Genomic DNA, 288,358 nt, shown 5'->3' with positions numbered 1-288,358 from the left:
ACGGAATTGAGGCGGATCCAGACATTTCTTATCAGCATGCTTCTTCATCCGCTCGAAGGTCTGAAGAAGCGCAGATCTAGTGTCTTCCCAAATAACCCAAAATTCGCTGACCAGAGACTCCGCAGCAGGATTGTCCACAGAAGAGGAGACGGGAAACGGAATCCGGGGGTGTTGACCGTAGACCACAAAGAACGGGGATTTAGAAGAAGACTCGCTCTCATGGTTGTTATAGGAGAACTCGGCCCGGGGCAGGAGCTCAACCCAATCGTTATGGTGAGCATTGACAAAGTGCCGAAGAAAGCTGGTAAGAACCTGGTTGATACGTTCCACTTGACCAACGGATTGAGGATGATAAGCAGAGAAGAAATCCAAGGATACATCCAGCAGCTTACACGTAGCTTTCCAGAAGCACGAAGTGAACTGAACGCCGCGATCAGACACAATGTGGAGGGGTAGGCTGTGAAGACGAAAGATGTGATGGATGAAGCCCTTATCCAGCACAGATGCAGACGGAAGACCAGGCAGAAGGATGAAGTGGGCCATTTTAGAAAAGCGGTCAGCGACCACCCAAATGACAGTATAACCGGCAGAAACAGGGAGATCCATAATGAAGTCCATTGCAATGTGTTGCCACGGAGCGGAAGACAAGGGAAGAGGAAGGAGACGACCGGATGGAAGGGCACGGGCACAGGAGGAACAAGCCGCGACGAAGTCCGCAACATCCTTGTGCAGGGATGTCGGGCGATGAGCAGAAAGGTCTTCCTCTGGCCAGCATGACCAGCTAGTTTGGATGAATGGCCCCAGAGTAGAACTTTCATAAGATCGGGAACCACTACAAAGGTCTTACCGGGTGGAAGATGAGACAGGTCAAACGTAGCCACAGTCATTACTTTGGAGGGGTCAATGATATGTAGAGGTTCCTCCTCTTGGTCGGAAGACAGGAATGAGTGGGATAGAGCGTTAGCTTTAATGTTCTTGTCCGCTGGGCGGTAATGCAGAGTGAAGCAGAATCGAGCAAAGAATAGAGACCATCTGGCCTGATGCGGATTTAATCTTTGGGCGTTCTGCAAATAAGCGAGGTTTTTGTGGTCAGTGTAGATGACCACCGGGTGCAGAGCCCCCTCCAGCAAGTAGCGCCACTCCTCCAGCGCTAATTTGATGGCCAGCAGCTCACGATCTCCTATGGAGTAGTTGCGCTCGGACGAGGAGAAGAGCTTGGAGAAGAAGCCGCAGGTTACCATTCTCCCTGACGAGGATTTCTGGGTGAGCACCGCTCCGGCTCCGAAGGAGGATGCATCAACCTCCAGGAAGAACTGATTGTTGTAATCTGGACGGTGTAGCACGGGAGCAGAGGAGAAGGCTTGTTTTAGGGAGCTGATGGCCTCCTCCGCTTCGGAAGTCCATTCCCTGGGATTTGCTCCTTTATGGGTGAGCGCAGAGATGGGAGCAGTCCGGGAGGAGAAATGAGGAATGAAGAGGCGGTAATAATTTGCGAAGCCCAGGAATCGCTGAATTGCCTTCAACCCCTCCAGTCGGGGCCACTTTAAGACGGCAAAGACCTTCTTGGGATCCATCCGTAGACCAGTCTCGGAGATAATATAACCCAGGAACGGTAGAGAGGTCTTCTCAAAGAGGCATTTCTCGAATTTAGCGTATAGGCGATTCGGCCGGAGCCTTAGCAGAACCTGATGAGCATCCCTCGGGTGAGAGGACAGATCCGAAGAAAAGACCAAGATATCGTCCAGGTACACCACCACGCAAGAATACAGGAGATCACGGAAGATGTCGTTAACCAGCTCCTGGAAGACGGCTGGAGCATTACAGAAGCAAAAGGGCATTACGTGGTATTCGTAGTGACCATCCTGGGTGTTGAATGCTGTCTTCCACTCATCTCCCTGGCGGATCCGGACCAAATTGTACGCGCCATGATGATCGAGCTTGGTGAAGATCTTCGCGCCTTTAAGGCGGTCAAACAGCTCCGAGATGAGAGGCAGGGGGTACTTATTTTTGATGATAATCTGGTTAAGACCCCTGTAATCGATGCAGGGATGTAGAGAGCCGTCTTTCTTCTTCACGAAGAAGAGTCCTGCCCCAGCCGGAGAGGTGGATTTCTGGATAAATCCCCTAGCAAGATTCTCCTCTATGTACTCAGACATGGCCGGGGTCTCAGCCAGCGACAAGGGGTAGATACGCCCGCGGGGAGGAGAAGCACTAGGTACCAGGTCGATGGGGCAATCATATGGCCTATGAGGTTGTAACATACCTGGTGGCGTTCTTGCATAGGGCACCATCTCCCACTATGCAAGATCGCAAACTTGATCATCAGTCCAGTCTGCTAGCCTGGCTTCTTTCCATGCTGTCTGCTTGCCTCTGTTCTGGCTGCTTAGGGCGGCGGCCCGGTCACTTCCTGTTTCTTGTAGCTGCTGTGGGCACACCCCTAATGCATCCCCAGCCTATTGCTGTCAGTCATTGGATATTTAAACCAGCTCCATATACAAGCTGGTGCCTGAGCAATGCGTTCCGTCAGATGGATTTTCGCCGCTGATGTGCCAGGTCCTGTCTGAACTATCTTCTAGCCTGTTGTCTGTCTGCCTATCCTGGAGGCTGTAATTCCAGGCCTGTGTGAACACGCTCCTAGCCTGTTCTTTCCGCCTTCTAGGGGCTGCATACCTAGATCTGTTATCTGTGCTTTATTGCCCGTCTGTCCGCCTATCCTGGAGGCTGTATTTCCAGGCCAGTGTGAACACGCTCCTAGCCTGTTCTTTCCGCCTTCTAGGGGCCGCATACCTAGACCCGCTCCTGTATCTTGCTGCTGTGTCTGTTCTTGTCTGAATACTCTCCTAGCCTGTTACCTGTTTTTCTCTATGTCCGTACCTTCCCTTTTCCTGCAGAGTCTGAACCCGTACCTAACTCCTACTCGTTGTCCCTGTACTCTCATTTGTGAGTTTAGAGTCCACTCGCTTCTTCATTGCAAGTACCTTGTGTGTTTCTGGTTCTGCCTTTCCCTTCTAGTCTGTTCTGTGTGAACAGAGCCCTGTCTTCTCTGCTCTGCTTTTCTCACCACTCCAGGCGGTCTCGCTCTGCCCTGCCTTTGTTCACCGCTCCAGGCGGTCTCGCTCTGCCCTGCCTTTGCTCACCGCTCCAGGCGGCCTCGCTCTGCTCTGCCTTTGCTCACCGCTCCAGGCGGCCTCGCTCTGCCCTGCCTTTGCTCACCGCTCCAGGCGGTCTCGCTCTGCTCTGCTCTTGCTCACCGCTCCGGCGGTCTCACCCTGCTCTGCTTTGCTCACCGCTCCAGGCGGTCTCGCTCTGCCCTGCCTTTGTTCACCGCTCCAGGCGGTCTCGCTCTGCCCTGCCTTTGCTCACCGCTCAAGGCGGCCTCGCTCTGCTCTGCCTTTGCTCACCGCTCCAGGCGGCGTCGCTCTGCTCTGCCTTTGCTCACCGCTCCAGACGGCCTCGCTCTGCTCTGCCTTTGCTCACCGCTCCAGGCGGCCTCGCTCTGCTCTGCCTTTGCTCACCGCGCAAGGCGATCTCGCTCTGCTTTGCCTTTGCTCACCACTCCAAGCGGTCTTGCTCTGCCCTGCCTTTGCTCACCGCTCCAGACGGTCTCGCTCTGCTCTTGCTCTCCGCTCCGGCGGTCTTGCCCTGCTCTGCTCTTGCTCACCGCTCCGGCGGCCTCGCCCTGCTCTGCTCTTGTTCACCGCTCCGGCGGTCTCGCTCTGCTCTGATTGTCTACCCCATCTGCGGTTCTGTTCCTGAGTCCCAGTCTGTACTGGACCTTATCCAGTCTGTGCTCCAACCTGCTAGTGCCTCCCTGTCGGCACTCCAGCCGTGCTTACCAGTACCCCCTGCCTGCATACCAGTCGTGCTTACCAGTGCCCGCCTGTCTGCATACCAGCCGTGCCTGCCTATACCCACCAGTCAGTGCGCCAGCCTAACCTGCCTGTTCCTGTATTCTCCGGTGTGGGTCAACAGCCGTGTCCGGGGTCTGACCTGGAGTAGCACCTGGTCCCTCTGCTCGGTTCCTCCCTGGTGCACAGGCGTCGTTAGCCATCGTGCGACCTTGGTCGGATTGGGGGAGATACTTAGTCACGCCCCTCCAGGCACTCTCCGGTTCATGGTCCAGTGGGATCACTAAACACGCACACGCCAGTCAGTCCAGGCGTGTGCATAACAGTTTGCTCAGGCCATGGTTCCGGTTGAGCCCCACGGTCCTTCGCTCTCAGAGACATTTTGAATCCATGTCCCGCGAATACGTGCATTAAAAAAAATAAATAAATAAAATAAATAAAAAAAAATTTCTCTCTAGCTATGGCCCAGGCGATGTACGCACCAGTCCAAATGGAGCTTTCTGCACCCATTCCTGCAGATCCGCCATGGTACTATGGGGATCCTAAACGTAGTCGTGCATTTGTGGAGCAATGCATGCTGTATTTCAAGGTCTACCCTCTCTATTTTCCTACCGATTGGGCTAAAGTGGCATTTATGATTTCCTACCTAGCAGGTGATGCCTTGAAATGGGTCACCCCCCTATGGGAAGCATGGGATCCTATCGTCCTTGACCTGCAGGCCTTCCTGGTGGCCTTTCTAATGGTCTTCGATGACCCTAATCCTGGGGACTCTGCTGAAGCTGCCCTTCCCAGTGTCCCGGAGCAGCCCCGATGGGTGATGTGTGTGGGTAGCTCACCAGTTCTCCTGCCCGAAGAAACTGCTGCCCACCCAGAAACCAGACTGAAGATGGTCCCAAAGCAGGGACTCTACATCTTTAATTAATCTGGAGATACGTCCATCGAGGCGGAGGATACCCCCAAGTCTCTGCACCCCTCTAACCTGGCGGAGGACCTCCAGTTGCCTCCTGAATCCTCCGGGGTGCTACCTGTTAACGAATGGAGAGAAACTTTCCTACACCCTGTACCGGATACCTCGCCCACTTCATCCAGTGAGCTTGACCAAGTTTACTCCGAAACAGTGATTACCCCCGAGTCTCTGCACCCCTCCAACCAGGCGGAGGACCTTCAGTTGCCTCCTGAATCCTCCGGGATGCTACCTGTTAACGAATGGAGAGAAACTTTCCTACACCCTGTATCGGATACCTTGCCCACTTCTTCCAGTGAGCTTAACCAAGTGTACTCCGAAGCAGTGGTTACCCCCGAGTCCCTGCATCCCTCAGGCCAGGCGGAGGACCTCCAGTTGTCTCCTGTATTCCCCAGGGTGCTACCTGGTAACAATTGCAGTGAGACTTTCCTACATCCTGTACCTGATACCTCACCCACTTCATCCAGTGAGCTGGACCAAGTGTACTCCGAAGCAGTGGTTACCCCCGAGTCTCTGCACCCCTTCGACCAGGCGGAGGACCTCCAGCTGTCTCCTGTATTCCCCGGGGTGCTACCTGGTAACAATTGCAGTGAGACTTTCCTACACCCTGTACCTGATACCTCGCCCACTTCTTCCTGTGAGCTGGACCTAGTGTTCCCCGAAGCAGTGGTTACCCCCGAGTCTCTGCACCCCTCTAACCAGTCTCGCCCTGCTCTTGCTCACCGCTCCGGCGGCCTCGCTCTGCTCTGCTTGTCTACCGCATCTGCGGTTCTGTTCCTGAGTCCCAGTCTGTACTGGACTTTATCCAGTCTGTGCTCCAACTTGCTAGTGCCTCCCTGTCGGCACTCCAGCCGTGCTTGCCTGCATACCAGTCGTGCTTACCAGTGTCCGCCTGTCTGCATACCAGCCGTGCCTGCCTATACCCACCAGTCAGTGTGCCAGCCTAACCTGCCTGTTCCTGTATTTTCCGGTGTGGGTCAACAGACGTGTCCGGGGTCTGACCTGGAGTAGCACCTGGTCCCTCTGCTCGGTTCCTCCCTGGTGCACAGGTGTCGTTAGCCGTCGTGCGACCTTGGTCGGATTGGGTAGATACTTAGTTACGCCCCTCCAGGCACTCTCCGGTTCATGGTCCAGTGGGATCACTAAACACACACACGCCAGTCAGTCCGGGCGTGTGCATAACAGAGGTGGTAGTGTCTCTCCTTCCTTTTTGTCGAAGACGTCCGCATAGGACCAGTAGAGTGTCGGCAGACCAGGCAGATTAGCCGAAGTAGACGGGGGTTGAGCTGGACAAACCAGAACCAGACAGGACCCATGCCATTCCTGACCCCAACGGAGCACTTCACCAGATCTCCAATTCAGAACGGGCTCGTGTCTTTGTAACCAGGGTAGGCCAAGCAAGAGGGGGTGAGAGAGACCGGAAAGCACAAGAAAGGAGATCTTCTCCGAGTGCAGCATTCCCACCTGAAGGGTTACAGGCTCTGTGACAAGCAAGATGGTCTCCGGAAGAAGCCTCCCATCCATGGAGGCAACCGCCAACGGTTCAGCCAGACGTACAGTAGGAATCTAATACCGCTCCACAACAGCCTGTTGAATGAGATTCCCAGCGACTCCGGAATCCAGATGGGCAATCTCGAAGAAGCGGGTCTCACCACTGGAAATAGAAACAGAGTGAAGGACAGAGAGGATTTACTCTTGCCTAGGACGACCTCTCCGAGCGGTCCTAGACACTGGAGTTTCCCGGCCTCAACAGGCAGGAACGGATCAGATGCTCTTTACTGCCACAGTAGAAGTAACTCCCCTCGGCTCGGCTCGTCTCCTGGCGAGACTTGACCATCTTGGTTTGGTCAATTCGCATGGGCTCAGGCGAACATGCCGGGGAATTGCTGGTTGTGAGGCTGTCTTTTGGAATACAGGAGCGAGACGCGGAAATCTTCTCTCCCGGGTAGTCTCCTTAGCATGTTCCAGAAAACGGATGTCAATCCGGGTAGCTAATGACACCAGGTCGTCCAGGGTGGAAGGGATGTCACAACTGGCTAGCTCATCCTTGATCCGTCCAGAAAGACCCTCCCAGAAGGTGGACACCAGGGCCTCATTGTTCCAGGCAAGATCAGATGCGAGGGTTCGGAAATGTATGGCATACTGGCCCACGGAGAGACTCCCTTGGCGGAGACGGAGAAGTGAGGAGGCAGTAGAAGATTTTCGTCCGGGCTCATTGAAGACCATCCGGAAGGCAGCGAGGAAAGCCAGAAGATCGGACACCAGGGGATCCCCTCTTTCCCACAGAGGGTTTAGCCATGCCAATGCCTCCCCAGTGAGGTGAGACATGATGAACGCCACCTTGGTCCGGTCGGAGGGGAACTGATGTGCCAGGAGTTCAGAGTGCAGCGTGCACTGATTGAAGAAGCCCCGACATAAGACGGGGTCACCACCAAAACATGGAGGCACAGAGAGCCAGGGTCCAGAGCCGGGTGTCATAGCGCCAGTGGGATGAGGTGCCGCTCGGCTAGAGATGGACACAGACGGGGTGGACAGTGTGTCCAGGTGGGAGTTGACAGTCCGCAGATAGGACAGGATAGTTTCCTGTTGAGATCTCTGACGTGAGACCTCCTGATACAGATCAGAGAGCGATGGAGCCTGGGGGCCACCTGGTTCCATGGCCTGTGCAAACTGTTACGAGTCTGGGTGGTGGGACCTCTGTGCTTTAGTGCAAGGAGGGACCAGAGGGGCGTGACTAAGTGCCTACTCAGCCCAACCAAGGTCAAACGGCGGCTTAGTCGACTCCGTGAACCAGGGAGGAACCGGGCAGGTGGACCAGGTGCCACTCTGGGACCGACCTTGTGTGAGAGCAGGTGACTCCTACGGGTCATATGGCTGGAACTGACCGGTACAGCGGATGAGCACGGCAGGAAGGCTGACGGGTGGACCGGGTAGATAAGCAGGCTGGTTCGGCAGATAGCCAGACGGGTGCTCCAGGTAGGCGAGCAGGCGGGCATGGTAGGTAACTGGCAGGTGCTCCGGGTAGACTGGCTGGCGGGCACGACAGGTAACAGGCAGGTGCTCCAGATAGGCTGGCGGGTGGGCACGACAGGTAACAGGCAGGTGCTCCAGGTAGGCAGACTGGCGGGCACGGCAGGTTACAGACAGGTGCTCCAGGTAAGCAGGCTGGCGGGCACAACTGTAGACAGACTGGAGAACAGAACTGTTAGACAGGCTGGCGGGCTGGACTGACAGACAGACTGGCAGGCAGGACTGACAGGCAACAGGACCTGAGGGCTGGAGCAAGTGTTTAGCACACGGAACAACAACCTTGCACAGGCACCTCCATTTTGGAGGAGGCGCCTCATATAGGGGAAGTCCTCCGGCCATTGGCCGGGGACTCTATAGGACGGCGCGCGCAGCCGCTTTAAGAGGGAGGTAGCGCGCGCCATAAGCACAGTGCCCGGGAAGCTGCGTGCGGTGCGCGCCACAGCAGTGGGGAGCGAGAAGACACCGGACCTGGACCGCGTCAGTGAGGGGAACGGCGTCTCTGCCTGGCAGGAGGCAGAGACGCCGATGCTACAGTATATCAGAAGGTTTACAAGTGATTAAACAGTAAAATCCAATGGAACAGCAGTGCTGGGCATGTCAGGAGACTCAAAAATGAAGATGTATCAGAGCCCAGCAGAAAAGCAAAGATGGGAATGACTCACAGGTGAAAATGCAGCATTGTAGCAAAGCTGGATATGTCAAGAGAACCTAAAATGAAAATAAAACAGAGTCAGCAGAGTCTTAAGAGATATTCGTAATGCCAGCTATCTGAATAGTCAGAGGGTACAATGTCGCCTGAGCTGGTCTATAAGTCCTTAGATTGTTAACTCAGAGGTGCACTGAGTTACCATAGTAACCAGAGGCACACAGAAGCAGGGAAGTCTGGGTGGGAAGAGGACAGAGAGCTAAAAACTAGAGACTTGACAGGGAAGTAACAGACTCCATATTAATAAAATGCCTATTGATTAAGAATTTGAAGTCATTAAAGCTGTAGGTGTAATATGTGAGTGTCCCAATACTTTTGCCAAATTTATGTATGTGGAAGAAAACACCGTTAATCAGCAAAGTAATGCAATGAGGATTTATTTATTAGACATCAAGAGTGAGAGCGATATCACAAGTATTTTATCCACTGTGCTTATAAGATCTAATATTAACATCTATATTGTAATGCCAGCATTGCTGCATTCTTCCTCTACCCCCTCCCGGCAGATACGCTGATATGCTCACCGCCCTGGCCGCCAAGCCACATCCTCTGCTCCAACTCCCATGTCCCAGGGGCTGTGCACCCTACAGGTCTCCAGGCAGCACACTTAGGGTGTGCGCGCATGCACTCCCTGCCTCTTAAAGAGACAGTGCACTCGCATCTAATGTGTCCCCAACCAATAGTAGGGAGGCACTTAGTATTTAAGGTATCTTCACCTGTTGTAAAGTGCCTGAGCAACTTTAGTACATTGTCAGGTTGTACTTGCTTCCTTGTTGCTAGGTCGCTAAGTCCGTCCTGCCCGAACCTTATCCTGTACTGTCCTGTCTGAACCTGTTCCTGTATCTGACCTGCCAGTACCTAGACCAGAACCTGAAACTGCCTTGTTGGGTCCTGTCTTCTATCCAGAAGCCACACAGTCTGAACCCGTAACAGTGGCCGTCCTCTCTTATATCCAGAAGCAGTACAGTCTGAACCTGTACCAGTGGCCGCCTTGTCTTGTATCTAGAAGCCGCACTGTCTGCACCAACACCAGTATCCAGTCATGCCTGGCACTCCGAACCTTCTCCAGACACTGCTCTGGAGTAGTACCTGGTGGCTACCTGCAGCCAAGCCTATCCTCACCATCACAGGCTCCAGAGAAAACCAGGTAGCCGATTAATTACGCCCCTCCAGGCTAAGCCCGGCCTGTGGCGCAGTGGGTCAACAATCCACCAGCGTGACATGTATATTTGTGACATGCAGAAGTAGTGCTGTTGCAGAGTGTGACAAGCAGAAGTAGTGCTGTTGCTTTAAAAGCATTCAGAAACTATTAGAAGTAACATAAGCACATCAGAAAGGAAGTGTTGTCCTCCAGAAGCATCCAGAGGGGTTAACACAGTCACAGGAGAAGGGGAGTGTTTTAGTAGAGCCCCAGGGGGATTGTGGGGAAGTTGTTAACTGTCTGGTCAGAGCCGAAGCGAAAGGTGGCTTATGATCTGTATCTCTCAGAAGGTAAGGGAACAGTATTCAGGTCAGGAGGGAAGCTAAGCAAAGGTCAATTAGACTCCCTGAGGTAACAGTGTGGAGTATTATCAGCCAGGAAGATAAGGACTGGAAGGAATCCTGTCATAGAGATCATCTCCCTCATCACACCCTTCCCCCCTCCATCTCCATGCAGGATAAAGAAGGCTGTGTACTATTGAGTCCTTGTGAAGGAAAAGCCTGTGGTTGTGTATGGATTAAAACTGTGCCGTACTGTGCTACAGGATAATAGACTGTGCACTGCTGTGCTGCAAAGGAGACTGTACTGTTATTACTGGAGCCTGCTGCTCAAAGAGACATTTGCATTGCACTGGCCGTGCCTCATTAAATGTTACTGTTCTACCATTTATGAAGACTCTTGTCAGATGTGTCTGGTCAGCAACTGAATCTTTCGTGTGCCTGAGAGAAGCTGCAGTCTATGGTCGCCTTGAGTAACTGTTCCCCCAGGATTCCAACGAATTTATGTAACCGGTCTCGCCCCTATCTGAACTTAGGCGGTGTGGTGTTGTTATGCAGACGAAAGGAACTCCAGAAGGCCACACAGAGATGCTGGATGGTAGGTTTAAACAGCCATACTTTTATTCTCCTGCTTCCGTTCCCTTCTCTCCCCGTTACCCGCGCGCTACCCTCCTCCTGCCTTGTCCCCTCCTCCCCATTACATCATCGTTACTAGGCAGAAACTGAAACAAGGATAACAGCCAACCAATCACAGATGTAGTAACAACATCACATCTCTCCTCTTCTCACAAAACAAAACAACAATAGAACTGGATAACGGTTCAAAATTCACATTAGTACAAAGGGTTTTTTTTTTTTTTTTCTTTTTTTCTTTTTACTGCAGAACATAGTCCAAGAGGTGGGCTGGCGGTCTTCGATTTGCCCTCGCTGGATAGGGGTGAGACATCTCAGTCCCAGATGAACTTTCCGAGTCCTCTGAGGTATCCTCCCTTGGAACTGCTGAGCTCTGGGGACCCGGCAGGACGTCATCGCCATCTGCCTCGTCTGTTTCTGGGATATAGTCACAAGGTTTTTTAAAATGTGACACGTTCCTTGTGACCTGGCGACCGTGATCTTGAGCAGTGACCATGGTGCCTTTGACTTGTGTGACCTGAAAGGGTTCAGGATAGTATCGTGATGCAAACTTGTCACTAGGTCTTAGTCTTTTTACAAGGACCCAATCTCCCACCAAAACTTCCTGCGGCTTGCAACGATGACTGCTCTTATCTTCATACCTCTTCATCTTCTGTTTGGATATGGCATCCTTAGTAGCAATTGGTGTTTGAACAGGACTCAGCGGAACGCTCGGGAGTTTGACACGCATAGGCCTGTTGAACAGCGCAGTGGCGGGTGGTACCCCGGTAGTAGAATGGGGTGTAGCTCTGTACTGTCTAAGAAATCTGTGTAGCTCTTGTTGTAAATCCTTGTGCTCCATGGTAGCGATCCTCAAAGTTTTGTTGATTGATTGCATGAACCGTTCCACTTCACTATTGGCCTGAGGCCAGTAAGGAGTTATTTTCCTGTGAGTGAAACCCAGATAGGTTGCGAATGATCGAAAGTCTGTGCTATTAAAAGGTGGTCCATTGTCGGATTTCACTGTTTCCGGTATGCCATATGCCGAGAAGATCTTGTCTAATTTTGGTATAACAGCCCTGGCAGAGGTTGTCGAAACATGTTCAATGACTGGGAACCTCGAATAGTCATCCATGACAACCAGCAGATAGGAGTGATCCGGTAAAACACAGAAGTCAACACTAACAGCAGTCCACGGGCCCTCTGGCAGGGGTGTCATTTGTAAGGGTGCGCGTCTATGGTCAATTGTAGTTGCTTGGCAAGGTATGCAAGTTTCAATAAGTGCCTCTACTTTTTTGTCTAGTCCTGGAAACCAGACTTTCTCTCTCAGTAATTGCTTTGTTTTCACCACCCCTTGATGAGCCTCGTGGGCCAGATCCAGTACTCTGCTTTGAAGCTTCTGGGGTATCACCAGCCGATTGTTACGCAACAGTAGATTTGAATCAGACACGGAGAGAGCATGTCGTGCATTAAAGAAAGCTGTCAAGTAGGTTGTTTGATCTGGTGTTTGGAGGCGGGCTTCAGCAAGAAAATTGCTCCAATTTTTAGATCGAACAGTCTCTATAACTAACTGAAGTTGGTGATCGGAATCCACCGTTTGTTGTATTTCCTCCATAGTCATGGCTTTTGGCACAGAATGTGCAACAATAAAATTGATATGTTCCTCTGCAAGGATAGTTGCTGGGATGTCGTCCTTGGTAGTTTGTGGTGTTGGGTGTCTCGAGAAGTAGTCTGCCGGATTACCAGCTCCTGCCTTTTATCTCAACCGAAACTGGTAGTTCTGTAGGCGGAGCAACCAGCGTTCAAGTCGTGGGGGAGGCTTTGAAGAATGTTTGTTGAAAAGCGGAATGAGCGGTTTGTGGTCACTTATCACTGTGAATTTATGTCCCATAAGGTACAGATGAAAATGAAGGCATCCCCATACAACCGCAAGAGCTTCCCTTTCAATTTGTGAATAGCGTTGTTCTGTCTCTGTTAAGGCTTTGCTTGCATAGGAAATGGTAGAGACGTTACCTGCTTTGGACACTTGTGTGAGAATTGCACCCAGGCCCACCGGACTTGCGTCCACGATAAGCTCTGTGGACTTTAGAGGGTCAAAATAGGCCATGACGGTGTCGCCAGTTAGACTGGACTTCATGGAGTCGAATGCTGCTTGGTGTTCAGTAGTCCATGTCCAAGGAGTGTCTTTTTTCGTGAGTAGTCGCAGGGGTTCGGAGACCGTGGCCAGATCAGGTATAAATCGTCCACAGTACGTGACTAGTCCTAGAAAACTGCGAACCTCTGACACATTTTGAGGTTGGCTAGCTGACTTTATGGCAGAAATTTTCTGAGGATCTACTGAAACTCCTTGCTCAGAAAAGATATATCCAAAGAAGCTTAATGACTTTTGGTTAAACTCACATTTTGACGGATTGACAGTTAGATTGCAGGCTTGCAGTCTCTGAAACACTTGCTCTAAGTGACTGTCATGCTCCTCTTGGGTTGTACCATATATAAGAATGTCATCACTGACGTTTAGGACTCCTGCTATTCCAGATAGAACCTGACTGATAACGTTCTGAAATATTTCTGCCGCAGATGAGATACCAAAGTTCAACCTCTTGAATCGTCGTAAACCCACGTGGGTACTAAAAGTTGTAATGTATCTGGAATCTGGATGCAACTCAAGTTGATGATAACCTGATTTTAAATCAATTTTAGAGAATACTTTTGCACCATTCAGGTCTGCGAGAATGTCATCAATAGTGGGCGTGATGTGCCTTTCTCTTTGAATAGCCAGATTGGCATGCCGCATATCCACACATAGTCGGATTTTACCAGGCTGCTTTGGTTTTGGTGCAACAACAATGGGCGATACCCAAGGGGTCGGGCCTTCAACTCGTTCAACAACATCAGACGCTTCCAGATCTTGCAGTTCTTGCTCCACAAGTTTGTGGACATGAAATGGGATGCGCCTGTGAGGTTGAACAGACGGCTGTATTGACTGGTCAATATGCAATTTTATCTGAACGTCTTTTAGCTTACCGAGACCTTTAAAGAGATTGGGGTACCTCTGCATGATGTTTTGGGCCGAAGGACCCGTGACGCTATTGACCAGGTTGACCAGACCCAGAGATATAGCAGTACTGCAGCTGAGAAGCGTGTCTGCGGAGCACTCTACTACATATACAGTGTCGGTGATGGACTTCCCGTCAGCTGCAAGTTCTGACTGAAATTTGCCGCACAGGGGTAGTGCCGATGCTGAACCATAAGGAAAAATCTTTAGGCTAGTGCTTTGTAGAGCAGGTCTGTTCGGGAGTCAGCTATAGACTGCACGGCTGATGATGTTTACTGACGCCCCCGTGTCTACTAGGGCTTCCACCGGACTGCCATTTATCAGGATAAGTCGCCTTGGACTGGTAAGTGCGTGCAGTGTTTGAGATCCCAGTTACTGAGAATAGATAAGTACTGTGAGGCTCGTCAGTAAGCTGCAGCGTTTGGACTTTTTGTGACCTGGGTTGTACAGTGGGATGAGGGGATTGTGGTTTGGATCTACACACTTTTGCAAAATGGTTTTGTTTTCCACAATTATGGCAGGTCCCCCCTTTTGCTGGGCAGACATTCTGGTGAGGATACGACCCTCCGCAGTTGTAGCAAGTTGCCCCCTGCATACGAGGCACAGGCGGTCTCTGTGTTAGCTTTGCTATACAAGATGGTGCTTCCGCCTCGCACTCAATGTTCTCTATGAGTTTAGCTTGTTTTTCGGCGGTATCATTTACACGTGCTGTTTCAAGCAATTTTGCTAAAGTCATGGTGGGATCTCTGAGTGCTTGTCTCCGTAATTTAGAGGAGATGCAGCCTTGTAAAATCTGCATTTGGATCTCTTTGTCGACATCTGCAAATTCACAGTAAGCTGCAAGGTGCCGTAGTCGGACATGATATTCATCAATATTTTCTGTTGCTGACTGCTTTAATTGTCTAAACTTGAAGATTTCAAATGCTGCATTTCTGTGTGGGGAGAAGTATTTGCTTAATGCTGCCTTGCTGAGCTCATAGTCTTTGTCTTCTCCAGTATTAGGCAGAGTAGTGAAGATATCATAGACTTGTTCCCCTGCATAATGTAATAGCATGGCTTTCTTCCTGGTATCATCTGATATGTTCATGGCTTGTAGGAATATGTCAAAACGCTTCAGCCATTTCTCCCAACATGCTGCTAGGTTAGCTGGGGACTGATGTACATCAAAAGCAGGGAAGGCAGGTAAACAGGCCATTGTTGTAGAGCTGAAATACCTTTAGTTGATGATGAACGCTTCCTCGTCGCCAGTTGTGGTGTTGTTATGCAGATGAAAGGAACTCCAGAAGGCCACACAGAGATGCTGGATGGTAGGTTTAAACAGCCATACTTTTATTCTCCTGCTTCCGTTCCCTTCTCTCCCCGTTACCCGCGCGCTACCCTCCTCCTGCCTTGTCCCCTCCTCCCCATTACATCATCGTTACTAGGCAGAAACTGAAACAAGGATAACAGCCAACCAATCACAGATGTAGTAACAACATCACAGGCGGCATGCGTGTAACACATTTATAGAATCAAAGATTTAGTTCAGATGGACCCTTCTCAAGTTGAGAATGAAGATTGGCTATGTATGGTGACAATACCGATTATACAATCATAACAGCACTGTCTGACAAAGGCATATATAGAAATCATGGGTCTGTACCAAAAGTCCTAATTGGCTACCACCTCCCAGCCCAGAAATATTTGTTGGAATATGCAGGGTCACGGAACATAGGCATAGTCATCAGAAAAGGGCAAATCTCCCAACTTTTAAAGACAGGGAGAGGGACATATGTTACAGGCTTACATAGTCATTTTTTTCCCTATTGATGCTTTTTAGTATTCTGACCTACTACAAAACCCCTTTCATGGCCCCTATAGAGTTGATGGCCTTAAAAAGGCCCCCACATACAGTTTAATACCCCACGGTGATATACCCCACAGTACCCCCCAATATGCACAATAGGATGACACTACAGTATCTTCAGCAAAGTATGATGCCCTTACTGTGTCACCACACTATATGATGACCCCACTGCCCACTCACACAGTATGATGCCCTCAAAGTCCCTTACACAGTATCATGTCCCCACAACCCCCACCACCCACCAATTGATGCCCCCGCAGCCCACCCACACACACATTATGATGCATTATAGCCCCCCATGAGCACTGACTAATAAAATATAAAACAGAAAACCACTACCACTGATGCTGCACCAGTCTGTGCAGCGTGTGAACTGAGGTACCGCGCAGCAGACACAATCTAGAGATGTAATCGTGCCTGCTACTCTGAGGCTCCGATGCAAAGGCTGAATGGTGGACCTCCCTGATCTGCCGTTGTATTTAACTTTATTTATATATTGATATTGTAGCATCGGCGTCTCTGCCCCCTGCCAGGCAGAGACGCCGTCCCCCTTACCGCCACGGTCCTGCTCCGGCGTATTCCGGCCTCCCTGCTGCGGCTGCTGGTACACGCAGCTTCCCTGGCTCTGTGCTAAGGGCGCCGCTTCCTCCCTCTTAAAGGGGCCACGCGCGCCATCCTAAAAAGTCCCCGGCCAATGGCCGGAGGACTTTCTCTATAAAAGGCACCTCCTCCAATATGGAGGTGCCCGTGCAAGGTTGTTGCTCTGTTATACTTTGCTTCAGCCCTCAGGTCCTCTGCAAATCAGTCCAGTTCGCCAGTCTGACTACGATCCTGCCCGACAGTCTGCCTACAGTCCAGTCCGCCAGTCTGTCTATGGGCTCTGCCCACCTGCTTTCCTAGAAGCTCCTGTCTGTTACTTGCCGTGCCCGCCAGCCTGCTTACCTGGAAGCACCTGCCTGTTACCTGCCGTGCCCAACAGCCTGCTTACCTGGAAGCACCTGCCTGTTACCTGCCGTGCCCGCTTGCCTGCTTACCTGGAAGCACCTGCCTGTTACCTGCCGTGCCCGCCTGCCTGCTTACCTGGAAGAACCTGCCAGTTACCTGTTGTGCCCACCAGCTTGCCTACCAGGAGCACCCGTCTGACTATCCGCCGAATCAGCCTGCCAGTCTACCCGGACCTCCCGTCAGCCTGCCTGCCGTGCTCATCTGCTGTACCGGTCAGTTCCTGCCTTCTGACCCGTGGGAGTCACCTGCTCTCATACAAAGTCGGTCCCAGAGTGGCACCTGGTCCCTCTGCTTGGTCCCTCCCTGGTTCACGGAGTCGACTGAGCCGCCGTGCGACCTTGGTCGGGCCGAGTAGATACTTAGTCACGCCCCTCTGGTCCCTCCTTGCACCGCAGCACAGAGGTTCCACCACCCGGATCCGTAACAGATATATATTTATATACAGGTATAGATATATATTTATATATATTGTATAACTGTTCCATCATTGTATTTACCTTTACTTCCTGAGGATGCAGATGCTATTGAAATTACGTCGCTAGGTGGAGTGGAAGCGTGTTGCTGTTCGGACTCACCAAACTCACAAGCCCTTTAGTGGCCAAATGGTATGATGCTATTAGCAGTACTTACATAGCCTGTCCTCATTTTAGCTTTGAAATGCCAGACCGCTTTCCAACATATGCCCCACCGCTTCCCAACATATGCCCCATAGCATTTGTGTGCCCTTACTCTCTGTCCGATACACTGCTGTTCATATTTAGGTACTATATATTTCCAATGTTCTTAAGGCCTCATTCAGACTTCCATGAATACCCATTAAAGTCTGTGGTGCCATTCACATGTCCGTGCTTTTTTGTAGTCCGTGTGTCTACAAAAAATCATGGAGAAATGTCCATTTTTGATCCAAGTTACAGATGAAAATGCCCCATACAAATCTATGAGTCTGTGAAAATGATGGACAAGACAGATGGCATCAGAGAACAATATGTGTATTGCCCGTGATCAGCATTGCAATGGATAGGAGAAGCTTTGCAGTTTTTTTTTCCCATACGTGAAAATCTCTGATAAGACACTGATGGTAAAAACTGGCAGTGACCAAATTTGACGGAAATCGAACCCAAGACACTGATGAACACTGGTCTGTGTTTTGACGTAAGAGAAAAACCACAGACATCTAAATGAGGCGTAAGGGACTATTTTAATTTCTGCATTTGATTATTCATTTCTCATGATTTATACTTGCAATATTAGCATTTTATAATCACAATGACATCTGTAATCTGATATTTAGAATTAGTTCACATAATGTTGTCTGTACTAATTAGCTTTCAGGCTAACATGCAGCACAACTTGTAATTAATAAAGCATCACTAAGCTGACATTCATTTTACGGTGAAAAGTTTGAACTTCGTGTTCAATTTTCTCTCGATGAAGGGATATAATTGATTTGCTGCAGTTTTCCAGATATTGAAAATTCTGTTTTGAACAACCGCTGTAAATCTTCATCTATTTACAGTTAATTATTCAATTTATTTTCAATAATGTTACGGTCCTTCAAGATTCACCTGCTTGTTAGACTTCATTAGTTGCATAAACTGTAGTACATTTGATAAGCCAGCTAATGGTTGTAATAATGCTGTCTGAGATTAAATCAATTAGTATTCTAGATTCAGATAATTTCTTTTAAGTATATTAGCTTTTGATAACCAACTGTTGTATCTCCAAAAGTTTTTTCCAGTCCTAGTGATGGATTAGATTTACAAAAAAAAGACATGGGTTCCTCTGTTCTCAATCCATCTGACGTATCATCAGAACTTGTCCAGAATTGTGCTAGCACTAAGAGTTAAACCATCTTTTAGCAGGTTACAAAAGAAGAAGTTATCAGACTCCTCGCTTCGTCTTGCCCTACTATTTTCACCAGTGACCCTATTCCCTCTCAACTCCTCCAGACCTACTCTCTAACTGACACTACTCACATAACTATTTAATCTCTCTCTTTCATCCAGTGTCTTTACCTCCTCCTTCAAACCCCTTTATTAAAAACACATACCTTGACCAGAACTGTGCTGCTAACTACATGCCAGTCTCTAATCTTAGCCTGGTTGTACCTGCTGCAAGGAGAGACAACCAACCACAAATTGTCAAAATTGGATAAATCCAATATATGAGAAGTAAATATGAAGGGGAGCTTGCGCTGGTAGCGTTAGGCTTTGAGATAAGAATTATCGAAAAGTATTAAAAATGGGATGCATAGGTAGATTAAAACACAATATTTATTTAGAGCTAGTATTACAATAAAATGGGAGAAGAAGGAGGATAAAAAATAAATAAAATAAATGGAGAATAAAATGAGCTGAGAGCACAGGGGTCTTGAGGGTAAGACCAGGGATCTCAGATGATGGTAGAGGGTGAGTATGGTGAGTAGAGTCCAGGTGGTCTTGAGACAGTAAATAACCCACTGATCCCACTGATATCTATTTGAGAGAAATTAAAACTTTAACTACTAAAGGCATTGATGCAGCCTTCCTTACCAAACAGGAATTTGACTACATTACCATCCGTCACCCAAGACTAGCCGGCTTTTATTATTTACCCAAAATACACAAATCCCTCACTCACCCCACAGGCAGACCGATTATCTGTGGAATCCATTGTTTAACCTCCACCCTAAAAGGCGGCTAGTCTTGGGTGAAGGATGGTAATGTAGTCAAATTCCTGTTTGGTAAGGAAGCCTGCATCAAGGCCTATAGTAGTTAAAGTTTTCATTTCTCTCAAATAGATATCAGTGGGATCAGTGGGTTATTTACAGTCTCAAGTGCCCGTGCAACAAACTATACGTAGGTAGGACAAAACGTCCCCTACATGTACGTATAAACGAACATCTATGGAATATCTCCAAGAAATTTGGCGGACACCATGATCGAAACATTTCACAGAGAAACATGGAGGCTCCATACAGGTTATTGTGGTAACAGGTCTGCAGAAAGTGCACAAACAATGGCGCAAGTGTGATTATTTGAAACAAATGTCAAGAATAGAGAGCAAATGGATTTTCACCTTGGATACATTAAAGCTTAAAGGACTCAATTCAGAAATAGAACTATTTGCTTTTAATGAGGACTAAGTCTTTATCCAGGTAATTACTACTAGTAACACCACTGAGCTACATTTATGGCCTCCAGTAAATTGAATGTCCAAATCCAGCTCCCTCCCACCATCATCATTTAATAGGCGCACGTATAAAAGGGACCCGTCTACATTCACAAACCAACCCTGAAGAAGGGAACCGTAGTTCCTGAAAGGCGTTGGTTTTCTAGTCTGCTTAGGCCCCCGTACTGGTACGAGTCACGTGAGTCCCAGTCACGTGCGCCTATGTCACGCAGGTCCTTCCGCCCTGCTGCAAGGTGCTGACCGCAGGTCCTCAACTGTTTCCTCCATGCTGACGACGCAAGATCCTGAGAGAATCGTGGGAAAACAGTGAGTCACCGGCCGGAACCCTGTTTTTACTCCCCCTCTCTCCCTCAACCTACCATCTGCTCCTCACATCCCTGAACTTCAGGAGCAATACCACGCTCTGCGCTGACTCATCGCCACACAGAACTGCACGACAAGCAGGAACTTCTCCACGGACTCAATAACTGTAAGTACATCAGCCTCAGGAGGTTTCTGCAGTACAGGCCCCACCTGTAGCTGCTGCTACCTCAGTCCAGAGGTTTCTCATTGCATCTGTATGCTCATCATCATTGCTAGTGACTCGCCCCCTGGGCCGTGGGGCACTCGGATCCGGGCAATAGGGGGAAACGATGGGAGTAGTAGTGGCAACCCGGTTCCGTGGCTCAGGGTGGTCAGGCCAGTAGTAGTCCGTTATGTGTTATTGATAATGTCCGACTACGCCACCCGTGGATTGCGGTTATTAGGAACCGCCGCTGCATGCAGACCGCTGGGGCTGATGAGGTGTGCAGCTAGGGTAGTGTGACTCCCCACGGGAAGAGTGCAGCCCCAGGGCAGTGTAGTGGATGGTGGGAGTGATGGTAGTGAGAGTCCCAGTGCTGATAGTGCTGGAGGAGCAAGGAGCACACAGACAACAGGTTGCAGTCCAGGGGTCTTTACTAAAACAGGTAAATTGACCCACAAACAGTCCCAGCTAGGAGGGGACCTGGACGTCTGAGAGCAACGGGGAAATTGGCCCTGGTCAGGGTGAGGGTGTAGGCCTACCATGCTTTCTGCGCTCCTTCTGACTATCTCCTCCTGATAGGATAACAGCCCACGTTTCCGAGCTTTCCGTGCTTTCTCGCCTGTATGGCCTGCGACGTGGGTCCCTTTCTGCTCCCAGCCTTGTACGGCTTCACTGGTCCCTTCGGTTGTGGCAGGGCCTCCAGGCTTCTTAGGCCAAGGAATGTACAGTCCCTTGCGGACTGGTTCTCTGCTGGGGGATGTGGAATCCTTCCAGCCTCAGACACCAAAGTCTGGTAAAATTAAGTCTTTTCTCTGCCAAGACAGGCTCTCTTCGCCTCTTGTCTCTGGCTTGTGGCTCTCTCCTGCCACACTTCCTCTTAGGTTACAATGCAACTGTCCCTCTCTGCTCTGGGACCTGAATCCTCAGATAGGTCGTCCAGTTCTCTCTAACCCTGTCCCCAGTACCAGCTTTTATAGGGGCAGCCTGCTCCCCCTACTGGCCTGAGACAGGAGGCATTGCATGCTAATGTTCCCCTGACCAGAGAACCTCCCCCTTGCTCTCAGACACAGCTTTATTACACTTGTGGCATCCAGGTAGGGTGACACACTAGCACTGCAAGCTCCCCGGTGGGAACTTCAAGTCTCTACCACCTTACAACTCCATTTGCGTGAGCCACAGGTAACCCAACCTCCTTACCTTTAGCATTACTGTATTATTTTAATACTTGATTTTTATTAACCAACTACTGCCCTTAGCACCCTCTAGGCCATGCTCTCTCTAGGACACGGTCCACGCTCATCCTCCCAGGCATCAATCATCACTCTTAACAGGTAAATCCCACTCATTTGTTTAATCTTATGCATCCAGCATAATATGAGCCAAAGTTATCTCCTCTCTCTAGGCCCAGTTAGATCCGCAATCTACCAAGTCACTTCATTGCCGATCTTTCTCTCTCTATAGTCCGTGGACCTTCCACCATAACCACGACCAGGAATTAGGCAGGCAGGCAGTGTATGTGGCAGACTGCAGTGCATATAGTGCAAGAGGGTCCATTGAACATCCTGTTAGTATAGGTATTCCACAACATATATATATATATATATATATATATATATCTCCATCTGAACCAACAGTCCTTCTGAGGACTAATCCAGCTGCATATAAACAGTGTTAGGCAGGAGTTAGGCAGGCAGGCAGTGTATGTGGCAGACTGCAGTGCATATAGCGCAAGAGGGTCCATTGAATGTCCTGTCTGCTGCTGCAATAATTACAGATATTTGTAGACATTGCCCCAGATATCAGGGGCCAGGGCAATATTTTTCTTTATTTGCTTAAAAACAATCCAGAGTACACCATTTTTCAGCTCCATTTGCTTGAAATTTAAACTGAATGTGGAAATTATTGGCCCTCTTTTCTATTCTGTTGCAGTGTGTCGGTCAGGCTATTCACACTAGGTGTCTGTGAAGACTAGTATTAGTAAATTACAGGCCTGCTATTTAAAACCGTGGTTCTCTGCCAGACATATCACATATAACTGCATTTCAAATTAGCCATTTGTAGTGAAGGTGGAAAATATTGTCCTCCATTTATAGATTGTAGCAGTGTGTCAGTGTACACCATTTTACAGCTCCATTTGCATGTTCGCAGAATACAGCCAGATTTTTTTCGTTTTATTCATATTACTGTATTGTGGAAGCAGAGGAACTTTTTTCAATGATCAGACGCACGTGATCCATATGACTGCCGTAATAATACAGAAATTTTGTGGAGCATGCCAAATATTCCACTCCTTTTAAAGTCAGCCACCTGTGTTTTGTTGAACCAATTGACACTTGGTCGCTGACAAATACCATACTATTAGGTGACTGCCTGAAACCGTGACCATCAGATGTTATCCCATATGACTGCCCTAATAATCCAGCAATTAATGTGAGCGTGTCAAATATTACACTCCATTTAAAGTATTGCAGTTGAGGGTTCAAACCTATTCTCAGTTGGCCGCTGACAAATAGCATATCAGTGAACAATTTTGTCAGAGTATTATGCCACTTTTGCAGACTGACAAAAAAAAAACATACAAAAAACAAGCTAAAATGGAAAAAATGTTAAGAAACATTCTTTCCAGGGTAATGACTTGTATATAAGGCCAAAGAAATAAAAAAAATAAAGTTATGGACTGTGGAAGACATTTATGCGAACAGAATGAACACTCATATGTAGCTGGTGATGATACCACCTAGCAGCAGCACCTGTTCCTATTGTAAATGCATCTGATAGCGTTATCGATAGGGAATAGAATAGATTTTAAATTCTTTCGGGCAGCACCAGCAGCACGCAGTATAAGGCAATAATACCTGGCTGGATCGGTGTAATACGCTATCTATACTGCAATACCTCACCTGTAAAAGAATTTCAGATAAGACAGTTAATATTCTAGAACATAGAATCTATTTGAATTGTCCTTCTCCTTATTAAGGAATGTGTCTCCTATACTGTTATTGCATATGCAACAATTTCAAGGGCTGCCAAAAATTAGGACGCACTCCAATACACATTTGAAGAGACATAAAAAAAAATAAAAACACAGTAGGATCTTTCTTTAGTATAAAAACCAGACTCACCAATGTAACCTCAATGTAATCACATTGTTCAGCTCCTGCACCTCCTCCTCCAGTTCGGCCTCCATCTCCAAAATGACTGTAATGCAAGTGCCAGGATGCAACACACAGAGACACAAGGCGAGGACAGTCAGAGATGAATATAAACAGTTTATATATAGATATAACAGGTATTCTAAACAAGGGAATGGCAACAGGGGTAATGAATGGTAATTTGAAATTTAATAAAATGCGAAGTCTCTCAAGGTAGTGTGGTGCACCCAATCATGGGAATCACCACTTCAGTTCTTTAACTATGGATATGGCCCTAGCGAGGGTCACTGGTTATTCCCGCTAGGCCGAAAGTCTTTTCCAGACAAAGTCAATTAAATCACGTTTAGCTTCTTCCGCCCCAACCGTTCCCCTCCCAACCTGAGTACCTAAACCCAACTGGCCCCGGTACCGTGAGTGAACAGTAGAAGAGACGGCCCTGTTCACATATGTAGCTCCTCTGCTTTCACTGGCGTGACTTTCCTGGCACAGCTGTCTCCTAACTCCTCTCTTCCTGGCTGTTGGAGGCAGTCTCTCAAGCCGTGGATAGGGGGGTCCAGACCTCGTCTGTCGGCGGGCGACGTCGGGTTCCGCGAACTCACACAGCACCGCAAGCAGGTTCTGACTCTCCTCAGTAGGCACAGCACTCGGGGCACATCTGTGAGGGATCCGGAGCTCATCCACCGGTGTCCGGCTGTGACACCTCGCAGGCCTCTGGCTTAGGCCTGCCACGCGGGGCTTCTCAGCACGTAGAGAGCACGTCTTCTCCTCTCTGCTGCTTGGTGCCAAAACCACTTCAGGCTTGGTGCGCTGGCCTCCTATACCCAGGAACTCCTTCCTGGAAGTCACCTAACTGGGTCCAGAGTCTAAATCTGCTCCCCCTTCAACCTTCAACTTCCCTTGCACATCTTGCTTCCGATTGACTGTGCCTGACCAGCAGATGGCAATCTCTCTCCATCTTTGAAGCATCCTGTAAGAATTCTCTTAAAGGTTCTCTTGCCTTTACTACATGACCACATCACTCACAAGCTGGAAGCACTGCAGCACTGCCTTGGTCAAGCAGCAACAGGCTGTGCTGAAGATATTATGCTTATGCTTAGGTGACAAACCGCCCACCGCTGCAGAGTTGTTGAAAGCTGTAACATGGCAGCCTGATCTGTGGCTCTCACCGCTGAACATACAGCCAGGTATGGTCATGTGTGACAATGGGCAGAGCCTGGTGGCGAAGAAATGACATCCGGAGTAGATATGCTTTCCCTCTATGTCAATCCTTTCACCAAGCTAAAGAATATGGCTGTGGTGAAATACAACTCTCACCCAAAAGCAGTGTCAGACTGAAAAACATTGGGCCCACCAGAGGATTTGATTCTGATGGCCCACCTTTCTCCCCCGCTCAAGAGCCCCATAGCTGCTGCAAAGTTTGCGCTATCATGAACTCTCCTGATGGAGAAACCAGGGCCCAGGATTCTAAGGCCCGTAAAACCCTGCCAAGAAGCAGCCCTGGCTAAGAAAAGTGTGTGGGAAGGTTCCTGGACACTCTATGGCTGCTTTTTTACTGAGGGGGAAACCCATGCAAACACGGGGAGAACATACAAAATCCTTGCAGATGTTATCCTTGGTGGGATTTTAACCCAGAACCCCAGCGCTGCAAGGCTTCAGTGCTAACCAGTGAGCCACTGTGTTGCCCTCTCTTTTATCCCTCTGATATCTAACATGCTGGAGAAACCTGCACCTACTGTCACTCAGTGTCTTCAGCTCCTTTGTGAGAAACGAATGTACAGTATTTCGGCAGCCACTCAGTCTACCAAATAAAATTCCTGAGAAGGAAATTGTGGATGGCTTCGCTACTGGTACTGAGTGCCAATACCAAACCACTGGAAATATTCCAGGCTGGTTGGAGCCAAGCTGATTCCCACAGAATAGTACCAGCAGCAAGCTAAGGAGATGGTGACCTCTATCATCATCACGACCTTACCTCGGCACTATGAACTCTCCTGATGGAGAAGCCAGGGCCCACCGGAGGAGTCTGGGGTTCTCTGGTGGGCCCGTCCAACCCTGCCGAGAAGCAGCCCTGGCTAAGAAAAGTGTGTGGGAAGGTTCCCGGACACTCTATGGCTGTTTTTTTTTTTTACTGTAGACTGGCTCCGTACCGTCCCTGACCACATTCACCTGTCCACGTGTTTGTGGTTAGGCGGTACTTCCCAGTAAGTGCGCTGGAGAGGACACGGGTAATTTTCTGGTACTCGTGCTTGTGGAAGGCGGAGACGATACCGGGAAAAATAGTGGCGGCTGGGGACAGAGTATGGACACCCGGCTGCCGCCGCCATGAGGTTGTGAAAAGCTTCCACCTCCACGAGCCTAAAAGGCAACATTTCAAGTGCAAGCAAGCAGTCCAGAAATATGGCAGTTTAGTATTGCGGCCTGTCTTGGCTGCATACTTGCGCTTGCATTCCAAGTAACACAAAGCTAAGGAGATGGATGATCCAACCATCATGAATAATTTGGTCTTTGTCTAGGAGACTGAGCACAATATTAACCCAGTGACATGCGTCAGTGAGATGTACCGTCCATGGCCACATTCACTTGTCCACGTGTTTGTGGTTAGGTGGTCCTTCCCACTTAAGTGCCCTGGGAAGGGCACAGGTAATGTTCTGGGACTCACGCTAGTGGAAGGCGGAGACAATACCGGGAGAAATAGTGGCAGCTGGGTACCGAGTATGGACACCTGGCCACCGCCATGAGGTTGTGGAAAGCTTCCTCCTCCACAAGCCTAAAAAGCAAAATTTCAAATGCAAGCAGTCCAGAAATGTGGCAGTTTAGTATTGTGACCTGTGGGTGGGTGGCTGGCTGTATACTTGTGCTTGCATTCCAAGGACTGTGGTAGGGACAGCTGAACACTGACAAGGACGTGGACGGTGATGGTTACAAGTCTGCAATGACAGGTGCAGGGCGGGAGGCATCTTCGGCATGCGCCATGGACAGGGGATTGGCGTGCACGCACAACAGCGGAAGAGGCAGTGGTGTCACCCGCAGACACTGTTTCTGGACCTTGGTGTTAGGCCCTGTTATGATCTGCAATAAGTACTAAGGAAAGAAGGCAAAAGTTTTCCCTACGGTAAGACTAAGCTGAATCCCTACGATGTAGCGGGCTTTCTGTTCCTAGTGAACGGACCCGCCTTAGTCCTAGGCTAGTCTGAACGAAGACCTATAGAATAAAGGGAAGGGGTCCCTAAAAGAACTAAGGACTGGAACAAAAATGGGACACCTCCTGAACAGAGAAAGTTGTTGCAGAACACAAAAGATAAACTGACAAAAAGGTACTAGAGGTCCCAAAAGGAACAGTCGAACTGACAGAGATAGGTACAGAAGCACCTGGCTAGCAAAACAGTCAAACAACACTGAAGTCCAGCACAGCCAAAAAGGTGGAGCTGGAATATAAAGGCAGATGGTAACGTGATCGCAAAACACAAGATGGAAAAAACAAACAGGAGGGTTCTAACAGTACCCCCTCTTTTAAGAGGATCCTCCGGATCCTCCAGGCTGAGGCCTATCGGGAAACCTCTTGTGGAAAGCTCTAACAAGCCTAGGAGCAGAGACATCATCCGCCCTTACCCAGGAGTTATCTTCGGGAACGAAACCCTTCCAGGAGACGAGATACTGTAATCTCCCTCTATGCCATCTAGAATTCAAGATACGAGAAATTTCATATTCGCCGTCTTCCACCACAGGAGGAACAGCGACAGTGGCACCCCTATCAGATACATCCGCCTTTTTCAACAAGGAAACATGAAACACAGGATTAATCTTCCAGGAAGTAGGGACATCCAACCTACAGACGGGTAAACAACCTGAAGCACTTTAAATGGACCCACAAACTTAGGACCCAGTTTTTTAGAGGGAATCTTCAACCGCAAGTTCCTTGAGGACAACCAAACCATGTCACCCACAGTAAACAAAACTTCCTTACGTTTCCTGTCAAAATACTTCTTGGACTTCTTGTTAGCCTCTTGAAGGTTGCAACGTACATTAGTCCAAACTCTCTCCAAATCACCGGAAAAATTCTCCTCCTCCGGCACCGCCGACCCCAATTTGGAGAACGAACCAAAAGACGGATGTCTCCCAGTACAACAAAAAAAAGGAGAACACCCAGCTGAGGAGGATGTATGATTGTTAAGAGCAAATTCTGCGAGAGGCAGAAAGTCAGACCACCCCTCTTGATTGTCCGCCACAAAACATTGCAAAAACTGTTCTACATCCTGGTTCTTTCTTTCAGTCTGTCCTTTAGACTCAGGATGATGCCCAGACGAAAATGACAAATGGACTCCCAACCTGTCACAAAAAGCACGCCAAAAGCGAGCACAAACTGAGGTCCCCTATCAGAAGCAATATCCGTGGGAATGCCATGAAGCTTGACAATCTCCTTAACAAACGCCTTAGCAAGTGTCTTGGAGCAGGGCAACTTAATGAATGGAACCAAATGACACATCTTACTAAAACGGTCCACGACCACCCAGTCCACAGTAACACCCTCGCACACGGGCAGATCAGTAATAAAATCCATTGTGAGATGCCTCCAAGGCACACTAGGAACCTCCAGAGGGCAAAGCAACCCCACAGCAGGAGTATGTGAAGCCTTTGACCTAGCACACACAGTACATTGAAGCACCCACTTGATGACTTCTTTCTGCCATCCAGGCCACCAAAAACTGTGACTGATAAGTCTCTTAGTCTCAGAAATTCCTGGATGACCTGCCAACTGAGACTCATGACAATCCACAAACAAGTCTCTCCTAAAGGTTCTAGGCATGAGCAACATCCCATGGGGAGTGTTAGATGGAGCATCATCTTGAGTTTTTAGAATCCCATTCTCCAAAATGGAGTCCAATGCCGCCACCACCACTCCTTTCTGTAAAATGCTCTCCTCCTCCTCGGCACAGACCGCAGGAGAGAAGCTGCGAGATAAAGAATCGGCTTTAACATTCTTAGTACCAGGGATATAGGCAACAGAAAAATGAAACCGAGAAAAAGAAAGTGCCCACCTAGCGTGACGTGCATTCCAGTGCTTGGCAGCATTCAGATAGATCAAATTCTTATGATCTGTGAAAACCTGAATAGGAAATCTAGCGCCTTCCAAAAAATGATGTCAATGTTCAAACGCGAGTTTAATAGCCAGCAACTCCTGATTTCCAACATCATAATTCAGTTCGGTTTCCGAAATTTTTTTTGAAAAGAAGGCACAAGGATGTACTCCATCCCTGTTCTCCTGAGACAAAACTGCTCCGACCCCCACTGATGAAGCATCGACCTTGACCAAAAAAGGCTTGGTCTCATCAGGCTGCATAAGGATAGAGGCTGAACTGAACCTCTCTTTGAGATACTTAAACACTTCAATGGCCTCAGTTGTCCATTAGACCGTATTCGCACCTTTCCTGGTGAGATAGGTTAGAGGCTTAACAATCACAGAAAAATTCTTAATGAATTTCCTGTAATAATTGGCAAAACCCAAAAATCTCTGTATAGATGTAACGGGTCTGGGAGGCGGAACCTCTGAGCTACTATACAAGGGGGCGGTCCTTGTAAGGGAGCGGGTGGCGACCAGGCAGGCAGCCACAGCAGGTGACCGGGACAGTCTCTAGAAGAACGGGCAGGAGGTCACGGCAAGTGACCGGGGCAGTCTCTGGGTGAACGGGCAGATGGTCACGGCAAGTGACCGGGGCAGTCTCTGGGTGAACGGGCAGATGGTCACGGCAAGTGACCGGGGCAGTCTCTGGGTGAACGGGCAGATGGATTAAGTCTCTGGGCATGCTGGAGATAAGCCAAGTTCTTGTGGTCAGTGTAAATTATTACCAGATGAAGAGCCCCCTCGAGTAGGTAACGCCACTCCTCCAATGCCAGTTTGATGGCCAATAACTCTCGGTCTCCTATGGAATAATTGCGCTCTGAGGAGGAGAAGAGTTTAGAGAAGAAGCCGCAAGTTACCATCCTCCCGGAAGAAGATTTTTGAGTAAGTACAGCTCCGGCTCCAGAGGAGGAGGCGTCAACCTCCAGAAAGAACTGCTTGTTGCCGTCCGGACGATGCAGCACCGGGGCGGAAGAGAAGGCCTGTTTTAAGGAAAGAAAGGCCTCCTCTGCTTCGGGCGGCCACTCTTTGGGATTAGTACCCTTACGGGTGAGCGCGGAAATTGGGGCAGTCCGGGAAGAGAAGTGTGGTATGAAGAGGCGGTAGTAGTTGGCGAAGCCCAGGAACCGCTGAATGGCCTTCAACCCCTCCGGTCGGGGCCATTTCTCGATGGCAGACAGTTTCTCTGGATCCATTCGTAGGCCGGTCTGAGAAATAATGTAGCCCAAAAACGGAAGCGAGTTCTGCTCAAAGAGGCACTTCTCATATTTAGCGAAGAGGTGGTTCTGCCTGAGCCTGAGCAGGACCTGACGAACGTCCCTCCGGTGAGTCTGGAGATCCGGAGAGAAGACCAAGATGTCGTCCAGGTACACCACAACGCAGGAGTAGAGAAGGTCCCGGAAGATGTCATTGACCAACTCTTGAAAGACGGCAGGAGCGTTACAGAGGCCAAAGGGCATTACCAGATATTCATAGTGGCCGTCCCGGGTGTTGAATGCAGTCTTCCATTCATCCCCTTGACGGATACGGACCAGGTTGTACGCCCCATGGAGGTCCAGTTTGGTGAAGACTCTAGCCCCCCTCAGGCGATCAAATAATTCTGGAATGAGCGGAAGGGGGTACTTATTCTTCACCGTGATCTGGTTAAGGCCTCTATAGTCTATACAGGGACGGAGAGAGCCGTCCTTCTTTTTTACGAAGAAGAAGCCTGCTCCCGCCGGGGAGGTAGATTTCCGGATGAATCCCCTGGCCAAATTCTCCTCAATATATTCGGACATCGACCGGGTCTCAGCAGCGGACAATGGGTAAATACGCCCACGGGGAGGAGTAGTACCGGGTAACAGGTCGATAGGACAGTCGTATGGTCTATGAGGGGGTTATGTCTCTGCCTCCTTTTTATTAAAGACATCAGCAAATGACCAATAGGGAATCGGAAGTCCAGGTAGATTAGTTGGGGTAGGAGAAGGACGGACGGGATGAACAGGAACCAAACAAGTCTTATGACAGTCCTGTCCCCAGCGAAGGACTTCTCCGGTCTGCCAGTCAAGCACGGGTGCATGTCTCTGGAGCCAAGGTAGACCTAGTAAGAGGGCGAGAGAGTCCAGGCAGAACATGAAAAGAGATGCTCTCAGAATGCAGCATTCCCACCTGCAGAGTTACGGATTCGGTGATGAGTTGGATGGGACGTGGTAAGAGGCCCCCATCCACAGCAGCGACAGATATTGGTACAGCCAGAGGTTTGGTGGGAATGCGGTATTTTTCTACCAGGGACTGTGAGATAAGATTCCCGGCCGCTCCAGAGTCAAGTTGGGCTAGTTCGAAATAACGATTCTCCCCGCAGATAATAGAGACTGAGAGTAGCAGAGATGGAGAGGATTTATTCTTGTCTAGGTTGACCTCTCTGAGCGAACCTACACACAGGCGTTTCCCGACCTCTCCGGGCAGGTACGGATCCGGTGCTCCTTACTGCCACAGTAGAAGCAGCTCCCTTCGGCACGGCGTAAGTCCTGACGGGTTTTGACCATCTTGGTCTGGTCGACCTGCATAGGCTCAGGAGAGTGTACCTGGGGAGAGACGGATTTCTGAAAAGTAGGAGCTAGACGTGGAAACCTCCTCTCACGGGTGACCTCTTTGGCACGCTCCTGGAACCGTAGGTCAATCCGGGTGGCAAGAGTTATTAGGTCATCGAGAGTGGTAGGAATGTCCCGACCGGCAAGTTCATCTTTAATACGGCCGGACAGACCCTCCCAGAAGACGGATACCAGAGCGTCGTTATCCCAGGCCAGCTCCGAGGCAAGGGTACGGAACCGTATGGCATATTGGCCCACGGTGAGACTTCCCTGACGGAGACGTAGCAGAGATGATGCGGATGAGGTCTTCCGTCCGGGTTCGTCGAAGACTTTCCGGAAAGCCATGAGAAAGGCAGGCAAGTCGGACACCAGGGGGTCTCCTCTCTCCCATAGAGGATTTAGCCAGGCCAGGGCCTCCCCGGTGAGATGGGACATGATGAAGGCAATTTTGGCCCGGTCGGAGTTAAACTGGTGGGACAGGAGTTCAAAGTGCAGGGTGCACTGATTTATGAAGCCCCGAGCCTGGGTGGAGTCGCCTCCGAAGCGAGGAGGTGCAGAAAGCCGGGGTCCGGGGTAGGATACCATGGTATTGGTGGTGGTTGCTGGTGGAGCAGTCAGAGTGTCCAGACGAGAATTGACATTCCGCAGGTGACCCAGGATGGACTCCTGTTGGGACCTCTGACGGGACAGTTCATGACAGAGGTCCGAGAGCGAGGGAGCTTGGGTGCCACCGGGTTCCATGGCCCGAGCAAACTGTAATGGGTCTGGGAGGCGGAACCTCTGAGCTACTATACAAGGGGGCGGTCCTTGTAAGGGAGCGGGTGGCGACCAGGCAGGCAGTCACAGCAGGTGACCGGGACAGTCTCTAGAAGAACGGGCAGGAGGTCACGGCAAGTGACCGGGGCAGTCTCTGGGTGAACGGGCAGATGGTCACGGCAAGTGACCGGGGCAGTCTCTGGGTGAACGGGCAGATGGTCACGGCAAGTGACCGGGGCTGTCTCTGGGTGAACGGGCAGATGGTCACGGCAAGTGACCGGGGCTGTCTCTGGGTGAACGGGCAGATGGTCACGGCAAGTGACCGGGGCAGTCTCTGGGTAAAGGGTTGGTATGACCTGTGGCGGCTGATGGTAGACGTGAGCTCCCAGGTGAGCAGGCGAGAGTCTCTGGATAAACGGGTGGTCACAGCATGTGACGGCGGAGCTCCCAGGAAGACCAACAGACAGGCGGCAGATGAGCGCTCCCAGGTGAGCGGGCAGAAGTCTCTGGACAGGCGGGTGGTCACAGCACGTGACGGCAGAGCCTCCAGGTAGGCTAGCAGACTGGCAACAGATGAGCGCTCCCAGGTGAGTGGGCAGGAGTCACTAGACAGGCGGGTGGTCACAGCACGTGACGGCAGAGCCTCCAGGTAGGCTAGCAGGCAGGTAGCAGATGTGCGCTCCCAGGTGAGCGGGCAAGCTGGTCCATAGACAGACTGACAAGAGTTGGAAGGCAGACCGTCGGACCTCAGGCAAGCAGGCAGGTAGTTGATGTGCGCTTCCAGGTGAGCGGGCAAGCTGGTCCTTAGACAGACTGACAGGAGTAGTAAGGCAGACCGTCGGACCTCAGGCTAGCAGGCAGGTAGTTGAATATCAGGCTGGCAGGAATCTGGCAGGAATCTGGCAAGTATCTGGCAAGTATCTTTCAGGTAACTGGCAACGGGACCTGAGGGCTGAAGCAGAGTAGTGAACAGTGCAACAACATTGCTCGGGCACCTCCATTTTGGAGGAGGTGCCTTATATATGGTAAAGTCCTCCGGCCATTGGCCGGGGACTCCTTAGGACGGCGCGCGCGGCCCCTTTAAGAGGGAGGAAGCGCGCGCGCGCCCTAAGCACAGTGGCCGGGAAGGAGCGCGCGCTGCCAGCAGAGCGGGAGGAGGACGCCAGGCTCGGAGCAGAGAGGTGAGGGGAACAGCGTCCCTGCCTAGCAGAGGGCAGGGACGCCGACGCTACAATAGATTTCAAACCAATAGGCCTAGGCCATTCCAGCACAGCCTGAACCTTCACCAGGTCCATCTCAAAACCCTCGCTGGAGACAATGTAGCCCAAAAAAACTAATTTTCTGCACAGCGAACTCACATTTCTCCAGCTTAGCAAAGAGTGAATTATCACTCAATAACTGCAAAACTTCACGTACACTCTGCCAATGGGACTCCAGATCTGGCGAATAAATCAAAATGTCATCCAAATACATAACCACATTCTTACCAATCAAAGGTCTCATGATGTCATTAATAAGATTCTGAAAAAATGAAGGGGCATTGGTAAGACCAAAAGGAATCACCAGATTCTCAAAATGACCTACTGGAGTGTTAAAAGCAGTTTTCCATTCATCACCCTCCTTCACTCGTAACAAATTGTATGCCCCCCGGAGATCAATCTTAGAGAACCACTTGGCCCCCACTAACTGGGTAAACAAGTCAGGAATTAACGGCAATGGGTAGGAATTGCGTACGGTAATCTTATTAATTTCACGAAAATCCAGACATGGACGCAAACCCCCGTCCTTTTTTTTAACAAAGAAAAATCCAACTGCCACAGGCAACTTAGAAGGTCTAATGTGACCAGCAGCCAGGCTAGTCTGTATGTACTCCTCAAAGGCCTTTCTTTCAGGGATAGTTAGATTAAACAAGCGACTCTTGGGAAGAGTAGCTCCCGGAATAAACTCAATGGCGCAATCATAATCCCTATGAGGAGGTAAAACTTGCGACTCCTCCTCCGAAAAAACCCTCCAAAAATCTTGAATAGGTACAGGTAATTCCCCTTTTCCCACAGTCGCAATGCTACCATTACAACATTTATCATAGCATTTCAGACTCCATGACTTTATCATATTAGTAGACCAGTCCAGCAAAGGATTGTGCAGTTTTAACCAAGGCAATCCTAGAACGACCGGAGAGGGTAAATTATCTAATACAACCAAGTCCAAAATTTCTTGGTGAAGTCCATTGATAGTGAGTGGAAATGCAGCAACCTTGTGAGTAATACATTTCAAGGGAGTGTCATCAATTGCAATCACAGAAATAGGTGATGACAAAGGTTTGGATTTCAATTTAAGTTTTTCCAAAAACCCTTTATCGATCACAGTAAGTGTTGAACCACAATCCACAAATACCTGAAATTCAATCAAATTTTCCTGCAAAGTAATACTCCCTGAAAGAAATACTCCTGCAGAGCGTAAACAAGCTATACGGGCGTACCTGACCTTTTTTTTTCTTTACTTAAACGAAGCTCACAATACTTAATCAAATGGTCAGCTTTACCACAATAAAGACACAATCCCTCGACGAACCTCCGGTCTCTTTCCTGAGAGCGGAGCGACATCGCCCCAACCTCCATCGGTTCTCCGCCATCTCAGCAGATTTTCTAGGGACTAGGACCTGGCATTACAGGAGTCTTTACCTCATTCTGCCTAGATCTCAACCTCCTATCCACACGAACAGCTAATTGCATGGCATCCTGCAGAGTCTCAGGTGCAGGGAATGTAATTAGCAGGTCCTTAACCCTTTCACTCAGACCAGCAAGAAATAGACATTTCAGGGCTGGATAATTCCATCTGACTTCAGAAGCCCACCTTCTAAAGTGTGTGCAATAAATCTCAGCATCATCTGACCCCTGATTCAAACGCCTGAGTTCTGCCTCAGCAGAGGAGATTTGATCAGGATCGTCATATTATATACCCATAGCAGAAAAAAACTCTTCTACCGACCTCAAGCATGGATCATTAGGTTGAAGAGAAAAGGCCCACCCTTGTGGTTCATTGCGCAAAAGTGACATAATAAACCCAATGCGCTGTGATTCATTCCCAGAGGACCTTGGTCTCAAACGAAAATATAACAAACAAGCATTTTTAAAGGAAAAAAATCTTGCTGTTTACCATAAAAAACATCCGGCAGTCCTACCTTGGGTTCCACCAAATGCGCTCCGGAACAGCTACTCACGTGTTGCTGGAGCTCAGCCACCTCCAGAATCAACCCCTGCAAGCGTTGAGCCAAATCCTGGACGGAAGCCATACTGATCCCCGTAAAAATATTTTTAAGGCTGGACTTACTGTTATGATCTGCAACAAGTACTAAGGAAAGAAGGGGAAAGCTTTCCCTACAGTAAGACTAAGCTGAATCCCTATGATGTAGCGGGCTTTCTGTTCCTAGTGAACGGACCCACCTTAGTCCTAGGCTAGTCTGAACGAAGACTTATAGAATAAAGGGAAGGGGTCCCTAAAAGAACTAAGGGCTGGAACAAAAATGGGACACCTCCTGAACAGAGAAAGTTGTTGCAAAACACAAAAGATAAACTGACAAAAAGATACTAGAGGTCCTAAAGGAGCAAGCGAACTTTGAGATATAGGCACTGAAGCACCTGGCTAGCAAAACAGTCAAACACTGAAGTCCAGCACAGCCAAAAAGGAGGAGCTGGAATATAAAGGCAGATGGTCACGTGACCGCAAAACACAAGATGGAAAAAACAAACAGGAGGGTTCTAACAGGCCCAGCCAGTCAGGTGCTTTGCTGTCATGTGCCTGAGCATACTGGTGGTGGTCAGGCTGGTAGTTTTGGTGCTTTTGCTGGCAGATGTTGCAAATGGCCTTTTTGGGGTTATCTAAACAGAAGAACGAGACTCGGGAAAACCTAACAGTTGTACTAGCAACTTCCGTCGTGTTGGTGTTCCGGGGAGCAGTTGTCCGTCTTGTGTCTGTGGCCACCACATTGATTGTTCCTGCCTGTTGTGGTGCTACGCCTCCCTCCCCCTGTATGCTGCTGTCCTCATTCTACATGTTCCCTTGCCAGGTTGGGTAAGTGACTTCATCGACCACCGCTTCATTTTCCACTTCCGCACCCTGTTCTTCTTCCTGACTTTCTGTCCATTGTGTCTCATCATTATCCACCTCTTGTGACAGTATTTGCACTTTCCCACCGTCACCTTTGCGTGACAATGGCTCCTGAAATCGCTACATGTGATTTTCTGTTGCCGTGCTCGAAGCTGGCCGGTCGAGAGGCCCAAATTTATCTATGGAAAAGTGAACAGCTCTTGGGGTAACCCTGGACTCTAATCTCTCCTTCAAATCACATATCCAAGCTCTTTCCACTTCCGAGTGGACCGAGCGAGAGGCCAGAATCTATAAATGGAAAGATGAACAAAACAGCTCTTCGAAGTGTCCAAGTGTGGGATCAGTTGTCTCAGGTCACTCGGAATAGTGGGAGGAAGGAGGATCAGGGTGAGGAAGATCCGACACTACTTCAAAAATTCTCCCGGATCCACACATTTCTCAACCACGAATCTACAAAAACACTAGTGCACGCGCTCATCATTTCCTTTCTCGACGACTGCAACCTCCTGCTCTGTGGCCTCCCTTATAACACTCTCGCATTTCTCCAATGTATCTGACGCGCCCCCTGGGCCATATTCTTTTAGGGGGAATATCCGGAGCCGGATCAGATGGGGGTTGTAGTCTTCCGAGTGGCTGTGACCCGGTCCGTGCCCAGGGTGTCAAACTCAGTTGTATGTGGCAGTCCTACAGATGTTGTTAAGTTCTTTATTGTCGACTACGCCACCCGTTGTATTGCGGTCACTATGGCCGCCGCTGCAGCAGGGTCCGCTGAGGCTGATGGTGTAGGTGCAGCTTGTGATGGTATAACCCCCAACGGGTGGGGTATAGCCTCAGGGGGTCAGGTGCAGAGGATGGGGGTTGTGGTGGTGCAGCATAGGTGTTAAAGGAAGACAGAGTCGGGTTATGCAGTTAAGGGTATTTACTCACTGCTGATGTTCCGGTCACTCCAGCTTCAAGTGACCTCCCGAGCCGTGCTGCATCCACCAGGTCCTGGATCCAGCCAACCCCCAAGCAAGTCCGGAGCGTGACCCTGAGCTCTCCTTCTGTCCTTTCTCTGGCCGTCCCCACTATTGATCCACCCAGGTCCAGCTCCCTCGGGCCTTCTGTTGGGAGACCCTTGGCCTTGGGTTCCCTGACCCTCCACGTGGTATGCCTTCATGGTGGATGTGGTGGGTGGCCGTGGCAGACGCTGCCCACGGCCTCCGGTCTCTGGCTGGGGTGTGTTTTTGCCCCCACCAGCTTGGGTTCCGGTACCCTGATGCCGACTCTTCACCCGTGGATTGGATTTGGGGTCTCAGAGTCCTCTCTTCTGCTTCCCCCTCTGGGTCTCTCTTTCTTCTCCTCTCTCACTCTGGCTCAGGCTGCTCTGCTCCTCTTCCTCTGACTTCTCACAGACTGACTGACCCTGTTCTCTGATGGTGCCCACCTTATATACACCCTCTATGTGTGAGCTCAGGTGACCAGCACCCAATGAGCTCCTATCTTTACCCAGGCTGCTCCCCCTATCTGCCCCTACACTACTTGGGATGTTCCACCCCCCTCCCACTCCAGCCAGGAACAGACTCGGTCGTACCTGCACATTTCTAAGTGGGAGTACGGTCGGTCTGCTCCTCGGAAATGGGATGTATGTAGTGCATGCAGCCTACCGAGCTCAGGTCCACACTCCATCCTTACCCGGGAGTGGAATATCACACCTCTGGGTTGAGGTGCAATACCCCTGTAGCAGCCGAATCCTCAGGGTGCTACATTCCCCCCTGGTAAATCACAGCACGTCCTCGGGCTGTAAGACATAAAACAACACCAAAACATACAAATTTTTTTCATAAACATATAAAACATATAAAACAACATATATTAGCATATAAAACATTCTCGTCGCCTCTGGCTCCTCCTCCGGTCACTGTGCAACGTGTGACCGGGTAAAGTGCGACAGTCTCTCCGGAAAACTGGTTTTCCTATAAAACCGATAGGGGGCGCTTTAGGACGCGCAACTATATACAGGGAGTATGGCCGCTCTCAGTCCTCGGCCAGGTATTGGGGAGGAATGACCGCTCTCAGTCCTCGGTCAGTGGGATTAAGGGAAAAACGGGTAAACAGTTCACACACGCTGGTCCCAACGGGGACTATATTAGCAACAACAGTTTCAGTTTCAGTTTCAGTTTACGGTTTCAGTTTACGGTTTCAGTTTACGGTTTCAGTTCACGGTGCCCCGACGGGCAACTATATACAGCTTCTGCTTCGCTGTCCTTAGCGACGGCGTCCTCCTGCTCTTGCTTTATGGTTACCTTTGGCTTCAGACCCGTCCGGGTCCTCTTGCTCTTCCTCCTCACACCGCAGCTCTTCCTCCGTCAGGCGATGCACATGGAGGGCGTAGGGACCTTTGGCACACTTGTGCCGGGTGAAGGTGACCTCGTCCCCGATGTAAAGGTCACGACCTCTGTGTCCCTCCGGTAGGTGGGACTCAACGTCTCTCCTGGTTACGAAGACGTCGCCTAGGGTGTGGTGGTCTCGGATGAAGCCCCACCCATGCTGCAGGTTAAACTTTATCACAGTCCCGGTGGTGCGGGGACTATGCGCTGCACGGGGGTCTCTCCTGGCCCGGCTCTTCTGCTCCGCGCTCCTTACTTGAGCTTGCTGTTCCTGGACCCGCCTCTCTCTCCGCTCCCTCTCGAAGTCCTCGAGCTGTTGGCGGCAGCACTCAGCACGCTCCGCTGCAGCTGCCCGAGTTTCTTGAGTGAACCCCATAAGATCTTCTCCGGTGGGGTCCCACTCAAACTGCGCTTCCGCTAGCGGGGGCGAGATCCTCTTCACGGGCTTTGGAGCCGGGATCAGGGGTTCATCCAGGGGTCTCTCTCTCCGGAGTCGGGGATGGTGGAACTCCGGTGGCCATATAAATGGCTGCCCATCCGGGCACGTATGCTGGGCGTACAGGTCTTCTCCCAGATGCGGCACTTTTGGTCTTATGGGCGCGGTGGTGTTAGCGCCCGGGTTGCCCGGGCCTTGCGGCCAGGCCTGGGGTATCTGGAAGGTGAAGGGCACCGTAAGGACGGCGGCGCCCTGGGCTACTTGGCCCTGCGACCAGGCCGGGGGCTCCGCGGAGGTAGGGGGCGCTGTTGGTATTGCGGCGCCCGGGGGTACTAGGCCTTGCGACCAGGCTGGTGGTACTTCCTGCTTGGTCACGCTCGGGGTCGAGGCGTGTGACGTCACAGGGGTCGCGGCTCCCGTTTGAGGCCTAGTCTGCGGCGGTGACGTTGCAGCGACGGGCACGGCAGGATAGACTTCGGGCTCTGCGACGGGGAGCTGGGGCAGGTACGCGGTTTCCCGGTTTGGGGTATAGACGTCCCCTTTACCTGCCTCCACTCGTTCGGCTCCCTTCTCGGCGCCGTCTCCGGCCTTCAGTCCTCCCGCGCCATCCTCAGAGGCGGTCTGTTTCCTCGTCTCGGGTGGCGTGCTCCGCTGACAGGTCTCGGTCTGCTGGGCCATCTCACGGCTCCACTTCGCCAACGTCTCTCGCTGCACCCGGGCCATCCTCCTTGCGAGGCCCTCCAGAGCGGTCTGTGCACACTCCCGGTCTCGGGGGAGCTGTGCTAGGACCTCCACTAGTCCTAGTGGGGTCGTTGTTTCCAGCAGGCTCCTGACCAACGGGTCGGTGCTGCTCTGCTCTCCTACTGTTGTCTCCAGCAGGCTCCTGGCCAACGGTCCGGTGCTGCTCTGCTCTCCCTCCTCGGTTTCTAGCAGGCTCCTGGCCAACGGGCCGGTGCTGCTCTGCTTTCTCGCCATCTCCGGGTAAGCTCCTCCGATATTCTTCTCCAGGCTTCTTGCCTCCGGGTGCGCTCGCTCTAGACTGCTCCAGGCGGCACCCATCTTTGTTCTCTCCTTTCGTCTCCTCCCACCTCGAGGGCGGTCCCGGGGCCACTTGGTGACTGTCAGCTCCAGGGGCAGTTCTTTCACGCTGACAGACACCTCTAGCATCACAGTCTCTGTTGGTGGGGGCGGTTTCCACTTTTGGCGCCATTTTCGGTCCTGGCCCACGATGGGAGGTGGCCTCCTGCCACCCTCTGGCACGCCCATAATGGCGTCCGCTCTTCCAAGGCGGGAAACCTTTGGAAATGGCGGGAGTCGCTTCCCCTTGGCGGGAAACTCTGCAGATGGCGGGAAAACGCTGTTAATGGCGGACAACCGGCTGGAATCGACTGGTGATGGGGTCCGATGGCGGGGACCCTCCGGAACCGGCAGGAGACTTCTTTTTGAGGTAAACTTGCACTTTTCTTCAGGCACGCAGTACCCGGGTGTTGCGGGCACGTAATCCTGCCGACTACGCCAAAGTTGACGCGCCCCCTGGGCCATATTCTTTTAGGGGGAATATCCGGAGCCGGATCAGATGGGGGTTGTAGTCTTCCGAGTGGCTGTGACCCGGTCCGTGCCCAGGGTGTCAAACTCAGTTGTATGTGGCAGTCCTACAGATGTTGTTAAGTTCTTTATTGTCGACTACGCCACCCGTTGTATTGCGGTCACTATGGCCGCCGCTGCAGCAGGGTCCGCTGAGGCTGATGGTGTAGGTGCAGCTTGTGATGGTATAACCCCCAACGGGTGGGGTATAGCCTCAGGGGGTCAGGTGCAGAGGATGGGGGTTGTGGTGGTGCAGCATAGGTGTTAAAGGAAGACAGAGTCGGGTTATGCAGTTAAGGGTATTTACTCACTGCTGATGTTCCGGTCACTCCAGCTTCAAGTGACCTCCCGAGCCGTGCTGCATCCACCAGGTCCTGGATCCAGCCAACCCCCAAGCAAGTCCGGAGCGTGACCCTGAGCTCTCCTTCTGTCCTTTCTCTGGCCGTCCCCACTATTGATCCACCCAGGTCCAGCTCCCTCGGGCCTTCTGTTGGGAGACCCTTGGCCTTGGGTTCCCTGACCCTCCACGTGGTATGCCTTCGTGGTGGATGTGGTGGGTGGCCGTGGCAGACGCTGCCCACGGCCTCCGGTCTCTGGCTGGGGTGTGTTTTTGCCCCCACCAGCTTGGGTTCCGGTACCCTGATGCCGACTCTTCACCCGTGGATTGGATTTGGGGTCTCAGAGTCCTCTCTTCTGCTTCCCCCTCTGGGTCTCTCTTTCTTCTCCTCTCTCACTCTGGCTCAGGCTGCTCTGCTCCTCTTCCTCTGACTTCTCACAGACTGACTGACCCTGTTCTCTGATGGTGCCCACCTTATATACACCCTCTATGTGTGAGCTCAGGTGACCAGCACCCAATGAGCTCCTATCTTTACCCAGGCTGCTCCCCCTATCTGCCCCTACACTACTTGGGATGTTCCACCCCCCTCCCACTCCAGCCAGGAACAGACTCGGTCGTACCTGCACATTTCTAAGTGGGAGTACCGTCGGTCTGCTCCTCGGAAATGGGATGTATGTAGTGCATGCAGCCTACCGAGCTCAGGTCCACACTCCATCCTTACCCGGGAGTGGAATATCACACCTCTGGGTTGAGGTGCAATACCCCTGTAGCAGCCGAATCCTCAGGGTGCTACATATCCTAAGCTCTGTTGCCCTACTGATCCACCTGTCCCCTCTCTATTCCCTGGCCTCTCCTCTCTGTCAATCCTTTCACTGGCTCCCCATTATCCTGAGACTCCAGTTCAAAACCCTAACCTTGAAATGCAAAGCCATCCACAACCTGTCTCCTCCATACATCTGTGACCTAGTCTCCCAGTACTTACCCGCATGCAAACTCCGATCCTCACAAGATCTCTTTCTCTACTCCCCTCTTATCTCCTCTTCCCACAATCGCATACAAGATTTCTCCTGTGCATCCCCCCTTCTCTGGAACTCCCTACCCAACCATTTCTGACTCTCGCCTACTTTTGATACTTTTAAAAGGAAGCTGAAGACCCTCCTCTTGTGACATACGTACAACCTGCAGTAACCCTAACTCCACCACAGCGCTGCAAGGCCAGCTCTATCCTCACCTACTGTATCCTCACCCATGCCTTGTAGACTGATCAGGGTCTTCTCCTCTCCTGTACTAGTCGCTGTCACATTTTTGTTCAAGATTATTGTAATTGTTTTTGCGATGTATACCCATTTTTCACATGTAAAGTGCCATGGAATAAATGGCGATAAAGTAATAATAATAATGTGATCCAGACTAACATCTACTGAGACTGGACCATGTGGAACACAGGGTGGTGGTGGTGGCAAACTGACTGGAAACATTATCTGCTATCCAACCAACAACCTTTTCATACTGCTCTGGCTTCAATAGTGGTGTTCCGCGGCCCCCTAGAAATTGGGGCAGGAAGGTAGTTCGACATGACTTGGGTGTTTGTTGTGCTCCCTCAGCAGGCACAGTTTCATCTTGCCCACGGCCTCTGCGTGCACCATCACCATCACCATAATGTCCACTTGCCCGTCCCTTGACACACACCTTGCCCATTTTAAACAGAGTTTAAGATTCGTCACGTTGCCAAAAATGTATGTATTATTACCGCAGTAATATAGGATCACGTCTGATGAGATGACCAAAGTTTTAGGCGGTGCCCTGGGAGTCAGAGATGCTTCCAGCCCCAGGGGTCTTCCCCATTCTGTTCCCATGTCACACACCACATGGCCAGATAAGGTTGTAAAATGTTAAAATGACATTTCCCGGTGAATGCATTTGTCTTGGTTGAAAGCAGTGCAAAAACGCATAAAAAACGCTACGCGTGAACATATCCCAAGGTGTGGAGGAGCATTTTAGTTTTTTGGTTATTTATTTTGCCTTATATACAAGTCATTACCCTGGAAAGGATGTTCCTTAACATATTTCCCAGGAAAATCCATTTTGGTTTCGTTTTTGCATACTTTATTGTAAGTCCGTAAAGTGGCGTAATACCTCTGACAACATTGTTGACAGCAGTGACCTGGGAGTCAGAAATGCTTCCAGGGGTCTTCCCCATGCTGTTCCCATGCCATTTGAGCACTATTCCCATCAATTTGGGCAATTTTAAGCCCTCTGCAGACCGATGGGTGGGAGCAGCCGGAAAAATGCTCGAGTTTCCCATAGCCTTATATTGGGGTTGTTACTCAGACCGAGCACCCGAGTATTCCAATTTGCTCAACCCGAGCAACGAGCACTTTAGTGCTCGCTCATCACTAGTAAAGATCCCAACTGGTGCAGTTATCCAGAGGGATACCAAGGTCCTCAAAATATCAAAATATACAATCCAAAAAAGAGAACAATGAGAGCTCATTATGTGCTGATGATATTGCACTACATGTCACAATCCCTTTAATGCAGTTTCTCTTATAATAATTTAAATCTTTACTGAAATTTTGAGAACGTTTCCAAATAGTTTGCTATATAGTAGGAGCTGTCCATCTTTGGGGCTCTTTTTTCCTTAAATGCATGCATTTGTGGTTACAAATAATTGTTTGCAATTTGGTTTCATTAAGATTATTGCTAGCTGCTGAAAGAGTTAACTGTGAGTCTATTAGTGAGCTCATTCTAATGGTCTGTGGGGGAGTTTATAACTGCTATAGCTGTTTTTTACTGACATGTTCCAAGCTGCTAGAGACAGGTAACTGTCCTGTTACATTATATACACAGCTGACACTTCCATATTTGCAGATAGCAAACAGATCCATGTTGGTCAAGATTATAACTATTACATGGATTAGATGATGATGTTCAGTGTTCCAGAAAGTTCAGCAACAGAGTTGAATAAAGAGCGATTTCAGTGGCGCTCACCAATTTGAACTGTAAATAACTTCATTTAGACCATAAAAACAGCGGTCAAGACAGTACTGGAGCGGAAAGCCTATAGCCATTTCATGCACACAGAGCATCCTCAAAGCAAGGAAGCGCCCTGTGCACTAAACGGCTGTAGGCTTTTTGCTCTTGTACAGTCTCTTGACGTCTGTATTTATGGACTGAATAAAGCAATTTATATTGATTACAATTCTAATTGGCGAGTGTCCTGTATATCTCTCTTTATTAGAGACAGATAACACTTGACAACAGGCATTAGACAGCAAATTAGACAGATGGGAACTGCACTTTGGAAAGATGTTTCTGGATAAGATAACAATTTCAAATCAAATGAGATCAAGTTGCCTAAAAGTACAAAGAACATTTACAACAAGTACTATCATGCAAAACATTGCTACTGCTGGGAAAGGAGAGAAGTTCCATCTCAGAAAACATACCTACTCCAAAATATCCATGAAATAATTGCAAGTGGCTGCAAAATAAAACAGCATAAGGCAAAATATCAAAGGACTACCTGCCTTCCCATATGCAATACAAAACATCAGGTTGATTTATTTTTCAGTCTGTGTCAAGTTTTACAATTCTTGTTGCATCCTTTTTTCTCAGCTTCTCTTACCACTATAAAGTCCAATGGCCCAAATGCTCCTATAATGCTTGTGGTATGTGCTAAAATGCATATAGTACATGAGGGAGACAATAATACAGCTCACCCACATCTGTCAACATGGAGTAGGGACTCGGGAGTGTAATGAGTATAATACAGAATGTGGGGCTAACGGAGAGCACCTCCAACAACCAAAGACATGGTGGAGACCACTGAGTACAGGCCCTAGGGCCCATAAGATCATTTAGCTTTGCTGAAACAGCTTCCTAACCCTGATGAGAAGCCGGTTCCCTTCTTCAAACAAATCCAACAGAAATGGGAGCATTGAAGGATCTGTGTATCAGTATAGAGAATGAATACACAGTATAGAGGTTTAGTATAGAGAGTAAGGGCACAGTATTGGAGGAATATATAGTGTGAGAACACAGTATGTGAAGCAGTATATATAAGGAGGCCACAGTATCGGAGCAATATATAGAATATAGAAGGGCATAATATGGAGGGAAGTAAATAGGAAATCACAGCATAGGGGAAAAATGAAGTTTGAGGGCACAGTATGGGGGCATTATATAGTATGAGGGCATAATATATAGTATGAATGCACAGCATGGAGGGCAGTATATAGTGTGAAGGCAAAATATGGGAGGGCAGAATATAGTGTGAAGGCACAGTATGGGACAGTAGTTTATATTGTGAGGGCACAGTAAGGGAGGGCAGTATATAGTGTGAGGGCATAGTTTGGGGGGCAATATTTATAATATAGAAGGACACAGTATGGGTAGGGTAGAAGATAGAAGGAGTGCACAGTATGGGAGGCAATATACAGAAAGAGGCCACAGTATGTGTGCGCAGTATGCAAAAGCAGAGTACAGTGTGGGGTGAAGCAATATACAGTGAAACATGGTGGAGGCAGTATCCTTATGTGGGGCTGCATGAGAGTTGCTTGTGTTGGGCGCTACATTTCATTGATGGAACCATGAATTCATACATGTACTACTCTATATTAAAAGAGGAGATACTACTATCACTCCGAGCCCTTGATAAATATGCACTTTTCCAGCATGGCAATGTTCCAAAACACATATATGTTGCATTTCTGAAGAAGAATAGGGTGAAAGTTATTCTGTGGCCAAGTATGTCTTATGATCTGAAGCTAAGCATCACTCTCCATCCAGCATCCAGGCTCCAAAAGAAATCATTCTTGAAGATACAGGTTACATTTAATTGGACATGGCAAAACCTTGAGGTATTGGTAGATGCAAAAGGGAAAGACTTGTTTGCACACATTATAAAGCAGGACACTGGACCACCAAAAGAATATCAGATTAATAGATATGGCACTGGGTATTTACAGACGTTAGTGACGCGCCCCCTGGGCCGTGGGGTACTCGGCAGCCGGGCCTCTGGTTGCTGGGGAATATCACGGTAGCCGGCCCGGTCCGTGACCCAGGGCAGTCAGTAAAAGGGGGAATAGTTTATAGAGGATTTGGGAAAGTGTTCGTGACGCCACCTGTGAATTGCGGCTAAAGGGTGCCACCGCTGCGGAGCAGTCCTCTGGAGCTGGTGTTACGGCAGCAGGGATGGTGTGGCTCTCCACAGGTAGAGCTAGCTCCAGGGCAGTATAGGGTATAATGGATGGTGGTGCAGGGGAGAGACGGCAGGACAGTCCCGGAGGAAAGACGGACACTCACACGGGGGTAAGCTTCAGTACCTTTACTGGTGGTGTTGCAGGCACGGTCCAGGGTACTCCAGGCGAAGGGAACACTTTTGGACTCTCCCCAGTGAGCGGCTATAGGGCCTCCTGATCCGTTGCTTTATTCTCTAAGCTTCTGACCTGCCTGGAGCTAGGCCTAGCTTGGTTACTGTCTCTCTTTGCACCTGCTGACCTGGTGGTAGGGCCTTCTCTTTGGAAATCACTCTCCCTGGACGCTGGGACCTCCGTGACTCCTAGCCCTGGTACTGCAATCAGCGTTTGGTGAACTTGGGACCTGTAGTCCTCCAGGGGTTCCGGTGGTTCCTACTGGGTGTAAAGGGTCCCTGTAGGCGTGGACCCGGTGTCCGGTATATATCTTGGGGTGAGCCTGGTATGCACCTCTGCCCCCTCGCTACTTCTTCCTTCTCCTCTCGCCTTCGGCCCACTCAAGGCCCTCACTAGGCCTTCACACGTGCTGTAGGCCTTGGCTCACCTAAGCACAGCAGCCAGCTTGCTGACTCTTCGCTGCTCTCTGAGTGTCAGCACGCTCTCAGACTCTCTCCAGTCTGTCTGAACACTAAACTGAAGCTAGAACTCAGCTGCCTGCCTCCACTCTCCCTATATATATCCCTATCAGGGCTCCCTCTGCTGGTCTGAGGTGGTAGGGTGGAGGTGTGTGAATGTGTGAGGGCCTCTTGTGGAGAAGTCCATCCATGAACCCTTCTGGTTTCTGTGGCACCAATGCGCAGCAGAGCCACATTCCCCCCTAGTAAAACTCAGAACTCCTGGACTGAAGCATTTTTTCAGAACAGGTTTAACAACAACATAACATTTCTTCCCTTTATGGGAGGCACTTTTCTTAAACGTTACTGGTAACATTATAATACAGTAATAACAATTATAAATAACATTAATTCAGTCACAGCAAGTCCTGTAACCTGGTGTCCATTTCACCGATGAAGGAACATGAGTGACCCGCCTGAGAACCCTCAACGTAGGTCCTGGGCGTGGCTACAGGGCATAGGTGATCCAGGTGCTGGACCACGTCTTCGGCCACGCCAAACAGGTTTTTGTTCCGTGGTCACTTAAGGAGCACTCCAGGGAGTGCAACTATGTACATGACAGTTTTTGGGGTGCTCAGTCCTCAGCCTACAAGTCTCTGTACCCTGACGGGTAACTAAATAAACACATATTAATTTTCAGTTTATACAATAAACATTATGCAATACCCTACTGGGTAACTATTTATACTGTCAGCGTTCCTCTGTTTACTCTCTATACCTGACAGGGGTCTGGCCTTTTGTGCTACTAGATGACCTACGTAGTACTGGAATGCGTGTAGTGTGGATGTTTGCGCTATTTTCCGCTCTATGTGTTGGTGGACTGCAAGACTGCCTTAACCTCTCTACGGGACTGGCAAGTACACTGGTTACTGGGCCTACTGGCTCTGTTTCTACCGGTGATCCTTCTCCCGGAGATTCTTCCTGAGCAGGCTCTTCTGGGGCATTTACAGGTCTTACTTGCGGTGGAGAGTCTTCTGGCTGTTGGTAGAAGTGTAGCACAGGTATTATTACCTCTCCATCCAGTTGAGGCCAATCTGCCGGGAAATCTCCTAAGACAGTATGGAGTACTTCTTCATTAGGTTCCTCCGGTACGGTGAGAGGCACTTCCTCCTGGGGCTTCAGTGGACTTGGGCACAACTTCAGATGGTCTCTCAATACCGTTGCAGTCGTTCTTCCTCCGTCTTTGCTAATCAGACAGGTTTTCCTATTGTCGAATCTGGAATTCAACACAGTGTAAGGTTCCCTTTCCCACTGGTCGTCAAGCTTGTGGCTTCTTCTCTTTCGTTTCAGCACAACTTCTCCAGGTGTCAAGGGTTCGGCTGGTGCACTCTTGTTGTACTGTGCTTCCTGCTTATCTCTCACCCTACTTAGACAGTCTTCGACACAGGCCTGTACTCTCTTGTACTGCTCCTGTCGAGTCGTATCCCAGTCTTCAGTGTACATATATGCTTCTGGCTCTACCACTCCAAGCTCCATGTCCATGGGCAACTTTCCGGGTCTTGCTCTCATGAGGTACGCTGGAGTACAATTGGTGGAACTCACATGTATGTGATTGTACAGATCTACCAGGTCAGGTAGTTTGTCTGGCCACTGGTTTCTTTCTTCTAGAGGTAAGGTCTTCAACAGGTCGATGACTATGTTATTCATCTTTTCACATAACCCATTGGTTTGGGGGTGGTACGGTGTAGTCCGGATCTTCTTACACCCATACAGATGGCAAAACTCTTTGAACAGCTCGGCTTCAAAGGAAGGGCCTTGATCCGTCAGCACCTTATCCGGGTATCCATGGGGCCTGCAGAAATAGGCTTGAAACATCCTTGCTGCAGTTTCTGCCGTCAGATCCTTGATGGGGGCTACCACCAGGAACCGGGAGTAGTGATCCACCATGGTCAGGGCATACGAGTAGCCTGACCTGCTGGGTGACAGCTTGACGTCGTCCAGAACGACGATCTCCAGGGGCTGGGTTGTCTTGATGGACTGCAGGGGTGCCTTCTGGCTGCTGGAGTCTTTTCTTCTCAGACTGCAGGGTCCACAATCCTGGCACCACCTCTCTATGGAGCTCCGCATTCAAACCCAATAAAACCGATTCTTTAGGAGGGTTTCCAGCTTTTTCCAGCCAAAGTGCCCTGCTTGATCGTGGTAGGCCTCCAATACCATCTGGATGTCTGTCCTGGGCACTACGATCTGCCATACCATCTCATGGCTCCTAGGGTTGACGTACCTTCGGCACAGCTTCTCTCTATAGATGAACAGCCGGCTTCTCTCATTCCACAGTTGCTTGGCTTGGGGAGGAGCGTCCTTCTCCAGGGAGGAACCTTCCTGGGTTATCAGTTCTTTGACACGGCTGACAACCGGGTCACTGACCTGGGTCTCCTTCCAACTGTGGTGAGGTAAAGGGTTCAGTGTCTTACCACGATACCTCCTGGAGGTGCGCTGCTCGTGGACCATCCCATTTCTATGGAAGGCAGGTAGCTCAATCTCTTCAAGGTCATCCACTTCTTCTTCAGTATCCGACTGGTGCGGCATTCTGGATAGGGCATCGACTTTAGCGTTCTTGCGGCCTGCCCGGTACTTGATGGTGAATTGATAGTTTGACAGCCGAGCCATCCAACGCTGTTCCATGGCACCCAACTTGGCTGTCTCCAGATGTGTCAAGGGGTTGTAGTCAGTGTAAGCCGTGAACTTATTGGAGGACAAGTAGTGCTTGAATCGTTCAGTGATGGCCCAGACCAAGGCCAGGAGCTCCAACTTGAAGGAGCTATAGTTTTCTGGATTCCTCTCGATCGGACGGAGATTCCTGCTGGCATAGGCAATCACCTTCTCCTTGCCATACTGCTTCTGGCTTAACACAGCTCCCAGTCCCTTGTTGCTGGCATCAGTGTACAGCAGGAATGGTTGGCTGTAGTCAGGGTAGGCCAGGATTTCTTCGCCAGTCAGGATCTCTTTCATCACTGCAAAGGACTCAGCCTGCTCTTTAGCCCACTGGAAGGGGGGGTTCTTCCCTCTGTGGGACTGTCCTACCAGGAGATCTTGCAAAGGCGCTGCCTTCTTGGTGTAGTCCTTTACAAACCTCTGGTAATACCTGACGTACCTCCTTGAGATTCTTCGGCTCTGGCCATTTCTGGATGGCAGTGACCTTCTCCGGGTCTGGTGCTACTCCTTCTGGACTGACGATGTGCCCCAGGTACTGAACCTTCCGTTTGAGCAGGTGGCACTTGGAAGGCTTCAATTTCATCCCATACCGGGACAACGCTTCAAATACCTCCGCCAGGTGCTTCAAATGGTCCTCATACGTCTTGGAGTACACTATCACGTCATCCAGGTATAGCAGCACGGTCTAGAAGTTACGGTGTCCCAAACAGCACTCCATCAGTCTCTGCAATGTTCCCGGGGCATTGCAGAGTCTGAACGGCATACTGTTGAACTCGCAGAGTCCCATCGGGGTAATGAAGACCGTCTTCTCCCGGTCCTCCTCAGCAACTGCTACTTGCCAGTACCCACTAGTGAGATCAAGGGTAGAGAAGTAATTTGCAGACTTTAATGCAGCCAGGGATTCCTCTATACGGGGCAAAGGGTAAGCTTCTTTATGTGTTATGCGATTTACCTGTCTGTAATCTACACACATTCTCATGCTTCCATACTTTTTCCTGACCAGGACCAGGGGAGCTGCCCAGGGGCTACAGCTATCTCTTATTACCCCTGCTTTCTTCATGTCGTGCAACATTTCCTTCGCTTTCTGGTAGTGTGCTGGTGGGATTGGCCTGTAACGTTCGTTGATGGGTGGATGGTCACCTGTGGGTATATGGTGTTGTACCGCTTTAATCCTCCCAAAATCAAGTGGGTGTTTGCTAAATACCTGTTCGTATTCCTGGACCACCCTGTATAAACCTTGTTTTTTATGGACAGGAGTGGTGTCAGTCCCAACATGGAGATGTTGACACCAATCCTCCAACTGAGCTTCGGAGTCATTGTCCTCCACTGTATCTGGTGGGGTCAAGGATTCTACTGTGTGTGTGGCGTTGTTATCCACAGTATGCAACCTGGCAACAGTGGCATACCTTGGTAATTTAACTTCATCCTCCCCATAATTTAGGAGTCGTACAGGTACCCTCCCATTGCATACATCAACCACCCCTCTGGCAGTTAAGAGTGTAGGTCTGTGCTCCGAACTAATGGGCTCCACTACCGCCTGATAGTTCTGTCCCTTGAGACCTATTGCTGCTCTACACCAAATCAGCATTTCACTCATCGGGGGAATCACAATGGGTATCGGGTCTGTCACCCGTACATTACCAATTTCACCACTTGATAGCTTTACCTGTTGCTGGTACATAAGGGCTCGGATCTCTTTCTGGAGCACCTTCCTCTGCCATGGTTTGGTGGTGTCAGCAATCTGTTGGAGCAAAAACAACACTTCTCCCAAACAGTTACCGACAATATTTGTACCAAGTATCATATACAAGTCTGTATCACCAGGATTAGACTCCACTACAATCAGTCTTTGGTCCTTTAGTTCCGCTCTCCCCACCTTCACTGTCACATTCTTAACCCCTACTAGGTTAAGAGGAAGGCCGTTAGAGGCATACACGGAGAGGTCCGGGGCTGGCGGCTGGAGTTCACCTATGGACCAGTACCTTTTCTAGATGACATCAGGAATGATGGTTACCTGAGATCCAGTGTCCAGCAGGGCAGGTGTCGCGATGCCATCCAGCACAATGGACAGGAAAGGTCTTCCTCCCACGAACCAATGTTACAAGTTTGATGGGCCTGCTTGATTTACTCCGGGGTGTCGGCCCTCGGCCCCAGGGTTTGCTCATTTAAAAGACAGTTCCACGCTGTGTGGCCAGCCTTCTGGCAGCGATAGCAGATGAACTCTCCAGGAGGGTGACGTTGGTCATTGGTCCTCCCACGGGGTGTCGTTGTCCTCCTACGGGGTGGTGTTGTCATCCTTCTTCTTCTCATCCAGGGGACATCCTCAGGGCTGTCGGCGAGTAGGACCCTTCCTTCCGGCTCGGGCTCCTCCTGTAGCTGCAAGGTGCTCAGGACAGTGGCCAGGGTTTTTCTTAACTGGCGCACTTCAGAGCGTAGGCTGTCCAGCTCGCTAGGAGGCACTGTTTGCATCTTTGTTTCCGCCGTTAATGAAGGAGCAGTGGGGGCTGCGGGCACTGGGGTGGTCCCACCCTGGTAATGCTGGATAGCAGTATCTTATGTTTCCAGGGGCTGCAGACCCTTTATAGCCATGTCCTTAAGGGTGTCAAAGGTGGCGTCTGGATGGTATAAGGCCCACCACCGTACAGTTCTGCTCTCCTCCTGGGACCTCAACCCCCGATGAACTGTTCCGTCAGCATTTTATTTTCACTTTGTATGCTGGCTGGACTAACCTGTCTCAGGGCCCTTAGGGCTTCCTGTAAGCGCCAGGCGTAGTCCCGGACACTGTCCTCAGGTTTCTGGACACAATGGTAGAACCTCATCCGGAGATCTGTCTCAGTGCGGTTTTCAAACACCGTTTGCAGTCTCTTAAAGATGATGGATACTGATTCTTGGTCTGCGGCTGGCCATGTTTCAACTTCCCTCTCTGTGGCACCAGTCAATTGTCCCAGTACAACAGCGGCTCTCTGTTTACCGGTCATAGAATACATGTCTAGCACACCGCATATTTTTCTCTTGAATCCGGACAGGGTGTCCGGTTTGCCATTATACTGGGGAAGCCATTTCGCTCCAGGGATATACGGCAGGGCCACGGGTATCAACGGGGTCACGACCCCTGCTAGTGGAGCAGCTGCCCCGGCCTGTGCAGCGCCGGGCGCAGGTTGGGCATCTGGAGCGTTAACCGGTGCTCCCGCGGCTTGCTGGTCGTCGGCCATGGTTGCGCCCCCCCCTAGTGAATCGGAGCCTACCATCTTCACTTTCTTTTTAAGGTAGGCCGCAGCTCCGCGGGCGACGGTCTTCTTCCAGGACCTTGCGTCCCTCGCATCTGACATCAGAGCGTCCTCTAGGCTCCTTCCAGGACCTGATGCTTCCTGGTTCGACGTCAGGGGTGCGGCGTGTCCTGGGCTTCATGCGCTTCCAGCGGTTACGCCTCTCCGATTCCCGTGGTTACGCCCCTCTTCTTCCCGCGCGGCGATAGGAAGATGGCGGACAATGGGAATGGCGGGAATACTTCACCACAGTCAGTATTAGAGTCTCTTAAGGCGCACAGTACCCAGTGGCAACGGGCACGGTATCCTGTTCGTGACGCCAAGGCTGACGCGCCCCCTGGGCCGTGGGGTACTCGGCAGCCGGGCCTCTGGTTGCAGGGGAATATCACGGTAGCCGGCCCGGTCCGTGACCCAGGGCGGTCAGTAAAAGGGGGAATAGTTTATAGGGGATTTGGGAAAGTATTCGTGACGCCACCTGTGGATTGCGGCTAAAGGGTGCCACCGCTGCGGAGCAGTCCTCTGGAGCTGGTGTTACGGCAGCAGGGATGGTGTGGCTCTCCACAGGTAGAGCTAGCTCCAGGGCAGTATAGGGTATAATGGATGGTGGTGCAGGGGAGAGATGGCAGGACGGTCCCGGAGGAAAGACGGACACTCACACGGGGGTATGCTTCAGTACCTTTACTGGTGGTGTTGCAGGCACGGTCCAGGGTACTCCAGGCGAAGGGAACACTTTTGGACTCTCCCCAGTGAGCGGCTATAGGGCCTCCTGATCCGTTGCTTTATTCTCTAAGCTTCTGACCTGCCTGGAGCTAGGCCTAGCTTGGTTACTGTCTCTCTTTGCACCTGCTGACCTGGTGGTAGGGCCTTCTCTTTGGAAATCACTCTCCCTGGATGCTGGGACCTCCGTGACTCCTAGCCCTGGTACTGCAATCAGCATTTGGTGAACCTGGGACCTGTAGTCCTCCAGGGGTTGCGGTGGTTCCTACTGGGTGTAAATGGTCCCTGTAGGCGCGGACCCGGTGTCCGGTATATATCTTGGGGTGAGCCTGGTATGCTCCTCTGCCCCCTCGCTACTTCTTCCTTCTCCTCTCGCCTTCGGCCCACTCAAGGCCCTCACTAGGCCTTCACACGTGCTGTAGGCCTTGTCTCGCCTAAGCACAGCAGCCAGCTTGCTGCCTCTTCGCTGCTCTCTGAGCGTCAGCACGCTCTCAGACTCTCTCCAGTCTGTCTGAACACTAAACTGAAACTAGAACTCAGCTGTCTGCCTCCATCCTCCCTATATATATCCCTATCAGGGCTCCCTCTGCTGGTCTGAGGTGGTAGGGTGGAGGTGTGTGAAGGTGTGAGGGCCTCTTGTGGAAAAGTCCATCCATGCACCCTTCTGGGTTCTGTGGCACCAATGCGCAGCAGGGCGCCATATTAGACTCAGGAGAAGAGTACTGTAAAGTCCTGCAGCGTTTAGCTCTGACAAATCTAAGGAAACAATCTATAACCTTAAATGACATAACTCAGGAGAAAGAGGGATTGATGGAAAAGTATTTTGCCCATTTGCAGAAGAGTTGGACGGATCTGGGATACTCCTCAAGAGATTCCCTTAATGTACACATATCGGGAACTGGTTTTCTGGATGAACTAAAGAAACCCAATATAGAGGGACTTGGGAAAGTGTGCCTTCATGGAGAGGGAAGCAACCTAAAGACCTGTTTCAAGTAGCTAAAGGGACGGATCAGGAATTAATTCAGACTCATAAGACAAAGGGAGTGATGCCTTACTAGAGCACAGGGAGAGAGACAGGATATAGCAGGAGGAATGGCCCTATTGTCTGTTACAACTGCAGACAGCAAGATGACATGAAGCGGGACTGCAAGCAGCAGCCTCGACTCGCTCAACATTTAAAGGGGTATATTCCGTGCACCATTCTGTGACCTGTGCAGACTTCATACATCCCTCCACTAGGTTGCAAAAACTGCAATTAATCCAAAAATCCAAGGTACTGGGTAATCTCCTTCAAAAAAGTTTTATTGACACCAGTGTACACACCAAAAATAAACACTGACATGCCATGTTTCAGCCACACGTGGCTTTTTTCAAGCCAAAAGAAAGGTGTGCACCTCTTTTTTAGCTTGATAAAGGTCCTGTGTCGCTGAAACATCACATGTCAGTGTTTTTTTGGGAGTGTTTACTGCAGTCAATAAAACTTTTCTGATGGAGATTACCCGGTGCCTTTGATTTTTGGAGATTATTCCCACTCACTCAACAGATAGCTGTGAATGATCCTTTCTCACACTAGGAAGTTGACAATCCATAGCTAGCATACATCCCATAATAGATTCCATTTAGCAAAAATTGACTCTGTATTAGGAGGTTGTGTAGTATGTAGATGATTTACTGCTTTGCTATCCTGATCAAATCTCATGTCACAAGTCATCTATTTCTCTTTTGTATTTCCTAGCAGAACATGGATGTTAGGAGCGGAAGGTGCCTTATTTTTACATTTCCTAACACAGAAGGAAATAGAATACATACATACACGTCATGGTTACGTTTTTCTGATGCCACATGAAACAAGGTTTAACCATGTCTTAAAGGAGCTGATTAGTATTGACATGGCTGTGTTTGGCTGGCGCAATATGTGAACCGGCCTGTATAAACACCAATTTCACGGGTGGTGCCGCCATTCTGCTGTGATTAGTATAGGGAAAGTGCAAAATAAATAAATAATATAAAAAACTATGTTGCATCCCCGTATTTTTAATAATCAGCCAAGGCAAAGCAGACAGCTGTGAGCTGGTCTTTATGCTGGGAAGGGGCCAATATCCATGGACCTTCCGAGCCTGTTAATATCATGCGAACCTGTCTGCTTCGCCTTTGCTGGTTATTAAAAATGGAGGGACCCCAAAATAATGACGTGGGGTCCCCCCTATTTTTAATAACCAGCTAAGGCAAAGCAGAAAGCTGGGGGCTGATATGATATTAATAGGCTGGTGCGGTGGCAATCAGCGTAATAGTTTTTGGGGTTGACGTTAGTTGTGTAATGTCAGCTGGCATCAAGCCCAGGGGTTAGTATTGGAGACGTATCTATCAGACACCCTCATTACTAACCCACCAAGTTAAAAGAGAAAAACATACACACAGGAAATAGTTTATTTGAATAAAGACTCCCCCACACATTCCCTGGTTTACCTATGTATTATTAAAAAACAATCCCAACTGTTCTGACGTAATCCTCTGTATTCCCACAATGTCCAGCAATTCTCTAGATTCTCTCACTGGTGATGAGGTTAGTAACGTCATCGCCCATGAGACATGACCGCAAGTGACCTATGCACCTTCGTTCTCGAGGCTGCATAGGTCACTCGCGGTCATGTCTCACACGCGATGACGTTACTGATGTCAACGCCAGTGAGAAAATCTAGACAATCACTTTTTCTCATTTATTTATTAACCAGTACAGTAAAATACACACACAAGGCACTGCTCCACTCCTCCACTTGGACCTCTGCCTCATGGTTCAAGATTTTTTTTTTTATTCTGTTATTTTAAGTCACTTCCCTATCCACATTTGCTTGTAGGGCAATTATCTTACCCCCATTTTGCTTCCTTTTTCAGCCCCCTATCTCTTACTACGACCATGTAACAGCCATTTTACAGCACCAACGTTTGAGTCCCCGTTTACTTATATGGGATTCGGGTCCGGGGTCAAATTTTGGTACCCAAACCGAACTTTGGACTAAAGTTCGGCCAGGCCCGAACTTCCATGGCTCCACTCATCCTTAATTCCTTTACCCCCGAGGGTGGTTTTCAAGTTAATGACCAGGCCAATTTTTACAATTCTGACCACTGTCACTTTATGAGGTAATAACTTGAACGCTTCAACGGATTCCACTGATTCTGAATCGGAAATTTGGTGAAAATTTTGAAAATGTCGCAATTTTCAAAATTTGAATTTTCATGCCCTTAAATCAGAGAGATATGTCACACAAAATAGTGAATAAATAACATTTCCCACATGTCTGCTTTACATCAGCACAATTTTGGAACCAAAACTTTTTTTTGTTAGGGAGTTATAAGGGTTAATAAAAGTTGACCAGTGATTTCTCATTTTTACAACAAAATTTACAAAACCATTTTTTTAGGGACCACACCATACTTGAAGTCACTTTGAGGGGTCTATATGACAGAAAATATCCAAAAGTGACACCATACTAAAAACTACACTCCTCGAGGTGCTCAAAACAACATTCAAGAAGTTTATTAACCCTTCACGTGCTTCACAGCAATTAATCAAATGTGAAAGGAAAAAATTTACATTTAACTTTTTTTCACTAAAATTTTACTTTAGACCCCAATTTTTTTATTTTCACAAAGATAACAGGAGAAATTGGACTCCAAAGGTTGTTGTGCAATTTCTCGAGAGTACGCTGATACCCCATATGTGGGGAAAACTCATTGTTTAGGCACACTGCAGGGCTCGGAAGGGAAGCAGCACCCTTTGACGTTTACAACGCAAAACTCGCTGGAATTGACAGCGGATGCCATGTCGCATTTGGAGAACCCTTGATGTGCCTAAACAATAGAAACCCCCCACAAGTGACCCCATTTGGGAAACTAGACCACTTAAGGAACTTACTTAGATGTCTGGTGAGCACTTTGAACCCCCAAGTGTTTCGCAAAAGTTTATAACGTAGAGTCGTAAAAAAAAAAATCCTTTTTTTTTCCACAGAAAATGAACTTTTAGCTGAATTTTTTTTATTTTCACGAGGGTAACAGGAGAAATTGGACCCCCAAAGTTGTTGTGCAATTTCTCTTGAGTACGCTGATACCCCATATGTGGGGGGGGGAACCATTGCACGGGTGCACGGCATGGCTCGGAAGGGAAGGAGCACCCTTTGACGTTTTCAACGAAAAACTCGCTGGAATTCACAGCAGACGCCATGTCGCGCTTGGAGAGCCCCTGATGTGCCTAAACAGTGGAAACCCCGCACATTTTGGAAACTAGACCCCTTAAGGAACTTATTTAGATGTGTGGTGAGCGCTTTGAACCCCCAAGGAGTGACGCTTTGGAATGCAGACTTTGATGGAATGTCTGTGAGCATCATGTCACGTTTTTAGAGCCCCTGATGTGCCTAATCAGTGGAAATGCCCAACAAGTGCCCCCTTTTTGGAAACTATACCCCCCCAATGAATTTATCTAGATGTGTGGTGAGCACCTTGAACCCCTAGGTGCTTCACAGAAAATTATAACACTGACTTGTGAAAATAAAAAATAAAAAATCACATTTTTTCCACAAAAATGTTAAAAAAAAATTTTTCATAAAGGTAACAGGAGAAAGTGGACCTCAAAATCTGTTGTGCAATGTTTCTTGAGTACGTTGATACCACATGTGTTGGAGAAACTACTGTTTGGGCACATGTCAGGGCTTGGAAGGGAAGAAGTGACGCTTTGGAATGCCGCCTTTGATGTAATGGTCTGTGGGCGTCACGTCACGTTTTCAAAGCCCCTGATGTGCCTAAACAGTAGAAATGCCCAACCAGTGCCCCCTTTTTGGCACTAATTGAATTTTACAATGTAGTGTCATACGTCAGTTGTGTAGGACAACCTGACGAACACTACACAACTGACATAAAACAACCTGACAAACACTACATCAGTTGTGTAGTGTTCGTCAGGTTGTCATACTTCAGAAATTAATTTAGTAGTGCATGGAAGTATGGTACCTTCTGAAGCATTTTTCATGCTCAGGCCAGGTTTCTCGGGGCAGCTATCCCATTGGTAAATGGTGTCCTTGCGTATTCCCCTTCGATAACACACTCGGCACTTCTTTTGTGACTTACCTTTTTTCCGCTTTGAGTGACCTCACCCCGGAAATGCTGGCCTGGTACGATTCAAGGTCCTTCAGTTCCGGAGGTACTGAGGCCCACTCCGACACCACTGCCAAATATCAGGACCTTGATCACTACCTCCTGGAACTGAAAGGACGATGTAGAAGTTTGGCCTGCACATCGTGATAGAAGGAAAGCGTTGTGCATTGCCATCTGTACGATGTGCACGGCCAGCTTCTTATACCATACCCCTGCCTTTCTCAAAGCAGGAGGACTTGATCAGAGAGATCAACTCCCCCCATGTACTTGTTGTACCCCACTATACAGTCTAGTTTGATGACCTGTGTAGTGGAACCTCGTACAGTGCTGAGGGTGCTGCCATCACCATGTATGGTGGTCAAGAAAAGGACATCCTTCTTTTCCTTGTTCTTGATCACCAGCAGGTGGTCGCTACACTGGGCTCTGCTCTGACCCCTTCTGAGTATCTGCCCAATTAGGGTCGTTGGGAGGCCTCTCTGATTTTTGCAGACAGTACCGCAGGCTGCGGTACCTCACGCAGAGAGGGACTTGAAGAGAGGGACGCTGGTATAAAAGTTATCCACGTAGATGTGATAACCTTTATCCAGCAGTGGGTGCACCAAATCCCACACAATTTTCCCACTCACTCCCAGAACAGGGGGGCATTTAGGGGGTTCAATCCGGGAGTCCTTCCCTTCGTAAACTCTAAACTTGTGAGTGTACCCTGAGGTACTCTCACACAGTTTATACAGCTTGATTCTGTACTTGGCCCTCTTACTTGGCAGATACTGCTGGAATCCAAGCTGCCCCTTAAAATGAATTAGGGACTGATCCACGCAGATGTCCCTTTGGGGCATGTACACTTCAGCAAACTTGTTGTTGAAGTGCTCGATGACCGGCTGAACTTTGAAAAGACGATCAAAGTTCGGGTCATCGCGTGCAGGACACCTTGCATTATCGTTGTAATGCAAGAACTTGCGGATGTCCTCAAAACGTGTCCGGGTCTGACTCATGACCATTCGGAACACTGGAGTATTATACAAAAAGTCAACACTCCAGCATTGCTGAACTTCTGGCTTCTTCAGGATCCCCATATCCCCCCAGGATGATGACGCCATCTACCCTAAGGTAAGATGGCGCCGGAAATTTTATGTGATCACCGTGACTGAAGTCGCGGTGCCGCATTAATGCTAGGGTGTAATAATACGTATCTGGTCCAATAGGCCCAGTGTTATGATCTGCTACAGGGACTAAGGAAAGACAGGAGATCTGTCCCTACAATAGAACTAAACTAGATCCCTACGATGTAACGGGGAACCTGATCCTGCGATCAGACCCGCTAAAGTCCTCGGCTAGTCTGTACGAAGACCTATAGAAGTGAGGGAGGGATCCCTACAAGAACTAGGGACTGGGATAAGTTGGACACCTCCTAGCAGAAATAGTAGCAGTCAAAGACAAACACACCACAAAAAGCATAGAGGTCAGAAGACCTAGCAAAACTAACAGAGAACGGCAACAGAGCACCAAGCTAGCTCAAGAGTAGTAAATACAATGAAGTCCAGCAAGGCCAGGAGGGCGGAGCCGGATTAAATAGGCAAAAATGGTCATGTGACCAGCAAACTAAAAAAAAACTAACAGGAGAGTTCTAACAGTACCCCCTCTTCTAAGAGGATCCTCCGGATCCCCTAGGCCCAGGCTTACCAGGAAACCTCCTGTGAAAAGCTCTGACAAGTCTGGAAGCAGAAACATCATCCGCCCTCACCCATGAGTTATCCTCAGGTCCGAAACCCTTCCAAGCGACGAGATACTGCAAACTCCCTCTATACCGTCTAGAATTTAGGATGCGGGAAATTTCATATTCCCCGTCCTCCACCACCGGAGGAACAGTGGCAGAGGCATCACCATCCGACACATCAGCTTTTTTCAACAGAGAAACATGAAACACCGGGTTAATCTTCCAGGACGTAGGAACCTCCAACCTAACAGCAGATTGGTTAACTATCTGAAGCACCTTAAAGGGCCCTACGAACTTGGGACCCAATTTTTTAGAAGGAATCCTCAATCGCAAATTCTTAGAGGACAACCAAACCATGTCACCAACAGCAAACAAAACCACTTGCCGTTTCGTATCAAAGTACCTCTTAGATTTTTTGTTAGCCTCCTGAAGATTACCACGCACATCCGTCCAAACTCTCTCCAAATCACCGGAAAAACTCTCCTCCTCAGGCACAGCCGAAACCAATTTGGAGAATGACCCAAAAGACGGATGTCTCCCAGAACAACAAAAAAAAGGCGAACACCCAGCAGAAGAGGATGTATGGTTGTTAAGAGCAAATTCAGCAAGTGGCAGAAACTCAGACCACCCCTCTTGATTGTCTGCCACAAAACAACGCAAGAACTGCTCAACATCCTGGTTCTTCCTTTCTGTCTGGCCATTAGACTCAGGATGATATCCGGATGAAAACGACAAATGAACTCCCAACCTGTCACAAAAGGCACGCCAAAAATGAGCCACGAACTGAGGTCCCCTATCAGAAACAATGTCAGTAGGAACACCATGTAGTCTGACAATTTCCTTGACAAAGGCCTTAGCGAGTGTCTTAGCGCAAGGCAGTTTGATGAAGGGAACCAAGTGACACATTTTGCTAAAACGGTCCACGACCACCCAGATGACCGTGAAACCTTCAGAGGGGGGAAGGTCAGTAATAAAGTCCATAGCCAGATGTGTCCAAGGTGCACTAGGAACCTCCAGAGGGCAAAGCAACCCCGCAGCAGGAGCATGCGAAGACTTGGATCTAGCACACACAGTACATTGGCGCACCCACTTAATGACTTCCTTCTGCCATCCAGGCCACCAAAAACTGCGACCCACAAGTCTCTTGGTCTCAGAAATTCCTGGATGACCTGCCAACCGAGACTCATGACACTCAACAAACAAATCTCTCCTAAAGGTCCTAGGCACAAACAACCTCCCATGGGGAGTGTTAGATGGGGCATTCTCCTGAGCTTTAAGAATCTCATCCTCCAAAACGGAGTCCAAAGCAGCAATCACAACACCTTCTTGTAAAATGCTCTCCTCTTCCTCCTCAACACCGACCATGGGAGAAAAGCTGCGAGACAAAGCATCCGCTTTAACATTCTTGGTACCCGGGATGTAAGTAACGGAAAAATTAAACCGCGAGAAAAAAAGTGCCCACCTAGCCTGACGGGCATTCAAGCGCTTGGCAGCATCAAGATAGATCAGATTTTTATGATCAGTGAAAACCTGAATGGGAAATTCAGCACCTTCCAAGAGGTGACGCCAGTGTTCAAATGCAAGTTTAATCGCCAGCACTTCCCGATTACCAATATCGTAATTAAGTTCAGTCTCAGAACATTTTTTTGAAAAAAAGGCACAGGGATGTACTCCATCCTTGTTTTCCTGAGACAACACCGCACCGACCCCCACCGAAGAAGCATCAACCTCAACCAAAAACGGCTTAGTCACATCAGGCTGCATAAGGATGGTAGCAGAGGTGAACCTCTCCTTTAGAAACACAAAAGCTTCAATGGCCTCAGAAGTCCACTGAACCGCATTAGCACCTTTCCTGGTGAGATCGGTCAGCGGTTTGACAATAATAGAAATTTTTTTTATGAATTTTCTGTAATAATTGGCGAAACCCAAAAACCTCTGTATCGATTTCAAACCAATAGGCCTAGGCCATTCCTGCACAGCTTGAACTTTAACCGGGTCCATCTCAAAACCTTCACTGGAGATAATGTAGCCCAAAAAACTAATTCTCTGTACAGCGAACTCACATTTCTCCAGCTTAGCAAAAAGCGAATTGTCCATTAATAACTGTAATACCTCACGTATGTGTGACACCCCAGGGGTCTGGTTGCCACAGTGATAGAGATATTATGTCTGAGAGCAGGTGGGAGGTCCTTTGGTCAGGGATCCTGTGCATGCCACACCTCCTGCCCAGTCTTGGGAGGGGAAGAACTTCCCCTGTATAAACCCGGGGCTGAGGCAGGGTGAGTCAGACAAGGAGAGTGGAGAAGAGAAGCAGCATAGGAAACAGCAGAGTTACAAGGAGTCAGGGGCTGGCAGCTACAGAGCTCGCCCTGACTAAGAAGATTCTTTACCGGACCCGGAGTCCGAGGCTGTGGGGACTAAATCCTCCCCAGCAGCAGAATCCGTCGGGCAGGGGATTTCAGGTCCTCTGGCCCAGAAGCCTGAAGGCACGGTCACACGCGTGGGACCAGCACCGCCATCGTGGAGCGGAAGCCATTAGAAGGCCCCGAGTCACCGGCCATACGGGTGAGCACCACACGGTACACTCAGGGACGTGGGCTACTTACATCAGCTTCTAGCAAGGTAGCCAGAAGAGTACAGTCAGTTTGGGAGGCCTACAACTACGCCTGGCCAGGGGAGATCCCATCTGCTCAAAGACTGACCAGGCCCCGTTTGCTAGCAAGTACTCCGGGAGGGTCTGTCGTTGTTACCAGTAAAGACCCTGAACTACACCGTACCGTCTCTGAGTGGTTCCTGCTACCCCCATCATCCACGTCGGCTGCCCTGAGGCCATACCCCTCCCGTTGGGGGTTATACTATCACGCTGCACAATCCTACCACCGGCCTCAGCGGTCTGCCCTGCAGCAGCAGCTTCCTGGCTGCACTCAACGGGTGGCGTAGTCATCAACTATTTACTACTAATAGACTGCCGTCTAGTTTGACTCCCTGGGCACGGACCGGGTCACCGCCACGAGATTACAACCCTCCACGGATCCGGCTCCGGGTAAGCTCCCGCGTGCGCACCGCAGCGCGACACAGGCCCAGGGGCGCGTCAACTTTGGCGTAGTCGGCAGGATTTCGTGCCCGCAACCACCGGGTACTGCGTGCCTGAAAAGCAAAGACTGTTCAAACTTACCAGTGGTGAAGGTTTCCCGCCATCTGGCGCCATCTTCTACCTTCTTCCCGCCATCCGCGAAGTTTTCCCGCCATCCGGCGCCATCTTCGACCTTCTTCCCGCCATCCGTGGAGTTTTCCCGCCATTGGACGCCATCTTGAGGACGCCGCGCGGGAAGAAGAGGGGCGTGGACTCCGAAAGCGCGCGAGAACTGAAGCCCCGCCTCACGTCCGGACGTTGCGTAAGGTCCTGGAAGGAGCCCAGCAGACGCCGACGTCACAGGAGCGCGACGGAAGGTCCTCAACCCTGACGATCCACTGCGGAGCCGCGGCCTACGGAAGAGGATCATCGCAAGGTAGGCCACGGTCCACTAGGGGGGAGGAAGATGTCGGATACGGAGGAGAGCTTCACTGCCTCAACCCCCGCCAGCGCTACCGCTGCTGCAGTTATGCCCTTCACCATGCCCTATATCCCGGGAGCAGCTTGGCTACCCCAGTACTCAGGGGAGTCACATACCCTGCATGACTTTAGAGAAAAGCTGGTTAGCCTCTTCCAGGTGTACCCCCTCACAGAAGAGCAAAAAGTGAGCATCCTGGTGGCCCAACTAACCGGGGCAGCCAAAAGGGAAGTAAAATCCTGGCCACCTGGGAGGAAGACTGTCGCAGGGATACTAACCCGGCTGAAGGACACCTTTGATACCCGCACCTCAGCCGAGATTAAGCTTAGATTCTACGGGTGCAAGCAGCGAGCGCATGAGAGTATAAGGGACTATGCACTAAACCTACAAGAGGCCCTGAGGGCCATAAAGCAGACCGACCCTGATGGGGTGGGAAACGAGGACAGGCTGTTGACTGAACAATTTATAGAGGGTTTATATTGCAATGCCCACCGAACCCAGTTGCGGGCAATGGCCTTACAGGATCCCCATCTGGACTTTGCACAGTTCAAGGACAGAGCCATCCGGGTGCTCCGAGAACCGGCACCAGGTGGCGTTGTGACCCACAGACGCCCCACTACCACTTACTACCAGGAGGCGGCGCCCTTGTCAGCAGGGCCTGTGGGAGCTGATGCGCAGGCTTTGGACAATGACCCGGCTCCAGACCTACACCATCAGGTCCAAGAGCTAGCTAAGAGCGTTGCTGCGCTAACCCGAACTGTGCAGTCTTTACAGGTTTCCACCCCAGGGAAGATCCAGCTGGCATCCGGACCGGAGGACATCCCGTGGCGTCGACCAAGGAGGACCCCACCGGCCAGAGGAAGACCCAGTGACCGATACAGTGAGGACGGACGACCCATCTGCCGCCGCTGCAATCAACCCGGACATATGGCAAGGTACTGTTCTTTAAACGGGCACAACCTGGGGTAGAGGGCCAACCCCCAGGAAAAAGATCACCAGGCCCATCGAACTGGCGCGACAGATATGTGGAAGGACGTCCAGTCTTGCCTGTGGTACTGGATGGCATTCCCATGAGTGCCCTACTGGACACCGGGTCACAGGTCACCACCATCCCGTACGTGCTCTTCAAGCAGTACTGGAATGACTCGGATATTACCCGCTACCCCGACGACGACTTGAGTATCATCGCCAGCAATGGTCAGCCCGTGCCACAGATCGGATTTAAAGAGGTGACCATCAAAATTGGTAGAGTCGAACTGGCCGCACAGGGACTGATCATTGTAGATATCGATAAACATGAGAGTCACCCAAAAATAACTCTAGGAACTAATGTAATTGAAAATTGTCTTGCAGAGGTGATTTTCCTTTTACAGCAGGTTGCCAAGAATGCCAGCTCCGGCGAGCAGCGGGTGCTCCAGAAAGAGATCCGGGCACTGATGCAACGGCAACAAGTGGAACTCTCCGGCGGTGAGATTGGTAGCGTAAGAATGTGTGACCCTTTTCCTATTGCCATGCCCCCAAAAAGTGAAATGATGATTTGGTGCCGGGCAGCTATTGGTCTGAGAGGTAGAGATTACCAGGCAATGGTAGAACCAGTTTGCTCAGACAGTAGGCCCACCATTTTGACAGCACGGGGGGTGGTCAATGTACGCCATGGGAGGGTGCCCATTCGCATAATAAATATCGGGGAGAGGGAAGTGTACCTGCCCCGGTATGCCACGCTAGCCAAATTATATACCACTAATCAAAGTTCTATACAATCTGTGGAACCCTTGCCTCCATCTCACCCGGAGGAAGGTAACGGCTCTAAGAAAGACATGGAGGACTGGTGTCAGCAACTACATTTGGGTACTGACTCCACTCCCTCACATCAGAAACAAGGAGTCTATCGGGTGGTTCAAGAGTATGAGAGAGTGTTTAGTAAACACCCGTTAGACTTCGGGCGAGTCAAGGGGGTAGAACATCGCATCCCCACGGGAGATCATCCTCCCATAAAAGAGAGGTATCGACCCGTACCCCCTGCACATTACCAACACGCCAAGGGGATGCTTAGAGATATGAAGGAGGCTGGGGTAATCCGGGATAGTTGTAGCCCCTGGGCAGCCCCATTAGTTTTAGTCAAAAAGAAAGACAACACCATGAGGATGTGTGTAGATTACCGGAAAATCAACCGTATCACACACAAGGATGCGTACCCCTTACCAAGGATAGAGGAGTCATTGGCTGCTTTAAGATCTGCTAACTTCTTCTCTACCTTGGATCTCACTAGCGGGTACTGGCAGGTTCCTGTAGCAGAGGCGGACCGGGAGAAGACCGCATTCACCACCCCGATGGGACTTAGCGAGTTCACCTGCATGCCGTTCGGACTCTGCAACGCACCAGGAACCTTCCAACGCCTAATGGAGTGTTGTCTGGGCCACAGAAACTTCGAGACGGTCCTGTTGTACCTGGACGATGTCATCGTATATTCCAAGACGTATGAGGACCACCTGAAACACCTGGCGGAAGTGTTCGAGGCTCTGGCGAGTTATGGCCTAAAGGTGAAACCCTCCAAGTGTCACCTCCTGAAACCAAAGGTGCAGTACCTGGGACACGTGGTGAGCGCTGACGGAGTGGCTCCCGACCCCGATAAGATCACCGCAATTAAGGGATGGCCAAGCCCCTCCAGCGTAAAAGAAGTGCGGCAGTTCCTCGGGTTGGTAGGCTACTACCGAAGGTTTATTCCCGGTTTCACCAAAAAGGCAGCACCTATGCAGGACCTCCTGATAGGCCAGTCCCGGAAGGCCAAGAACCAGAAGCCGCCCTTCAAATGGGAAGAGCTGGAAGAAGAGTCCTTCCGCCAGCTGAAGATGGCCCTCACGGGGGACGAAATCCTGGCGTACCCGGATTATAGCCAGCCCTTTATCCTCTACACCGACGCCAGTAACATCGGGCTAGGAGCCGTACTGTCCCAGATCCAGCAGGGGAAGGAACGAGTAATCGCCTACGCCAGCCGAAAACTGCGACCCACCGAAAGGAACCCCGAGAATTACAGCTCATTTAAGTTAGAGTTCCTGGCCGTAGTATGGGCAATCACTGAGCGCTTTAAGCATTACCTCGCTTCTTCCCGGTTCACCGTGTACACGGATAACAACCCGCTGACACACCTGGACACGGCAAGACTCGGTGCCCTGGAGCAGAGGTGGATGGCCCGTCTGTCCAACTACGAGTTCACAATTAAATACCGGGCAGGACGCTCCAATACCAACGCGGACGCCCTGTCCAGGATGCCCAACCTGCCGGACGGAGGAGAAGATCCGGAGGGACTGGAAGAAGTTGAACTCCCTGCGTTCCACCGTCATGGGACTATTCAGTATTCCCACCGGGTAAGGAGTAAGCAGGCTGCTACGTTGAACCCCTTACCCCACTACAACTGGGCGGAAACGCAAGACAGCGACCCTGCCGTCCGACTGGTGAAGGAGATGCTGACTCGGCCGGAGGCTCGCCTTGAACCAGACGCTCCGGAGGAAGCCAAACAACTATGGGCAGAGAAGAGTCGACTGTTCCTTTACAAAGGGAAGTTGTGCCGCAGAATGGTTAACTCCCGGACGCATGAATTACTCTGGCAAGTAGTGGTGCCACGAAGAGACGCAGCCATGGTGATGGAGGCATACCACGACGGAGCTGGACACTTTGGGTGGAAAAAGCTGGAGTTCCTGCTGCGCGAGCGGTTCCACTGGGTAGGCATGAGGGGAACCATCGAGAAGTGGTGCAGAGATTGTGGCCCGTGCAACCTGAGAAGGAAGGACCGAGCCAGCCAGAAGACTCCCCTGCAGTCCATCGTCACCCGGCAACCGTTGGAACTGGTAGCCTTGGATCATGTAAAACTGACCCCAAGCAGAAGTGGCTACGTCTACGCGTTAACCATCGTGGATCATTACTCCCGGTTCTTGGTTGTCGTCCCCGTCAAGGACTTAACGGCTCAAACAGCAGCTAGAGCCTTCCAGCAGCACTTCTGCCGTCCACACGGGTACCCGGACCAAGTGCTGACGGACCAGGGACCTGCCTTTGAAGCGGAGGTCTTTCAGGAATTCTGCAATCTGTATGGCTGCCGGAAGATAAGGACGACACCCTACCATCCGCAGACTAATGGACTTTGTGAAAAAATGAACCAGGTGGTAATGGATCTTCTAAGAACGTTGCCCCTGGAAGAACGCAGTCTGTGGCCTGAAAAGTTGCCCGATCTGGTGGACCTATACAACCACATCCCGGTAGGTTCCACCAACTGTACCCCGGCTTACCTAATGAGGGCAAGACCTGGTAAGTTACCTGTTGACCTGGAAATGGGAGTCCTGACCCCCGAGGACACTTCACCAGAAACAGACTGGGACACCGAGAGGCAGCAGCAGTACCGGAGAGTACAGGAGAGCGTGGAGCGAAGTCTCTGTCAGGCTAGGGAAAGACAAGAGAAAACTTACAACCAGTATGCTCCCGCTGTTCCCCTGGTACCCGGAGAGCAGGTCTTGAAGAGGAAGAGACGGCTCCACAAGTTGGACGACCAGTGGGAGAAGGACCCGTACACCGTACTGCCCTCAAGCCACGAGAACCCGAAGGTCTGTACCATCAGTAAAGACGGAGGGGAAACCACAGCCATTGTATCCCGGGACCACCTGAAGAAGTGTCCCGAACAACTGAGGAACCCTGAAGAGGAACAAGAAGACCATCGACCCGTGGAAGAAAGGGAAGATATGGTTAGTACCGTGCTCGGGGACTTTCCTCAGTCTTGGACTCAAGTCAATGGTGCAGTTGTGGTACCCGTACTCACCTTCCTCCAACCATCATCCCAAGAACCTACGGAGCAACGGGTAGAGCTGGAAGAACAGCCGGTCCAGGAGGCAGAAGACTCCACACAAGCAGAACAGGAGAATCAACCCTCTGCTTATAGTGAGCCTGCCGTACCCCTAGTGAGACAAAGAGCCGGTAGACAGCTGCCCAGTTTACCCTTGACAGCTCCTACACCCTGTAGTTCAGGGCCAGACAGTCAGCTCCGTAGGTCCACTCGGGCCACTAGAGGCCAGTTACCCGCACGCTGGAGAATTTAAAGTGTATAAATTGTTTTATCTATGTTTTTCTGTGTCTTGTTGCTTGTGTATAATTTTGTGTTTCTAGTTATTTTTAGGAAACCTTGGTGGATTTACCGGGAATCCTTGTATATAGTTGGAGCGTAACCCAGGATGGACTAGAGACTGTTAAGGACTCGGGGTAGGACAGACCCCTACCTGGTTACGTCTCCCTGTGTTGGTGAAATGGACACCTTTGCTTTTCTTCAAAGACTGCATCCGGTTGCGGACACGCCGTAACCATCTTATGTGTTTTTCTTATAGTATTGTTATTGTTATACTTTGTTATGTTTTTCTAAATGTGTTTAGTCCCGGAGTACTAAATTTCACTAGGGGGGAATGTGACACCCCAGGGGTCTGGTTGCCACAGTGATAGAGATACTATGTCTGAGAGCAGGTGGGAGGTCCTTTGGTCAGGGATCCTGTGCATGCCACACCTCCTGCCCAGTCTTGGGAGGGGAAGAACTTCCCCTGTATAAACCCGGGGCTGAGGCAGGGTGAGTCAGACAAGGAGAGTGGAGAAGAGAAGCAGCATAGGAAACAGCAGAGTTACAAGGAGTCAGGGGCTGGCAGCTACAGAGCTCGCCCTGACTAAGAAGATTCTTTACCGGACCCGGAGTCCGAGGCTGTGGGGACTAAATCCTCCCCAGCAGCAGAATCCGTCGGGCAGGGGATTTCAGGTCCTCTGGCCCAGAAGCCTGAAGGCACGGTCACACGCGTGGGACCAGCACCGCCATCGTGGAGCGGAAGCCATTAGAAGGCCCCGAGTCACCGGCCATACGGGTGAGCACCACACGGTACACTCAGGGACGTGGGCTACTTACATCAGCTTCTAGCAAGGTAGCCAGAAGAGTACAGTCAGTTTGGGAGGCCTACAACTACGCCTGGCCAGGGGAGATCCCATCTGCTCAAAGACTGACCAGGCCCCGTTTGCTAGCAAGTACTCCGGGAGGGTCTGTCGTTGTTACCAGTAAAGACCCTGAACTACACCGTACCGTCTCTGAGTGGTTCCTGCTACCCCCATCATCCACGTCGGCTGCCCTGAGGCCATACCCCTCCCGTTGGGGGTTATACTATCACGCTGCACAATCCTACCACCGGCCTCAGCGGTCTGCCCTGCAGCAGCAGCTTCCTGGCTGCACTCAACGGGTGGCGTAGTCATCAACTATTTACTACTAATAGACTGCCGTCTAGTTTGACTCCCTGGGCACGGACCGGGTCACCGCCACGAGATTACAACCCTCCACGGATCCGGCTCCGGGTAAGCTCCCGCGTGCGCACCGCAGCGCGACACAGGCCCAGGGGCGCGTCATATGCTCCGCCAATGAGACTCCAGATCAGGCGAATAAATCAGAATGTCATCCAAATACACAACCACATTTTTGCCGATTAAAGGTCTAAGGATGTCATTAATAAGATTCTGAAAAAATGCTGGAGCATTGGTAAGACCAAAAGGCATCACCAGATTCTCAAAATGACCCACAGGAGTGTTAAAAGCAGTCTTCCATTCATCACCCTCCTTCATGCGCAACAAATTGTATGCCCCCCGGAGATCAATTTTAGAGAACCACTTGGCCCCCACTAACTGGTTAAATAAATCAGGAATCAATGGCAGTGGGTAAGGATTGCGTACAGTAATTTTATTAATCTCACGAAAGTCCAGACAAGGACGTAAACCGCCATCTTTTTTTTTTACAAAAAAAAATCCAACAGCCACAGGAGACTTGGAAGGCCTAATGTGACCGGCGGCCAAGCTTGTCTGTATGTATTCCTCCAAAGCCTTTCTCTCAGGAATAGTAAGATTAAATAAACGACTTTTAGGAAGAGTCGCTCCAGGGACAAATTCAATGGTACAATCATAGTCTCTATGGGGAGGCAAAATTTGTGACTCCTCCTCAGAAAAAACTCTCCAAAAATCCTGAATAGGTACAGGTAATTCCCCTTTTTCCACCGCAGCAATACGTCCGTTACAACACTTGTCATAACACTTAGGGCTCCAGGACTTAATTTCATTGGTAGACCAATCCAGTACAGGATTGTGCAATTTTAACCAGGGTAACCCCAATATTACTGGAGAAGGCAAATTATCCAATACCACCAAATCCAAATTCTCTTGATGAATACCATTAATAGTGGGGGGAAATTCACAGACCTTATGAGTAACACTCTTCAAGGGAGAGCCATCAACAGAAACCACAGCAATAGGGGATGACAAAGTTTTAGGTTCTAATCTAAGTTTTTCCAAGAATCCCCCATCAATCACATTCAGAGTAGAACCACAATCCACAAATACCCGAAATTCAATTAATTCATCCTGAGCAGCGGTAGTAGCAGATAGGAATACTCCCTTAGAATTTAAACAGGCAATACGTGCATGACTGACCTTTTTTTTTTTTCTTTCTTCATACGAAGCACACAGTTCTTAATAAAATGACCAGAATTTCCGCAATAGAAGCACAAGCCTTCAGAAAGCCTGCGGTCTTTTTCCTGAGAGCGGGGTGCCATCGCCCCAATCTCCATCGGCTCTCCATTGTCAGCACAGGCCCTCTCAGGACTCAGAGCTGACATAGCAGAGGATTTGCTCTCATTAACCCTTGCACGCAGTCTCCTGTCCACCCGTATAGCTAATTGCATTGCCTCCTGCAAGTTTCCAGGTGTGGGATAAGCAATCAGTAAATCCTTAACCCTTTCACCTAGCCCTGCAAGAAACAAGCTTTTCAAAGCTGAATCGTTCCACCCCACCTGGGCAGACCACCGACGGAAGTGAGAACAATATTTTTCCACATTACCTGATCCCTGCCTCAAACGTCTCAATTCAGACTCAGCAGATGAGACACGATCAGGATCATCGTACAACAAACCCAAAGCAGAAAAAAAACTATCCACTGATCTAAAGCACGGATCACTAGGTTGGAGAGAGAAGGCCCATCCCTGAGGATCTTTGCGCAAAAGTGACATTATGAACCCTATGCGCTGTGATTCATCACCAGAGGATCCGGGTCTCAAACGAAAATACAATAAACAAGCATTTTTAAAAGAAAAAAAATCTTGTTGTTCGCCAAAAAATAAATCAGGCAGACGTACCTTTGGTTCCACAAAATGTGCTCCAGAACAGCTACTCACGTGTTGTTGGAGCTTGGCCACCTCCAGAGAGAGTCCCTGCAAGCGTTGAGCCAAATCTTGAACCGAGACCATGATGGAAAACTGGAGGTCTTTCCTTAGAGAAAATTATTATAATTTTTTTTTTTCTTTTAGGGCTGGACTTACTGTTATGATCTGCTACAGGGACTAAGGAAAGACAGGAGATCTGTCCCTACAATAGAACTAAACTAGATCCCTACGATGTAACGGGGAACCTGATCCTGCGATCAGACCCGCTAAAGTCCTCGGCTAGTCTGTACAAAGACCTATAGAAGTGAGGGAGGGATCCCTACAAGAACTAGGGACTGGGATAAGTTGGACACCTCCTAGCAGAAATAGTAGCAGTCAAAGACAAACACACCACAAAAAGCATAGAGGTCAGAAGACCTAGCAAAACTAACAGAGAAAGGCAACAGAGCACCAAGCTAGCTCAAGAGTAGTAAATACAATGAAGTCCAGCAAGGCCAGGAGGGCGGAGCCGGATTAAATAGGCAAAAATGGTCATGTGACCAGCAAACTAAAAAAAAACTAACAGGAGAGTTCTAACACCCAGGGCACAGATACGTGTTATTATGCCCGACGTCAGAAAGGGGTTAAACATGAGGTAATAAAAGCCGAAGCACTTCCTCCTTTGTTGTTGGCACATGAGGAAGAAATTTAGGTACTCACTGAGGTCAGTGGAGCATCAAAGGGTAAGATGGCTAATATATAAACAAACAGTAGATATGCTATTGGAATTGCCCATGATTATGGTTAAAGCTAGATCTTTCTAACATCAAATGGGAAACTCATTAAAAACACAGAGTGTTGGAGGTTCTTCTGACCAAGCTTGGCGTAGTGAATATAAAAGCTCACACCTGAGCTGACACTGATGAAGCCAGAGGAAATGCTTGTGCAGGCACAGCCACCAAGAAAGCAGAGAAGAGACAGAGAGTCAAGAGTCTAGTATTTATACAGACCATGACCTCAGCAGCACCTATCACTCCTGATATTCTTAAAGCTCTGCAGAAGCAAGCAGTTCAACAGAAAGAAAAAGGAGTGTGAGACACAGGGAGCCAAGCTGAGGTTGGTCTGTGGAAAAAGAGCAGTAAGCTTTGTCTGCCACAAGCTCTCTAGTCCATGATGGCCCACATAACACATGGACTAACATATTTTTCAAAAACAGCTATGTGTGTTTTGGTAGACAAGGTATAGGTGGCAGCAGGGTTCAGTACCCAGTACGATATATGTCCAAAATAACAGGAAAAACTGCCAAGACCCTGAGGTGAAACAGGTAGGAAAGGTCCAAGGACACGAGTAGCGAGCTCTTGTATACCTCCTGAAATGCCCATAATTGGTCACAAAAGGGAGGAAATGTGAAAGTTCTCCAGTTTGCCTCCGTGTATCCATATTGTTTCATGACTCTTGTTTCATGGTGATCAAATAGATAACACTGCTAGGCAAATAAGTTTCACATTTGTGTTCACTTCCTAATTCCTATAGGATTACTATGGTAACTGAAGTTAGGACGAGGGCTATATCTTTTGATGGGAAGTTTCTTGTGTTACACAAAGAGGGCTCACTGGGTGAGGTGGATCCTCTAAGCCCAAGGTCTGGGTGGGCACATGGGCTACGGCCATCGACGCAGCAGCTAGGTAGAGCACACAGAATGCAGCTAAGGGACTGGAAACCGTAGGTAAATAGGTGGAATGCTGGAAACCGCGTGCAAGCGGGAGATATCCAGGAGACCACAGGCTGACATGTAGAAAAGGTGCTAGAATACCGGGGACATGTAGCAGATAGAACGCTGGAGAAACTAGAAAGTCTGAAAACTTCCTGGAAACTGCAGGGAGGTTGCAATTCTGGAAACCGCAGGCAAGTAGATAGCAATACTGGAAACTGCAAGCAGCTAGGTAAAGTCCTGAAGACCACTGATAGGTAGCAAGGTTACTGGAAATCACAGACAAATAGGTGAAGCCCTGAAGACCACTGGCAGATAGCAATGTTTCTGGAAACTGCAGAGAAGCAGGTGAAGTCCTCCACTGAGAGGTAGCAAAGTTACTGGAAACCTCAGACAAACAGCTGAAGTCCTCCACTGACAGGTAGCCAAGTTACTGAAAACCACAGACAAGCAGGTGAAGTCCTCCACTGACAGACAACAAGGTTACTGGAAACCGTAGACAAGCAGGTGAAGTCCTGAAGGTCACTAACAAGTAGCTGAGTTACTGGAATCTGCACACAAGTAACTTCCAGGGATTGGAGAGCCAGCAGGCGTCCTGATGTCTGTGTGCTGGAACTATGCATAGACAACTAAAAGAGTTACTGACAAGTCTTAGAGCAATACCAAGACACAGTTGTGTGTCTTGGGAAGTTTTATATAGGCCTAAGAAATACAATACATGGGAGGACGTCCCCCGATATAGAGCACAAGAAAATCTAACAGCCTGGGGCATATGCGAAACATCTTTGTTTATGACAGTATATAAAAATGGCCTGTGTGCCAATAAATTTTAGTACATCATGCTAAGGTTGTGCTTTTTGATTTCTCAATCACTTTCAAGTATACTTTAATATTTGGCATTCAAAAGGCAATAGAAGAGAGTTAATTTCACTCAAACACACAGTATAAAGGGAGGTGAGGCCATAAATAACCAAAAAAAATTTGAAATCCTAAAGGTATGAGCCACATGTTGCGCTAGCCCGCCAGTACAACGACCCCAGCTGGACTATCAGAATCACTCATTGTGGGTAATCTGTAAGTGATTTGACAGTCCATCTTGGTTTGAGCAATGGATATTACGGTAGTAATTTTTCTAAATGAATGATGCGTTTAGGAGAGAGGGGGAAAGAGAAGCAGTGGCTCATCAGAGAAGAAAGGAATAAAGTTTCTTAATAATTTACTTTCAAATCCAGATAGTGATCAGAAGTTGTGTGTATTTTAGTATTTTAAGCTGCTATTTTCATATATGCCATTACATTATTTTTAGTAAAGGACTAATCTTTGGCTCATTTCCTGCACAGCAGTGAGCCCAGCCACTCACTGTGCAGATAAACACAACCACGAGCAGTGTTTCACTGCAGAGTGACGCTGCTAGTATTCTGCCATCGATGTACGTGAGGCGAGATGTGACTGAGGGATGTGACACGGATCTCTGTATAAGCAGTGGCGGATAGCGTCAACTCACTGACCTGTGCTCCTGTTCCTCATGAACTGCACGTGGTAATGCAGAATGATGATGCAGTGATGATGTAACGGGTCTGGGAGGCGGAACCTCTGGGCTACTATACAAGGGAGCGGTCCTTGTAAGGGAGCGGGTGGCGACCAGGCAGGCAGTCACAGCAGGTGACCGGGACAGTCTCTGGGTGTACGGGCAGGAGGTCACGGCAAGTGATCAGGGCAGTCTCTGGAAGAACGGGCTGGAGGTCACGGCAAGTGACCGGGGCAGTCTCTGGAAGAACGGGCTGGAGGTCACGGCAAGTGACCGGGGCAGTCTCTAGGTAAAGGGTAGGTACGACCTGTGATGGCTGAACCTCCAGGTAGGCTAGCAAGGCAGATGGAGGATGTGTGCTCCCAGGTGAGCAAGCGAGAGTCTCTGGAATAGCAGGTGGTCACAGCACGTGACGGCGGAGCCTCCAGGTAGGCAAGCAGGCAGGTAGCGGAGAAGCGCTCCCAGGTGAGCGGGCAAGAGTCTCTGGAATAGCTGGTGGTCCCAGCACGTGACAGCGGAACCCCCGGGCAGGCAAGCAGGCAGGTAGTGGAGAAGCGCTCCCAGGTGAGCGGGCAAGAGTCTGGAATAGCTGGTGGTCACAGCACGTGACAGCGGAGCCTCCGGGCAGGCAAGCAGGCAGGTAGCGGAGAAGCGCTCCCAGGTGAGCGGGCAAGCTGGTCCATAGACAGACTGACCGGAGTTGTAAGGCAGACCGTCGGACCTCAGGCAAGCAGGCAGGTAGCTGATGTGCGCTCCCAGGTGAGCGGGCAAGTTGGTCCTTAGACAGACTGACCGGAGTTGTAAGGCAGACCGTCGGACCTCAGGCAGGCAGGCAGGTAACAGGAAATCAGGCAGGATTAGGACAGCAAGCTGGCAGGAATCTGGCAGGTAACTGGCAGGTAACTGGCAACGGGACCTGAGGGCTGAAGCAGAGTAGAACGGTGCAACAACATTGCTCGGGCACCTCCATTTTGGAGGAGGTGCCTTATATATGGTAAAGTCCTCCGGCCATTGGCCGGGGACTCCTTAGGACGGCGCGCGCGGCCCCTTTAAGAGGGAGGGAGGGCGCGCGCGCGCGCCCTAAGCACAGTGGCCGGGAAGGAGCGCGCGCTGCCAGCAGAGCGGGAGAGGGACGCCGGGCACGGAGCAGAGCGGTGAGGGGAACAGCGTCCCTGCCTAGCAGAGGGCAGGGACGCCGGCACTACAGATGAATTCAACAGATTTATTTACAGTTCTTGATGAGGTGAGATGAGGGAAGGTGAAGGATGAGGAAAGGGTAGGAATTGTAGGTATTAGAAGCGCCAGGTAAGTGGTAACAAGAGAATCCTTTCTCCAGTCCTGCAGCATGTGTAGTCAAGATGGATGTGATGAAAAAGAAGGAGGTGAGGAGAAGGAGATAGGAGGAGTTACAGACCGAAAGGTGTTGTGGGTAAACACAGGAATAATACATTTATAACATACAGTATTATAACAATGGCCAGTAGATAGCAGCAAAGTACAACAGTACAATAATCCTGTAACATTAGGTAATACCAAAATGGCTGAAAGTTTTTTCAAACAAAGCAGGACAGCACACCTAGACTCTTACTTTTCAGGGAAATAATGTGAAGGAGCAGCATTGCTTCATTGTACAGATGGGAAACATTGTAGCTGTCAATCCACCATCACTGTCCATGTTGTGATGGCATATCTTGATACATATTTATTTATTATAAAAGGAAAATGCATAATTTAGAACATCATTCAGAGATGTTAAACTGGAGAGATGATTAGCATGGGATTGTTCAAAAGTTTTAAGCACGTGTGGAAAATTGCTGCAAAGTAAGAATGTTTTTAAAAATTGGAGTGTGATATATTTTCATTATGATATAAGATCAGGGAGGCAACTTAATGGCTCCAAATTTATTGTCTATTTTTTAACCCCTTAGTGACGGAGCCAATTTTAACTTTAATGACCAGGTCAAATTTTTAAAATCTGACCAGTGTCTCTGGTTAACTCTGGAACGCTTCAACGTATCCAAGTGATTCTGATATTGTTTTTTCATGACACATTGTACTTTATGTAAGTGGTAAGTTTAGGTTGATATGTTTTGCTTTTATTTGTGTAAATATCGGAATTTTGGCGAAAATTTAGAAAAATTCACAATTTGAATCTTTATATCCTGAAACCAGTTAGTTATGCTGTACAAAATAATTAATAAATAACATTTTCCATATGTCTACTTTACATCTACATCATTTTTCAAACATCATTTATTTTGTTAGGAAGTTAGAAAAGTTAAAAGATTAGTAGCAATTTCTCATTTTTCAAAAAATTTACCAATCTGTTTCTTTTGGGACCTATTGAGATTTAAATGGACTTTGTTGGCCTACATATTGGAAACTCTCCAAAAGTGATACCATTTTAAAAATCACACCCCACAAATACTTTAAAACTGCTGTCAGGGAATGTGTTAATCCTTCAGATGCTACAAGGGAATTAATGCAAAGTCAAATGAAAAAAAGAGCTATTTTTCCTCTAAATGTTGCTTTAGCCCTTATTTTTTTTTCACTTTTACAAGGAATAGCACAAGAAAATGGACCCCACAATTTGTTACCTAGTTTCTTGTGAGTGCACTGATACCCCACATGTGGCCAGAAACCTCTGTTTGGTAAAATGTCAGGACTCGGAAGGGAAGGAGCACAAATTTGTCTGAAATAGATTACAGGCACTATGTCACATTTGCATGGCTCCTAAGGTGTCCAAACAGCAGAAAACCACCACAAGTAACCCCATTTTGGAAACTACACATCTCAAATATTTTATCCAGAGGTATAGGCATTTTGAACTCACATGTACTACAGAGAATTTGATATCATCAAATTGAAAATTTTAATTTTTTTCACAAAAATGTTGCTTTAGCTCCAAATTTTTCACTTTTTGAAGAGGTAACATGAAAAAGCAGACAACACAGTTTGTCACCCACTTTCTTCTGAGCATGGCAATACATGTGATCAAAAAGTTCTATTTGCACACATGGCAGGGCTTGGAAGGAAAGAAGAAACATCTGGTATTTGGAATGTAAATTTGTCTGGAATTGATTGCAACACCATGTCTTATTTGCAGAGCCCCCTGAGACAGCAAAAAGAGCAGAAATCCCCACAAGTGACACCATTCTGGAAACTAGACCCCCTCAAGGAATTCATATATGGGTGTACTGAGCATTTTTAACCTACAGGTGATTCACAAAATTTTATAACATTTAGATGTGAAAACAAAAAAATACATTTTTTCCACTAAAATTTACCATTTCCACGAGGGGTAATAGGAGAAAATGGATCCCAAAATTTGTTATGCAATTTTTAGCGAACGTGGCAGTATCCCATATGTGGTTGTACACTACTGTTTGAGCACACAGCAGGGATCGGATGGGAAGCAGCGCTACTTGGCTTTTAGAACGAAGATTTTGTTTAAATAGATTGTGGGCTCCATCAGCCGAGCTCTTGAGATGTTCAACGCTGAGCACTTACGTTGAGGTTTTTGTGCAAATCCCACAAAAATGCAATTCAGAACCCAGACAGATCCACTCACTATAATGTGACAGATGGAGACACTTTATGGTCCGTCTGTGGTCTGTTCTTGTGGTAAAAGTGATATGACTGATTTATTCTTCAGGTTAGTATGATTACAGCGATACCAGATTTATATATTTTTTTATGCTTTGCTGATTTTACACACTAAAAACAATATTTAAAAAAAAAATATTTGTTTTTCCATCGCCATATTCTGAGCATGGCTGTGCTGTTGGAGTCTGAGTCATGGAGTCCGAGTCAGTGTCAGTGTCCATTTTGGTGGAGTCGGAGTTGAAGTCGGTATAAAATAGACCAACTCCGAAATCTAAAATATATAATAAATTGGGTACAGTAGTTCAATGCAGTACATGCTGTGAATTTGGGAAAGTTATGAAATGTCCTATAAATGTCTGTTCTGTTCCTGATCTAAAGATCTCGGCTTTTAGTAGAGATGAATCTGTCCTGCACTTTATGTACATGCTCAGTCGTGAGGCCGTGCTGTGGAGTCGGAGTCATGGAGTCGGAATCAGAAGTCAGAGTCAGGAAAATTGAGGAGTTGGAGGTTTGGCTTACCGACTCCACGGCCCTGATTCTGAGAGTTGTAATTTTTTCATTTTTTCCCATATTAAGGCTTGTTTTTTGTGAGACGATTTAGCTTTTTTACTTATACCATTTTTTTTATATATGACTTCTTTATCGCTTTTTATTAAAATATTTTCATAATACTGACAAGATTTGTGTGTCAGTATAATAAAAAAGCAACATTTTTGGTATGTTTTTTATCATTTTTTTCAGTGTTCGCCATATGGTATAAATAGCATGCCAGTTTTATAGATCAGATCGTTCCGGACGCGGCAATACCAATTATGTGTATTTTTTCTGTTTATCTTTTGTTTTATCACAAAGGCTGGGTTTTTAGTGATGAAATGGCTTTTCATCAGATGACCTCAGGATACCATGGCAATGATCGGCACCTGTGATTACAGTCGCGGGGGTCGATCTTTTCATAAGGGTCTTTTAACCCCTTTTAACTACTTAGGTACCACTGTTGTGATTGACAGAGGTATTTAAGAGGTTAATGGACCTCGATCAGCTCCAAAATTGGCCGGGAGATAATACCACAGGATGTCAGCTGTCACACGGGGGAATTTTCGGCCATGGGGTGGCGCTATTCTCTTATTCCCGATCACTGTTTTAAAACGACGACGAGGGAATACCGTTTTAATGTGTAGCAGCGGTCGTTAAGGAGTTAAAACAAGGAGTCTTGGAATTGATGATATGTCCCAATATATCACTGATCTCAACATCATTGAGTCTGTCTGGGATTAGATGAAGAGACTGAAGGGTTTGACCAAGCTTTACATCCATAGAAAATCTGTGGTTGGTTCACCAAGATGTTTGGAACAACCTCCCAGCCGAGTTCCTTCAAAATTTGTGTGAAAGTGTACCTAGAAGAATTGATGCTTTGATGCTGTTTTGAAGGCAAAGGACGGTCACACCATATCTTGATTTGATTTAGATTTCTCTTTTTTTCATTCCCTTTGCATCTTGTTAATTGATAAAAATATGTGATTAACATTTCTCTTTTAGAAAGCATTCTTACTTTGCAGCATTTTTTCCACACCTGCCTAAAACTTTTGCACTGTATTACTTTCTTCTACTACAGTGCAACAGAAGTTGGGGGAGTCATGTCCATTAAAGGGGTTGTCTAGTAGTGGTCCAGTAATTTTTGAATGCCCAGAATGTGCAGCATAATAGAACTAAAAAAGATACTTACCTTCCGGACGAGCGACGCTGCTCAAACCTGAGTGCTGTGTCCCGGACATTGTTTATATGCTGGTTGGCTGCAGCTTCATACTTACTTTAGAGTGCATGTCTGGTGTGACTGAAATATGAAGGTTGCAGGCAATCAGCGACTTCTGATAGGCTGCAGCGCTCATGTGACATAAAAATGTCATGAGATCTCCAGGGGGCATAGCTGTGCATCTGTTCTGGGGGTGTGTTTTTCTTTTTTTTATGCTGCATATTGGGGGCCTTCAAAAGGAGGCTGTCTAGTAGAGGACTACCTCTTAAATTTTGGGTACTTTTGGTGATGACAACACAGCTAACCCTTTTCTACTTCTGTTGTGCAACGTCAGGTGACAGCAAATCCTGTGTACTTCAGTCAAGGCATTCTGGGAATTGTAGTTCTACAACTGAAGACAAACTAGATGGCCTCAGTGTTCTAAATAAAAGCACAATTATAATATGAAAGGGGTTGTCCCAGGAACAAAGTACATTTTACTTAATAGGTCTTAAAAATAAAACTTACAGGTCCCAGAAAATGACGACAAAAAACAAATATCTTTTTTTGCAAATTTCTGAATTGTTTTTTACCACTGAAACAAATTTGGTATTGCCATAATCATACTGACCTGTAGAATCATTCTTACCACACAGTGAGGGCCCTGGAAACAAAAAACAATAAACCATGGTGGATTTGTGTTTTTTTATTCAAGATTTCATCGCAAATTATTTTTTTCTCTGTTTTCTATCACTTTGAATAGCAAAATGAATAGTATTATTTAAAAGCACAAATCATTTTATAAAAACCAAGCCTTCATAAGGCTTTTTCAATGGAAAAATAAACACGTTATGGCACTTGGAAGAAGAGGAGGAAAAAAGCAAAAGTTCAAAACCGAAAATTGTATGGAGCGAGGACGTGCCCACTAGACGGGTTCTGGCCAGGAGTATGTATAACTCATACATACCCTCATGTCCTGGCTCAGAAACCGGCGAAGTGTGTGCGCCCTGGGGGGATTTATATGTCTGCAGTCACACAGAGAGACTGCAGACTTATCGTTTTGGACCGGACAACCCCTTTAACAGAGATGAATAAATACAATACCATAGCAAATTCTTCTTTAAGTGATTCCAGCATGAGCAGTGTGTCACATAAGATAATATGTAATACTTATATATTAGTTAGTGCCACAAAACCATGTCCCAACATTCATTTGTTAAAATAAAAATGAAGTTAACAACTCCCTTTAAATAAATTGGCTTTAATAGATTTTTCTTTTCAAAATATTATTTCTATAAAACGTGATGCTGTCTGCATCTATCACGCTCTTCCTTTGCGAAAATAAATGTATCTATATTTTCATCATCCACAACACATAAAGCTTTGCATAATATTCCGCTAAATTAGATTCCTAGTCTGTAATTATCACATGTATAATCACTACAATCTATAATTAGCTGATATCACTAAACATAATGTAAAGCAATGAAGGCAACTTCAATACATTATATTGTGTATCGAAAACGTGAAAGCAAGTTCTATTTTGATAAAATAAAAATATTTGGGGTAATTTTTTTCTTTATTTTTAGCAGTACAAAGTTTCATACACTGCATACAGAGCTTTTACATAACTATAAAGCAAATTAGCAATCACTCTATAGTTTTCTGCGGGAAGAAAGGAGTAGAGATCGACAGAAACTTAAGAAGATTTGGTACTTTTTAAAGGCCTTTTCTTTAAATCGCTCATTGCTAAAAAAAATATGCAGAATTCCTTAATGATACATTTAGTAGCCCATTAGCAGAAAAATGCGTCAAATTCTGAGGATTTGGACCCTTCAAAAGCTTGAACGGTTCACATTAATTTCTAGTGAATGAATCCTTGACTCTGGAAAGATTACCAGGTTGGATAGCAAATGCTTTTATTGAACTTGATGATGCTCCATTAAAGTCTCTCTATCCTACATTTCAGATATATAGCTGATTTAGTATATAATAATAGCATGCAATCACAAATTTATGCTTGAGGACATTAAAGAGGGCTAAAAGAGTACGGTAATTTTGTAACGTATTTTCTTTTTTTTTTCCCTTTATGTGTGGGATTCACTCAAAAGTTGGATATAATCATATGCAGTTTATCCTTAAAATGTAAGTGAGCTCTGGGCACCAGTTCAGGAAAAGAAAGCTTTATAGTTGGAAAAGGTGTAAAGAAGGGCAATATGACTTATAAGCAGGGCCGACGCACCTGGCGCACCCTGGCAAGTGCCGCGGCCCTGAGCAGGATGGGGGGCCCACTCACCGTCGGGCATCCCGGTGCACTATGTGGACTGTGAGCAGAGAAGTCCAGTGCCAGCGCACACAACTGGCCTCCCTCGCTTACTCAGGATCCCGGCACAATACTTACCTCTCCCCGGCCAGTTCCTCCGCAGCTCCAGTGTCTTCCGCGTCTCCTGACTGTGACGTCTCAGGTCAGAGGGCACTATGACGTCTTTCCACCGCACCCAGTCACAGTGCAACAGAGAGCGGGAAGACGGCAATGCTAAGGAGTCCAGAATGGAGAGGAACAGAGCAGCGGCAGCAGCCAGGAGAGGAGAGGTGAGGTGAGTATTTGATTTTTTTGATTTTTTTATGTATGGAGGCATGGGGCATTATATAGGCCCATTATGTAGGGAGCATTTATATAGGGCCCATCCTTCATGGAACACCTATATGGGGCCATCCTGCATGGAACATCTATATGGCGTCATCCTTCATGGAACATCTATACGTGGCCCCATAAAGAGAAAATGAGAAAACCTCTGAAAGGTAGCAATGCTAATGCTAGCACCACTCACCAACAAGCACATAGGAGCTGTAATAAACAGCAAAGGACTGAACAGGGAGCAGGATTAAATAGCCCGCCTAATGATCAGGTGTTGAATACCTCACAATAATCCCCAGGCAGCCAATCCCTGCTAGTTTGAACAGCAGAATAGACAACATCCCACCATTGCACAGTGCCAGATACAATAGCCTGGCAAGCGAAGAAATCAGTAAGAGACACGACGTCCCGTATCCTCACACATCCTACAACACCAGAACACAATGTTCCAAAAGATTGGGACAGTCTCCGTGCATGCATAGTAGCTCCACCTCCAGGGTCAGGACAATGGCGGCACCTGCAACACGAGTAGTGGAGCACTGGACCTACTCCATTCCCAGGTTGGAGCACAGAGCCACAATTCCTAACAATTCCTCAGCGCTTTACAGACATTCAGACATTATCATTGCTGTCTCTAATGAGGCTCACAATGTACATTCCCTATCAGTATGTCTGTGGAATGTAGGAGGAAACTGGAGAATCCCGGAGGAAACCCACGCAAACACGGGGAAAACATACAAACTCCTTGTAGATGTTGTCCTTGGTGGGATTTAAACCCAGGACCTCAGCACTGCAAATCAACAGTGCTAACCACTGAGCCACTGTGCTGCTCATAATATAATATGATATGATGATTACAATATATAATATATATTTGATGGGACTTCTTCTTTAATGAATCAAGACCATTATTCTCTGCAGCACACCGCCCAGTGTAAACAGGAGACGTGCTGCCGATAACATGATATGTATTGGGACAGAATGATCAATTAGTGATCGATCTGTGGTACACTGAAGCACAGGGCCGGGGGCCCTCCAGTAAGCCGGACGTGGGTCGGATCCTCTCTGTGGTCCCCAGTCTCAAGGTCGGTGGTGGTCGTACCCGACGCCTGGCGCTGTGGAGGCACATTATAACGGACATACGGCTGTGGGTGTGCGGGGGTTAAACGTAGTTCTGCTGTTCCTTCATGGTGATGTGCAATGTGGTCAATGTTCCCCATGGTGCAGGAGGAAGACAGGGGTTAGGATGAGGTTGGAAGTTTGGAGAGAGATATACTGAAGCCATGAGACTTTGGTAAAAGGGTAAAACAGATGTTAAACTTTTACTCTTGCACAGCCCAAAAGGTTTTAAACAGCCAAAGAGGGTTACAGTACAGGCAAGAACGTGCTGATGGTAAAACAGTTCCACAATACAGACATCATCCGGCAGTGGAGGCAGAGCAATGGTAAGACAAAGGAGCGATTTCAGTAAGTCCCTCCAGGTGCCTAATGTCTTGTGTCCAGTACTGACGCTATAGAGTTTCCTTGCAGACTCTCTATCCATGCTAGGCCTCATTGTCCCATCCTCACTAACCATCATATGACATGAAGAGCAATTGAGTAATGTTATCCCCATAGTCTTCTATGAGTAACTGTGTCACCCCAGGTCTGGATGCCACAAACATTAAAGGCTGTGTCTGAGAGCAGGAGGGAGGTTCTCTGGTCAGGGACCATTAGCATGCAGCACCTCCTGTCCCAGGCCAGTGGGGGGAGCAGGCTGCCCCTATAAAAACTGGAACTGAGGGCAGGGTTAGAGAGACCAGGACCCACTTCTGGAGCATCCAGAAGGGTTCCCAGAAGAGAGGGACAGGTCAGCCGCAGCTGAGGAGTCCAGGAGGCAAAGGAGGAACAGCAAGCCAGGGACAGAGGCGACGAGAGCCGGTCCTGGCTGAGAGAGAACTGCATAACCGGATACTGGGGTCCGAGGCTGTCAGGGTTGCAAGCCCGGCAGCAGATCACCTACCTGCGAGGGATTTTAGGTCCCTTGGCCTAAGAAGCCTGGAGGCTCTGCCACACAGAGGGACCGGTACAGCACAGAAAAGCTACAGGTACCTAAGGTTCGAGTCGCTAGCCATACAGGCGTAGTACACGGCCAGCTCAGGGACGTGGGCTATCACATCACTAAAAGGGGAGATAGTCAGCAAGGGCAGAGAGGGAACGGTAGGCCTACCCACTCACCCTGACCAGTGGAGCTTGCCCAAATGCCCTCAGACACCCAGGTCCATTCCTACCCTGTACTCCTGGTGGGTCAGTGATAAGATCTGCAGTAAACGACCCTGGACTGCATTATTGGACTCTGTGCGATTTCTGCTGCGCCTGCACCATCACCAGCATCCTATTACACTGCCCTGAGGCTACACTCTTCCCGTGGGGAGTTATCCTATCCCTGCGCTGCATATCTACATCAGCTTCAGCGGTCTGCCTTGCAGCGGCGGTCCTCCCTGACCGCAATCCACGGGTGGCGTAGTCGGACTTTCAAAACCTACAAATCCACTGCCACAGCATTTGGTCTGACCACCCTGAGCCACGGGACCGGGTCGCCACTACTACTCCTAGCATTGCCCTGAAGCCCGGTTCCGAGTGCCCCACGGCCCAGGGGGCGAGTCATAACCACCAAATGGCGGAATGTAGATCCTGGGTTCTGGGCACACTTGCAACAGCAATAGACAGGTGTGTGCTCTGTAGATCCAGGCGATCACTCACCCCAATTGGCAGACGTCGGTGCTCCCTCATGTTTTCCCCTCAAGTTAGTCGCTCCATTTGCAGCCTGATAGGAACAGAGGGGAGAGTACATACTTGACTGTGGCTGTTTAGTGGTGCTCGTTGAGCTTGTCTTGTTAACTCCCATTATGGACTCTCTCTTCCTCCGTGTTTTCTATATCTTCTTCACTCTAGCTCTCTCCAACTACTATATCTCTCTACTGACTAGCTAACTATATTGTATGATACTTTTGTATGCAAAACTCCACCCACCAACTGTTCTCTTGGCAACCTGCCTTGATGAGGATGTTAAAGGAGTTGTCCTCTACTTTTTGATTGATGCCCTATCCGCAGGATTTCGTGCCCGTTGCAATGAACAGGATTGCGTGGTGCCCGTTGCCACCGGTACTGTGCGCCTTAAAAGACTGTAACACTTACTGTGGTGAAGATTTCCCGGCATTCCCGAGGTTTCCCGCCATTATCCGCCATTTTCCTGTCGCCGCGCGGGAAGAAGAGGGCCGTAACCGCGGGAATCGGAGAGGCATAACAGCTGGAAGCGCGCGAAGCCCAGGCCCCGCCTCACGCCTTGACGCCGAACCAGGAAGCGTCAGGTCCTAGAAGGAGACCGTTGTAAAGCGCACGCTCTGACGTCAGCCGCGAGGGAGACGCAAGGTCCTGGAAGGAGACTGTCGCCTGCAGAGCTGCGGCCTACCCAATCCAAGTAAAGGAGGTAGGCTACGGTTTACTAGGGGGACGCAACCATGGCCGACGACCAGCAAGCTGCCGGAGCACCCGTTAACGCTCCTGATGCTCAACTTGCGCCCCGGCGCTTCACAGGCGGAGCGGCCGCCCCACCGGCAGGGGTCGTGACTCCGTTGATACCCATGGCCCAGCCGTATAACCCTGGAGCAAAATGGCTTCCCCAGTATAATGGCAAACCAGACACCCTGTCTGAGTTCAAGAGAAAAATATGCGGTGTACTGGATATGTACTCAATGACTGGTAAGCAGAGAGCCGCTGTTGTGCTGGGACAATTGACTGGTGCCGCAGAGCGGGAAATTGAAACCTGGCCAGCCGCAGACCAGGAATCAGTATCCATTATCTTTAAGAGACTGCAAACTGTCTTTGAAAACCGCACTGAGACAGATCTCCGGATGAGGTTCTACCACTGTACCCAGAAACCTGAGGACAGTATCCGGGACTATGCCTGGCGCTTAGAGGAAGCCTTGCGGGCCCTGAAACAGGTTAGTCCAGCCAGCATACAAGATGAGAATAAAATGCTGACAGAACAGTTCATCCGGGGGTTGAGGTCCCAGGAGGAGAGCAGAACTGTACGGTGGTGGGCTTTAGATCATCCAGACGCCACCTTTGACACCCTGAAGGACATGGCTATTAAGGGTCTACAGCCCCTGGAAACATCAGGGACTGCTATCCAGCGTTACCAGGGTGGGGCCACCCTAGTGCCCGCAGCCCCCACTGCTCCTTCATTGACGGCTGAAACAAAGATGCAAACAGTGCCCCCTAGCGAGCTGGACAATCTGCGCTCTGAAGTGTGTCAGCTGAGTAAAACCCAGGCCACTGTCCTGAGCACACCCTGCAGCTACAGGCGGAGCCCGAGCCGGAAGGAAGGATCCTACTCGCCGACAGTCCTGAGGATGTCCCCTGGATGAGGAGAAGAAGGAGGACAATGCCACCCTGGAGGAGGACAACGCCACCCTGTGGGAGGACCAACGTCGCCCTCCAGGAGATTTCATCTGCTACCGTTGCCACAAGGCAGGCCACACAGCGCAGAACTGTCCGTTAAACGGGCAAACTCTGGGGCCGAGGGCCGACACCCAGGAGTAAATCAATCAGGCCCATCAAGCTGGTACCACCGGTTCGTAGGAGGAAGGCCTTTCCTGTCCATCGTGCTGGACGGCATTGCTACACCTGCGTTACTGGACACCGGCTCACAGGTAACCATCATACCTGATGTCCTCTACAAAAGGTACTGGTCCATAGATGAACTCCGCCAGCCAGCCCCGAACCTCTCTGTGTATGCCTCTAACGGCTTTCCTCTTAACCTAGTCGGGGTTAAGGACGTGACAGTGAAGGTGGGGAGAGCGGAACTAAAGGACCAAGGACTGATTGTAGTGGAATCTAACCATGGTGATACAGACTTGTATATAATACTTGGTACGAATATTGTTGGTAACTGTTTGGGAGAAGTGTTGTTTTTGCTCCAACAGATTGCTGACACTGCCAAACCAGGGCAGAAGAAGGTGTTCCAGAGAGACCTTCTAGTCCTCCTGTACCAGCAACAGGTAAAGCTAACAGTTGGTGAGATTGGTAATGTACGAGTGACAGACCCGATACCCATTGTGATTCCCCCAATGAGTGAGATGCTGATTTGGTGCAGGGCAGCAATAGGTCTCAAGGGACAGAACTACCAGGCGGTAGTGGAGCCCATTAGCTCAGAGCACAGACCTACACTCTTAACTGCTAGAGGGGTAGTTGATGTACGCAATGGGAGGGTACCCTTACGTCTCCTAAATTGTGGGCAGGAGGAAGTCAAATTGCCAAGGTATGCCACTGTTGCTAGATTATATACTGTGAATGATGATGCCATATACACAGTGGAATCCTTGACCCCACCAGATGCAGTGGAGGACAACGACTCCGAAGATCAGACGGAGGATTGGTGTCAACAGCTCCATGTTGGGACTGACGCCACTCCTGTCCATCAGAAACACGGTGTTTACAGAGTGGTTCAGGAATATGAACAAGTGTTTAGTAAGCACCCACTTGATTTTGGTAGGGTCAAAGAGGTACAACACCACATACCCTCCGGTAACCATCCACCCATCAAGAAGCGTTACCAACCCATACCACCAGTACATTATCAGAAAGCCAAGGAAATGTTGCGTGACATGAAAAAGGCAGGGGTAGTAAGGGATAGCTGTAGCCCTTGGACAGCTCCCCTAGTCCTGGTCAGGAAAAAGGATGGTAGCATGAGGATGTGTGTAGATTATAGACAGATTAATCGCATAACACATAAAGATGCATACCCTTTGCCCCGTATAGAGGAATCCCTGGCTGCACTAAAATCTGCCAATTACTTCTCTACTCTGGATCTCACTAGCGGGTACTGGCAAGTCTCTGTTGCTGAGGAAGACCAAGAGAAGACAGCCTTCACCACCCCGATGGGACTGTGCGAGTTCAACAGTATGCCGTTTGGACTCTGCAATGCACCCGGAACGTTCCAGAGGCTGATGGAGTGTTGCTTAGGACACCGGAACTTCGAGACAGTGCTGCTGTACCTGGATGACATTATCGTGTACTCGAGGACGTATGAGGACCATCTGAAGCACCTGGCGGAGGTATTTGAAGCATTGTCCAGGTATGGGATGAAACTAAAGCCTTCTAAATGCCACTTGCTCAAGCAGAAGGTTCAGTACCTGGGGTACGTAGTCAGCTCGGAGGGAGTAGCACCAGACCCGGAGAAGGTCACTGCCATCCAGAAGTGGCCTGAGCCGAGAAGCATCAAAGAAGTACGGCAATTCCTGGGACTGGTCGGGTACTGCAGGAGGTTCATAAAGGACTATACCAAAAAGGTAGCACCTCTACAAGACCTCCTGATAGGACAGTCCAAAAGAGGAAAGAGTCCCTCATTCCAGTGGGGCAAAGAACTGGCTGAATCCTTTGCAGTAATGAAGGAAATACTGACTGGTGAAGAAATCCTGGCTTATCCTGACTACAGCCAGCCTTTCCTACTGTACACCGACGCCAGCAACGAGGGACTGGGAGCTGTGTTGTCCCAGAAGCAAAATGGAAGAAAGAAGGTAATTGCGTATGCCAGCAGGAAGGTACGCCCTACCAAGAGGAACCCGGAGAACTACAGTTCCTTCAAGCTGGAGTTCCTGGCCTTGGTCTGGGCTATCACTGAAAGGTTCAAGCATTACCTAGCCTCAAAGAAATTCACAGCCTTTACTGACAACAATCCCTTGACACACCTGGAGACAGCCAGGTTGGGAGCCATGGAACAGTGTTGGATGGCCAGACTGTCAAATTATCAGTTCACCATCAAGTACCGGGCAGGTCACAAGAATACCAATGCTAATGCCCTGTCAAGGATGCCTCATCAGTCAGACACCAAGGATGAAGTGGATGATTTAGAGGAAGTTGAATTACCTGCTTTCCACCGAAGCGGAGTGGTCCACGAGCAACACGTCACCAGAAGACGTCAGGGAAGGACGCTGAATCTTCTACCCCATCACAGTTGGAAGGAGACCCAGGACAGTGACCCGGTTGTCAGCCTCATCAAAAGACTGATACCCCAAGAAGGTTCTCACCTGGAGAAGGATGCTCCTCCACAAGCCAAGCAACTATGGAATGAGAGAAGCCGGCTGTTCATCTACAGAGAGAAGCTGTGCAGAAGATATGTCAACCCCAAGACCCATGAAATGGTGTGGCAGATTGTTGTACCCAGAACGGATATCCAGATGGTGTTGGAGGCCTACCACGATCAAGCAGGTCACTTTGGCTGGAAGAAGTTGGAAACCTTGCTGAAGGACCGGTTCTACTGGGTTGGAATGCGGAGCTCCATAGAGAGGTGGTGCTGGAATTGTGGGCCCTGTAGCCTCAGAAGAAAAGACTACGGCAGCCAGAAAGCACCCTTGCAGTCCATCAAGACAACCAAGCCCCTGGAGATCGTCGCTCTGGATCACGTCAAGCTGTCACCCAGCAGGTCAGGCTACTCCTATGCACGGACCATGGTGGATCATTATTCCCGGTTCCTGGTGGTAGCCCCTGTCAAGGATCTGACAGCAGAAACTGCAGCGAGAATGTTCCAAGCATACTTCTTCAGGCCCCATGGATACCCGGACAAAGGGCTGACGGATCAAGGCCCTGCCTTTGAAGCCGAGCTGTTTAAAGAATTCTGCCACCTGTACGGATGCAAAAAGATCCGGACTACGCCGTATCACCCTCAGACCAATGGGTTGTGTGAGAAAATGAACAACACCGTCATAGACCTGCTGAAAACCTTACCTTTGGAAGAAAGAAACCAGTGTCCAGACCAACTACCTGACCTGGTAGATCTGCACAATCAGATACCTGTGAGTTCTACTAATTGTACTCCAGCGTACCTCATAAGAGCAAGACCCGGAAAGTTGCCCATGGACCTGGAACTCGGAGTGGTAGAACCGGAAGCAGATATGTTCACTGAAGACTGGGATACAAATCGGCAAGAGCAGTACAGGAGAGTACAGGCCTGTGTCGAAGACAGTCTGAACAGAGTAAGGGAAAGACAGGAAGAGCAGTACAACAGAACCCTTGGCACCTGGAGAGATAGTGCTAAAGCGGAAGAGAAGAAGTCACAAGCTCGATGACCAGTGGGAAAGAGAGCCCTACACAGTGCTGAACTCCAGATTTGATAACAGTAAAACTTGCCTGATTAGCAAAGATGGAGGAAAAGCAACTGCAACGGTCTCAAGAGACCATCTGAAAGTGTGCGCAAGTCTACTGAAAACAACAGAGGAAGAAGTACCTCCGATAGCACCGGTAGAACCCAAGGAAGAAGTGCTTCACACAGTTCTAGGAGATTTCCCTGCGGACTGGCCTCAACTTAATGGAGCAGTTATAGTACCGGTGATACACTTCTATCAACAACCAGAAGAACCTGTAAGCGCCCTGGTAGAGCCTGCTCAGGAATAGGAAGAGTCCCCAGTAAGAGGAGGATCACCCATTGAAGCAGAGCCTGAAGGCCCAGTGAACAGTGCACTTTCCAGTCCCATAGAGAGATTAAGGAAGTTCTATGATTTACCTACACGAAGACCTGATAGGTTAACAGACACTAGTAACACCCCAGTGCTACATAGGTCAACACGCAGCACACAAGGACAAATACCTGCCAGGTTTAGGGAATAAGCACAAAGTGCCTAAATTGTAAATAGTTACCCAGTAGGGTATTGCATATTGTTTATTATGTAAACTGGAATTAACATGTGCCTTTAGTTACCCGTCAGGGTACAAAGACTTGTAAAAAGAGGAAAGTAGATTCAGCTCACCTGATTGCTGTAGGCTTTGGAAGGAAGCACGGGTACGTGTGGCCTCACGTGTTTGCATGAAAAAAAAAAGTTGAAGAAACCAGCTTCCAAAAGTGCAAATATTTATTGAAGCAAATCCACGCAGTTTAAAAATTTCCAAATTACATCGGGGAATCTCACATGGAAAAAACGCAACGCGTTTCGAACACAGAGCTGTGTTCTTTGTCAAAGCTAACATGCATATGACACTCTATAGTATTATATCCAATAACAACCAATCAGATCGATATGCTTGGTCACATGAGAGTGTGAATAGGGTGCATAATTAGTGTGAGCCAATCACATAAAATGGAAAAAACAAAACCATTATGGAGAGAAAGAACAAAAAAAGAGATAAAATTCATTTTAACATAGAATGTTACATGAAATAAATAAAATAAACTATGTTAAAATTAATTTTATCTCTTTTTTTGTTCTTTCTCTCCATAATGGTTTTGTTTTTTCCATTTTATGTGATTGGCTCACACTAATTATGCACCCTATTCACACTCTCATGTGACCAAGCATATCGATCTGATTGGTTGTTATTGGATATAATACTATAGAGTGTCATATGCATGTTAGCTTTGACAAAGAACACAGATCTGTGTTCGAAACGCGTTGCGTTTTTTCCATGTGAGATTCCCAGATGTAATTTGGAAATTTTTAAACTGCGTGGATTTGCTTCAATAAATATTTGCACTTTTGGAAGCTGGTTTCTTCAACTTTTTTTTTTCATACAAAGACTTGTAGGCTGAGGACTGTGAGCAGCCAAAAACTGTCATGTAAATAGTTGCACTTATCAAAGTGCCCCCTTTATTTGACCACAGAACAAAAACCCGTTTGGCGTGGCCGAAGTCGGGGTCCATCACCTGGATCACTTATGCCCTGTAGCCACGCCCAGGGCCTACGTTGAGGGTTTTCAGGCGGGTCCCTCATGTTCTTTTATTGGTGAAATGGACACCAGGTTACGGGACTTACTGTAACTTTATTAATGTTATTATACTTATTGTTATTATTATACTTGTTATAATTATTGTTGTAACCTGTTACAAAATGCTTCAGTCCAGGAGTACTGAATTGTACTAGAGGGGAATGTGGCACCCTGCTGCGCACAGGTACCACAGGACCCAGGGTGCATGGACGGACTTCTCCACAAGAGGCCCTCATTACATACAAACACCTCCACCTTTCCACCTCATACCACCAGAGGGAGCCGTTAGGGATATATATATATGGAGGGTGGAGCCAGGCAGTTAGTCAGTAGTTGTTGGAGAGCGTGCTGACGCTGAGAGCAGCGAAGACGCAGTGCATCTGCTGCTGAGTTCTGAGGGCCCCGAGTGTGGCCGAAGGCAAGAGGAGAAAGGAGAGAGGAGTTGAGGGGGCAGAAGAGTATCATAGGCTCACCCCAGTATACAAACCGGACACCGGGTCCGCGCCTACAGGGTCCCTTTATACCCAGTAGGGATCACCGGCATTCCAGGAGGACTACAAGTCCCTGGACGACCTGAAGCTAGACCCATTACAGGACCAGGAACCACAAGGCCCCAAGGTCCTACTACCGATCGACAGGTGAAGGAACAGCACGACACATAAGCTTGGCCCAGTTGCAGGCTGGCCAGGAGCATACAGAGCGGCAGACACGGAGCAGGAGGCCTTATACCCGCTCATTGGGGAGAAGTCCTGAAGTGCACCCATCCTACTGAGTACCCTGGACCGTACCTGATATCCGCACCAGTAAAGGTATTGAAGCGAAGCCCCTGTCTCTGTCAGTTACTCCTGCAGTGCTATCCGCCTGCACTACAAGTCCCAGCATCACCACCATCACACTGCTCCGGGGGCCCGCTCCACCTGTGGGGAGCAGAAACACCTCAGCTGCCATCCTATCACCCCCCGGAGGTCTGCAGCAGCGCTGGTAAACCTTACCAGGTACCACAGGTGGCGTCACGAACTATTTACTTTATTTTTATTTTCTATCCAAGTTACAATCCCCTTTTTGGTTGAAAGCCCTGGGCCACGGACCGGGCCAGCCACTGTGATATCCCCCACCAGCATCCATAGAGGCCCGGCTGCCGAGTACCCCATTGCCCCGGGGGCGCGTCACTTCCATCATTCTTCGTCAGCCTGTGTAAAGTGGCCGATACAAAAGTGACAGTAATATTGTGGATTGCGCTTGTCTAAAGGTCTGAAATCAGCACATGTAAATGAACCCTAAATGTGAAATGGTTTGTGTTGGTGCAATGTGTTAGCATTTGAGGTCCCACTTTTAACTTTTGCCCAGGGCCGCACTTTGTCTCTAAAACCGATCCTGGCTATGAATCCAATGTAAACAAGATTTAGGTCTCATTTTTACTTATTTTGCACTTTTACAGTAAACTTAGATATAGATATTTGTCATACTTTTTACAGTTATATAAACTTAGTTTTAATTTTCTTTTTCTTCCATGTTCTTATTATAAGGTTTTATCTGAAAAGTTTGCTCTTGTTGTGTATCACACAAGAAGATTAAAAAAGCTAGATACACTGTCTATAAATGCCGTCTTTCAGAGTTCTCATCCCCGGGCATTCGCTGTCCAATAAACAATTCTGAATGTATTAAGATCTTCTGGAAAGTGGTAAGAGATACCCGTCCGCTATACAGACATAAAACATTTCCTTTGCATTAGTCTGCAGGGCTTTTCATTTTGGTACTAAATATTGTGTAACCATGGGAACACATTTTTTGACATATGATAATTTTCTATGCTGGCAAAAAGGAAGTGGCTATAAGTATAGTCAAAGCATATTTCTCCTGAGTTTTTAATAGAATTTTCTAGACATTATTGCCTTGGTTTTAAATAGATTCTGCACATTAGATGTAATTGAAATGACAAAAGCACAAAATAAGCAAATCTTTAAAGTCATGCATATATCTCACAGAAAGAAAATACTGGAAAATACTTATTTTTCTCCAAATTTCAAAGCAAAACTTCATATAAATAAATAAAGGAAGTCACGTAATCACAAGTCATTCAGAAACAAGATATGACATCACTATCAACGGCACATAATGGATAGAGAAGGCTACATCTCACATTTTGTATCCCAGACCAGGAGCTAAACAACGGCTCAATAATACCAAAAAAAGCAGAAATTCTTTTAAAAATAAAGACAACTCCAAGGCTCGCAGACACCGCTAGTAATTCCATCTTTCATCATTGAACGCTATTAAGACCACAAAAGAATCACAACTGTAAAGTCAAGAGGGTCTATTACAGACTTGGGCAAACTGTGCCCCCAACCTCCGGGCCATAATCCAGCTCTTTGACTTTTTCTGACTAGTACAGCCAAAGGGCGGGAAACAGTGACATAACGTCCTTGAGTTGGAGGAACCTGGTGCCGAATGACTCCACGATCCCCCCAACTGGTGTCTCGATTTCAAGGATATCTGTATCCTCAGGATGCAGATACAGTAGACCACAATGTTCGAACCAGATTTCATCAGCTCCCTGTTCTACCATTCAGCCTGTGTATCTGAGTCTCAGTGCAGCAGGTGTGATGACATCACTACATCATGGCTGCTCTGCAAAGCCTCAGTCCACATTCTGCAAAAACTGGAGCAGTGCATCGGGAGGGAAAAGGGGGCTAGGTAAGTAGCATTAGTTTGCTTTTTATTGTCAGTTAGAACTAGTGGGAACATCATATTGTATGTCTGGCTGTGGAATCATCATACTGTGTGGGTGATTGTGGGGACATCATACTGTGCGGGTGATTGTGGGGACAGCATACTGTGTGGATGATTGTGGGAAAATCATACTGTGTGGATGATTTTGGGAAAATCATACTGTGTGGGTGATTGTGGGGACATCATACTGTGTGGGTGATTGTGGGGACATCATACTGTGTGGGTGATTGTGGGGACATCATACTGTGTGGATGATTGTGGGAAAATCATACTGTGTGGGTGATTGTGGGGACATCATACTGTGTGGATGAATGTGGGAAAATCATACTGTGTGGGTGACTGTGGGGACATCATACTGTGTGGATGATTGTGGGAAAATCATAATGTGTGGATGATTGTGGGAAAATCATACTGTGTGGGTGACTGTGGGGACATCATACTGTGTGGGTGATTGTGGGGACATCATACTGTGTGGGTGATTGTGGGGACATCATACTGTGTGGGTGATTGTGGGGACATCATACTGTGTGGATGATTGTGGGAAAATCATACTGTGTGGATGATTGTGGGAAAATCATACTGTGTGGATGATTGTGGGAAAATCATACTGTGTGGGTGACTGTGGGGACATGATACTGTGTGGATGACTGTGGGAAAATCATATTGTGTGGATGATTGTGGGAAAATCATACTGTGTGGGTGACTGTGGGGACATCATACTGTGTGGATGATTGTGGAAAAATCATACTGTGTGGATAATTGTGGGGAAATCATACTGTGTGGGTGACTGTGGGGACATCATACTGTGTGGGTGATTGTAGGGACATCATACTGTGTGGATGATTGTGGGGACATCATACTGTGTGGGTGATTGTGGGGACATCATACTGTGTGGGTGATTGTGGGGACATCATACTGTGTGGATGATTGTGGGAAAATCATACTGTGTGGATGATTGTGGGAAAATCATACTGTGTGGATGATTGTGGGAAAATCATACTGTGTGGGTGATTGTGGGGACATCATACTGTGTGGATGATTGTGGAAAAATCATACTGTGTGGATGATTGTGCGAAAATCATACTGTGTGGGTGACTGTGGGGACATCATACTGTGTGGATGATTGTGGGAAAATCATAATGTGTGGATGATTGTGGGAAAATCATACTGTGTGGGTGACTGTGGGGACATCATACTGTGTGGGTGATTGTGGGGACATCATACTGTGTGGGTGATTGTGGGAAAATCATACTGTGTGGATGATTGTGGGAAAATCATACTGTGTGGATGATTGTGGGAAAATCATACTGTGTGGGTGACTGTGGGGACATCATACTGTGTGGATGATTGTGGGAAAATCATACTGTGTGGATGATTGTGGGAAAATCATACTGTGTGGGTGACTGTGGGGACATCATACTGTGTGGATGATTGTGGAAAAATCATACTGTGTGGATAATTGTGAGGAAATCATACTGTGTGGCTGACTGTGGGGACATCATACTGTGTGGATGATTGTGGGAAAATCATACTGTGTGGATGATTGTGGGAAAATCATACTGTGTGGGTGACTGTGGGGACATCATACTGTGTGGATGATTGTGGAAAAATCATACTGTGTGGATAATTGTGAGGAAATCATACTGTGTGGCTGACTGTGGGGACATCATACTGTGTGGATGATTGTGGGAAAATCATAATGTGTGGGTGATTGTGGGAAAATCATACTGTGTGGGTGACTGTGGGGACATCATACTGTGTGGGTGATTGTGGGGACATCATACTGTGTGGGTGATTGTGGGGACATCATACTGTGTGGGTGATTGTGGGGACATCATACTGTGTGGGTGATTGTGGGGACATCATACTGTGTGGGTGATTGTGGGGACATCATACTGTGTGGATGATTGTGGGAAAATCATACTGTGTGGATGATTGTGGGAAAATCATACTGTGTGGATGATTGTGGGAAAATCATACTGTGTGGGTGACTGTGGGGACATGATACTGTGTGGATGACTGTGGGAAAATCATACTGTGTGGATGATTGTGGGAAAATCATACTGTGTGGGTGACTGTGGGGACATCATACTGTGTGGATGATTGTGGAAAAATCATACTGTGTGGATAATTGTGGGGAAATCATACTGTGTGGGTGACTGTGGGGACATCATACTGTGTGGGTGATTGTAGGGACATCATACTGTGTGGGTGATTGTGGGTACATCATACTGTGTGGGTGATTGTGGGGACATCATACTGTGTGGGTGATTGTGGGGACATCATACTGTGTGGATGATTGTGGGAAAATCATACTGTGTGGATGATTGTGGGAAAATCATACTGTGTGGATGATTGTGGGAAAATCATACTGTGTGGGTGATTGTGGGGACATCATACTGTGTGGATGATTGTGGAAAAATCATACTGTGTGGATGATTGTGCGAAAATCATACTGTGTGGGTGATTGTGGGAAAATCATACTGTGTGGATGATTGTGGGAAAATCATACTGTGTGGATAATTGTGAGGAAATCATACTGTGTGGCTGACTGTGGGGACATCATACTGTGTGGATGATTGTGGGAAAATCATAATGTGTGGATGATTGTGGGAAAATCATAATGTGTGGGTGATTGTGGGAAAATCATACTGTGTGGGTGACTGTGGGGACATCATACTGTGTGGGTGATTGTGGGGACATCATACTGTGTGGGTGATTGTGGGGACATCATACTGTGTGGGTGATTGTGGGGACATCATACTGTGTGGGTGATTGTGGGGACATCATACTGTGTGGGTGATTGTGGGGACATCATACTGTGTGGATGATTGTGGGAAAATCATACTGTGTGGATGATTGTGGGAAAATCATACTGTGTGGGTGACTGTGGGGACATGATACTGTGTGGATGACTGTGGGAAAATCATACTGTGTGGATGATTGTGGGAAAATCATACTGTGTGGGTGACTGTGGGGACATCATACTGTGTGGATGATTGTGGAAAAATCATACTGTGTGGATAATTGTGGGGAAATCATACTGTGTGGGTGACTGTGGGGACATCATACTGTGTGGGTGATTGTAGGGACATCATACTGTGTGGGTGATTGTGGGAACATCATACTGTGTGGGTGATTGTGGGGACATCATACTGTGTGGGTGATTGTGGGGACATCATACTGTGTGGATGATTGTGGGAAAATCATACTGTGTGGATGATTGTGGGAAAATCATACTGTGTGGATGATTGTGGGAAAATCATACTGTGTGGGTGATTGTGGGGACATCATACTGTGTGGATGATTGTGGAAAAATCATACTGTGTGGATGATTGTGCGAAAATCATACTGTGTGGGTGACTGTGGGGACATCATACTGTGTGGATGATTGTGGGAAAATCATAATGTGTGGATGATTGTGGGAAAATCATACTGTGTGGGTGACTGTGGGGACATCATACTGTGTGGGTGATTGTGGGGACATCATACTGTGTGGGTGATTGTGGGAAAATCATACTGTGTGGATGATTGTGGGAAAATCATACTGTGTGGATGATTGTGGGAAAATCATACTGTGTGGGTGACTGTGGGGACATCATATTGTGTGGATGATTGTGGGAAAATCATACTGTGTGGATGATTGTGGGAAAATCATACTGTGTGGGTGACTGTGGGGACATCATACTGTGTGGATGATTGTGGAAAAATCATACTGTGTGGATAATTGTGAGGAAATCATACTGTGTGGCTGACTGTGGGGACATCATACTGTGTGGATGATTGTGGGAAAATCATAATGTGTGGGTGATTGTGGGAAAATCATACTGTGTGGGTGACTGTGGGGACATCATACTGTGTGGGTGATTGTGGGGACATCATACTGTGTGGGTGATTGTGGGGACATCATACTGTGTGGGTGATTGTGGGGACATCATACTGTGTGGGTGATTGTGGGGACATCATACTGTGTGGGTGATTGTGGGGACATCATACTGTGTGGAAGATTGTGGGAAAATCATACTGTGTGGATGATTGTGGGAAAATCATACTGTGTGGATGATTGTGGGAAAATCATACTGTGTGGATGATTGTGGGAAAATCATACTGTGTGGATGATTGTGGGAAAATCATACTGTGTGGGTGACTGTGGGGACATCATACTGTGTGGACGATTGTGGGAAAATCATAATGTGTGGATGATTGTGGGAAAATCATACTGTGTGGGTGATTGTGGGGACATCATACTGTGTGGATGATTGTGGGAAAATCATACTGTGTGGGTGATTGTGGGGACATCATACTGTGTGGGTGATTGTGGGGACATCATACTGTGTGGGTGATTGTGGGGACATCATACTGTGTGGAAGATTGTGGGAAAATCATACTGTGTGGGTGATTGTGGGGACATCATACTGTGTGGATGATTGTGGGAAAATCATACTGTGTGGATGATTGTGGGGACATCATACTGTGTGGATGATTGTGGGAAAATCATAATGTGTGGATGATTGTGGGAAAATCATACTGTGTGGGTGACTGTGGGGACATCATACTGTGTGGGTGATTGTGGGGACATCATACTGTGTGGGTGATTGTGGGGACATCATACTGTGTGGGTGATTTTGGGGACATCATACTGTGTGGATGATTGTGGGAAAATCATACTGTGTGGATGATTGTGGGAAAAACATAATGTGTGGATGATTGTGGGAAAATCATACTGTGTGGGTGACTGTGGGGACATCATACTGTGTGGATGATTGTGGGAAAATCATAATGTGTGGATGATTGTGGGAAAATCATACTGTGTGGGTGACTGTGGGGACATCATACTGTGTGGGTGATTGGGGGGACATCATACTGTGTGGGTGATTGGGGGGACATCATACTGTGTGGGTGATTGTGGGGACATCATACTGTGTGGATGATTGTGGGAAAATCATACTGTGTGGATGATTGTGGGAAAATCATACTGTGTGGATGATTGTGGGAAAATCATACTGTGTGGGTGACTGTGGGGACATCATACTGTGTGGATGATTGTGGGAAAATCATACTGTGTGGATGATTGTGGGAAAATCATACTGTGTGGGTGACTGTGGGGACATCATACTGTGTGGATGATTGTGGGAAAATCATAATGTGTGGATGATTGTGGGAAAATCATACTGTGTGGGTGACTGTGGGGACATCATACTGTGTGGGTGATTGTGGGGACATCATACTGTGTGGGTGATTGTGGGGACATCATACTGTGTGGGTGATTGTGGGGACATCATACTGTGTGGGTGATTGTGGGGACATCATACTGTGTGGATGATTGTGGGAAAATCATACTGTGTGGATGATTGTGGGAAAATCATACTGTGTGGGTGACTGTGGGGACATCATACTGTGTGGATGATTGTGGGAAAATCATAATGTGTGGATGATTGTGGGAAAATCATAATGTGTGGGTGATTGTGGGGACATCATACTGTGTGGGTGATTGTGGGGACATCATACTGTGTGGGTGATTGTGGGGACATCATACTGTGTGGGTGATTGTGGGGACATCATACTGTGTGGGTGATTGTGGGGACATCATACTGTGTGGGTGATTGTGGGGACATCATACTGTGTGGGTGATTGTGGGGACATCATACTGTGTGGATGATTGTGGGAAAATCATACTGTGTGGGTGATTGTGGGGACATCATACTGTGTGGATGATTGTGGGAAAATCATACTGTGTGGATGATTGTGGGGACATCATACTGTGTGGATGATTGTGGGAAAATCATAATGTGTGGATGATTGTGGGAAAATCATACTGTGTGGGTGACTGTGGGGACATCATACTGTGTGGGTGATTGTGGGGACATCATACTGTGTGGGTGACTGTGGGGACATCATACTGTGTGGGTGATTGTGGGGACATCATACTGTGTGGGTGATTGTGGGGACATCATACTGTGTGGGTGATTGTGGGGACATCATACTGTGTGGATGATTGTGGGAAAATCATACTGTGTGGGTGACTGTGGGAACATCATACTTTATGGGTGATTGTGGGAAAATCATAATGTGTGGATGATTGTGGGAAAATCATACTGTGTGGGTGATTGTGGGGACATCATATTGTATGTCTGGCTGTGGAATCATCATACTGTGTGGGTGATTGTGGGGACATCATATTGTATGTCTGTCTGTGGAATCATCATACTGTGTGGGTGATTGTGGGGACATCATACTATGTGGGTGACTGTGGGAACATCATATTGTGGAGGCTTGACTGGGGGAATCATACACTTTAATGGCCATGGAGGGGATCATAATATGTAGGGCAACCTTTTGTTCAAGGTACAAGGGCTGAATAACATGAGCAGAACAATTTACTGCTTTTTATAAACTTTATAAAAAGCAGTAAATTATATAGTTTTGATTAGCTGCTACTGATAAGAATACATGATACAATAACAATGAATATCAAAATAATACTAATATATTAATAATATTAATATCAAGCAGAATGAATTTCAGCCTATTGGTTTGGTCATTCCTCTACAGTCATGGCCAAAAGTATTGAGAATGAGACAAATAGTAATTTTTCCAAAGTTTACTGCTTCATTTTTTGTAATGGCAATTTGCATATACTCCTGAATGTCAAAGAGTGATCAGTTTAACAGCAATTACTGTACTTGCAAAGTCAATATTTGCCCAGAAAATGAACTTTAACCCCCAAAACACATTTCAACATCATTGCAGTCCTGCCTTAAAAGGAGCAGCTAACATCGTTTTAGTGATTGATCCATTAACACAGGTGTGGGTGTTGATGAGGACAGGGCTGGCGATCAATCAGTCATGATTAAGTAAGAATGACATCACTGGACACTTTAAAAGGAGGCTGGTTCTTGGTATCATTGTTTCTCTTCAGTTAACCATGGTTATCTCTAAAGAAACACGTGCAGCCATCATTGCACTGCACAAAAATGGCCTAACAGGGAAGAGTATCGCAGCTACAAAGATTGCACCTCAGTCAACAATCTATCGCATCATCAAGAACTTCAAGGAGAGAGCTTCCATTGTTGTCAAAAAGACTCCAGGGCACCCAAGAAAGACCAGCAAGCGCCAGGACCGTATCTTAAAACTGTTTCAGCTGCGGGATCGTACTACCAGCAGTGCCAAGCTTGCTCAGGAATGGCAGCAGGCTGGTGTGAGTGCTTCTGCACGCACTGTGAGGCGGAGACTCTTTGAGCAAGGGCTGGTTTCAAGGAGGGCAGCAAAGAACCCACTTCTCTCCAGAAAAAACATCAGGGACCGACTGATATTCTGCAAAAGGTACAGGGAGTGGACTGCTGAGGACTGGGGCAAAGTCATTTTCTCTGATGAATCCCCTTTTCGATTGTTTGGGACATCTGGAAAACAGCTTATTCGGAGAAGAAGAGGTGAGCGCTACCACCAGTCTTGTCTCATGCCAACTGTAAAGCATCCTGAAACCATTCATGTGTGGGGTTGCTTCTCAGCCAAGGGAATCGGCTCACTCACAGTCTTGCCTAAAAACACAGCCATGAATAAAGAATGGTACCAGAATGTCCTCCAAGAGCAACTTCTCCCAACCGTCCAAGAGCAGTTTGGCGCCCAACAATGCCTTTTCCAGCATGATGGAGCACCTTGCCATAAAGCAAAGGTGATAACTAGATGGCTCATGGAACAAAACATAGAGATTTTGGGTCCATGGCCTGGAAACTCCCCAGATCTTAATCCCATTGAGAACTTGTGGTCAATCATCAAGAGACGGGTGGACAAACAAAAACCAACAAATTCTGGCAAAATGCAAGCATTGATTATGCAAGAATGGACTGCTATCAGTCAGGATTTGGTCCAAAAGTTGATTGAGAGCATGCCAGGGAGAATTACAGAGGTCTTGAAGAAGAAGGGGCAACACTGCAAATATTGACTTGCTGCATTAACTCATTCTAACTGTCAATATAACCTATTGGTACTCATAATATGATTGCAATTATATTTCTGTATGTGATATAAACATCAGACAAACACTAATAAAAACCAGGCCAGCAGATCATGTGAAAATATAATTTTGGTGTCATTCTCAAAACTTTTGGCCATGACTGTACAGTCACAGTCTCTCACGTGGCCCTTCGGGAAAATGTAATTTCCCACCATTAGTTTATTAGGATCTGCAAAATACAAATAGGGTAGGGTATTAGGATCTGCTGAAAAATAGGATAGTTTTACTACTTTCTTCCAACCTGTCACAATCATACCAAATGCTATAAAGGATATACTGTATAAACTTTTGAGGACAATTTTTCTATGTATTTTGGGTTCAAAATAATTTTTATTAGTACATTTCATTAAATATTCTGCTATTGAGTTTCAATGGCTACTACAGGCTCCTTGCTTCCATGCACAGTACTGGCAGCAGAATGAGTTGATGGAGAAAATGTCAGTGACCATGTTCTGATGTAGAGTTTAGAATTCTTTTACCTGACTTTTTCTGAGCTTTTCTAAACGTTGATATAGTCAGAAGTTAGCTAAGAGGAGTTCAGAAAAAAATTTAAAAAAGTTACAAATCCCAATTAGAAAAACCTCACTGATGGATTCTAAATTATCTCATTCTGCAGTCAGTAATGTACAGTGAAAAAAATAGCTTGAAAAATCTAAACAGTGCAGATTTTTAAATAAAATCCAGTTGCAAAAATAATTTTTAGCCAAATATTTATGCATTTAAATAGCAAGAAAAAGCCCCCAAAGGTGTTCATATATTTTACACACCATTAGTCAATACTTACAGATGAATGCTCAGTCATATATCTGGTTAGACAATACAAAGAGAATTTTCTGCTGGCCCAAACATCCAAATACAAAATAATCAACAAACCACAAAAGATCTGATTCATCAAAGTGAATATGGCAGAATTCTGGCATAAATTGCTTTTTGCTTAATACAGAGTTGAGCAAAAATTTTGTGACATTTAGCGTTTTCAAGTTTTGTCCAGCTCAGCCAAAATGGGTGGAGATGGAGCGGAATGTGGCAGAATAGGTGCGTGACACCACAGCTCATCTGTACGTTACGCCAGAAATCTTACTCCAGTCTCTGACTGGAATAATATTTTTGGAGAGGCACATGGAGGTGCATGTCACTTTTCAGATATTTATGATCCATTAAGAAGCTTGCACTTCTTAATGAATCAGGAGTGTCTGTCTCCAACAAGTCCCCTCATCAAGACCAACGTTACCAATGCTGGTCTTGATGAATCAAGGCAAAATAATTGATTCTCATAAATAGATACATAGAATGGAAAAAAATCTAAAAGGTTTCATCATTTTTTAGGATTATTTAAAATGTATTACCACTACACGTAGAGTGTGCACCAATTAAAGGGCATTTGTTGTCAGAAGCTATTTGGCTAATTGGTATACGATATGATTAAGTAAAAGGGGATAATCTACCAGTATAATTCATATTAGAATTCATCACATTCTAGAAGATGATCTACAAGCAAACCAATTAGTGGCCACTGATTGGCTGCAGCGGTCACATGACACAGCTGCAATTGGTAGTACAGCTACATATTGCCATAGCCACATTGGTTAATCAAGCAAGGTTTAATTTAGTTAAGTGATTGTTTATCATTTACAGAATCTTAAGCAATACTTTTGCGCCACAAATATACACACTCCACTGGTGTCACTGACAGTCGGAAGATATCCTGTTACTTATCCACAAGCTCATCCACAGCTATAGGAAATAGCCTATGGTACTCGAAATGCCAGCACAGCAGGAACGGACACACTATTGGTGCAACCTATGGAGCCGTACAGAGGCCCAAGAAGCAAGGGGGCCCATATCTACCTCCAAGCAGGTGGAATTGTGCATTATGTCAAGCTATGGGACTGCAAAGGATCCATATATTGTACTAGAATCGGGGTACTCTTCTGTCTGTGTCCCCCATGCAGCACTGTAATCATCTACTTAGAGTGCCCATGTGCTTAGTATTTGAACTGAGGCTAAATGCTAACCGTAAGGTGTGGGGTGCCAGGTTCTGACACATGGGTGCACTCTCATGCCTCATCATCAATGTGTTTCATCCAAAGCAGGGCTTTGTCACGGGGCTATTAGTAGAAGGGTACCTGTTTAAGGCTAACAACCCCCAATAAGGTATCCTAACTAGCAGGGTTGGATTGGCCCACCAGAGAACCAGAGAATCCTTTGTTAGGCATTCCTCACATGTATTAAAGCTGTCAAACAGTCGCAAATCATGCACAAGGAGTGACTCATACATAACATTCGAGCATGCCGAAGATACTCGGAAAACACCCGAGCATGCTGGTAAATCTTGAGTAACGAGCATGCTTGTGTGGCACCCCAGGGGTCTGGTCTCCACAGTAATAGCAATGTTATGTCTGAGAGCAGGTGGGAGGTCTCTTGGTCAGGAATCCTATGCATGCCACACCTCCTGCCCAGTCCTGGGAGGGGAAGAACTTCCCCTATATAAAACTGGGGCTGAGGCAGGGTTAGAGAGAAAAGAGTACAGAGAGAAGAAGAGAAGCAGCATAGGAAAGAAAGATCAGGAGCTCAGTGGAAGCAGTGCTAAAAGGAATCAGGGGCTGGCAGCTGAAGAGCTCGCCCTGATTGAAGAGTTACCACCGGACCCGGAGTCCGAGGCTGTGGGGATTAACCCAGACCCAGCAGCAGAAACCGCCCGGCAGGGGATTTCAGGTCCCCTGGCCAAGAAACCCGAAGGCACGGTCACACGCGTGGGACCAGCACCGCCGTCGTGGAGCGGAAGCCACTAGAAGGCCCCGAGTCACCGGCCATACGGGTGAGCACCACACGGTACACTCAGGGACGTGGGCTACCTTTACCCGCCTCTAGCAAGGAAGCCAGAAGAGTACAATTAGTTGGGGAGGCCTACAACTCCGTCTGGCCAAGGGGGATCCCATCTGCTCAAGGACTGACCAGGCCCCGACCGCTAGCCAGTACTCCAGGAGGGTCTATCTTTGTCACCAGTAAAGACCCTGAACTACACCGCATCGTCTCTGAGTGGTTCCTACTACCCCCATCATCCACGTCGGCTGCCCTGAGGCCATACCCCTCCCGTAGGGGGTTATACCATCCACGCTGCACCATCCTTGCACCGGCCTCAGCGGTCTGCCCTGCAGCGGCAGCTCCATAGCTGCATTCAACGGGTGGCGTAGTCGTCCTACATCTACTGCTAATATACCGCCACTTAGTCTGACTCCCTGGGCACGGACCGGGTCACCGCCACGAGACTACTACCCCCAACAGGCCCGGCTCCGGGTAGTCCCCGCGTGCGCAACGCTACACCAAGTAGGCCCAGGGGCGCGTCAACTTTGGCGTAGTCGGCAGGATTTCGTGCCCGCAACCACCGGGTACTGCGTGCCTGAAAAAGACTGTTCAAACTTACCAGTGGTGAAGATTCCCGCCATCCGTGGAGGTTTCCCGCCATCCGGCGCCATCTTCTACCTTCTTCCCGCCATCCGCGAAGTTTTCCCGCCATCCGGCGCCATCTTCTGCCTTCTTCCCGCCTTCCGTGGAGTTTTCCCGCCGTTGGACGCCATCTTGAAGACGCCGCGCGGGAAGAAGAGGGGCGTGGACTCCGAAAGCGCGCGAGAACTGAAGCCCCGCCTCACGTCCGGACGTTGCGTAAGGTCCTGGAAGGAGCCCAGCAGACGCCGACGTCACAGGAGCGTGACGGAAGGTCCTCAACCCTGACGATGCACTGCGGAGCCGCGGCCTACGGAAGAGGATCATCGCAAGGTAGGCCACGGTCCACTAGGGGGGGAGAAAGATGTCGGATACAGAGGAGAGCTTCACTGCCTCAACCCCCGCCAGCGCCACCGCTGCTGCAGTCATGCCTTTCACCATGCCCTATATCCCGGGAGCAGCCTGGCTACCCCAGTACTCAGGGGAGTCACATACCCTGAATGACTTTAAAGAAAAGCTGGATAGCCTCTTCCAGGTGTACCCCCTCACAGAAGAGCAAAAAGTGAGCATCCTGGTGGCCCAACTAACCGGGGCAGCCCAAAGGGAGGTAAAGTCCTGGCCACCTGGGAGGAGGACTGTCGCAGGGATACTAACCCGGCTGAGGGACACCTTTGAGACCCGCACCTCAGCCGAGATTAAGCTTAGATTCTATGGGTGCAAGCAGCGAGCACATGAGAGTATAAGGGACTATGCACTAAACCTACAAGAGGCCCTGAGAGCCATTAAGCAGACCGACCCTGACGGTGTGGGAAATGAGGACAGGCTGTTGACCGAACAATTTATAGAGGGACTATATTGCAATGCCCACCGAACCCAGTTGCGGGCAATGGCCTTACAGGATCCTCATCTGGACTTTGCACAGTTCAAGGACAGAGCCATCCGGGTGCTCCGAGAACCGGCACCGGGTGGCGTGGTGACCCACAGGCGCCCTACTACCGCTTACCACCAGGAGGCGGCGCCCTTGTCGGCAGGGCCTGTGGGAGCTGATGCGCAGGCTTTGAACAATGACCCGGCTCCGGACCTGCACCATCAGGTCCAAGAGCTAGCTAAAAGCGTTGCTGCGCTAACCCGAACTGTGCAGTCTTTACAGGTTTCCACTCCAGGGAAGATCCAGCTGGCATCCGGACCGGAGGACATCCCGTGGCGTCGACCAAGGAGGACCCCACCGGCCAGAGGAAGACCCAGCGACCGGTACAACGAGGACGGACAACCTATCTGCCGCCGCTGCAATCAACCCGGACATATGGCAAGGTACTGTCCTTTAAACTGGCACAACCTGGGGTAGAGGGCCAACCCCCAGGAAAAAGATCACCAGGCCCATTGAACTGGCGCGACAAATATGTGGGAGGACGTCCAGTCTTGCCTGTGGTACTGGATGGCATCCCTATGAGTGCCCTACTGGACACCGGGTCACAGGTCACCACCATCCCATACGTGCTCTTCAAGCAGTACTGGAATGACTCGGATATAACCCGCTATCCAGACGACGACTTGAGTATCATCGCCAGTAATGGTCAGCCCGTGCCACAGATCGGATTTAAAGAAATGACCATTAAAATCGGTAGAGTCGAACTGGCAGCACAGGGACTGATCATTGTAGACATTGACAAGCGCGAGAGTCACCCAAAGATAACTCTAGGAACTAATGTGATTGAAAATTGTCTTGCAGAGGTGATTTTCATTTTACAGCAGGTTGCCAAGAACGCCAGCTCCGGCCAGCAGCGAGTGCTCCAGAAAGAGATCCGGTCACTGATGCGACGGCAACAGGTGGAACTCTCCGGTGGTGAGATTGGTAGCGTAAGAATGTGTGACCCTTTCCCTATTGCCATGCCCCCGAAAAGTGAAATGATGATTTGGTGCCGGGCAGCTATTGGTCTAAGAGGTAGAGACTACCAAGCAATGGTAGAACCCGTCTACTCAGACAGTAGGCCCACCATTTTGACAGCACGGGGGGTAGTTGATGTACGCCATGGGAGGGTGCCCGTTCGTATAATAAATATCGGGAAAAGGGAAGTATACCTGCCCCGGTATGCTACGCTAGCCAAATTATATACTATCAACCAAAATTCTATACAGTCTGTGGAACCCTTGCCTCCATCTTACCCGGAGGAAGGTAACGGCTCTAAGAAACCAATGGAGGACTGGTGTCAGCAACTACATCTGGGTACTGACTCCACTCCCTCACACCAGAAACAGGGAGTCTATCGGGTGGTTCAAGAGTACGAGAGAGTGTTTAGTAAACACCCGTTAGACTTCGGGCGAGTAAAGGGGGTAGAACACCACATCCCCACGGGAGACCATCCTCCCATAAAGGAGAGATACCGACCCGTACCTCCTGCACACTACCAACACGCCAAGGGGATGCTTAGAGACATGAAGGAGGCTGGAGTAATCAGGGATAGCTGTAGCCCCTGGGCAGCCCCACTAGTTTTAGTCAAAAAGAAAGACAACACCATGAGAATGTGTGTAGATTACCGGAAAATCAACCGTATCACACACAAAGATGCGTACCCCAGAGGAGTCTTTGGCCGCTTTAAAATCTGCTAACTTCTTCTCCACTTTGGATCTCACTAGCGGGTACTGGCAGGTTCCTGTAGCAGAGGCGGACCAGGAGAAGACCGCATTCACCACCCCGATGGGACTTAGCGAGTTTACCTGCATGCCGTTCGGACTCTGCAACGCACCAGGAACCTTCCAGCGATTGATGGAATGCTGTCTGGGACACCGAAACTTTGAGACGGTCCTGTTATACCTGGACGATGTCATCGTCTATTCCAAGACCTACGAGGACCACCTGAAACACCTGGCGGAAGTGTTCGAAGCTCTGACAAGTTACGGCCTAAAGGTGAAACCCTCCAAGTGTCACCTCCTGAAGCCAAAGGTGCAGTACCTGGGACACGTGGTGAGTGCTGACGGAGTGGCTCCCGACCCTGATAAGATCACCGCAATTAAGGAATGGCCAAGCCCCTCCAGCGTAAAGGAAGTGAGGCAGTTCCTCGGGTTGGTAGGCTACTACCGAAGGTTCATTCCCGGTTTCACCAAAAAGGCAGCTCCTATGCAGGACCTCCTGATAGGCCAGTCCAGGAAGGCCAAGAACCAGAAGCCACCCTTCAGATGGGAGAAGCTGGAAGAAGAGTCCTTCCGCCAGCTGAAGATGGCCCTCACGGGGGATGAAATCCTGGCGTACCCTGATTATAGCCAGCCCTTTATCCTCTACACCGACGCCAGTAACATCGGGCTAGGAGCCGTACTGTCCCAGATCCAGCAGGGGAAGGAACGGGTAATTGCTTACGCCAGCCGAAAACTGCGACCCACCGAAAGAAACCCTGAGAATTACAGCTCATTTAAGCTAGAGTTCCTGGCAGTGGTGTGGGCAGTCACCGAACGCTTTAAGCACTACCTCGCTGCTTCCCGGTTCACCGTGTACACGGATAACAACCCGTTGACACACCTGGACACTGCAAGACTCGGTGCCCTAGAGCAGAGATGGATGGCCCGCTTGTCCAACTATGAGTTTACAATCAAATACCGGGCAGGACGCTCCAATACCAACGCGGACGCCCTGTCCAGGATGCCGAACCTACCGGACGTAGGGGAAGATTCAGAGGAACTGGAAGAAGTTGAACTCCCCGCGTTCCACCTGTCATGGGACTATCCAGTATTCCCACCGTGTAAGGAGTAAGCAATCCGCTACGTTCAACCCATTACCTCATTACAACTGGGCGGAGACGCAAGACAGTGACCCTGCCGTCCGACTGGTAAAGGAGATGCTGACTCGGCCAGATGCACGCCTTGACCCAGATGCTCCGGAGGAAGCCAAGCAACTGTGGGCTGAGAAGAGTCGACTGTTCCTTTACAAGGGGAAGTTGTGCCGCAGAATGGTTAACTCCCGGACGCATGAACTAATCTGGCAAGTAGTGGTGCCAAGAAGAGACGCAGCTATGGTGATGGAGGCATACCACGACGGAGCTGGGCACTTCGGATGGAAGAAGCTGGAGTTGCTGCTGCGCGGGCGGTTCCATTGGGTAGGCATGAGAGGAACCATCGAGAGGTGGTGCAGAGACTGTGGCCCATGCAACCTAAGAAGGAGGGACCGTGCCAGCCAGAAGACTCCCCTGCAGTCCATCATCACCAGACAGCCGTTGGAACTGGTAGCCTTGGATCATGTAAAACTGACCCCAAGCGGAAGTGGCTACGTCTACGCGTTAACCATCGTGGATCACTACTCCCGGTTCTTGGTTGTCGTCCCCGTTAAGGACTTAACGGCTCAAACAGCAGCTAGAGCCTTCCAGCAGCACTTCTGCCGTCCGCACGGATACCCGGAGCAGGTGCTGACGGACCAGGGGCCTGCCTTTGAAGCGGAAGTCTTCCAGGAGTTCTGCACCCTGTATGGCTGCCGGAAGATAAGAACAACACCCTATCACCCGCAAACTAATGGACTTTGTGAGAAAATGAACCAGGTGGTGATAGATCTTCTGAAAACATTGCCCCTGGAAGAACGTAGTCTGTGGCCTGAAAAGCTGCCCGACCTGGTGGACCTATACAACCACATCCCTGTGGGTTCCACCAACTGCACCCCGGCTTACCTAATGAGGGCGAGACCTGGTAAGCTTCCTGTTGATCTGGAGATGGGAGTCCTGACACCCGAGGACACTTCACCGGAAGCAGACTGGGACACAGAGAGGCAGCAGCAGTACCGGAAAGTACAGGAGAGCGTGGAGCGAAGTCTCTGTCAAGCTAGGGAAAGACAAGAGAAAACTTACAACCAGTATGCTCCCGCTGTTCCCCTGGTGCCCGGAGAGCAGGTCTTGAAGAGGAAAAGACGGCTCCACAAGTTGGACGACCAGTGGGAGAAGGACCCGTACACCGTACTGCCCTCAAGCCACGACAACCCAAAGATCTGTACAATCAGTAAAGACGGAGGGGAAACCACAGCCATTGTATCCCGGGATCACCTGAAGAAGTGTCCCGAACAGCTACGGAACCCTGAAGAGGAACAAGAAGACCCTCGACCCGTAGAGGAAAGGGAAGATATGGTTCGTACTGTGCTCGGAGACTTCCCTCGGTCTTGGACTCAAGTCAATGGTGCTGTTGTGGTACCCGTCCTCACGTTCCTCCAACCAGCATCCCAAGTGCCTACGGAGACACAGGTAGAGCTGGAAGAACAGCCGGTCCAGGAGGCAGAAGACCCCACACAAGCAGACCAGGAGAATCAACCCTCTGCTTATAGTGAGTCTGCCATACCCCTAGTGAGCCAAAGAGTCCGTAGACGGCTGCCCAGCTTACCCTTGACAGCTCCTATACCCTGTAGCTCAGGACCAGTCAGCCAGCTCCGTAGGTCCACTAGGGTCACAAAAGGCCAGTTGCCCATACGGTGGAGGATCTAAATATTCAAGCTATTTTATTAATGTTTCCCTGTTTATTGTTGCTTGTGTATAATTATGTGTTTCTAGTTATTTGTAGGAGTCTTTGGTGGATTTACCGGGAATCCTTTGTGTATATAGTTGGAGCGTAACCCAGGACGGACTAAAGACTGTTAAGGACTCGGGGCAGGACAGACCCCTACCTGGTTACGTCTCCCTGTGTTGGTGAAATGGACACCCTTGTTTTCCTCAAAAGTTACACCCGGTTGCGGACACGCCGTGACCACCTTATGTGTTGTCTCTATTAGAATGTTATTGTTTGCACCTTGTTATGTTTACAAAAGTATGTTTAGTCCCGGAGTACTAACTTTCACTAGGGGGGAATGTGGCACCCCAGGGGTCTGGTCTCCACAGTAATAGCAACGTTATGTCTGAGAGCAGGTGGGAGGTCTCTTGGTCAGGAATCCTATGCATGCCACACCTCCTGCCCAGTCCTGGGAGGGGAAGAACTTCCCCTATATAAAACTGGGGCTGAGGCAGGGTTAGAGAGAAAAGAGTACAGAGAGAAGAAGAGAAGCAGCATAGGAAAGAAAGATCAGGAGCTCAGTGGGAGCAGTGCTAAAAGGAATCAGGGGCTGGCAGCTGAAGAGCTCGCCCTGATTGAAGAGTTACCACCGGACCCGGAGTCCAAGGCTGTGGGGATTAACCCAGACCCAGCAGCAGAAACCGCCCGGCAGGGGATTTCAGGTCCCCTGGCCAAGAAACCCGAAGGCACGGTCACACGCGTGGGACCAGCACCGCCGTCGTGGAGCGGAAGCCACTAGAAGGCCCCGAGTCACCGGCCATACGGGTGAGCACCACACGGTACACTCAGGGACGTGGGCTACCTTTACCCGCCTCTAGCAAGGAAGCCAGAAGAGTACAATTAGTTGGGGAGGCCTACAACTCCGCCTGGCCAAGGGGGATCCCATCTGCTCAAGGACTGACCAGGCCCCGACCGCTAGCCAGTACTCCGGGAGGGTCTATCTTTGTCACCAGTAAAGACCCTGAACTACACCGCAACGTCTCTGAGTGGTTCCTACTACCCCCATCATCCACGTCGGCTGCCCTGAGGCCATACCCCTCCCGTTGGGGGTTATACCATCCACGCTGCACCATCCTTCCACCGGCCTCAGCGGTCTGCCCTGCAGCGGCAGCTCCATAGCTGCATTCAACGGGTGGCGTAGTCGTCCTACATCTACTGCTAATATACCGCCACTTAGTCTGACTCCCTGGGCACGGACCGGGTCACCGCCACGAGACTACTACCCCCAACAGGCCCGGCTCCGGGTAGTCCCCGCGTGCGCAACGCTACACCAAGTAGGCCCAGGGGCGCGTCACTCGCTCATCACTAATCCTAACCATAAGACCCGGAACAGGCAAGGACAAGGTTATGCAACATAGAGGTGAGTATTAATATTATATTATAAATAATTTGTGTAACATGATAAAACATTACATTATTTCTCATTTTTGGTGTTTAATTTAGAACATTAATTTAGTGCTTTTTTCTATTTCTATCACTATAATGCTGCTGATATATGGTTTAACCCCTTTCTGACGTGGAGCGTAATAGTATGCCACACGTCATAACCCCGTTTGGTGCAGGCTCCGGCGCTGAGCCAGCTACTTTCCGGGCACATGTCAGCTGATCTATACAGCTGACATGAGCCTGCAACAGAAGCTGGTGGAATCGTGATCCACCCGCAGTTGTTAACTAGTTAAATGACGCTGTCAATCTCTGACAGTAGCATTCAACTCGCGCTTCCGGGAAGCGCATCATTGGCCACACCCATTGCACCCCATAACATGATCGTGGGTTGCCTATGGGTCGGCATGACAACCCGGGGTCTGCAGGAGACCCCTGTGGTTGTCACTGCCAGATTGCTATGAGCGCCACCAATAGCAAGTAAGCAAATCTGCTACACACAGGCGATCTGATCATCTCCTGTGTGTAACAGAGGCAATCAGATAATTGTAGCTTCAAGTCTCCTAAGGAGACGATAGAAGCATGCAAAAAGTGTAAAAAAAATATTTTTAAAAATATAATAAAAATAAAAAATATATAAAAGTTTAAATCACCCCCTAATTCTAAGCGCCAGAATTATGTTTTTTTGGTCACTGCAACATTGCAATAAAATGCAATAATGGGCGATCAAAACATCTTATCTACCCCAAAATGGTATCAATAAAAACGTCAGCTCGGCGCGCAAAAAATAAGCCCTCATCCGGCCCCAGATCCCAAAAAATGGAGAATCTTTAGGTATGGGAAAATGGCGCCATTTTTTTTTTACCAAATGACCTGGAGAATAATAATGGCAGGTCACTTTTAGCATTCAGTGAACGTGGTAAAAAACAAAACAAAAAACAAAAAACAACTGTGAAATTGCACTTTTTTTGCAATTTCACCACACTTGGATTTTTTTTCCCGTTTTCCAGTACATGATATGGTAAAGCCAATGGGGTCCTTCAAAAGTATAACTTGTCCCGCAAAAAATAAGCCCTCACACAGCCATATTTAAAATAAATAATAAAAAAGTTCTGGGCTGGGTCTGGGAAAAAGGGGAGCAAAAAACGAAAATGCAAAAACGAAAAAATGCTCCGGTCATTAAGGGGTTAAACTATAAAGACTTAATTATGTTAAACCAATTCCAATGAAAGATGGACAGATAGATAGATACATACATACATACATTTCCATCTTAGTAATAGTAGCACTTTTCCATATTAAAATCTTTGGGTATGGAAAGTTTTTACCCTGAATCATTATGTCAGGAAGAGAACGATTTTGCAGGATATTCGACCTGTATGCTGGGACCTTGCTATATTTTATAAACACAGCAATGTTTTATTGCATCCGGAAAGTGAACTGCATCTCATTACATCTAATAGATAGAATAAACAAACACGCAGGGGATTGAAGGCTACGTCCGCATGAATAACTGCTCCCAACACATTTGTGTTTTAAAGCTCTGTAATGGCATCAAGCTGATAAGTTTTCATCTTATTTTACTAGATAACAGGCTTAATTAAATGGCGAGCTGAAAAGATAGCGGATGCTTCAGCTTAATGTCTTAAAGGAATATTATCAACAAAACTGTCTGGAGCAAGTTTGTAGCATCCCCATAATATGGTCACCATACCTGTTTAATAGATTATTAAATACATAATCTGATCCCTTTACAGCTGTACAACCAAAAGGCATAGCCTCATGGTAGTGTATAACTGTACCATAACCACTTTCAGTGCCTTCAAAGTGCAGTATATTCTCCCTAAGAACCATCGCCTCCGTAATATAGCTTATTGTTAAAGGGATTGTTCAGGTACAACATATTGATTCCATAAAATAGGTCATCAATATTAGATGGATGGGGGTTGGACACTTGGCATCCTCACCGATCAGCTGTTATTTGCTCAGAGTGGCCAGATGTAAGTACTTTGAATAGAACTGCAAAGACCAGCTCCATTCAATTTGTAGCAGGAGCAGCCAGGTACTGCAGAACAGCTCATATCTAAAGTATGGCCGCTCTACATTGAATAGAGCTGTGCTTTGCAGCTCCGTTCATTATGTTTGCATCCAGCAGCTGTCAGAGCAAATAAGAGCTGATCGGTGGGTGTGCCAGGTGCTAAAAAAGAGGGTGCATAAAGGGGGGGGTACTGTAGCATCGGCGTCTCTGCTACCTGACAGGCAGAGATGCCGTCCCCCTTACCGCCGCGCTCCTGTCCCGGCGTCTTCCTGCTCTCCTGCTGCTGCGGGCGCGCGCAGCTTCCCGGGCACTGTGCTTAGGGTGTGCGCGCGCGCGCTCCCTCCCTCTTAAAGGGGCCGCGCGCGCCGTCCCAAGGAGTCCCCGGCCAATGGCCGGAGGACTTCTCATATAAAAGGCACCTCCTCCAAAATGGAGGTGCCTGTGCAAGGTTATAGCTCTGTGTTCTAAACTCTGCTTCAGCCCTCAGGTCCCGCTGCAATCTGACTACCAGTCCAGCCCGCCAGTTTGACTACCAGTCCAGTCTGCCAGCCTGACTACCAGTCCGCCAGCCTGACTACCAGTCCAGTCTGCCAGCCTGACTACCAGTCCGTCAGCCTGACTACCAGTCCAGCCCGCCAGCCTGACTACCAGTCCAGTCCGCCAGCCTACCAGTCCAGTCCGCCAGCCTGACTACCAGTCCTGCCCGACAGTCTGCTTACAGTCCAAACCCGACAGTCTGTCTATGGGCCAGGCTTGCCTGCCCGGAGAACGTACCAGTTACCTGCCGTGCCTACCAGCCAGCCTCCCTGAAGGCTCCTGCTTGTTACCTGCCGTGCCTACCAGCCAGCCTACCTGGAGGCTTCTGCCAGTTACCCGTGGTGTCTGCCAGTCCGTCTACCCGGATCACCCATCAGCCTGCCTGTCGTGCTCATCTGCTGTACCGGTCAGTCCCTGCCTTCTGACCCATGGGAGTCACCTGCTCTCATACAAGGACTGGTCCAGAGTAGCACCTGGTCCCTCTGCTCGGTCCTTCCCTGGTTCACGGAGTCGATTGAGCCGCCGTGCGACCTTGGTCAGTCCGAGTTGATACCTAGTTACGCCCCTCTGGTCCCTCCTTGCACCGCAGCACAGAGGTTCCACCACCCGGATCTGTAACACATGGTATAACTTGAATCTGGACATGGTATTGCAAGTATGGCTACTAATTTTTCAGTCCTCTAATGGTGGCTGGGTAATGTGGGGTGTCTGTCCTGTGGGTGCACATATGTTATTGGCAGCCAGCCATTGGTACATCTTACGTAATGGTGTGAATGACACCCTATGCAGACCTGTGTGCATTTTGAATACTGGCAGCCACCGCACAGATGTTTGTTGGGTTAGTAAGTGGTTGTTGTATTAGTATTTTGCACCCGTGCTTTCCCCGTCTTTTTTTACGGGAGACCTGCTGTATTCTATTGTGCATTTGAATCTGGACATGGTATTACAAATATGGCTGCTATTTTTTCAAAATTGTCTTTTATTGATTTTTTGTCCCTTTTTCAGTAAATTGTAACTGAGAAATCAGCAATATATGTATGAAGTTGTTTAACTATGAAGGGCCAATGTGGCGCCCCTGAGGGTTCGACCGCCACAGGGATGCTGCACTTCTTTAATAGAGTGTAGTGTTCCTCCTCTGAGGTAAGAACAGTGTGATGATCAGGACTCCACCTCCACATCCAACACCACATTTCTCCACCAGAGGGGGCTAGAATGCACTAGCTGCTGCCCTCCTGGTTACAGGGAGACTGGGGAACCAAGAGCTGGGGGAACCATTTAGTGGGTGAGGGTGGAGGACTCACATTTTAGTGACACTTTAAATTTCATATTTAATAAAAAGCCATTTTTGGTTCTCGGTCTTTGTATTGTGATCGCCCTCCCTGAGCGTGGATCCTGTGTGGACCTGCAGCGGATGGAGACACAGCCCTCGTACCTTGGCCTTGGGTCGAGGGGCAGGTTGTAGACAAGGAATGTCTCAACCCGGTCAAGGACCACGACCAAGAAGGCCCGGAGCTTAGGAGTGTAGCTCCACCGCAAATGGATCCCAGGGAGGATGCAGACGGAGCGGTATACGCCACCTGTCCTCACCACCTGATATACTCAGAGGGATTCCGGCTCCAAGAGGGGTACCGGCCCCCGACACCCGACCTTGCTACTCTACGTCCTGGTCGGGAAAGCCCGGTAGGCCCTGAGGATCCCACCGGGTATCGGAAGGAGCGGAGCTGCCACCCGTGCCCTGTTTCTGAGAGGAGTGCAGAGGGAGACCCGGCCTATTTACACACTCAGACAGGAAAGCACTCGGTCTGTAGTCTAGGAACACTCTGGTGCGGGGTCCTGATTGAACACTGGACTTACTCGGAGGTTGTCGGACCCCCTTCGTCTCTGGTGACCGCAGAACTCCGCGAGGAGCAGGGAGTCGCCTTCCTTCTGCCATCTCTTATGTGAGTAAAGCCATGGAAGTTCACCCCTATGGCCTCCGGACTCTTTATTCTGCACTACACCGCATTACGCAGCACCCGGTCTCCTCTACTACTACCCCCTCCATCCTGTCTCTCTGCCCTGAGGCCTTACTCCGACTGTGGGGAGTAGTAACAACGACGGCCGCCATACCACCATGCCTCAGCGGACTGTGGCGGCGCTGGTGGCCTTCACCAGGTGCCACAGGTGGCGTAGTCGTAACCAGACACTCAACCCGGATAAGCCCACACCATCCTTTTTAATGTGACGGCCCTGGGGACGGAGCGGGTCCGGACCACGGCTGCACCCCATCTCTTCATCACAGGACCCGACTCCGAGTCCCCCATCTCCCAGGGTAAACAAGGGGCTTCCGAGAAGAGGCGTCACACCAGCAAACAGTGAGCAGAGTGACTGCAGACTTATCTATTTGCACCGGACAACCCCTTTAAGTTTAAGCTATTGTTTTTTTACATTTGTAATATGAGCTTAGTTTGTTTCAATTTTCAATAAATGCAGTTATAACATTTTTATTAATTCCCTTTAAAATCATTGTCAGAGAAATATGCAGTAATAAGAGACTTAAGAATAAGACTGTCATAGCATTGTATAGACAGTCATTCATTCATTGGGTACACGTGAATATTTTATAGACACCAATATATTTTTAATAAACTAGTACTTGTTGTGTTGGATGTAGCAAGAAGAAATAATCAAAGTCATTTATTATCATTATTATTTATAAGTACAAATTCCTGTTTTATAAAATTAGGCCACAGCAAATTAGAACTGACAGAAGAGATATGTGCTTGGTCTCTTTTCATTTCAAATATTACTTTTCAGCGCAGCACACGCTATGCAGCTACATTTAAGAACAGGAAGAAGTTAGAACACATAGAACATCAGAACTGGTTGTACTGGGCAATATAAAGTGCAATACGAATAGCACATTGCTGCAATAGCCAGGACAGACACTATAAATACAGTGTGTAGGTAAACAGGGCAGAAGTTGTTCCGCTCGCCTAGGCTGTAGCCCCCTTCCGCTGTGGCCCCTTCAAACAGCTGATCATTGAGAGTCATATTTCCACCCATTAGATTGTCTATTCTTTTTCCCCAATTGCCAAATTGTGCATCCACCTAGTAATAGTGCCCCCTCAATGACTTCACTCAGTAATAGTGCCCCCTCAATGACTTCACTCAGTAATAGTGCCCCCTCAATGACTTCACTCAGTAATAGTGCCCACTCGATGACTTCACTGAGTAATAGTGCCCCCTCTATGACTTCACTGAGTAACAGTGCCCCCTCTATGACTTCACTGAGTAATAGTGCCCCCTCTATGATTTCACTGAGTAACACTGCCCCCTCTATGACTTCACTGAGTAACAGTGCCCACTCGATGACTTCACTGAGTAATAGTGCCCCCTCTATGACTTCACTGAGTAACAGTGCCCCCTCTATGACTTCACTGAGTAACAGTGTCCCCTCTATGACTTCATTGAGTAACAGTGCCCCCTCTATGACTTCACTGAGTAACAGTGCCCCCTCTATGATTTCACTGAGTAACAGTGCCCCCTCTATGACTTCACTGAGTAATAGTGTCCCCTCTATGACTTCACTGAGTAACAGTGCCCACTCGATGACTTCACTGAGTAATAGTGCCCCCTCTATGACTTCACTGAGTAACAGTGCCCCCTCTATGACTGCACTGAGTAATAGTGCCCCCTCTATGATTTCACTGAGTAATAGTGCCCCCTCTATGATTTCACTGAGTAACAGTGCCCCCTCTATGACTTCACTGAGTAATAGTGCCCCCTCTATGACTTCACTGAGTAATAGTGCCCCCTCTATGACTTCACTGAGTAATAGTGCCCCCTCTATGACTTCACTGAGTAACAGTGCCCCCTCTATGACTTCACTGAGTAACAGTGCCCCCTCTATGACTTCACTGAGTAACAGTGCCCCCTCTATGACTTCACTGAGTAATAGTGCCCCCTCTATGACTTCACTGAGTAACAGTGCCCCCTCTATGATTTCACTGAGTAATAGTGCCCCCTCTATGACTTCACTGAGTAACAGTGCCCCCTCTATGACTTCACTGAGTAATAGTGCCCCTTCTATGACTTCACTGAGTAATAGCGCCCCCTCTATGACTTCACTGAGTAATAGTGCCCCCTCTATGACTTCACTAAGTAACAGTGCCCCCTCTATGACTTCACTGAGTAATAGTGGCCCCTCTATGACTTCACTGAGTAATAGTGCCCCCTCTATGATTTCACTGAGTAATAGTGCCCGCTCTGTGCCTCCATATAATAATAGTTTCTCCTCTGTCACTCCATATGTTAATAGTACCCCCTTATTGTTTCCATATTCCAATAGTGCCCACCTCTGTGCCCCTATAAAGTAAAATTGCCACCTCTATGCCTTGATAATAAAAATAAACCGAAGCTCACCTTTTTTTTCCTCCTCTTTACTGCGGTCTGTGGCTTGCACAGAGAAATGGAGTGATGTCACTGTGCCACCTGACGTCCATGTGGTTTGCCAAAGTGATAAAACGTGGTTCCCATGATAAAATAATACAGTGCCAAATGCCCCACTGGCACATCTGGTATTAGGCAGAACAGCTATATGGGTATTATGGCCCTGATTGGAATATATGCAATGGAAGGGCACATTCACATACCATACTGTAAATTTGTTGGTTCCATACAATACATTTGAATTGGGTTTCCATGAATAACTTAATTCTGATGTATTAAAAAATCTTCTGATGCAGAAATTCTGCAATAAAGATGTCACTCTATGGGCCTTTTCACACTGCGTTCTTTCCCACATTCAGTGGCCCCATCGGGACTTACGTCCGAACCCCTCGCAAAACAGGATTTGGGTGTTTGCAATTACAGGTCCATTGATTATAAGGGTGCAGATGGAGTCATCGTGTGCTATGTCGTTAATAATTTTTGGCCATATAAGGCTATTGGAGGAGGACAGCTAGACATGTAGACTATGTGTGATGATATAGCTTATAATCTTAATCAGCCACACGGTTAGATTTGTTAAGCCAAGAGAAATACACTATTGTGTTTGTGTTAACTTTAGAACTTGTGTGTTTCTTTGGGTCAAGAAGGACAGTGACTCAGAGTAAGAACAATGAATTTTGCTAAATATGTTGATTAACCATTGTGTGGAACCTGTGGCTTGTTGACTCACAAAACAGGAGGACAAACTACGCAAATTCATTAAATGCACAAACAGTAAAACCTATGCCCTGTGTAAGAATATCATCCCTACCCCTTGACGTGGTTGTGTACTTAAAGAGAATCTGTCACCCCCTGGGACTTATCAGACCTCTAACATGGGCATACAGGTGATAGAAATGTGAATCTACAGTATATATACCTATATGCCTCATATTACAGGTCTGGTTGCTTTGAAATGTCTTTTTATTCAGTCGTTTTCTCATTCTTGCGGGCCGGGGGATGGGAAGAAATCCCCTCCTACTTTGCTAATTACAATGTTCCCCCACCCCCTTCCCAGCACGTCACAGTGCCCTGTGACGTGCAGTCTCGTTTTCCAGATCCCGCGCATGCGCAAATCACCTATAACGCAAGGCGCAGGTTTTTTTTCTCACGGCTATATTTTTTTCAGCAGTGATCTTGTGTGTAGGCGCTGTGGAGTCATTGTGACTTGGGATGGGAGTTGTATTCAGCACTCACTGTGTACATTGTGTGTAAAATAAAGAATTAAATAAAAAAAAATGTGTGGTCTCCAGACAATTTTTCATAACCAGCAGAGGGAAAGCCGCCCGTTGGGGGCTGATATCAATAGCCAGGGAAATGGGCCATTAGCCCTAAATGTTCCCTGGCTATTATTAACAGCTCACAGCTGTTAGGTTAGCCTTTACTGGTTATTTTACAGGGGACCCCAGAAAAAAAATGACGTATAGGGGCCCCCTATAAATGGTAACCAGCAAAGGCTAAACAGACAGCCAAAACCTACAAAAGACAAAAATATATCTCATACCCTACCATCATTATATATAAATGTAAAGCAAAGTTGCATAATAAATATAGGGTACTTAGTGAACTATTTTTGATCAAAAAAAGTATACAAGCCGTCCCACCAGCGGCAAGGTGACCCTAAATTGGGACGGTACCTATACTGTCTATATTAAAAACCTTACTGTATATCAAAGTTGAAGTAATGCATATAAAAGGGCAGACAAATAGGACCGGGTCCCAACTCCAGACCACCCAGGCCCGTGGTAAGCTACATATATACTAATCAGCTCAACAAAGGGGATGCCACACCCTTAAATTGCACAGAATGCAAACAAGACAAAAAACCAAGCAATGTGAACTGAGGTCTAAGATGGTAGACATGCAAGAAATAGGAGCATGTTCACACTAGCAAAAAGAAGCAAAACCTACAAAAGACAAAAATATATCTCATACCCTACCATCATTATATATAAATGTAAAGCAAAGTTGCATAATAAATATAGGGTACTTAGTGAACTATTTTTGATCAAAAAAAGTATACAAGCCGTCCCACCAGCGGAATATTGGCCCCCTCCCAGGCTAATAATGTCAGCCATCAGTGGCCCCAGAAATGGCGCATCAATAAGATGCGCCAATTCTGGTGCTTAGCCTTGCTCTTCCCACTTGCCCTGGTGTGGTGGCAAGTGTGGTAATAGGTGTTCCCATTTATCTCAGCGATGAGGGACATTGTATGATCATCCTTCTCTCTGGTCATGAAAAATAATTTGGGACCTTAGTCATAGAATCATAGAATGGTAGAGTTGGAAGGGACCTCCTGGGTCATCTGGTCCAACCCCCTGCTCAAAGCAGGATTCACTAGATCATCTCAGACAGATGTCTGTCCAGCCTCTGTTTGAAGACGTCCATTGAAGGGGAACTAACCACCTCTCGTGGCAGCCTGTTCCACTCATTAATCACCCTAACTGTCAAAAAGTTTTTTCTAATATCTAATCTGTGTCTCCTCCCATTTAGTTTCATCCCATTGCTTCTAGTCTTTCCTTGTGCAAATGAGAATAAAGATGATCCTTCTACAATGTGACAGCCCTTGACATATTTGTAGACAGCTATTAAGTCTCCTCTCAGTCTTCTTTTTTGCAAGCTAAACATTCCCAAATCCTGCAACCGTTCCTCATAGGACATGGTTTGCAGACCAGTCACCATTCTGGTCGCTCTTCTCTGAACTTGCTCCAGTTTGTCTATGTCTTTTTTAAAATGTGGTGCCCAAAACTGTACACAGTATTCCAGATGAGGTCTGACCAAAGAGGAGTAAAGACCGATAATGACTTCACGTGATTTAGACTGTATGCTTCTGTTAATACATCCCAGAATTGTATTTGCCTTTTTTCTGCTGCATCACACTGTTAACTCATGTTCAGTCTATGATCTATTAGTATACCCAAGTCTTTTTCACATGTACTGTTGCTTAGCTCTATTCCTCCCATTCTGTATATGCTTTTTTTATTTTTATTGCCCAGATGTAGTATTTTGCATTTTTCCCTGTTAAAAACCATTCTGTTAGTTGCTGCCCACTGCTCCAGTTTATTTAGGTCTTTTTGAATCCTCTCTCTCTCTTCTCTAGTATTAGCTATCCCTCCTAGCTTTGTGTCATCAGCAAATTTAATCAGTTTACCCTCAATTCCTTCATCTAAATCATTGATAAAGATGTTGAACAATACAGGTCCCAGGACGGAGCCCTGTGGTACCCCACTTGAGACATTCATCCAGCTGGATGTGAAGCCATTTACAACACCCTTTGAGTCCGATCACTAAGCCAGTTATGAATCCACCTAACAGTTGCCTGGTCCATTGCATACTTGGTCATTTTTTCAATAAGGATGGTGTGAGATACTTTGTCAAATGCTTTGCTGAAGTCAAGATATACTATATCTACAGCATTTCCCTGATCCACCCAGTCAGTGATTCTGTCATAGAAGGAAATTAAGTTAGTCTGACATGACTTGTTAGTTACAAACCCATGCTGACTCTGGTTAATCACTTCATTCTTATCCATGTACTTACATATATGTTGTTTAATAATTTGTTCAAAGATCTTTCCTGGTATAGAAGTCAGACTCACCGGCCTATAGTTCCCTGGGTCCACCTTCTTCCCCTTTTTGAAGATAGGAACAACATTTGCTCTTCTCCAGTCTTCTGGGACTTCTCCTGTTCTCCAAGAATTTTCAAAGATTATGGAGAGTGGTTCTAAAATTTCTTCTACGATCTCCTTCAGTACTCTGGGGTGTAATTCATCTGGACCTGGAGACTTGAACTCATTTATGTTAGCTAAATATTCCCTCACAATCTTTCTGTTTACAGATAACTTGGATTCCTCTATTCCTTTAAAAGGACAGTGAAGATCAGTTGATGTTACATTTTCTTTCTGAGAGAAAACAGATGCAAAATAGGAATTAAAAAGTTCGGCCTTCTCAACATCCTCTCTTACCATTTCTCCATTTTCATCCTGTAAAAATCCTATAGCATCTTTGACTTTTCTTTTACTTTTGACATACCCCCAAAATCCTTTTTTATTGCTTTTGACATCTCTTGCAAGCCTTAATTCATTGTCAGCTTTAGCTAACCTGATACGTGCCCTGCAGGATCTGCAGACTGCATTATAATCTTCTTTAGATATGCCTCCCTCTTTCCATTTAATAAACATTTCTTTCTTTCTTTTTAGCATGTGTTTAAGTTCTGTGTTCATCCATCCTGGTTTCCTTAAATGCTTCCCATTCTTCCTACTTTTCGGGATTGTTAACGATTGTGCTTTGAGAATCTCATTTTTAAAAATTTCCCATCCTTCCTGGACATTTTCGTCCTTAAGGACATCCAGCCATTGGATCCCAGTCTCAGCAACATAGGTGATAAGGCCCTGTTCACATTGCGATTATACATTGCATTAATAACTCTGACGCTGTCCATCTTTTTAGAGAGGCACAAAAACATAGTGCAGGAAAATAGAGAAAATGGTTTCATCAGCTCACCAATATTCCTTGTGAAGTATTGCAGTTTAGGGCACGCACGTTTTTCAAGAACTCAGACAGACGAAACGGCCGACAGATTAATAAATAAATGCACATTATTAATTCAGTGTGAAAAGGGCCTAAAAGAAGTCTGACCCACCCTAAATACATATATTAGACAAAACTGGCTGCACAAAATTGCAGGTAAAGGTTTTTTTTTTCCTATATCAAAAGTACATGCAACATTTCAGCTCTATGTGGAACCTTTTTAAGCAGTGTTCTGGTATGACAGGTAAGTCTAAATTGTGTAACAAATAATGTAACAATCACGTAACATAGTAATTAACAATTAAAAGGGTTGTCTGGGACTTTGACATTGATGACCAATCCTTAGATCATCAATGTCTGATCGGTGGGAGTGTGACACACAGCACCCTGCTGATCAGCTGTTCCCGGTGTCGGAGGCAGCCGGAACTGCTCAGTTATGGAGCTGCACAGCTCTGTCTACTGAATAGTGGCGGTTGCCGAGTACTGCACATCCGCCACTTATTGATTTTAATAGGTGGTGGTCGTCCAATACCTGGGTGTGGCCATAAAACAGCCAAAAGAACTATGCTGTGCAGCTCAGAAACTGAGCAGTTCCGGCTGCTGCCGACACTGCGAATAGATAATAGGGGGGATGCAACCCCTTTAACGAAGTCATATATAAAGTCAAATAAAAAATCCACATGTATTGAATCTTCCAAATGCAATACGTGGAACAGTGATAAGATTGAACATTAATATATCAATATATATATATCAATATATATATATATATATACACACATATACTGCTCAAAAAAATAAATGGAACACATCCTAGATCTGAATGAATGAAATATTCTCATTGAATACTCTGTTCTGTACAAAGTTGAATGTGCTGACAACAAAATCACTCAAAAATCATCAATGGAAATCAAATTTATTAACCAATGGAGACCTGGATTTGGAGTCACCCCCAAAATTAAAGTGGAAAAATACACTACAGGCTGATCCAACTTTGATGTAATGTCCTTAAAACAAGTCAAAATGAGGCTCAATATTGTGTGTGGCCTCCACGTGCCTGTATGACCTCCCTACAACGCCTGTGCATGCTCTGGATGAGGTTACGGAGGGTCTCCTGTGGGATCTCCTCCCAGATCTGGACTAAAACATCCGCCAACTCCTGGACAGTCTGTGGTGCAACGTGACGTTGGTGGATGGAGCGAGACATGATGTCCCAGATGTGCTCAATCGGATTCAGGTCTGGGGAACGGGAGGACCAGTCCATAACTTCAATGCCTTCATCTTGCAGGAACTGCTGACACACTCCAGCCACATGAGGTCTGGCATTGTCCTGCATTAAGAGGAACCCAGGGCCAACCGCACGAGCATATGGTCTCACAAGGGGTCTGAGGATCTCATCTCGGTACCTAATGGCAGTCAGGCTACCTCTGGCGAGCACATTGAGGGCTGTGCGGCCCTCCAAAGAAATGCCACCCCACACCATTACTGACCCACTGCCAAACCGTTCATGCTGAAACATGTTGCAGGCAGCAGATCACTCTCCACGGCGTCTCCAGACTCTGTAACATCTGTCACATGTGCTCAGTGTGAACCTGCTTCCACCTGTGAAGAGCACAGGGTGCCAGTGGCGACTTTGCCAATCCTGGTGTTCTGTGGCAAATGCTAAGCATCCTGCACAATGTTGGGCTGTGAGCACAACCCCCATCTGTGGACGTCGGGCCCTCATACCACCCTCATGGAGTCGGTTTCTAACCGTTTGCGCAGACACATGCACATCTGTGGCCTGCTGGAGGTCATTTTGCAGGGCTCTGGCAGTGCTCCTCCAGTTCCTCCTTGCACAAAGGAGGAAGTAACAGTCCTGCTGCTGGGTTGTTGCCCTCCTATGGCTCCCTCCACATCTCCTGGTATCTGCTCCATGCTCTGGACACTGTGCTGACAGACACAGCTACTCTTTTGCCACAGCTCGCACTGATGTGCCATCTTGGATGAACTGCACTACCTGAGCAACTTCTGTGGGTTGTACTGTAGACACCGCCTCATGCTACTGTACCTCTAGGGGTGAGAGCAATGGCAAAATGAAAAAGTGACAAAAACAACAGCCAAAAAGGATGAGAACAGAGAAATGGTCTGTGGTCACCACCTGCAGAACCACTCCTTTATAGGGGGTATCTTGCTAATTGCCTATCATTTCTACCAGTTGTCTATTCCATTTGCACAACAGCAGGAGAGATTGATTCACAATCAGTGTTGCTTCATAACTGGTCAGGTAGATTTCACAGAAGTGTTATTGACTTGGAGGTATATTGTGTTGTTTAAGTGTTCCCTTTATTTTTTTGAGCAGTGTGCATATATATATATACATATATATATATACACAGATAGAAAAAAAAACAAAATGTCAAGCTAGTGTCATTTTTTTTTTTTCCTTTTTTTTTTCCCCCAAAACGTGCTCAGTCGGTTATAATGTCACGCCAGGTGAGAGTGCAACACAGAGGGGAAAGGGAGCCCAGACACTAGGGAAAGAGGGGAGAGGTGACCTCCTTATCTGGACTAGCGTCACCCTGTCTCCCCCTAACGTCCCTATACAGCCTCCACAGCTGTCACCGATCACGTGCCTCGTCCTACTATCCATAGCTCAAGGCTATAACTGGGGGTGGAAGGAGATGAGCACTAGTCAACCTCCGCTAGCATTCTAAAGTCAAAAGGGGAAGAGAACACAGGGGAACCACAACTTAGCTTTATAAGAACTCCAACAGGGCACATGGACTCAAGACTCCAGAGACATGCAGCTTCAGCCAAGTTCCAAGTAGAAATGAGAATAACCTGCGACGCCCACCTAGACACACCAGGTATATGTACACCCAGACTAAAGGGAGGTAGTTGCTGGGTCCTAAACACAGTCTCCTATCTAGGCAGCTGTCTGCATTGCCAAACGTGGAGATCTCCTGCAAACCACTACAGGGTGACTGTCACCTCTGACACACCCGTGACAGTTTCACGTGGAGCTCGAGTCCCGGTAAGAAGCTCATTTGAATTATCTGAGCCGCGCGCTGCACTGAAGGGTATTCCTCCGGAAAAATGCTTGAGTTTCACATCCACTTCCATTATGCTTGCTACTCGAGTATAGAATGTCTGAGCGTCTGACGTGCTTGATTCGAATACCGAGCGCCTGAGCGTTTCAGTTCTCAATCAACACTATGTATCACTCAGTTTACTGGGTGCAGCCGTTCTGGCACAATCAGAGTTCTGCGGCATTGCTAAATCTAAAAACTGAAAGGTGAACTCTGTCTCCACTAGGCTCTGTATAAACAATGTCCATAGACAGTGAGATGCTTATCACCTCATTCTGCCTCTCAGGTCTATGCTTCTACTAGGGGTTCAGTCTCTTTGCCCTTATCCATATGTACAGTACAGACCAAAAGTTTGGACACACCTTCTCATTTAAAGATTTTTCTGTATTTTCATGACTATGAAAATCGTACATTCACACTGAAGGCATCAAAACTATGAATTAACACATGTGGAATTATATACTTAACAAAAAAAGTGTGAAACAACTGAAAATATGTCTTATATTTTAGGTTCTTCAAAGTAACCACCTTTTGCTTTGATGACTGCTTTGCACACTCTAGGCATTCTCTTGATGAGCTTCAAGAGGTAGTCATCGGAAATTGTTTTCACTTCACAGGTGTGCCCTGTCAGGTTTAGTAAGTGGGATTTCTTGCCTTATAAATGGGGTTGGGACCATCAGATGTGTTGTGCAGAAGTCTGGCGGATACACAGCTGATAGTCCTACTGAATAGATTATTAGAATTTGTATTATGGCAAGAAAAAAGCAGCTAAGTAAAGAAAAACGAGTGGCCATCATTACTTTAAGAAATGAAGGTCAGTCAGTGTGAAAAATTGGGAAAACTTTCAAAGTGTCCCCAAGTGCAGTTGCAAAAACCATCAAGCGCTACAAAGAAACTGGCTCACATGAGGACCGCCCCAGGAAAGGAAGACCAAGAGTCACCTCTGCTTCTGAGGATAAGTTTATCCGAGTCACCAGCCTCAGAAATTGCAGGTTAACAGCAGCTCAGATTAGAGACCAGGTCAATGCCACACAGAGTTCTAGAAGCAGACACATCTCTTCAACAACTGTTAAGAGGAGACTTTGTGCAGCAGGTCTTCATGGTAAAATAGCTGCTAGGAAACCACTGCTAAGGACAGCCAACAAGCAGAAGAGACTTGTTTGGGCTAAAGAACACAAGGAATGGACATTAGACCAGTGGAAATCTGTGCTTTGGTCTGATGAGTCCAAATTGGAGATCTTTGGTTCCAACCACCGTGTCTTTGTGCGACGCAGAAAAGGTGAACGGATGGACTCTACATGCCTGGTTCCCACCGTGAAGCATGGAGGAGGAGGTGTGATGGTGTGGGGGTGCTTTGCTGGTGACACTGTTGGGGATTTATTCAAAATTGAAGGCATACTGAACCAGCATGGCTACCACAGCATCTTGCGGCGGCATGCTATTCCATCCGGTTTGCGTTTAGTAGGACCATCATTTATTTTTCAACAGAACAATGACCCCAAACACACCTGCAGGCTGTGTAAGGGCTATTTGACCAAGAAGGAGAGTGATGGGGTGCTACGCCAGATGACGTGGCCTCCACAGTCACCAGACCTGAACCCAATCGAGATGGTTTGGGGTGAGCTAGACCGCAGAGTGAAGGCAAAAGGGCCAACAAGTGCTAAGCATCTCTGGGAACTCCTTTAAGATTGTTGGAAGACCATTTCCGGTGACTACCTCTTGAAGCTCATCAAGAGACTGCCAAGAGTGTGCAAAGCAGTCATCAAAGAAAAAGGTGGCTACTTTGAAGAACCTAGAATATAAGACATATTTTCAGTTGTTTCACACTTTTTTGTTAAGTATATAATTCCACATGTGCTAATTCATAGTTTTGATGCCTTCAGTGTGAATGTACAATTTTCATAGTCATGAAAAATCTTTAAATGAGAAGGTGTGTCCAAACTTTTGGTCTGTACTGTATGTATATATCTCCAAGGGCCTATGGGAAACTTATAAAAGATTTGCCACAACCAGAGCAAAAAAAAACAAAAACACAACGGATCAAAAAAACAACCCAAAGTGCACTTTTTGTACTTCTGCGTCACATCTTCATGCTGACTTAGAGCTAACGCCGGAGCAGTGTTTGTTGTAAGAAAAGAAAGTAAAAATGGCAGAAAAACACATGAAAGCACCTAATAAGGGAGAGTCACAGGAGAAATAAAAGAATTTGTGCTATGCAGGATAAACACTAACACTTGTCCTCATCCTTTTACTCTCACTCTCTTCACTATAATGACCACAGATGAAGACAGATACAATGTACAGAGTCAGAACTACAGTGATATAAAGAGGGCACCCCGCCCTTCCGCGTCTGGAGAAAGACCACAGACATTTCGCGTGATGTTCAATCACTAATTTGCCTTTTTCTCTAAAATTTGCCCTTTTTAAAAATGGCGCTGCCTGTCTTGTTTGCCGGTTTAGATCACGTGATACCTGCGCCTCACAACACACTCGTTCCATGCTTGAATCGTGCTGTCAAGCTCAGTGGGTCTTGACAGAAGAAGGACCCCGCTGCAAGGTGTTCTTATAATTGCCTGACTAAAAATTGCAGCTTATCGACATTTTATTCCTTTTGATCATTCGTTTCGTTGCTGATATTAATATAAATGCCTTAGATAAATGGTTGCTTGTTTAAATCAGTGTTTATTAAATGAGAAATGGAAGATCATATGTAGATGATTAAAAAGGCAGCGGTGACGGCAGCCCTGGGAAGAGATGGCGGCGTTCAGATGGTGCAGTGTCCTCCGCTCTGTGTGTAGAGGTGAGATTATCCTTTCTGCCTCCTCCGGTGGCTGACGTGATCTGTGCAGTGTAGGACAAGGCTGCTATTACGTTATTTTTACTCTGAGAAAGAAGTTTTATGGTTAAATCCGTTTTGAAAATGTTTTCCTATGAAAGTGCAGTTATTTCTTCCTTACTCCCCAGTAAAGAGCCAACAGTCACTGCTCACCCCACCTCTAAAGCTGGAGGGCGTCAGATTTGGGTTGGGGCAACTCTGACTTCAGTGCAGGTCGCCCGGCCAAATACCGCAGCGTAATGCAAGTGAATGGAGGCTGATTGCAAGGAAAAAGTCACAAAAAGCCACCAGGTTCTGACTTACTGTCACTTGGTAACTGTGGTATCTTGTGGGTCACTATGTGACCACATCCACTCCTCCATGTAGCAGCGGCATACAGCGATCTGTGGCCGTGCCATGTGTGCCGTGTCCAGAGTCACTGCATGGCCCTCTACCATGTGGTTAGTAGCCATTGTATTCAGTGCTGTGGTTAAGCAGGCACAGGAGATAGATGTGCACAGCTAAACCTGGTCCTGACATTTCAGATGACGATGGTTTGTCTGATACACAGCGCCCAAGTTTAATTTGATCAAAATCCCATGCTCAGCTGATTTAAAGAGGTGGTCCGAAACGCAAATACATTTTCTTCCTAAATCCCTACTTATTTGATGCCATAATCTAAACTATTTTCTAATATACTTGAATTAAAAATTATCTATCCTTCCCTATCTGCTTACTTCCTTTTTTTAATGATGCTTCGTTTGAGAATGCTCAAACAAAGAGTCTCTTGAAATGAAGCTTCACCCGTAACCTTCATTTCAGTGGCCAGGCTAATCCCTTTTCTATCACTGTTCTATGTGCACAGTGACAGTACGCTCTTTCACTGGCCCAGATCAACAGTAACAAACGGCAACAGAGCGCACTGTCAGTGCATGTTTTCAGAATACCCGGTGTGCGAAGACCAGCGCCGCCCCTGCAAGTCAGTGACCACAGCTTTTGCCCCATGATGACACGTCATTTGAGTGTCCCAGCATGCACTGGCATTATCAAACAAAGCGCCATCAGAAAGGAAGTAGGGGAAAAAAAAAAGAAAATCAGTTAGATAGTGTAGTTGGGGAACGGTAGGGAATTTTTAATACAAGTATATTATAAAATAGCTTAGATTATGGCATTAAATAGATAGGGATTTAGGATGAAAATTAATTTGTATTTCGGACCACTCCTTTAACATTATAAGGAACCTGTCACTAGATTCATGCTGTCCAAATCGCAGGCAGCATGAATCAGGGCCTGGCGGTGCGATTGCAGTTTGGTATATTTCTCTGAAATGTTTCAGAGTAAATATAGTGTAAAGATCCGGCCAGAGATGAGACTAGTCCAGCCAACTTCTCCCCACATCGCTAAAGTTGTTTAAACAGCTCCCTCTCGTGTGTACATGACGATTGCCTGTAGTGGCGCTGGGAGATACAAGTGACGCTGGACTAGTCTTGTCTCTATTTATGGTCTCCAACCAGATCTTTAAACCATATTTTCTGTGAAATACTGCAGTGTTTCAGAGAAAAACATACCAGATGGTTTTTTTCAGCATGAATCAGCTGAGAGGTTCTCTGTTAATTATCAGGCTATTCATAATTCTCCAGGTCAGATTTCTGCAGCTGAATTTCCACAACAAAATCTGAAGCAGAAAACCTCACACTAAATGGTGCTAATTTTGTTGTGGAAATGATGCAGATTTTAATGGGAGTCTCTCACTCCAACGTTGCTATTTAAATAAGCACTCCTCCTTCCATCAAAGTTTTTATCCTCTTAATATATTGCAGTCATCATATTATATAGCACTGAGTACTTACAATTGCTCATTTTGCCTTTCTACCCAGTTATTTCTTCTCTTTTCTCTGCTTTATGTAGAAACAGGAAGTCTCTTGGCCCTGCATATATCATCCCCTCTTCACCTCCTGACCCAGCTGCTCCACTCCTCACCTCACCATACACTTTTGCAGTAATTGATGACTCATACAGGGAAAATGAACTTCTTGTTTCTACATAGAGCTTAGAATGATTCAGCTGGTCCGTTTTAATCACTTGATGTCAAAGATCTAATGGAAAAGAGGGGAATTATCTGGGTAGAAAGGCAAAATGTGCAATTGTAAATAACCAGTGCTTTATAATATGATGACTCCAATATATTAAGAGGATAAAACGTTTGATGGGAGGAATGCTTCTTTAAACTAAGCACAGTCATATAGTTGACTTAGCGCCTATAAAAACCATACCTTTCTTGTAGTGAACGCGGTCTTTCTTGCACATGGATAGTATTTAGCTTTATATACAAGTTAGGGTCCTCAGTGCACTCTTTATGTGGCCAAGTGATTTGATGCAGCATTCAGCCTCCTCAACGTGAACCGCTGCTTCCCTGTGTTGATTGATAGCAGCGCTCACTTCGTCAACGCAAGCTCTGCCTGAAAAAAATCTTTCAGCGTGCGCACACATGGTGTGACAGCAGGAGCCAGCATCCATGCCCACAGACCTAGGCTGCAGCCGCTTGCTCCTGCGATACCGGCTTTACAGAGATGAGGAGACAGACACTGACTCCTGCTGTTACATGTTGTGTGCACATGTCAGAGCATTCTTTCCAAGCAGCACTCTGGCCAAGCGAGCGCTATCAATCAGCACGGAGGTGCAGCAGTCCGTGTTAACTGAAGGGGCTGAATGGTGCACTGAGAAACCCTACACAGTGTATGGAGCCGTGATCTGCTTCACTCCTTGCTGTGGAGAGATCTGTGTACAGCTGAATATGGGGTGTCAAATCCCAAACCATCTCATATGGATGACTTATCCAAAGGGTAAGGTTATGCCATCAATATATAATTTCTGGACAACCCCCATTTGATTAGTATTTACATCGTAACTCTATGGGTGAGTGCATGCACAATACAGGCCATTACATATGAATAGCAACTTGGTATCAACCCAAATTTTAAGTGCGATACTGTCTGCAGAGACGTTGCATATAAGGCTTTGTGAACATGGAGTTTTTTGAGGCAGGCAAAAATGCCAATTTTTTTTAGATAAAACTGCTTTAGGATGCCCTCCTTTGGGGAGTTATTGACTTATTGTTCTCCCGGAGATCAGCAGACGTCCAACATTTATCGTAGAAAATACAGGAGGGACTGGCTGAGTGAGAGCTTCTGTGTATCGGAGAGTTGGCTGAGATGGCTGTGTGATGGAAGCATCACTCGGCCGACTACCATCTAGTGTGTATGGGGCCTTTGCTGTCTAGCTGGAGTGATGGTGTCTATTGTAACTCAGGAAGCGTTAAATGTTGTACCAATTTTACCTATCCACAGAATAGGGATAACATTCTGATTGCTGGGGGCCAACCAAGCACAGGGCTTTGTAGGGCCCTATCTAAAGGGAGCAAAAGTCGAGCATGCGCACCTCCATTCCATTTATTCTTAATGGAAGTGGTAAAAAGAGGTGAGCGAAGCACTCTTATCTCCTGCACTGCTTTTGGAAATGAGAATGCCAAGAGTGTGCAAAGCAGTCATCAAAGCAAAAGGTGGCTACTTTGAAGAACCTAGAATATAAGACATATTTTCAGTAGTTTCACACTTTTTTGTTAAGTATATAATTCCACATGTGTTAATTCATAGTTTTGATGCCTTCAGTGTGAATGTACAATTTTCAAAGTCATGAAAATACAGAAAAATCTTTAAATGAGAAGGTGTGTCCAAACTTTTAGTCTGCACTATGTGCATATATATATCCCTTCCACTTGCTTAACTGTTCACAGTAACACTAATTTTGACCAGGGGTGCCCAAACTTTTACATGCCACTGTACATATTAGATGATTGGACAATCCCACCAATATCTGTGGGTTCGGCTGACTTTAGTCAATGTGTACGGTGGCCTTCAGTGTTAAATCATATAGTCCTTCCACCATAGGATGCACAGACTGATACACTAGGTCTATTGACTTCATGAAGACGTTACAGCAGCACCATCCCTGGCACGGACAGCGCTGGTGAGACACCTCACTAGGAAAGACACAAGAGGAGGGCAGAGAACAGGAAGGGCAGGAGAACTACAAGTGCAATGTCCCACCCCAAAGCATTTGCTGCTCAATTGTATAGGATTTCAGTGCTGGATTTCTACAGCCACTGTATAGAATCAGTCAGCATGAAAGCCCCTGTACGCATGTTATTAGTTTGAGGTATAAATATCTCCTGACAGGTTTCCTTTAACTACTTCCCAATGTGGCCAATTTCTGTTTTTGCATTTTTTCCTTCCTCTTCTTACAAGAGCCATAACTTTTTTTTATTTTCTATCCTCATAACCATATGGGGGTTACTCTTTTTGCAGGACGAGTTGTACTTTTGAATGACCCCGTTCATTTTACCAAATAGTGTACTGGAAAAAGGGGAGGAAATAGATTTCAAGTGCTGTAAAACTTGCTAATAAAAATCACAATTCTGCCTTTTTTTTAAATGGATTTTGTGGTGTCCAAACTTGAGCAAAGTCACAGGCCAACTTTGTGTGTTTTTTTTTTTTATTTATTTTTTTTACTAAATATCCTTAATATTCGGTGTGGTCACAAAGGAACATATCTCACAACTTTGCTGCCCTTACAAAGTAATTTTCCTCCTATTGAAGCCCCTAGATTGCCCTTTCATTGCCCTCATAAAGTATGATGCCAACAAAAGTGCTGCCGAAACACAGAATAATACCCCCATGGTGAATCCCCCCCCCACAGTACCCTCCACACGTATGGTATGGTGACCCTCAACTCAGTATGATTCCCCAACTGTGATCCCCATACAGCCCTCCACACACTATAATGGACCCCACATAGTCCTCCATATGGTGTCGCGGGCCAAATATAATCACCCTGAGGGCCAGATTTGGCCCAGGGCCAGAGTTTGAGATGTGTGCCCTAGTGTGATACTTATCATTAGCCGTCTTCAGCTATTCTCGGCGCTCCTCCGGTCCCGCACTGCCATCTTGTGATCGTGACTTCTAACTGACCGGAAGTCAGGTATCGGTCAGAAGCTCTCAGTGTAAGTCTATGAGGTCCTCGTTCTGGCTCTCATAGACTTACATTGAGTAGTGACTTCCGGCTGCTCAGCAAACTCTGGGGCGATCCGAGAGGTCACAACCTGCAGAAGACGAGTGGAGCTGCGCCGATAACAGATGAAGTCGGCAGCTGGTGAGTATAATACTAGGGGCAGGGAACTTACATTAGCAGCAAAACTCCATAGGTGAAATAAGAAAAACAAACCTTTGGAGTGGTGCTTTAAGTTTATATATTGATAGATCAGACTTTTATGGACGCAGCGATACCACGTATGTCGTATGTGTATTTTCTTTACTAGGGAGTGATTTTTAATATTTTTCATGCCTTTTTAAAAGTTTTTCTTCTTTTCTGTTTTTTAGTCCCTTTAGGGGACTTGAATCTGTGATTATCTGATCGCTTGTGCTCTCAGAGAGCGTTAAACGGCAGACTAGGAGATAACTTCTGGCTAATCTGTCATTGGATAATTTTGGTTGTAAATTGGATTTCTGGAGTGAAGATTACCTGGATTTCCCATAGCACTCTACTTCTTGTAACGACCATTATGTGATCTATATGAGCGTTGACGTTTTTTTACGCACACTTAGAATCGGTGTCCTATTTGGACTAGCTTTCATCTTTGTTGCCGTGCGTCTGACGTTGTTATACTTGGGGAAAGAGCCTTGATCACCTATTTAATGCTTGCGCTGCCTCATTTTCCGTTCAGCTTGCCGACCTCGTGAACCAGACGCGTCTTAGAAATCACCACTCCAGCAGAAGTACTTGGAAGCAACTACTAAAAAGGTGGAAGATCCCCATTCTGTATTCATGAGGCTGCAGAAAGTGTTTGAGTTTGCAGTTTACAAGCACAATAAGAGGCAGCAGCTGCCGACCGGGAACGTTAAAATAAGTTCCTTTGGGTTTAAAGGGATGCAGTCATTTATCATTGTGAGCCTGGGGCAGGGGTTACGGATGAAGGCTGATTTATCAGATTAGCGCTTCCTGTAATGCCAAGGGACGGGTGATTTGTACCATACAGGTAAACCAATAAATGACACTTTGCTGACTGTGAATTATGTGTCCGGATAGCACTGTCACTATTACAACTAGCATACAACAATAATGGCTAAATCAATGGTCCAAAATGGCTGGCAGGTTAGTGTTAGTGACACTAGTGGGAAGCGGCGCCAACACAGTTATACTAAGAGACTTTTCTTAAAGGGGTTTTCTGGTTTAAAGCTACAAATCTGCCTTCACTCTATGACTGCAGACTTGTGAATCCTCACATTGCACACACTGCATGCTGTGAGGTTTCTCCTGTGGCGGCAGCCGGAACGGCAGTCACTTGACTGCAAGTATGCGATGTGCCGCATTTTTCGGACCATAACACGTACCTAGATTTTAGAGGAGGAAAATAGAAAAAAATTGAAGCAATAAATGTGGTCCTGATGCACTGTTATGGGGGAGGGGGTCTGCTGTTCACACTGTTATAAGGATAATGTCCCCAATTCTCAACTAATATCTCCCATCCTGGTATATGCCCCCCCCCCCCCCCTTTCTAGTATGCATGGCACCCATCATCCGCATCCTGGTTTGCATGGCATCCTGGTTTGCATAGCATCCCTCATCCCCATCCTGTTTTGCATGGCACCCCTCATCCTAATCATACTGCATACAAAAAAATAAACTATCTACTCCCCTTCCTTGCCTCTGCTCCAGCGTTGTGCCCTGTTCTGCTACCAGCAGCTGATCTCACCTTGTGAGCAGCACATGACATCACTGCCATCTGCATACGCCCTCACACGTTGAGATGAGCTACCGGAATAGTCACTGCTCTCCACGCCCGGACTAATGGCGTGGGGAGTAGTGAATATTCATTCTCCTTAATAGCGAACACAGTGTCAGCCGCGGCTCCCGCAGCGGCTGGGCGATCATGTGTGCCTGTTCTTAAAGAGCATGAATACTCACTACTCCCCACGCCCATGGGAGTGGGTAGTAGTGCATATTTATGCTCTTTAATAGCGGGCGCTCGTGATAGCCGAGCAGCTGTAGGAAGCCGGCGGCTGCTGCTTACACTGTGCGTACTATGAAGGAGAATGAATATTCAGTGCTCCCCACGTCCGTGGGTGTAGGGAGCAGTAAATATTCATTTTCTTTAGCAGCGGGCACAGTGTTGGCTGCAGCAGCCGGCTCCTGCCTCCTGGGCCCCGCTCCCCTCCACCCCCCATCCAGAGCCACACCATTCGGACTATAAAACGCACCCCCGACTTTGCTCCAAAATTTTGGAGGAAAAAAGTGCGTCTTACAGTCCAAAAAATACGGTACATATTTCCAGCCACAATCTAACTAGACCAGTGTTTCTCATCTCCAGTCCTCAAGACCCCCCAACAGATCAGGTTTTCAGGTCCTCCTTAGTATTGCACAGATGATGGAATTATTATCAAGGCATGAAAAATGCCACAGGTTCTCTCACCTGTTCAATACTAAGGGGATCCTAAAAACCTGATCTGCTGGTGGGTCCTGAGGACTGGAGATGAGAAACACTGAACTAGACTGTTTCCAGCGTCGCTCCACACACCTGCATAGAGCAAGGCTGCGCCCATCCAGTCAGGTTCTGGCCGGGACTATGCATATCGCATACTTGAGGTCATATAACCTGCGCCGCCACCAGAGAATCCTCGCCACGCAGTGTGCGCAATGTGAAGATTCACAAGTCTGCAGTCACATAACATGACTGCAGATTTGTAGTTTTAGACCGGACAACCCTTTTAAGATTCCAGCATTGATGACCGATCCATTAGGATCTGTTGCACTGTTGCTTTATTTTTTTTGTCTTGAGCATATCCGGTTTTAAACTTTTTATTTTTTTTTTATGGGAATTTATGTATTTTCACAGATGTAGCACCCATTATAGTCTGTGGGGATGTCCATAAACAAACACAGAAGTTTGGATCAAAAGTGACCATTCAAATCAATGGATCCATGAAAAATTGCCATCAGAGTGCTGTCCATTTTTACTGTTTTTTTTTTGCCATTTGAGAAAAGTAGATGTCATACTAATAGTAAAAATGAACGCACGGAGCAAAAATGGATAAAGATCTGATTCAGCACATTGGGGAGAAACGCTCTGCTTTTTCTTTTTTTTTCTTTTACACCTTCCCCGGCCCCTCCTTAGAAAAAAAAAATGCCCGAACAAGGCCTAATGTAGGGTACATTTTGCAGTATATTAGTGTGCTTTAAGGGTTTACTTTATTTTAAGAAAGTCTCCTAAAGGAGGAAAGATATAACATAAAATAGTGATCTATACTTGCCTGTTTTATGTCCCTGTTGCTTCATAGCTGCCTCTCAGGTGGTCCCCACCAGTATCCATTTACCTAGCACAGTGATGCTGGACTGTCCATGTGACCGCTGCAGCCCATCACTGGATAGGACTTTCTCACTGTAGGAGAAACAGAGACCGGTGGGGATCATTATCCCTGGGGAGGGCAGGGACAAGTTACTATTTTGTTTCATACAATATCCTTCTGGCTCAAGTCCTTCAATAACTGGAAAACCCATTAAAAATGAAAAACTAATTGTGATGGGTCCTATTTATTTCCATGGGGCAAAAATTGATGACAGGATGCATCAGTCTTCATCACTTTAGCTACAGACTACTGTTGTTCCCTGATTGCTGTTCATCTCTCTAAGGGCAATAGAATCCCAAGAACAAACCTCTGGGGACAGTGGAAATGTAGCATTATAAAGCTAGCCATTATGGGTTCAGATTATTTAGGAAAAACATGCAACCAGCCCAGTTCCATGGAGAAGGATGGCGCTCTATCTGGAGAAAGAGGCCCCTTCTTAACCCCTAATTTCCCTCTTCACTGTGAAGTGTAGATTTGAGCCAAATGAAAGGCAAATATTTTTGTCACCGTGACAGACCTATTAAAATAAGGCTGCTATTGAGGCGCCCTCCATAGAGATGTATTCGTGTGTGTTTTGTTTCCATGTTATTTTTGCTTTGGTTCTTGAAAATATCAGACATTACAATTTTCTGCTTTTGATTTTGGGATTCTTTTTGATCCTGTACCATCAGAATCTCCGCAACGATAGGACCACATCTCTACATACCACTTTGAAGACATAGAATTAGGGAACCAAACATTTTAATGAACCTTTTCATCGTAACGGCTGATGTTGTTCTCCGCGTTCTGTACACATGGAAATAATTACAATTTATGGAAATCGTATTAGTGTTTGGAGCCACTTGGGCTTCTGTGTGATTTTTAAATCTCTCAAGTTGTTTATTTGCTGCTCTTCTTCTTCTTCTTCTTCTTCTTCTTCTTCTCGTTTCACTCTTTAATTAAGACATAAGAAAATAAAAGATTTGCAAATAAAACAAAAGCTTGGATTGTGCATCTGAATGAATTGATGGACTTTAAAGGGGTATTCCCTAAATCACAATGTGGTCTTCTAATAATGTACACATTTACTAATTTGTGTCAATATAACTCGCTTTTAAATCTACCCGGTTTTGCACATATTTCCTTTCTAAGGATGCCACTTCTGGTTCTATTATCCTCCAGTTGCCATCAGAACCGTCCTGTAGTTTCAGGGGTCTTGGTCGATCGAGCGCAGTGCTGTTTTTCTCTCTTGGTTAGCATCCTGCCACCATAGCTCTGCTGTTTTCTAGATCCAAGCTTTTACTGTGAAAGGAGCAGAACCATCTTCATCAAAGTGCGGTTGCTCATACCAGTAAGCGGTGGTGTGCTTGTAACTAAAGAGCGATGTAATTTAGGAAGGGCTGTATACTGGGGACTGAGGGGAAAGATCCTGCAGGATGGGCTAGACATAAAGGGGACAGAAAGAAGAGAGATGCTAAATACAAGGGACTCAGAGGTGAGATGCTTCAGGATGGGCTGTATACAGGGGGCTGAGAGGAAGATCTTGTAGGATGGGCTGGACATAAAGGGGACAGAAAGAAGAGAGATATTGAAGGATGGGCTGTATACAGGGGTCTCAGAGGGGCGATGCTGCAGATTGGGTTATGTGTAGAGAACACAAAGGAGAGAGTGACTGTAGGGTGGACTACATACAGGGGGCTGAGAGGTGAGATAACTGCAGGATGGATCTCTGTGAACAGGGGCTGATATTATTTGAGTTGTGTTTAATTGCAATTAATTGTAATTAATTCAGGAGCTTACTCTGATCCTGAAAATTTAACCTCTTGGACGCTACAGATGTCGAATGCAAAGTTTGCTGGGAAAGATCTGCAAGGTTTTCAACATTGATTTGACACTTAGGCTTAGTGCCCACGATGCTGAAATGAAGCAGAAATTTTCCTGAGCATTTCTGCATCTCCTTGGACGAAAAATGCATGCAGTTTTTGATGCATTTTTTCCAATGCATTGTATAGGCAAATCTGCATGCAGAAACGCACAAGAATTGGTCATGTCAGGATTTTTTCTGCGAGTAAAATCTGCGCAGAAAAAATCCTGACCATGTGTACAGAACTTGCAGAATGTCATAGGAAGTCATGGGATAAGGTATGCAATGCGTTTCTGGAGCGTTTCTGCGCTGCAAATCCACACCAAAAAACGCACCCAAAACGCATTGTGGGCACACAGCTTTAGTCATGGCCAAAGGTGTTAACACGCTTGAAATTGTTCCAGAAAATGAAGTATTTCTCCCAGAAAATCATAGCAATTACACATATGTATATTAAAACAACACAAAAAAACAGAGGGGAAAAAAAGGCAAATTGGACATCATATCCCACAAAATCCCCAAAATGGGCCAAACAAAATTGTTGGCACCTTTCCATAATTGTGCGTAAACAACTTTGTTTCAAGCATGTGATGCTTGTTCTAACGCACCTGTAGCAAGTAACAGGTGTGGGCAACATTAAAATCATACTTGTAAGTGGATAAAGAGGGGAGAAGTTGACTCAATCTTGACATTGTGTGTCTGTGTGTGCCACACTAAGCATGGAGAACAGAACTGTCTGAAGACTTGAGAACCAAAATTGTGGAACAGGATCAGCAATCTCAAGGTTACAAGTCCATCGCCAGAGATCTTGATGTTCCTTTTATCTACGGTGTGTAACATAATCAAGACGTTTGCAACCCATGACACTGTAGCTAATCTCCCTGGACGTGGACGACAGAGAAAAATTTATGAAAGGTTGCAACACAGGATAGTCCGTATGGTGGATAAGCAGCTCCAATCAAGTTCCAAAGAAATTCAAGCTGTCTTGCAGGCTCAGGGGGCATCAGTGTCAGCGCAAACTATTAGTCGACATTTGAATGAAATGAAACGCTATGGCAGGAGACCCAAGAGGACCCCACTGCTGACACAAAAACATAAAAAAGCTAGACTGCAGTTTACCAAAATGTACGTGAGTAAGCCAAAATCCTTCTGGGAAAGCGTCATGTGGACAGATGAAACCAAGATAGAGCTTTTTGATAAAGCACATCTTTGTAGTGTTTACCGAAAAAAGGAATGAGGGCTATAAAGTAAAGAACACAATACCTTCAGTCAAATATGGTGGAGGTTCAAAGATGTTCTGGGTGTGTTTTGCTGACTCAACATGAAATCTGAAGATTACCAAAGGATTGTGGGTCAATGAGCCCAAACATACTTCAAGCAGCACCCAGAAATTGATGGAAACAAAGCGCTGGAGAGTTCTGAAGTGGCCAGCAATGAGTTCGGATCTAAATCCCATTGAACACCTGTGGAGAGATCTTAAATTTGCTGTTGGGAGAAGACGCCTTCAAATATGAGAGACCTGGAGCAGTTTGCAAAAGAAGAGAGGTCCAAAATTCCAGTTGAGAGGTGTAAGAAGCTTGTTGATGGTTATAAGAAGCGATTGATTGCAGTTATTTATTCCAAAGGATGTGCAACCAAATATTAAGTTGAAGGTGCCAATAATTTTTGTCCTGCCCATTTTTGGGGTTTTGTGTGAAATTATATCTAACTTGCCTTTTTCTCTTTGTTTTTCAAATCCACACAAGGGAAATGAACATGTGTATCACAGAACATGTCATTGCAGTAATTTTCTGGGAGAAATACTTCATTTTCTGGAACAATTTCAAGGGTGCCAACACTTTCGGCCATGACTGTATGTGTAACGCCCATTTACTTATAGCACAAGTAGCTGTCTAGGTTTTATTTTGTTTTAACAAGTAGGCTAATGTATATTAAAGCAGATCTGTCACCATATTTCACAGTGAAAACTGCATACATTATTAAAAAAAAAAATCTCTTTGAGCAGATGAGGCAGGTGTATGTACTCTGAAAATCCATGTCAGACTATCTGTACAATCCCTTTATGAAAGTGTAAGCTCAATCTCTGCTTTCCTCGCCTGTTTGACATCTCCTCAGTGTTCTTCATGCTGCTGAGATGTCATACTGCTCAGTATAAGCTGCTGCTGTCAGTCTGGCAGGGTGGTCAGAGTTGGACCCGATCGATGCTGCTTGACAGTAGCATCTAAATAGTTAATCACTAACTATAGGATTTAAATGGAGCATTCGCTGGTGTGCGGGTACATCCGTTCCAGCAGACCCCCTGATATGAAGGCTGAAGGCCCTGACTGCCATCTTGATACTGATTCATAAGAGACCATGATTTACCCTTTAGGCTGTGTTCACACGATGCGTATTTCATGCGTTTCCGCGGCGTTTTTGCAGTTGCGTAAACGCCGCGGAAACGCATGAAAAACGCATGGTAGAAGGGAAGCAATGTTCCCCAATGGAAATCCGCATGTGCTGTGCCCATGATGCGGATTTTTCCGCAGCGTTAACGCTGCGGTCAAAAATCCGCAGCATGTCAATTAATTTTGCGGAAACGCGGCGATTTCGCCGCCATTGACTTGCATTAGAACGCGCCAATTCCGCAAGACAGCATCTGTACTTGCGTAATTGGTGCGTTCTAATGTGCGGATGGTACCCGGGTGTGGAGGAGAGGAGAGTCTCATCCACACCCAGGTACCATTAAAAAAGCTGTAAAAAGAAGAATAAAATAAAAAATAATGTATTCTTACCTTCTGTCGGCCCGCGCAGCGCTCCCGCTTGGTTCCCGGCACTTTGCAGTGAGTTGTAGGACCTGCGGTGACGTCAGAGTCATGTGACGGGTCACGTGACGCTGACGTCGGCAGGTCTTTCAATTCAAAGTTGCCGGCAGCCGGGAGAACAGATTGAGCAGGACAGCGCGGGCCATCAGAGGTAAGTATATACACGCTCTCGGTTCACACTGTATAAATCCATGCTGTTTGCATGGATTTATATAGTGTGACCTAGTTATCAAGCACTTTCCAGGTGATGCTAACATCGCCTGGAAAGCGCTTGTCAATCTGCATGCGGAAACGCATGTGAATCTGCATGTGGATCCGCATGTATTCTGCAGGAAAAACGCATGCACAATCTGCATGCGTTTTTTCTGCCAGGGAGATGCAGAAATGATGCAGAAATTTTCTGCTTCATTTCTGCATCGTGTGCACATACCCTAAAAGTTTGATCTATCAAAATATAGAAAAGTAATTAGCTTACACTCAAAATGGTGTGAAGAAGAAACAAAATGCCAGAATTGCTGGTTTCAGTCACTGCAGTGACAAATTTTTTTTAATTTTTTTACAAAGCTCAGATTTTTTTAATCACTAAAATAATAATAAAAACAAGTATACAAAGTTGGTATAATCCTAATCATAGTGACCTGAAGAATCATGTGGCCAGGTCATTTCATTCCATTTGGATTTTTTTTTTTTTAAATGAATTGTGCAATTAAAAACTAACTCGTCCCACAGAAAATAAGCTCTCCTATAACTATGTTGAATGAGAATAATAATAATTAAAAAAAAAAGTTTTAGCTTACGGATGAAGAGGAGGAAATAACGAAAGCTCAAAAATGAAAAATCGGCTAGTCGTTAAGGATGTAATAATGTGTTCAGTTTGTGTTATGAGATCTAGTGACAAATCTGCTTTAAAGGTTGTTGTTTTTTTTTTTTTTTTCTGGCCTCAATATAAGTTTCTGTTCTCACTACTGCAGATTGCCAAATTCTGACAGCGTGCAATGTGCGCACAGTCAGGATTTCCCTCAATTTCCAGTTGAAGAGGATGAGATGACTAGCATGCAAATAACCTACGTTCAGTCACGTAATTGCCTGCTTGAGCTGGAAATAGAGCGAAATCCTGACACTGTGCATAATGTCTCTGTGTGTTTTGCAAGGACACACGATCTGTGTGAAAACTCGGACATGTGCATAGCACCATAGGTTATAATGGGTATGCCTCCATACTGCAAAAACGGACATGTGAACTGTAAGACGATGAGTTTTTGATGTTGCGTATTTTTGCTGCATCAAAAACGCAGCGTCTTACAGTTCCAGCAAAGTGGATGGGATTTATAGAGCTCTCATGCCCACTGTGCTTTTGTTTGTACACAGCGTAAACCAGGACTGTGCAGTCAGAGTCTTGGAGTCGGAGTTGGAGTCAGTATAATATGGACCAACTCCTAAAATATAGAATACATTGGATATACGAATTAATGGTCCAAGAATATATTGGCACTTCCAAAAATCACAATATAACCCAATAAGAACGGGAAGTTAGAGTCATATCAAATCAACAAATATATGCCTTTATTTGTGTACACAAAAAATCAACAAAATTAAAAAAACGTTTCAAATCCACAACATGTTAGTTTCTCTTGTGGGTACGCTGAGTTTTTCATGTGCAGGTTTTCCCGATTTACTTGCATTAGATGCAGAAAATCTAAAGGTAGGAAACGCACGAGCGTTAGCACATTTCTACTGTGGAAATGCATCAGAAATCCACGTAATCCACAAATGACTGTAAGGCTGTGTGCCCACGATGCGGATTTAATGCATTTCTGCAGATTATCATTGTGGAAAAATGCACATCAATTTTGGCTTGATTTCGCAGCAAAATCGCACCCATTGACTTGCATAGAACCGCATAATATCCGCATGTATAGATGTATACATGCGGATGTTATGCAGTTCAATGCGCGGATGGTACCCGGGTCTGGAGAAGAGGAGACTCTCATCCGACCCAGGTACCATGGTACCTGCAAGTTAAGAAATATTCTAAAGTAAAAAAAAAAAAAAATATTCATAGTCCTCTCTCCGGCGGCCCCCGGTCTCCTCCCAGCCGCGTCCTCTCTCCTCAGCGTCCCATGGTTACTTCACTTAGTCAGCTGATGGTCACACAACCGCTGACGTCAGCGGTCAGGTGATGGTCGCGTGACCATCAGCTGACTAAATGACGTCACCACAGGTCCTTCCAGTACACCGTGGGACGCAGAGGAGAGAGGACGCTGCCGGGAGGAGACTGGGGGGCCGCTGGAAAGGTGAACATAAGGTTTTTTTATTTCTTTTTACTTTTTAATTTTTTTTTTTTTTTTACTTTAGATGCAGCATTTGATAGTAGAAATTTCCTCTAAGTTGGTCACACAATATAAATCCATGCCAGTTGCAAGGATTTATATTGTGTGACCAACTTGTCAAAATCGCTTGAAAAAAACGCTGAAAAAATCCATGTAAAATCTGCATATCAAAATGAGGAGAGAGAGAGTTTTATCGGCATAGAATTTAATTTTATTACATGATTAATCAATATATAAAAGGAGTATTCACACAAATAGAGAATAAAGTGCATGGAGATAGCAGCGATGACCACCGGTGTCAAAAAGTTCTACATACAAATAGAGCTCATATAATCCATAAACAGTAGGTAAAAGCCAGACCTGAAATAACAAGCACTTTCCACCTATTGTGTCCCCCCATTTCCATGTAGATTGTAAGCTTGCGAGCAGGGACCTCACTCCTGATGTAACTGTTAAACTGTCTCACCTTGTATTGAATTTATTGTTTGTACATGTCCCCGCTTAATTGTAAAGTGCTGCGGAATATGTTGGCGCTATATAAATAAAAATTATTATTATTATTATTATTATTATTAAAGATAATGAGACAGCCAGGCTGGATTATCTCATGGGCTTGTATATCAGTCCTATACCAAATGTAATTGAGTAGTACCAGTGCACAAAGTAATTTCAAAGATAGGACTGATTAAGTGCCCATGCATTATACAAGCCTCTATATATGGCCCAACAAAGTTAATCTTTTAGGGATTACAAAAGTCATAATCGATCTTACCAAATAGGTATGTCAAGGAAGACACCAGCGGTTTGGGTAAGTGGAGGTGTATCCCAGCGTGCCCCCGACGCACGTTTCGCGGCCTCAGAGGGAATGAGGAGAGTTAGCTATGCGGGTCCCTTAAGCCCATAGCGTCGGTCACGTGTGGCCTCACGTGACCGATCACATGGGGCGTGGGTAGGCGTGGCCTGATGCCGATCTGCGCCGTCAGGAACCAGTGCGCACACGCAGGCCCACAGCACTGGAAGTGCCTGAGCGCCCGCGCGCACACCAGCCCCGCAAAGACGGCCGGGCACGCGAACCAGCAGCGGACACAGCCACGCACGCGTACCACATCAATGTGTGCCAACGTACCAAGTGGGTGAGGAGCATCCTTTACAAAATATCACTGATAGACGTGTGTATATGCAGAGATAAGTATATATTTGAACACCACAGTATAATCATCAAGTCTTGTGTATAGTTGCATTAGTGTTTGACTCCGCAAGCAATCGATGGTGCAAAGAAGCCCTTAGTTCATCCAGGTCAGTTGGAGGCATATGCAGGCAGTATATCAGGGATATACAGTGCTGGCCAAAAGTATTGACACCCCTGCAATTCTGTCAGATAATACTCAGTTTCTTCCTGAAAATGATTGCAATCACAAATTCTTTGGTATTATTCTCTTCATTTAATTTGCTTGCAAGGAAAAAACACAAAAGAGAATGAAGCAAAAATCAAATCATTGATCATTTCACACAAAACTCCAAAAAAGGGCCGGACAAAAGTATTGGCACCCTCAGCCTAATACTTGGTTGCACAACCTTTAGCCACAATAACTGCGAACAACCGCTTCCGGTAACCATCAATGAGTTTCTTACAATGCTCTGCTGGAATTGTAGACCATTCTTCTTTGGCAAACTGCTCCAGGTCCCTGATATTTGAAGGGTGCCTTCTCCAAACTGCCATTTTGAGATCTCTCCACAGGTGTTCTATGGGATTTAGGTCTGGACTCATTGCTGGCCACCTTAGAAGTCTCCAGTGCTTTCTCTCATACCATTTTATAGTGCTTTTGGAAGTGTGTTTTGGGTCATTGTCCTGCTGGAAGACCCATAACCTCTGAGGGAGACCCAGCTTTCTCACACTGGGCCCTACATTATGCTGCAAAATTTGTTGGTAGTCTTCAGACTTCATAATGCCATGCACACGGTCAAGCAGTCCAGTGCCAGAGGCAGCAAAGCAACCCCAAAACATCAGGGAACCTCCGCCATGTTTGACTGTAGGGACCGTGTTTTTTTCTTTGAATGCCTCTTTTTTTTTTTCCTGTACACTCTATGTTGATGCTTTTTCCCAAAAAGCTCTACCTTTGTCTCATCTGACTAGAGAACATTCTTCCAAAATGTTTTTGGCTTTCTCAGGTAAGTTTTGGTAAACTCCAGCCTGTCTTCTTTATGTCTTGGGGTAAGAAGTGGGGTCTTCCTGGGTATCCTACCATACAGTCCCTTTTCATTCAGACGTCGACGGATAGTATGGGTTGACACTGTTGTACCCTCAGACTGCAGGGCAGCTTGAACTTGTTTGGATGTTAGTCGAGGTTCTTTATCCACCATCCGCACAATCTTGCGTTGAAATCTCTCATCAATTTTTCTTTTCCGTCCACATCTAGGGAGGTTAGCCACAGTGCCATGGGCTTTAAACTTCTTGATGTCACTGCGCACGGAAGACGCAGGAACTTTCAGGTCTTTGGAGATGGACTTGTAGCCTTGAGATTGCTCATGCTTCCTCACAATTTGGTTTCTCAAGTCCTCAGACAGTTCTTTGGTCTTCTTTCTTTTCTCCATGCTCAATGTGGTACACACAAGGACACAGGACAGAGGTTGAATCAACTTTAATCCATATTAACTGGCTGCAAGTGTGATTTAGTTATTGCCAACACCTGTTAGGTGCCACAAGTAAGTTACAGGTGCTGTTAATTACATCAATTAGAGAAGCATCACATGATTTTTCAAAGGGTGCCAATACTTTTGTCCACCCCCTTTTTTTTAGGTTTGGTGTGGAATTATATCCAATTTGGCTTTAGGACAATTCTTTTTGTGTTCTTTTTCATTGAAGACAAATTAAATGAAGAGAATAATACCAAAGAATAATAATAATACTACCAAAGAATTTTTGATTGCAATCATTTTCAGGAAGAAACTGAGTATTATCTGACAGAATTGCAGGGGTGCCAATACTTTTGGCCAGCACTGTAGTCCAGAGTGCAAGTAAGAACTAAGAGAAATACAATATATAAAATAGTAAAAAACAAGAATCACAAGTTACAGGTTAAAAACAACCAAAGCTGGTAATACACCAAGGTAATTAAGATTGTGAAAAAGAGGGGGGGGGGGGGGTAATAGTAAGAATTATATGGGCCCACATTAGCATTCAATGAATTGAAATAACATCACAAAAAGGAAGAAAATGATAAGGATTCATTAAGGCCTTCTGGTGATAGGGTACCCAGCGTGACGATCCACTTGGCTTCAACTTGAGGCAGAACTTTCTTTACATTGCCCCCCCGGGCGCCCATATGAACTACATCAATTCCACGGACCTTAAGGCCCCTCGGGTCACAGTTATGAACCGCCCTAAAGTGCCTAGGGATAGCTTTAAGTTCTGTCGGTTCGGCTACCGTCCTGGCCGTACCAATGTCCCGCACATGCTCCCGCACACGTACTCTGAGTTCTCTCGATGTATGTCCAATATAAATCAATGAGCAGTCACATGTAGCATAATAAATGACATTACTTGTACTGCAAGAAATGTGATGTCTGATACTAAAATCTTTTTTGCCATCCGAGGACGTAAAGTGGTGCAGCGCAGGACATTGGTGCAGGCACGACAGTGGCCGCATGGAAATGTCCCCAATGTGGGGCCGTGTGAGCCAAAAGAATTAGGTTTCGTTGGGATATAATGGCTGGAAACCAACATATCCTTTAGATTATTAGATCGTCTGGGGATCATAAGGGGATAACTCCCAAGAACTGGTCCCAGGGAGGTATCTGTCATCAAAATGTCCCAGTATTTGCTCATTATTTCTCTCATACTCTCCCATTCGTGGTTGTAGGTGGATATATATCGTATTTTCTTCTGCCCATCCTCCAATGTGTTTTGTTTGTTGGGATATAGTAGATGATTTCTCGGAGTGCGTCTTGCTCGATCATAGCCCTGCTTTATACATCTTTTACTGTACCCACGTAATTCAAATCTATTTTTCAATTCAGTGGCATGTTGTTCAAATTTACGGTCTGAAGAGCAGATCCGCCTCGCCCTCAAGAATTGTCCAACCGGGACCGCCCTGATAGTTGTTGGATGATGTGCACTAGTGGCATGAATGAGGGAATTGACCGACGTAGGTTTCCTGAAAATGTCTGTCTGGAGGTGCCCGGCGCTGTCCACCCCAAGACAGACATCAAGAAATTCAATCTTATGTTTATCCAATTTATACGTCAGCCGAATTCCCCACATATTACAGTTCAATTGTGCCATAAAACTCTCGAGCTGCGGCACCGTGCCACGGCAAAAAAACAGGATGTCATCAATATAGCGGAGCCAGCAAAGCACATGTTCCGCAGCCCGGGCCCCCGTCGCCAAACAACTGTCTCTCCCATACGCCTAGGAAGAGATTGGCGTACGAGGGAGCGCAGCACAGAAGCACATGTTCCGCAGCCCGGGCGCCCCCGTCGCCAAACAGCTGTCTCTCCCATACGCTTAGGAAGAGATTGGCGTACGAGGGAGCGCAGGCTGCCCCCATGGCTGTGCCATGCTTCTGCAGATATACCATATCTTTAAAAAGAAAATAATTATGCGTGAGCACAAAGTGCAGCAGCTCGAGAATAAACTCGCACATTGGGCCTCCCAGGTCGGACGCCCTGAGGAAGAGGCGGACCGCGTCCAGACCGATTGTATGTTCAATGCAGGTATACAAAATTTCAACGTCTGCCGTGACGAGCAAGACGTCCTCATCCAGGCGGACGCCGTCGACCCGCGTTAAGACATCCGTAGTGTCCCTCATATATGAGGGTAGTGTCTCCACTATTGGTTTCAAGTACGAATCGATAAATTTACAGACTGGTTTGCATAATCCGTTTATACCGGACACAATCGGGCGTCCAGGCGGGTCGACGGCGTCCTTATGGATTTTGGGTAGAAGGTAAAGAGTAGATGTTTTTGGGAAGCGAACTGTAAGTGCTTCCACTGTCTTTTTGGATATGACATTTTGTTTGCAAGCGCGACCTAAAATAGCCTGGAGCGCGAAGGAGTAGGAGGCAGTAGGATTGAAGTGTAGCCTGGAGTATGTATTGCTATCACGTAGCTGCCTAAATACTTCTTTTTCGTATTTATTGCATGGCCAGATCACGATGTTTCCCCCCTTGTCGGCTGGTTTAATTACAACATCATCAAGTTTTTGTAATTGCTTTATTGCAATTCGTTGTTCTGCCATGAGATTGTCGAACCTCCTTCTGGAGGATAGTTTTTTAAGGTCTTCTGAGACCAATTTCACGAAAATCTCAACGGCTGGACAAAGAGACAAGGAGGGAAAACGCGTTGATCTGGGAACCATACATTTGGGCAACCCACCTGGTTGTGAAAGGCTTTGCTCGTGTAGCAATTCTTCCAGGTTATTGATCGCCTCCTGCTCCGCCGCGCTCAAAGCATCAGATGAGTTCTCGCTCCTGGAGTGGAGTTTATGTAGGACGAGCTTGCGGGAGAACAAGTGAAGGTCCTTTAAGGCTGTAAAATAATTAAAGCCATTAGTTGGAGAGAAGGTTGTGCCCAAACTTAGGACCTTTTACCTGTTCTATGGAAAGAGCATGGGAGGACAGGTTGACGACCCGTAGTCCCCCCTGGGACTGACTCACCCTTTGTGAAGACGGACCCTTGTTTTTGCTGGTTAATCTTGTCTGAATCCTTTTTGTAGTCTGTAGGGATGTACCATGATTATCCATCCGTTGAGGCCCACCCTGTATATCTTCAGTTGAGACAGCGGATGATGCCGAGGTGGACCTGTATCTGGATTGAGATCCGTTCCTGTGCTGAGGACGTGACCGTCTACCTAGGGTGCCCCATTTATAGACTCTCTGTAATTGTTTGTCCTGTATGTCTCTTTGAAATTTTTTAGATTTGGCCAATTGTATTTCGTTGGCCCATTTTTGAGATAAGCCCTCAATGTCCAAATTCAATTTTTTAATAGCGTCTGTAGACATTTCTTTCCTAAGGGAAAGCTGTATTTTCTCAATTTGGGTTTCAATAGTGGATAATGATGCCTGATTCATTTCAATGAGAAGATTCATGAACCCAATTGAACATACATTTGAATGCTGTTCCCATCTAGATTTCATGGTGTCATCATCAATATAAAAAGAGGGGAATATTTGGACTCTAAGGCCACGGGGTATAAGGCCCCTTTCAATGTATTTCTTAAGGGAAGCAACATTCCACCGCAGGCATGTCCTTTTTCTGATTAAATCTTTAATTTCATTAATCTGTTCTGATGTGGTCCCCCCCTGTAAAGCTACTCCACTGGTGCTACCATCACTGCACATCTCCTCTAATTGTGAGAGCCAGGTCCCGTCCCGAGCTCTAAAGTACATGTCGGGTCTGAAAAAAGCTGTGAAACACACAGAAATCAATAATACTAATAATACGACCCGTCTTGTAGCTAAATTGGAAATTATGGGAGAAGGTGCTTCCCACAAGCCCCAAAAAGTGCCGACTCATATTAGACATATTAAAATGAGGAGAGAGAGTTTTATCGGCATAGAATTAAATTTTATTACATGATTAATCAATATATAAAAGGAGTATTCACACAATAAATAGACAATAAAGTGCATGGAGATAGCAGCGATGACCACTGGTGTCAAAAAGTTCTACATACAAATAGAGCTCATATAACCATAAACAGTAGGTAAAAGATAATGATACAGCCAGGCTGGATTATCTAATGGGCTTGTATATCAGTCCTATACCAAATGTAATTGAGTAGTACCAGTGCACAAAGTAATTTCAAAGATAGGACTGATTAAGTGCCCATGCATTATACAAGCCTCTATATATGGCCCAACAAAGTTAATCTTTTAGGGATTACAAAAGTCATAATCGATCTTACTAAATAGGTATGTCAAGGAAGACACCAGCGGTTTGGGTAAGTGGAGGTGTATCCCAGCGTGCCCCCGACGCGCGTTTCGCGGCCTCAGATTGCCGCTTCCACAAGGGGAATGAGGAGAGTTAGCGATGCGGGTCCCTTAAGCCCCATAGCGTCGGTTACATGTGGCCTCACGTGACCGATCACATGGGGCGTGGGTAGGCGTGGCCTGATGCCGATCTGCGGCGCATGAACCAAGTGCGCACACGCAGGCCCACAGCACTGGAAGTGCCTGAGCGCCCGCGCGCACACCAGCCCCGCAAAGACAGCCGGGCACGCAAACCAGCAGTGGACACAGCCACGCACGCGCACCACATCAATGTGTGCCAACGTACCAAGTGAGTGAGGAGCATCCTTTACAAAATATCACTGATAGACGTGTGTATATGCAGAGATAAGTATATATTTGAACACTACAATATAATCATCAAGTCTTGTGTATAGTTGCATTAGTGTTTGACTCCGCAAGCAATCGTTGGTGCAAAGAAGCCCTTAGTTCATCCAGGTCAGTTGGAGGCATATGCAGGCAGTATATCAGGGATATAGTCCATAGTGCAAGTAAGAACTAAGAGAAATACAATATATAAAATAGTAAAAAACAAGAATCACAAGTTACAGGTTAAAAACAGCCAAAGCTGGTAATACACCAAGGTAATTAAGATTGTGAAAAAGAGGGGGGGGGGGGTAATAGTAAGATATAAATTATATGGGCCCACATTGGCATTCATTGAATTGAAATAACATCACAAAAAGGAAGAAAATGATAGGGATTCATTAAGGCCTTCTGGTGATAGGGAACCCAGAGTGACGATCCACTTGGCTTCAACTTGGCTTTCTACTGTGGAAATGCATCAGAAATCCACGTAATCCACAAATGACTGTAAGGCTGTGTGCCCACGATGCGGATTTAATGCGTTTCTGCAGATTATCATTGTGGTTTCTGAGGATTATCATTGTGGAAAAATGCACATCAATTTTGGCTTGATTTCGCGGCAAAATCGCACCCATTGGCTTGCATAGAACCGCATAATATCCGCATGTATAGATGTATACAGGCGGATGTTATGCGGTTCAATGCGTGGATGGTACCCGGGTCTGGAGAAGAGGAGACTCTCATCCGACCCAGGTACCATGGTACCTGCAAGTTAAGAAATATTCTAAAGTAAAAAAAAAAAAATATTCATAGTCCTCTCTCCGGCGGCCCCCGGTCTCCTCCCAGCCGCGTCCTCTCTCCTCAGCGTCCCGTGGTTACTTCACTTAGTCAGCTGATGGTCACGCAACCGCTGAAGTCAGCGGTCAGGTGATAGTCGCGTGACCATCAGCTGACTAAATGACGTCACCACAGGTCCTTCCAGTACACCGCGGGACGCAGAGGAGAGAGGACGCTGCCGGGAGGAGACCGGGGGCCGCCGGAGAGGTGAATATAAGTTTTTTTTTATTTTTACTTTTTAATTTTTTTTCTTTTTTTTTTTCTTTAGATGCTGCATTTGATAGTAGAAATTTCCTCTAAGTTGGTCACACAATATAAATCCATGCCAGTTGCAAGGATTTATATTGTGTGACCAACTTGTCAAAATCGCTTGGAAAAACGCTTGAAAAAAACGCTGAAGAAATCCATGTAAAATCTGCATGCGTTTTTTCTGCCAAAGGGTTGCAGAAATGCTCAGGAAATTTCTGCTTCAAATCTGCATCGTGGGCACGTACCCTAAGGCTGTGTGCCCTCTATGCATTTTTCAAGCGTTTTTGCCGCGGAGTTTCCGCAGCGAAAACGCTTAAAAAACGCTTGGTAATACGTGCCCCATGATAATCCGCATGTGCTGTGCACATGCTGCGGAAATTTCCGATTTATCATTGCGGAAAAATCCGCAGCATGTCCATTATTTTTGCGGACACGCAGCGTAATTGCCGCCATTGACTTGCATTGAATCGCATAATATCCGCATCACTACATGTGCACATGCGAATATTAAGCGATTCAATGTGCGGATGGTACCCGGGTCTGGAGAAGAGGAGACTCTCATCCAGACCCAGGTACCATAGAACCTGTAAAAAAAGAATTAAAATAAAAAATAAACCTACTTACCTTCCGATGTCCCCGGTCTTTTCTCCGCTGCGTCCGCTCTCTTGTACTGCTTGCAGTGGTGTAAAAGGACCTTTCATGACGTCATTTAGTCATGTGACAGGTCACCCGACTGCCGACGTCAGCGGTCGCCTGACCTGTCACATGACTAAATGACTTCATGACAGGTCCTTTCATACCACCGTGAGCCGTACAAGAGACTGGACGCAGCGGAGAAACCATCGGGGGCCATCGGAAGGTAAGTATATTCTTTATTTTTTACCATTTTTATTCTTTTTTTTTTTAACTATTAACTTGGTCACACTGTATAAATCCATGCCGGTTGCATGGATTTATATAGTGTGACCAAGTTGTCAAGCACTTTTGCAAGTGATGCTAAAATTGCTTGGAAAATCGCATGCAGAAATACATGCAAAAACGCTTGACAAACGCTTCTACCTGGCAGGAAAAACGCATGTAAAAACCGCATGCGTTTTTCCTGCCAGGGAGAAGGGGAAAAAATATGCAGCATTTCTTAGGCACTTAGGCTTGCAGTAAAGTTTTGTCAAAGCTAAATACCAGGAAGTATAAAAAGCAAAGCAGCTTCATTTAAAGCATACATACCAAAAAGAGACAAAAGCACAGTGGCAAAAATGCGATAAAAATGCATGTAAAAAATTGCAAGTAACCTATTTTGACTTAATAGGTACAGAAATGCTGCAATATCAAAAACTCAACAACAGCTCACCGTGGGACGTTTATCCTAAGTTGTTTCTAAATTATTTTTTTTATTTGTTTTTTTTTTATTTTTTTTAAATACTTACACTAAAAAAAAAAAAAAAAAGTCTTACCAATGGTCCAGCAGAATACAGACCGCTTCTGTTTGCAGAAAAATGGATGTCATATATAAAAACATCCTTAACCCCTTTAACCTCGAGAGTGGTTTGTAGGTTAATGACCAGGCCAATTTTTTACAATTCTGACCACTGTCACTTTATGAGGTAATTACTCTGGAACGCTTCAACGGATCCCGCTGATTCTGAGATTGTTTTTTCGTGACATATTGTACTTCATGATAGTGGTAAAATTTCTTCGATATCACTTGTGTTTATTTCTGTAAAAAAACGGAAATTTGGCGAAAGTGTTGAAAATTTTGCAATTTTCAAACTATGAATTTTCATGCCCTTAAATCAGAGAGATATGTCACACAAAATAGTTAATAAATAACATTTCCCACATGTCTACTTTACATCAGCACAATTTTGTAACCCAAATCTTTTTTTTGTTGTTAGGGAGCTATAAGGGTTAAAAGTTGACCAGCGATTTCTCCTTTTTACAACAAAATTTACAAAACCATTTTTTAGGGACCACATCACATTTGAAGTGACTTTGAGGGGCCTTTATGGCAGAAAATACCCAAAAGTGACACCATTCTAAAAACTGCACGCCTCAAGGTGCTCAAAACCACATTCAAGAAGTTTATTAACCCTTCAGGTGCTTCACAGGAATTTTTCGAATGTGGAAGAAAAAAATGAACATTTTAACTTTTTTCCCAAAAATGCTACTTTAGACTCTAATTTTTTTTATTTTCGCAAGGGTAACAGGAAAAAAATGGACCCCAAAATTTGCTATGCAATTTCTCCTGAGCACACCGATATCCAATATGTGGCGGAAAACCACTGCTTGAGCGCACGGCAGGGTTCGGAAGGGAAGGCGCACCATTTGACTTTTTGAATGTAAAATTTGCTTGAATAATAAGCGGACACCATGTTGAGTTTGGAGAGCCCCTGATGTGCCTAAACAGTGGAAACCCCCCACAAGTGACACCATTTTGGAAACTAGACCCCTCAGGGAACTTATCTAGATGTGTGGTGAGCACCCTGAACCCCCAGGTGCTTCACAGAAGTTTATAACATGGAGCCGTGAAAATAAAAAAATCTAACTTTTTCCACAAAAATAATGTTTTAGCCCCAATTTTTTTTATTTTCACAATGATCAGAGGAGAAAATGGACCCCAAAAACTTTTGTGCAATTTCTCCTGAGTGCGCCGATACCCCATATGTGGGGAAAATACAGTGTTTGGGCGCACGGCAGGGTTCAGAAGGGAATAAGCACTGTGTGACTTTTTGAACCCAAAATTGGCTGGAATTGAGAGCTGACGCCATGTCGCTTTTGGAGAGCCCCTGATGCGCCTAAATAGTGGAAACCCCCCACAAGTGACCCCATTTTGGAAACTAGACCCCTCAAGGATTTTATCAAGGGGTATAGTGAACATTTTGAACCCAGGGGTACGACACAGAATTTGATAACATTAGGTCATCATATTGAATAAGTTGTCGTTAGTCTTGAGCGCAAGTGCTTGCTACTTGAGTTTGCATCGGGTACTCGGGTATGCACCATGTATCAAGGGTGCTCAAGTGACATGCTCGAGTCCCTGCCCGCATGTTTTATAGTTGTTAGACACCCCAAAAAAACATGCGGGGATCGCTCGTGCATGGCAGGCAATCCATGCAACGTTTTTTTGGCCAAGAAGAATATGGGGCGGAGACTTGAGCATGTCACTCGAGCACCCAATGCAAACTCAAGTAGCGAGCACATGCACTCAACACTGGTTGCCATATCGTCATCATTTTTTTTTTTTTTCTTTACTTTTGAAAAAATCCCGACCCTAGCACAACTCTAACCCTAGCGTTTATTTTTTACGCCGTTCCTCGTGCGGTATAAGTGATTAGACGACTTTTTTCTTCGTGTCGGAGCGATTACAGCGATACCAGATTCATATCGGGTTTTTATGACTGACAGCTGTCACACACTAAAAGACGCTTTTTTTTGCAAAGACTAGTTTTTTCATAACCATATTTTGAGAGCTATAATTTTTCCTTATTTCGGCCGACAGTCATGTAAGGGCTTTTTTTTTGCGGGACAAGTTGACGTTTTTATTGGTACAATTTTCAGGCACGTGACATTTTTTAATCGCTTTCTATTCCGATTTTTGGGAGGCAGAATAAACAAAAACCAACAATTCAGCAATTGTGTTTTTTTTTTTTTTTTTATGCCGTTCTGCGTGTGGTAAAATTGATAGGGCAGCTTTAGTCTTCGGGTCAGTACCTTTACAGCGGTACCACATTTACATAGTTTTTTTATGTTTTGCCGCTTTTACACAATAAAACTATTTTATAGAAAAAAAAATTTTTTTGCATCGCTTTATTCTGAGAGCAATAAGTTTTTATTTTTCAGCTGATGGAGCTGTATGGCGGCTTGTTTTTTGCGGGACAAGATGACGTTTTCATCGGTACCATTTTTATTTACATTCGTCATTTTGATCGCGTTTTATTCCATTTTTTGTTTGGCGATATGATAAAGCATCGTTTTTTGCTTTGCTTTTTATTTATTTATTTTTTTTACCGTGTTCACTAAAGGGGTTAACTAGTGGGACAGTTTTATAGGTCAGGTTGTTCCGGGCACGGCGATGCTAAATATGTGTACTTTGTTTTTTTTTCATAATGATATTTATTTATGGGTACAGTATATTTTTATTTTTTGGGGATTATTTTTTTCATTTTTTTTTTTTTTCGCTTTCTGACACTTTTTTACCTGTACACTATGTCCCACTATGGGACTTTCACTTTTTGCAGCCTGATCACTTATATAGCATAGAGATGCAGAACCATCCCTGTGCTATGCAGCCTGTCAGCGCTGCACAGGGAGGAGTTACTTTGGTCGCTCACTGTGCATGAGCAAAGTAACTTCTTGCCTCCTGGTAACCCGGATGTCGTCATGACTACATCGGGTCACCATGACAACATCCGGGACCCGGCACAGACACCGTGGGACGCCGGAGAGGAGGTAAGTATCGGCGCTTACACCCCCATGCTCCCGGAATGCTGCGATCAACTTCGATCGCAGCATTTCAGGGGTTAATGTGCCAGCAGCGGTGCTTGACTGCTCCTGGCACATAGCACCAGGTGTCAGCTTTGACAATCAGCTGACACCCAGCGGCGATTGCCCTGCACCGCTTGTGTGCGGGCGCGATCGTAGCGCGCTTAATAGTACGTAGCTGGTCCGTAAGGCCCAGGGCGCAGCTACGTACTATTACTGACCACGTCATAAAGGGGTTAAAGTAGTGTACTTCTTACCCACGTTCACACGTTCAGTATTTCACATCAATATTTGTAAGTCAAAACCAGGAGTGGGTGATAAATGCAGAGGTGGTGACGTGTTTCTATTATACCTTTTCTCTGATTGCACAACTCCTGGTTTTGGCTCACAAATACTGATGTAAAATACTGACCAAATACTGATTGTGTGACTGTGGTCTTAGCAGCCTCCTTCTTGACATTTTGGGCCCGCTGCCTGCTGCTCCCTTGCTCTACAGTCCCACATATTGACCATTTCTATTTGATCACCAGTTTAGCCCCATCATACAGACATCGTGGATCCAAATTCTGGTTCACATAATCATAGACATATTTCTGTTAATTTAGACATCATCTGTGCAAACTGGGTACCAATCCATTATGGATCTAAAAAAAATATATATATTTATAATGGTAACATAGTAACATAGTTTTTAAGGTTGAAGGAAGACTAAGTCCATCTAGTTCAACCCACAGCCTAACATGTTGATCCAGAGGAAGGCAAAAAAAAACCCATGTGGCAAACACTAAGCTCCACATTGGGGAAAAAAATTCCTTCCCGACTCCATACGACAATCAGACTAGTTCCCTGGATCAACGCCCTATCAAGGAATCTAGTATTTATAACCTGTAATATTATACTTTTCAAGAAAGGCATCCAGGCCCTTCTTAAATGTTAGTAGTGAATCACTCATTACAACATCATGCGGCAGAGAGTTCCATAGTCTCACTGCTCTTACAGTAAAGAATCCGCGTCTGTGATTATGATTAAACCTTCTTTCCTCCAGACGTAGAAGATGCCCCTTGTCCCCGTCTCAGGCCTCAGAGTAAAAAGATCAGTAGACAGGTCTTTGTACTGTCCCCTCATATACTTGTACTTAGTAATATGATCACCCCTAAGCCTTCTTTTTTCCAAAGTAAATAACCCCAAGTGTAATAACCTGTCTTGGTATTGCAGACCCCCCAGTCCTCTAATAACCTTGGTCGCTCTTCTCTGCACCCGCTCTAGTTCAGCTCTGTCTTTCTTATACACCGGAGACCAGAACTGTACACAGTATTCTAAGTGTGGTCGCACTAATGACTTGTATAGAGGTAAAATTATGTTCTCCTCATGAGCATCTATGCCTCTTTTAATGCATCCCATTATTTTATTTGCATCACACAACACCCACTACACATATAGGTAGAGGGAAAGTAGAGTATAGACAATTCATATTACTTTTAAAAAATTTTTCTTTATTTAATCCATTAAAAAGAAATTACATTTAAAATTAAGCAGGAGGAAAATGTTCAGCACCAGGGTTTATATATAGGTCTCAATCCTATAGAATCAGTCAACACCAGTGAATTTATATTGTTGCTGGGCTTAGAGTATATATTTAATCAATCACAAAATCCAAATTCCTTTCTCATAAAGTGCAACTATTGATAAAGGGTCCAGTGCCATCTGCTGAAAACGGGCCTTACAAAGCTGTATAACAACAGAAAAAGTGTCTAGTGGGGTGCAGCGCCAGGACCACGGGGACACTACTCTCTCCTGTAAGTTTATCACCAGATTGAGAAAGGATTTGAATTGTATTTTCCTTTTGACAGTACCTTCTGCTATGGTTAGAACCACATATGTGTATATTATATCTTGAGATATGTGAATTGCTCAGTTTGTGTCACAATGGATAGTGGGATATCATTAGCCTATATATGGCTTTATAATCATTATAGCTGCTAGCACTAGACACTTTTTCTGTTGTTATACAACTTTGTAAGGCCCGTTTTCAGCAGATGGCAATATAAATTCACTGGTGTTGACTGATTCTATAGGATTGAGACCTATATATAAACCCTGGTGCTGAACATTTTCCTCCTGCTTAATTTTAAATGTAATTTCTTTTTAATGGATTAAATAAAAAATTTTTTTTTAAAAGTAATATGAATTGTCTATACTCTACTTTCCCTCTACCTATATGTGTAGTGGGTGTTGTGTGATGCATGTAATGTCAAGAGTGACATATCCCCTGTGGTTAAATTTGAGAAAATTCCATTATTTTATTTGCCTTTGCAGCAGCTGCCTGACACTGGCCACTAAACGTGAGCTTATCGTCCACCAATACACCCAGGTCTTTTTCAGTTACAGTTTTGCCCAGTGTTTTACAATTAAGCATATAATTATACATTTTATTTCCTCTGCCCAAGTGCATTACCTTACATTTATCCCCATTAAAACTCATTTGCCATTTATCAGCCCAAGCTTCTAGTTTACATAGATCCTCCTGTAATATAAAATTGTCCTCCTCTGTATTGATTACCCTGCAGACTTTAGTGTCATCTGCAAATATTGAAATATTACTCTGTATGCCCCCTACAAGGTCATTAATAAATATGTTAAAAAGAAGGGGGCCCAATACTGACCCATGTGGTACCCCACTGTTAACTGAGACCCAGTCTGAGTGCATTCCATTAATAGCCACCCTTTGTTTCCTATCACTGAGCCAATTCTTAACCCACATACATATATTTTCCCCTATCCACATTGTTCTCATTTTATGTATCAACCTTTTGTGTGGAACCGTATCAAAAGCTTTTGAAAAGTCCATATACACAACATCCACTGCATTTCCTTGGTCCAGTCCATAACTTGCCTCCTCATAAAAACTGATCAGATTAGTTTGACAGGAACGGTCCCTCGTAAACCCATGTTGATATTGGGTCATGAGGTTATTCTTCTTCAGATACTCTAGTATAGCATCTCTTAGGAAACCCTCCAGGATTTTACCCACAGTAGAGGTTAAGCTTACCGGCCTATAATTTCCAAGTTCAGTTTTTGTCCCCTTTTTGAATATTGGCACCACATTTGCTATATGCCAGTCCTGTGGTACAGACCCTGTTATTATGGAATCTTTAAAGATTAAAAATAATGGTCTATCTATGACGTTACTTAATTCCTGCAGTACTCGTGGGTGTATCCCATCCGGGCCCGGGGATTTGTCAACTTTAGTGATTTTTAGATGCCGCCGTACTTCCTGCTGGGTTAAGCAAGTGACATTTACTGGAGAATTTTTGTTATCACTAATCATGTTTTCTGTCATGCGATTTTCTTGTGTAAATACGGTTGAAAAAAAATCATTTAGCATATTGGCTTTTTCCTCATCCTCATCCACCATTTCACCCAGACTATTTTTAAGGGGGCCAACACTATCATTTTTTAGTTTTTTACTATTTATGTAGTTAAAGAATATTTTGGGGTTATTTTTACTTTTTATGGCAATGATTTTCTCTGCCTCAATCTTTGCTGCTTTGATTTGTTTTTTACATAATTTATTTAATTTTCTATATTTATTTAATGCCTCATCACTACCTACTTGCCTACTTGCTTTAGTTCTCTAAATGCTTTCTTTTTGTCACTTATTGCGCCTCTTGCAGCTCTATTTAGCCATAGTGGTTTCCTCCTATTTCTAGCATGTTTATTCCCAAGGGGTATATATTGTGCACAAGTCCTATTCAGGATGTTAATAAATGTCTCACATTTGCTTTGTGTAGCTTTATGTCTCAGGATATCGTCCCAGTTTATTGCACTAAGATCATCTCTTAACCGTTGGAAATTTGCCTTCCTGAAGTTTAGTGTCCTTGTAACCCCTCTACTACACATCTTATTAAAGGTTACATGAAAACGTATATTTTGTGATCACTATTACCCAAGTGACCCCCAACTCGTATATTTGATATGCGGTTTGGCCTATTGGTTAATATTAGGTCTAGCAGTGCCCCCCTTCTTGTTGGGTCCTGAACCAGTTGTGAAAGGTAATTGTCTCTCATAGTAGTCAAAAACCTATTTCCTTTGCTTGAACTACATGTTTCTGTCCCCCAATGTATTTCAGGGTAGTTGAAGTCTCCCATAATAATGACTTCTCCTTGAGTCGCTGCTTCATCTATTTGCTTTACGAGGATATTCTCCGCTACTTCCATTATTTTTGGAGACTTATAACAAACCCCTATCAGTAATTTATTATTTTTTCCCCCTCCCCTTATCTCCACCCACAGGGACTCTACATTTTCATTAGATTCACATAAAACCTGTCTTGCGGGAGGATATAAGGATGATTTTACATATAAACACCCCCCCCCCCCCTCGCTTGTTTGTACGGTCATTTCTGAACAGACTATAGCCCTGTAAATTAACTGCCCAGTCATGGGTCTCGTCCAGCCACGTCTCAGATATCCCTACCATGTCATAATTATTTTCCAACAAAATTAATTCTAATTCCTCCATTTTGTTGGTGAGGCTTCTGGCATTAGTGTACATGCATTTTATGTATCTCTGTGTACCTCTATTCCTTCTTACTTTATTGACTGTTCTAACCCCACCCCCAATTTCTTTATTAGTGCAGATAGTGACCTGGGCACAATCTTCCCCACCTATAAAATGAATACCCTCCCCCCCAATCCCTAGTTTAAACACTCCTCCAACCTTCTAGCCATTTTCTCCCCCAGCACAGCTGCACCCTCCCCATTAAGGTGCAGCCGGTCCCTAGCGTAGAGTCTGTAGCCAACTGAGAAGTCGGCCCGGTTCTCCAGGAACCCAAATCCCTCCTTCCTACACCAGTTCTTGAGCCACTTATTTATCTCCCTAATCTCCCGTTGCCTCTCTGGCGTGGCACGTGGTACCGGTAGTATTTCAGAGAATACCACCTTGGAGGTCCTTGCTTTCAGCTTGCAGCCTAATTCCCTGAAATCATCTTTAAGGACCTTCCACCTACCTCTAACTTTGTCATTTGTGCCAATGTGCACCATGACCGCTGGGTCCTCACCAGCCCCTCCCAGTAGTCTGTCAACCCGATCAGCGATGTGCCGGACTCGAGCGCCAGGTAGGCAGCACACTGTTCGACGATCCCTGTCTTTGACAGATTGCCCTATCTGTTCCCCTAATAATTGAGTCCCCCACTACCAGCACCTGCCTGGCTTGCCCTACTCTCCTATTTCCCTCTTTACTGGAGCTGACACTCCTCCGGCTTTCAAGGGACATGCCTTGCTGCAGTAGTGCTACCCCTGTACCGTCACTCCCCTCATCTGCCAACTTTGCAAACTTATTGGGGTGTGCAAGATCAGGACTAGCCTCCCTGGCACTCTACCACCCCTTCTAACTGTCACCCAACTAGCGACCTCACTGTCCTGCAGCTCCCTACTACCACCCTCCCCCACATCTACCCCAGTGAGCTGCTGCTCAGTGAGCAGCAGACTCCTTTCCATGTTGTCAATGGATCTCAGTGTTGCCAGCTGCTCATTTAGATCCAGTATCTGGGCTTCCAAACGCACAACGTGCACACATCTCGTGCAGCAGTAAGCAACCCCGACCGGCTGTTCAAGGAATGCATACATGTGGCAAGATGTACACTGGATAGCATTGTCAATAATGGAGCTCATTTCCTAATGGGGATTGCAATATACAGAATGTTAAGTAAAAAGTAAAGTAAAGAATTAATGAAATACAGTCAGCAATTCAGTCCAAAGTCCTCCCTTCCAAACTCCCTGAATCCAAGTCACTGAAAAACAAGTCACACACTTACTTTCGTTCGCACTTACGCAGCTCGTTCACACTCGCAAACTAAGAGAATTAAAGAGTTTTTTTTTTTTTTTTTTTTTTCCCTTTTCCAGCAATGCACCCTTCACCTCAATGCACTTCCAAAGGACTGGATGCCCAACCAGCTGCCCCTTATAAACCCTTAATTATGACCCCTTCCCCTTAATTAACCCCTTGTGAGTAAAGCTACACCTCAGGATTTTAGTGCAATGTAGTTAACACTTAAATACACAGGTAGTAAACTAAAAAACTAAAACTGTAGTGAGAAAATAGGTTTTAAAAAGCCCAATAAATCTAAACAGGTAGAAAAGCACTCAGCAGGTCACAATGCAGCACTCACTACAATTCACACAGGTATTTTCTGCAGGATTCCCAAATACCTCCTCACTGAATCACAAGTCACACACTTTCGTTCGCACTTACGCTCCGGACACACGCAGCTCGTTCACACTCGCAAGCTAAGAGATTTAAAGAGTTTTTTTTTTCCCTTTTCCAGCAATGCACCCTTCACCTCAATGCACTTCCCAAAAAAAAAAAAAAAAGCAAGTGGTAATCTAGTGAATAAGAATGCATCAACATTTCATGTAATGATCATATGATGTTCCATTAAATGCATACATAAGAAAATAATATGTTCATATATATATTTATTTATTTTATTTCTTTAATACACAGGTGGGATCTCTGTACCTGAGGTACGAGGCAGCTGCCAGTTTCCCAAACTTGCCCTTGCCCAGGAGCCATGTTACCAATCTGCCTTTACCAGTGTCACTATTCAGCAAACCAGAATGTCCAGCAGCTTCTTCAGCAGATGTGAGTTGTGCTGTTTCTTCACAATTATTATTAATGGACTGTCAATAACCTATAGTTACTATCACTTAATGATTGGTGGGGTCCGATTTCTGGGACCCTATGATTGCAGTTGCCCTTTTCTACACTTTTAAAAGTGTAAGGCTGAGTTCACACGATGCGTTTTTCATGCATTTCCGCGGCGTTTTTGCAGTTGCGTAAACGCCGCGGAAACGCATGAAAAACGCATGGTAGAAGGGAAGCAATGTTCCCCAATTGAAATCGGCATGTGCTGTGCCCATGATGCGGATTTTTCCGCAGCGTAAACGCTGCGGTCTAAAATCCGCAGCATGTCAATTAATTTTGCGGAAACGCTGCTCTTTTGCCGCCATTGACTTGCATTAGACCGCATGGAATCCGCATCACTGTATATGTTGATGCGCTTTTCATGCGGTCTAATGTGCGGATGGTACCCGGGTGTAGATGAGAGGACTATCATCCAGACCCAGGTACCATTAAAAAAAAAAGAATAAAATAAAAAATATATATATTCTCACCTTCTGACGGCCCGCGCAGCGCTCCTGCTTGATTCCCCGCACTTCGCGGTTGAATGAAGAAGGACCTTTGCTGACGTCAGAGTCATGTGACGGGTCACGTGACACTGACGTCGGAAGGTCCTAAAGTCTTCACTGCCGGCAGCCGGGACCGAGCGAAGCAGGACACCGGGGGCCATCAGAGGGTAAAGTATATATTTATTTTTTGACATTCACACACTATATAAATCCATGCCAGTTGCATGGATTTATATAGTGTGAAGTTGACAAGCACTTTCCAAGTGATGCTAAAATCGCTTGGGAAGCGCTTGTCAACCCGCATGCGGAAATGAAAGTGAAGACCGCTTCATTTCCGCATGTCCCTGGCAGGAAACCGCATGTACAATCCGCATGCGTTTTTTCCTGCCAGAGAGATGCAGAAACGCTCAGGAAAAAATCCTGAGCATTTCTGCATCGTGTGCACATACCCTAATTGTAAATGCAGATCGGGACTATACTAAAAGCTGTAATGCAGATTTAGTGCAAGAAGTTTCTCAACTTTTATGAAGATTTTTATTTTACTTGTATAGCACCATCTTATTCCATAGCGCTTTATAGTCAGATGTTGTCCTTGGTGGGATTTGAACCCAATTCTACAGGGTTACAGTGCTAACCAGTGAGCCACTATTACTGCCTTCTACCGTTCTACCTATATATAAACTATATTTCAGCATATGGGCACCTATTTTTTGCAATTTTATTTCATTAAAAATTTTGCATTGTTTGGCTTTTATATGTTTTGTTTCCTTGCAAATTGCTGGTTACTGAATTAGTTAAGTGAGAATCCGTCAGAATCTCGTTCTGAAGGGGAGTTTGTAGCCCTTTTACTTGTCCTTTTATGAACTTTTCTGAGCTGATTTATGACCACAGACTACATCAAAGTTGAGCTGAACTTTGTGATCATAAATCTGCACAGAGGAGTTCAGAAAAAAAGACAGAAAATAGACTTACAAACTCCCTGTCAGAAGAGGATGACTGACAGATTTTCAGTTAAAGGGGTTTTCAGGTTTTGGAAAACCAATGTCCACTAGCTGCAGTTTGTTGGGAAAAGGCAAACTATGCTTAACTCACCCTCTCGAGTCAAGCGCTGAGTCTCCGCTACTGCTCCCGGTATCTGTTGTCTTGCAGCTCTGATGTCATGTGAACAGAGCTGCAGACAATTAGTGGCTCTGATTGACACGTGCTATCAACTTAAAGGGAACCTGTCACCAGAAAAAAAACACTATTAACCTGCAGATATGGGGTTAATCTGCATTTTAACAGCATTACTAACCTGCCCGGCACCTACACTTAGCCGAGCACTGCGGGGAGGAAGTGAACTTTGTTCCCCCCTTTTCCCGCAGCGTTCTGGTTTCAGTCACGGTGTGGCGCCACTCTGACAATACAGAGCTTCTGCTGTAACTACACCCTGGCCCTGACTGACAGCCAGCCCCAATGCTGAGCGAGTGTAAGTCAGGGTCGGGGGTGCGGTTACAGCCGTCGCTTTGTACTCGCAGAGTGGTGACTGAACCGGCGCCGCCCCGTGACTGACACCAGAACGCTGCAGGGGGAATAAAGTTAATTTTCTCCCCGCAGAGTTCGGCTGCATGCAGACGCCGGGCAGCATAATAACACTATTAACCTGTAGATTAACCTCATATCTGCAGGTTAATAGCATTTTCTCTAATAACCCCCCACGACAGCACACCGGAGGATGTAACCCCACCCTAATAGGGACAGGAAACATGAAGAGGTTAAATAGCCCCTCCCACATCCTCCCTCCAGTTTTTTTTTCCTGTCCCTATCAGGGATGAAGGGGTTCATCCTCGGTGTGCTGCACCGGCGGCATACACTGGGGGAAAAAATTGAATAAGCCGGGTAGCTGGGGACCGAGCGGGCTTACCACTCCTCCCCGAAGCGCTGCTCCCGTCTCCTCTGGGACTCGGGATTTACTCCTTCAGTCCGCACCTTCGGGCTAGGTCTGCAGGTTGTTTTCAGACTGGAGGCCTCCTGGAGCTCTCCGGTCCATCTCCGTCTCCCCTCCTCTCTCCAGCGGCAGAGTGCGACGCCGAGGATTCCGCTCCTGGGAATCCCGTGGTCCAAGTTGGGGCGCGCACGATCTCTGCACCGGATGTGACGTCAGACGACGGGCGGTGGATGATGATGTCATTTCCAGCGGACTTGCGTTCCACTCTGGAACACATCAGCATCAATAATGAAGAATGGCGGCAGATGACTGCTGGTGAATGCTGTACCTTCACCTGGACTACAAGGGGAGGAGCCCCTCCAGATGAGAGGGAGGGTGCTGCATCCGGTTGCCCATAAAGGAGCCCTGAATAAAGAAGACACCTGAGATAGGACAAACTGTCTGTTATGGATGGGTTAGAGTCTTCCCACTCTGCATCTGCGGAGCCCAGCACCTTTCCAGTCCCTGTAAGTATGGCTTTGGTTGTCTATCTCCAAAATGCAGGTAATGGATATTATAGCCCCTATTTCTTCTCCTCTCTCTTATAGGGGGACAAGGAACCTGCTTCTGCAGACAGAACCAAGACATCCCGCAGATGTCGAATTTGTTCAAAAAGATTATCTTCCTCCCATAAGATACCGTTATGCAAGGAATGTACAGAGAAAATCATCAGGAAGGAACAGCCTTCCTTAATGGGAGAGATAAAGGGTATAGTGCACCAGGAAAGCAAGTCCTCCTTGGCCGTATTTTCCCACCCTACACCCTCACCCAGCTAAGATGCTGCGTCCACTTCCCCGGCTGCAAAGAAAAGAAAGATCAGTCTGCTAGATGAAGGGGACGAGGATCCTCTGGATGACATGTCTATTCCAGAAGAACCCCCAGAAAAGGGCTAGCGGAGTCCAGGCCCTGAGGAATCCCAACGGAAAAAATACTATTTCTCAGCGGATAGCATGGAAGAACTCCTTATAGCAGTAAGGAAGACTATGGAGGTCGAGGAAGAAAATGTTTCCCAAACAGTGCTGGAGGAAATGTTTGGAGGTCTACACTGTAGGAAAAAATTAGTTTTCCAGTACGTCCCCATGACAGCACCGTAGGAGGAGTAATCCCATATCCTGTGTAGGGACAGGAAGCACAAGAGGTTAAAAGCCCTCCCACCCCCAACCTCCTCAGTGTTTTTCCTGTCCCTACACAGGAGGAGCGCTGGTGCAGGAGCACTGATGTAAAGACAGAGATACCTCAGGTGACCCTGGGGGGATCGGTGGGGCCACGGCTCTCTCCTTCCCGCCGCCAAGCGGGTCCTGGGCCGACACTCCCTGTCGGGAGTCCCTCAGCCCTCCGGTGTGCTGGAGCCTCCGGGTGCCACTTCCCCTCGCTGGGGCTCTCGGCGTCCTGCTCCGGGCGGGTCCGGCTTCTACTGGCTTCGGAAACGCCCGGCTTCGAAACCAGAAGATCAGGATGACGACTTCCGGTGGCGGTCGCGTGGGAAATTCAAACCGCGGTGAAGACCAGACGCCAGGGAGCAGGGAAAATGACTGGGCGACCAGGTAAGGCATAGGAAGGGGGGCTGGGGAGCACAAAAACAGGCTTACAGCTTGGGCACCCCTGACAGCAAAATGGCAGAGATGTCTCACCCTGATACCCTCCCTGGATCGCCCCACAGTCATGTGAGTATACCATTACCTCCTTTATATGGTTAATGGAGCTTACTCTTACCAGGCCCTCCATATTTTTTATAGGATCTGTCTGGCCAGTTACCACCTCTTTCTAAGAAATAGAAGGATACAGGGAAAAAAGGCCACAGTAAAATCCAAGAGGTGCCTGGATTGTAACATCAGACTTCCAGATTCCTAAACAAAGAGTCTATGTGCTGAGTGTAGAGCCTCCATGCCAAAGGAAGAGCACGGGGCTTTATTAAACGAGATGCGTAATATAATCAAAGAAGAAGTTCAGGCTTCTATTGTTCTCTGTAGCCCCCAGGGGATGAGATGTTTGGTGGTCTTAGAACCCAGAGATCCATGGTTTTTCCTGTTAAAAGCCCATGTGAAGGACATGATACTGGGGGAATGGAAGGATGTGGAGAAGAGACTCTCTATACCACGAGACTTCCGCCCGACTATCTTTTGACCCAGGGGACACTATTCCTAAAATTGACGTCCTGGTGGCTAAGGTGGTCAAGAAAACCTCTATCCCCTTTGAAGACTCGTCAGGACTTAAAGATCCTGTGGATAGGAAGGCGGATGGACTTTTGAAAAAAGCCTGGGAAGCTTCAGTAGCCATTATTAAATCTAATATCGCTGGAACATCTATTCCCAGATCCATGAGAGTCTGGCTAGAAGAGCTAGAGAGTCACCTACGAGATGGCTCCCCAAGGGAATCTCTCCTTCAATCATTGCCCCTATTAAAAATGGCAACAAATTTTATGGCCAATGCTTCAGCGGAATCGGTCAGATTTGCGGCCAGAAATAATGCGCTTTCCAACTCAGCCCGTAGAGCTGTTTGGTTAAAAAACATGGTCTGGAAATACAGCTTCTAAGAAAAAACAGTTCTCCATTCCATTTTCAGGGCTCAGAGTATTCGGACCTGTACTAGATGACATTCTAGAAAAAGCGTCCGATAAAAAGAAGGGCTTCCCTGATTAGAAAAAGGAGTAGCCCTTTCGTAAACCGTTCCCCTCCCGTAAATGAAGTTTTTCAGAAACAGTTGGCATCGGGTAACTCAAAATCCCTGGATACTAACAGCTATAGCGCAGGGTTACAGGATAGAATTTTCTCAAAATCCCCTTCAAAATTCTGCCTGACGAGAGGTTCCCCTACCTCTCTTTCCCGTCTGCAGGCAGACATAGAGAAGTTGCTGCATCAGAGGGTTATTGTACCAGTTCCAGAACACGAATAACATCAGGGCCATTACGCCTCCCTGTTTTCAATAAAGAAACCGTCAGGGGAGTTCCGTACGATTATCAACCTGAAACCCCTAAACCGGTGGGTCCGCTACAAGATATTCCGCAGGGAATCAGTAAGATCAGCCATTCCTCTAATAAACATGGATGCGGTAATGTGCACCCTGGACCTTAGGGATGCATACTACCACCTGCTAATACATTCCTCAAGTCAGCAATAATTGAGGTTTGCACTACCATCAGGCAGTCAGATTTTACACTAGCTTCCCTTTGGCCTGTCATCTACTCCCAGAATCTTTACAAAGATCAGGGCAGAGGTGGTGGCCTGTATCAGTCAGAGATATTACCATCATTCCGTACTTGAACGACTTCCTGTTCCTCTAGATATGACGCAACATCTGGAACTTGTCCTACGGACATTAACCAGCCTGGGTTTGATTGTGAACAAAGAAAAATCCAGTCCATCTCGACTCCCGAATACGAATATCTTGTCTCCCGGAAGACAAGATGCTCTCAATTCCACAAAGGATTCGTTCTTTTGCAAGAGAGCAGAAACCTTCAATCCGGAAGGCAACGAGTATTTTGGGAATCATGACGTCATGCATCTCCTGCGTCAGATGGAGCCAGTTCCATTCCAGGCGTCTACAGAAATGTATCCTGGAAGTAACAGACAGACATCAGAATTGCCTAGACAGGAAGATGTCTTTGTCCAGAAACGCCCAGGACTCTCTACACTGGTGGCTCGACCAGAAGAATCTACGGAAGGGAGTGCAGTGAATTCTGGAACCTTGTCTTTTAGTGACCACGGACACAAGTCTCTCAGGATGGAGAACTCGAGTGATAGATTCTTATCTCCAAGGAACATGGTCCACGGAGATTCAGACCCGATCATCGAATTTTCGGGAACTACAGGCAATCTGGGAAGCCCTACAGAGAAGCCGGGCGGTCTTAAAAGACAAACATGTAAGAATTTTGTCAGACAACATCACGGCAGTCTCTTTCATCAGACATCAGGGCGGACCAGGACATCCACTTCTCCAGTCCCTGGCCAACAGGATATTCTTAGGTATAGAGAAGATAGTGAGCTCCATTTCAGCAGTTCACCTTCGGGGATCTGACAATCAGGAGGCAGATTACCTCAGAAGGCTTCAGAATGGGAACTGAAGGAAGAGGTGTTCCAGCAATTAACCCGCAGATGGGGGCAGCCGCACCTAGACCTTTTTGCATCCAGAACAAATGCAAAGACGACATCTTTCTTCTCTCTCGACCCAGGAGATCATCCTCTGGCATTGGACGCGCTCTCACAATATTGGGGAGAGGGCCTAACATATGCCTTCCCACCTGCTCTTCTAATTCTGAGAATGCTGCGAAAAATTCAGGAAGATCGGGCGACTGTCCCGTTCTGTCCAAGGAGAAGTTGGTTCTCCCTTCTACGTCATCTAGCGTTGGAAGACCCAATCATTTTTTCCTTTTCAGGAAGATCTTCTGATGCAAGGTCCACTGTTTCATCAGAATCTTCAACAGCTCCAGTTCTCAGCTTGGCTTCTGAAGGGGAGATCCTGAAGAACAAGGGCTTATCCGCCAGAGTGATTCAGACTATGCATGCTAGTAGAAAACCTGTAACCCAGGCCATATATAAAAAAGTCTGGAGGACCTTTTGTCATTTCCACAGGACGGTAGACACCTCTCAGCCAGACATCCCTGTGATCCTTGATTTCTTGCAGGCAGGATTGACGCAGGTCTTAGACCAAGTACCTTGAAGGTGCCGATTGCGGCACTAGGTGCTTTCTTTGACACATCATTGTCCTCGCATCCCTGGATAATCAGGTTTGTCAAGGCAATCTAGAGACTTAGGCCTACACAGAATTTCTTCCCCTCCGTGGGATCTGAATCTTGTCCTGAGAGTCCTTTGCAAACCTGCCTTCGGCCCAGTTAATAGTTTGGGATTAGAGAACTTGACTCTGAAAACAGTCTTCTTGGTGGCAATCACCACAGCTAAACGGTTGGATGAAATCCAGGCTCTGTTGTCAAGCCTTGTATGCAAATTCGGGATGATTGCATCATTCTGAAACTGGATCCAAGTTTCTCTCCGAAGGTGGTGTCATCGATGACCTTAAACCAAGAAGTGGTTCTTCCATCATTCTGAGAAAACCCTAGGAATCAGAGGGAGGAAGAGTTCCACCATCTCGATGTCCGCAGAGCAGTGTTGGCCTATTTGGAGGCCACTCAGAACTGGAGATTAGACTCTAACCTTTTTATACAGTTTGGGGGAAAAAATAGAGGCAGGAAGGCTTCAAGACCATCCTTAGCTAGATGGGTCACATCCATGATTAATCTAGCATATCTTTCAGAAGGACAGCCTCCCCCTGAAATTATCAAAGCCCATTCCACCAGAGCAATTTCCACCTCATGGGCAACTAGAGCATAGGCTAACATTGAACAAATATGTACCGCAGCCCCATGGTCAGGACATACTACTTTCTGCAAACACTACAAGCTAGATGTTCTCTCACAGCAAAGATCTGCATTTGGTAGGAAGGTACTTCAGGCAGTTATCCCATCCTAAGCTATGAGTTCTTGGGTACACTCCTACGGTGCTGTCATGGGGACGTACTGGAAAATCGGAATTAGTCTTACCGGTAATGATGTTTCCAGGAGTCCACATGACAGCACCCTTATTTCCCTCCCTATATTGCTACTGTATGTGACTCTAATATATGTCTAAGCAGTCTAAAATATAATTTTGTTGTACCCAGCCAATGTGGTTCTTGGAAAATCACTGAGGAGGTTGGGGGTGGGAAGGCTTTTAACCTCTTGTGCTTCCTGTCCCTACACAGGATATGGGACTACTCCTCCTACGGTGCTGTCATGTGGACTCCTGGAAACATCATTACCTCTAAGACTAATTCTTTTTTCTATTCCCCAAAACATTCGGGATCTGGTACTAGAAGAATGGGATTCCCCAGAAAAAAGGCTGAATACCCCTGCAGAACTAAGGGATAGGTTTCCGGTTGATGACCAAACAGCAAAGTGCTGGTCAGAGATCCCATAGGTTGACATCCAGATTGCGCGGGTGGCAAAGAAAACCACCTTGCCGTTTGAGGATTCCTCCAGGCTAAAAGACCCGTTGGAGCGCAAAATGGAGGGGCTGTTGAGGAAGTCATGGGAAACCTCTGCAACTCTATTAAACATGAATGCCGTCTCCACATGTGTTGCCCGATCGATGTCTCATTGGCTAACTCAGCTGGAGGAACACCTAGCCTCAGGCACTCCCAGAGAAGATATTCTGTCATCATTACCACTCCTCCAGAAAGCTACAAGATTCCTGGCGCATGCTTCCGCAGAGTCAATAACAGTAGCAGCAAGAGCACCTGGGCTATCCAATTCTGTAAAATGCACCCTGTGGTTGAAATCCTGGAGTGGAGACGTCACATCAAAAATGAAATTATGCGCCATTCCCTTTGAAGGAAAATACATCTTTGGGCCAGCCCTAAATTTACTTGAAAACTCCTTGGATAAAAAGAAATCCCTCCCCGAAGCTAGAAGTTTGAAAAGCAGACCCTCAATATAGAGGGAAAGGGAAGTCTGGTTGGTGGAGCTACCCGAAAGGAGGTCAGGGCAGGAATCTTTTTCTTTCGCGGAACCAGCGTCAGAACAAACCATGATGCCGAGATGGTCGGGGGCCGCATTTCGAGCATTCTTCCCCAGTGGCGGAAGATCTGCTGTCATCCGTAGATCCTAAGATCAGTCGAGTCTGGGGTAAAAATAGAACTCTCCTCCTATCCCTCATGGAAAGTGAAAACAACACGTCTCTCCTCTCCCGAGCTACAAACCACCTTGATGTCCGGTCTGGGAGACCTACTACCTTTAGAGGTAATCTCTCTAGTTCCAACAGAGGAGAGATGCAGAGGACACTACTCCAAACTCTTTTTGATAAAGAAACCGGGTGGTTCCCATCGGATCATAATCAATCTGAAACCTCTGAATCAACACATACTTTACAGAAGGTTCAAGATGGAATCGATCAAATCAACAGTTCCTTTGATCGGACAAGATTATGTCATGGCTACGATCGAGTTCTAAGATGCATATTACCAAATCCCTATTCATTCAACTTATCGGAAATTCCTAAGATTCGCGATGACCCAAGGGGAACAGATAATACACTATCAATTCAATTTTCTTCCAATATCATCGGTCCCACGGATCTTCCCAAAAATCATGGCAGAGGTTATGGCATATATCAGAAATCAAGATAAATGCATAGTACTATACTTCGACGACATTCTACTAATTGCCCCATCAGTTCCATTACTCCAGGAACACGTACGTGACTACCCGGATTCTATCATCACTGGGCTGGTTGATAAACCACAAAAAATCAGATATGATTCCCTCCACAATGAAAACTTTCCTGGGGGTACTGTTGAATTCACACAGCCAGACATCCTTTTTGTCCAAGCAAAAACTAATCATGTTTCTTCTATGAAGCAAGAAAGTAGTATCGCTAAGAAGTGCCATGTCAGTCCACGGATCCATGACATCTTGCATTCAGATGGTGGCTTGGGCTCAAGCACACACCAGAACTCTTCAGACTCACATTCTGGCAAATTGGGACGGATCTCCGCAAAGTCTAAACAGAAGAGTTCCTATACCGCCACAAGTCAAGTCCTCTCTATCCTGGTGGCTCAGCACAAGAAACTTGAGCGGGGGAGTTCCTTAAGTCCAGGACCCATTGATTACCATAAAGGTGGATGCCAGCGGAAAAGGATGGGGAGCCATGGTCTCCCAGGAGTTGTTCCAAGGTGTCTGGTCCAGGGAAGGAAGTCAACAATCATCCAACTTCAGAGAGCTGAAGGCTGTAGAAGAAGTCCTCGAATCAGCAGAATTTCTGATCCAGAATTCTCATGTAAAAATTCTCTCAGACCACATAACCACAGTAGTCCACCTCCGTCACCAAGGCAGTACAAGAAACGAGGACTTAAAATTAATCTCAAAAATAATATTTTCCTGGGCCGAAGAACACCTTCTTTCCCTGTCGGCTCTTCACATCAAGGGCTCGATCAACATCCAGGCCGATTTCCTCAGCAGGACAAGGATTCATCCAGGAGAGTGGAGCCTAAACCCGGAAGTCTTCCGGATTCTAACCGAAAGATGGGGCTATCCGGAAGTAGACCTCTTTGCTGGACATCAGAATGCAAAGGTATCTCAATTCTTCTCCCTGGATTCAAACGATCCGTGCCTGGGGGTAGACGCATTCGCCCACTGGTGGAAATTCAAGTTGGCATATGCCTTCCCACCTCTACCAATCCTGCCAAGAACCCTGCAGAAGGTACCAGAGTGATCCTAGTGGCCCCCCTTTGGCCAAAAAGAAGTTGGTTCAGCATGCTAACCAACCTAAGCATAGATGGTCCCCTAATCCTTCCTCCCATCAGAGATCCTCTTCTCCAGGGACCAATTTATCATTCGGACCCAGAGAGGCTACTCCTGGCTACGCTTGGCTACTGAATTCTCAATACTAAAGACCAGGGGTCTTTCGGATAGAGTCGTCATTAAGACCCTCCAAAAAGCAGGAAGCCAGTGACAAACTCCATATATCACAAGATCTGGAAGACATTTGTGTCATGGTGTGCATCTATTCATCCAGACCCTCATAAGGTGAACATAGCCCAGATACTGGATTTTTTACAGGAAGGCCTGGACAAGGGTCTTAAACCTAGTACCTTTTAAAGTCTAGGTAGCAGCACTTAGCTCCTACTTCGACCAGAGCCTGTCTGAACATCAGTGGGTGAGAAGATTTATGACAGTAGCTTCCCTCATCCACCCTAAGGTGACTAACTCAGTTCCTCCCTGGGACCTTAACATCATTCTTAAAGGATTAACTCTTCCACCCTTTGAACCCTTATCTACCATAAGACCAGACAGACTTGCCTGGAAAACAGCCTTCCTGTTGGCTATAACCACAATCCGAAGGGTGGGGCGAACTGCAGGTTCTTTCAGTTAATGAACCTTACTTAAAAGTCCTAGAAGATCATCTCATTTTTGTCTGGACCCATCATTTCTACCTAAAGTGGTCTCGAACTTCCACAGATCTCAGGATATAATTCTCCCATCCTTCTGAGACAATTCGACAAATGAGAGAGAAGAAGAGTTCCACCCTCTGGATGTTCGAAGGATAGTCCTGCATTATCTTCAGGAAACACAGGAAGGGAGAAGAGATAAAAATCTATTCGTCCATTCTCAGGACCAAAATAAGGGGAAGAAGGTATCTAAATCTACAATCGCCAACTGGATTAAGAAAGCAATAATTGAAGCTTATCAGATACAAAACCTCTCACCTCCAGAGAAGCTCCAAGCTCACTCTACAAGATCTGTATCTGTTGCCTGGGCTGAGAAAGCCAACGCCTCCATTGAGCAAATTTGCAGAGCCGCTACCTGGTCCTCAGTCCATACCTTCTCCAGACACTACAGATTGGATCTAATGTCCATTAGAGATTTAGCCTTTGGAAGGAAGGTCCTCCAGGCTATTGTCCCTCCCTAAATATATCTTGGGTATACCTCTGGTGTGCTGTCGTGGGGGGTTATTAGAGAGAATAGAACTAGACTTACCGGTAATTCGTTTTCTAATAACCCACCACGACAGCAGGGATAATTCCCTCCCTTTTGCTTATTATTTCTTATCATTATCATATCAGTGAGATAAAATATAATTTGAAGCATTCATACTCTTGTGGTCCTTTATAATAACACTGGAGGGAGGATGTGGGAGGGGCTGTTTAACCTCTTCATGTTTCCTGTCCCTATTAGGGTGGGGTTACATCCTCTGGTGTGATGTCGTGGTGGATTATTAGAAACCGAATTACCGGTAAGTGTAGTTCTATTGTTTCTGGTGACAGGTTCTCTTTAAACAGAGGTGCTGAGCTCCGTTATTGGCTGCAGTAATATTGACTTGATGTCAGCGCTGTAAACAATAACAGTCATCGGGAGCATCAGCAAAAATTAGCGCTGGACCCGGGAATGGTGAGTAAAGCTTTTTTCTTTTTTTATTTTTGTGTGTGTGTGTGTGTTTAACAAACTACAGCTGGGAGACAGGGATTTTCTGAAGCTGGAAAACTCTCTTAAAGGGAACCTGTCATGTGAATTGGAGCTTATCTGCCCCCAGGTTGTTGTTAGTGATTCAATGTGCATCACTAACATGTTTTTTGCATTAAAATCGGCGCTATAATCTTTTGTAAAAACCAGTTTATGTACTTCTATCATACCTGCTCTTTTAGTCATATGGGTCCAGCTTGTCGCTGCCCATTCAATTTGAATTGTCCCCGGGTTTGCGCCGATGTCACATGAATAGTCTTGTTGAAATCCCGCTCTTGCGCACTGTATACTGTCACCCACGCTTTCTCAATGTGTATTGTAAAGCCGCGCGTTCGCAATGACAAGCGGCTCCCAATTGCATGCACGGGAGCCTCTCGTCACTGTGCACGCGCAGCTTTACAATACACATTGAGCAAGCATGGGTGACAGTATACAGTTGACAAGTACGGGATTTCAACCAGACTATTCATGTGACGTCGGCGCAGGCAGCCAGAGAGACGGCCAGCCAGGCAGCCAGAGAGACGGCCAGCCAGGCAGCCAGAGAGACGGCCAGCCAGGCAGCCAGAGAGACGGCCAGCCAGGCAGCCAGAGAGACGGCCAGCCAGGCAGCCAGAGAGACGGCCAGCCAGGCAGCCAGAGAGACGGCCAGCCAGGCAGCCAGAGAGACGGCCAGCCAGGCTGCCAGAGAGACGGCCAGCCAGGCTGCCAGAGAGACGGCCAGCCAGGCTGCCAGAGAGACGGCCAGCCAGGCTGCCAGAGAGACGGCCAGCCAGGCTGCCAGAGAGACGGCCAGCCAGGCTGCCAGAGAGACGGCCAGCCAGGCTGCCAGAGAGACGGCCAGCCAGGCTGCCAGAGAGACGGCCAGCCAGGCTGCCAGAGAGACGGCCAGCCAGAGTCTCTGTCTGAGTCTCTGGCCGTCTGAGTCTCTCTGTCTCTGGCTGTCTCTATGATGAGGAACATACTTGTGCTTCGGGGCAGGCCTGGGGGAAGGTCTTATCTTGCTGATCTGGCCTAGAAGGATAGTCCCTGCTTATTGTCCCTGCGTATAGTTCCACCCTGGACCACAGGCATATCATTAACTCAGAACTACAAACACTGATTACACAAGAACCACAAGACTGATTTCTTCACCTCAGGTATCATTTTAATCAGTGCAACAGCATCAACATGACAATGCCTGTAGTTTACTTAGCAAAATCATGCTGACAGGTTCCCTTTAACAATAGAAATGCAATATACATGAACAATGATGGTAAAGAGCATTTGTCACCAGGTTTATAATTCCTAATCTGAGTGCAGAGTAAGATAAAAGCAGAAAACACGTTCCAGTGCTGTTGCTGCTTTATCTGCTGTAGCTCTGCTAGTCTTCTGGATGCTGAACTCTGTATAACCCCACCCGCATTATTGTTTGTCAGCCCACTTTGTGCACTGTGCATAGACAGCCGCCCATCAGTTGTGGGGGCAGAGATGGCTACAATTCACCAGTATCGAGGCTTACATAGCAGGAGCCTATTGAGAAGACAAGCAGAGCTGCAGCAGGTAAAACCGTTTTTTTATCAGATATATAGCAAGGAGCCCAATAAGTTACATAAATGACACAGCACTGGAATCTGTATCTATTCCGCTCATTTATGCTACATGTAGCACTGGAGAGGAGTGGGTTAAATCTGCGCTGCTGATGGTGTATAGATGAGACAAAATAAAAAATGTGTAGAAAGGCGGTTTATTTGTCAACACGTTTCGAAGTGGAACACTTCATCAGGGCAAACCACAAGAATCTAGATGAAGAAGTGTTCCACTTCGAAATGCATTGACAAATAAACCGCCTTTCTACACATTTTTTGTTTTGGCTTATCTATGCACCGCCGGCAGCGCAGATTTAACCCACTCCTCTCCAGCTCTCCATGTTCCTCATTCCGTGGATCTGCAGCAGCCTTTTCACGTCTATAAAGGGGTTGTGACTTCACAACATCATCGGGCGAGCATTTCTTCTGATCGTTCCCCTTATTCTACTTGGATAAGACCCTCTTGCGCTCCTTGTTTTTCCAGTTTCTGGTTTGCTTTTTTATGCTACTTACAGATGGGGCAGCACAAACCTGGTGACTGTTTTCTCTTAAAATTCTGAGATCTTACAAGTCTTCTGAGAAGACCATGTGTCGGCGTGCTTCCTTTTGACTCCTTGGCCTCTGCCTTTGGCTGTAATGATACTGTGTATGATGCAGCACAATTTCCTTTAGCTCATGTCCGGTGCTTTTATTATTGTAATGCTGTATATTCTAGTTCCATTTCCCAGTGCTATATCCTTGTCTCATGAAAGCGAAGCAATAATACCCATCTTCTTGTAGACGTTCGCCCAAACATGACTTGACACGTTGTTACAGTAACTCTCGATCCTTGCTCTTGAGCGGTTGCAGTCTGGATTAGGCAATAACAAATCACATAGCAACTGTTCCTGTGAAAATCAGAAATCCGTGCTGACCGGCTGCACATTGCATCACTTTACGGAGAAGATGGAGTGTCCTTGTAAGAAATCACGATGCTGCTTTTGTTTTATTTCATGTACTGATGTTTTCATTCTTATAAATGCAAAGCGGGGCCACCATATTCTCCATCATTGCTCTTATTCAGCCTTTTATGTGATGGATGACGTTACCTTTTAATGGCGTTTCATTGAGTGCATAATAACTAAAACTGTGTCTCCGAATATTCAGTTCCTCATGACGTGGTGCATTGCTGCCTCCTACTGGATACATGAAGCAGGTTCAATAGAGAAAACTGTTGACCGGAGGAGAGTTATGAGTTCTAATGTGCCAAAGCCTTTCATGCAGTAGGTTTCAACTAGATTAAATTTTTTTTTTCTCCATTTTCTCAAAAAAAAAAAAAAACTGTCTCAAGGATAAGTCATAAGTTGGTTATTACTGGAATATAGGCTGAGCTCAAGCAAGCGTATGGGGAAAAAAATGATTTCCCGTCCATATGTTGTGTATTGTCTGCTGGGCCGCTCGCGTCCATCTTCTCCACACCTGGCTAAGCTCAACTGATGGATCCACTTTAAATTACCCTATTATTATTAAAGAGATAAAGATCTGTCATCAGATTTCACAAATATAAGCTGCATTCTTTATTTAATAAACCTGTTAGACCTGATAAGACTGGTGTATTTACTATGAAAATCCATAAAAGTTTAACTCAATCTCCGCCCAACTAGCCTAATTGACAACTCGTCAGTGTGACTCCTGCATACCGATGCTCAGATCTCTCGCTTCTCAGTACAAACTGCTGCTGTCAATCCTGCTAATGGGCTGAGATTGAATACACTTGGACTCGTGAGCAATTTAATTCTATAACTGGATTCATGAAAAGCTTATCTTGCTATAGAGCCATTCTCCTATGGATTTTCATGGTAAGTACACCAGCCCTGCTAGATCAAAGAGACCTATTTAATAATGTATGCAGTTTTGTATTGTGAAATCTAGTGACAGAATATAATAAATAGTTTAAATGGGTTGTTAGATATTGATGAACTATTCTTATCACATTGGCGAGGGTCCCGAGACCTAGCTATCCCACAATCAGCTGTTATAGGGTCCAGCAGTGTACGGAGCTGTGGTGTAACGACTCTGTGCCCTGTGTACATCCGAGAGCTGCAAATTGATGATCAGTGGGGGTGCCAGATGTCGGCCCACCACCGATGTGATATTGATGCCCTATCCTAAGAATAGACCATCAATATCACAAGTCCCCTAACACTTTTAATTAATCTCTACTCATTTAATTTTTTTTTTGTATGTTTTCCGTACTTTACTCCTTTTAATATGTACGCATTCCATTATCCTAGGCTGTTAGCGGGCATGTTACAAAGGTGATATTTTTCATCTTTCCTTTTAGAAAAAAACAAAACAAAGCTGTTAATAGCCGTCTCGCAAATGCATTTCTTACGTGTAAACAGCATTAGACTCTTGGAAACCCTGCTGTTACAATCTGCTACTGGAAGAGTTTAGCATCTGGAGATCTTGGACTAAATTAGTTTTTCAAGTATAAAACTTTGCCTTTATTTTTTTCAATTGCAAGAATAAATGATTTCCCAGTTGTTTTGCTGTTTTTTTTTCCTATTTAAGCAAAGTAGTCAAAACCTTGTACCCATAGCACAGTTTAGAAAAGCTCGTCCTGCTCCATGGCTGCCGTGTACAGCCCTGCATACATAAGGATGAGGCAGAAGTCTGTATTAGCCAAAGGACCAGCTGACTGAACAGATGCAATGCCGGAGGAGGCACCGCAAACTGAACAAGCAGGCAGCTGTAAATGAGTGAACCTGTGTTGAAATGTTAACATAGTGTTTAATCAGTGGCACATGAAGGCACTGAATAAAAAATGGATCTTCGAGTGTCCTTTCAAAACACACTTTAAGGACACGCTGAAGATGAAATCAGATCAGATTGTGCAACTGCTGCAGCTCAATTTATTGCATAAACAGACATAATTTAACAGTGCATTTTTTACTATATGACTCCAATTAAAGGGTTATTCTCAAGTTGTCTCTTGAGCAGCTCACAACTCAGCAGTCTCCTTACTTCCTGGTCTTTGGCATGGTGGGCTCTCATGTGGTTGATAGTTCTGGTGAATTCCAAAGCTGTAGTATTAGTAGAACTGTAACGCTCAGCACAAGTTCTGTTGTAACACATTTGTACACAATTTTCACTGTATTTACACAAAGGGATAACATGGCATTTGAACATGCACACAGCTGGGACAGTGAGAACTGCTTTGGGGGATTGTGATTCTTATAGGACTGATAAGAAGAGCTTTGTCAGGGGCTGAGGGTTAGTTGAGCAGATAACTGCTGTATAGAAATCAATGGGCTGGAGAGAGGTGGCTGGTATGTTAGGATTGGAACTACTGCGCATGCTCGGCCAGAGTCTGGTGGTCGTTCTCTTTGGAAATAAGCTGTACACTATGTAAGATAAAAGCTCTCATTATGAATGAAAGCTGATAATAAAAAAGTCAATTGTAAACTATATTATTTTCACGTGGTCTACTTACAACAACTTAATAAATTGAGAACACCCCTTTAAGGGTTTCTTCCACACAGGGTGGGTGATAAAAAACATGCTGATTGCTGGGCGTCCAGCAATCAGTGGAACACCCACTGATACTGAGAATTGGGCTCTGAAACTCATTATTAAAATAGAGCAATAACCACGCATGCTGCTCACCCCGTCACTTATTCTCTGTCAGATGCAGGAAATATTGGAACACCATTTGTAATGACTCTTCTAAATTTCTTGAAGTCACAAAACTCACTGTCGGAACATGTTTGCTTACGCAAAAAGCTCATCAAGACTACGTACCTGCTGCACCATCTGGCCTTAACCTTACTTGAATTGTATTTGACTACAAGGTGTCACAGCGTCCTCTCTCCATCCCCTCCACCTTGTCACAATTGGGTCTTTGTACCCCTTTTTGGGACTCTGGCTGTTCACTTCTCCTCCAACCTGGAGACACTGTACCTCACGTTGTGATCTAAGACCTGCTTTGATCTATATATTCTTTCCTTACAATATAGTAACATAATAGCATAGTAAAGTAGGTTGAATAAAGACCTAGGTCCATCAAGTTCAACCTTCTTCCCCCAATTGTACTCCCTACACTAACACTGCACTAACTTACTGGGACTAGGCCTCACAAATGTATTATTACCATTTTTGTTATTACTGCACTATTACAATTACAAATGAACCAGTTCATAAATTTTTTAATTAGTTTTATTTTTGTATTACTCTTATGGTATTACTAAAATCCCTGTACCTAAATTTGTTGATCCAGAAGAAGCCAAAAACCCCAGGACACATTCAGCCAATTTGCATCATGGGGAAAAATTTCTTCTTGACCCTGAGAAAAGGTGATCAGTCCTAGAAACCTGGATCAAATGTACTGTTATAGGTGTAACATTTTGTCTAATTTAACTGTAACCCACAATGTTATGTGCACTGAGGAATTCATTCAGCCCTTTTTTAAAAGCAGTTATAGTGTCGGGGATTGCCTGACAAACACTGGTAATCCCTGCATGTTTTGTGGTTGTCTAACAGCCAAGAAACATGTAGCTGTGGGGACTCGAACATGTCACTCGGGCACCCACGCTATTCGGTGCATACCCGAGCACCCTCAGCAAACTCTAGTAACAAGCACTTGTGCTCATCACTAGTTATATCTGTATATCTTACAGCACAGGTTTTAAAGAAAAAATGGCTAATGTAAATGCCCTCTTATGGCGCAGTCTCATACATCTGTATTGAATCCATGTATGTACATGCAGTTATTCGTGGGACAAGGAAGTATGCTTTGCAATTAATGGTAAATCTAGACTGAAGATAAACTTCGCCACAATCAGTCTGCAGGATTGTCTGCTTGGTCCTGAAAAAGGCCATAAGTAAAGACTGCCATACACCCTAGGTGGCTGTCAGCTGAACTGTCACTCATGCTGATAGCGCCCATACATACCCCTTCGGACTTTTTTTTTAACCCAGTAAACATCTTGTCAATTGTATTACACGCAGTAAAAACTACCGTAATAATAATCTAGTATACTGTCTCTTTTAAAGGGAATGTGTCATCCCAAAAACTTTTTTTCAACAATTGAAAAAAAATGTGACATATTAATGTTTAGAAAAAAAAATATTAACGTTAATATAAAATGTGAAAAATAACTCAAACACTTTTTTTTTTTTTATATTTTTAACACTAGCTGGAGCAGCTGCTATAATTTGTGTTTGAAAACCTAGTGTACTACTAGCTCGTATTAAGACTGCAGTAAGACTTCTGATGCTCTTTGCAGACGCAGCAGAAAAAGCCTCATTCTGATGTCCCTGTTCACACAGACGTCTGCAGCGTAAAGCCTCATTCTGATGTCCTTGTACACAGACGTCTGCAGTGTAAAGCCTCGTTCAGATGTCCCTGTAAAAACACATACGTCTGCAGTGTAAAGCCTCATTCAGATGTCCCTGTACAAACACATACGGCTGCAGTAAAGCCTCATTCAGATGTCCCTGTACACACAGACGTCTGCAGTGTAAAGCCTCATTCTGATGTCCCTGTTCACACAGACGTCTGCAGTGTAAAGCCTCATTCTGATGTCCCTGTTCACACAGACGTCTGCTGTGTAAAGCCTCATTCTGATGTCCCTGTTCACACAGACGTCTGCTGTGTAAAGCCTCATTCTGATGTCCCTGTTCACACAGACGTCTGCAGTGTAAAGCCTCATTCTGATGTCCCTGTTCACACAGACGTCTGCAGTGTAAAGCCTCATCCCTGTTCACACAGACGTCTGCAGTGTAAAGCCTCATTCTGATGTCCCTGTTCACACAGACGTCTGAATGATACAGTACCCTGACTGAGCAGAGCTGAGTCTGTGTTCCGAGCACAACAGCGTGATTATTTGTCTGCTGTGCTATGAACACATTTCGGGCAGCCTGGTATTTTACTACTTATAGCCTACAGAGCTTTTCTTGCTGCTGGATGGAATTACTGCTTCAGCACTGCTCTCACAGTGGGGCTGCGGCAGTGTCTTCTTGCAGCGGTGAGAACAGCTCGGTAGTTTGGCAGTAGTAGTACCGCCGCTACTTAACCTGCACTTTCAGCCTCTACCTCGTCGCCGCTACTGTCACTGATCGCCGTAGAACACTGTGTGAGCGGCAGGTGGAAACTATAGTCCAGAGCAAAGTCCTGGACTACAATAAAATGGCGCCCAACTCCTCCCACAGCTGAGAACTGGATAGCCCCGGGGACGTGCCCATTCACTGCTGAAGCAGCCACAGTATAGGAGATGGGGAAAGACACCACCTGCATTCTGCTATGCCCTGGGGCTGCCGTATTTGAGGTAAGTGTCATGTCCAGACAATTACACACCAGCACATCGAAATGGCAGTCGCCAGCGGCTGCCGAAAAAATTAATAAATAAATACATGCTATAACAGTACATACCATTTTGTATTAAAAAAAAAAATGTCATTATATAATCATAAATTATTAGTACAAAAATAAAAATTGCGACACATTCCCTTTAAAGCTTTATATAACAGTCATACGAGCACATAAATGGTGTTTTCTGTAAGATCTATTGGAAAGGCTGAATCTCACAGCTGGCGTCCACTGTTACAGCAGAATTTGGTTTACATTCCTCCTAAACCTTACTCTTCAATAAAAGATTTCCCAGCTCCCCACGAAGGCCCATTCTTAGTTCATGGCAGAAAACAACAGAGATATTTGCAGACACCGTAAAGGAGGTTGTAGCTTGTGAGTGTGTGTGTGTTGAAACTCCAGGCAGTGTATTTCAAGGTAAGATATCAAAGATTCAAAAGGTTTTGTAAGATGAATGTCTTGAGTGTTACATCATCAAAGGAAGTGGAGTTTCATGGAAAGAATTAAGGAAAATGTATTCTTTCAGTAAGTTTCCTATGTTTTTCAAAGTTTGCAACTTTATAAAAAACAGGTTAATAATGCAGATAAACCATGGAATTTGTAGGCTTCAGTCATTAAAGAAGCTCCCCTTGATTGATGGGCTGTGGGCAGGGTTTCACCACACATCACAGCCCAGCATCCACCATACACTTTTCCAATGAATGCAGAGGAGAAGAAAAGTGTGCAGTGGATGCTGGGCTGTGACGTGCGGTGTAACCCTGCCCACAGCCCATCAATCATGGGGAGCGCGTCACTGGGTCACGCCCGGCTGCCGCCGGAATAGATGTGACATCAGAGGCTGCGGCCGGTGGGGGGGTAATGTGATGCCTGGTGAGCAGTCAGCGATAGCGCCACCGACCAGCAAGAATCATAACACAAGGTACTTACAAAAATCTTATTTCCACCTTTTAAATTGACAGGGGCAGTCTGTATAGTAGTGGAAAACCTCTTTAATGTGAGTTTGTAATAAAAGGGGGGTCTCCTAGAATATATGTTCACTGGTAATCTTTAGTGTTGGCCGTAATGACTTTCGCTAGTAACTGCTTTTTATCATGAGATTTCTGCCTATTCATTAATGAGATATATATATATATATATATATATATATATATATATATATATATATATATATATATAGTGCCTACAAGTAGTATTCAACCCCCTGCTGGTTTGATAAGATGCAAATAAGTTAGAGCCTTCAAACTGCAAACGAGAGTAGGTTTTATGAACAGAAGCATAAATCTTACAAACCAAAAAGTTATGTTGCTCAGTTGAATTTTATTAAATTTTAAACATAAAAGTGTGGGTCAATTATTATACAACCCCTATGTTTAATATTTTGTGGAATAACCCTTGTTTGCAATTACAGCTAATAATCGTCTTTTATAAGACCTGATCAGGCCGGCACAGGTCTGTGGAGTTATCTTGGCCCACTCCTCCATGCAGATCTTCTCCAAGTTATCTAGGTTCTTTGGGTGTCTCATGTGGACTTTATTCTTGAGCTCCTTCCACAAGTTTTCAATTGGGTTAAGGTCAGGAGACTGACTAGGCCACTCCAACACCTTGACTTTTTCCCTCTTGAACCAGGCCTTGGTTTTCTTGGCTGTGTGCTTTGGGTCGTTGTCTTGTTGGAAGATGAAATTACGACCCATCTTAAGATCCTTGATGGAGGAGCGGAGGTTCTTGGCCAAAATCTCCAGGTAGGCCGTGCTATCCATCTTCCCATGGATGCGGACCAGATGGCCAGGCCCCTTGGCAGAGAAACAGCCCCACAGCATGATGCTGCCACCACCATGCTTGACTGTAGGGATGGTATTCTTGGGGTCGTATGCAGTGCCATCCAGTCTCCAAACGTCACGTGTGTGGTTGGCACCAAAGATCTCGATCTTGGTCTCATCAGACCATAGAACCTTGAACCAGTCTGTCTCAGAGAGTCCTCCAAGTGATCATGAGCAAACTGTAGACGAGCCTTGACATGACGCTTTGAAAGTAAAGGTACCTTACGGGCTCATCTGGAACGGAGACCATTGCGGTGGAGTACGTTACTTATGGTATTGACTGAAACCAATGTCCCCACTGCCATGAGATCTTCCCGGAGCTCCTTCCTTGTTGTCCTTGGGTTAGCCTTGACTCTTCGGACAAGCCTGGCCTCGGCACGGGAGGACACTTTCAAAGGCTGTCCTGGCCGTGGAAGGCTAACAGTAGTTCCATAAGCCTTCCACTTACGGATGATGCTCCCAACAGTGGAGACAGGTAGGCCCAACTCATTGGAAAGGGTTTTGTACCCCTTGCCAGCCTTGTGACCCTCCATGATCTTGTCTCTGATGGCCTTGGAATGCTCCTTTGTCTTTCCCATGTTGACCATGTCTGAGTGCTGTTCACAAGTTTGGGGAGGGTCTTAAATAGTCAGAAAAGGCTGGCAAAAGAGATCTTTAATCCACACATGTGAAGCTCATTATTCTTGGTGCCTGAACTACTTCTTAATACTTTAGGGGGACCAAACAGAATTCTTGTGGTTTGAGGGGTTGAATAATAAATGACACTCTGAATTAACTTTTAACGTTTTAAAAAAAACAAAAAACAAAACAAAATTTGCTGCAGTGCATTTCCCACTTCCAGGCTGATCTACAGTACAAATGTCACAATGCCAAGTTAATTCCGCATGTGTCAACCAGCTAAATCTGCAGGGGGTTGAATACTACTTGTAGGCACTGTATGTATGTATGTATATATATATATATATATATATATATATATATATATATATATATATATATATATATATATATATATATATATATATATATATATATATATATATATATATATATATATATATATATATATAGATCTCTATCTATCAAAAGAATGTAGCAGCACTCCATGTGGCCAAGATACGTCTTAACAGTGAAAATAATGAAAATATATATGTATATTGTATACAAACAGTACAGACCAAAAGTTTGGAGACACCTCATTTAAAGATTTTTCTGTATTTTCATGACTATGAAAATTGTATATTCACACTGAAGGCGTCAAATCTATGAATTAACACATGTGGAATTATATACTTAACAAAAAAGTGTGAAACAACTGAAAATATGTCTTATATTCTAGGTTCTTCAAAGTAGCCACCTTTTGCTTTGATGACTGCTTTGCACACTCTTGGCATTCTCTTGATGAGCTTCAAGAGGTAGTCACCGGAAATGGTTTTCACTTCACAGGTGTGCCCTGTCAGGTTTAATAAGTGGGATTTCTTGCCTTATAAATGGGGTTGGGACCATCAGTTGTGTTGTGCAGAAGTCTGGTGGAAATGCAGCTGATAGTCCTACTGAATAGACTGTTAGCTGCTTTTTTCTTGCCATAATACAAATTCTAAGTAAAGAAAAATGAGTGGCCATCATTACTTTAAGAAATGAAGGTCAGTCAGTGCGAAAAATTGGGAAAACTTTGAAAGTGGCCCCAAGTGCAGTTGCAAAAACCATCAAGCGCTACAAAGAAACTGGCTCACATGAGGACCGCCCAGGAAAGGAAGACCAAGAGTCACCTCTGCTTCTGAGGTTAAGTTTATCCGAGTCACCAGCCTCAGAAATCACAGGTTAACAGCAGCTCAGATTAGAGACCAGGTCAATGCCACACAGAGTTCTAGCAGCAGACACATCTCTACAACAACTGTTAAGAGGAGACTTTGTGCAGCAGGCCTTCATGGTAAAAAGCTGCTAGGAAACCACTGCTAAGGACAGGCAACAAGCAGAAGAGACTTGTTTGGGCTAAAGAACGCAAGGAATGGACATTAGACCAGTGGAAATCTGTGCTTTGGTTTGATGAGTCCAAATTTGAGATCTTTGGTTCCAACCACCGTGTCTTTGTGTGACGCAGAAAAGGTGAATGGATGGACTCTACATGCCTGGTTCCCACCGTGAAGCATGGAAGGGGAGGTGTGATGGTGTGGGGGTGCTTTGCTGGTGACACTGTTGGGGATTTATTCAAAATTGAAGGCATACTGAACCAACATGGCTACCACAGCATCTTGCAGCGGCATGCTATTCCATTCGGTTTGCGTTTAGTTGGACCATCATTTATTTTTCAACAGGACAATGACCCCAAACACACCTCCAGGCTGCGTAAGGGCTATTTGACCAAGAAGGAGAGTGATGGGGTGCTACGCCAGATGACCTGGCCTCCACAGTCACCAGACCTGAACCCAATCGAGATGGTTTGGGGTGAGCTGGACTGCAGAGTGAAGGCAAAAGGGCCAACAAGTGCTAAGCATCTCTGGAAACTCCTTCAAGATTGTTGGAAGACCATTTCCGGTGACTACCTCTTGAAGCTCATCAAGAGAATGGCAAGAGTGTGGAAAGCAGTCGTCAAAGCAAAAGGTGGCTACTTTAAAGAACCTACAAAGCATATGGTCTCACAAAGGGTCTGAGGATCTCATCTCGGTACCTAATGGCAGTCAGGCTACCTCTGGCGAGCACATGGAGGGCTGTGCGGCCCTCCAAAGAAATGCCACCCCACACCATTACTGACCCACTGCCAAACCCGTCGTGCTGAAGGATGTTGCAGGCAGCAGATCGCTCTCCACGGCATCTCCAGACTCTGTCACGTCTGTCATATGTGCTTAGTGTGAACCTGCTTTCATCTGTGTAGAGCACAGGGCGCCAGTGGCGACTTTGCCAATCCTGGTGTTCTGTGGCAAATGCCAAGCATCCTGCACGGTGTTGGGCTGTGAGCACAACTCCCATTTGTGGACGTCGGGCCCTCATACCACCCTCATGGAGTTGGTTTCTAACCGTTTGTGCAGACACATGCACATTTGTGGCCTGCTGGAGGTCATTTTGTAGGGCTCTGGCAATGCTTCTCCTGTTCCTCCTTGCACAAAGGCGGAGATAGTGGTCCTGCTGCTGGGTTGTTGCCCTCCTACGGCCCCCTCCACATCTCCTGGTGTACTGGCCTGTCTCCTGGTAGTGCCTCCAGCCTCTGGTCACTACGCTGACAGATACAGCAAACCTTCTTGCCACAGCTCGCATTGATGTGACATCCTGGATGAGCTGCACTACCTGAGCAACTTCTGTGGGTTGTAGAGTCCGTCTCATGCTACCACGAGTGTGAAAGCACAACCAACATTCAAAAGTGACCAAAACATCAGCCAGAAAGCATTGGTACTGAGATGTGATCTGTGGTCCCCACCTGCAGAACCACTCATTTATAGAGGGTGTCTTGATAATTGCCAATAATGTCCATCTATTGTCTATTCCATTTGCACAACAGCATGTGAAATTGATTGTCAATCAGTGTTGCTTCCTAAGTGGACAGTTTGATTTCACAGAAGTTTGATTTACTTGGAGTTATATTCTGTTGTTTAAGTGTTCCCTTTATTTTTTTGAGCAGTGTGTGTGTATTTATGTATATATATGTGTGTGTGTGTGTGTATGTATATGTAATATATAAAAATTTGTGTGTATATGTAATATATATAAATATATGTGTGTGTGTACATATGTGTATATAAAGTGTATGTATAAAAATTAATTTTTTTTTATAGATTGGGTTATGTTTGCCAGTACCATCAAACCCTTATACAGTCATAAAGAGAACCCATCACCTCCAAAAGTGTTTTTTACCTGCAAATATAGTGTTAATCTGCAGATTATTTAGATGTTGAAACAGAACCTGGTGGCACAATTTTGTAATGATAATGTAAAGACATGGCTGTAATGTCGTTGTAATAGCGATTACATTGATACCTTTGATGGAAAAATCTGCTTTGTTGTTCTTCTTTAATCAGCATATGACGTTTTCTTATTAGATTTCGGTGCACAGGGGCCGGACTTTTTCACGGGGTCTCCTCCTCCCTGTCGGTGATTTCCCGACCTTTCCGCCTGCTACCAGTCATTGAATTACAGGTCACTGCAGACATTTCAAAGATCGGAGGCAGTCAGAGGGGTCTTTAGTGCTATTTATAGTTTATATTACTATTCAGTATATGTTATACCATATGCAATCCAGGGAGAAGATGGAGGTGAGATGTAGTATTGTAGAATAGACATGGTGAATATGCAATAGACACCCTGAGGGCTTGCCTTCTGCTACTTTCAGTATGGATTACACAGAATGGAGGGGGGATGCAGCTGCAGCTTTTTTCCTTTAGAGACTGCATGCAGTAAGGGGCCGGGCCTGCACACTCCGCAGATGTAGCTACTTAGGCACAGATTCATCAAGACGGGCATTTTTCACACCGATCTTAATGAGTTTGCGGGTGGAGTGGACTAGGAGATGCACGCCTGTTAAAGAATCAGGCAAGGTGCAAAGTGGCGTGCTTCTCAGTGTTGACGAGTGGGTATTGCCACGCCCTATCGCATCCCCTTTTCTGCCCCAGCGTCGCCCACTTTATTGGAACTGGGCGAAACTACACGTTGCACAAAAATGTTGCTACTTTTCAAAGCAATTCATGTATTCGCTTTGATGAATTGGAGCCATAATTTCTAACCACACTGCCTTCGATATACATCCACATTTGTCTGAGTGATTGTGCGTTTCCTCCTCTGTAAGAATGCGCACTCTGTAACTAGTCGCCATTTATTCAATGGATTTCATCTAGGTATGGCTCACATTCTTCATAGCCATCTTCTGTCATAGAATGATTTATATTGTCAGACATACAGATGTCAGAACAGCACAAATAAGTCGTGTTTTTATTCAAAACTGTGAGTAAATCGCATGTTATTTGCAAGTACAATACTTTGCAGATGAGGTATTGCAAGGCTCCTTGTATTGTCACACAATTACTTTGTGCTCTCCTCACTCTCCTATAATGGCGTACATACAGAATATAATGGATTCCTTAGGTGTTTGCTCTGGCACGGGGCCCTGCATCTCTCTTATTATTGCGTCTTGTCATTCTTGATTTCTACACTCTGTAACCAATTTTAATGTATCGCAGAAACATCACCCTTTGTTTTCTTTAACCTTGAATAAATTGGCTTCTCTTCACAACGCGATGAAAATGTTGTGATGTGATCTTCCATAATAGACTCTTACATAAGCAGCAGTCTGATCTTTTATTCACAGTTGGTACTTTGTATATATCTATATATCTGCTGTGCTGGGCAAAAGTTTTAGGCAAATGTGGAAAAATTCTGCAAAGCAAGAATGCATTCAATAGAATTAAATAGAAGTGTTAATAGTTCATATCAATTAACAAAAAGCAAAGTGAATGAACAAAAGAGAGATCTAATATTGGTGTCCTTCATGCTGAGAAATAGAAGGGATACTTGTCCATAATGTTGTACCATCAGGGAGTCGTCTGGCTCCAAATTTATTCTGCAGCAGGTTAACGACCCCAAACATACAGTTAATGTCCCTAAAGCAGCAGTCCCAATAATCTTATTAGCCAAACCTATGTACATATTTAGTGTATTGTAGTGTGTGCTAATATATTTACCAATCGTCGTCTGCTCTGGTTTTCAGCGCTGCACCTGTTCTCTTCTCACTAATGTGACTTCTATTCGGACTTGCCGACAAAAGTGTGTGTGTAAGGCTGTGTGCCCACTATGCGTTTTTTAAGCATTTCCACAGCGGCAATTCCGCCGCAGAAACGGTTAAAAAACGCTTGGTAGAAGGTCTGCCATGTTCCCCAATGATAATCCGCATGTGCTGTGTACATGCTGTGGAAATTTCCGCTGCGAATTATCATTGCGGAAAAATCCGCAGCACTACCAATTATTTTGCGTAAGCGCTGCGTTTTTGCCGCCATTGACTTGCATTGAATCGCTTAATATCCGCATGACTACATGTGCACATGCGGATATTAAGCAATTCAATGTGCGGATGGTACCTGGGTCTGGAGAAGAGGAGACTGTCCTCCAGACCCAGGTACCATAGTACCTGTAAAAAAAAAAAAATATTATACTCACCTTCTGATGACCTGTTGTCTTCTATCTGGTACATCTTGGCTCCCCGGTGGCTCGCGATGGTGTAAAAGGACCTTCCATGAAGTCATTCAGTCATGTGACAGGTCACGCGACCGCTGACGTCGGCGGTCGCGTGACCTGTCACATGACTAAATGACGTCATGGAAGGTCCTTTTACACCACTGCGGGCCACCAGGGAGACCGGAGAAGGAGACCGGGGGCCATCGGAAGATGAGTATAATGTTGTTGTTTTTTTTATTTTTTACCATTTTTATTCTATTTTTTTTTAACTAACTTGGTCACACTATATAAAATCCATGCCGGTTGCATGGATTTATATAGTGTGACCAAGTTGTCAAGCACTTTCCAAGTGATGCTAATATCGCTTGCAAAGCGCTTGACAACCCGCATGCGGAATCGCATGTGCAAAACGCGTGACAAATGCTTGTCCCTGGCTGAAAAAACACATGTAAAATCCGCATGCGTTTTTTCTGCCAGGGAGATGAAGAAATGCTCAGGAAAAATCCGCCGCATTTCTGCATCGTGGGCACATAGCCTTATCGTTAAAGTGGGGGGTAATAGTTAAAGGCTTACAGAAAAATATCCTCTAAAATTTAACTTTTTCATTAATTTGCTTAAAAATATATAAATCTAATTATGCTTTATGTAACTAGATGCTACTATTAGAGATGAGCGAACCAGAACTTTAAAGTTCGGGGTTCGTACTAGACAGTTGGTGTCCGGTGCTGAACACTGCCTTCTCCCGGAAGTCTGTATTAATGTTCAGAGTTCTGAGAGAGATATAATCGGGTCCCCATACATTGCAATGGGGTTTGGTTTCAGGTTCAAGTTCGGGTAAAGTTCTAGTAACCGAACCGAACTTTGGACTAAAGTTCGAGTGGGGTACCAGAACCCGAACTTCCATGGGTCCGCACATCGCTACCCATGATATATCTGTAGATAGATAAATATTTTTTACGTAGATATTGCCACAGACAAATCAAAAATCAAATTATGCCCTAATGAACATGTAAGTATACTAGCAGCCCGAGTTCCGAAACAAATAAGTTTCGAAAGCCAGAAAAGTGTGCTCTACATAATAAAAAGTAACTCTCATTACCCATGTCTATTTACGTTCAGCCTTTTTACACGATAAACAACAAAGTTGTCATAATTAATAACTCCACATATAATTGGCCATGTCCAAACACGGGCTCAGGCAAATAAATGCCGACTCGTTCATTGTTTGTCCCTGAGACTTATTGTCATTGCAAAAGCCAGTTTTACTGGAAATTGTCGTCTCTTCAATTTAAATGGTAGTCCTGTTTCTGATGGACATAAATCAATTCTTGGTATAACTACCTTATCACCTTCAGCTGATCCTGTTAAAATCTCTACCTCAAGAACATTTCTATTCAATGATGTTACAACTAATCGTGTACCATTTTTGCTGATGTTTTTCTCGAACTCACCTCGACATTAAGCTCTTCATGTAGTAAGATACACTGTATATCTCCATAGTTGGCCCTTACTAACCGCGGAGGTTGACACCCTATAATCGACGCAAGTAGTGCCCTCGCTCACTGACGATTGACCCTATTATTTGCTAGTCTTAATTGATACTATTCAGAAATGTTGTATAATCAAGACTATAAATTCAGTCTTAAGCAATAAAAAATGAAAGGGCTTCATGATAGCATTAGATAAAGGACTCGCATCAAATGAACCAACCAGGATAAAAGGGCATAAGTAATTAGCAAGAAATCTAGTTTGAAAATACACTCATCTGCATCTCCTGCTGTATATAGCCTCGACGCGTTTCCCTCCATCATATGGGTCCTCAGGAGGCTCCTGGAAAGTAATGGCATCACAAAGATGGCTTCCATGATGAGCTTTGGCCAGATTGCAGAGACCAGAGGTCAGTCGTCGGTGAGCGGGGGCGCCATTTGCATTGATCTAGGGAGAGAGAGTTCGTATATTTAGTGGGGCATAATTTGATTTTTCTGTGGCAAGATCTATGAAAATAAATATTTAACTAAAGATATATTGTAGCATCTAGTTACCTAGAGCATGGTTAGATTTATATATTTTTAAGCAAATTTAATAAAAGTTAATTTTTTCTGAAAGCCTATTCTGAGTTGTTGGACCAAACTGGGATTTATGTTCAACCCGAAAGTGGCTTTTACAGGGATAAGGCTCCATACATACATTTTAAAAATGACTTCTGTTTCACTCATAAACCCAAGTGTAATCCATCAAGTCAGAATAGAATTCACATGAATGAGAAGAAGAAGAAAGGAGCGGCGCTGGGAACTGGAGAAGATGTCGATTGGTAAGTATATTAACACAAACTACATTAGCTTACACTAAGATTTACACAGGTTTAGCTAATAAAAAGATAGAGACTGCTTCTTTAAGAACTCTCTTCAGTATAAAGAAGGAGGAATCCTAGAAGTGATGATATAGCCTCCACAGAGCTGATCTCAACATCCAGACTGTCTGGGATTATATGAAGAGACAGAAGGATTTTCACAAGCCTACTTCCACAGAAGATCTGTAGTTAGTTCTAGGAGATGTTTGGAACAATCTCCAGGGCGAGTTCCTACAAAAACAAGTCACACAAAATATTGATTTCATTATTTAGATCTCTATTCTGTTCATACACTTTGCAATTTGTGAAAAAAAGTGGAAATTAGTTTTTTTTAAGTATAAAGCATTTTTGCTTTGCAGCATATCTTCCACACCTGCCTAATCGAAAGAGCTGTGAATGCCGTCTGGAAGGATTCAGTTCTGAGGGCTCCAATATGACCGCCACAGATTACTATCGTGGCTGATGGACTGGATCCTGTGAATTGATTGCTTCAACTCGATCATCTTTCCATGGTGTTGCCATTTTTCTTAACTCCTAAGCTCTTTCTTCTTATTACTGCAGTGACCGCAAATGAACTATGGAAAGGAGTATTGGCAGAAACTGGCGGAGGCACTCGAAGGGGGAGAGGAAAAAGAACCAAGAAGAGGATTAAAAGAAATCTTAACATTGGACAGAACATTGGAGATGGTACATCCAGCTTATTTCTATCTTTTATTTTTTTTCTTGATCAAAAGTTTATATTAGTTTGTTCTAAACCGTTTCTTTTTTTTTTTTTGTCTCAAGGGAAATCTGGACATCTTTGGCCAGGCTTGAATACCCCTATATTAGCAAGTGGTAAAACACAGGCTATAGCAAAGAGGGATCAACAACAGCTAGAAGAAATGCAAGCAAGGATATTTCAGGAACGGGACAACTTTGAAAAAAAACGGAAGACCAGAGTTAAAAGAGAAAGGGGATGGACTGGCCAAAGCTGGGGAGGAATCAGTATAGGGAACCCCGACCCTGGTCCTAATGGAGGTAAGAATGACAGCATAAAAAAATGTACCTGTGAAACTGACCAAGACAGGCTTCCATCTATATGCATAAAATGGCATTTTTTGGGAGGGAGGGGGTTGCTAAGTGATTTGTATAATGTTATAACAGACTACATATTGAACCCGTTCTACGCCCAGGTGGCGAGCATTTTTATTGGTATATGCTCCCCCTTTGTGGTCCATCCTCCCCCATCCTGGTATATGCTTCCTCCCACCCTGGTATATGCTCCCCCATCCTGGTATATGCTCCATCATCCTGGTATATTCTTCCTCCCATCCTGGTATATGCTTCTCCCCATCCTGGTATATGCTCCCCCATCCTGGTATATGCTTCCTCCCATCCTGGTATATGCTTCCTCCCATCCTGGTATATGCTTCCTCCCATCCTGGTATATGCTTCCTCCCATCCTGGTATATGCTTCCTCCCATCCTGGTATATGCTTCCTCCCATCCTGGGATATGTTCCCCCATCCTGGTATATGCTTCATCATCCTTGTATAAGCTTCCTCCCATCCTGGTATATACTCCCCCATCCTGGTATATGCTCCACCCATCCTGGTCGCCTATCCTGTGGTATATGCTCCCCCATCCTGGTATATGCTTCCTCCCATCCTGGTATATGCTTCCTCCCATCCTGGTATATACTTCCTCCCATCCTGGAATATGCTCCCTCATCCTGGTATATGCTCCCCCATCCTGGTCCCCCATCCTGGTATATGCTTCCCCCCTCCCCCATCATGGTATATGCTCCCCAATCCTGGTCCCTCATCCTGGTATATGCTCCCCCCATCCTGGTCCCCTATCCTGTGGTATATGCTCCCTCATCCTGGTATATGCTCCCCAAACCTGATCCCCCATCCTGGTATATGCTTCCCCCCTCCCCCATCCTGGTACATGCTCACCCATCCTGGTCCCTCATCCTGGTATATGCTCCCCTCCACCATCATGGTATATGCTCCCAATCCTGGTCCCCCATCCTAGTCCCTCATCCTGGTATATGCTTTCCCCCATCCTGGTATATGTTCCTCAATCCTAGTTCCCACTCCCCATCCATAAATAAAAAACACTCCTCACCTTTCCACCGCTCCCCTGCAGCACGTCACCTGCTTTTTTTTAAATAAAATGGCGCCAGAATCAGTGCCTGCGCATAGCGCAATCTCCGGCTCCATTTTGTTGAAGACCGATTTGCAGAGTCTTCAACAAAATGGCACCGGATAGTGTGGTATGCGCACGCGCTGATTACGGCGCCATTTTATTTTTGTCTGCGCTATGCGCAGGCACGGGCTCCGGCGCCTCAATCCTCCTCCTTCATCGTCTTCCTCCCTGTCTGGGATGTGTCTTTCTGTCCGGCCACACTGTTCAGGGGCAGTCTATAGAGGCTTCGGACAGAAGGACACATCCATAGTTATATTATAGATCAGAAACCATTATTGCATTGTTTATATATAGGGTGGGCCAGTTATATGGATACACCTAAATTAAATGGGAATGGTTTGTGATATCAACTTCCTGTTTGTGGCACATTAGTATATGGGAGGGGGAAAACTTTTCCAGATGGGTGGTGACCATGGTGGCCACTTTGAAGTTGGCCATTTTGGATCCAACTTTATTTTTTTCAATGGGAAGAGGGTCATGTGACACATCAAACTTATTGAGAATTTCATAAGAAAAACAAGGGTGTGCTTGGTTTTAACGTAACTTTATTATTTCATGAGTTTTTTACAAGTTTATGACCACTTATAAAATGTGATCAAAGTGCTGCCCATTGTGTTGGATTGTCAATGCAACCATCTTCTCCCACTCTTGACACACTGATAGCAACACCGCAGAGGAAATGCCAGCACAGGCTTCCAGTATCCGTTGTTTCAGATGCTGCACATCTCGTATCTTCACAGCATAGACAATTGCCTTCAGATGACCCTAAAGATAAAAGTCTAAGGGGGTCAGATCGGGAGACCTTGATGGCCATTCAACTGGCCCACGACGACCAATCCACTTTCCAGGAGACTGTTCATGTAGGAATGCTCGGACCTGACACCCATAATGTGGTGGTGCACCATCTTGTTGGAAAAACTCGGGGAACGTGCCATCTTCAGTGCATATAGAGGGCAACACATCATCATGTAGCAATTTCAAATATCCAGTGACATTGAGGTTTCCATTGATGAACAATGGCCCCACTATCTTTGTACCCCATATACCACACCATACCATCAAGATACGAGATGTGCAGCATCTGAAACGGATACTGGAAGCCTGTGCTGGCATTTCCTCTGCGGTGTTGCTATCAGTGTGTCAAGAGTGGGAGAAGAGGGTTGCATTGACAATCCAACACAATGGGCAGCACTTTGATCACATTTTATAAGTGGTCATAAACTTGTAAAAAACTCATGAAAGAATAAAGTTACGTTAAAACCAAGCACACCATTGTTTTTCTTATGAAATTCTCAATAAGTTTGTTGTCACATGACCCTCTTCCCATTGAAAAAAATAAAGTTGGATCCAAAATGGCCGACTTCAAAATGGCTGCCATGGTCACCACCCATCTGGAAAAGTTTTCCCACTCCCATATACTAATGTACCACAAACAGGAAGTTGATATCACCAACCATTCCCATTTAATTTAGGTGTATCCATATAAATGGCCCACCCTGTGTGTGTGTTTATGTATGTATGTACAGTTATATGAAAAAGTTTGGGCACCCCTATTAATCTTAAGCTTAATGTTTTCTTAAAATTGGTGTTTTTGCAACAGCTATTTCAGTTTGATATATGTAATAACTGTTGGACACAGTAATGTTTCTGCATTGAAATGAGGTTTATTGTACTAACAGAAAATGTGCAATCTGTATTCAAACAAAATTTGACAGGTGCATAAGTATGGGCACCCTTATCATTTTCTTGTTTTAAATACTCCTACCTACTTTTTACTGACTTACTAAAGCACTTTTTTTGGTTTGTAACCTCATTGAGCTTTGAACTTCATAGCCAGGTGTATGCAATCATGAGAAAAGCTACTTAAAGTGGCCACTTGCAAGTTGTTCTCCTGTTTGAATCTCCTCTGAAGATTGGCATCATGGGCTCCTCAAAACAACTGTAAATGATCTGAAAACAAAGATTATTCAACATAGTTGTTCAGGGGAAGGATACAAAAAGCTGTCTCAGAGATTTAACTTGTCAGTTTCCACTGTGAGGAACATAGTAAGGAAATGGAAGAACACAGGGACAGTTCTTGTTAAGGCCAGAAGTGGCAGGCCAAGAAAAACATCAGAAAGGCAGAGAAGAAGAATGGTGAGATCAGTCAAGGACAATCCTCAGACCACCTCCAGAGAGCTGCAGCATTAACTTGCTGCAGATGGTGTCACTGTGCATCGGTCAACTATACAACGCACTTTGCACAAGGAGAAGCTGTATGGGAGAGTGATGCGAAAGAAGCCGTTTCTGCAAGCACGCCACTAACAGAGTCGGCTGAGGTATGCAAAAGCGCATTTGGAGAAGCCAATTTCTTTTTGGAAGAAGATCCTGTGGACTGATGAAACCAAGATTGAGTTGTTTGGTCATACAAAAAGGCGTTATGCATGGCGGCAAAAAAACACAGCATTCCAAGAAAAACACTTGCTACCCACAGTAAAATTTGGTGGAGGTTCCATCATGCTTTGGGGCTGTGTGGCCAATGCCGGCACCGGGAATCTTGTTAAAGTTGAGGGACGCATGGATTCCACTCAGTATCAGCAGATTCTTGACAATAATGTTCAAGAATCAGTGATAAAGTTGAAGTTACGCAGGGGATGGATCTTTCAGCAAGACAATGATCCAAAACACCGCTCCAAATCTACTCAGGCATTCATGCAGAGGAACAATTACAATGTTCTGGAATGGCCATCCCAGTCCCCAGACCTGAATATCATTGAACATCTGTGGGATCATTTGAAGAGGGCTGTCCATGCTCGGCGACCATCAAACTTAACTGAACTGGAATTGTTTTGTAAATAGGAATGGTCAAAAATACCTTCATCCAGGATCCAGGAACTCATTAAAAGCTACAGGAGGCGACTAGAGGCTGTTATTTTTGCAAAAGGAGGATATACTAAATATTAATGTCACTTTTCTGGTGAGGTGCCCATACTTATGCACCTGTCAAATTTTGTTTGAATGCAGATTGCACATTTTCTGTTAGTACAATAAACCTAATTTCAAGGCAGAAACATTACTGTGTCCAACAGTTATTACATATATCAAACTGAAATGGCTGTTGCAAAACATCAATTTTTATAAAACATTAAGCTTAAGATTAATAGGGGTGCCCAAACTTTTTCATATAACTGTATGTATATGTGTGTGTGTATATATAAAGTTAATTTATTTGAGTTCTTCAATACAAAAAGTGAAACTCATATATAGAGTCATTACAGAGTGATCTATTTCAAGTGTTTATTTCTGTTAATGCTGATGATTATGGCTTACAGCCAATGAAAACACAAAAGTCATTATCTCAGTAAATTAGAATACTTTATAACAACAGCTTGAAAATTTTTTTTTAAATCCGAAATGTTGTCCTACTGAAATGTTAGTTCAGTAAATGCACTCAATACTTGGTCGGGGCTCCTTTTACATCAATTACTGCATCAATGCGGCATGGCATGGAGGCGATCAGCCTGTGGCACTGCTGAGGTGTTATGGAAGCCCAGGTTGCTTTGATAGCAGCCTTCAGCTCGTCTGCATTGTTGGGTCTGGTGTCTCTCATATTCCTCTTGACAATACTCCATAGATTCTCTATGAGGTTAAGGTCAGGCGAGTTTGATGGCCAATCAAGCACAGTGATGCTGTTGTTTTTAAACCAGGTATTGGTACTTTTGGCAGTGTGGACAGGTGCCAAGTCCTGCTGGAGAATGAAATTTCCATCTCCAAAAAGCTTGTCGGCAGAGGGAAGCATGAAGTGCTCTAAAGTTTCCTGGTAGACTGTTGCTCTGACTTTGGTCTTGATAAAACACAGTGGACCTACACCAGCAGATGACATGGCTCCCCAAACCATCACTGATTGTGGAAACTTCACACTAGACCTCAAGCAGCTTGGATTGTGTTGCTCTCTACTCTTCCTCCAGACTCTGGGACCTTGATTTCTAAATGAAAATTTGAACTCTGGGACCTTGTGGAGTGTGTCAATGACTGCCTTCTGGACATCTGTCAAGTCAGCAGTCTTCCCCATGATTGTGGAGCCTACTGAAACAGACTAAGGGACCTTTTTAAATGCTTAGGAAGCCTTTGCAGGTGTCTTTTGTTAATTATTTTAATTTACTGAGATGACTTTTGTGTTTTCATTGGCTGTCAGCCATAATCATCAACATTAGCAGAAATAAACACTTGAAATAGATCACTCTGTTTGTAATAACTATATAATGAGTTTCACTTTTTGTATTGAATAACTGAAATAAATTAACTTTTTGATGATATTCTAATTTAGTGAGATGCTCGTGTGTGTGTATATGTATGTTTGTTTATGAGAGTGACCAATTAGATTAACCTTTTAACACCCATGACAGATGTAGCCGTCATGAAGTATGTCAGGGACTTTGGAGCAGAGTAAGACGCCCGCTCAGCACAAAGCAGATGGTGGCTATAATATATAGCTACTATCTACCTCTAATAGCAGAAATTTGCTTGCTTGCCGTTCACTGCCATTTAACTTCTTAAATGGCATTGTCAATTGCTAACTTAGGCATTTAAGCACCACGATCTGGCCCAGACTTTAATTTGGGTGGCTATTGGCTTCCCAGCCATGCAATCACAGGGAGCCGATTGGTTGCCATAATAGTGTCAATCTTTACACTGCAATCGCCTGTGCCCTCTGGGTTTTCACACCCGCATTTCATCCACCAATTGTAGTGTTTCACTCTCTTTGGTACGCATTAGGCCTTAGATAGTGTTCACACAGGCAGTGCAGTTTTGGTCCAAACACGTGCAGTTTTTATCGCTGTCCACAGGTTGCACAGCACCAAATCAAACTCCTAAACATAAATCCCTAGCCTTGTCCAGACTCTAGCTAAACAGAACAGACCCTGGCTACTCGTACACGGCTGAGCTAGCCCTAGCTCGGTGAAAGAAAACCGCTATTGTCCATAGCAACCACTGATACTTGTGGTTCTCTGCACCGGCCTGTGCAGACTCTTCTCAGAGAGATTCTGGCTTGTCTCTCTTTTCAGCTTCAAGACACATTCAGTCTGGTCAGCTTCCCTGAGCTGATGGACTCAGATGAACAACTAGCCTGGTTATATGCAAGGCCAGCCAGGTGCACTAATCAAAGCCTGCAGAGCTAGGATTTAACCATAGCCTTCCTGGCATTGCTACACCACTTTTGGTCATTGTGCTGGTTATTTTTCCTTTATCCACTTGATTACCATCATAAACTGTTCATCAATTCAGTTATCTCAAATCATAATTTCTGGGACCCCCCACTAATCAAGAACAGGGACTCCAAGACCCCCAATTTTTTAATTGCTTGACTGTCATGAGGAGGAGTTTGAATGGAATGTACAGTCTTGCATGGAAGGGGAGGAGGTGGGGGTGCCTTACAACCCCCATTACAGTGACCAATGGTGGGCCCAGCAATCATGTATTTATCACCAATGCTTTGTTTTTGGGGCTTGTTTTCTTTTGTTAACTAGAAATGATTCGTGTGATTTAGGAATAATCAGGGAGACCAAGACCTTCATCCAGTCATCCGAATCACTCTGTAATGTAGCTCCTATTCACCTGTCCACAATAATAAGAAAACAATCTGTCAAGTTCTTCTCCCTTGGATCTTTCTGCCTTTATGTTAGGTTGTACTCTCCTTTCCGTAAAAGGTCAAAACAAGAAAACATTTACTGCAGTTCTGTGATATTTCAGTTGTTCCCATGTCTTGACTTCACTTAAGGGCAAAAGGTAATATTTTTTTAGTGAAGAAGGCTTTGGGGTGCAATAAAATTCTATCAATAGAATCTCACATTTTACAGATGGCAGCTTTTTATAGAATAAATAATTAAGTAGAATAGGGGCTACATAGAGGTATCAAGGTGGCAAGATAAAGGGATGGATGGATAAATAGATGGGTAGGTAGAGGGATGGATGCTTGCCTAGATGGATGTATAACTGAGTGTAAAGGTGGAGAGATCGACGGTTTGATGGATGTATAAATGAGTGTGAAATAGAGAGATTTATGGATAGATGCTTAGATAGAGGAATAGATGGATATATAAAGGGATGTTTAGGTAACGGGATGCAGGGATGAATTTATAAGTGGGTGGGTAGGTGGAGGCATCGATGAGTTGATGGATGAAGGGATGTATAAGTGAGTGAAGTAGAGCGATAGATGGATAAGAGAAATGGATGTGTAAATGGGTGGGTAAGTAGAAAGATGGATGTATAACTAGATGGGCGGCAGACTGATGGATGAATGGGTGGACTGGCAGAGGGGAAAGATGGATGGGTGTATAAATGGATGTGTAGGTAAAGGGATGTATTGATGTATGGATGCATAGTTAGAAGGAAAGATGGATGTATACATAGATGGATAGGTAGAGGGATGAATAGATGTACAAATGGATGGTAAGGTAGATAAATGAAATGATGGATAGGTAGAGGGATTGATGGGTGTATAAATGAATAGGTAGGTAGAGAGATTGTGTAGATGAATTGATGATTGTGTGTGTATATGTATGTGTGTGTGTATGTAAATATATATGTATGAATGTATGTATGTATGTAGATAGAGATGGATGATATGTATAAGGCCTCATTCACACATCAGTATGTTGCATCAGTGTTTGTATGTCAAATCCAGGAGTGGAATTTACATAGAAAAACTGTCATTGAAAGCTTGACACCTGGTTTGTGTTTTGGAGACACTCCTGGTTTTAACATACAAATACTGATGCAAAAATACTGACATGTGAATGAGGCCTAAATGAATGAGTGGGTAAAAAGATGGATTGATGAACAGTGGGTGAGATGGAAGAATAATTGGATGGAAAGAAAAGCAGGTAGAGAGGTTTGAGAATGAATATGGGGTCAACTAATTGGGCATGTGAATAAATTGATAAGTAGAGAAAGAGATTGATAGAGAGAGCTGGATGGACCGATACGGAGAAGGGTGTAGTGGAGAATTGAATATAAAAAGCAGTGCAAAGCTGGCGTACGAAGGACACTATTGATACATGACCCAGTTGAGTGGAGGGCCCAGCCCTGGTTGTGTACATCTGCAGGCTGGGGTCATTTTCCATATCCAATAACCATTTACTTTCTAGTAAATTATCCTCCATTTACTCTTCTGTTGTTACTATGTAAACATGCAAACTATATATTTTTTTCTTTTTCTCATCAGAAACATATGAAGATTTTGACTGTCGAGTGATCGAGGTAAGTTTTATTTCTTTGCAAGTGTGCTAGTAATGTGACAGCAAGTTAAATGTAGCGGCGCCATTCCATTCAGTTCATTTCATATATCAAGTTTATGGAGGTAGAATGGTGCAGTATGAGGAGTCTGAAACAAAGCCCACAAGATAGAGCATTCTGTATGTTAATGGATGACTTATCAGCTGAGCTACATAGATAATACCCAGGCGAGACAGCCGCTCGTGACTTTGCAAAGGGCACAAAGAACTTGGAAAAAAGCTCTAAATTATTTGCAATGGTCTGCTACATAAGATCTCAATAAAATGCTGTTTGTGTTAAACAGACCATGGCAGCTCTTTAATGCTAAAAAATTTCCAGTACTTTTATTTTAGTGGCTTTGTCAGAGAACCTAAGTTAGTATTTCTGCATGAAATATTAACAGTTCATATCCCGCCCTATATATCTAGTCTAAAAGTAGATGTGATCTGTAAATGAGTCTGTGTAAAACCTACGCCTGAAAATGACGCACGGCAGAGGATACATTCTCTCTGCCTCATTATAGTCTATCACCCCACCGACGCATACGTCCGAATCCCGTTTTGTGGGGGGATTCGGACACAAAACCCTAACAGAGCACACAAACGTATAGCTAAACGCTATGTGAAAGCACCTGAATTGTCTTTCTTTTACCGTCTCTAAACATGATGGCAAGGTACTAAGGAGTTAAAGTAGCAGCTGGCAATCTATCAAAGGCCCTCATATTTGCCATGGGTGTAGTTATATTACTGAAATTAGGATTAATTACATTTTCCAAACGTTTACGTACACTATATAAAAAGACACATACCGTACAGACGAAAAGTTTGGACACCTTCTCTTTTAAAGATTTTTCTGTATTTTCATGACTATGAAAATTGTACATTCACACTGAAGGCATCAAAACTATGAATTAACACATGTGGAATTATATACTTAACAAAAAAGTGTGAAACAACTGAAAATATGTCTTATATTCTAGGTTCTTCAAAGTAGCCACCTTTTGCTTTGATGACTGCTTTGCACACTCCTGGCATTCTCTTGATGAGCTTCAAGAGGTAGTATATAATTCCACATGTGTTAATTCATAGTTTTGATGCCTTCTTTGATGGAATCGAAATCTAAAAGTTATGGCTTATTGCAGGAGGGCCAAACGATCATCCAGAACATGTGCAGTATGAAAAGGAATCTGACCGTTTTCCTTTTGTCGCTGACGTCTCGTCTGATTACAGTAGTTTTCTAATGCTTCTTCTCCATTTGGTTAGACCTTTATGTCAACATCTCCAAGCCACGACTTGTCTTGTCACGATGATCACCTCAGCCCTGAAAATGGCAAGGTCACATATATTGTATACATACGATACATACATGTACATGTGTGTTCCTGGCTACAAATATGTACCCCACTAATAATAATCAATTAGCCACGCACCAAGCAAAATATTAAGCGATAAGGAGCACATTGCCCCCCTATTAACTAACTATAATCTCAGCCGCCCAATAAATATAAATTATTTAGTCTCTGTGACTCTCCCCAATTAACTGAAGGCTATGTGCACACGCTGTGTTTTTGTTACGGAAAATATGCAAGGTTTTACAGTACAAGCATAGTCGGACTGTTCATAAGTCCATTATAAGTCCCCCTTACTCCCATCCCAATCCCCCACATCCCTCATTGTCCTCTCCCCCACCCCTCACATTGTCCTCTCCCCCACCCCCCTCATTGTTCTCTTCCCAATATCCCATCATTGTCCTCTCCCCAGTGTATTGGGGAAAAAACACACACGCCTCTCGTCTGTTCACCCGCGACATCGCTGCTTCTTTTTTCTTAGTCTGTAACTTTCTAAATGACACAGGCGTGTGGCGTTATGACGTCATGAAGCCGCGTGCACCTGTGTAATGGAGAAAGCTCCAGGCAGGCAAGAAGCAGAGGACGGATTCCTGCGGCTCTGCTGCCATCCACTCCTGTAGGCAGCAGAGCTGCAGGATGCCTCCCTGCCCAGCACATCGCTTATTATGAGGGAAATCTGGCCATGGGCCCTCCAGAACCTCGGGCTCCAAGCAACAGGCCAGGTTGCCCTCATTATTACCGCCCTGCAAGGGACCCCCTCCACCTCTGGGCCTCAGTGCAGCTGCACTGGCTATATGTCCGCCCCTGACACTTTATGACTCTGAAAAACTCAGAGCCATATAATTCATAAATCTCAAAGCCAAATTATCAGAAATTAGTGTGTTCAGGGCTTACTGTACTTATCTTCTTGCAAAAACAGAAGAGATGGAGAGATGTTTTGTTTTTCTCTTCGCCCCTGTTGTAGTACAAAAGGAAAATGTTTTCTTTTTTTCTTTTTCTTTTTTTTTTCTTTGTTCCATATTTTGTTTTTATATTTCTTAGCATTTCAAATTGAAGGGTGCTGATGTATTCAGCAAGTGAAAAACTGCAGGGGCGACTCCCACTTTAAGTGCATGTTCATTCTGTTTTCAAGTTGATGAAAATAGATGGTTCTGAAGTGGAGAACGTGTTGTACTGCGCATTTATTCCTGTGTTTCAATATGGGCAAATCCGGTTAGTTGAATGTTTATGAAAGCAAGACATTTACCGACTTGTATGTGGTATCTTTTTTTTTTCACTCTTATTCTCTTCTGTTGTAATTTTAGATTTGTGACATCTTTATTGGTTAACCAGAAAGATTACATATGCTAGTTTTAGGAGCATAAAGATCTCTACATTATCGCAAGTGAATTAGAAAAACAGCACTATATATATATTACACACACACATATAAATATGCATGTGCATCTCACTAAATTGGAATATCATCAAAAAATTACTTTATTTCAGTTATTCAATACAAAAAGTGAAACCCATATATTATATAGAGTCATTACAAACAGAGGTATCTATTTCAAGTGTTTATTTCTGTTAATGTTGATGATTATGGCTTACAGCCAATGAAAACGCAAAAGTCACTATCTCAGTAAATTACAATAATTAACAAAAAACACCTGCAAAGGCTTCCTAAGCGTTTATAAAAGGTCCCTTAGTCTGTTTCAGTAGGCTCCACAATCATGGGGAAGACTGCTGGCTTGACAGATGTCCAGAAGGCAGTCATTGACACACTCCACAAGGTCCCAGAGTTCCAATTTTCATTTGGAAATCAAGGTCCCAGAGTTTGGAGGAAGAGTGGAGCTGCCACAATCCAATCTGCTTGAGGTCCAGTGTGAAGTTTCCACCATCAGTGATGGTTTGGGGAGCCATGTCATCTGCTGGTGTAGGTCCACTGTGTTTTATCAAGACCAAAGTCAGCGCAGCCGTCTACCAGGAAATTTTAGAGCACTTCATGCTTCCCTCTGCCGACAAGCTTTTTTGGAGATGGAAATTTCATTCTCCAGCAGGACTTGGCACCTGTCCACACTGCCAAAAGTACCAATACCTGGTTTACAAACAACAGTATCACTGTGCTTGATTGGCCAGCAAACTTGCCTGACCTTAACCCCATAGAGAATCTATGGGGTAATGTCAAGAGGAAGATGAGAGACACCAGACCCAACAATGCAGACGAGCTGAAGGCTGCTATCAAAGCAACCTGGGCTTCCATAACAGCTCAGCAGTGCCACAGGCTGATCGCCTCCTTGCCACGCCGCATTGATGCAGTAATTGATGCAAAAGGAGCCCCGACCAAGTATTGAGTGCATTTACTGAACATACATTTCAGTAGGCCAACATTTCGTATGTTAAAAACAGTTTTCAAGCTGTTGTTATAAAGTATTCTAATTTACTGAGATAGTGACTTTTGTGTATTCATTGGCTGTAAGCCATAATCATCAACATTAATAGAAATAAACACTTGAAATAGATCACTCTGTTTGTAATGACTCTATATAATATGAGTTTCACTTTTTGTATTGAAGAACTCAAATAAATTAACTTTTTGATGATATTCTACTTTAGTGAGATGCACCTGTATATATGTACTAGCTATTGAACCCGTTCTACGCCCGGGTGGCAAGCATTTTTATTGGTATGTGGTCTCCCATGCTGGTATGTGCTGCCCCCCTCCTTGTATTTGTGCTGCTCCCATCCTGTCCCCACCATCCAATCCTGGTATGTGTGGCACCCCTCACCCCCAATCCTGGTATGGGTGGCACCCCTCACCCCCAATCCTGGTATGCGTGGCACCCCTCACCCCCAATCCTGGTATGCCTGGCACCCCTCACCCCCAATCGTGGTATGCGTGGCACCCCTCACCCCCAATCCTGGTATGCGTGGCACCCCTCATCCCTATCCTGGTGTGTATGGTATCCCTCATCCTGGTATGCATGGCACCCTATCCCTCACCCCCAATCCCGGTATGCGTGGCACCCCTCACCCCCAATCCCGGTATGCTTGGCACCCCTCATCCCGGTATGCCTGGCACCCATAATCCCGGTATGCGTGGCACCCCTCATCCTTATCCTGGTGTGTATGGTATCCCACATCCTGGCATGCATGGTACCCTATCACTCATCCCTATCCTGGTGTGTATGGTATCCCTCATCCTGGTATGCATGGCACCCCATCCCTCATTCCCAATCCCGGTATGCGTGGCACCCCTCATCCCCAATCCCGGTATGCGTGGCACCCCTCACCCCCAATCCCGGTAAGCGTGGCACCCCTCACCCCCAATCCCGTTATGCTTGGCACCCCTCATCCCAGTATGCGTGGCACCCCCTCATCCCTATTCTGGTATGTATGGCACTCCTCATCACTATCCTAGTGTGTATGGTATCCCTCATCCTGGTATGCATGGCACCCCATCCCTCATCCCCAATCCCGGTATGCGTGGCACCCCTCATCCCCAATCCCGGTATGCGTGGCACCCCTCACCCCCATTCCCAGTATGCGTGGCACCCCTCACCCCCAATCCCGTTATGCTTGGCACCCCTCATCCCAGTATGCGTGGCACCCCTCATCCCTATTCTGGTATGTATGGCACTCCTCATCACTATCCTAGTGTGTATGGTATCCCTCATCCTGGTATGCATGATACCCCATCCCTCATCCCGGTATGCATGGCACTCCATCCCTCATCCCCAATCCCGGCATGCGTGGCACCCCTCATCCCCAATCACGGCATGCGTGGTACCCCTCATCCCCAATACCGGTATGCGTGGCTCCCCTCATCCCCAATCCCGGCATGCGTGGCACCCCTCATCCCCAATCCCGGCATGTGTGACACCCCTCATCCCCAATCCCGGCATGTGTGACACCCCTCATCCCCAATCCCGGTATGCGTGGCACCCCTCATCCCCAATCCCGGTATGCGTGGCACCCCTCATCCCCAATTCCGGTATGCGTGGCACCCCTCATCCCCAATCCCGGTATGCGTGGCACCCCTCATCCCCAATCCCGGTATGCGTGGCACCCCTCATCCCCAATCCCGGTATGCGTGGCACCCCTCATCCCCAATCCCGGTATGCGTGGCACCTCTCACCCTTCATCCTGGTATGCGTGGCACCCCTCACCCTTCATCCTGGTATGCGTGGCACCCCTCACCCCCAATCCTGTTATGCGTGGCACCCCTCACCCCCCAATCCTGGTATGCATGGCACCCCTCACCGCCCAATCCTGGTATGCGCGGCACCCCTCACCACTCCAATCCTGGTATGTGCGATACTCCTCGCCCCCCAATTCTGGTATGCGTGGTACCCCTCACCCCCAATCCTGGTATGCGTGGTACCCCTCACCCCCCAATCCTGGTATGCGTGGTACCCCTCACCCCCAATCCTGGTATGTGTGGTACCCCTCACCCCCCAATCCTGATATATGCATGGTCCCCTCACCCCACAATCCTGTTGTGTGGCCCCCTCATCCCTTTCACACTGTACACACATACAAAAAAAAATAAACCGTTATACTCACCTTTCTTCTCTGTACTCCAGCGCTGCTGTGTCCTCTTCTGCAGGAGGCCGGGGGAGGAGTGCGGCGCCGGAGCACCGCGTTGTCCGGCGCCATTTTGCTGAAGACACACTGTAAATGTGTCTTCAGTAAAATGGCGCCGGATATTGCAATGCGCACTCGCCGGTCAGACGCCTTCATTCCGCCCCTGGTCTCCAGCGAAGAGAGGCGCCGCGGCAACGCTCCTCCCGGTCAGGTAAATATGTAAGTATGGCGCCGGAGATCGCGGTATTCGTTCAGTGTCTACGCATACTGCAATCTCCGGCGCCATATACTCCTCTTACCTGTAACGGCTGGATGCCTGCTTCTGTCTGGAGCCAGACTGCGAGTCACGCATGCGCAGTCTATCGAGGCTTCACACAGAGACACGCATCCCGCCTTATATTATAGATGTATGAGCTTCGGCTGTAAGCACTAATGAACAGTCAGCTTAGCAGTGCATCAGTAGAGATCGAGCTCACAGTCAGTGCTTACAGCCGCCACTCTGCGCTGTGATCAGTAACTGTAGTTGCTCCAGACGTGCCTGCATGACTGAAAGCCGGCGGCTCACGGGAGGAAAAAAAAGTAAATTTTTTTCCCTGGTGCCACACTTTCAGTATAGTGACTGGACACCTGCATAACGATATTAGTCTGCAAATTCACCCTATATATTTTCAGGTGAATAACATTATATGACCTGACAAAGTCCATTTAAAGTCTATGGGACTGGAAGAAATAGTTGAGCGCTGTACAGTTGGGACCCAAAGCAATCGGAGACTTATCGCATATACTATCTATAGATGATTTATTGTAATTGTGAGCAACCCCTTTAACCACATCCCAGGGGTAGGGGTGTTGAGTCAAATTTGGTTCATTTATGAGATGGTGAACTTGTGCACCTTTTTAATTTCTACAATCTATGGCACATTCTCTTTTCCCTAAGTGAATCATGTTTGTTATATCCCATTCACTTACACCGTACAGTGTTGTAGAGTTTCAGTACGGATTCTGGAATTCTGCAACAAATATGCAGTGTGTGAAGGCGGCTTTATGCTGCCGAGCTGTTTCTTCTGAGTGGCAATTGGTCGCGACGTGCAGACCAGGAACAGCGTGTTCTCTCAGTTCTTGTACCCATCAGAGAGATCTACGATCTCTGTTCACGTTATACCTGCACATTGAATATGTAGAGGAGATGTTCTTGCTGCAGTTGCTCCTTGGATCCTTAATCCTTTTCCATATTGTGTATTATGGAGACATTGGGGAAAGACATGGGTAGAGCTCTTACTCCTAGGCACACAGAATGGCATATTGGACAAAGGTTAAGCTGCAGACTATTGTAGAAGAACTGCAGGAACGTTCGTCATCAGGCTGTAGCTTTATTCCTCTCCTGCAGGCAGTAGCTTTATTCCTCTCCTGCAGGCAGTAGCTTTATTCCTCTCCTGCAGGCTGTAGCTTTGTATGTTTCCTTTTGTAAGATTGTGGAAATCTTGTTTCCTTCATGCAGCTCTCAAGTGGTTATTCTTTATACTGTATGTTTCCTAGTAGTTGATAGGTACAGTCTTTGTAACATGCCACCCACAGCAATAAGGCTTACCCGTGTGGGCTTTTCATTTTTTTAACTCTTCAACAAGAAGGATTTTTTGTGCTTTTTTAAAGGATATGGACACCAGTTGGAGGCATTTTTTTTATTAAATGTATATATTTTGGGTTAAAATGAATTGTTGCTATTGGGTTTTAATAAAAGTTTTGCACTGTTTGCCTTTTGGTTGGCATTGTGTGTGCAGTCTATTGCTGCCTGCAGAACAAGATTAACTAATAATCTTACAGTGAGCTTGTTCTGCCAGAAGAGTTTGTAAAGGCTTGTTCACACGTGGCAGGTTTTTTATTTTCACTCATTTTTCAAGGGTTTAAAAAATGCTGGAATTTACAGTACCAGCAAAATGAATGAGATTGCTGAAATCTTATGCACATGCTACTTTATTTTTTCCTGGCGGATTTGAGCTATCAAAGCTCTTTTGAATTCTCTGCACGTCAATTCATTCATCGTTTTTGCAGCATTTTTCACCTATTCAAATGATTGGGGAGGAAACGCAATCAAAAATGCATGGACGTCTGCATTAGCCCTAAAATAACACATTTTTTATGCATCTGGGGTTGATCATGAACCGCAATGCACGGACTGGCTGGGGGTCTCCCAACCCAGGTGCGACAGCCTCGTAGAATTATATGACGCTGTCATGCTCCTGTCGGCAGACCCGCAGCCAGTCCGTGCATTGCTGTCCGAAATCCCACCGAGATCCCAAAACGTCTGCTAATCAGCATTTTTCCTGCCCAGTCTGTTTTTTGGTGCAGAAAAATTAGCTGCAAATACTCAATGTGTGCACATACCCTAACTCCTTTATCAAGCTCCTGACTGAGGTTTACCACCATGACAGTTGGCCTGAACTTTGTGGTCATTTATCAGCTAAGAGGAGCTCCATACAAGACATATAAGAGTTATAAACTCTCCCTCAGAACAGGCTCACTGACAGATTCCTATTTAAAGGGGTTGTTTGCCTTTCGGGAATTTTTTTTTTACTTAAATATATGTATTTTGGAGTAAACATTTTTACAATTGGATTTTGTTAAAAAAAAAAAAAAAAAAAATCTCCATTTGCTCTCTGTATTGTACTGTCTGTTTCTGGCTGCGGAATGAGTTAACTGAGAATCCATCAGTGAGCTCATTCTGACAGTGTGGCAGGAGGGTTTGTAATTCTTTTATCTCCTCTCAACTGATTTATGACTAGAGAACACATTACACTGTGTTCCAAATTATTATGCAAAAAGTGTTTAGGAGTGATAAGGGAAGAATTTGTTTGTCAGTTAAACTCATTGATGGTGATGTGTGTCAGGGCTCTTTATATCACTGTAAGCAATTGCAGACACCTGTGCTAATTAGTTTGGCAGGTGTGTCCAATGAAAGGCAAGACTTCTTAAGAAGGCTGTCCCACATTATTAAGCAGCCTACATTTTCTGCCAAAATGGGAGAGAAAAAGGATGTGTCGGCTGCTGAGAAGCAACAAATTGTGGAGTGTTTAGGTCAAGGCATGACTACAATCAACATTGCCAAGACACTTCATCCTGATCATCGCACAATCAAGAAGTATGTAGCTGATTCACAGTACACTTTTGTGCGTGCTGATAAGGGAAAATTGAGGACTCTTTCCTACAGGCAATTACATCAGGTTAAAAGAGCAGCGGCAAAAAAGCCTTGTCATAGCAGCAGACAAGTTTTTGAAGCTGCTGGTGCCTCCAACGTCCCCCGAACAACAAGATGCAGAGTCCCTCAGAGGTTTGCCGCTGTGCGTAAGCCATCCTGTCGACCTCCTCTATCCACTGCACACAAGCAGAAACGGCTCCATTGGGCCTAACAATACATGAAGACTGACTTCAAAACTGTTTTGTTCACCGATGAGTGCCGTGCAACGCTCGATGGTCCAGATGGATGGAGTGGAGGATGGCTGGTTGATGGACACCCCATGCAAACACGGCTACGGCTACAACAAGGAGGAGGTGGAGTAATGTTTTGGGCTGGAATCATGGGGAGAGAGATTGTCGGCCCCTTTAGGATCCCTGAAGGGGTAAAGATGAACTCCATAATGTATGTTGAGTTTCTCAAACAGCACTTCCTGCCATGGTTCAAGAAGAAGAACCGTGCATTCCGCAGCAAGATCATTTTCATGCATGATAATGCCCCGTCTCATGCTGCACATAACACATCTGCATCTCTGGCTGCTATGGGCATAAAAGGGGACAAACTTATGGTGTAGCCCCCATGCTCCCCTGACCTCAACCCCATTGAGAACCTCTGGAGCATCATCAAAGGGAGTGTCTATGATGGCGGGAGGCAGTTCACATCTAAGCAACAGCTCTGGGAGGGTATTCTGTCCTCATTCAAAACAATTGAAGCCGAAACCATCCAAAACCTGACAAATTCAATGGACGAGAGAGTTCAGAAGCTCCTTTCGAAACAAGGGGTTCTATGTGCAAATGTAACATCACCTAGAATAAAGTTTTGAGTTGAAAACTGTTTGATTTCAGTTTGTAATAACCTGCTAATGCTTATAATTTCAAAAATGACCATTTTTTTTGTTCTTTATTAAAATGAAAAGGTTGAAAACTCTGCTGTGCATAATAATTTGGAACATGCATTTTGAGTGCAGTTTGAGTTTTTTATTTTTTAAAAAATATACTGTTATCATAGGCAGTTTGTACAAAAACCTTTCAATTGTACTCTAATAGTTATTTGACTGGAAAATTACAATGACTGCAATTCATATAGGTAATTTGGGAAAATCTGAGAAAATATTATTTGCATAATAATTTGGAACACAGTGTAAAGTTTAGTGTGCAGGGAAACAAAGAGCCTGTAGAAACAAAACGGGGCAACGTTTCTTTATGAAACCCAATTGCAAAAATGCATTTAAAGGAAACTGTCACCAGCAAAAACGCTATTAACCTGGAGATATGCGGTTAATCTGCAGGTTAATAGCATTATTAACCTGTCCGGCTCCTGCACTTTGCTGAACGCTGCAGGGAGAAAATGAACTTTATCCCCCCTGGCAGCATTTGGTTTCAGTCACGGGGGCGGCGCTGGTTCAGTTACCGCTCTGTAACTGCGCCCCCCGCACTGACTGACACTTGCTCTGCATTAGGGTTGGCTGTCAGCCAGGGGCACAGTTACTGACGCCACTCTGTATTCTCAGAGCGGTGACTAAACCTGTGCCGGCACCGCCCCCATGACTGAAACCGAATGCTGCGGGGGGGAATAAAGTTAATTTTCTCCCCGGTGCGTTAGGGTAAGCGCAGATGCTGGGCAGGTTAGTAATGCTATTAACCTGCAGATTAAGCCCATATCTGCTGGTTAATAGCTTTTTTTTCTGGTGACAGGTTCCCTTTAAGGAAAAAAAAAATCCCCAAAGGTGGACAACTCCTTTAAGTCAATCTGCAGCCAGTAATAGACAGTCCCTGAAGACTTTTTGAGCGTGGTTATAATGACTGGTATCTTATTCGGTAATCCGGTCGTAGGCCTGAGTCCCCCTGTAAGTACCCCAGCTGTTGGGACACAGACGGTCATATAAGTAAGAATGATATGAAATGCAGTTCTCGGACTGACCAGCGGCTGTTCCGACTCGAGCACGACAGCTTCATGTATTTCTATATACTGTCTCGCCCAGGTCGGGAGAGCCGCCTGCCAAGCCGTGAATTGCAGTACGATTTTATTCCGATTTATATGCCATCTGACTGCGCTCTTATGGTAACCCATTGGCACCCTGCTTTTGCACACATGGGCTGTTGGAACCCATCAAATGCCTTAGTTTCCAAAGTGACTATTGAGTGCAGCACTTTTTTATTTTCTGTAATTAACTATAGAATGTATTGGAAAAGAAAAGGTTTTCTGGAGTGAAATTGGGGAAAATAAACAGCAATTGTTTATTGTATTTCAACTTTACGACATTCAGTTTTCAGTAAAAAAGATGTATTAATAAGACAATAACAAATTTATGTAGTTATGTTTAAAGGGGTAGTCCACTACTAAGACAATCCCTTCTTAAATATTATATTCCCTATCGTAAAATAAGAAAACTGATCCTCCTCCCCCTCATCGGCACCATTCCAGCGATTTTGGCGCTTGGTCTCCCAGGGGTCGTGTGACATTGTTATGCCATCTGAGCTTTGCTGCAAATCAGTGCTCTCACTACCGTTAGACATACTAGGTTCTTTTGCGGGAAGTGTGGGTGGTGATGGCAGCCGCTGATTGGCTGCATGGCTCACGTGATATAACGATATCCTTGGAGACATGGCATAACCTCGCTGGAACGGTGCTGGTGCAGGAGGCGAGCACCTGTTGTTTTTATTCTATGATGGGAATATAGTACACTGCTCAAAAAAATAAAGGGAACACTAAAATACCACATCCTAGATATCGCTGAATGACATATTCCAGTTGCAAATCTTTATTCATTACATAGTGAAATGCGTTGAAAACAATAAAACATAAAAATGATCAATATAAATCAAAATTAATATCCCATGAAGGTCTGGATTTGGAATGATACTCAAAAACAAAGTGGAAAATCAAATTACAGGCTGATCCAACTTCAGTGGAAATGCCTCAAGACAAGGAAATGATGCTCAGAAGTGTGTGTGGCCTCCGCGTGACTGTATGACCTCCCTACAACGCCTGGGCATGCTCCTGATGAGGTGCCGGATGTACTGGACCCATTGGTGCATAGTGAAAATTGAGCCCTCAATTCCCCATGACGTATATATCCATCATAGTGATGAGCGAATATGTTCTGTTAACCCTTTCGGCGAGCATGCTGGGGTGCTCGCGGAGTATTTTCAGCGGTGCTCTGTGTTATGTTTTCCTAACTCAGTGCTCATGATTTGCGACTGACAGCTTTAATACATGTGAGGAATGCCTAAGACACATCATTCCTCACATGTATTAAAGCTGTCAAACAGTCGCAAGTTATGATCACTGAGTGACGAAAACCGAACACCGCTGAAAATACTCGGGAAAACACCCGAGCATGCTCGTAAATCTCGAGTAACGAGCATGCTCGCTCATCACATACCCATCACTGAGCAGATCCAGGAGCCGAGGTCACACTATACAGGACAGTTTATAGCTGTGTTATACAGCCAGCTCCTATCTCTCACTTCTGCAACTGGAGCGATCTCTCTCTGATCTCTGCTGTTTTATTACTTCAGTGCTTCTGTCAGTCTCTGACGGTGGTATTTATGTGGCGAAATCCTACGCAATGGATGTCCATTCAGGCGTCCGTTGCCATCTTTCCCCTCCTAGACAGCCCAGGGACATTTTTTAACACATTAAATTGTGGAACTTATTATTCCAAGATCTATTAATTAAAATGTAATTTGTTCGTGGGACAACCCCTTTAAGGGTTTGCTATACCTGTATTTTCTTTATTTTATTTTGGGTTGACATTTGGGAGTTTAAGTTCTCACTAATTCTCCAGAGTTATGATTACAATATTTTAAAGTGTTCCTGGAGCAAATATTGCAATTTAAAAGAAATCTGTTAGCAGATTTTTGCTATGTATTCTGAGAACAGCATGAGATAGAGGCTGAGACATTTCAGGGCCGTGTCACTTTTTAGGCTGTGTGATGTTGTTTCCATACAATGATTGTTTTATCACCAGGAGATTATCACTGCCCAGGCTAGCTCCCTGGTGTTAAGTGCTCTGACCTCGCCCCCTCCTCTGATGAGCAGCTTATTGTCAATAGACAATGTACACAGAAAGCTGTGGTGTGGGCGGGGTTAGCTTTCTCAGCTCTGCTACGTGTTACATTTAAAAACTCTGTCAAAACTGCTGCAAGTGATACATCATTGGAATCAGGATCTCATTTCCTACATTATGCTGGTCAGATACCACTCAATCATAAAATTCCCCAAGTAGGCATCCCTGGGATGATTGCTCTTTCCTTCTAAACCATTGTAAGTTGCTCCCTTGTAGCTCAGCCGTAGGTACATGGCCGATGCTCACAGGCAAATGCTTACATCAGCAAAGTATATTGGGCAAAATCCTATTAATCTGATGCAGATCTTATTTTGCTGCATGAAGAATTGCTGTCCATTTTTATGATGTATATCACATGCACATATTAGCGCTATACAGCTGCATAGCTTTCCAACCCATTCTAACCGATAACGACATAATGAAAGATATACCATAGAGAATTCCTACCATCTGACGTGTTCTAGAACATTAATTTTCACCTACAGAGTATATGGTCCAAGGCAGTGACCAATAGATCACATTTACCAAGAAGTCTTCAACTCTTTCCTGGGAGTGCTTGTCAGCAGTTTTTTCAATTATTAAATCTCATTATCCAGGGCATTTAAACTGTAAGTGACGAGAAAAGATTGCTATGTATAGCGGCAACAACGCCGCCGATATATACAGCAATATGGCAAGCCCAATAAATCTACAGACCAGGCTGAAAGTCTTCATAAACCGAGCTTTCTGTATAAAACAAGAAGAATGCAAATAGAATATTAATACAGTGCAGATATGAATGTCGTACATACACATATCCAGTTTAGGGAATATGTGAGTACATGCCAACCCACTGAGGCAAATTTTAATAAAAAGGCTTGTGCAGTAAATTGTGGAAAAATGCTGCAGAGTAAAAATGGTTTCAAAAATAGAAATGTTAATATTTTATTTGTGTCAATTAGGAAAAATTCAAAGTGAATATATATAAGAAAAATCTAAATCAAATCAATGTTTGAAGTGACCTCTAGTGATGAGCGAGCATGCTTGTTACTCGAGATTTACGGGCATGCTCGGGTGTTTCCCAAGTATCTTCAGCGTGCTCGAGTGATATGTTTTAGTCGCACTGTGTGCATAATTTGTGACTGTTTGACAGCTTTAATACATGTGAGGAATGCCTAACACACAGGCATTCCTCACATGTATTAAAGCTGTCAAACAGTCGCAAATCATGCACACCCGAGCACGCTGAAGATACTCGGTGAGCACCCGAGCATGCTCACCGAAAGGGTTAACAGAACATACTCGCTCATCGCTAGTGACCTCCTTTTGCCTTCAGAACAGCATCAATTGTTCAAGGTACGCCTTCACAGAGTTTTTGAAGCAATGCACCAGGGAGGTTGTTCCAAACATCTTGGAGAACTAACCACAGATCTTTTGTGGATGTTGCTTGTGCAAATCCTTCGGTGTCTTCATGTAATCACAGACAGATTGAGCCACCATAGTTTTAGTAAGGTTGGTAACTGAAAGGTTCTTGAAATATTTGCAGTTGAGTTCAGGGCTCTGTCCAGGTCAAGGTCAACATCTGCAAAAAAGTTATGATGTTGCAGATGCTGAAAAGGACTTTACATACAGCATCCAATGTCCTGTCCAGGGGCTTTCACAGAGCGGCAGCTTACATGTTTATCCACTGCTCTGCTCAAACCTCTCTATGCTGCAGTGAGGTGAAGCAGAGGACTGTAGACCTTGCATGTCAGTGATCGGGCATTTATCATCGATTCTATGGATAGCTAATGACTGTCCTGAGGAAGTGGTGTGATCACCACGAAACGCGTAGAAATAAAGTCTATTTCACCATTACATCGACTTGGACTCTTCTGGTACATTATTCTGACAGGCGAGCAGCGCAGTCTGATGCCCCATTCACTTCACCTAACAAAAGGATCATTGCTTCGGGGTTTGCAGCAGCCGCCAATGCTAAGTTTAGTGGTTGTGTCTCACACAAACCTAATAAGTGAGTGAATTTGAATGATCTCCCATGAATATTCCTTTTATCTCGGATAAGACCCTATGTGCGCTTTATATTCCTTCTAGTTACCAATGATAGCTAATGGTGAGAGTACTGCTTTTTACTGATTGTCCCAGCTTATTACCTATTCACTTGCTGATTGCTGGGGATCCCAGTGCTAGCACCCGCACTGATCTTGGTCTCTAGAGTGCCCCATGAAAAGTTAGACGCCCATGCATGTGCAGCCACTGCTCTATTCAAAGTGGGCACTTCAGAGCCTTGTTCTCAGAACCAGTGGGAGTGTGAGCAGTGGGATTTTCAGCGATCCGCAACTTCTAACCTATCCTGTGGTTGTTAAATTAGGAGAACCCCTTTAAACTAGTGCAAAATACACCAATGATGCTGTTTCTCTTTTCTTGGGAAATCATCTTTAATCCTGCTCTTCGATTCGAACCAGTGACCTTTCACTTCAGAATCAACCTAATAATACGCTGGGAAAGTGAGAAGAAGTTGTAATTTGTAGTCTACAGGAAGAAAAAGATTTTTTCACCACCAGAAGCAAAACAGTAACAATGCAGTGGGCATGACAAAAATCTGCATAACTAAATAGTTGCAAGTCAAATTTATGTATGAGATAGCCAAGATGATTGTCTGTGAAATGATGGAAGTCTCACGTTGGAAGCTGTAGTGAATGGTGAGATATGGAGCCTGAAAGTCAAAAGTTCCAAACATGGTTACCCTTTTGCTCATCAGTGTAGGTGACTTTGCTTTAAGGCTCAATTGGGCAAATACATAATTTCCTTAAAAAAAAAAAAAAAAAAAATTGAATTGCGACCTTATTGATGTCGATTGATTACCCTGCTACACTAAACCCATCCCCCCCCAAAAAATAAAAAAGGTAAGTCAAGGAAAACGGATTGTCTCTATAGCATTGTATTGTGCAACATTAGGTCAGGGAAGCCAATGGAAAATGATAGTGCTACGTGACAATGATGTGATGCAGCTCGGCCATTAAAATATGTAGCGAGGAGCCTAATATATACGTAGGAACTGCAGGCGCCACTGTACTGCAATAAAGCTCTAGAATTTATATTTACTACTTCTAAATTCAGCTAAAATGCAATCCACGGCTCCCTTGAGGACAACAAATAGTTAATTTCATTTCCACAGTCTCCCTTTTGCTATTATTAATCTTGCCTCGGTGGTCTGTCTGCAGACAATTTAGTGGGTTGTATTGCAGTTCGTTTTGTCTGTATTATATGTGTTCAATCCCTTTAAAGTGTGCAGCGAAGAAAGGTCACGGCCAAATCAGCTGGGTGCAAGTTCATCTGTATTGACCTTTCTACATTTTCCAATGGCTGTCAGTAAACACAATCAGATGTGCACTCCAGTGACCGCCAGCCAACATTAAAGACATCAAAAATGTATACGGTTCCCGAGACGTCTTCCTCAGCTCGTGTTTGAAGAGGTGCGCGGCAAGAACGGTGGGGAGAAAAAGAGTAGGAAAGAAAATGGTATCAGTTTTATGGCACTGATGGGATTTTCTGCAGTCTTCCCTTTGTAGGTTGAGAGGCCGTATTTCTACAAAACCTATTTTAAAAGTTTATTTAATGGAGAAGGAGTATTCCGTGCGGACATGCTGCCATCTGGTGGGGAGATACCGATTTAATACAGTTAATGGTGTATGGATGGCAGGCGGACACTGAAATGCAGCAACGATTAAAAGTGTGATGTCCAGCCCCAAATCAGATGAATAAAACCGTGATCCTTTATTATGTCACAATAAAATCCATAATGCAAATTTCACAACAGGGTTTCTGACGCTATTCAGTATACACTGTGTCTTAGTAATAACACTTGGCTTTGATATGTGCATGAACCGTCTGCTAATAAAGGGGTAGTCCGATTTCATTAAATAAAGCTGATTTCTTATACACTCTTCAACATTGAAATTGCAACACCAAGAAGGAAAAGTTATGGATTTATGGGAATCATAAGATAAATGGATGGACAAGTTAAAGGGGTTGTCCGATTCAAGTTGATAAGTCTGCAGTCGCTCTGTGTGACTGCAGACTTCTAAATCCCCCCAGAGCACGCACTGTGCGCTGCGCGGATTCGTCGGTTTCTGAGCCGGGATCGGAGGGTATGTATGTGTTATACATACCCCCGCACAGAGCCTGTACAGTGGGCGCGGCCTCACTTCATAAACTTGTATTGAGCGAGGTCGCTCCCCAACTACTGATGCAGTCCTCCAGTGCGTGTGGCCGACTAAAGGGTGCAGCCTCACTCCATAGTCGATGTATCGATTTGGACCGAACAAACCCTTTAGTGATATACAAAAGATGGAAAAATGGAAACAAAATTTCTAAAACATCTAATTTTATTCAGTGTCGAGTATAAGCACCCTGTGCAGATATCCCTGCACTTACACACCTTGGCTGATATCAGTGAGGTAATGTCATGGGTTTACCGTGATAGAGAGGAGCCAGAAGACCGTGGCGTCTGATTTCTCCTTCACTGATTAGAAGCACTTCACCTTCATAGTAAACGGTGCAGGTTTCTTCTAGCAGTGCAGGGGTTATAATCTGTTTCATTTGAGCGCTTCTGGAAGCTTACTTGTGCTGATTTTCTCAGCTATTCAGAGTTGGCCACTTCTCTCTCCTATATATACTGGCCTCTGGCTATCAAGAAGTGCCAGTATTGGATAAATCCACCAAACGCCTCCTCAAACAACAACACTCCACCAATTCCTGAACCATGCAGCAATGAAGCTAAGAATGTTGCTTGGTTTTGGTTGTGTGCAAATGCTCTTCTTCTCGTACATTTGATTTTTCCCTTCCTTCACTCTCCGGTGTTCCCCTCTGTTGTTTGGGACAGCATATTTGTATGATTGGTATTTTCCTTTATCCCTGTTCGTATTATCTTGTTAGTCTGGTTGGTGTATTGCCATGCACTACTACTCCCCTCCTCCCTGGGTAGGAGTAGGAAATAGACTGAGAGTAGATTCAGGAGCTCCGCAAGGTACATGGCCCTGGCGTCTTCACCATTAGAAGTAATCTGGGGAACAGCGACAGCTAGGGCGCCCCTAGCATTAGGGACAGAGAAGGAGCCCCAAGTCCTGGGATACCCAAGATCAGAGTCGTGACAGGTAATTTATTGATGTCTGAGGAATGTTCTCCTACGCTGAATGAACTTGAGCACACAAATTACCAAGATCCGCTGCTGCCAGCTCAAATGCTGCAGGTCATTGTAGCACGTATAGGCCACGCAGGCAGCTCACAGCATGAGCACCATGTGTTGTATTGAAAAACGACTCAGAAATCTTTTAGAGAAATAGCCTTAATTCTTGTCCCTTGTTCTATTAGAACGTATGGACATCATATAATGGGTTCCCACTCAGAATCCCTCACTGTAAAAATTGCTCCAGTTCTGGCAATCTTAAGCTAGGAGCTTCATTGTTAAAGGGCTTGTGTCATTAGGAAATAACCGTTGTCCATATGCCCAATAATGCATGCAGACATTATACATGGAGGTCCCCAGCTGAGGACCACGCACTTAGCCAGAAAAGAGATGCATTCTGTTGGAGCAGTTACCATTCTGGCAGACTCTAGCCACGCTTCTCTCACTTGGATAGCTATTCTTCTGGATGGCTGCCATGTAATACTACATTTCCACGTCCGAGGAAATGCCTACTGAGCCGCTGCTTCTCTTCCAAAATTGTCTGTTTGCCAGGTATGCCAACAGCAGCACCCAGATCTGGTCAGATCAAAATTATTACTAGTATATTAGAAAATTGCATCGCGTTTTAATTCTAAATAAATAATCTTGAGCAATAATAAAAAAAAAACCTCCCCACATTAACACAGGTTATTAATCATTATGTACCCAATCATTATGTTTTTGGAGTGTCAGATGGAGCGGAGGAAACGTACATACTCCACACAGATGTCGTACTTGTTCTGATTTGAGCTCAAACCTAATGCAGCAAGGCATCGATGAGACCGTGCTGTATTCACTATGAAAATGCTTTAGGTTAAGGTGGTAGTGTAGCGTCCATCGCTTCCAAATCAGGCCATGATTGGTGCAGATGACATTGCATCCCCAAATACCTATCGGGGCGTGTGCACAATTGGCCGGTATTAGGCAAGTGTCCTATTCATCCTCGCAAGTATGTGTGATGCAACGTCCTCAACCACACTCGCCTCTCATGCAGAAGTGAGCGGCACAAAACCACCCCTTTAAGTACTCGTCATAATTATGTTAATATGCATGGAGATGGAGGTAGATGTTATTCAGAACATTGGGTTATACTCTCCATTCTGTAACAGCAGTAACGACTTGAGTCTTTCACTCTCCATCAATATATTTCATATGCCCCTCCCCACCGTCGCCTATAACTTTTCCAATAGGGATTATTTATTTTCCTAAAAACTATTTTCCTGTAAAAAGATGAAGCTGGCGTTTGTGATTTGCCTTTATATTTAGTATATCTCATTCACTGATGGGATCTCACATCCTATGGCTTCTTCTACTTTCTTATGTCACTGTAGATGAAAAGTGTGTTCAACATGACTGCCAAAGAAGGGAGGAAAAGATCTGTGAGTGCCTTGGTGGCGGTCGGAAATGGCAACGGAGCGGCGGGTAAGAGCTATTGATGCATCGTCTGGGGGTTTATTATTTGCCCAGGAAAAATGCTAAAATTAAAAGGGTTGTCCCAGAATTAAATGTAATTTCTAATGTAATTCTGTATAAAGAATATAAAAAAAACGGTCCTTGGAAGGCAACACTGCATGTAAACTGTATATCAACTGTTTTAAAGGGAACATGTCCGTAATCTCTCCTCCTCCAAACCAAATCCTTGAGCTGCTTGTTTTTGAAAATACTAGTTTAATCTGTGCCTTTTATATATCCCATCAGCGTTGTTTTCCAGTTGTGAAATAACATTTTGAAGTAATATGCTAATGAGGCCGGAAGTGTTTGTACCCCCCCATTCTCTTCCCACTCCATTCTGCACCCAACTCCGCCCTCCAATAGTTGATTGACAGTTACTTCCGCTATATAAAGCCATCGTGGAGGGCAGCGTTAGGAGGGGAATGGCTCTGGAGGCCAAGCCAATTGAAATGAATCATCCTGCCCCAATGCACTTCTAGCCTCATTAGCAGATCACTTCTCAAATGGAAAACAATGTTATGAGGGCTTGAAGGTACGGATAAATCTGTATATTCAGCATCTAAAAACACAGCTGTATTTTTTTGGTTTGCTTTTTCTTTGGGTGGTGGAGTGGAATTGCAAACAGTTTCCTTCTAAATCTTCTACCATATTGCAAACTACATGCTATTATGTTTTGACTCCACTCATCAACCGCAGCAGCTACGCATGACCTTACCCTTAAGATGTGAAACCGTCCATAAAACCGCAGCAGAATCCAGTTAGTATGGATTTACTGTGGATTTTCTGCTGCTATATATGTCTTGTTTGATTAAACCCTTTGGGTTTTAGGACTTTGCTCCAGATTAATCAGTTTTCTTAAGGGAATCTGTTGCTAGGCTTTTACCATATAATCTGAGAGCAGGATAATGTAGAGACAGAGACCCTGATACCAGCCATGTGTCCCTTACTAAGCTGCTTACTGTAGTTTTGATAAAATCACTGGTTTAGCAGCAGAAGATTATCACTAGAGGACTAATAACCCTGCTGCCATGTCGTCCTCCATATTCATGAGCTCTGTATAACCCTGCCCACACAACTGATTGGCAGTTTTCTGCCTATGCACATTATACACAGAATGTTGCCAATCAGTGGTGTGGGAGGGCAGAAAAGTGGTAGATCAACAGATAAAACATTGACAACACACAGCCCAGTAAGTGACATCCTGCTCTCAATTGGGGTAGCAAAAACCTGTTGACGGATTCCCTTTAAGGCAATGTTAACACAGCACGTTTTTGCAGCGTTTTGTATCTGCAGCTGAAACCTACTTTCTAGGCAATAAAAATGCTGCATTCAAAACACAGATACTGCTACGTATTTGCGACTCTTTTTTGGGGGTGTGGATTACATGTGTGATTTGTGTTAAGTAGATGTTTAATAAAGTTCATTTTGCTCATTAAAAAGTCAGCAAAAAAATTCAGCCAAACCTGTTTGTAGCATTTTTTTGCACTTTCTCATTGTTTACTATGGGTGAAAAAAACACTGGAAAAATTGACAAGCTGAAGATTTCAAAAACGCTGCAGTGCTCCATTTCAATCATGAAAAAAAACAAGCGTGTGCATCAGATTACTGAAATTTCATAGCTTTTGCTGGTAAAGCACAGCTTCTTATTTGCACAAAAAACATTGTGTGTATCCACTCCAGTGTTTTTTTTTTTTTTTAATTTAACAGATGAAGTGGTGCCACTAATTTAAGTTCCCTGTCCCTAGTATTGTACTTACCAGCCCCCGTCTTCATCTTTTATCAGCGCCACTCCGGTTGGTCTTCTGCAGATTGTGGCCTGTAGGTCGCTTCAGTGTTTGCTGAGCAGCCGGAAGTCACTTCTTAATATAAGTCTATGAGCCCAGAACGAGGCTCTCATAGACTTACACTAAGAGCTTGTGACTATTACCTCTGACTTCCGGTCAGTCAGAAGTTGTGGTTACAAGATGGCGCCACGGGGCCAGAGCGGCGCTGGGAACAGTTGAAGACAGCAGCTGGTAAATATATTACAAGGGGAAAGGAACTTATATTAGTTGCACCACTCCAGTGCCGAAATAATAATAATAAAAAAACACTGAAGTGGTGCTTTAATATTCTCATGCATCCAGTCAGTAATCCCATAAAAGCAATATATTGTCATGTCAAATGGTAAAAAAAATTGCAGATTTTTTGCACAACAAAAAAGCGCGTGTTGCATGCATATTTTGTTTAAGAGACTGCATGTTTGCCGGTGAAATCCACAGTGAATATAATTTAAAAATCGCAGAAAAGATTTTTGAAATTTCCTTCACTTTTCTGCTAGTTTAATCTGCTGCAGATTTTTCCATTCACAAAATCTGCAAAATGTAAACCAGCCCTAACTTGTGTTCTACTGCACAGCAGCAGACGAAAAACAGATATATTTTTTTTGTCTCTGACAGGGTTTGCTCTGGGAAAAGCAAGTGACCGACTCATCGCACTCAGGAAAGTAAGTTTCTAACTGGCCTCCTATCCACCATTCTCTTATCTAGTAGAGGTGCTTACGGGTCACATCAAGCCCATGTGAGGCTTTTTTTTTTGCATGAAAAATAACCATTTTTGCAGCAGACGACATCCCATAGACCAATATGTTTCAGCCTCCTACTATTTACAGGTTGTACTGTATTGAAAACTTTAGAGTACCTGTTTTTAGGTAATTTTTCAGAAACCGCCATCATGTGTGAGGAATCACGCAGTATTTTTGACCATTATGTGCCTTGTATCCTGTATTAGCAGTCCACCCACCTACCTCTGATCTGCTCCATCTTTATCATTTTTCTCTGAACGCCACGGTTTGTGGAAGCAGCTGCTATAATGTCTCCATACAGAGAACACATAGGTAGAATTAGGAGGGCACCTCTCCTCTTCTCTATCATCAGCATGGAGGACATCGTACAGCAATACTGGGCAGTGTTGCTGTGAATCCAGCTCTAGGGTGAAATAAAACATGTACTAGAAACAGCAGCAGCCTCTGTGCATCTGTCCCTCCTGCTCTCACCCAGTCATCTCTCCAAAGTGAACTTAAAGTGAAGAATTGTTGTATAAGGAGGAGAGGAGGCTGATAGGTGGCAAAATAGGCTTTTGTCCTATACTAAGCTACATTACAATGTTTCTTTAATCAGAAACTAGGAACTATTGTAAATTGTGGCAATCCAGTTAAAACTTAACTTACATAGAAAGTGCTGCAGTGTTTTTGTGGTTGCTATAAAACATTTACTGTGGAATATTTTGCTGTTTTTACAAGTTTGTTGGAAACTTTCTCTTCATCTATTCTGTTTTTCCTCCTTTTAGGCAAAAAACCGAGCGGTCCAGTATCTGCATTATATCGAGCGATACAACGACCACACAAGTAAGCTCAATCATGGCTATAAATTGTGCCTCAATGACTATACCTCGGTCTGCAATTAATAGGGTGTTCGTATAGTACTTATATACAGTAGTAAAAGGGTGTTATAGGTGTTGTCTTATGATTTAATTTCAAGACAGATTTTACGTTAGAATAGTTTTCTAGAAAATGCTCCTGTGTCCAGAAATGTGTCCTTGATCCTCTCTCCGAATGTCCAGTGGTGGTGATACATACCAGGTAGCTTAGTCCCACCAGGCAAATCATGTTGTACATGGATGGTGGCGTGATGCCAAGAGCTGTACAAACTAGGAATGTGTGACCTAGAAGCAGAACCTCTCATCCATGGTGTCTGGTATTGCAGCTGGGCTCCAATGGAGTAAATGTGGCCGAGCTTGAGTATGAGACACAGTCCCTGGACAGGAGACAAGATGTTTCTAAATAAAAAGAGACTTTCTTTTCTTTTCCTAGATAACCTCTTTTAGCCACTACTAATCCACGCAGTAAAAGAAAGTCGTTGTAATTATTTCTATAGCCGGGATTAGTTAAACTTTTCAGAGATTTTAATATTTTGCTGTGATTTTCCTTGCACACCTGTGATTTGGTATTAACGAAGTTGTCCGACCTTAGGCTACAAGTCTGCTGTCACTATGTGATTGCAGACTTGTGAATCCCCACATCGCGCGCACTGCACACTGTCAGGATTGCCGTGGTGCTGGGAGCGGGCAGTCTTGTGACCGCAAGTATGCGATTTGCATGCTTCCGGCCACATTCAGACTAGACTTTGTCCAGCCTCGCTCAATACACATTCATTGAACGAGGTCGCTCCCATCTAGTCAGCACATGACCGAATACAGTGGCTTGCGTTTTTTTTCCTATTTTGTTACATTACAACCTATGTTTAAATATTTTTGTAATCCTTTTTTGGGTGTGATGCATCAGTGCTAAATAGTCTAAGTTGGTGAAGTGAGAAAAATATAGGCTTAAATTTATGGGATCAAATAACTATAAATTGGCATGTGCATATGTATTCACTCCATTTGCTGTGAAGCCCCTAAAAATCGCTGGTGCAAGCAATTACCTTCATAAGTCACATGCTTAGTGAAATGAAGTCCACCTGTGTGCAATCTAAGTGTCACATGTTTTATCAGTATAGACACCTTTTTTGAAAGGCCACAGAGGCTGCAACACCAATAAGCAAAAGGCACCACTACCCAAACCACACCTTGAAGACCAAGGAGATCTCCAAACAAGCCAGGGACAAAGTTGTTGAGAAGTACAAGTCAGGTTTGAGTTATAAATAAATATATATATATATATATATATATATATCCCAATCTTTGATGATCCCCGCCCCCCAGCATCATCAAATCCATTATCCTGAAATGGAAAAAACATGGTACCACAACAAACCTGCCAAGAGAGGGCTACCCACCAAAACTCTCAGCCCGGGGCAAGGAGGGCATTAATCAGAGAGAGACAGCACAGAGACCAATGGTGACCCTGAAGGAGCTGCAGAGTTCCCAAGCAGAGACTGGAGTATCTGTTCATGCAACCATAATAAGCCATACACTCCATAGACGTGGCTTTTATGGAAGAGTGGGCGAAAAAAAGCCTTTATTTACAATTTTTGTGTGTATGTCTTGTTTTGAGTTTGCCAAAAGACAGGTGGGAGACTCCCCAAATGTACGGAGGAAGGTGCTGTGGTTAGATGAGACCAAAATTGAACTTTTTGGCCACCAAAGTAAATGCTATATGTGGCGCTGCCAAACCAGCACAGTGCATCACCCAAAGAACACCATTCCCACAGTGAAATATGGTGGTGGCATTATCATGCTGTGGGGATGTTTTTCGGCAGAAAGGACAGGGAAAATGGTCTGAGTGGAGAGGAACATGGATGGTTCAAAATACAGGGATATTGTTGAGCAAAACCTGTTTCAGTCTGTCAAAGATTTGAGACTGGGACAGAGGTTCACCTTCCAACAAGACAATGACCCAAAGCATACTGCTAAGGCAACACTGGAGTGGTTTAAGGGGAAACGTGAAAAAGTTTATGGAGTGACCTAGTCAAAGCCCAGGCCAATTGAGAATCTGTGGTCAGACTTGAAGATTGCTGTTCTCCAGAGGAAACCATCTAACTTAAAGGAGCTGGAGCAGTTTTGCCTTGAGGAATGGGCAAAAATCTCATTGGCAAGAAGTGGAAAGCTCATAGAGACTTATCCAAAGCGACTTGCAGCTGTAATTGCCGCAAAAGGAGGCTGTACAAAGTACTGACTTTAGGGGGGTGAGTAGTTATGCGCACTGAGGTTTTCAGTTATTTTGTCTGCTTCACAAAAAAAGAAACCAAATGTTCACAGTTGTAGACATGTTCTTTACATGAACTGATGCAAACCCTCAAAGAAACCCATAAAATTCCAAGTTGTGAGGTGGCAATACAATAAAACTGCCAAAGGTGGGGTGGGGTGGGGGATAGGGGGTTAATACTTTTGCAAGCCACTGTATATAGAAATCACATACTTGCAGTCACACTCCCAGCAACACACAATATTGCAAAAAATAGGGGAAAAGGGAAAGAGAGGGGGAAAGAATGTTTAAAATTAAAAAAATAAAATAAAAAATGAGGAAGGGGAATGGATGTGCACCATGATGTTGTAATATATAACAGATATTTGGTCAATTGTTCAAAGAAAGATCCTGTGAAGATCAAAAGTAATACATGCATATACCGTATTTTATGGATTATATGACGCACCGGACCGTAAAATGCACCTAGATTTTAGAGGAAGAAAATAAAATGCATGGCACCTCTCATGCCCATCCTGGTATGCATGGCCCCCTTCATCCCTCTTCCTGGTATGTATTGCATCCTTCATCCTTGTATGTATGACCCCCCTCATCCCCATCCTGGTATGTATGGCCCCCCTCATCCCCATCCTGGTATGTATGGCCCCCCTCTTCCTGGTATGTATTGCCCCCCTCATCCCTCATCCTGGTATGTATGGCACCCCTCATCCCTCATCCTGGTATGTATGGCCCCCCTCATCCCTCTTCTTGGTATGTATGGCTCCCCTCATCCCCCTTCCTGGTATGTATGGCACCCCTCATCCCTCTTCCTGGTATGTATGGCACCCCTCATCCCTCTCCCTGGTATGTATGGCACCCCTCATCCCCATCCTGGTATGTATGGCTCCCCTCATCAATCTTCCTGGTATGTATGGCACCCCTCTTCCTGGTATATATGGCATCCCTCATCCTGGTATGTATGGCCCCCCTCATCCCTCTTCCTGGTATGTATGGCATCCCTCTCCCTGGTATGTATGGCCCCCCTCATCCCTCTCCCTGGTATGTATGGCATCCCTCTCCCTGGTATGTATGGCACCCCTCATCCCTCTCCCTGGTATGTATGGCAACCCTCATCCCCATCCTGGTATGTATGGCCCCCCTCTTCCTGGTATGTATGGCTCCCCTCATCCCTCTTCCTGGTATGTATGGTACCCCTCTTCCTGGTATATATGGCACCTCTCATCCCTCATCCTGCTATGTATGGCAACCCTCATCCCTCTTCCTGGTATGTATGGCAACCTTCATCCCTCTTCCTGTTATGTATGGCACCCCTCATCCCTCTTCCTGGTATGTATGGCACCCCTCATCCCTCATCCTGGTATGTATGGCACCCCTCATCCCTCATCCTGGTATGTATGGCCCCCCTCATCTCTCATCCTGGTATGTATGGCCCCCCTCATCTCTCATCCTGGTATGTATGGCCCCCCCTCATTCCTCTTCCTGGTATGTATGGCACCCCTCATCCCTCTTCCTGGTATGTATGGCTCCCTTCATCCCTCTTCCTGGTATGTATGGCACCCTTCATCCCTCATCCTAGTATGTATGTATACAGAGAAAATGTAAAACTTTATTAAATACAAGAAGAAAAAAAAACATTTATATTAAAGGTGAAACTATGGCAAAAGAGAGGCGGCATCACCAGAGGCAACAGACATGAAAAACATAGTCAAGATAATAGTTTTTTTAATTGTCGATATAGCTGTGAACCCAGAGAACAAAGATGGATAGTAAGTAAACATGAAGCAAGATATAATGGGTTAAAAAGAAAAACAATCATACAATGGCGCAGTGCGGGAGAACAGTTTTACGCAAAGGACTGGGGCATTTAAGAAGGGGGTTTCCAAGTAGTGGACAGCCTCTTTAATAGCCTATCCTAATAATGGACCATCAACATTTTGATCCCAGAAAACTCCTCTATTTTTATTAGCGATTTTGGAATCTTCCTGTTTGTATTGGCCTTTCTCTCTACAGTGTATTAAGATGTAACCTGTCATTGTTCACTTGTTATCTTCCTCTAGTTTATCATGACATATCCTCAACCTTTAAGAGAACTACCCTTAAAATGAAAAAACAGAACCATGGTAAGTCAGGAAGAGTTTGCATTGTTCGCACATAAAGTACTGTTCTATCTGGAAAAATGTGTAATATAAGGGCCATGTATGGACGTAGTGGAAGAATTGGGAAAATGTAATTTCTCCATGCTGAATATCACTTATATGTGTATATGTAATGTATATTGTGTATGAATGCAGGATATATCCCTTATATTACTATTTAGGACACTGGTCTTGTGTAGCGGTGGCATGCAGTGTGTACACTGCTGATGGGGGGCCATTGCTTTCTTTCGTAGTAGAGTTATGTATCAAAACTACTAAACAATAGCTACAATATACTGTGCTAAAAGGAACCTGTCAGGTCCCCAGAACCACCAGCAGTTATGTAACACCCTGTCAAACAGTCCCTGTATTATATTACACACAGAAACAGAACTTTAGAAAAAGTATTTCTAAAGTCCATTTGTGATATCTAAATGAATCCTTTGACTAGTCAAGGAGGCGTTAGTTTCCCCAGACTACTCGGCCCACTTAGCTAATGTTCTCACGTTCCTGTGGGCATGGTAATATGACTTACAAGAGCCGGCGTCATCCCCAGCACTATGCAAATATCGTGCATACGCAAAGCTTTGTTTCATCACAACATTCAGCCTCTGGAGCCGGGTGTATGCATGCCGGCTTCACAGAGTCGCACTGCGCATGACCGGAAGTCTTCTTGGGAACCTGACAGCTCATACGTGCTGCATGATTCAAGGGCAGTATGTATCTGACACTGTGGTGGGTTCAGAGAGAATCATACTTTAAAAGCCGGGGACATGACACAAGTAGGGTCTCCAGCAGCTTCTCCTCACCTGCTCCCTTGGAGTGACGGGTCTCTCCCTGTGTGTATCGAGAGAGAGCTGTTACTCCAGGGAGCCGCCAATCCACCTGTCCAGATAATCTCTGTAATGCACACGCCCGGACTGACTGGCGTGTGCGTGTTTATGTAGTGATTCCACTGTGCCATGAACCGGAGAGTGCCTGGAGGGGCGTAACTAAGTATCTGCCCTATCCGACCAAGGTCGCACGACGGCATACGACGCCAGTGCACCAGGGAGGAACCGAGCAGAGGAACCAGGGTCTACTCCAGGTCAGACTCCGGACACGGCTGTTGACCCACACCGGGGAATACAGGAACAGGCAGACTAGAGCACAAGCTGGGTAGGGTCCAGTACAGACTGGGAGACAAATTCGAAACCGCAGACGCGGTAGACAAAGCTGAGCAAAGCAAAAACCGCAGACGCGGTGGACAGAGCTGAGCAAAGCGAAAACCGCAGACACGGTGGACAGAGCTGAGCAAAGCGAAAACCGCAGACGCGGTGGACAGAGCTGAGCAAAGCGAAAACCGCAGACGCGGTGGACAGAGCTGAGCAAAGCGAAAACCGCAGACGCGGTGGACAGAGCTGAGCAAAGCGAAAACCGCAGACGCGGTGGACAGAGCTGAGCAAAGCGAAAAGCGCAGACGCGGTGGACAGAGCTGAGCAAAGCGAAAAGCGCAGACGCGGTGGACAGAGCTGAGCAAAGCGAAAACCACAGACGCGGTGGACAGAGCTGAGCAAAGCGAAAACCGCAGACGCGGTGGACAGAGCTGAGCAAAGCGAAAACCGCAGACGCGGTGGACAGAGCTGAGCAAAGCGAAAACCGCAAACGCGGCGGACAGAGCTGAGCAAAGCGAAAACCGCAGACGCGGCGGACAGAGCTGAGCAAAGCGAAAGCCGCAGACGCGGCGGACAGAGCTGAGCAAGGCGAAAACCGCAGACGCGGTGGACAGAGCAGAGCAAAGCAAAAACCGCAGACGCGGAAGGAACAGGGCTCTGTTCACACGGAACAGACTAGAAGGGAAAGGCAGAACCAGATACCCACAGGGTACTTGCAGAGAAGTAGCGAGTGGACCACAAACTCACAAACGGAAGTACAGTGACAACGAGCAGGAGTAGGTACGAGTTCAGACTCTGCAGAAAAAGGAAAGGAACGGACATAGAGAAAAAACAGGTAAAAGATAGGAGAGAGTTCAGACTGGAACTGAGTGTACGGAGGAGACCGACACTGCAGCGGGATACAGGAGCGGGTCTGGGAATACGGCTCCCAGAGAGGCGGGACGAACAGGCAAGGAGCGTGTTCAGACAGGCCTGGAAATGCAGCCTCCAGGAAGGCGGAACGAACAGGCAAGGAACGAGTACAGACTGCAGGTTAAGGTACACAGATAGGACACAGTACAGACATGGGAACAGATACTGCAAGACAGGTAACATAGACAGGACCTGGCATGTCAGAGACAAAAGCCAACTGACAGGGCAAGGTGCTCAGGCATGGGTTAATGGGGCAGCTGGTTTAAATACCAGGTGACAGACAGCAATAAGCTGAGGACGCACAAAGGGTGTGCCTGCAGCAGGTACAAAAAGCAGGAAGTGATCGGGCGCCGCCCATAAGCAGCAGACACAGAAGCAAACAGACAGCATGGAGGGAAGCCAGAGAGACACCCTGGACTGGAGATCAAGTGCGCGCTCTTGCACAGTGGGAGATGGACCACTATGCAAGGACGCCGCCAGGTATGTTACAGTACCCCCCCCCCCTTACGCCCCCTCTTCTTCAGGCCTGCCAGAATGTTCCGCAGGGAATTCGAGGGCCAATCCTTTACTTCAAGTAGATCACTTCCACTGTCCACTGGAGAAACTGGTCTCATCTGGGTAGATAGGATGCTACCTCCTATCCAGCCATCCTCAGCAACAAACGAAACAGGTGGAGTACCAGGAACAGCACACAGGGAAGTCTCTCTCCACTTATTATCAGGTAGCACCCCAGAGGGTTCAGGAGACAACTGGAAGTCCTCCGCCGGGTTGAAGGAGTGCAGAGACTCGGGGGTAACCTCTGCTTCGGGGTACATCTTGTCAAACTCACAGGATGAAATGGGCGAGGTATCAGGTACAAGGTGTAGAAAAGTCCCTGTTACCTTGTTATCTGGTGGTACCCAGGAGGATTCAGAAAACAACTGGGAGTCCTCCGCCGGGTCGGAATAGTGCAGAGACTCGGGGGTAACCTCTGCTTCGGAGTACACTAGGTCGGACTCGCTGGATGAAGCGGGCGAGGTATCAGGTACCGAATATAGAAGAGTACCTGTCCATTCGTTATCAGGTAGCACCCCGAAGGGTTCAGGAGACAACTGGAGGTCCTCCGCCTGGTCGGAGGGGTGTAGAGACTCGGGGATAACCTCTGCTTCGAGGTACATCTTGTCAAATTCACAGGAAGAAATAGACAGGTTATCAGGTACAGGGTGAAAAAAAGTCACTGTCTCTTTGTTATCTGGTGGTACCCCGGAGGAGTCAGGAAACAACTGGAGGTCCTCTGCCGGGTCAGAAGAGTGCAGAGGCTCGGGGAAAACATCTGCTTCAGAGTACACTAGGTCGGACTCACTGGACGAAGCAGGTGAGGTATCGGGTACCGAGTATTGGAAAGTCTCTGTCCATTCACCACCAGGTGGCACCCCGAAGGGTTCTGGAGACAACTGGAGGTCCTCCGCCTGGTCAGAGGGGTGTAGAGACTCATGGGTAACCTCTGCTTCAGAGTACACTAGGTTCGACTCACTGGACGAAGCAAGCTAGGTATCAGATCCAGGATATAGGAAAGTCTCTATCCATTCACCACCAGGTGGCACCCCGAAGGGTTCTGGAGACAACTGGAGGTCCTCCGCCTGGTCGGAGGGGTGTAGAGACTCGGGAGTAACCTCTGCTTCGGAGTACACTAGGTTGGACTCACTGGACGAAGCGAGCGAGGTATCAGGTACAGAGTATAGGAGAGTCTCTGTCCTTTCGCTACCAGGTAGCACCCCGAAGGGTTCTGGAGACAACTGGAGGTCCTCCGCCTGGTCGGAGGGGTGTAGAGACTCGGAGGTAACTACCACTTTGGGGTACCCATTGTCAGGCTCACAGGACGAAGCGGACAAAGTATCGAGTACTGGGTGTAGAGAAGTCTCTCTCCATTTGTCATCGAGTGGTATCCCGGAGGATTCAGGAGGCAACAGGGGGTCCTCCGCCAGGTAGTAGAGGTGCACAGACTCTGAGGTAACCACAGCTTTGGAGCATCCTTGGACATGCACACCGGTTAAAGAGGGTGAAGCATCTGATGCCGGGTGCAGGAAGTTCTCCTGTGTGGAGTCTGGATGGGCAGAAGTCTCTTCGGGCAGGAGAACTGGTGCACTACCCACGCACATTACCCATTGGGGCTTCTCCGGGATACAGGGAGATGAAGCTTCAGTAGGGACTTCAAGGTTGGGGTCAGGAGGTCTCAGGGAGGACAGACCCTGGTGTGACGGCTTGCCTCTACGCCTAGCACGTCTGGACTGCCTCTTGAGGTTGGGAGAAGTATTCCGGAAAGCGTAGTCACCCTGTGAGGATTCTGGGTGGGCAGTAGTCTCATTGGGCTGGAGGACTATTGCGCTACCCACACACATTACCCATTGGGGCTGCTCCGGGATATTGGGAAGTGAAGCTTCAGCAGGAGCCTCCGGGTTAGGATCATCAAAGACCATTAGAAAGGCCACCAGGAAGGCCATTAGGTCCAGGAGGATCGGATCCTGTGTTTCATATAGGGGGTTGATCCATTCCAAGGCATCACCCGCCAGGTAAGACATAATGAATGCCACCTTAACCCGATCGGTGGGAAAACATAGAGGGTAGAACTTGAAGTGTAGCATGCATTGCTCCACAAATGCACGACTTTGTCTTGGATCCCCATAATAACGTAGCGGATCCGCAGGAACGAGAGCAGATAGATCCATCTGGACGGGTGCGTAATTCGCCTGGAACTCCGATAAAGGGAAAAAAAATTTTTTTATTTATTTATTTTAATGCATGTATTCGCTGGAAAACTTCTCAGAGAGCGAAGGCCGTGGGGCTCAACGGGAACCATGGCCTGAGCATGCTGTAATGCACACGCCCGGACTGACTGGCGTGTGCGTGTTTATGTAGTGATTCCACTGTGCCATGAACCGGAGAGTGCCTGGAGGGGCGTAACTAAGTATCTGCCCTATCCGACCAAGGTCGCACGACGGCATACGATGCCAGTGCACCAGGGAGGAACCGAGCAGAGGAACCAGGGTCTACTCCAGGTCAGACTCCGGACACGGCTGTTGACCCACACCGGGGAATACAGGAACAGGCAGACTAGAGCACAAGCTGGGTAGGGTCCAGTACAGACTGGGAGACAAATTCGAAACCGCAGACGCGGTGGACAGAGCTGAGCAAAGCGAAAACCGCAGACGCGGTGGACAGAGCTGAGCAAAGCGAAAACCGCAGACGCGGTGGACAGAGCTGAGCAAAGCGAAAACCGCAGACGCGGTGGACAGAGCTGAGCAAAGCGAAAACCGCAGACGCGGTGGACAGAGCTGAGCAAAGCGAAAACCGCAGACGCGGCGGACAGAGCTGAGCAAAGCGAAAACCGCAGACGCGGTGGACAGAGCAGAGCAAAGCAAAAACCGCAGACGCGGAAGGAACAGGGCTCTGTTCACACGGAACAGACTAGAAGGGAAAGGCAGAACCAGATACCCACAGGGTACTTGCAGAGAAGTAGCGAGTGGACCACAAACTCACAAACGGAAGTACAGTGACAACGAGCAGGAGTAGGTACGAGTTCAGACTCTGCAGAAAAAGGAAAGGAACAGACATAGAGAAAAAACAGGTAAAAGATAGGAGAGAGTTCAGACTGGAACTGAGTGTACGGAGGAGACCGACACTGCAGCGGGATACAGGAGCGGGTCTGGGAATACGGCTCCCAGAGAGGCGGGACAAACAGGCAAGGAGCGTGTTCAGACAGGCCTGGAAATACAGCCTCCAGGAAGGCGGAACGAACAGGCAAGGAATGAGTACAGACTGCAGGTTAAGGTACACATATAGGACACAGTACAGACATGGGAACAGATACTGCAAGACAGGTAACATAGACAGGACCTGGCATGTCAGAGACAAAAGCCAACTGACAGGGCAAGGTGCTCAGGCATGGGTTAATGGGGCAGCTGGTTTAAATACCAGGTGACAGACAGCAATAAGCTGAGGACGCACAAAGGGTGTGCCTGCAGCAGGTACAAAAAGCAGGAAGTGATCGGGCGCCGCCCATAAGCAGCAGACACAGAAGCAAACAGACAGCATGGAGGGAAGCCAGAGAGACACCCTGGACTGGAGATCAAGTGCGCGCTCTTGCACAGTGGGAGATGGACCACTATGCAAGGACGCCGCCAGGTATGTTACAATCTCCTGTTCAGCTCGCTCCCCGGTGGCTTTTAAAGTATTATTTTCTGTAACATGCCGCAACATTTGAGTCAGACATAGCTGGCTGAAATTAGGTGGATCGAGCAGTATGTATCAGCAGTCGAGTTCACTTTAAAACTTTTCTTAAAAGTTTATTAACTTTTCAAGAAATTATTTGTGCCTCCAAGCTGTCTGGGGTCTCAGGCTTCATTATTCTTTAGGATAACAAATATCCAGTTAAATGCAACCTATTGTTTTCTGTTCTCATCCATTTTAGGGTGAGGAAGATGCTGACAGTGATGTTCTTCAGTGGAACTACTGACCAGTAAATCCCTGAACCCCGTAACAGGGGAGACAGCTTAGTGCCCGGCCCTGTTCCATTATGGCCCATTAGCAGTTACACGCCCTTAATTATTTATTTTTAATATTTTTTTTACAAACTCCAGATGTTTGCCTTAGTGGGTTCTGTAAAGTGCATGTGGCAGCATTTGGTCAGAATGACGGGATATACTTGGACCGTTGGTCCGTGAAGCATTACACGTGTAACGTCTTGTCTGCTGTGGATCCATTGTGAAAGTTCGCGCCTGTGTCAGTACAGCAGACGGATAACACATTGGATGGATTGCACTGGTCTGTAAAATAATTCTGGGGAAATCCTATTACCGCCAGCCATGCGTTACTGCACTAATGGACTTCTTTTTTCTTTTAAACTATAATTGAAAAAACAAACTATAAGTACCGGCAGCCATTTTTTACCAAGTGAAGAATATATTGATTTTCCTGCTACAGCAGGAGGGGGAAGACTCTCTAGACACATTTTCATCCGAATGATCTTTTAAAGGGCCATTCATCACGGTGTAATTTACTAGATAGCCGATATGTTTAATTTTACTAGCTAGCCGCCCTGTTCCTTTCTCTGTACATTGTTCCCGTAGCTTTTTGGTGCACTATTGGGAACACAGCGTTCTTACAAATTAAACTATAATTTAATGCCACCATCGCTTCTGTAGACATAAAATCGCTCGGATTATTTGGGTTGCCAGGGTGAAGAAACGAGGGGCACATGCTTTCTTTCATTAACGCTGAGCAGTGCACCCTATTACCGTTCTGGTGAGTATTAAGTGCCGCACACGGCAGGTGAGCAGCTCGGATATCTGTTCTCAGCATTTCTGCCTTGTAATAGCGTTAGAGAAGTAAGCAATCGTAACATAAATCCCCACACCACAAAAGCAGCGAGCCAGAGAATGTCAGAGAGGTGGAAAAAAGGAAAATGGAGTTCTCCAAAATTATACTGAACTTTTTGGGTGTTCAGAATACAGTGCTATAGAGTTACTGAAGAAGATTCCCACCAAAATGTGAAAGATCCAGTGATGGCTGGGAATACAGATCTCTTGCCAGTAGTTAGATGGCATCGATCTTTCATTTATCGCCGATGGTGTGGACAGATGATAATTGTTTTTAATGCCATAGCAAATTAAATGACTCTTCCCATGCAGGATATGCTATAACAGGCACTGCAGCGCTCTGAGCCACCCGTTGTGCAAGGAACACCAACACCGCACCATTCAAGTGTGTGGGACAAAGCTGTAGTTCCTTGCACAGTGGGTGGCTGAGAGCCCCGCTGCGGAGGAAAAATCAAGTAAAGATTCATTTTGAGCATTGATGGGAATTTTCATAGCTGAAACCTAAACCCATTAGAAAGCGATGGCCTACCCTAGTGATATGTCCTACAGTAGAGATGCCAGCTTATGATCCACCAGATACATTATCTAATCTCCTTTACTGCCCATTGAGAGTACTCTCACATACATTCATTTGCTATTGTTGTTTTTTCTCGCTTTTCACAAAACAGCAACTTGCCATGACTTGTGAATATATTAAATATATATATGTATATGAATAAACCTACATAGACCATATAGTTATCTGCTCTCCCATAAATCAAAACTACCTATACAAAGACTAGGAGCAATAGCCAGAATAGTACTAAAATTAATCTTTTATTATATAACAAATATTAAAAGGTAATTAAGGAGAATATTAGACAAAGGCTACAGCCATGTAGGTGGTGGTACACAGAATATATAACCAACAAATATTAGGTTACAAACGTTCAAAAGAGGCTAACAAAGTAATTAGGTGGAATAAATCCTACACTATACAAGTGAATAGAGAATGCCCACTAAAAGATGAATATACCCAATAACAGTTGGTTAATATATGTTAGACCCCCAATCTAGGTCAAATACTCATGAAAGACAGGTATTCATATTAAAATTAGACGTAACATAGTAGAAATGAGTTAACATATATAGAAATAACCATGGAGGGTGAAACTGGAAATAACTAATAAGTGCATGCTGCAAGCAATACAGAACCTGTATGGCGGCCACAGGAACCCCTGACGCGCGTTTCGCTATCCGCTTCCTCTGAGGGGTGACTTTACGGGTGTCATGACAGGTTTACATAGACCTGTTGTTGAGTGGCTGTTTTTATTTTGTTGTTTTTTTTTATATGTATATGATACATTTTTCCCCTTTTTAGCCATAGCCCCCGACAACTCTTATTGCTGTGTTCTGACCAATGTGAAAAAGTTGCTTTGCTGTGGAGGAACGAGTAGAATTTAAAAGGAACTAGTCAGAAGTTTTTTTAACGTGCAAAACTGCTGACAGAGATTGATCGGAGAACTGAAGATGTGCATAAACATGACTATAAGTAGCTCTTTATGTCAAAATTGATACTGCCTCTTAAAGTTTTACTGCAGCGACTGACGTCCCCAGTAGTGTACTAGAGACAAATCCTAGCTCTTAAAGGGGTTGTCCAGTGAAAACAAATAATAACTTGCTGATCAGTGGGTGTTCCATTGCTGGGACCCACAACGATCGGCTCAGGGAATTTTTATCTCCGTCACAGAATGGAGCAGCAGGTTGGATGCCTGACTACCGCGCCATTCATTCCCTAGGGTGCTGCTGAAAAAGCTGAATTCCGTGTTCGGCAGCCGCATAGGGAGTGAATGGGGCAGCGGGCGAGCATATGCACTGCTGCTCCATTCTAATGAAGATGAAAGGCCCCTTTCTGCCAGTCGCAGCTGTTGGACGCTACTGATCAACAAGTTATTACCTGCGGATAGATGAAAACTTGTTTTTCCCGGACAACCTCTGCAAGTGCAATCTGGTTTCTATACTGAGCACTCCCCAACCACTCCGCCTCTGCTCTTGAATAAAGAGGGTTTTCTCCTTTTAAGCTTTTGAGCCATTTACATCAGCAGAACCGCTAAGCTCAGTGATTGGCTGCAGCTCTGTTGACGTGTCGTTACCACTTCAGCTGATAAACAATCACTCTCAGGTTCCCATTTACTGCTGGCACTTATATAAGAATCCAGGTAAAAACGATGAGAAATATTTGATATCTTTTGTTTTTCTTGCTTAGGATATGGTCTTCATTGTCATAGAGCTGTTATTACCATTTGCAAGTTAATTGGTATCCAGGACATGTATGCCAAAGTGAGTGGTTCATGTAACATGCTTAACCTCACGAGGGCGCTCTTCTTGGGCCTGGCGCAGCAGGTATGTCCCGTGAATTTTACAGTAAAATTTTAAAATATATGTATATATACATTACAGTGTATTACAACACCAGCAAAGTGGATACAATTTTTCCAAATCGCATAAAAAATTTGCATGGAAGTTGTCCTGCTGTACAGAGTAGAAATCTGCAGCATGTCGATTTATATTGCAGGTTTTGTGTCCCAAGAATCATATGAACTCCTAGTTGAGTTAGGACATGTGACTGTACTACATGCAAGATAATACACTGTGTGCACAATTATTAGGCAATTTGTGTTTTTGATTATTAATTTTATTATTTAACAACTCCAGTGCTGTCAGCCTGTCCAAGGGGTTAAATAACGTGAAAACTGCATATTTAAGAAAGTAAAAATGAGGCTTAGTCTTTCCTCGGAAAATATCTGTGTCTGCAGAATTATTATGCAACTAAATGACAAACCTAAATTTTCCCATTTCACTTGTTTATTTTCATCTGTTCTAGTGAAAATAATAACCAAACAGCTCAAAATGTACAAAAATACATTTCTGACATTTTCAGAAAACTATCAGTGACACATATAGCCTTCTTTTCAATAAAAGTCATACGCCTTCCATCTATCCTGTCAATTTCTTAGACCATCAACTTTTTGGGCAGCACCAACCACAACCTCCCAGACACTGATCAGAGAGAGGTGACAGTTTCCCTTCACTGTAAATCTCCCGTTTAAGAAGGGCCCACAAGTTCTCAGTGGGGTTTAGGTCAGGTTAGGAAGGGGCCGTGTCTTTATTCTTTTATCTTAAGGTCTTAACTAGCCAAACAGTGGAGACTTCAGTGAATGAGATGGAGTATTATCCCGCATAAAAATCATGGTTTTCTTGAAAGATGCAGACTTTTTCCAGTACCACTGATTGAAGAAAGGGTCTTCTAAAACCTGGCAGCAGGTTGGGAGTTGATTTTGAGTCCATCTTCATCCCAAAAAGATCTAATTAACTCCTCTTCAATAATACCAGTACATAGCAGTACCCTACCTTCATCTTGTTGGTGTCTGAGTCGAAGTAATCTGTGCCCATTACTGATCCAGCCACGGGCCCATCCATCGGGTCTGTCAGTTGTCACTTTCATCTCAGTCAATAAAACCTTTGAAAAAGTTATTTTCAGATATTTCTTGGCCTAGTCTTGACGTTTCCATTTCTGTGTCTTGTTCAGTGGATGTCAGGTTTCAGTTTCCTCATCTTGGCCTTATGTCTGAGCCCTGAACACCTTTTACTTCTGGGCACGCCGGGGAGGTTGCAGTTCTGTAATATGACCGCACTGGAGGATAATGGCTTCATGGTCACTTAACATTTGATTCTTCTTAGATCTTTGGCAGATAATCTGCATCTTTTTTTTCTCAACTTGTTTTTTGTGACCCTGTTGACTATTTGCAACAAAACCTTTAATGGTTCTGTGATCACACCTCAATATCTTAGCAATTTCAAGAGTGGTGCATCCCTTTTGTAACAACTTTTGACTCTTCAGAATCAGTTAAATCTTTTTTGGCCCATTTTGCCTGAGAGAAACAAGCTTCCTAATAACTCTGCACACCTTGATAAAGTATATTGTATACTTAGGCCTCATCTACCCTCATTACACACCTACACATCACCTGATCTGCTTCATCCAATAAGCGTTCATGTTTATACAGCTTGGAGCTGGAAAATCTGCATAAAATGAGTATATGGTCAAAATACTCACTTAACTAATAATTCTGCACACAGTGCACAATGTATGTACGTGTGAATCAGCCCACTTTGTTACCTACTTATTGTTTCCCCTCACATTCTGTGCTGCCAGTATTAGAGTTCAGCAAAAACATTTGCAGGACCCTGGTCTAGAGGTCACATCACCAATCTGTAGTCCCTGGACGAGAGCCTTGTGAACCTCCCCCTACCTAAAGGCATCTGTGTCACCTCTTCTGATTAGTAGGGCCTGCTAGACATCATTTTTGAGACGCATGTATGACGTTAGACCTACTAATCAGAAAACGCTGGGGATGACAGCAGGTAGGAGGAAATTCGCAGGGCTCTGGTCCGGCACCCACAGATTACTGACATGTCCTGTAGACCATGATTCTGCAGATGTTTTTGCTCAATTCTAGTCAATATCCTTGGTGTTTCTCCTTTTCTTGTCATCAGTTTTTGTGATTCTGTGACTGGTTCTTCATGGTGACATTATCACGAAAAATGGCAAAAAGCCACTTCAGTGGTGTGACAGTTACCTCTATGGGTGACCATTCATCAACTGGATTGAGGAATGGAGGACCAAGGACACGGGTAGCATTGGGACACATAAGAATCAGTAAGGGCAGTGTATCAGTAGATAGAATATTTGGCCAAAAATATTTTAAAATCTTGAAACCTCCTTCTAATGTGTATGGATAGCATAATCTTTTACACAGCAAAAAAATGCAAAACCTTTACCAAGTTTACATTGGGGGGTCCAAAACCTACAGTAACGCTCCTTCCCCATCTATGCCCTGATGTAACGGGTGTTATGTGTAGAGCGAGTCCACCTCAGCTCTTAAACTCTCTATAGAAAATAAAAAAATTATAATTTTTAATAGGAAACCATTTCTCTGGTTTATTTCCCTGATATGTGAGCTGTGAATATGTATCTGTACGAGATACCTTACATCTCGTATGTACGTCTCCTACCAGAAGTTGTAGAATGGTGATGGAAGATGCACTCCAGGCTTCTTCTCACGCTTCCACTCTTAAACATCTGGTGGGATAATTCTGCCTCTTGGTGGACTCTCATGGAAATTGACCAGCAGCTGAGATAAAAGTGATGTATTAAGGTTCAACTCTAGAGTACTGAAGTTCTATTTTACAATTCCTATAATTCATGTACATCGTTTTATATGCAAAAATAACAAAAAAAAAATAAAAAAAAACCTCCACACTTGGCTATTAAAACTCTGAGTGTCTATCACCAAATTCTCTTTTTCTCCATTGCTCTACCGTGTTGAATAGTGAATGAAGTCTCCAGCTTCTGCTCCCTTTTCATAGAGGAAACTGTTCAGACTTTTGACTCCGTTTGTCGTGAAAAAACAAGCTTTCTTTACTCTCGCTCCCCAGGTCCAGCTCCGATTCTCTGGTGACTGTTGTATCAGTGCTGAGATCACGTCAACAGCACTGCAGCCAATCACTGGGCTCAGCTCCTCTGTCCAGAGTAGAATGCATGAGCTGCTGAACTCGCTGATTGTCTTCACTGCTTTCAATGTGACGTTATGGTTGCAGCATAACACCAGTGACTGAGACTCTGCACTAGACATGGAGATGGTGAGAAAAGTACGTTTTTTAGGGTGAGGTTATACAACAAAATGAGGAATCAAGCAAAAGTTTTCTGAAAGGGGAAAACTCCTTTTAGGCTTCAGCACAGTCTAAGGAGATGGTTTATCACTACTACCTCTTTGTCCCATGTGGTGACAATATAATGCCTTCCAATGTCAAGGAATTATCTTCAAATAGGCACAATGACCATGACGTTCAGTGATTATTGCCTCTGGAAATAATAGCAATATCATGTCAATGTTGTTTCCTAACTGTTTGCTTTATACAACAGGAGACCCATCAAGACCTGGCCAACAAGAAAGGTCTCCATGTGGTGGAGTTTAGGGAAGAATGCGGTCCTTTACCCCGTATTGTGGCCTCTCCTCAAGGAGCACTCTCTACAGTCCCGGAACCTGAAGGAGAGATTCCTGACACAAAACTAGACTGGGAAGAAGTAAAAGTCACCCAAGGCTTAAAACGTTCCATCTGGGCCAACGTGAAGAGGACGGTCTGGTGAAAGTCTGAAAAATACCAATACATAAAGCAGACTGTTCCAATTAGATTTTTTTTTTTTTTTTTTTTTTTTTTACAGCTCATTATAATAAAATAAAAATGACAGCACTAATGAAGAATAAAGAGACTTTCCTGCGTGGATGCTCAACTGAAAGCGAATCTCTATCTTTTATCATCATTTTAGATTCAAAACATTGTGCTGTTAGTTTTTATCAATTTACAGTGGGTATGGAAAGTATTCAGACCCCTTTAAATTTTTCACTCTTTGTTTCATTGCAGCCATTTGGTAAATTCTAAAACATTCTTTTTTTTTCTTATTAAAGTACACTCTGCACCCCTTCTTCACTGAAGAAAAACAGAAATGTAGAAATTTTTCCAAATTTACTAAAAAAGAAAAACTGAAATATCACATGGTCATAAGTATTCAGACCCTTTGCTCAGACACTCATATTTAAGTAACATGCTGTCCATTTTCTTGTGATCCTCCTTGAGATGGTTCTACTCCTTCATTGGGGTCCAGCTGTGTTTAATTAAACTGATAGGACTTGATTTGGAAAGGCACACACCTGTCTATACAAGACCTCACAGCTCACAGTGCATGTCAGACCAAATGAGAATCATGAGCTCAAAGGAACTGCCCAAGGAGCTCAGAGACAGAATTGTGGCAAGGCACAGATCTGGCCAGGGTTACAAAAGAATTTCTGCAGTACTCAAGGTTCCTAGGAGCACAGTGGCCTCCATAATCCTTAAATGGAAGAAGTTTGGGACCACCAGAAGTCTTCCTAGACCTGGTCATCCAGCCAAACTGAGCAATCGTGGGAGAAGAGCCTTGGTGAGAAAGGTAAAGAAGAACCCCAAGATCACTGTGGCTGAGCTCCAGAGATGCAGTAGGGAGATGGGAGAAAGTTCCACAAAGTGAACTATCACTGCAGCCCTCCACCAGTCGGGCCTTTATGGCAGAGTGGCCTAACGGAAGCCTCTCCTCAGTGCAAGACATATGAAAGCCCGCAAAGAGTTTGCTCAAAAACACATGAAGGACTCCCAGACTATGAGAAATAAGATTCTTTGGTCTGATGAGATGAAGATAGAACTTTTGATGATTCTAAGCGGTATGTGTGGAGAAAACCAGGCACTGCTCATCACCTGCCCAATACAATCCAACAGTGAAACATGGTGGTGGCAGCATCATGCTATGGAGGTGTTTTTGAGCTGCAGGGACAGGACGACTGGTTGCAATTGAAGGAAACATGAATGCGGCCAAGTACAGAGATATCCTGGATGAAAACTTCTTCCAGAGTGCTCTGGACCTCAGACTTGGCCAAAGATTCACCTTCCAACAAGACAATGAGCCTAAGCACACAGCTAAAATAACAAAGGAGTGGCTTCAGAACAACAATTGAGCATCTCTGGAGAGACCTGAAAATGGCTGTCCACCAACGTTCACAATCCAACTTTACGGAACTGGAGAGGATCTACAAGGAAGAATAGCAGAGGATCCCCAAATCCAGGTGTGAAAATCTTGTTGCATCATTCCCGAGAAGACTCATGGCTGTACTAGCTCAAAAGGGTGCTTCTACTCAATACTGAGCAAAGGGTCTGAATTCTTATGACCATGTAATAGTTCAGTTTTTCTTTTTTAATAAATTTGCAAAAATGTCTACATTTCTGGGGTTTTTCTCAATCAAGATGGGGTGCAGAGTGTACATTAATGAGAAAAAAATGAACTTTTTAGAATTTACCAGATGGCTGCAATGAAACAAAGAGTGAAAAATTTAAAGGGGTCTGAATACTTTCCGTACCAACTGTATATCAGAGAAGAGAACTTGTCACACTTGTGATGGCAGAAACAAATGTTTATAGTTTCTTAGTTTCCAGTGTCCTTTAAAGTCACCATTCTTCTCACCCAGCTTTCCTCGTTGCTTACCTAGTTACTCCCCTATATCCAAAAATATGGGTATGAAGCGTTGGCGGTTGTGAGCACCTAGAATGACATATATCAATATGACCAAAGTAAACCAAAGTATGGATGAGAAACCTTGTGTCTTAATATCCGCGCTCCTCCATTTTCATAAAGGATCCAGTGTTTAAATAAAATCCATTTATTGCTAGCTAAAATCATGACCCTTTAGTGGCCCTAATGTTTTTGATATTATGCCGTTGAACCTTGAAGGCACTATTAATGATGGGAGCCCCATTTTTATATGCACTAGTCATAAATGATGCCTTAATGGCACAATTGCCAGCCATAAATGCTCCCAAAACAGCATGGAAGTCACAGATGCCCACACAACGGTGCATGAGACAATGGATGACCCTAGAACAACATGCCAACCACAGATGCACCCAAAAGTGTCAGCTGCAGGGGTTCCCACAAAAACATGCCTACCACAGATGCCCCCATAACCACATACCAGCCGCAGCTAATACCAACATGTCATCTCTACAACCAATGACTGGTACAAATAATCACATGTCCATCCAGACAGAGCAATAGATACAGGGTCATGTGACTGCTGCAGGCAATCACTGGCCACAGTGTTGACCAACAAATCCTTGCAATTGCCTGTAATTACTGGCTTTCTATTACAAGTCTGCATGTGAATAAGGTCTTAGCATCTACTTGACATGCGGTCCTTGTGCTAGTCATTATCCATTCTTACCCCTCTGATAACACTGACTCTATATTTGTGGACTCTGAGAGCTCACAAATACTTGTAACCTATTACCACCCTATAATGGACACCTCATACCCATCCTGGCGATACACAAGCTACAACCCAGTTCACGTTGTTCTTCGCTCCACCTTATTATTTCACCTTCTGAATTAAACCCAAGGATATCGCTTTGGTTATCAACACCAGACTGCGCCGCCCTCTCAAACAAAAAGTCGTAAATTAAAAAGCGCATCTTTTCAATTACAGACTCCTGATGAACGGTTGTGGCTCCTAAATTGCTTCTGCTGCACTTTCAATATCGGAATGAATATTGTTGCATTATTAAAGTTAATGAGTCTGGATAAAATGGTTCCACAGCCATAAATTAAAGTTTCTGTGCTGACTGCATCGTGCAGATGAAAAATTATTACTTATTGGCTATCATGACATCTGATTTGCAGTACAAGGAGCAAAACTCAGAGGGAAGCACTGGGCCCGCCTGTAACTATGATTAATGGCCGCTCTCCTTGTTTTAGCTAGAAGGCATTTTCATTAAATCAGCAAGTCTGTATAATTGTACTTATGTACAGTCGCTCTACTCTTGATTTAGGAGCAAAATTCCAGGAGAAAATATCCATTGGTGTCTGCCTACTAATTACTCTTGTTAAAACCCATCTAAAGTACAATCACTGCCTTTTAGTGTAGCTGAATAGCACTTTATACATGTCCATATAAGTAATAATAGAAGTTACAGTAGGCACAAAAATTACTTGTATGTTAATTACCTACTTTTAGTCCTAGAAGTGGAGCCACTTGGCTGAAGAGTCACAGTCGATGGTCCATAGACTTCTGTTTTTGCTTGATTGATGACCCCGAGACGGGAATGTGTCACCTCAAGCCATTTGTAGATGCCGTGATAATCCGTCCAATGTCGTACTGCAATGCACAGGCTGATCGCACATCTTCTGGCCCAAATGTGATAACGTCATATGTTTCTGTGAGGCTGTCCCGTTTGGGTCAGATGGGTGGACAGCCCCTGCATTGCAGTCCGACATCGGACCAATTATCATGGACATCTGAAAAAGCCCTCCGACAGCTGTTTTTCACGGTCTGTAATTGGACTGCAACACCTGGACACACTTAGGGCTCACTCAGCCTGACGTACAGCCAGCGTATAACTCGGACAAGTGCTACGTGATGTTTCATCTGATAGTACTCGCTCCAATGTTGCACTATGGAGCAATGGTGACTCAGCATGAGAAAAAATTTGTGTACTGCGATTGGCAGACGGAACTCACTCATACAAGTCAATGGGTGTGTGCAAAACATCGGAATGCACTCAGATGTCATCCGAATGCAGTGCGATTACCATGGAGGAGATGGAGAAATTACTTTCTCCGTCTCCTCCTCACCTGTTCTGTGATTCTTCTCATGCGAGAGGATCGGAGCACAGAGCACTGACACTCGGCTCCCGCTCGCAGCAGAGCGGAGCCGAGGGTTATACGCATATCGCATCTGATGCTATATGCTATTGTGACCGCAGCCTAACTCAAACTTTCTAGACTGTAAGTTCCAGTCAGGACCCGCAGTCATGACATTGTGGTTTGTATACTGACTGTGAAATACAGCCATCTGAATCCAGAATTAACCCCTTTACGACATTGGACGTATGAGTACGTCCAAGTTCGCATCCCCCTCTGGCACGGGCTCAGGCGCTGAGCCCTTATGTTTTCAGACACATGACATCTGATGAGCTGTCATGAGCCCCTAACAGCCGTAGGTGGAATCGTGATCCACCCGCTGCTATTAACAACATGTGACGCCGCTGTCCGACAGCGGCATTTAACATGCACGCGCTGCGGTTTTAGAATTTAGTGAACTTTGTAAAAAAAAAAAAAAAAAAAAAAGACGATGTGAAATTGCATTTTTTTTTTGCAATTTCACCACACTTGGAATTTTTTCGTGTTTTCCAGTACACTATATGGTAAAACCAATGGTGGTGTTCAAAAGTACAACTCGTCCTGCAAAAAATAAGCCCTCACATGGCCATATTGATGGAAAAATAAAAAAGTTATGGGTCTGGGAAGAAGAGGAGCAAAAAATGAAAACAGAAAAACCCAAAGTGGGTCTAGAGACTATGATAGATTTGTGGTCTATTCATGAAAAACACAGAATTGATCAGTCATTATCAAAATTTTCAATTCTGAGGTAAAATCTGTATTCAGTGAAGACAGACTTTCCAATTACTGAGCTAGGAAATGGTGGCTGCTATGGATACAATTCATATCCGTAGCAGCTGCCATCTCCTATCTCAGCAATGGGAAAGTCGTAACTGAATACAGATTTTACCTCAGAATTGAAAATTTTGATAATGACTGATCAATTGTGGCAGCAAAAGAAGCCGATTTCTTTTGTAATTTATCTTATGTGCACTATTAATTTATAACAATTAAAACGACGGTTATGCTTTAGGCTGAGTAAGGCCTCGCTCATTTTTGACGTCCATGTTCTATCTGTGTTTTTCATGAATAGACAACAAAGGTATCACAGCCTATGGTGCTGTTCACATGTTTTTGCACACAGGCCAAAAAGAACCACAAATATCTGTCTGTTTTTTATCCAAGTCGTGGATGACTGAAAATCGGTCTGTTTTTTCACATGTAATTAACCCCTTAGTGACCAAGCCAAGTTTTTCACATGTCCCCTATTGGGCAATAACTCTGAAATGTTTCATGTCCCAGTGATTTTGAGATTTTGTGACACATTGTACTTTGTCAGTGGTAAATTTAGGTCAATAACTTTTTGCACTTATTTCTACAAATATCAAACATTTTGACAATTTTTTTTTTTAAATTCGCAATTTTCAAACTTTGAATGTTTATTCCTATAATACCACACAAAAAAGTTAACAAATAACATTTACCTCATGTCTGCTTTACTTCAGCACCATTTGTAAAATAGTTTAATATTTTGTTAGAATTTTAGAAGGTTTAAAAATGCAGCAACAATTTTAATTTTTTTTCAAAGAAATTTACAAAACATTTATTTTTAGGGACCTATTCAATTTTAAAATGACTTTTTTGGACATGTATATCAGAAAACCCCCAAAAGAGGTAACCTATTCAAAACTCCTGTTAGGTCATTTATTAACCCTTCAGGTGCTTTTCAGGAATTAACACACAGTGGAATGCCTGGAATGAAAAATTATATTTTTACCACAAAAATGTTGCTAACATCTGAATAGACCATTATGGACGGCAGACCCTAGGGCCATTACTTGGCCTTGGAGAGCCATGGCAACCATCAGGACCACGCAATCAGGATCTCAGGGTGCCAATGGAGTAAAAGAGGGAGCTTCCATGCTCTGTTAACCATCTAGATGCAGTTGTCACTATTGACAGCAGCATCTAAGGGGTAAAATGGCCATGGTCGATGTCAACACTGATTGTGGTGAATGCACAAGGGTGTCAGCTATAGTGTACAGCTGAAAATTGCTGCATTTTTAACAAATGTGTGATCATATACTCATATCTAAGGTCAGTAATAAGATGTATTGGTGGTCACTAAAGAGTTAAAACAAACATGACTGAGGCCTTAGTATATGTCCTGGCAAGAATGTGTAGACGCCGCTCACCTCCTGATGCTTGCTGGACATCCCTTTGTATCATACAGCACATGGGGCCATCAAAGTACTGAATTTATTTAATGTAGATAATAACTATACTAATAGCGTAGCTAAAAGCTTTTTAATCATTCTCTAAGTCAGCGGTTGCGCTTTAGGGTGGTGACAGGTTCCAATCAAATCTTTGTGTATATATACAGTACAGACCAAAAGTTTGGACACACCTCATTTAAAGATTTTTCTGTATTTTCATGACTTTGAAAATTGTACATTCACACTGAAGGCATCAAAACTATGAATTAACACATGTGGAATTATATACTTAAAAAAAAGTGTGAAATAACTGAAAATATGTCTTATATTCTAGGTTCTTCAAAGTAGCCACCTTTTGCTTTGATGACTGCTTTGCACACTCTTGGCATTCTCTTGATGAGCTTCAAGAGGTAGTCACCGGAAATGGTTTTCACTTCACAGGTGTTCCCTGTCAGGTTTAATAAGTGGGATTTCTTGCCTTATAAATGGGGTTGGGACCATCAGTTGGGTTGTGCAGAACTCTGGTGGATACACAGCTGATAGTCCTACTGAATAGACTGTTAGCTGCTTTTTTCTTGCCATAATACAAATTCTAAGTAAAGAAAAACTAGTGTCCATCATTACTTTAAGAAATGAAGGTCAGTCAGTCCGAAAAATTGGGCAAACTTTGAATGTGTCCCCAAGTGCAGTTGCTAAAACCATCAAGCGCTACAAAGAAACTGGCTCACATGAGGACCGCCCCAGGTAAGGAAGACCAATAGTCACCTCTGCTTCTGAGGATAAGTTTATCCGAGTCACCAGCCTCAGAAATCACAGGTTAACAGCAGCTCAGATTATAGACCAGGTCAATGCCACACAGAGTTCTAGCAGCAGACACATCTCTTCAACAACTGTTAAGAGGAGACTTTGTGCTGCAGGCCTTCATGGCAAAATAGCTGCTAGGAAACCACTGCTAAGGACAGGCTACAAGCAGAAGAGACTTGTTTGGGCTAAAGAACACAAGGAATGGACATTAGACCAGTGAAAATCTGTGCTTTGGTCAGATGAGTCCAAATTTGAGATCTTTGATTCCAACCACCGTGTCTTTGTGCGACGCAGAAAAGGTGAACGGATGGACTCTACATGCCTGGTTCCCACCGTGAAGCATGGAGGAGGAGGTGTGATGGTGTGGGGGTGCTTTGCTGGTGATACTGTTGGGGATTTATTCGAAATTGAAGACATACTGAACCAGCATGGCTACCACAGCATCTTGCAGCTGCATGCTATTCCATCTGGTTTGCGTTTAGTTGGACCATCATTTATTTTTCAACAGGACAATGACCCCAAACACACCTCCAGGCTGTGTAAGGGCTATTTGACCAAGAACGAGAGTGATGGGGTGCTACGCCAGATGACCTGGCCTCCACAGTCACCAGACCTGAACCCAATCGAGATGGTTTGGGGTGAGCTGGACAGCAGAGTGAAGACAAAAGGGCCAACAAGTGCTAAGCATCTCTGGGATTGTTGGAAGACCATTTCCGGTGACTAACTCTTGAAGCTCATCAAAAGAATGCCAAGAGTGTGAAAAGCAGTCATCATAGCAAAAGGTGGCTACTTTGAAGAACCTAGAATATAAGACATATTTTCAGTAGTTTCACACTTTTTTGTTAAGTATATAATTCCACATGTGTTAATTCATAGTTTTGATGCCTTCAGTGTGAATGTACAATTTTCAAAGTCATGAAAATACAGAAAAATCTTTAAATGAGAAGGTGTGTCCAAACTTTTGGTCTGTACTGTGTATCTATCTATCTATATATATATATATATATATATATATACATACAGTACTGGTATTCCAATTTTTCTGATCCCTACGTCAAATGAAATAGGTTAAAGCTGCAGTTCGCTATGAAACGTGTTCCCTTTTAAAATGCCATTTTTACTTACACCCACTTCTGAAATTTGCAATTGGTGGTTGGAGATGCTACGTCAGACCAGCCACAGGAGCTACTGCCGCCAACTGCAAATACTTTATGTATTTTACGTGAACTCAATGAGGGAACCGATGCATCATATGGCTTATTCCGGTTGTCCTAGCAATGTCCTCATTGCATGGATTTGAGGAAATCTCTACAAGCTCTACGATGTTTCCATAAATGCACATCAGCACATACTGCTCTACTACACCGCCTAAAGGATTCCATATATTATACAGTGGGGGAAAAAGTATTTAGTCAGCCACCAATTGTGCAAGTTCTCCCACTTAAGATGAGAGAGGCCTGTAATTGACATCATAGGTAGACCTCAACTATGAGAGACAAAATGAGAAAACAAAACAAATCCTGAAAATCACATTGTCTGATTTGGAAAGAATTTTTTTTCAAATTTTGGTGGAAAATAAGTATTTGGTCAATTACAAAAGTTCATCTCAATACTTTGTTATATATCCTTTGTTGGCAATGACAGAGGTCAAACGTTTTCTGTAAGTCTTCACACAGTTGGCACACACTGTTGCTGGTATGTTGGCCCATTCCTCCATGCAGATCTCCTCTAGAGCTGTGATGTTTTGGGGCTGTCGCTGGGCAACACGGACTTTTAACTCCCTCCCAAAGGTTTTCTGTAACGGGTCTGGGAGGCGGAACCTCTGAGCTACTATACAAGGGGGCGGTCCTTGTAAGGGAGCGGGTGGCGACCAGGCAGGCAGTCACAGCAGGTGACCGGGACAGTCTCTAGAAGAACGGGCAGGAGGTCACGGCAAGTGACCGGGGCAGTCTCTGGGTGAACGGGCAGATGGTCACGGCAAGTGACCGGGGCAGTCTCTGGGTGAACGGGCAGATGGTCACGGCAAGTGACCGGGGCAGTCTCTGGGTGAACGGGAAGATGGTCACGGCAAGTGACCGGGGCAGTCTCTGGGTGAACGGGCAGATGGTCACGGCAAGTGACCGGGGCAGTCTCTGGGTAAAGGGTTGGTACGACCTGTGGTGGCTGATGGTAGACGTGAGCTCCCAGGTGAGCAGGCGAGAGTCTCTGGATAAACGGGTGGTCACAGCATGTGACGGCGGAGCTCCCAGAAAGACCAACAGACAGGCGGCAGATGAGCGCTCCCAGGTGAGCGGGCAGAAGTCTCTGGACAGGCGGGTGGTCACAGCACGTGACGGCAGAGCCTCCAGGTAGGCTAGCAGACTGGCAACAGATGAGCGCTCCCAGGTGAGCGAGCAGGAGTCACTGGACAGGCAGGTGGTCACAGCATGTGACGGCAGAGCCTCCAGGTAGGCTAGCAGGCAGGTAGCAGATGTGCGCTCCCAGGTGAGCGGGCAAGCTGGTCCATAGACAGACTGACAAGAGTTGGAAGGCAGACCGTCGGACCTCAGGCAAGCAGGCAGGTAGTTGATGTGCGCTCCCAGGTGAGCGGGCAAGCTGGTCCTTAGACAGACTGACAGGAGTAGTAAGGCAGACCGTCGGACCTCAGGCTAGCAGGCAGGTAGTTGAATATCAGGCTGGCAGGAATCTGGCAAGTATCTGGCAGGTAACTGGCAACGGGACCTGAGGGCTGAAGCAGAGTAGTGAACAGTGCAACAACATTGCTCGGGCACCTCCATTTTGGAGGAGGTGCCTTATATATGGTAAAGTCTTCCGGCCATTGGCCGGGGACTCCTTAGGACGGCGCGCGCGGCCCCTTTAAGAGGGAGGAAGCGCGCGCGCGCCCTAAGCACAGTGGCCGGGAAGGAGCGCGCGCTGCCAGCAGAGCGGGAGGAGGACGCCAGGCTCGGAGCAGAGAGGTGAGGGGAACAGCGTCCCTGCCTAGCAGAGGGCAGGGACGCCGACGCTACAGTACCCCCCCCTTAGGCCCCCCCTTTTTTAGGCCAGACAGAAATTTAGCTAGGATGAGAGGGGCATGGATGTTCTCCCGGGGCTCCCACGTTCTCTCCTCAGGACCAAACCCCTTCCAATCTACTAGAAAAAAGGTCTTTCCTCTTACCCTTTTGGTGGCAAGAATGTTCTCTACCTCAAACTCGTCCTCAGCAGAAACCGGAGCAGGAGGCATACCTGTAGACTTGGAAAAAGAGTTAAGTACCACAGGTTTGAGGAGAGATACATGGAAGGAGTTAGGGATCCGTAAGTTGGCCGGGAGTTTCAATTTATAGGCCACCGGGTTGATCTGACTGATGACCTCCAGAGGACCGATGAACCGAGGCCCTAACTTATAGGAAGGAATCTTGAGCCGGACATACTTGGACGAGAGCCAGACCTTATCCCCTGGACGGAATTGAGGAGGATCCAGACGTTTTTTGTCGGCATGTCTTTTCATACGCTCGGATGACAGAAGGAGTGCGGACCGGGTACTTTCCCATGTGGAGGAAAATTTGTTAACAAGAGATTCCGCAGCCGGATTGTCCACCGAGGTGGAGACGGGAAACGGGATCCGAGGATGCTGACCGAAGACTACAAAAAACGGGGATTTGGAGGAAGATTCGCTCTCGTGATTGTTGTACGAGAATTCGGCCCATGGCAGGAGATCCACCCAGTCAGAATGGTGGGCATTAACGAAGTGCCGGAGGTAACTGGTCAGGATCTGATTGATCCGCTCCACTTGACCATTAGACTGTGGGTGGTAAGCGGAGGAGAAGTCCAGGGTGACGTCTAGCAATTTACAAGTGGCTCTCCAGAAACGAGAAGTGAACTGTACCCCACGATCCGACACGATGTGACGGGGCAGGCCATGAAGACGGAAAATGTGGCGGATAAAGTCTTTAGCCAGCTCGGGTGCAGACGGGAGGCCTGGCAGGGGAATGAAGTGAGCCATCTTGGAAAAGCGGTCAGCGACCACCCAAATGACCGTACAACCGGCAGAGACGGGAAGATCAGTTATGAAGTCCATCGCTATATGCTGCCAGGGGGCAGCAGGTACTGGCAGAGGAAGAAGGCGACCGGCTGGCAGGTGTCTCGGAACTTTGTTGCGGGCACAGGACACACAGGCAGAAACAAAGTCTATTACATCCTTGCGCAGGTTAGGCCACCAGTAGTGCCGGGAAATAAGCTGGAGGGTCTTTTTCTGACCGGCGTGGCCAGCTAGTTTAGACGAATGACCCCAGTGTAGGATCTTCTCCCGAACAGGTACCGATACGAACGTCTTACCGGGAGGGAGACGATTTAGACTCACGGGAGCCACCTTCATTACTCTGGCGGGATCGATGATATGTTTAGGTTCTTCCTCGAGATCAGATACCAGAAAGGATCGGGACAAGGCATCTGCTTTGATGTTCTTGTCAGCCGGGCGAAAATGTAGAACAAAATCAAAGCGAGCAAAAAACAAGGACCACCGGGCTTGGCGTGGATTAAGTCTCTGGGCATGCTGGAGATAAGCCAAGTTCTTGTGGTCAGTGTAAATTATTACCGGATGAAGAGCCCCCTCGAGTAGGTAACGCCACTCCTCCAATGCCAGCTTGATGGCCAATAACTCTCGGTCTCCTATGGAATAATTGCGCTTTGAGGAGGAGAAGAGTTTAGAGAAGAAGCCGCAAGTTACCATCCTCCCGGAAGAAGATTTTTGAGTAAGTACAGCTCCGGCTCCAGAGGAGGAGGCGTCAACCTCCAGAAAGAACTGCTTGTTGCCGTCCGGACGATGCAGCACCGGGGCGGAAGAGAAGGCCTGTTTTAAGGAAAGAAAGGCCTCCTCTGCTTCGGGCGGCCACTCTTTGGGATTAGTACCCTTACGGGTGAGCGCGGAAATTGGGGCAGTGCGGGAAGAGAAGTGCGGTATGAAGAGGCGGTAGTAGTTGGCGAAACCCAGGAACCGCTGAATGGCCTTCAACCCCTCCGGTCGGGGCCATTTCTCGATGGCAGACAGTTTCTCTGGATCCATTCGTAGGCCGGTCTGAGAAATAATGTAGCCCAAAAACGGAAGCGAGGTCTGCTCAAAGAGGCACTTCTCATATTTAGCGAAGAGGTGGTTCTGCCTGAGCCTGAGCAGGACCTGACGAACGTCCCTCCGGTGAGTCTGGAGATCCGGAGAGTAGACTAAGATGTCGTCCAGGTACACCACAATGCAGGAGTAGAGAAGGTCCCGGAAGATGTCATTGACCAACTCTTGAAAGACGGCAGGAGCGTTACAGAGACCAAAGGGCATTACCAGATATTCATAGTGGCCGTCCCGGGTGTTGAATGCAGTCTTCCATTCATCCCCTTGACGGATACGGACCAGGTTGTACGCCCCACGGAGGTCCAGTTTGGTGAAGACTCTAGCCCCCCTCAGGCGATCAAATAATTCTGGAATGAGCGGAAGGGGGTACTTATTCTTCACCGTGATCTGGTTAAGGCCTCTATAGTCTATACAGGGACGGAGAGAGCCGTCCTTCTTTTTTACGAAGAAGAAGCCTGCTCCCGCCGGGGAGGTAGATTTCCGGATGAATCCCCTGGCCAAATTCTCCTCAATATATTTGGACATCGACCGGGTCTCAGCAGCGGACAATGGGTAAATACGCCCACGGGGAGGAGTAGTACCGGGTAACAGGTCGATAGGACAGTCGTATGGTCTATGAGGGGGTAATGTCTCTGCCTCCTTTTTATTAAAGACATCAGCAAATGACCAATAGGGAATCGGAAGTCCAGGTAGATTAGTTGGGGTAGGAGAAGGACGGACGGGATGAACAGGAACCAAACAAGTCTTATGACAGTCCTGTCCCCAGCGAAGGACTTCTCCGGTCTGCCAGTCAAGCACGGGTGCATGTCTCTGGAGCCAAGGTAGACCTAGTAAGAGGGTGTGAGAGAGTCCAGGCAGAACATGAAAAGAGATGCTCTCAGAATGCAGCATTCCCACCTGCAGAGTTACGGATTCGGTGATGAGTTGGATGGGACGTGGTAAGAGGCCCCCATCCACAGCAGCGACAGTTATTGGTACAGCCAGAGGTTTGGTGGGAATGCGGTATTTTTCTACCAGGGACTGTGAGATAAGATTCCCGGCCGCTCCAGAGTCAAGTTGGGCTAGTTCGAAATAACGATTCTCCCCGCAGATAATAGAGACTGAGAGTAGCAGAGATGGAGAGGATTTATTCTTGTCTAGGTTGACCTCTCTGAGCGAACCTAGACACAGGTGTTTCCCGACCTCTCCGGGCAGGTACAGATCCGGTGCTCCTTACTGCCACAGTAGAAGCAGCTCCCTTCGGCACGGCGTAAGTCCTGACGGGTTTTGACCATCTTGGTCTGGTCGACCTGCATAGGCTCAGGGGAGTGTACCTGGGGAGAGACGGATTTCTGAAAAGTAGGAGCTAGACGTGGAAACCTCCTCTCACGGGTGACCTCTTTGGCACGCTCCTGGAACCGTAGGTCAATCCGGGTGGCAAGAGTTATTAGGTCATCGAGAGTGGTAGGAATGTCCCGACCGGCAAGTTCATCTTTAATACGGCCGGACAGACCCTCCCAGAAGACGGATACCAGAGCGTCGTTATCCCAGGCCAGCTCCGAGGCAAGGGTACGGAACCGTATGGCATATTGGCCCACGGTGAGACTTCCCTGACGGAGACGTAGCAGAGATGATGCGGATGAGGTCTTCCGTCCGGGTTCGTCGAAGACTTTCCGGAAAGCCATGAGAAAGGCAGGCAAGTCGGACACCAGGGGGTCTCCTCTCTCCCATAGAGGATTTAGTCAGGCCAGGGCCTCCCCGGTGAGATGGGACATGATGAAGGCAATTTTGGCCCGGTCGGAGTTAAACTGGTGGGACTGGAGTTCAAAGTGCAGGGTGCACTGATTTATGTAGCCCCGAGCCTGGGTGGAGTCGCCTCCGAAGCGAGGAGGTGCAGAAAGCCGGGCTCCGGGGTAGGATACCATGGTATTGGTGGTGGTTGCTGGTGGAGCAGTCAGAGTGTCCAGACGAGAATTGACATTCCGCAGGTGACCCAGGATGGACTCCTGTTGGGACCTCTGACGGGACAGTTCATGACAGAGGTCCGAGAGCGAGGGAGCTTGGGTGCCACCGGGTTCCATGGCCCGAGCAAACTGTAACGGGTCTGGGAGGCGGAACCTCTGAGCTACTATACAAGGGGGCGGTCCTTGTAAGGGAGCGGGTGGCGACCAGGCAGGCAGTCACAGCAGGTGACCGGGACAGTCTCTAGAAGAACGGGCAGGAGGTCACGGCAAGTGACCGGGGCAGTCTCTGGGTGAACGGGCAGATGGTCACGGCAAGTGACCGGGGCAGTCTCTGGGTGAACGGGCAGATGGTCACGGCAAGTGACCGGGGCAGTCTCTGGGTGAACGGGAAGATGGTCACGGCAAGTGACCGGGGCAGTCTCTGGGTGAACGGGCAGATGGTCACGGCAAGTGACCGGGGCAGTCTCTGGGTAAAGGGTTGGTACGACCTGTGGCGGCTGATGGTAGACGTGAGCTCCCAGGTGAGCAGGCGAGAGTCTCTGGATAAACGGGTGGTCACAGCATGTGACGGCGGAGCTCCCAGGAAGACCAACAGACAGGCGGCAGATGAGCGCTCCCAGGTGAGCGGGCAGAAGTCTCTGGACAGGCGGGTGGTCACAGCACGTGACGGCAGAGCCTCCAGGTAGGCTAGCAGACTGGCAACAGATGAGCGCTCCCAGGTGAGCGAGCAGGAGTCACTGGACAGGCAGGTGGTCACAGCACGTGACGGCAGAGCCTCCAGGTAGGCTAGCAGGCAGGTAGCAGATGTGCGCTCCCAGGTGAGCGGGCAAGCTGGTCCATAGACAGACTGACAAGAGTTGGAAGGCAGACCGTCGGACCTCAGGCAAGCAGGCAGGTAGTTGATGTGCGCTCCCAGGTGAGCGGGCAAGCTGGTCCTTAGACAGACTGACAGGAGTAGTAAGGCAGACCGTCGGACCTCAGGCTAGCAGGCAGGTAGTTGAATATCAGGCTGGCAGGAATCTGGCAGAAATCTGGCAAGTATCTGGCAGGTAACTGGCAACGGGACCTGAGGGCTGAAGCAGAGTAGTGAACAGTGCAACAACATTGCTCGGGCACCTCCATTTTGGAGGAGGTGCCTTATATATGGTAAAGTCCTCCGGCCATTGGCCGGGGACTCCTTAGGACGGCGCGCGCGGCCCCTTTAAGAGGGAGGAAGCGCGCGCGCGCCCTAAGCACAGTGGCCGGGAAGGAGCGCGCGCTGCCAGCAGAGCGGGAGGAGGACGCCAGGCTCGGAGCAGAGAGGTGAGGGGAACAGCGTCCCTGCCTAGCAGAGGGCAGGGACGCCGACGCTACATTTTCTATAAGGTTTAGAGATGGAGACTGGGTAGGCCACTCCAGGACCATGAAATGCTTCGTACGAAGCCACTCCTTTGTTGCCCTGGCGGTGTACTTGGGATCATTGTCATGCTGAAAGACCCAGCCACGTTTCATCTTCAATGCCCTTGCTGATGGAAGGAGGTTTGCACTCAAAATCTCATGATACTTGGCCCCATTCATTCTTTCATGTACACGGATCAGTCGTCCTGGTCCCTTGGCAGAAAAACTGCCCCAAACATTATGTTGCCACCCCTGTGCTTCACAGTAGGTATGGTGTTCTTTGGATGCAATTCAGCATTCTTTCTCCTCCAGACACGCTGAGTTGTGTTTCTACCAAACAGTTCTACTTTGGTTTCATCTGACCATATGACATTCTCCTAATACTCTTCTGGATCATCCAAATGCTCTCTAGCAAACTTCAGACAGGCCCGGACATGTAATGGCTTAAGCAGGGGGAACACGTCTGGCACTTCAGGATCTGAGTCCCTGGCGGCGTAGTGTGCTACTGATGGTAGCCTGTGTAACATTGGTCCCAGCTCTCTGCAGGTCATTCACTAGGTCCCCCCGTGTGGTTCTGGGATTTTTGTTCACAGTTCTTGAGATCATTTTGACCCCACTGGGTGAGATCTTGTGTGGAGCCCCAGATCAAGGGAGATTATCAGTGGTCTTGTATGTCTTCCACTTTCTAATTATTGCTCCCACAGTTGATTTCTTCACACCAAGCTGCTTGCCTATTGCAGAATTAGTCTTTCCAGTCTGGTTCAGGCTACAATTTTGTTTCTGGTGTCTTTCGACAGCTCTCTGGTCTTCTCCATAGTGGAGTTTGGAGTGTGACTGTTTGAGGTTGTGGACAGGTGTCTTTTATACTGATAACAAGTTCAAACAGGTGCCAGTACTACAGGTAATGAGTGGAGGACAGAGGAGCCTCTTAAAGAAGAAGTTACAGGTCTGTGAGAGCCAGAAATCTTGCTTGTTTGTAATTGACCAAATACTTATTTTCCACCAAAACTTGAAAAAAAAATTCTTTCCAAATCAGACAATGTGATTTTCAGGATTTGTTTTCTCATTTTGTCTCTCATAGTTAAGGTCTACCTATGATGTCAATTACAGGCCTCTCTTATCTTTTTAAGTGGGAGAACTTGCACAATTGGTGGCTGACTAAATACTTTTTTCTCCACTCTACTGGGTGCCATGCTGTACGGCAGTGTTCCCCTACTCCAGTCCTCAAGAGCCACCAACAGGTCATGTTTTCAGGATTTCCTTAGTATTGCCCCGGTGATAACTGCAACACCTGCACAGGGAATAATTCCATCATCTGTGCAATAGTAAGGAAATCTTGAAAATATGATCTGTTGGTGGCGCTTGAGGAACGGAGTTAGGGAAAACTACTGTACGGTAATAAGGCTGTCAGCATGAGGCATTATACGCCCTGATCAAGAGTGACACAACCATGACTTCACTGCTCAAGCAAGAAAACAAAATAGTGTAATGTGTTAGGCAAAAAAGTGTGGTTTTGGAGTGTATTTAGTGTCCTAGTGAATTGTGTGCTTATAGCTCTAAAAGGCTAGATAATGGCCACTTAATGAACATGTGTACCTGACCGCAGATTCATGCCCAAATCAGTCAGGCTGTGTTATTGCAGCTACGTCTATTTTAATGTGAAATGCTGTAGTGTTTGAAAGAAAACATACTTTTAAAACCGGCCATATGCATTAGATGACTGTCAGTTGATCGATGCTTTGGCCGGTTGCTTGCCGCGACAGGTATCTCAGCTGTCTCTGCCACACACAAGTGCTCCTGTGTTGTTTATGAGAAACATGGCGACACACATCTTTGTCGGTGACTAATCTCCAGGAGAACCAACTGAACTGCTGTCTTAAATTTGACATGCCTGATTGACAGAGTCGGTAGTTCGTCAACATTAGTCTAATGTGAATGGTGGCCTTCATAGTCGGCCGGGAATCATGAAACTGGGGACTAGTCCAAGGGTCGGGCCCCCACTGGCTTCTCGCCTCCCTGCTCCCCTTCAGTGACTGATCTCTTCCTATACACACACACAAGGAGATGCCTGACTTATGGACATGTCTTCCGAGTCACATAGTTCCTAGCCGGCTTTTAGAAGCATGTTCTCACTCAAATACTGCAGCATTTCAGATGAAACCATACACGGCTCCAATAATGCAGTCCGACTGATTCATGCTGACCACAGTTTGGGTAGCATGAGTTTGCTGTTAGTTTCCCTTTAAGTTGCTAATCTTTTTACTTCAGCTTCTCAGAAAATGCATGCAGTGTGGAAAGTAAAAAATACTGCACCGCCAGAGGCATGAAAGACCTTGTACTCAGTAAATCAATTCAATTTCGGCTCAGCTTCACAGCAAAGAAAACAAGAATTACAGTGGGCAGGACATTTTACTAAGCCATGGACTCCACCGCCTTCACTTTGGAGAAGCTAGTTATTATTATTTATTATTATAGCGCCATTTATTCCATGGCGCTTTACATATGAAAGGGGTATACATAGCACAAACAATTACAACCATTTTCTACAATACAAGTCAACGACTGATACAGAAGGAGAGTACTAGACATGGTTATATACATGTATAGTCACAGCAGTGTAGCAGAATTCTTCTGGCCCCTAATATTAAATCTCAAACAGGGTCCGGCACTTACCCTATACCATTTACAACACTGGCATAGTCTTATGTTACATAGGAGCATTTGGCTCTCCTTCGTCACCAGATCACAGATGCCAATGCTATCTCTTCACCACTTACAGTTACTAATGTCAGTCAACACATTAGAGGTGATGATTAATATTTCTTCTTCTGTCCCTTTTAGGTGGCTTTTTCTGTCTGTCTGTCTTTTCAGGCATAATCTATAATATAACCAGGGATGTGTCCATCTGTCCGAAGCCTCTATAGACTGCGCCTGTGCAGTATGGCCCCAGACAGAAAAACACGTCCACATCCCAGGCAGGGATGAGGAGTGTGGCGCCGGAGATCGCGGTATGCGTAGGCACTGAACGCATACCGCGATCTCCTGCGCCATATGCACATACCTGCTAAGGAGGAGTGTAGCCCCTCTGTTCGGGCCGGAGACCGGGGGAGGAGTGTGGCGTCGGAATCGGTGCCTGCGCATAGCCCGATATCCGGTGCCATTTTAGTTAAGAAACATTTGCAGTGTGTCTTCAACAAAATGGCGCCGGACCACACAGTATGCGCATGTGCATACTCCATTTTGTTGAATACACTCTGCAAATGTGTCTTCACTAAAATGGCGCTGGATGTCAGGCTATGCAGGCGCTGATTCCGGCACCATTTTAGTAAAATAACAGGTGACATGCTGCAGGGAAGCGATGGAAAGGTGTTATTTAGTTCATGGAGGATGGGGGAGCGCAAAACAGGATGGGGGTTGCACAAAACAGGATGGGGGACCAGGATGAGGGAGCACGTAACAGGATTGGGGCACACATAATATGAATGGGGACCATGATGAGGGAGGGCGCACATAACAGGATGGGGGAGCATATACCAGGATGGGGAACTAGGATGAGGGAGCATATACCAGGATGGGGGAGCACATAAAAAGATGGGGGAGCATATACCAATAGGAAGGACCAGGATGGGGGCTCAAATACCAGGATGGGGGAGCATATACCAGGATCATGGGGCATATGCCAGGATGGGGGGAACAGGATGGAGGAGCATATACCAGGATGGGGGAGCACATAACAGGAGGAAGGACCAGGATGGGTGAGCATATACTGGGATGGGGGCGCACATAACAGAATGAGGGAGCATATACCAGGATGGGGGCGCAAATACCAGGATGAGGGAGCACATAACAGGATGGGGGAGCATATATGAGGATGAGGAACAGAATGGGAGAGCATATACCAAGATGGGGAACCAGGATGGTGGCACTGTGACGAAACAGCTTCTTATCTTAATCAGCCAGACATCTAGATTTGTTAAGCCAAGAGAAATACAATATTGTGTTTGTGTTGACTTGTATGTATGTGTTTTTCTTTGGCTGGTCAAGAAGGACAGTGACTCAGTGTTTGGAAACAATGATGTTTGTTACTATGCTAATTGCATATTTTACTAAGCTAGCCAGTTTATTTTCAAGAGCAGGGGGATTAGCTCAAACAAGGAGACCTGAGTAAGCCCTGCACCTTTACCTCTGACCTGTGACTGATGACCTTAGCCATATATGTAAAAAGGGTTTTCTACCCTGCTGCAGAGAGAATTGAAAGAGAGAATCAGAGAGACATTCTTCAGAACAGCAGCTTGGTAGTATGTTTCGATCCAGAGAGATACAGATTTGTATTCTACATGATTTTGGCCTAAGGGTGTACGGCCCTGACTGGAAGGATACAGATCTGCTCCATTGACCATCAGAGAAACCATGGATATATTTGGGGAGACCAGATTGGGACGATGAAGTCACCTGGCCCCATGGATATGTTGTTTGGGGTTGCCAGGTGGGACCTGGTCACCTGGAACCCATGGCGACATTTGGAGAAGTCAGATTGGGACCAGCTGGTCATCTGGCCCCATGGAAACTCTCGGAGAGGCCAGAGAGGGACCCTTGGGTCTCCTGGCCTTGTACCTCGATGAACTGTCAGCTTCCTAAGCTTACAGCTATCTCCTCTCTGTGGTGGCCCACCAAAAGCGGGGGGCCACTGGTTGAGGTAGTTGGCCCTGGAAGTCCCAAAGTCGCAGTTGTTCTATCCCTGTCAGGCCAGCAGAAGGGTCTGTTTAATTGTGTACCATCTTGGGTATTTGCTGGACTGTTCTATGTGTTTGTTTGTTGGGTCAATAAAATATTTCCACCCTGTGTAACCCTTACCCTGTGTTGTCTGAGTAGTATTACGCCCATGGAAGCCCCCGGGTCATATACCAGGATGAGGTAGCATGGACCAGGATGGGGGACTAGGATGGGGGGAGCATGGACCAGGATAGGGGACCATATATCAATAAAAATGCTTGCCGCTCGAGCATAGAACGGGTTCAATAGCTAGTTACAGTGTGTTTGCCCCAGAATGTAGTTTTTCTGTGCCTGGTCTGTCATTTTTTTTTTCCTGCACAGCAACCATGTTTCAAGAACAAGTCCAGCAATACCTTAACATGACCAGTTCGTTCCTTTGTTACTCAGAAATCAGCGTTTGAATTGATATGCAAATGAGGCTGAAGGACTATGGTAGATCTGAAGCCTCTGTCACTCCAGCTCTATTCCCCACCCAGCACTATCTCCTACAGCTTGGCTTCCAGCCTCTATGCTGTGTGAATTTAGGCAAAGGAGCCATCAGTCAAGAAAAAGGAGGTAGCGCTTTTCGGAGAATAGAACTAGAGTGACAGAGGCTTCAGATCTGTCATAGTCCTTCAGCCTCCTTTGCATATCAATTAGAACACTCCTTTTTCAGTAACAGAGGAATGGACTGGCCATGTAAAAGTATTGTTGGTCTTGTATTTGAAAGAGATACAGTGTACATGTGCATATAAATAGTTTGGGGGCTGAAATCCTCCTGACAAATTCCTTTTATGTGCAACGTTTTAAAACGTAGCAATTCTCACTTTATTAGAGGGAGTATAAAAAAAATGATCTCTAGACAGAAATGTTATATTTAATAACTCATCAAATTTAACAAACATTGTGCGATAATTTGATAAATTTGGTGAAAATCATGGAAGTGGGGAGGAAGTGGAATTCATTAAAATTTGGAAAAATAAATCCCTATTATGTGTTATTCACACATCACAATTTTTTCTGTAGAAACAGCACAAATTTTATGATGCTGTTCCCGTAACTGTTATTTTTGAATTTTTACACTGCAGTGATGTGCATTCACGATTTTATGAATATGGAGTAAAGTACTGTAATACATTTTATCCATGTGGACCTGTTTTCTGGAAGTATACCTTTTTTTTTTTTGCAGAATGATGGTTCATAAAAAATTCCAGGAACATACATTACTTTGGTCCAAATTTCGGATCAAACTCACCCATTCCAGTTAATGAGGATGGTAAATGTGTGCTGTCTGTTTTATATAGGCCAGTTTTTAGAAGATATTTAGGAAACCTCCTTTTGGGCCCCCTTCCATTATTTTTTAAGGAACATAAAGAATAAATGATACGTGGATGGTAAAAATTAACCATCACACTGGTGAAAGAAAACAGTTTTCTTGTGGGCACAACACAGACACACAAGTGTGAAGAATGCCTCCGCTACAGATTTCTATTGTGGTTATGCAGCACCTCTACTGAATCATTTTTTACAAGCGTTGCCGTTTCCATTAGTCCCTAACTACATACAATACGGACATAAATATTTTTAACTTCTTTTTAATAATTTTTGTATTGTTTATTTCTAGGCTATTTGTTATATGAAATGGTTTTCTGGGACCAGTTTTACAAGAGCATAGATAAGTCTAGATTTACACTAGCGACCATCTTTCAGTTTTATTGTAGGAATTCATGCAACAAGACGGGCCCTATTTATTATAATGTTTTCCATTTGGGGGCCTTCTTTTTAATGGAAAAAAAAAGGGTAATATGCTTCACTTCATCTTCCAGAATTTGTGATGGAGCCTGATTTTATTGTCCATGTATCAATATAGAAGTCAGGTCTCTGTTTTTCTTAAATAGTTTCCAATCCCTCTCTTTCGATCTCGCAGTGACAGTGACTACCTGCAGCCACTACTAGGGCAGACTAGCTGCATGTCAGCTCCCTTTGAACACAATGGGAGTTGTACAATTCTATATTTGAAGCTCCCCCTTGTGGCCGATGCAAACAAAATTTTTCTATTTAAAGATGCAGACTTAGTGCAATGACACGCCTGTAGGGCACTTGCATCTTGATTTACATGTGGCGTCTGCACTAGATTTTTTTGCTTCTTTCTCATCATGAATTGATCTTATACTCTCAATTCCAGTAATATACATAAAAACAATAAAAACAGAATAAAAATCAAATCATTGCTCACGAGCCTCAGAAAAACTAGAAAAGCCCGATAAAAAGGACCCAAAGCCAAAGTTCTTGTTCAGGCCTTGTGGGGTCAGGGTACCCAGTCAGTAGATCCACTTACTTTCTACTTGCGCCAAAACTCTTTCAATGCCCACCCCTCCCCCCGCGACCCATCTCCTTCTGATCAATGCCCTTTATCCATAAGATTTTTGGGCTGCAATTATGAAATTTCTTAAAATGAAGTGGTATAGTTTTAAGGAGGGCAAGGTCATCCGCAGTTCTAGATTTTTCACTGTCTCTAATGATTCTAATCTCAAATAATTTTTATTCTATTTTTATTGTTTTTATGTATATTACTGTTTATTTTTATTTTAACTGGTATCTCTATATTTACTTACCTTAGACTGCGTACCCATCCTTCAATGTGGTGCCATCTAGACCATAAATGTGATGTCTGCGTCTTTCCTCGTCTTTTTACAAATGAATGTCCTGCTGTTATGAAAATACAAGAAGTATTTATGGAAGAATTCATTAAAGAGAAGAAACGATTGAGAGGAAAAATAACGTTTCCTGTATTATTTCCGTGATGCGGATATGGACATTATAGATAATGATGTAATCCGGGCTGCTATCAGTGCATTACTTCCCTTACTGCTGTATTGTTATCGGTGAGCAGAGGGGCCCAGGCCCAATGCAGGCCCCCACCTCTTGTGCTATTGTTCACCGGGCCCCGGGGTCTCTTGTGCCGGAGCGCCGCTGCTGGTACATCTCAGCACAGGGAGCCTGGGAGCTCTCACAGCCGTCAAAACTGAATGGCCGTGCAGCTCCAAGGGAGTCCTTCCGCCTCTTCTGTGACGCGCTAGTGAAGGTGCATACATGATGATGTCATCGCGTACGCGCCTACATTGAGCGCCAGGATGCCAGTCCAGAAGTGGAGCTGCAGGGGATCGTATGACAGGTAAGTATGAAAACTTTTTTTTCAATAGAATTAATTAAATGGTCTTGCGAGATAGCAAATGATGAATTGAAGGTGGGGTGTGGGGAGAACAAATGATGAATTGAGGATGAGTGACGGGGGACAGCAAATGATTAATTGAAGGTGGAGGTGAGGAGAGCTAATGATTAACTGAGGGTGAAGGAGAGTAAAAGATGGATAAAGGATGGAGGTGGGAGAGAGAGAGGACATGACAATGAATTGGGGCAGAGGTGGGGCATATAAATATAATGAATCTGGGGAGGTACAGAGTGGGGCGCATTGAGGATGCAGGAGTGTGACTGATAAAGAATTGAAGCAAAGAGTACAGGTGCTAATTAATTTATATATTTATTGGGTAGGAAAAGTGGCTATTTATAGTTAGTGGTGGCACAGTGGTGGATTACAATTTATATTTGGAATGGTGGGTTGCATGATAACTAATTATATATTAATAGTGGGTGCACGTCTGTATTCAGCTGCGTAGTATAGAAGTTGGGGAATGTGCTCTGGAAGCGGTGCTCTAGATAAATGTGTTATTTTATGCAGCGACGAGTCCCGACTGGAAGAAGTGATGGCGGTCTGCACTGGATTAAGGAGAAAAGTGAAGATGAAGGACTTCAACTAGAGACATCACCGGTGAGTCAGTGTGTTATCTGTACACTGACACTATACACTGTATGCTATGTACAGAGCTCCTGTGTATAATGTCACTGGTGATCGTTGTATTACCTGTACACTGACACTATTTACAAAGCTCCTGTGTATAATGTCACTGGTGATCACTGTATTACTGTCAGGGGTGTGTCAGGGTTGACAGACGGTCATACGGTGCCCGGATGTAGAAGGTCACTGCTTTTGGCCTTACAAACATCTCCCTGATCCTTTTATTATTCCTATCTCTTTAGGAGCCAGCGGTGATCCTCACCTTGCTTGGGGAATATACCTTTCCCTTTAGGACCCTGAGTAGTGTTGAGCGATACCTTCCGATATCGGGAAATATCGGATCGGATTGGATCGGACCGATACCGAAAATGTATCGGATATCGCCGATTCCGATACCGGAAACCAATGCAAGTCAATGGGACAGAAATATCGGAATGAAAATAAACCCTTTCTTTCCTTGTAGGTTAATTCTACATGAAGGAAAACAACTAAGAATAATGTAGAATGTATTGGGGGAGGTGGGGGAGACAATAAAGGCATAGAGGTTTAGCCCAATCAAATGGAATAGCAGGAATTAATATGTTTTTTAAGACGTTCTGAGTTACGGAAATATTGACTATGTTAAGTATTTTTATATTTTGTCAGATATTTATGTTTCACTACTTCCATGCTCTTCACCTTCTTTTTTACTTCTCCCATACTTTCTCCTTCATCATCCTCAGCATCAGCATCTTTTTCATCAACTTCTTCTTCACCTTCTTCATCTTCTTCTTCTTCACCTTCTTCGTATTATTCTTTTTTTTACATTCTTCATATTCTTCTTATTCAACTATTATTCTTCTTCATATTCTACTTCTTCATCTTCTTCATATTCTTCTTCTTCATCATATTCTTATTTGTGACAGGCATTCCTGTAGTTGCCATCTATAAAAGTTTGAACATTACACCTTTCGTTCTGCCCGTCACAAAAGATTTACAACAGGATTTGTCCGCGTTCAGTTTGGCCTGCAGCAGCAGGTCTTTTCCAGGGGCACCACGAGGAGGAACAGACTCACCCCCTTACACTGCTTAGTCATCTTCTGCTTATAATTTAGATATTATCTTTTGCTCTGATTTTTAGTCTTATGCTTAATGTTCTTCCGCTTTTTGTTCTGCAGCTTCTTGTACTTCTGTTTCTTGGTTTTCTGTCTCTTGTTCTTCTGTATCTTGGTGGTTGTCTTCTCTTCTTTGTCCTCTTGGTCAACTTCTTCAGGGTCATCTTCTTGGTCTTCGGGGTGGTCTTCAGGGTCGTCGTCTTCGGGGTCCTCGTCTTCGGGGTCCTCGTCTTCTTCGGGGTGGTCTTCAGGGTCTTCGTCTTCGGGGTGGTCTTCAGGGTCCTCATCTTCAGGGTCGTCGTCTTCGGGGTCCTCGTCTTCTTCGGGTTGGTCTTCAGGGTCCTCGTCTTCAGGGTCCTCGTCTGGGAGATCCAGAGTGATTACCAAGAACCATTTCAAAAAGCTTGAACTTGGAAATGTAGCAGAAGGTACAAGAAGGCTGAGGAACTACCGAGAACCAGCTGACGGTACTGGAACCCGGATGGGTAGCAGAAGGTACAAGAGCCAATGGAACTACCGAGGACCAGCTGACAGTACTGGAACTCGGTTACTAAGCAGGAGGTACCTGTGCCAGAAAGCACTACCAAGGACCAGCAGACGTTGGTGGAACTTGGATACCGAGAAGGAAGCACCTAATCCAAAGGCACTGCTGAGAACCAGCTGACGGTACTGGAACCCGGATGGGTAGCAGAAGGTACCCATGTAAAAAAAAGTTTCAAGGCTGCGAGCCGGCCGCAGTTACCAAAACCCACAGTCCTACAGGGGGTGCTTGTCCTATTGGCACTATGGAACCAGCCTTCATTGCCAGATCCCGCAGCCCACATAGGAGTCACCTAAACTGCAGGCACCATAGAGTCAGCTAACCCGACCGCAACACGACAGGACAACGCATTGGAGGCAAAGTGATGTTGACACTACCCGGAAACAGCTGGCGTGCTGGAACCAGGCTGGGCAGGAGGGAGTACCCGTGCCAAAGACACTGCCGAGAACCAGCTGACGGTACTGGAACCCGGATGGGTAGTAGAAGGTACAAGAGCAAATGGAACTACCGAGGACCAGCTGACGGTACTGGAACCCGGATGGGTAGCAGAAGGTACAAGAGCCAATGGAACTACCGAGGACCAGCTGATGGTACTGGAACTCGGTTACTAAGCAGGAGGTACCTGTGCCAGAAAGCACTACCAAGGACCAGCAGATGTTGGTGGAACTTGGATACCGAGAAGGAGGCACCTAATCCAAAGGCACTGCCGAGAACCAGCTGACGGTACTGGAACCCGGATGAGTAGCAGAAGGTACCCATGTAAAAAAAAGTTTCAAGGCCGCGAGCCGGCCGCAGTTACCAAAACCCACAGTCCTACAGGGGGTGCTTGTCCTATTGGCACTATGGAACCAGCCTTCATTGCCAGATCCCGCAGCCCACATAGGAGTCACCTAAACTGCAGGCACCATAGAGTCGGCTAACCCGACCGCAACACGACAGGACAACGCATTGGAGGCAAAGTGACGTTGACACTACCCGGAAACAGCTGGCGTGCTGGAACCAGGCTGGGTAGGAGGGAGTACCCGTGCCAAAGACACTGCTGGGAAAAAGCTGGCGGTGCTGGAACCCAGGGTAAATACTAAAAACAGAGTGGAGCCAGAGGCGTAATTGGAGCAACTTTAAAATCTGTAGTAGTGTGAATGTGGACAGAGCAGGAGAATTTTCCGGACACACAGCAGGGGAACAGCTGACGTTACTGAACCCCAATAACACTGGAGCAAGCGTTGACTGTGCAGACGGCACTTCTGAGCAGCAACTGGCGGTGTTGGAGCTCAGGGATAATACTGAAAACAGAGGAGCCAGAGGTGTAATTGGAGCAACTTTAAAATCTGTAGTAGTGAGAATGTGGACAGAGCAGGAGAAATTGCCGTCCGCACAGCAGGGGAACAGCTGACGTTACTGAACCCCAATAACACGGTAGCAAGTGTTGACTGTGCAGACGGCACTTCTGAGCGCCAACTGGCGGTGTTGGAGCTCAGGGATAATACTGAAAACAGAGGAGCCAGAGGTGTAATTGGAGCAACTTTAAAATCTGTAGTAGTGAGAATGTGGACAGAGCAGGAGAAATTGCCGTCCGCACAGCAGGGGAACAGCTGACGTTACTGAACCCCAATAACACGGCAGCAAGTGTTGACTGTGCAGACGGCACTTCCGAGCGCCAACTGGCGGTGTTGGAGCTCAGGGATAATACTGAAAACAGAGGAGCCAGAGGTGTATTTGCAGCAATTTTAAAATCTGTAGTAGTGAGAATGTGGACAGAGCAGGAGAAATTGCCGTCCGCACAGCAGGGGAACAGCTGACGTTACTGAACCCCAATAACACGGCAGCAAGTGTTGACTGTGCAGACGGCACTTCCGAGCGCCAACTGGCGGTGTTGGAGTTCAGGGATAATACTGAAAACAGAGGAGCCAGAGGTGTAATTGGAGCAACTTTAAAATCTGTAGTAGTGAGAATGTGGACAGAGCAGGAGAAATTGCCGTCGCACAGCAGGGGAACAGCTGACGTTACTGAACCCCAATAACACGGCAGCAAGTGTTGACTGTGCAGACGGCACTTCCGAGCGCCAACTGGCGGTGTTGGAGTTCAGGGATAATACTGAAAACAGAGGAGCCAGAGGTGTAATTGGAGCAACTTTAAAATCTGTAGTAGTGAGAATGTGGACAGAGCATGACCGTGTACGGCCAACCCGGGTTCCATGGTTCCGTAAGACCCCTCCCCATCTTACCGAGCTCAAGTACCTTAACAAATAAAAACACTGCACCTGTAATTTCTTTGGATAAATTTGGCCACAGCGGCCACTTTATTAACAAACAACATTAACATATAAACATTATTATTCAAATAAATAAGAAGGGAGAGTTCTTGGAGTTAAAAATTAGATCTGGCATAACTAAACCGAAATCGAACCACCGTATTACCCTCAGCCGTCCATCACCAGCTCAAGGGCACCAAAAGCTCCCAGGGTAAAACCCCGTCCAGAGCCCCAAAAACCAAATGCCAGATCACCCCGCTTAATCAAGCCACTGCCTGTAAATTTCCAATAACTTTCCCACCGACACTTCTGTGCCAACTCCAAGAACCCCACCCCCCGCCACAAACGAACAGCCCTGACCACCTCAGGCTCGTGAGTGCCCCAACACTGCCAAAGCCCTCTCAATCCCCTCCTGTATAGATAATGCCCATAAATCAATCCCAATATCGTTCAGGTGCACACCATCCTTCGCCCAAAAATCACCAACCCCTGCCTCAAGATCAAGATGCCGAACACTTACACCCCCATTTCTACCAACAAAAGCTGCTATGGCTCTATTCAACTTTACTCGTGCCCTATTAATGCCCTTCACTGATCTGACCTCCCTCCAATTTTTTCTCGGCACAATGTCAGACCAAACTATCAACACCCCAGGAAAAGATGTCCATAACCTTAAAACATCAATTCGAATATCCCTCATCAATTCCCTAACCGGCCAAACCCCCAAATCATTCCCCCCCATATGCACCACCAAAATGTCCGGCGCCCGGTCCAAACGAGCCGCCTTATGGAATTCAGGCAGCACCTTTCTCCATACCATCCCTCTAAAACCCAGCCACCGGACCACCACTTGCTCTCTGCTAAAACCCAATTGCCTACCGTTTGGCCTCACATTCGCCCGCAGCGCCCCCCAATGAACGAAAGAGTGTCCAAGAATCCAGACTAATAACGGGACGTCACCTGCAATAAGACAACCAAAAAGGGGGTATTCACTTCTGGACAAAATAAAAACCACCATTCCGCATACCTAATGCCGTACATAGGACAGATAACGATCAGAACTCCACCTCCCGATGCGTTTTATCACATCCTTTCCTAAACCCAAACCGTCCGCTTCTGACGCCGCACCGATTCTGAAAGAATGCGACCCGTACACCTCAGGACTAAGGCCCAACTCCCGGATCCCTTTTTTAAATACTGCAATAAATTGAAAACGGGACAAAAACTCTCCGTTTTTATGACACAATAATGGGCCCTTACGTCCCGACCAAACCTGCCAGTAAGCCATTAAACATCTCCTAGGACAAATAAAAGATCCATTAACCTCCCCCAATGCCACTCGCTTTCCTCTGCCCAATTGATCCGTCTTCCCCCTCCTAATCCAAAATTCGATGCCCCCTTTCCAACCGCTCACATCCTCAGCAAACAAACCCCCAACCTTATTCCTACTTGGTGCCACCAACTCACCTAATCTTAGTGCGCCAAAGAACGCCAATGAAAAAGCCAATCTAAACAGTGTGGCTTCAAAAACCGAACAACAGATCTTATCCAACACTAAACCCAACCGCTCTAAAATACTAAAAGTCACTGGTCTTCGTTTATCTAACACTTTACTTCCTCTCCTAAAACCCCTAAGTGCTTGCTTCACTAAAAAGGACTTTGTAACATCTTTTATCCCCTGCAATTTAAAAGCGAATGCCAATCCTGCTACAAATTTACTAACTTTTGACACAGACCATCCAATCTCTGCTGCCCTTCCCACAAGAAACAACACCGCCATCTCTCTATCTCCTTCACTTTCCACCACACCCCATTCCAGAATCCAACTTTGCCATACTCGCCACGATGCCTCGTATGATGTCCAGGTCTGCCTCGTAATGGACTCCCTTATTAATCGTCCGGCTCCTCCATAACCAGTTGCCACAAATGCGAAGGGCATTCTTGACCCACGTCCCCTGCCTCTGGTGCTAGCGCCCGAAAACGGTCCCACTGAAAACGAGATAAGGCATCTGCTATGGAATTTTGTACACCTGGAACATGGACCGCTGTAATCCAAGCGTTCAAATTGAGACAACAAAGAACTAGTTCCCTGAGCAGCCTAATAACCGGCGGGGACGAGGCCGACAAGCTGTTGATGACAGACACCACTCCCATGTTATCGCAATGAAACCGAATTCTCCTGTTGGCAAAACACTCCCCCCAAATAGTAACCGCAACAACAATAGGGAACAATTCCAAAAACGCCAGGTTCCTCGTAAGTCCCCTCTCCGTCCACCCAATCGGCCATGCCCCAACACTCCACCGCCCTTTCCAGTAGCCCCATAACCAGCACTTCCTGCAGCATCTGTAAATATCTCACAATCAAAACTGCTTACAAACTCCTGCTGGATTAACGACCTGCCATTATAGCTTTCCAAAAACAACTTCCAAACCTTCAGGTCCTCCTTGTGTTCCTTATTTAGGCGGATAAAATGATGAGCCGCACGCACTCCTGCTGTGGCGCCTGACAACCTGCGACAAAAAATTCTGCCCATTGGCATAATCCTGCATGCAAAATTTAAGCGCCCCAACAGCGATTGTAGCTCCCTCAGGGTCACCTTGCGCAACCTCCTGACTCTATCGACCTCCTGCTTGAGCAGACACAATTTATCTTCAGGTAATCGACACTCCATCCTTTCCGTATCAATAACAATGCCCAAAAAACTTAGGATTGTGCAAGGGCCTTCCGTCTTTTCTTTTGCCAATGGTACGCCAAAATGCTCCGCTACCCACACCATAGTACCTAACAAATTCCTACACAATAACGATTGCGGAGGGCCTATAAACAAAAAATCATTCAAATAATGAATGACTGAATTAACTGATGCCAGGTCCTTCACCACCCACTCCAAAAAGGTACTAAACGTTTCAAACAAAGAACACGAAATTGCACAACCCATTGGCAAACACCTATCCATGTAATATGCCCCATTCCAAAAACAACCTAACAATGGGATACTATTCGGATGAACTGGCAGCAACCGAAAAGCAGACTCGATATCCGTCTTGGCTAGCAACGATCCTGACCCATATCGCTGTACCCATCGCACCGCCGCATCAAATGATGTATATTCAACTGAACATAATTCCTGTGCAATGCCATCATTCACCGAGAGCCCCTTCGGGTACGACAAATGCTGAATCAAACGAAACTTATTCAGCTCTTTTTTGGGCACAACCCCCAACGGCGAAATAATCACCCTGCTGCTAGGTAATACCCGAAACGGTCCCGCCATCCTGCCCAATTCCACCTCCTTAGCCAACTTCACGCTAACCACATCCGGATGAAGGGAAGCCGACGTCAAATTTTTTACTGAAAAGGGGACCTCGTGCTCAGGAGGAGGGATTCTAAAACCTTCCAAAAACCCATCCGAAATGACCTTAGCCTTCAACTGATCCGGATACCTACTTAGAAAGGGGGCCATCGCGTGCACCCTCACCGGAGTCAACCCTTTGACCGGTACCCACTGTCGGCTTTCACATACCCTTCTTAAAGCATTTTGATGCTCTGTGTGAGCTTCCATTACAATGGGAGCACACGTGTTTGAATTTACAGGAGCTCCCGTACTTGCATTGGCCGTCATTAAATTGCCAGCAAGTTCCCACTTCTTTCTTAGTGCTTTGTGCCCCCTGGCTACTTCCCCCGTGTCCCACTGATTGGTTACCACTACTGCTGCTCCCGTGAAAGGACTGCCCATACCTCACTGGGGCCATAATCTTCAGCCACAAACCAATGTCCTTTTGATCCCATCTGATCTCAGGGCGGACTGCCTTCCTCTGCCGAAATTGCTCGTCATATCGTAACCACGCCTGACCCCCGTAAGTCCTATGAGCCTCCCCATTAGCATCAAGGTAGCAAAACAAACCCGAACAATTATCAGGAGCTTTTTCTCCAATAACGCTAGCCATTATTGCAAAAGCTTGTAACCAATTGACAAACGTCTGTGGAATCAACCTCCACCTACGCTTCTCCTCCTTCTCTTTTTTACTGTCTTCCTTTTTTCCCTTATCCAGGTTAAACTTTTCCAACGGAAGAAGGGAAAAAATTTCGACATACTCGTCCTGCCAAATTTTTTCTTTAACCTCTTTCTTTAAATGCGCCCCCAACGGCCCCTCAAAGCACACACATACCTCCCCTTTCGCCCTATCATCCAGTTTTATAGTATCCGCATTTTCCTTTTCTGTCTGCACACAAACCGATATCCCAGAAGGTGTCCCAGCTGTACACCCCGTCGACCTGGCCGACTCGCTCCCCACCTGCAACAACGCCGGTTGACTAGGTAGCCAAGCCCCCGCCGGTGACAACCCCCTTTGAATGGCTCCCCCGCCGTCTATTCTCGCCAAAATGCGCGACATGCTAACCAACAAATCCCTAAACCCGCTTACATCTGACCCACTACCTCCCCTAACATTTTCCCTGCTGGGCCCAGACACCTGCCTATCGCCTACCCCATCCGCTACAGACCCCGCGGGCGACAAACCATACATAGACGCATACTCACGAAGCTGCGCAGGTGCTGTGTCCCCGCCAGCCGTACTCCCCGAGTCCTGATGAGTCCTTGGTTCATCTTGTTCTTCTCCATAATCCAGTCCGACCGACCCCTGCCGCTCAAGGCCCGCGCCCCTGGCCTCCTCGTCACCAGGGGGGACCCGAGCCTGTGCCGACCTCCCCGCCGTTCGTCCTCCACTCGTCCCTGCTCCAGTCCTCACCGCCGACCGTGCACATCCGCGATTTTTAGACCCGGACTCACCAGCCCGATCCGTGTTGGTCCGTGGATAACTGCCAGGCAACTCCGTGCTGCTGCCCGCCGCTCCATCCCTCTGCCTGGAGAAACTTGAGCCAGGCAGCAGGTCCTGGAATTGTTGCTGCCTGCCCGTGTAGCTCCGCTGCTGTCTGCGCCCTCTGGTCTGTCTGGCAGGCACCCCGACAGGAACGTCGCCAGGTGTGCCTGCCGCGCAGGTGGTCCCTCCGTTCCCCGCTGCAGGATTGCCGCTCTTTTTTCTTTTGAATAACCGGCGTCTTGAATCGCCGCTGGATCTTGGAGCGGGGGGCGTGTCCCTGCGCCCGCCGCTCATTGGCTGTGCGTCCCTTTCATCTGTCTCCGGGGCCGGAAGTGACGTAGTCCCCATTTCCAGTGAGGCCCCGCCCCCCGGATGACGCGTCTGCGGCCCGGGCCTTGCTTCCGGCGCGGCCTGGGCTCTAGTACTGCGGCGCGCCGACGGGGGAGGCCGCACCACGACGGACCGGGGAACTTCAGTCGCGGACCGCGACCCGATGCAGGGGGAGCCCGCAGACCGGCTGGGCGGATTCCTGCCACGGCGGGCACGCCGGCAGGGGATTCCGCCGGCATGCTCCCCGGACACAGGGTCCCCTGAGGGGCTCCGCAGCCTGCGCCTGCTGCCCGTACCGACCATCTCCAGGGAAAGCCTCTCGGGGGGCCACGTCCTCCTGGCAATTCTTCCCAAACCCGACAGGAATTCTTCCTCTCCGGCATTCCCCAGAAGTCCGGCCAGCTGGGCCTCAAGCCACCCTCCTTGCCTGGATCTGGCAGTCTCCCTCAGCCTGGCGATAAGGGACTCCACGGACTCCATAATAGCGAGAAGAGTGTCCAAGCAATTAGAAAGGTAAAAATAATTTTTTTTTTTTTTTTTTGATCAGTGCTCCAGAACTTCTCTCAATGACTTCTTCCCTGGACTGCCCGTTTTCCCGCACTTTTCCCTATTATACCTCTCCCCCCCTTTACCCCACCCCCATCTAAATGCCAGCCCCTCCAAGCCTATACCCAATCCCGACCATTGGGATTTAAAAATTGCACCCTCCTGGCCAATCCCGGTCATGTGGGGCTTCCTTCTAGGTTCCCATGCCTCCAGCCCCCTTCTGGAGAAATTGCCGTCCGCAAAGCAGGGGAAGAGCTGACGTTACTGAACCCCAATAACACGGCAGCAAGTGTTGACTGTGCAGACGGCACTTCCGAGCGCCAACTGGCGGTGTTGGAGCTCAGGGATAATACTGAAAACAGAGGAGCCAGAGGTGTAATTGGAGCAACTTTAAAATCTGTAGTAGTGAGAATGTGGACAGAGCAGGAGAAATTGCCGTCCGCACAGTAGGGGAACAGCTGACGTTACTGAACCCCAATAACACGGCAGCAAGTGTTGACTGTGCAGACGGCACTTCCGAGCGCCAACTGGCGGTGTTGGAGCTCAGGGATAATACTGAAAACAGAGGAGCCAGAGGTGTAATTGGAGCAACTTTAAAATCTGTAGTAGTGAGAATGTGGACAGAGCAGGAGAAATTGCCGTCCGCACAGCAGGGGAACAGCTGACGATACTGAACCCCAATAACACGGCAGCAAGTGTTGACTGTGCAGATGGCACTTCCGAGCGCCAACTGGCGGTGTTGGAGCTCAGGGATTACAGTTCAGGTGGTAGAAACATGAACACAACAGGAGACCTGGATACTGTTGCCAACCAATTATTTATTCTGGAAGAGGACTGGCAAATTCATGAGAGATCCAGGCCTTGTTCATTTTGAGAAAAGTAAGCCGATCAACGTTATCAGAGGATAGTCTGTTAGTACACCACCTGCGGCACTAAAGACTCGTTCCGATAATGCACTAGCAGCAGGGCAAGCTAGCACCTCCAATGCATACTGACTAAGCTCTGGCCATGTATCCAGCTTACAGACCCAAAACTTGAAGGGAGAAGAGCCGTCTGGGAGTACACTAAGAGGGCAAGACATGTAGTCTGTCACCATCTGACGGAAACGTTGCCTCCTGCTGACTGGAGCCGTCTGTGATGGTGTAGACATTTGTGGCGGAGGGGACACAAAACTTTGCCACATTTCGGCCATACTGCTCTTGCCTTGTGCTGAGGCGCTGCTTCTGCTCCCTCTTTGTGCAGAGCTTCCTCCACTGCCTCGACGCACTGAGCTGCTTTGTAAAGCACTAGCAGCACTGCTCTCTGTTGGAATGGAGAACATGATGGAATGCACCAGTGCATATTGGTACTCCCGCATTTTACGCTCCCGGTTCAACGGTGTTATGAGGCTTTGTAAGTTGTCCCGGTAGTGAGGATCTAGGAGGGTGGACACCCAATAATCAGCTGTGTTGAGAATGTGGGCGATGCGGCAGTCGTTTCTCAGGCACTGCAGCATGAAATCAACCATGTGCTGCAGACTGCCAACTGGCCAAGAAACGCTGTCCCCTGCTTGAGGCGTGATCTCTGCCTGCTCTGCATCACCCCACCCTCGCTCTAGATACTGACTACTAGAGCATTGTGTACCTCCCTCCTCTGCACAAATGTCTTCCTCCTCCATTGACTCCTCCTCATCCTCCTCACAAAGTGTCCCCTGCCTAGGCCTTTGTGAGGAACGACGTTGCGCAGACTGTAGAGAAGCAGATGGCATTTGTGACTCCTCATCCTCCACCTCTTCCAAAACCTCGTCCCTTAGTGCTTGCAGTGTTTTTTCAAGCAGGCAGATAAGGGGGATAGTCATGCTGACTAGTGCATCATCTGCACTCGCCATCCGCGTGGAATAATCAAAGGCACGCAAAACGTGGCAAATGTCCTTCATAGAGGCCCACTCAGTGGTGGTGAAGTGTGAACGGCGCGCACTGCGACTTGTTTGCACCTGCTGCAGCTGGTACTCCATTACTGCTGCCTGCTGCTCACACAACCACTCCAACATATGTAACGTTGAATTCCACCTGGTGGGTAGGTCACATATGATGCGATGTTCCAGAAGACGTAATCGGCGCTGCAGAGCTGCAATGCGTAATCTTGCGTTGCTGGACCGCCGCAAGTGAGCGCACTCTATGCGGACCTTGTGAAGCAGTGCATCAAGATCCGGATAGTCCCTCAAAAAACTCTGCACGACCAAGTTGAGCACATGTGCCAGACATGGGATGTGAGTGAGGTTGCCTAGGCCCAGAGCTGCCACCAGATTTCGGCCATTGTCACACACTACCATGCCTGGCTGGAGATTCGCTGGCACAAACCACACGTCGCACTGCTGCTTGATGGCATTCCAGAGCTCCTGCGCTGTGTGGCTTCGATTCCCCAAATAAATTAATTTTAATACGGCCTGTTGACGTTTGGCCACGGCTGTGCTCATATCGGTCATCATAACAGGTAACCGTTCACGGGTCGATGTGGAGGTAGACCGTGACGGCTCCTGCAGTGCTGATTCAGAGGAACTGGAGTATGAGGAGGAGTCAATGTGTACAGACTGGATTCCTGCAATCCTTGGAGTTGGCAGAACACGTACAGCGCCACTCTCAAGATCTGTTCCCGGCTCCACAACATTTACCCAATGGGCAGTGAGGGAAAGGTATCGTCCCTGTCCATGCTTACTGGTCCACGCATCAGTGGTCAGGTGGACCTTGCTACTGACAGCTTTTTGTAGCGCATGTTTAATTTTTCCCTCCACATGATGTTGCAGGGCAGGGACGGCTTGCCTGCTGAAATAAAAGCGGCTGGGCACGTTGTATTGTGGGACTGCCAATGCCATAAAGTTATGGAAGGTGTCTGTCTCCACCAGCCTGAATGATAGCATTTCAAGGGCCAGTAGTTTAGCAATGCCAGCATTCAGAGCCTGTGCTCGGGGGTGGTTTGCCGAGTATGGGCGCCTTTTCTCCCATGCCTGTGCTAACGATGGCTGTAGACTGGCCTGGGAGTGTGAGGATGACTGGGAAAGTGGTGCTGTGGGTGGAATTACACTGTGTCTCTGTACAACAGTGCCAGAGATTCTTCCATGGCGATCCTGTGAGGAAGCCGAACCAGCTGTGTGTGAGCTGGAGGAAGAGGCTACAATACGAGCTGAAGAGGTGGTAGGTGGCGCTGTAGGTTGGCCTAGGTCTTCAGTGTGTTTTTGTAACTCCACCACATGCTTGGTCCGCACATGTTTCCACATATTTGTGGTATTGAGGTTGCTGACACTTTTCCCTCTTTTCACCTTCTGATTACACAGCTTGCATTTGACAAAGCAAATGTCATCTGCAACTGTGTCAAAAAAGGACCAGGCACTGCAAGTCTTGGGAGCGCCTGCTTTGGATTTTGGAAGAGCCATGCTCCTAATGGGTGCCGAAGTGGAGGCTACAGGCAACCAAGTCTGCCCCCTCCCTCTCCCTCCTTTTTGGGCTGTTCGGGGAATCTCTTCCTCAGAGCTGCTCCCACCACCTTCCTGTCCCTCACGCCATGATGGGTCAAGGACCTCATCATCTACACCACCCTCTTCAAACAACTGCTTCTCCTGGGTAGTCTCGACAGCACAGTACGCACCAGAAAGTGGCACCTGAGTCTCATGATCAGATGCGTACTGAGGTGTGCTGCTGACCATAGGCACTGGCCCACCCGCCTCTTCAGATTCAGAGAGACAAAACGGTTGCGCATCACTGCATACTACCTCTTCTTCAAATTCTCGAATTCTGCTTGGCTGGCCCCCTCTTTCCAAGCAAAGAGATTCAGAGAACAGAAGTAGAGATGGCTCCTGTCCAGGGCTCTCTGACTGCCTGGGCAATTTGGCAGGTGGTGAAGAGACAGATGGGTGCTCTTCAGTGCTCAGGACCTGAGAGGATCTGGAACTAATTGAAGTCGATGCGTTAGCTGCCATCCATCCGACAACGGCTTCAATTTGGTCCTCCCGCAGCAGTGGGGTACGGCTAGCTCCTACAAAGCTGCGCATAAAGGACTGTTCCCTGGTAAAACTGGGGGATGCTGAGTCACTGGTGCCCGCAGCAGGCACAGAATCCCCACATCCTCTCCCTGCAGGCACAGAATCCTCACGTCCTCTCCCTGCAGAAACTCCACGCCCACGCCCACGACCACATGCCTTACTCCCTGCCTTCTTCATCTTGGTAGACTGATAAAGATAGGCAGAAAAGTACTAAGGGCTTAGTGTGCTTATTCCTGAACAGCTGCTAACAGGTATAAGAAACACTAATTTTATAAAGTGTGGACTAGACTTTAATATGAGCTAATGTGGCCTACACAACTGTAAAGTGGAGTGTTTGGTGAACTTTATTTAGGTTTTTTTGTCACAAAAAGACACTGGATGTGCCTAAAGATGTAATACCGATAGTATCACAAACTTTTTGTAGCTATTACAATGTAGGAAGATAACCTACAATGCAATAGATGAGGCTACAAAAAATAGGCTAATACTAATCTGGCTGGGGCTGCAGGGCCCAATGCTGCAGAAAGGCTCCTCTAACTACTCCTATATAGTGTGTTTGGAACCAATTTAGCTGAATAAGGATGGAACCACCACACTAATAGGAGATATCAGGAAAAATTGTGAATTGGCAAAAAAGGACAATGTATGAGGCAGTGACACACACTGAGTGCACTACAACCAGACGTGGCTGAAGTACACACTACAGGGTGAGCTGCACTCACACACACAGACCTTGCAGACAGCAGTGAACAGTGCAGATGCAGAGCACTGTGCACTAGCGCTGCAAGACCAAAAAAATTTCTCTATCTACTCCTATATAGTGTGTTTGGAACCAATTTAGCTGAATATGGATGGAACCACCACACTAATAGGAGATATCAGGAAAAATTATGAATTGGCTAAAAAGGACAATGTATGAGGCAGTGACACACACTGAGTGCACTACAACAAGACGTGGCTGAAGTACACACTACAGGGTGAGCTGCACTCACACACACAGACCTTGCAGAAAGCGGTGAACAGCACAGAGAACTGTGCACTAGCACTGCAAGGCACAGTGATTTATAAAGTAGCTTGGGTAAAGCAGAATAGACCAAATAGGTAGCTAAAACTGTCCCTCAGAACAACAGCGTCCTATCCCTAACTGAATTCACAGCAGAGTGAGCTCAAAATGGCGGCGGCGGCTTTTATAGTGCATCATGTCATCATTTCAGCAGCCAATCACAGCCATGCCATTAGTTAAGATGCCTACATGCCTAACAGGATGTGCCCACACTTCTTAGGATCCTCATTGGCTGAATAAAATGAAACTGGCTCATTGCATTATAGGAACTTCCGATTCCGGTATACGATATTGCAAAAGTATCGGAATTAAGTATCGGAATTCCGATACCGCGAATATCGGCCGATACCTGATATTTCAGTATCGGAATGCTCAACACTAACCCTGAGGTATCCTCACCTTTCTGCTGTTAATCAGCACTTCCTTGCTGTGTCCTTAAATACACTCAGATCCTCAGAGTTGTTGGTGATAGCGTGTTATACCTATTCAGGCCTGGGATTCTAGTAGTGGAAAATAATTACTTTGGAGTTCCTTCGTGGATTGTTGCCGTGCTTTCTCCGGTGTCTTCTTGGATCTAAGTGTATTCCCCTGTTTGTTTCCACTGTATTTACTTTAGTTTCTAGTGGGGCTGACTTAGTGCTCACCCCTCCTGCTCCCTACCTAGGGCCTAGCCTTAGGGTCAGCTAGGGCCAGGTTTCCTGCTCGACGATAGGTGCAGAACCTATTTAGGGTCTATAGGGGAGTCAGGGTTTGTCGTTAGATCTGTTTAAGGGTCTCCACTCTCCCTAGTGGTAGGGCTCCCTCCCCTTTTCCCGTCGTTATACGCTGGGTTCTCCCCATACCTAGCGTGACATTAGTATTCGGTCACTATGTGGTGGTGATATGTTGTGGTGCGGCCATGGTGTGGCGGTATTTGTTCCTTGTATGTGGTATTATTTGGTCACTATGTAGTTGTAACGTGGTCTGTTCATGGTATGGCGGTATTTGTTCCTTGTATGTGGTATTATTCGGTTACTATGTGGTGGCAACATGTGGTCTGGTCATGGTGTGACGATATTTGTCCCTTGTATGTGATATTACTGGTTATTTTAGAAAGAATTATGTGACACATTCCCTTAAATAAAAATAAATATTCCTAAAAAGAGTATTGCGTATTTTAGGGAATGTTTAATAGGTTAGAGAAAAGTAGGGCCCGGCCAGAAGAGTCTACCTTGTCGTGGTGGCGGCTTAAAAAAATCTTTTGGCCAAAACAAAATCTGATGGCTATGTATGTGATCTGGTGTTCAATGGGAACTGTGTGATTGGTGAGGACGTGGTGCAGAAGAGGAGTTTTTCCAAGAATGGGGCGGTGGGACGGTGTACGGTTCGAAGGGTGGAGCCTGAGCGGAGTCTCAAGTGGGCCCAAAAATTTTTCAAGTATGGGGCCCTGAAAATCCTGGTGGCAGCCCTGGATGTAATTATGGACATTTTCTTCTTCTCTCCCTTTCTTTCTCTATTCGCTCCCTTCCTCCCCCCACCTCTCCCACTTTTTAGGAGTTATACCCCTTTTCTCCTCCCTATTTTTATTTTTAAGGAGTATTAATATATATCCTGGATTGGACATGACCCCCCCCCCCCCAACTTCCATGAGTTGTCACTTTGGAGCTTTATTTTGACATATGTTTATATCTAATGTATCCCTTTTCTTTATATATAAAATGCTGTTGTTGAAGGGTGTATTTTTCCATAGGATGTGTGATAGAATATTTCCTGTGCTCCTTTGACCTAACACGCATTTAACACTTTAACCTACATTTTCAACCTTTTACCTTTATTATTATTTTCTTCTTTTACTACTTTAGCACGTTGGCACTTTTAGCATTTTTTTTGCACTCCCCTT

At 46.2% G+C, this 288,358-nt stretch overlaps 1 protein-coding gene across 1 annotated transcript; it reads left to right on the top strand.

The window, feature by feature from the left end:
• The first annotated feature begins 131,096 nt into the window (after positions 1 to 131,096).
• On the top strand, positions 131,097 to 247,916 carry MRPS5 (mitochondrial ribosomal protein S5). Its single transcript, XM_073672537.1, has 11 exons — positions 131,097 to 131,228; positions 166,063 to 166,200; positions 197,501 to 197,626; positions 197,723 to 197,956; positions 206,333 to 206,367; positions 226,135 to 226,225; positions 228,694 to 228,740; positions 229,583 to 229,640; positions 233,996 to 234,058; positions 243,739 to 243,875; positions 247,459 to 247,916. The coding sequence occupies exons 1-11, from the start codon at positions 131,183 to 131,185 to the stop codon at positions 247,681 to 247,683; spliced, it is 1,200 nt and encodes a 399-aa protein (XP_073528638.1). The 5' UTR covers positions 131,097 to 131,182; the 3' UTR covers positions 247,684 to 247,916.
• Positions 247,917 to 288,358: the final 40,442 nt, after the last annotated feature.

This window comes from Phyllobates terribilis, unplaced genomic scaffold (genome assembly GCF_046119375.1).
Source record: "Phyllobates terribilis strain yellow unplaced genomic scaffold, ASM4611937v1 Scaffold_3__8_contigs__length_932513732, whole genome shotgun sequence".
NCBI classification, from domain to species: domain Eukaryota; kingdom Metazoa; phylum Chordata; class Amphibia; order Anura; family Dendrobatidae; genus Phyllobates; species Phyllobates terribilis.
Note: the sequence above shows the minus strand (reverse complement) of the source record. Positions and strands in the feature narration are given on the sequence as shown.

Excerpts from the sequence above, each read along its gene's own strand:
- MRPS5 (XM_073672537.1), top strand. The coding sequence starts at position 131,183 with ATGGCGGCGTTCAGATGGTGCAGTGTCCTCCGCTCTGTGTGTAGAG. Across the intron at positions 131,229-166,062 it reads CCTCCGCTCTGTGTGTAGAG|GTGGGATCTCTGTACCTGAG; the intron begins GTGAGATTATCC and ends TTTAATACACAG. Across the intron at positions 166,201-197,500 it reads CAGCAGCTTCTTCAGCAGAT|TGACCGCAAATGAACTATGG; the intron begins GTGAGTTGTGCT and ends TTATTACTGCAG.